The sequence below is a fragment of the Furipterus horrens genome, unplaced genomic scaffold, assembly GCF_987537825.1.
Source record: "Furipterus horrens unplaced genomic scaffold, mFurHor1.1.pri manual_scaffold_11, whole genome shotgun sequence".
Classification (NCBI taxonomy): Eukaryota; Metazoa; Chordata; class Mammalia; order Chiroptera; family Furipteridae; genus Furipterus; species Furipterus horrens.
This window is the reverse complement of record NW_028327181.1, coordinates 72,366,307-72,654,664: the sequence shown is the minus strand read 5'-3', so window position 1 is coordinate 72,654,664 and position 288,358 is coordinate 72,366,307. Positions and strand designations below refer to the sequence as shown.

General features: G+C 38.5%; 1 protein-coding gene and 1 pseudogene across 1 annotated transcript in view; one reads left to right on the top strand and one right to left on the bottom strand.

Moving 5' to 3' along the window:
- KIF2B (kinesin family member 2B) overlaps window positions 1–2,025 on the top strand; it is a 2,028-nt gene extending 3 nt beyond the window's left edge. Inside the window, exon 1 of the mRNA XM_090291480.1 lies at window positions 1–2,025. This exon is cut by the window's left edge and continues 3 nt beyond it. Within this exon, the coding sequence (XP_090147606.1) occupies window positions 1–2,025 (2,025 nt within the window).
- A 125,399-nt stretch (window positions 2,026–127,424) lies between these two features.
- Window positions 127,425–242,158, bottom strand: LOC149998224 (tubulin alpha-1C chain pseudogene; annotated as a pseudogene).
- Window positions 242,159–288,358: the final 46,200 nt, after the last annotated feature.

The following is a 288,358-nucleotide window of genomic DNA, read 5'->3' as shown; positions in this document are numbered from 1 at the left end:
GCCAGCCGGTTATGTCCCCCTGTTGTGCAGCGCCTCTCGTCCTTGACACCCTTGAAGGCCCACTTCCGAGGCATCCAAGTGGGCATCTGCGTGGCAATCCAGCGCAGTGACAGGCGGATCCACCTCGCTGTGGTCTCAGAGTTCAAAAGAGAAAACCCTTGGGTCACGGTAGAGTGGGTCGAAAAAGGAGTCAAAAAAGGCAAAAAGGTTGATCTAGAGACCATATTCCTGTTGAATCCAGCGCTGGCCTCTGCTGAACAATCCGCGCCACCCAGGTCATTGTCCCCTTTGCCTCCAGTGCCCTCTTCGGCCACTGGGGACCAACCTGTGGCCGCGCAGTGGATTGCCACGATCTCCCAGAAAAACGAAACACCCTCAGGAGACAGCCTAGCTGTGCAAGTCCCTAGCAGTCCTTGCCTGATGAAGTGGAAAAAGTCTCCGTGCCTCCGGGAGATCGAGAAACTGCAAAAGCAGCGGGAAACTCGCCGACGGCTGCAGCTGGAGATCCGAGTCCAACGCACCCTGGATGTGCACATGGGAAACCCCAACTGTGAGATCATGCGCATGATCGAAGAGTACCGCAGGCACCTGGACAGCAGCAAGCTGTCCAGCCCGGCGCCCCCGGAGGACCGGCGGATCTGCGTCTGCGTGAGGAAGCGGCCTCTCAATCAGCACGAGACCTCCCTGAAGGACCTGGATATCATCACCATCCCTTCGGACAACGTGGTCCTGGTGCACGCGTCCAAGCAAAAGGTGGACCTCACTCGCTACCTGGAGAACCAGGCCTTCTGCTTCGACCACGCTTTCGATGACACGGCTTCCAACGAGCGGGTGTACCAGTTCACCGCCCGGCCGCTGGTGGAGTCCATCTTCGTCAAGGGCATGGCCACCTGCTTTGCCTATGGGCAGACAGGTAGCGGGAAAACGCACACTATGGGTGGCGCCTTTTCAGGAAAGGCCCACGACTGTTCTAGAGGCATTTACGCCCTGGTGGCGCGGGATGTCTTCCTCCTGCTCAAAACCTCAGCATATCAGAAGCTGGACCTCAAAGTCTATGGCACGTTTTTTGAGATTTATGGGGGCAAGGTGTATGATTTGTTGAACTGCAAGAAGCTGCTCCAGGTCCTTGAGGACGGCAATCAGCAAGTCCAGGTGGTCGGGCTTCAGGAGAAGGAGGTGTGTTGTGTGGAAGATCTGCTGAACCTCGTGGAACTGGGGAACAGCTGCCGGACTTCCGGACAGACATCAGTCAACGCCCACTCTTCCAGGAGCCACGCTGTATTCCAGGTCATCCTCAAGTCGCGAGGGAAAACGCACGGCAAGTTTTCTCTTGTTGACTTAGCTGGGAATGAAAGGGGCGCAGACACTGCCAAGGCCAACAGGAGAAGGCAGCTGGAAGGGGCGGACATTAATAAGAGTCTTCTCACGCTCAAGGAATGCATCCGGGCTTTGGGTCAGAACAAGTCTCATGCCCCGTTCAGAGCCAGCAAACTCACCCAGGTGCTCCGGGACTCCTTTATAGGCCAGAACGCTTCCACTTGCATGATTGCTACTATCTCTCCAGGGATGTCTTCCTGTGAAAACACCCTCAACACTTTAAGATATGCAAGTAGAGTAAAAGAGTTAACTCTAGATTTCAGGCCCCACCATCTTTGTCCCTATCCGGTTGGACATGAGGTGCCAAGGATGTTGGAAAATCACATTAAAAATTCAGAAGTGTCCCTTCAAAGCGATGAATTTATTAAAATGTCATGTACACAGAGTGAGGAGGAGGAGGAAGAGACTAGAGAAATTAAAACTTTATCCACTCTATTAATGGAGGATGAGGCAACATCATGGAAGGAATCAAGCCAATGGCCAGGGGAGAACCTTCAGGAGGCAGAGGCTGGGGTAAACTATGATCTTCATTTTTTCATTGCCAAGTTATTGTCTATTTTGGAGCAGAAAATAGGTATTCTGACCGAAATTCAAATGAAACTGAAATTATTACAAGCTGACCTCCAACAGAAGAGAAAGGTAGAGTGAAGCTAATGACTACAGATCAGACCTGAAATCCCGGATACATTGCTACCTCTCTTATGAATAAAAATTGCCTTAATTATCTAGGTATAAAGATCCTTCTGGAAAGCCTATAACATGTTAAAATGCTCACCAGAAATGTCTCTCTCTTTCTTCCTCCATATTTCTGCAGTGTGTTGTCATTCTGCAGGACAGTGGTTCCCAGTTGGGAACCATTTTGCCTCTCAGGGACATTTGGCAATGTCTGAAAACATTTTCTGTTGCCAAAACTGGGTACAGGGGAGTAGAGATAATGGCAGATAGTGGGTGGAAGGCCAAGGATGCTGTTCAACATCCTACACTGTACCAGACAGCCTCCAGCAACAAATAATTATCTGGTTAAAAATATCAATAATAGTGAAATTAAACAACCCTACTGTTGAAAAACCTAGCTGTGAAGAATCAAGAGACTCCAAATTTGTGGCTAGGAAAGTAAAATACTGTAGATTCAAGGGACAAAACTTGGAGTACAGCAAAGAGTACACAGTGCAGTAACTAATAACTCTCATGAATCTTTTTATGTTGCATTGATGTATAGACTCAGATGGTCTCTAAGCTCTAGTCATCTTGGAGGATGGGGTAGGGAGGAATTTTCTTTAAGAGACTATGTGAGAGACTGGAATTAAGAGGGATTTTTATTTTTCATCTCTGAGTTGAAATTACAAAGTACTATGCATCCTGGGAATGATAAATGTGTGTGTGTGTGTGTGTGTGTGTGTGTGTGAGAGAGAGAGAGAGAGAGAGAGAGAGAGAGAGAGTGTTGCATAAGCATTGACTGTATTGATTATGGTGTCTTTAAGCTTTTTTTCCCCTCACTCCCTTTACCAAATTCTGCGCTTACATGAGTCATATAAAAAGGCTTCACCCTTCCAGTTAAAGTAGAGAACAAGTCAGCAAAGCCATAGTAGAAATGTTTTCATCTGAAGTGAGACACTTTCTATAAAGACTTCATGAAGAATGTGATCAATATCAATGCCTAAGATCAGTTCAATAAGGAGAAAATTTTCCTATTTGGGGATCACAGAGTCCATTATTCTGCAAACAAAAACACTAATCTTATATGAAAATATAAATATGTTAAATAATCTAATATACATCTACCTTCAGCAAGCATTTTTATTTATGAAATACCATAATAGAATAATTAAGCATCTTTTGGTTCCAAGTCTAACAGCTCCAAACTCCTTTAAAAATAAAATGGAATGATTTGCAAACAAAGTGCATGTTAGGATGGGGAAATTTGGGGACACAGAAAATTAGTGTTCCAATGCTGTAACTACTTTTGGCAGACCTGGCTTATTTTTTCTTTTAAAGTTACAAAGGTTTCACTTACCTTGAGATTTCTGACACATTACTATGGAATAGAATAGTAATGTCTTAGGCAACATTTATCAGTATAAAACAATTAGGATCACCAGGAACATCTGGTCTTTAGTAATTAGTCAATATTATGCCCTCTTAATATCCCCCCCACCCTGCTGGTTTATCTATGCAGGTCAAGTTATATATTATCATTAAAGTAAACAAAACTTTGAAAATTTGTCCTTTGGCACAAAATGATCTTCCTTTAAGAATGAGATATTTTTAATCTAAGTTACTTTTTTATGAAATGAAAAAGTATGGAGTTAAGAATTTTACCTGGGTTCCTGTCCCGATTCTATTATATAAATATCTGTAATTTTAGGCAAGTGACTTAGGCCCACTGAACTATTTCCTTCTATATGTTCTATATAAACCACAATAATTATAGCATCTCTTTTAACAGATTGGAAGGTGATTTATTTTCTCCCTCCTTCTCTCTCATCTGTCCTGCCAATGACTAGTACTTAGTTATTATTGTTCTTGTTATTGTCATTGTCCTGTTGTTTTCCTACTACCCTTAACCCTCACCCTGCCCTCCACCACTGCTCCTGCCATATACACAAGTTAGATTAACCTGTATTCAGAGTTTCAATATTTTGATATCAGTAACACCATTTTTTGTATTTTATTTCTTTTAATGAACTGTAACATACAGTTAGGTACAAAATCTGAACTATATCATTCCATGAATGTTTACAAAGTGAAGGCATCTCTGTAACCACTGTATGTATTAAGGTATGGAACATAGTCAGTGCCCCAAAAGCCTCATTCCTGCTTCATTTTCATCATTATTCCCTGCATCACAGGTAAGGCCTATTCTGACTAAAGTCATCATGCATAAGCTTGCCTCTTAAAAAAAGAAAAAAAATGTGGTTTTGTCATATCAATGGGATCATACTTGATATTCTTGCTCCTCTGTCTTCTCTCTTGCAACCAAAATTACCTGTGACCTGTTTACACAGTTCTATAGTCTTCCACTTCATAAATATCTCATTAATTTATAAATTTTAGTCATGGTGGAAAATTTAGTTATTTTTGTTTTAAGCAATAACTAAGGATGATAGGACTGGAATTCTTGGATACATAGTATGTATATATTCAGCATAATTGGTCATGCCAAGGAATTTTTCAAATGACTTGCACCAGTTTTACACAACTATCATTATTTTACAAGAATTATGGGTCCTCCATATATTTGCCTACACTTAGTATTGTTATTTTTTAAATCTAATTTTTTACCTTCTAATGTGTCATGGAAAGGTATCTCATTATGGTTTTAACTTGTCTTTGGTTTTGGGTTTCTTTTTTCTAATGACTAATGTTGAATCTCTCTCTCTCTCTCTCTCTCTCTCTCTCTCTCTCTCTAACATCTGTACAAATACTTATTAGCCATTTAGTCATTCTTTTTTGTGCAATATATGTGTTGTCAATGTGTATTCTTCTTTGATATATGTATTTCAAATATCTTCTTCCATCCTGTGAAATACCTGTTCACTCTTTTAATGATGTGTTTTTATGATAAGAAATTTATAGAATTAATAGTTAAATTTACCAATTTTTTAATTTAATAGTGAAGCCCTATTTCATAAATCTCTACCTGTCCCAAATCATTCTCCTTTGCTATCTTCTAAAAACCATTGTTTGGGCTCTGAATGGAGCCAGGTTCTGCTCATCTGAATGCCTCCATGGACAGCAGCAAATGGAACTAGTTTCAAGGCCTGTACCAAGTGGGTCTAAGTCCATAAGGACATGGGGCTTCTTTCAGCCTGCAACTGGGACCATGTTTGGCAAATCTGCCTCGAGGGCATGGTCCTGCCTTCTCAACATGGCTGTCCTCAGTCTTGGGGTTCACTGGAGCTCCCACAAAGTCATTTTTTCCTGTGGGTGGCTATTATATCATTAACTGGGAGAGACAGAAGCTGGGGACCTCCTATTCCACCATCTAGCTTACCCAATGAATCTTATTTTATGCAGAGCTCTCTTTATGAGATTGTACAGACTCAAGATATTTAATGGCTATAAGATCATTCAGATTTAGATTTAGTATTTTTTCTTATACCAGCACTATATTAATTTATTGTCATAGAACCATAGTATACTCATTATCTCTAATTTACATATTATTGGTTTCTAATTTTCCATGCCTGACACTAAGTTGTAACTTTATTATTTTTTATTCAATCAGACTTGCAATATGCTTATAAATTATATTAGTGTTTTCAAAGAAACAACCCCTAGCCATTTTATTTCCTCTAATGTATATTTTCTTTCTGTTTCATTCCATGTTTACTCTTTTTATTTTTATTTTTAATTTAATTTAATTTCTTTTTTTTATTGTTCTATTACAGTTGTCCCATTTAAAAAGAACAGGAGTTCTTTTTACTTTTTTTCAAACTTTTTGAGCTCAATACTTAGATCATGGACTTCTCAGGTTTTCTATGCTTTTAAAGTTATAAATTTATAAACACTCATTCATCTAAATAATAATGTCATATTTTTGTTATTTAAAGAATTGAATACTCAACTTTCAAAATATTCAATAGTTAACTTCCATTTATTTTACCAAAGAGTTCTTACAAGAATTGCTATATTCCTATGATTTTTAGGTCAAGTTTGTAAATCATGTTCAAATCTTCTGTAACACTTAATGACTGTTGTTAATTACCAAGAAAGATATTAAATTCTCAGACTGTGTAAGCTTTTTGTTGTTGTTCTGACAGTTTTCAGTTTATATATATTTTAGGCTATGTTACTAGTTGCATATACATTTGGGATTATATATTTCTGTTCAATTCATCTTTAACATTCATTTTTGTTCCTTGTAATTTCCTATGATTTATTTCTGTATTTTCCAAAATTAGTACAAACATAATAGTTTTTCTTCAGATTGCATTTGCATGGTATATAGTTTATCATTGCTTTATTTTGAATTTTTCTGTGTTTATAGTTAACAGTTATTTTTATAAGCAATATGAAGTTGGCTCTAATTCACGTTCTTTTAAATTACAGAATCTCATCCATTTGCATTTAATGTAACTGACTATATTTACATTTATGGCTATGGCATTATTATTTGTTTTCTATTTATTGACTCAGTATTTAATTACTTTTCTGATTTTTTCTTTGTGTCAATCAAGTTATTTTTATTTTGTTGTTTATTATTTCCCCTCTAATTCCTGCCACCTACATATTCTTATACTCTTCATTTATAATCACCTTTGAAATTAAAGCATGCAACCTCATTATTAAGTTGCATTTTTATTTCCTCTTGGAAATGACACTACCTTAAAATATTTCAAGTCATTATTCCTTTCTTAGCTTTACTTTTTGTCATTTAATTCTACAAATATTTCTATGATTACAATACATCATTATACACAGTATTCATTTAAATTACTTATTCATTTATTATTTCACAGGTTCTTGATTATTTGCTACTCTATTGTATTAATTTGAGATCATTTTTCTTCTTGAATAATTCAAATGTAAGGACATGATAATAGGCCTTTTGTTGATGTCTACCTTCAGCCTAAAATGTCATTATTTCACTTTCATTTTTAAAATATATTATTGCTGCTTATAGAATATTTGGTTGACTACTCTTCTACTTTTTTAAACAAAATTTAGCATTATAAACATAAATTCTTTTGTTTTACTCATTCTACTTTTCCTATTAAGAATTAACTGTTCTTTGAAGAAACTTTAAAGTTTTTCTGCTTGTCTTTGATTGCCAGCATTGTTTTTTTCTACAATGTTGTGACAAGGTATGATTTTCTTTGTATTTATCCTTTTTGTATTTCATAGAACATTTTAATCTGTCATATAATATTCATTGTCAGTTTTGGAAAATTATCAACCTTTGTCTCTCCAAATATTATTTTTGTCTCTAGAACTTTCCACCTTGGGCTCTAATTACAAATACGTTAGTAGTTTTCACTATGTTCTACATATCTCATACTATTTTATCTAGTTTTATTCATTTGTTTTTTAATGCTTTAATAAGCACATCATCTAATAATGTATCTATTGTTTCACTAGTCCTCTATTTCTGTTCTTCTGTTAAAATTATAGATTAAATTATTAAATTTAAGCTTTTACTTTCAGTTTTAGGATTTTCATTTGACTCTTTAAAAAGTAGATCTCTGTCCTTTTGGTGACATCTGTCTTACCTGTTGTTTTTTAATTGTTTATTTTTCTTGTTGATTTCAGCTATTTGGTACTTTCTTTAGCATGTCTCCTAAGTTTTGATTGAATGTTGAACATTATGTATGCAATAATGTGGAAGCTCTGCATGATGTTATATTCCTTCAAAGAAAAATTGTTTTTTTCTTTCTGAAGATCCATAAAGTAAGGAAATATCACCTTGATCCACAATTCTGGTTCCTCTTAATTTTAGGGTATAACATGTCTGACATCTTAATTGAAATTTTCCACCTTTGTGGAAGTTTCTTTCCCCAAACTATGAGCTTGCTAAATTATCTGCTAAGTTTTTAAGCTTCTTTTCAACAGCTTTATGTTTTTCCCCCTTTAGAATATCCTTTAGGTTTAGACTTAGCAGATACTGAAAGAAGAATTTGCACACAGAATATATGTCTTACTTCTCTATGGTCCCCTCTTCTCCAAAATCAGTACTATTGGCTCTAGTAGGCCTGAAATTCAATCTTGAACTATTAGGAAACTGTATATGTGAGACTTCCAACAATATTTACTTGACTACTGCTTTGTTTGGGCATACTGGTCACACTCAGAAATCAGCCTTAGGGAAAAGACAGGAGTGAATGTAATGATTCACTCAAAGTAGTTTTCTTTTTCTCTATGATCTTTTTTTTTTAAGATAGCTTTTAGTATATTCACAGAGCTGTGAATTCATCACCACAATAAATTTTAAAACATTTTATTTCCCCCAAAAGAAACCTTGCCCCCTTAGGCATCATCCCTTAATACCCTAGACCCCAGTCCTGGGCAATCACAAATCCACTTTCTTTTGCTGCAGCTCTCTGTAATTTTGACCCATTATATCCTGACTGCCTTTTTGTTCTTTGATACCTTCCTAAACAGAAGTATTTTGGTATTTTATTCAACTTAATCTTGCCCTTATTAAATAGCTTTGTCACCCTATCTTGATAATAGCATATTCATTGACATAAATGGTGTAAATAATGATTTATGCATTTTATATGCAATTTTGGAGACAAACTATATATCAATAAAATTTCTTATAAATTCTAATCAATTGCAATGAAATTAAAGACATTGTTATTCTATGCTGAAATTTAGCAAGTAAGGGAGAGTAGCATATCAATGTAGATACCTAATGGTACCCGTTGTTGGGAAGTGGATACAGAAACTACAGGATAATGTTGAATGCATTATTTGCCATCTAGGGACATATTTATTAATTATTAGTGGGTTTATATTTAGCTTTTGCTTATCTGTTGAAAGTTTGGAAATTGAGAAAACTTCCAAAAGCAATAAAAGAATGCCCTGAGAGCATTTAACTCCAAATTTTCTCAACTCTTTCTTTGGAAGAGCTGTATAAACAAATCGGTTTATGTTCATGAGTGTATGTGTATATACACATACAATTTTACATATACAGTTACAAATTTTTCTTACGGATTCTGACATTTACATATACATAACACAGTTAATTTAAAATTTCTCCTTTAGTAAAAAAAAAAAATGCTGGCTTGCTAATCAGTCTTAGTACAATTACTTCTGTTGTGTTGTCATTCCTCCTTAACAAGTGCACATGAATATTTCCACTAATGTTTTTTTTTTTTCTGAAAGTATGGATGGTACTTGAAATTATCTTGAAATGAATGCATAAAATTTAATATAAACATTAGAAAATAAGATATTATGTAAATGGAAATTTCAGAAAATAAATTAATTGGGGTTCACTAACAGAAAGTTGTTGACAGTTCATACTGATGCCCTGAAGTTTAAAGGAAGAACTTAAAATAAATTAATGTTTTAACAAGATTGTTTGGAAAACGTAAGAGCTCCAAACGTGAGAAAAATAAATACTGTCAGTACTTTAGAATAATTCACATGCACACAAAAAGTTGGCATGCAAATTACAAGCTATGTCTATCTGTTAATTAAAGTAGCTTTTCTCCATTTCTGTAGTAGACAAACTCATTTTGAATTGTTGCATAAACCTGCAATTAATAAAACAACTTTTGAAATACTGAATTTAAGGTTTCATGATTTCAAATTTTTCTTCACATAATTACTCTATGATACTAAGGTTTTTACACTATTATTTTATTATTTTCTTCAGTAAAATTATTTTCAACAATCTACATAATAAGTAGCAAGAGAGCCCTGGGTAAATATTTATATGCTGGTTAAATAAGTAAATTATTTTTTTGCAATTTGATTACTGATTTAAAGTATCAGTCTAATAGCAGAAACAAAGTTTCTAGCATGCACTGCCTTTTAAAATGTCAAAATTGCCTGTTATTCAAAGTACAGAATATTATCTTCCAGTAAACCGGCCATTTATTCTCAAAGGAGCAACTGCTGATAGGAAACCTTAATACTTGATTTTTCTGAAATGTGATTTTTTTCTATTTAAGGCATTTTCTTTCTAATCGTAAAGAAAAAAGAGTCTCAGAAGTTAATAGAAAGAAGAACAGGTTTTAATGGCTTAAACAAGATATTGAACCAATCAATAATTGAAGAGAAAAACTGGACAGACCCAGAAAGCCTTCTGTACTTGGGTATTAGAGGTGATCATGAACATGAAGAAAGCCATCTACCAGCCAGAGGTAGAACACAAAGGCTTGAATGGTAACAGAGGAAATAAATGAAATAATCAGGATGTGGGGGTGAATGGGAGAAATCCTCAAAGCAACAAGTACAACGACTTTTACTCTGAAATAATTGAAAATAAAAGTTATGATGTGGTGCCAGTTAATACACCATGCTTAAGTGTATGTTTGTCATGAGGTCTGGGAGGACAGATGAGAAGGAGATGACACTGGGACACATTAGTGAACTTGAATCGTTAATCTTATGCTATCTGGACATGGTTACAGATGCTGAGACTGAAACCAAAGAAAATAACTGAGCAACAATGCCAAATTTAGAGTCAAATATTTTGCATTTGACTTAAAGCTTTGCCACGTAGTAGCTATGTGACTTCAAACAAAAAATTTGACCCTTTGTATTCTTTGTTATCTTCAAACCTGTATTTAAAAAGTCTAAAGAGGCAACACTAATCTCACAGAGTGATTCGGGAAATAAAAAGTTCTAATAAGATTTTATCGATAACATTGTGTGCACTAGATGCTGAAGTTAGTAACATGGACTTACTGTATAATCATTCCTGCCTTTAAGAAGTCTATCATTTAAATAAGGGGACAAAGCCTTGCACTATTGAGAAATACATAAAAATGTGCTATCCAGCTCGAAGAAGTGCTTTGGGAATGTTGAAGTTGATGGTTAACTTAGCTAAAGGGACAGGGGAAAACTTCAGAAAAAAAGAAAAGATCCGTCTCCAAATCTGAAATGATGAAGGAGCAACCCAGTTAACCAAAAGTAAAAAGACAGTCCTTCAAAGCAGTAAGTAGGCTGAATTCTCTGGTGTAAGTAAAGACAACCAGCAAAAAGCTGACTCAACTTTGTCTTTCTCAATAAAATTTAGGATCCTTGAGATCAGAAACAATGCCTTATTCAGGGTATTATTAGCATCTCCCATGATCTCTGACCCTTATAAGTTGTCAACACTCATGTGGGGATATTTATATGTTCCATTTATTTTACCTAGCTAGAGTAGGAAAAAAAGTATAACTGTCTTTGACTGAAATTTTTTTTAATCTATTTTGAGAAACCATTCTGCCCAATGGCTGAAACTAACATCTTCTCATGGACAGTTGTCACTGGTGAATGTTTGTCTTCAGCAGTTGCTTGTGCTAAAAAAAAGTCGATCTAAGGAAGGAGTCAATCTTTACACTGGCACCCACCTGGTCTCGGCCCTCCAAACTGACTTCTAGTAGGAAAGGCCATGGCACACCTGATAAAGCTACTCATTTGTCATAGCCCCTGGGCTTCCCCAGGTCCTTTGACATCCACTGTCACGTCTCTGCCACGGTCAGCCCTACAGGAAAACATTTGGTGGTTAGCCGCCAACAACCAGAGACCTGCCATGAGGCTCTGGAAGCTCGGATTCAGTCATTACTTGGCCACATGCAGCTCTCTTTTCCCTTGTGGGGGGACTTGTTAGCTGCTAGGAACCCAATCAGGAAAGGAAACATAAGTTATTTCACTTCTTGGGTTCTTAAGTCATTATATGGTTTTACCAACACTGGTTAGGATACAGCTCAAAGGGAAGAGGACTCAGATCACACCTGTCCCTCTGCTATATCCCTTCCCCGTCTTACTCTCTCCTATTCAATAGCCCACGGGATCTTATTTGGGCAGGCAGGAACAACTCTGTTGTATATGGAATAAACTTTATGGCATGAGTCCTAAAGATCTCTATTTTAGCAAATCAAATCTCTCCCTCTATTGTTTCTGTTGTCAGTTCCAAAAGTCTGTTTGAATCTTCAAAAATAGAATATTACCCATTTCTTTTTCCCTGAGTTTCTATGTTAATAACTTTTTCCCTAAAAGTGTAATCTCATAATTTCTTGATGCTGGGGTAGGGACTGAGAGCACAAGAAAATGTGTTTGATGGATGAAGGCAATGAAGGAGGTGTAGATACGTCAGTCAATAATTCAATATATTCCCACACATGCCCTTTGCCTTATAAGAAGCAAAGGACTGAGGGGAGAGATGAGGTTATTCTTACTGACTTCTGTTCTCCAGGATCTAATATGGCACCTGGTACACAGAGGAAAATAAATATTTGTTGAGTGATGAATTGTACATAAGGTGGCTCAAATATTTCACTACCAACACAATCATTTTGGAAAACATTCAGAGAGAAAAGAGCCACAGGCAAAAATCTGAGAACTTGAATATTTAATGGACAAGAAAGTGGAAAACTGTTAGTGAAAGAGAGGTCAGAAAAGTAGAAGAAAAACCAGGAAGAAATAAAGTAGTACAGAAAGCATGGGCAGAGAGAATTAAAAGGGAGGGAGTAGTTTACTATGATTTTTTTTTTAAAGCAGTTACTGAATAGAAGACACACTTAAGAGCAAATCAGTGACTTTTGACAATTTGTAGGTCATTAATAACGTTTCAGAGATCAGCTTGAGTGAAAGGCTTGCTCCAGAGGTCATTTTGCAATGGGTGGAGATGTCAGAGAGCCGCCTGGGTAATGAGTAGGAAAGGGCTTCATTAATCCAAAACTACTTTACAAATATAATCAGGACAGACAGCTTGCTGCATTCAGGGGGTGGCTGTTGCTCATTCCCTAAACTTTCTGATTCTCTCTCTCTCTCTCAATCTCTCTCTCTCTCTGTCTTTCTGGCCTCAGGTACATTATCAATGGAAAACTTAAGAAAAGGGATGATAAATTTTAAGTCTTCTTTTCCTTTAACCTAATCTTCTTGCATAATATACCCCAGATATAAGAAAAATATACACTTAGTTGAAACTGTTTCTAAATGCTCCCGCTATAGCTTAGGAACTTTACCTCACTTCTTGATAACTTTGGATTCATTTAGGCAAAAAGTGGTATAAATTTGAATATGGCTTAACTCCAACCATGAGATTTGGAGTGCAGTCCATCACTTGGCCATCCTTCAGAATAGGACCCAATTGCACTACTTTTAATCTCTCTATATCTCTGATTTCTACTTTGTATAGATTTCCTGTCAATCAGATAATCTTACTCGATATTGCATGGGCCTAAAATATTAATCATACTCTGACAGATTTCTTTCTCTGACCTGAGCCTATACTCTAACTTTCCTTGTAATGCCACCTAATTGTCAAAACATTAATATAAAGGTGTAAAAATTAGCAGTTTTATATTAGTTATATTTAAAATGATTCAAAAAGAATCAAGTTGATTATGTTAATGTGTTTTTTAGAGAAAACACTAGCTGATATTAATATTTAAAAGATGCTGCCAGTGTTTGAGATTTTTCTACCAAAACCCTGTAACTTATCTGTCCAGTGCAAGGATTGTTTATGAAGAAAATAATCAAATGAAATAATTTCATAGTTATTTTTATTGGCAAAACAGTGACATCTATTGTTCACTGTTATAGAAAATGGAATTAAAAAATCAAAAACAATATCATATTTTTATGTGATTATCTCCAGAATAATGATAACTCTCTTAAATCCACTGTTTCAAAAAATTGATATGTGATATCTAGAAACTCATTTTGAATATAAAATCTAATTTAGATGACTATTTAAGAGTATGAATGTTTAATCACTCTCAAAAGACCCATGATCTGTTTAGTTCCTAAAAAATAGGGAGGAAAAATATAAGACAATAAAAGCTATGGAATACAATTTTTAAAGTTGGTTGCATATCCCAATAGATGTGTTTTTCTCCTCACAAACTTATCATATAGATTATTAAAATCTACGAAAGCCTAAACTGAATTATGAGTTCAAGGCAAGTTTCTGTTTCTCATTCTGCTTCTGTTGTTAACTAAATCTACAAATTTAAAAAGCTGTTTACCATCTTGTCTTGTTCTGAAGTATGGGGCTTGTTTCTGAAGATGATTTACTTTCTTCCAGCTCTTACTTTTTCCTAAGATGTCATTTACAACCATTCAATTAAGCAAAAATTTTAGAAGTTGACGATTCCAAGTGTTAAAAGGGGTATGGAGGAACTGGCATGCTCAAACACTGCTGGTAGGACTACAGAACAGTACACTTTCTTTCCAAAGTAGTTCGACAATATCTTGTAAATTTTAAGATGGACATATCCCAACTATCATCCAGCATTTCCATTTGGTAAACACTATGGAGGGAATTTTCTCGCATAGACACAAGAACATACTTTTAAGAACTATATTATTGCAATATTGAAAATCCTGGAATGAATGATCTATTATAGGCTAGTAAATACAACCTTGTATATGTATTGATAAACTTTATAATATAAACATATCATGACTGAATTAAAGTAGATATAACAATGTGGATAACTCTCAATTAAACATTATTCATAAAAGAAATAATTCCCAGTATGTGTCAAGTAATTTTTTATATCATGTAAAAAAAAAGGAAACTCTTTTCATAACAATTATATTCATTGATATGGACATATCATATGTTAAAAAGTATATACAAGAATCACAGAAATAGTTAACACAACATTTGGGATAGTGGTTATCTCTGGAAATAAAGGGGAGTGAAATTAACAAGGATGGGGACATGGACTTGAACTGTATCTGAAATGGTTTCTTCATAACAAATAATAAATAAATCTGAAGCAAAATAAGGCAAAGTTAAGAGTTGTTTTAAATAAATAATGGGTATATTGACTCTCATCAAATTACAGTTTTTATTGTGTTTGAAATATTTCTTAGTTTTGTGAAGAATGATATTAAAATTCTAAGTTTAAATTACAGAAAAGAAAGTCTATCTAAATGAGTCTCTTTCTAAAGAGAGCCAAAATCGAAAATTGAGATGATTTAGGGGAAAAGAGTTTATAATTTTATGAGAAAACATGGTTGTTACATTACACTTATGATCATGTGTAAATATAATATTAACATTAAGCTCATTTAACATCACTCAGTAATAGAAGAAATAAGAACCCCAGAATATGGCCCTTTAAAGAAACCTACACATGATACTACTATCATTTTCCAGTATATGATATGGTAGGCAATGTTTTGGAAAACACTAGGAACCAAAACCCTAATGTGATTTCAAAAAGCTCTGAGCAGTGGCTCAATCTAGATCTGGAAAAGCTTTGTTCCCTAGAACCTCTAGGCATTGCTAATGGAGAAGGGAAAATTGGGTATCCTCCTTTTTTACCAGAAGTCTTGGCCCCTCCAGGCAGGATTTCCTTCTACCATCAAAATACTGTCGTCGTCGTCGTCGTCGGCAGCCGTCCGTCTCGAGAGACGACGGTGTAGCTTCTTAAGAGTCTATCTGCACCGCCGAGAATGGCTGTGCAGTCCGACTCGGGAGTGACACGGTATCTGTCTCCTCCCGTGTTGAATCGACATCTTGTGATGACGCTGGAGTGTCCTCTCCAGTGAAGCTGAAGCTACAGAGCCTGGGCAGGGTGATATGGAGGGTCTGCTGTTGCCCATGCAGCAGACCCCCCCTCTCTTCGCAGCTGAAGGGTCCAAGGGAAAGACGGAGTCAATACAGCTTGGCTTCAGGTGCGCCGCAGGAGTTGCCGGTGTTGACTACAACGTCAAACCGCCTTAGGGACTCCGGCTCCGGATTTTCTGTCGGGGTTTACTCCCTTAGCCTTTCCCCTGAAGAGGTATGCCGCAAGGCAGCGGAGGTTTTTTGGGGTCAGAGTTTTCCTTCTCTGATGTGCCCTGACTGGAAGATCGAACCAGCGACACTTAGCTCACAGGCCGACGCTCAATCCACTGAGCCAAACCAGCCAGGGTATCAAAATACTGTACTTTTAAATAAATCTCTAAAATAACAAAAATGATCAAACTGATCAACATTTTTTGGGGAAAAAAATCAACCTTTAAAAATAAAAGAATTAAAAAGAGTAATTTTAAAGAATAACAATAAAACAAGCTTTTGTTCTCTTAAAGCTTTCTCCTTTAAATTAAAGTATAGGCAACCTATACACCCAATTTTTTGATGAATATTTTTGAGCTTATATTACATGGTAGCACACAGCTGAGTGTTCATTGGCCCTTCATAGCCTTCTTCAAAAAAAAAAAAAACAGAAAATTTTGAGGTTTATTTTTCTGACGGGAGGTAGGAGGTAGCAAGAGGGAACATGCAATCCAAGATTGGTTCTGACAGAACAGGACAAGAGGCACATGCACAGCTCCCAGAGTTCTACTCCCAGTTCACTTCACCCCTCCTTTCAAGCCCCTTCACTGCCACTGCCCTCTCTTTATCCCTGGACTCAAGTAGGAAGATTGGCTGCTGCTTTTCTACTCACAGACATTAAAGCATATGTCAAGGCTGCTATTTCCTTGCTGGGATCCTATGGAGGAAACACCTCACAATCTCATGACATCTCCTCCCCTTCTGCTGAGGCGGGAAGTCATGGAAATACCTGCGAAACAAAAGAAAAGGAGGCACAACAGTCATATGGTCATGTGAGCAAAAAGCACTTGAAGTCAGAATCTATCTGTAGTTTCCAGTCTGTTGTCCTGCTATCTCCAAATATTTCCTTGACTCCTACTTTTACAATTTCCCATTCATTTACCTATACAGTGTTCCTTCACTTATCATGGGTATTACCTTCTAGACCCCCCTGCGATAGGTGAAAATCCACGAAGTAGGAACCTTACATTTATTTTAGTATTTATATATATATTAAGGTTTTATAAACTCTTAAACCCTTCCCACACACTTATAAGCCATTCCCAGTCCCTTATTAACTTTTCCCACTCCCTTATTAACCTTTTCTACACTTTTATAAACACTACTTATGTTCTTAAACAAATTCTATACTCTTAAACCTACGTAACTTTAACAACATGTATACAGTAGTGCAAAATCCCGTGATAAAGCAAAAAATCCGCGATGAATAATTAAATATAATATTTTTAAAAATCCCGTGATACAGTGTGCCTGTGATAAGTGAACCGCAATATAGAGAGGGACGACTGTATAAAATGTGTTAATTAAATTAATATTAATAAAGTAGGTAGTATAGATTAACTTTCTATTGTTGACATATAGAATTACTATAAATTTAGTGGCCTAAAAAAAGTACAAATTTATTATCTTACAGTTCTGTAGGTTGGAATTTCACCATCACTGGGCCAAAATCCAAGTGCTGGCAGGGCTGCGTTTGTTTCTGAAGGCTTGAGGAAGAATGCACTCTGTCATATTTTCAAGAGTCCATCAGCACTCCTTGGCTTATGACTTCCTTCCTCCATCTTCAAAGCCTGCAAGTTTGAATATCTGTGACCCCTCTAGCATCACGCCTCTCTTTTTCTCTGACTACATCAAGCAAAGGTCTCTGCTTTTAAGGATTTGTGGGATTACATTGGACCCACCCAGATAACCCAGGATAACATTTCCATTGCAGAGTCCCTAACTTTAATAACATTTGCAAAGCCTCCTTTTTTGCAAGTTTATTATTTTTATTTATTTATTTTTATTGTTGACACTATTACAGATGTCCCCACCCCCCTTCCCTCAACTCCATTCATTTTCCACCCACCCCCTTTCTTCTGGCAATTACCAGCTGTTGTCTGTGTCTATAACTTATGTATATATGTTTTTGGCTAATCCCTTCACCTTCTTCCAACCATTTCATTCATTCTGCTTTTATGTAAAGTAGAATATCCACAGGTTTGAGGGATCAAGTTTAGACATCTCTGAGGAGGTCATTATCCTGATATAGGAATATTATCTAACTGAATTTTCAAAATAACTCAGTAAGTTAGATGATATTATCCATAGTAAGCAGATATGAAAAAACTTGAGCTCTGAGTAGTTCAGTAGTTTACCCTGTGACATAGTTTTGAAGTGTCCATCCCACGACTTGAATACAACCTATAATCTGCAACCCAGACCACAGACTCATTTAAAATTAAGAGGTATACTTTAGAGGAAGAGATATTGCTAGCATGCAGATGTTTAAAATCACAACATTTTAGTTTAAATAATTAACTTAAAGGTCTGATCATTAACCTAAACCTGGCATACTCATGTCTGCTTCTCCTAGAAATGCTCTCTCAGTGAAAGTCACCATGGGGCCATGTCCCATTTGCCCAACTGGAAGCCTCCTTGCCTTTCTGATGCTCCCTTCCTTTCTCATCACCACCAGTCATAGTCAAAACATCACCAGTTCTCCTGTCTCCTCCTCTCACCTATCTCTCAAACTCATCTCTTCCCACTGTCACCCCCTTGGTGCACATGAAACCATCTCTCACGATTGACTGCAACAGCCTTCGAACTGGTTTTCTTGCCTCCTATCTTGCCTGAGCCACACTTACCACCCACTCTCCCTCACGACAAGCAGAGTGGTCTCTTTAAATCTACCTCTTAGCCTGAAAGTCTCTTACTTAAAGCCTTTGAAAGGCTTCCCATTTTCCTTATCTCTTTAAAACAAAGGACAAATTCTTGATCTAACAGACCTGCCTAGTTGACTCCTGCTTTTCTCTTCAATCTAATTTATCTCATAACCACCCCATATCTCCTTCCCTCATTCATGTAAATTCATCTTCTGTTGTTCTTTCCACTCCTAGAACTGCACTCAATTTCTCTCTCTCTCTCTCTCTCTCTCTCTGATGCACATATACCTCACCTGAAATTCCCCACATTCCATTCTTCTGGAAAACTGACATCTAAACTCTTCATATGTATGACTTCTGCACATCCCCTGAAAAGTATTCTGTGTTCCCAAATATGACTTATTAGTTATCTTCATTTGTATTTTTACAACATCATCAAAACACTTATTACTCTGCAATTTTCCTTTCTTTATAGAGGTTATACCTCACTAAAGAACTCGGCCCTGCATTAGAGAACAGGAGCCATATCTTGAAATATTTGCAAAAACATTTATTACATATTTGTCTTTTTCTGGAGGTATAAATTTACTTACATGTACATCTTATATAATTCAAATTCCTGCATATAGTCTTCAATTTAAAGCTGGTAAGATATAGATATTGTCTAAAATTTCATAGCTACAGACAAGAACTGAATTTTTACAAGTTGTGCTTCAAGTTATGATCAATTTTCTATTGAAAATAAATGTTAGAGTCTCTCATAAATTTTTGTATTCTAATATCTATGCCCATGTAGATGACTCCCAAATCCTCATATACATTCTTCAATCTATAAATAATTTAAAAAATATCCATACTTGTCTTTTAAAAAGATAAGTAATTCATAAATGCAACTAAAATCACTATAAACAAGAATTTTGGTTTTAAGTATATCACTTTCTGGAGTTAACATCAAAAGATGTTAAACTTGATGGCCATGGTTTCTATCCAGGTTCTTTCTTATTGTATATAAGACAGAAAGAGAAACTTAGCTGATCTTTTATACTGAAATTATGCTTGTAAAACAAATAACCAATTTAATGGATATTTTTAAAGTCATTTAGTGTGAAAACAACTGTTGTTTCAACTAAATGCTTCATATTTTAATTGTTTGCTTTTGAGTCATTAAACACATGCTGATTGACCATATTAACAATCAAATTAACAAAATAGTTGCAAATGTTAATTTAGGCTTAATGCGTCTCCTTTTAGCCCACTTAAATTCACACCTACTGGAGAACTGAACGTTGCTTCCCAGATTTTGTCAATGAAAGTAGATTCTAACTTTGACAATAATTGGATATTGTGATGAAACATGGTGCCTGCCATAGCACAATAGAAAGATTACCTTAAGAAGACAATATTGGTGTGGAGAAAACATGATCAAAAGTATAGAGTACATCTATTTGTCAGACCTGGTGCAGCAGTTCGGGTTTACACTACAGATGCAAGAAAAAGTGTGTCCTCACACTTCCTGACTGTGACAGCCAAGATCAAATGGAAGAACACAGAAGAAAACATGCTAATGTAGGGGAAAATATGGATAGAGAATTCTTGCTGCTCAGAAATAACCTTTTAAACAGTAATTAGCCTGCTTCACTCCAAAAAAAAAAAAAATCTCAAATTTGAGTTTCAAAAACTATAGCATAAAGGAAACTATAATGCCATGTCATACCACATTGTTGTCATAGGGTCAAATAGACTTGGTTACAAGATGTGATGTAACTGTCATCAAAAGAGCACTTCTTGACTTCTGCTGAGTTTCTGACTTTTTCCTTATGTAAAAGGTGTAAATAGATTGGAAAGCATGCTCAATGATATCTTACAATGTTTTCTGTTAAGTTACATATTTCACTAAGTTTTTTGGCATGGGAGAGATTATTATTTTACCTTGACAATTCAACAAGAATTTTTAAGAAAAGCACTTTATAATAATATTTTAACATTCAATTTTCATTGATGACACTATAGTTCACACTAGTACTGTGAGGTTGGTTAGCAGGTGTTTTAGTTGGGCTTCCCTAAATCAGACCCTGTGGTGAGGTTTTATACACAAAAGACATAGTTAAGGGAAAGATCCCAAGGAAGTCAGGGAAGCGTAACAAGGGTGCAATGTCAGATAAGTGAGTAGAGGCCAGCTTTAGTCGCATTTGCATGGAACTTTAAAGTGTAAGTGATGCCTCAGAATTCTACTGACCAAAATTGAAGAATCTGAGCTTCCATATGTCTTCTACTTTCAAACATTCACTAGGCATCTCCAGGGAGATTGTAATTTTCCAGGTAACTCTGTCTTCTCCCATTTTCAGGCAAAAAAAGGCGGGGAGGGGTGTCAGTAGCCTAAGGGATATCAGTAGTTTAAGGGCAGTCTTTTGCTTGCTGTTGGAAGCAAAAACACATAAAAGCTGGGACTGGAGAGGGAGGGATATATCAAAACAGTATTTTTTTTTTAAGTTATCCTAAGGGATATGAGTGGAGTATAAACATTGTACACACAGTCAGGTTTATTATCTCATGTTCAAAGGCGAGAAAACTAAGGCTCAGAAAAGAAATATTTCTATGTCTAAATGCTTGGATATAACTATACTAGACTATTTAACTAAATAGTTGATTCTTGCACCTATATATAAGATGGCCCTTCATATGTCAGCTACAAATGAAGACCACTAAAGTTCTCTGTATTGGTGATTTAAATTTCAAAAATACTTTATTCTCAATTAACATTTTTCACAAAAGCAAATCATTTTTATATAAATTTTCAAAAATATAACTAAAACATATCATTACCCTGATTTTCAAAATCACTGATTGTCTGAGAAATGCAATGTACATAAAAATGAGTTAGGTTCTGAGATCAGATAGTTATTAAAACATTTTTAATATACTTGGGTGGCCATTAGGATGTTTGAAAGTCATACAGATCACGAAAGTATTCATTATGCTCACTGTCTCCTGCATTAATGGTGTTGTAGCACTCCTGGTCCCTACCTACTAAATGTTAGTGGAGTTTCCGAATTATTGTGATAGCCCAGAGTTTTCTAGAAATTGTTCTTTAATGGACAGTACTTTCCTTTTGAGAATCAATGTTCGGAAATCATCATAAAGACAGAAGTCTGATGATTAAACTAGCAAAAAAACTGTTGCGTGAACCAAATGAAACAGACCTCACTTTTTTTTGAAATGACAGCTAACATGCTTTCTGGGAGAAGGTACCATTTTTAAATCAGCATCTGCCATGGTGAGCCAGCCTTAAGCAAAGGGCAAAATAATAACTTATTGTCTATGAAGTGCTCTGTCAATCACCTCTGGCTGACAGAACAGTAAACTAAAACAATCTTTGTGATCGTGGCTATCACGCTTGTTGGTTGTAATAAAAGGTCAAGATGAGTGAGGTCAATGCCACTCTTCTATTCAGAAATGTTCATTGCTCTGGCATGTACCAACTTCTTCAATCCAGAGATCATCAAATATCCTCATTAGCTGAGGCTGTGCTGATTTAATAGTATAGGTAGATTTTAGAGAAGAGTCTTTGATTTTAAAGTTTGGAAGAGATTAGCCAATGGTAATCACATCATCAATTTACACTAGAAATCAAAATGAAGCTCATATTTTTAACACAATTTCCAGATCATAGGCTCTGACATTGTCTTTTAACTTGTATGTTAAATAAGTATCTATCTTAAGTAATTTTTCCATTAAAGAATTTGGAGCAAGTAGCAAAAAGTATACTTCTAAAATATGATATGATAAATTCTGAAAAATTTGAAGCAAGACTCTTTTTAAAATCTTAACAGAACAGTTTTCATTAAATGTCAATAAAAGTACAACAAAACATTTTCTAAAAACCCTAATTCTTTTGTCTTCCTAAATGTTACAAGGAAAAATAGGAATATATTCTCAAATCATATTGTTAGCAAAAACAAACATTGTTGGATCAAACAAAATTACAAGAAAAATATTAAAAGCTAAGGGAGTAAAAACATACCTAATGTAATTGTTGGGCTAATAAAATTCAGTAGTCATAGAATATCAATACTATGAATTTGACCAAATGAATTGAGTAGTCATTCAAAAAGGGGCTAGAACCTTCAGATTTGAGTTTACTGAGGAAATACAATGAGTGGAGAGTTTGATGTGGGAACATTAATTTTAGTAGAAGAGCAAATGTATATATTCAGTATATAGGTTTTCCATTTTATTTCTCATCCCTCCTCGGATTACTAATCAAAACATATTTCTTTGGCAATGTGGTTGAGTGATAGTTCTTAGAAACTAAACGAGAAGCTGAAAGGTCAACATTCCAATCCTTTTCAACTCCTGACACATGTAATCTTGAGCACATCATTTAATAAGTCTAGTTACCAAAGTGGATATAATTATTTTTAACCATCTTTAACGCATAACATTTTATAGTTTTACTAAGAATTATATAAACAAGTGCCCTTAAGTTCACTTCCTTTCATTTGTCAAGAGTATTATATTCATTAAAAATAAAATTTAAAAAGACTTTCTTGGTCAAGATTTATATAAAATGTTGAAGAACTCACTCTTAGCTATATAAAATTCTTATTTCTTTTCTAGCAAGCATTCCCCTAATATACACAGAGATCACATTAATCATTGAAAAAAATTTTATTAAACTTATTTAATATAACAAATACTTTCCTAACCATTGGGGACATATAGTCAAATTTGTTAAAGAGCTCTTAAGTTATTAGGTAAATATAGATTGTGTATGCATATAAATTTTTAAAACAGGGTAGTGTAGGTTAAACGCCATGAAAAGTTTATGCACAGAAGTAAAAGGCAACACTTCTGACTGAAGGGATTATACAAGTTTCTCTTAAAAAACTAGACTTTTTTTGAATTGGTTATATTTCACCAGAGAGATGTTTGTGGACACAGGGGAATGGAGAGAAATTGTGGCATGGTAGAAGACATTTCTGACAGAGGGAATAGCCTTAGGAAAGGTAATATTTTGGTAAATAGCAGGAATTTACATATTCCCTTGAAGATGGAATATACAGATGGAGAGATAATGTGGGATAAGACTAAAAAGGTGAGGTATGATAAAAATCATTCAGTGGCAATAGGAAACTGAATATTTAAATGCCTGAGAGTGATATGAAGAGCCTTATGCTTTTAGCACTACTCTCTAAAAAATAGGATAGTATTGTTAAAACACCCTGCCATCATAATGGGGAAGAAGTTAGGCATTTTTGTAACACGTTGAAAATATGCAAAGGATTTAGTGACACATATCTTTAATAGTCCCTTTCTGGAAAGCAACATCAGAGAACTAATGAAAGAACATGAGTGTGATTTAAATTGCAAATGATGAGCTTTAAAGTTCACAAATCCTAAAAGCTATGTCCCCCTCAACTAATACAAAATAGTAAAATACCTCTCATAGCACTGCCTTCCTCCAAAATCTCTAGAAATCTTTTGGCTTTTTTCAGCAGAACAATCCATCTATGTGCTTCATGCAGAAGTTATATGAGTTTTGCATTTGTTTATCCAATTTTCTATGAGCTTAATCTGAATCGCTGTCTAATTTATTCTCTGAGGATAAAGGAAAACAGCTTGTCTCTTTTCAGAAATATGTGGACTGAATTATTTATTTCTAACTTCTTAAGAAGCTTAAAAAATGCAGGATGAAAGGTCAGGATTAATTAAGAAAACTGGTTTGAGTTCCAACAGAAGAAATACATGTTAATTGGCAAAAAAATTGCTATAGCCATTACCCTATTGATACTCAGCAAAACTTGAATGGACTGAAAAAAAGTCTTAGTTTTAACAAGTTGTGTGTTGTGATCATGTTGATTTTAGCATTGAAGTGCATACAATTTGTGAATAATAATATTCCCCACTGACAGTTGAGTGTGTGTGTGTGTTTTCATTATGAAAGTCAATGGACAGCTATGCACAATGTTTGGCAATGAACCCTTATGGCCAATGGCCTTGATTGTAAAAACAGAGGCAAGAATAAGGAAGGTGTAGTCAATACTTCATAAATGCCATATTCTCGTTCTCTAAATAATACAACTTTAATGATTATATCTTTTATGCTAATGAGAAGACAACGTGGCTTCCCATCCATTTAGAAGTAACCATCTGTGCTGACTGCAGTTCATTGAGTTAGGCATGGAGAAGACTGAGTGCTGATCTGGGAATCAGAAAATATGGGCTCTGCCTCCTGATTTGAGTCTTCCCTTTCTCATTTCTGTGGAAATGAGAAAAATAAAAGTCCTCTATCCACATGTTGTAATAATTAAATGAAATACAAAGAGGTACCTACTATTTTGTAGTCACTTAGTACCTGTTAGGTCTCCTCACTGCTACCTATTGCATAAGAAAGCTATATCTTGGTTCTGATCACATTGTAAACACTGTTCCTGCCTGCTGCTGCCTGCTGCCAACCAGAGAATCAGGGCCTGAACACGTCCCAGTCCAGCCATGCCTCCAGCCTGCTTTCTGATCCTTGCTCCATATCTAAGAAAAGTAAAGTGAACTCTCAAGGTCTAAAAATAATTTGCTTACTGAGTCCTTATTACATTCCAGACACTGTGCTAAATGATATATTCATCATCTCATTCAATCATCACAAATTCCTTTTAATCCTAACGTTATTCCAGTTTTAAAGATAAAGAATTTGAAATTTAAAGACGTTAAGTGACTTGACTCTAGGAAGTAAGGGGCCCTCTTCAGGCAGCTTCTCTTAAAAGTCACAGCCCGAACAATGTGTGAGCTCATCTGTCCTAGAAGGCCTTTACACCTCCAAGAGTAAGCTTCTTAGTCACTTATCTACATAACTACATTTCCAAATACCTGTCTATGTATTGAGTATCTATCCATATATAATCTATCTATCTACCTATCCATTCTTTTATTCTGATTGAGTTAATATTCATCACGCTCTTTCCAAATTCTACCAATATGCCACTGTCTCACACAAATGAATTCACTGACGACTAAGCCTAGAAAATTTTCAAATGGCGTGTTTTCATTCTTTCCTTGTTTTAATGTTACATTTTTTATTTTATTTTTTATATTTTAGTCTGTTCTATGCTGTTTTCTTTGTGTCCTTCAGAGCTGTGCATTTTCTCCAAGCACTTTGTCCCCTCTGCTTCAAAGGAACATGGAAGCATTTTAACTCTCAATTTTCCAGCATTTTACACACACACATCTCACAGAGCTAGACCAGAGTTTACAAAATTTAATGCTTCCAAAGATCAGGTGAAAAATGCATTTCAGAGAAAGGCGACAGGTGACCGTTGTATTTGCTGATAATTTTACTCTAAGGTGAAGGACAGCCCCAGCTTGATAATAAGTGGCAACTGACAGCTCTGTCTGCTCCAGTGCTGAGGGGACAATAGGGCCTGGTAAAGAGCATGTTCAATCTGCAGCAGTTCTTCACCTTGTCTTCACATTGGGATGGCTGAGGAAGCGTTTTGGTTTGTAATTAAACTTTTTATTGGAGGTATATGCACTTGTAAAGAATACTCCAGAGAGTTTCTATGTATGCTTTACCCATCCTCCTATGGTAACATCTTGCAAATCTATAGGACAATAGCACAACCAGAACAGTGACATCGGCACAGTTAGGACACAGGACATTTCCATCAGCATAAGGATTTCTCATGTTGCCTTTTTATAGCCACATCCATTTCCTGCCCCCCCCTTCCTCCTTAATTGCTAGCAAAAACATCATCTCTTCTCCATTTTTCTAGTTTTGTTATTTCAAAAAAAAAATTAAAAAAACCCAGTATATAGGTGGAATCATATAGTATGCACCTTTGGGGATTGACTTTTTCCACTTAGTTTAATTCTCTGAAGATGCATTCAGATACGATGGTGCATCTTTCTCCTCTCCAGCCTGTGATTATGGTGGGTTATGTGGACTGATTTTCAACCCAATGGTGCTCTGTGCAAAACAGAGCCCAACTGTACACATTATTTGTCTTCTTTCTGAAGACCAAGGCCCAAAACAAAGTAGTAATACCAATTAATTTCTCATAATATAACAAAATGAAAAAAATTTCAATAGAATTTGGAGCACGGTAAGGTTACTTTTTGTTCTCACCATCCTAAATAAGAGTTTTGTGGAAGAGGTAGATTTTGAAATGGGCTTGAAATAAGTTTCAATTTGATATCTTCAGAGACGTAGGTAAAGTCTAGACAAAAAACGAACAAACTATGAGTAAAGCGGAAAGTCAGTCCAACTTTACTTTCACTGTGTCGTCGTTTAGCTGTTACTCAGTACAGATTGCTTTCTTTTTCCATCACAGTCTTTCCTATTTTCTATTCAAGACTTTATGTCAATAATCTTAGCTTCAAGCTCACCGCCCTGTGCACTCGGTAATTTGATGCTGAGGCTGGGATTTTGCAAACCCTGTTTCTCCTTTGCCAGCAGACCCCATGCTTGGCTCTGCCCCAAAGAGGCAGCAAATGGGGCCACTCCTTCCTTTTCACGTTCCACCCTGGCAGCAGCATCTCACCCTCTTTTTACTCCACAGTAACAGGATTTTTTTGCAGAAGCAACAGTTGAATCCAGATCATAATTGTTCTAAATCTCACAGAGCCAGGCCTCCTCGTGCACCCTTCATATCCACCAGCTCCAGTCTGGGACCCTCCTCTTCAGAGATCCAGGGGCCAGGTCCCAGAGACCTTCCTCCAGCTGAGCAGCTTTAGCACCAGGTCTGCCAAATCCTCGTCTCAAAGGGCTGGGTGGGTGTCACGCTGTGGGACTCCTACTCCTAACCCAAGCTGTTATGTACTAATGATTCCACCTCTTCCTCCTGTTTCCATGGTCTTCGGAGTTGTGCCTGGATCCTGACGATACAGCGACTATGATACCTTACAGTTCTCTTTTTGTCTTTTCTGATGCTTACTTAACAACCTTATGCCACCTCAAATAACCGGTGTGGCTTCTGTCTGCCAAACAAAAAATATCAATTTTCTCTTTGGATTTGTCCCTAACAGCTGTATTTTCTAAACAGGGCCGAGCAAATACTTACATCATTCATTTTGACAGTTCAGTTACTCAATATCCACGGAGTACCTCTAATGTGTCAACAACTGTGTTAAAGCTGGAGATACAAAGAAGAGTTAAGATCCAGCTTCTCCTTCCAAACAGCTCACCGTTCCGTGGGGAGGTAGAAATGCAATCATATAACTCCAATTACAGGATTGCAAGTGGAATGAAAAAAGATACAGAGATAACACACTTTAGGGAGCACCAATATTTAAGGGACTAAGGAGGGTTGTCCCATCTGAGTGTAAAGAATCCATAGATGGTGAACAGGCAGCAGGATGGAATGAAGGACTCAAGGAAACACAAAATTCCTTGGAACTATCTGGTATCAACAAATGGTGCCAGTTAACTGAAGAATACATTGTTATGATCATATCAAAAAAGGATATTTGAAGAGGTATCGCAGGTCACAGAGGTCCTTGTTAACACGCTGGAGAGCGGTCACTTTATCCTTTAGGCCAGACACAATAATTCACTGGAACCATTTAAAATCTGGGAAACTTCACACAAATTTCTAGCTTCTCTTGAAGATGACCATCTAGTGACACCAGGTCCACATTTCTGTGCTATGACAATTGGCTGGAGCTGGGTGGTTAGTGCCTTTTTAGGGAGATGCCACACTTTCCAGGTAGCCAAAGTCTGCTTGCTTCTTTTCTATTTTTTTTTTTTTTAACTAAAGTGTGTAGCTGGTTTACTAAGTGAAAAATGTTTAAGCAAGGGAATTCCGAGATTAAATGTGTGGTTTAGAAAACTTACTGAAGGTATTATAATAAATGATCTAGAATGAGTCAGAAGGCTAGATGGTAATGCTATCAAAGCAATGATGCCTAAAGCCTTTCAGGAGGCAGCGGTAACAGGGGTGAAAAATAAATGGGCAAAATTTAAAAAGTAAATGAAATATAAGATTGGCAAGATTTGGGAAAGGGCCAGATAAGAGGAATCAGAGGGAGTACAGATAAATGCATCCATTAAGTCCAGGGTTTTGGGTTCTGGTGTCCATAGCTTTCTCACGGGTTTATTCTTGATTATATGATTCACAACTTCTCTGATTGTTATCCTTTGCATTTTCTGCAAATGAGGCTCCCTTTGTGGTGCTCTGATAACAGCCTTCGATGATTGCTTAACTGGACATGCACATGTTTCATGATGAAGGTAGACTGTCTTCATCCTAAAGTCACAGGTATTTCCTATGCCTCATCTTCTTCAAAATAGTAATGTTTTCATTGGGCAGGTGTCCAAATTTTAAAAGTGAGTACATTTCTTCCAATGATAATTAACACATTGCGTACCGGAGAATTTAAATGCCTTTTAGAAATGACGAGAATTCTCGCCACCCGTACGCTATGTACTCTTTAAGTAGTATGACTATATACAAGAATGAAGAAAATAGATACTTATTAGACTCAGAAATCACCAAATAGAGATCATTTTCAATCAGTTTCTGAAACGAGTACCATAAGACATTCTATACAACCTCATTTAACAGTCTTGCTTGCATCCTGAATCTTCATGGGCTATTCTTCAGCCAGATGACACAAACTAACTGATTTTTAAGAGGGAAAATAATACCAAGGTACTTGGGAAATATAATCAGATAGAATACATTTTTGAAGATACCAGTAAGGTCAGCATATTGAAATATTGGATTTATGGTACAAGACCAGAACAATACCCAAATGGCTGGCATAAGTGAATACCCAGAGGGTTGGTTTCTATGCATTAAACTGAAGAGATTCCAAGTTTTAAAGCCTCATGGACAGTCTGGCCAAGTCTCAACTATGAATTTAACTGTTGTCCATCCTACTTATTTGAAATCTGACAAGTCTATATAAGGATTGTTACTAGATATTATAAGAGCCTTTTCAGATTGTAACATTAATCAAATCCACAGTGACTGCAAACTAAGATAGGTTATTTTGAAGAATGTAAAATATAAAGTCCACTACTGAACCACCCTGTTCCTTTCAGGGCTTGAGGAAGAACTTAGGATCTTCAGCAAGTGGGGCTAGGCTGGAGTTTGGTATCCAAGGACAAAAGCTAAGTCACTAGCTAATCCTACTTTGAGTGGCCAGGACAAAAAGAGCAAATGGAGTAAGTCTGGTTCAAAGTTGGGGAGATAATCTGAGAAATCAAGATAAATAAATACATCCATTGACTCAATAATTCTGCATTAACAACCAGACCCAAACCTTAGTGGCTTAAATGATTAGCATTTATTTAGCTCCTAAGTCTGTGGGCTGGCTGGGTGATTCCACTGATCTGGATTTGGATGATCTCAGCTGAACTTGCTTATGATTTTGTAGTCAGCTGTCAGGTTGGCTAAGGGATGGATTGTCTCGAATGGTCTCGGATGGTCTCAGACAGCCTCTGCTTGGATGACTTGTCTCACACATCCCTTTAGCACATAAGCCCAGATACATTCACATGGCAGGTTCAGGGGTTCAAGTGACAGCGGGACAGATAAGAGAGGAAGCACGCAAGGCGTCTTGAGGCCTAGACTCAGAATTGGTAGTGTACACTCTGTAGACCAAACAAATTGAAGTCCATTGTAGGCTCAAGGGGACAGAAATGACTCTAATTCTTGTTGAGGGAAGCTGTGAAGTCCCATTGCAAAAATGTGGATTTAAGGAGACCATCAATGAATAGATTTATTCTGTTAGAAAAGTTAGACAAACATTCAGTTGAAAAATTAAAAGTAGGAAACAAAGACAGATGTCAAGAGCTGGGCAGAAAATGTAATGAAAACAGTAGCTTCAAACATAGAGTTCTGAATAATTATTAACAATTTACATGACCATGGCCCAATGTACTGTTATTTGATTCGTGGTGAAGGTAGACTGCTTTTAAAGGTATAAGGTTCAGGCACAAAATTAATGATGCGATGGTTGTTTATTCCAGGACTTTCAGTGATTCTCGGTTGGGGTGATTTTGCTTCCCCTTGTCGGGGTATATGTTGCAATACCAACAGACATTTTTATTTGTCCCACATAGACAGGGATTGCTCCTGGGATCTAGTGAGTAGAAAGGAGCTAGGGATGATACTAAACTTTCCACAATGCTTAGAACAGACCGCTAATACAACAACAACAAAAACAAAAAGCTTCCAAATAGTAGTAGTGTCAAGGCTGATCTTCTGCCACCATGAAGGAACCTTTTTAGTGCAGATTGACCAAAACTTTTCATGAAGATTTAACAATATGGATTAAAGATACGTTTATACTCATATTGATGGTTTTCATATTATTCTGAACTCAACCAATGCAAGCATTTAATATCATAGTGTAAACTTAGAAGGAAGTGAACAGGAAAGGTTCCTGAGGACTAAATTGTCAACAAATCCGTGACCTTGGTGCTACAGAACTTCCATGGCAGCGTGCTCAGGTCTTCATTTAAGCAAATGAGGAAAATAGGTAGCAGAATGGATGTAGCAGTATAAACCAATAACTGTAAATGAATTAATGGTTGAATAAATGCTGTAAGAGCACAATACCCTTGGATAACTTGGTTAAAGACAAAAATGATACCTAATCATTCAATAGGCCCTGCAGGTATTGTATCACAGTATCATGTTATACTATGTAAACCATATGAGGTTTTCATGTAGATTACTTAGCTCCCTTTGAGTGTCACTTTAAAATGTAACCATTTTGTGTGAAGTCATTCTCAAATGTTTTAAGCTTTCTTAAATAAAATGTAGAGAACCTAATATCACTTCTTTCTCTAAATACAAAAACTATAACACACACATATACATATAAACATATACATTTGACACAAGTATATATGACAAAGTTATTTCTTTAATAATTACATCAATTCTCAGTACAGATTTGTAGACTTATTGGTCAAATGCTTACAAAACACATGTTCATTATTCTAACAGTGTGATCCACTTATGAATTGACCATGAATGTGCTAACATTTAATTTGAGTTATAATATTTTCTGACAGCCTAGAATAACGATGAGAAAGATATATGAGGAATTGTTCAAGGTTGACTAACTCAACAATTGTCACTGGTACCTTACTGATGACAATTCAAAATTCAGTGCTTAAATACTGGCATTTGCTTTTCCCTGGTAGCTTACAAGTAGCATTGAAAAGAGAAACATTCAACACGAGTTGACATAGTGCCAGTTAGTCTTCGGTGGCATTTCAATTCAATCTTCTCTACCTATTAATTCGTTAATGCCAATATTAGTTTTACTCGAATTACTAAAATTTGTTCTTAGAGTTTTCTTGCAATTGTCTTGAAGAGAACATTATAAACAATAGTTTTGTTAGATTCCCTCCTATTCTCTGTACCTTTTTCTGAAGAGATTCAAAATAAGGCTTAGTAGAGAGGGGGCATAAGATTAATTAATTACTTAGCAAATAGAATAAATATAATTGAACTAGGCAGTGATCCTTATTCAGAGAGCCTCCTAAGGAAAGAAAATATCTCACCCTATTTTTTAAAAAATTATTTATAAAAGTCACAGCAGAATTAAAAAAGAATGAAACACCCCAGAGTTCCCACAGGAAACCTTAAACTCATACACAGGAGCAGAGACAAACACATGTGTGTGCATGCACAAAGTTTTCACAAATCAGGACTTCTGAAGATTTCCTACAATCAAGAGAGTCCCTGTGCCATTTTTTGCCTGCCAAGAATTTCAGCTCAGAGCATGGGCTGTAATGATGAAGCTGTTCATTAGCTAGCAGGTGGCTAAGCTAATTGATTTGGGAGGCAACATCCTCTCTTCAGAGGAGAAGATCAAGCTTTAGAGTCAGACAGCTCTTCATCTGTAACCGGCCCAAACACTGAATTAGCTGTGGCTTATTTTATACCTTTGAACCTCAGTTTCACCAACTTCAGACATCAGTATAAATCACTCCTCAAATTGTAAGTTGAAGTTTCTTCAAGGGTAATTTTCAGTTTTCCTTTCCCATACCTGTTGGGATTGTTAAAAGGTTTGCCTGAGCCCAGAAATGAACTCTCCTCACAGATGCTTAGTAAAGTCACACTTCAGGATAAAAGCAAGTAGCCCCTCATTAGTCTAAGCCAGTGTGGTAAGAACGATGGACTCCCCATTGGCCTCAACTCAGAAGGAACTGCACTGGAGTGCAGAGCTCCTCTGGAAGACTGCCTGAGGGCATCTCCTGAGAGGAGGAAGTGTGTGTCAAGCTCCCATAACCCAGCGGGATAAAGTTTGGGCAATGACATTAAGTATCTTAAGGATTTGGGAGTCCTGATGGCCGAAGGAACTGCCAGTCAGATCAATGTTGATTTTTCCAGAACTGTGTCCCAGAGGTCACAATGCCCTGTCCTCAAAAAGTTCACAGAATCACCGGGAGACATACACAGGCACTGATTCCACTGGAGCACCAAGAAGGGCAAGAACCAGCCTGCAGCATCAGGGAAGGCTTCCTGTAGGACAAAATACTTGGAGAACAACAAGGAGATCAGGCATAGAGTATAAGAAAACATCTTGGTAATGCATATAAAAGAGCAAAGTTTTTCCCAATGTATATGTTGAGACATTAAATTTTTCAGAAGAAAATCACAATAAATTTAGGACTCTTAACCGGTTTTTCAATGCTGTCTAGGAATGGTTTTGTAACGTCACTCCCTCTTTTCATCTCTCTCTCCTTCTCTGTCTCCCTCTTTCTTCCTCTTTCTCTTTCCTTCTCTTCCTGGAAATTTCACCCGTCACTCCCATTTCTTCCAGTTACTCCCCACCTCATCTTCAGGTCTCAGGTTAAATGGCCACAGAGTCCAATGGCCTTCATTAGAAAAGTATTTCTGAAGTCTGACCTGTGTGTTTTCGTAGCAGCCTCTAGTTTCCTCATGAGTGTTTGTTACAGTATATAATAATTGCCTCTTTATGAGACAGTAGAGGGACTTGGGCTGTGGACCAGAGGAAAGCCAGATAGCCAGAAGGAACTAAGCTGATGGCAAGAAAGCAAACACCCTTCCACTCCTTCAGGAAAAAAATGTAGAAATAGTCATTCTGACCTCCTTTCTAACCGCGTAGCTCCTTGCAAATGTTGAAACTACTGTTCTGCAGGAGCAATTGATCAAGGTATGACCCCCATATGACCTTTCTGGGGTGGCGAGAGTGAACAATAGCCATCTTGGCTGTCACAGATCAGGAGTGAAGAGAATTGCTAAGCAATCAGAGAGCAGAACCCTGACATGGAAAATTCCACTCTGTGTCCATACCTTGCATAAGTCCATTTTGTCCCCAGCTTATAAAATCAACCAAGCAGAGCCATTTGCACAGTCAGTTGGGAGGAAGTTCCTTTCCTCTGTGCTAAGCTCTTGGTTTCTATTTTGGGGAACCCCAGGCCAGTAACATTTACTTTTCTTGCCTTTCTTTAGCTGCTTCAGTTCTATGTAAGCAGGGTCTTGACCTTGTTTAACCTCATTTTTTTACACTTACAATATATTATATACAATCAATACATATACTAGTAAATAACAATATTTTATACAAATAAACTAATGAATTCATGTATGGATATAAAATTGCATGAATATATGTATACATATATGTGCACCTTCCACACACATATGCACACACATCTACAGTGAATTTTTATATCTTTCATTTTTAGTATCTCTTCTGTTTCTGGCATATACCATACAAATTAAGGTAGTCACAAAGCAAGGGCTGCAAACCAGAGGCAATTACTAGACCTTTGTGCTAAACAGATTCTTGGTTATAGGGTCCAAAGCAAATGTCCAATTATCAAAACTCTACAAGGTCATTGTACTAATCTAATGACTAAACTGGTACAAAACTGGGGCTTTATAATTTTTTTCCCATGCCATTACTTAATTTAATTTAATTTTTCAATTACAATTTACACTTAGTATTATTTTATATTGGTTTCAGTTGTCCACATAGTGGTTAGACAATCATATACTTTACAAAGTGGTCCCCCCAATATTTCAAGTGCCCATCTGGCACCATACATATTATTGACTATATTCCCTGTGCTGTACTTTACATCCCATAACTATTTTGTTACTACCGATTTCTACTTCTTAATCCCTTCATCTCTTTCACCCAGCCACCGCCCTTTCCCACTGGCAAACATCAGCCTGATCTCTATCTCTGAGCCTGTTTCAATGTTGTTCATTTCGCTCTTTAGATTCCACATATAAGTAAAATCATATAGTATTTGTTTTTCTCTGATTTATTTCACTTAACACAATACCCTCTAGGTCAATTGAGCTCTACATTGCCCATGGGCCTGAAGCCATGGGTTTTCAGGCACCCCGATTACATCGATTAGAGTGATGAATTCAGACATAGAGACATGCGTACTAAAGATGCCCTTGTTTCCTGTCTCCTAGCATCAATGAACTAAAACTGTATTCACTGGAAAGTTAATTGTATTCTTATCCTCTACTTTCTATTTTCCGTTTCATTGCTTTGTTCTTGTCAGAAGATATGGGTCTAGCTCCAAGGACATCCACTAGCTGAAACATCTAAGAAAAAAGTAGCCACTTTATCAAAAAGGGTGCCTTAATTAATAAGTTTCTCTTTCCTGGGAAGCTCACAGACACCTCAGATACCAGGCCATCTCCCATTTCTCATAACCAACAGGTATCATATCACACACCATAAACTAAAGGGGTATTTGTGCACTGCTCTTCACAAAGATGAATGTAGACAAATAACAGTGATAAAAAGCTTGGCACCAGGGGTGGACGAGGGGACCCATATGAAGGATAATAAATAAACCATCTGACAAAGGAAGAAATGGTTGGGATCTTCCTTCAATCTGAGGAGCCATAAAACTGTATTTTGTCCATACATGCTAGCACTCAGCTCTTTACTTGGAAGCAGTGATTACTGCCAGTGGAAGAACTCCAAGACATCTGAACATCTGTGAGGCATTTTCCTATTAGCCTTGAGTATGTGACTGGCATTGGATGACAAGCCTGCTAACTAGCAAGACCCTCAATGCATCTCCCCTGGGTACTGTACTCTGACAACTAAGCAAAGTGGGGCACAGGTCTTGTAGTGTGGGAAATTTGTCTAGGTGCTATGCTCCATGTAGTTTATTAATAGAAGAGTGCAGAGGAGAGATAGTCCCCTTCCCTAACACTCAGGAAGCCCTTCAGCTCAGAAGTAATCTCTGTCTCTGTCCAAAGTTTTGCAGAGAGTGTGAAGCTGATTTCTGTGTAGTCTAGAGTAGGCAGCCAGAGAACTGGGGAGCCTTGAGAAATAGGTCTCCGAAAGTGATGGGGAGGTCCAAGCAGATGTTGGGTAATACTTTTATGTGGAACAAGTTTATTTTTTATATCTTACAAGAATAAAGAAGAAGAAGAAGAAGAAGAAGAAGAAGAAGAAGAAGAAGAAGAAGAAGAAGAAGAAGAAGAAGAAGGAGAAGGAGAAGGAGAAGGAGAAGGAGAAGGAGAAGGAGAAGGAGAAGGAGGAGAAGGAGAAGGAGAAGGAGAAGGAGAAGGAGAAGGAGAAGGAGAAGGAGAAGGAGGAGAAGGAGAAGGAGAAGGAGAAGGAGAAGGAGAAGAAGAAGAAGAAGAAGAAGAAGAAGAAGAAGAAGAGAGAATTTACTATATAGGGCATGACTATAGTAAGAGCACTGAATCTTAAAGTCAGAGCAACTAGTTTGGAGTCCTGTCCCACTGTATGTCTTAAGTGATTGTCATGGGCAACAGATATATTATAAATTCTCTCAGTCTCAGTTGCCTCATTTGTCAAGATCTGATAATAATGCCAAATTTTAATAGTGCTTTTACCCAGATAAGGAGAGGAACATTGTGCCTTCTACTTAAGACGTAGGGATCTATTGAAAAGCAGAGTTGAATGTTAAAAATAATATCATTAATAATAAAATAGCAGATGTATTAAACTCATTATTAGGCACTATGGCATGCTTTAAATATGTGTTTTTATTTAGTCTTTAGAACAGCTGTAAAGGGAAACTCCTCTGTTTTCCTTCCCTACACAAAAAACTCAGACTTTACTCTGGTCACCAAATACATGTTTTTTTTTTTCAGACACCAAGAAATTCTCTGACAACAACTGAGTGTCCTACAATTTAATCCAATTCTGACATATTGAGCTTAGTGTCAGATCCCACTGTTAAGGTCTCAGTCCAAGAAGGCTTCTCCCACTTTGAAACCAATTGCAAGTCCAGACTGTCAATTACATTTCTGACCTACTGGCGCTATGCTGGAGGTTCCCTTGACTCTTTCCTTGAGTGTGATCATTTGCTACAGTGCCTCACGGAACTCAGAAAAATAGTTTGCTTACTAGATGATCAGTCTATTGCAAAGAATAACTCAGAAATACCAAATGGAAGAGATACATAAGGAAATGTACAAGGGGAGAGGCAGGGAACACCCCCGCATTCCCCAGGAGGGCCACCCTCCCAGCACCTCGGCGTGTTCAGCAGCCTAGAAACTCTCCCAACCCCAGACTTCGGAATTTTTATGAAGGCTTCATTACTTAGGCATGATTGATTAAATCATGGGTCAGTAATGATTGACTCAATCTCCTGCTCTTCTATCCTCACCTCCCCATAGGTCTGGGGTGGGACTGATCACTTGATTGGCTTCCTTGGCAACCCGTTTCAATCCTGAGACTCTGGAGCCCAAACCACCAGTCATCTCATTAGCATACAAAGAGAAACATCACCTCAGGGTGTCCAATAATTCTAGGAGCTGTGTGTCAGGAAATGGAGACAAACACCGAATAAATGCTTCATGTTATAAACCACATCACAGTAGCCCTTCAGAGGTATGCGCTAGTATTATTGCTGTTTTATAGAGGAGAAAATTGAGACACAGGGTGATTGAGTAACCTTCCCAAGTTCTGCATGTCAGTGGATGGCAGAGTTTTGAAACCAAGCAGCCTGACTTTGTTAGAGTAGGCGGTTAGTTAGATAATTAATAAAAGAGGAGAAAGCAAATGGAATAGTCACCCTGAGGAGTAATGGCATCTTCCGACCAAATAGAGCAAAGCATCCTTCCTGGTTGACTGGACAGGAAAGATAGCTTTACAGCCACCCTAGAGGGTAACTGGCATCATTCTGCCAAATTAACAGGGGGGGGGGGGGGGAATAAAATGGTGTGGGGAAATTCCTTTTACTGAGTACATGCGCAGTAGAAGCCAACTCTGTGACCAAACAAGGAGGGCAAGCCTAGGAAAATCTCGGAGAAAAAATCAGAAAGGGTAAGGGCACAAGCCCCGGGAAAATTCAGGAAAAACAGCGGGGGGTTGGGGGGGCACCAGTACAAGCCCAGGGAAAAGCCAAGAAAGAGATCAGATAGTTTAAAATAAAGCCTTCTTTTTCCCAAATCCAAGGAAATACATGGAACCTTAGCAGGGACCTCGGCGTAGCCTCTGTCCTCTCGCCTGCTCGCTCTCTGCCTCTCTGAGCGGGCACTATCACTTTTTGCTCTAATAAATCTTACTCCTACTGTAAGAGTGTCCCTGAAATTTTTTGCCCACAATACTGCTTAAGAACCTATTTTCTTTGGTAACAACTCCAGAATCTATGTATTTTACTGCCATTTTTGGGGGCACATAATTTTTGCTCTCCAAACCTTTGATAATCCTCTTTCAAGCTGCATTTTTAAAAAAATTAAAAAATAAGCTACTTTTTCTCATAGAGTGCTTTATTTTCTCTTTTCCCTTGGCTGATATACAGTATTTATATAATTTAAAATGTGTACCTTGAAATAATTTAAATTTACACAAAGGTACAAAGATAGTACAGTTTCCCACATTCCATTTAGCAGTTCCCTTAATATCAATATCTTATGTAGCCATGACACACTTGAAAAAACCAATAAATTAACATTGGTATATTAATATTAGCTGTATGTATACTTTTTATATTATGTTATCTATTTACAAAGGAGAACTTAAGTCATTCCACTGGTGAGAAATATGAATTTAAGCAAACCTGTCTGGAAATTTTTCTCTCAATAGCAAATGGAAATTGCTTTAGGAGCTTAGATGCTCCTATCCCATCTGATGAAGTCTCTGCCATAAACGATTTCCCTTTGATCATGTGTGGAGGCGGGGCCCTTTTGAGAGAACCTAGTGGCTTATTGGCCTGTGTCGTCCACTCCTACTTCCTCATTTCAGTTGTCAGGAGCCTCGTTGCTATCTAGGAATGTGCTTCTTCCTGCCTGACTTACAAGGTGTAGTGAACAGCTCTTGCATGAAACAAGTCTCCTTAGAATCTGGACATGAACTAGGCTGTGTATTACCTCTATGGTCCCATCACCCCAAAGGGACATAACCTCTACAAAAAAAACCTCTCCATCTGTGGCAGGATTGCTCTGTTGTATGGGATTTCTCCACAGATCAAACGTGATGTTTCATACCAATGTGCATTGCACTATGCCCGATTTTTGGTCATTGTTCAGAAAATTACTGATATCTACATCTTAAAAGCTAAGAGGAAAAGATGTTGAAAAGTTATAAGTCTTTACTTCTCAAAGTGTAGTCTAAGGACTAGCAATCTCGGAGTCACTTGGGAGCTTATTCAACAAGCAGAATCTCGCGCAAATTTACTGAATTTACTGAATCAGAATCCACACGTTAACAAAATTCTTGGATGATTTGTATGTGCATTAAGGTTTAAGAAGCACAGATATAAATTACCTTCTTACTTTCCCACAGGTGCTGTTATTTTTATCAATACCCATCCCCATGCCCTGAATACAACCCTCCCTCCATTTTTTCCCATCTCTTTTCTACCCTGATCTATGCTTACTATAGCTCAACTCTACAGGTAGTATTAACTGCGCTCTGGTGTCTGGTTGGATTACAGCAATAGAAGAGGCCAGCAGGAAATGACAGAGTAAGAAAGAGAAATCACGATGTGCTTCAGTATCTGCTTCCCCATCCCACAATTTGAGCTGTGATTTTGACAGTATTTGTGTCCTCAGACAAGAGCTTCTCTCAGGCAGCCACAGCTCTGAATTGGGCTTGGGTAACATGACTCCCTCCCTAGATCTCTACAGTGCTGAATTATAACGGGTCCCACTCTTAGTGTGCAAAAGTCTTCTCAACCCTTACTGGTTTCCTTACCTCTAACAACCTCTGGAAATAGTTACATCATTGAAATCTTTTCCTGATAACTTCTCCAAAGTGTGCCAGACATTTCCTGCCATGGTCACGATATACTATATATTCAGAATCAATAATTTTGTGTTCCTTGAACTTTACTCTGAAAAAAATGTATAAACTTTTCTATCCATTTAGCTGAGAAAACTAGAAACATAAATTTTCTACTGCCTTGAAGTATCAATTAGAAATGTGTGCATAAACCTTCTTTAAAAAAGCAGAACTTCTGGACAGTAACATGTCTAAGATTCCAGTTATGTCTAATGCAAGGCATTGGAAAATCCCCTCCGTTTCTTCCTACAGATACTGCTCCCAATATTGATAATGTCATTCCTGGTTTATTGATCTAATTGACCCTATTTGTCTTAACCAAACCAAATTGTTTGTTCCTCTTTCCCAGGGCCCAATCTCCTTTAAATACTCTTCCTTTGTATAATATAATGGTTTCATAAGAAAGCATATGGCTCTTATTAAGAGCCCTAAAATAGTTCATTCCAAGATATACGCCTCTAGGAAATTTATCCTAAGGAAATAAAACTTCGTTTCTATGTAAAAGGATGTTTCTTTGCCACACTTTTAAAATAATTAACACAGAAAAGAACACCTTACAGAAGGAAATGGTTGATGGAAATTTGGTGGATCTATACAATGAAATATTAAGCAGCCATTAAAAATCATCTATTCAAACCATATTAATATAGGTTACATATATGTCAATATATATGTCTATATATCAGTCTCTCTCACACACACATAATACATATATCTCACATAGCTAATAGATATTGGGAGAAACAAAAAAACAGATCCAGAAATAAACAAAATGAAAAAAATAGTTGATAACTACCTACATGTCCCTGGCAGTGGTTTCTCTTTGTATAAATTGTATTTTTGACATTTTCTGTTTTGCTACTTAATTTTTTAACATAAAATCTAAAGTTCAATGCACTGAATAAAAACATAGAAATCCCTCCTTAAAATGTATAACACTAACAGTGCATGTGCTACCACCACTCCTGAAAATAAGTTCCAAAGTTCACTTGGTTGGGTCATGCAAAATTAGATTGTTAAAAATTCCACACAGCAGAAATTGCACAAATGAACACCTTGCAAGTAAGAACAATAGTAATCTTTCACCAGTTTATCTTTCTCTGTTTTCATTGGCTGACTAGACCTTTTGTGATGCTTTTGCCTGCTTTGTGATCCAGAGGTTTTGTTCCAGGTTGATGCAGTATTCAGGTCAGATATGCATCAAACATTCTATTTTGTAGATTTCATGTTTTATTTATGGTTATTGTTTTAGACATTATTTCCCCTCTCTTTCAGTTGAATCCCTGACAGAGTGACTCTTTAAAATAACAAAACAGTGTGAACAATAGCAAGACAGTTAGAATATTTTCCTCTGTATTACTGACACTGTTGAGAGGAGGTGAGAATTTTGGTGTGGCCTGAAGGCTTAATGTAAATAAAAATCTAAGTGACTCAGTTTTTCATTATTAGGCTCTGCCTGTGATGGAATTCTTTGTCCCTTTAGCCCATGCAGGAAGAAGCTAACATGGGTGCCATTCTGCACCAGAATAGTCAGTTAACTAAGTATGGAGTTGACCCTTTTGTCCAGTGGAATTCAAAGCTGAACAATTAAAACAAACAAAAAAAGATTCCTTTTCTTTTTTTTTTTTTTTTCAGGTGACTGTATTGGTATTAGATAACCTGGATTGCCAAGCACTCTTTTATGATTTTATAATTGTTTATTTGTAATTTTGGAAGTTCCCCACTCTGCTCATGGCTGTAGCTACAAAAATACAGCAGCACTGTATTTGTCCAAGGCATTGAAATGTACAAAAGTAAATTTATGTGTCTTGTTTCTCATAACAATTCACAGCATCTTAGGTAAGTAATATTATTGTTTTCATCTTACAAATAAGAAAGCTGAGATTTAATTTAGTGGAAAGGTTTGCCTAAGTTTACTAGATAAGTAATAGAGCTGGTATTCAAACTATAGTCTGTTAGCTCTTTAGGTTATGAATTATTTTTTAATTTTGACTTAAATCTTTATTGTACTTTTTCCATTACCATTTAGTCCCCTTATACTCCCCTCCCCCCAGCAATCACCACACTGTTGTCCATGCCCATGGGTCCATTTTCCTTTCTGCTCAAGCCCTCCACCACTTAAGCACCCCTCCCCACTAGCTGCCATCTGCTCTCCATCTATGAGTCTGTCTCTGTTTTGCTTGTTAGTTCAGTTTGTTCATTAGAGTTCACATATGAATGAAATCATATGGCATTTGTCTTTCTCTGACTGGCTTATTTCACTTAGCATAATGTTCTCCAGGTCCATCCCTCCTGTTGCAAAGGGTAAAATTTTCTTCTTTTTTATGGTTGAGTAGTATTCTGTTGTGTAAATGTCCCATAGTTGTTTTATCCACTCATCTGTTGATGGACACGTGAGCTGTTTCCATATCTTGGCGATTGTAAATAACACTGCAATGAACACAGCAGTGCTTATGTTCTTTCAAATTAGTGTTTGGGGTTCCTTTGTATATATTCCCAGAAGTAAAATCACTGGGTCAAAAGGCAGATCCATTTTTAAATTTTTGAGGTATCTCCATACTGCTTTCCACAGTGGCTACATCAGTCTGCATTCCCATTAACAGTGCAAAAGGCTTTCCCTTTCTCCACATCCTCGCCAGCACTTATTTGTTGATTTATTGATGATAGCCATTCTGACAGGTGTGAGATGGTTTCTCATTGTGGTTTCAATTTGCATTTCTCTGATGATTAGTCACATTGAGCATCTTTTCATATGTCTATTGGCCATCTGTATGCCTTCTTTAGAGTAGTGTCTATTCAGGTCCTTTGTCCATTTTTTAATTGGGTTGGTTTTTTTCTTGTGATGTTGAGTTTTGTAAGTACTTTATAAATTTTGGGTATTAACCCCTTATCAGATGTATTGGCGAATATGTTCTCCCATTCTATGGGTTGTCTTCTTTATTTTATGGTGATTTTCTTTGCTGTGCAAAAACTTTTTAGTCTGATGTAGTCCCGTTTGTTTATTTTTTTCTTTTGTTTCCTTTGCTTGAAGAGATATATCTGATAAAAACTTGCTATGAGCAATGTCCGATATTTTGCTATCTGTGTTTTCTTCTAGGATTTTTATGGCTTCAGGTCTAACATTTAAGTCTTTGATTCACTTTGAATTTGTTCTTCTGTGTGGTGTAAGAAGATGGTCTAGTTTCACTTTTCTGCATGTATCTGCCCAATTTTCCCAAGACCATTTATTGAATAAACTATCTTTAGCCCATTCTATGTGCTTGCTTCCCCTGTCGAGTATTAATTGACTATAAAGGTGTGGCTTTATTTCTAGGTTCTCTATTCTGTTCCATTGATCTATGTGCGAGTTTTTATGTCAGTGCCATGTTGTTTTGATTACTGTGGCTTTGTAGTATAGTTTGATATTCGTTAGCATGATTCCTCCAGCTTTGTTCTTCTTTTTGGGATTGCTGTTTATGTGGGGCCTTATGTGGATCCAAATAAATCTTTGAAGTATTTGTTCTAGTTCTACAGTACATCATTAGAATATTGATGGGCATAGGAATTGTATTGAATATATAGATTTTTTTGGGTAGTATGGACATTTTATGATGTTAATTCTTCCTATCCATGAACATGGTATGTGCTTCCACTTATTTGTATCTTCTTCAATTTTTTTCTTCAGTGTCTCATAATTTTCCATGTACATACAGGTCTTTTACATCCACGGTCAGGTTTATTCATAAGAATTTTATTCTTTTTGGATTGATTGTGAATTGGATTGTTTTCTTAATTTCCCTTCCTATTAGTTTGTTATTGGCATATAAAAATGCAACTGATTTCTGGATATTAATTTTGTCTCCTGCTACTTTGCTGAATTCATTTATAAGTTCTAATAGCTTCTCAATGGAATTGTTGGGGTTCTCTACGTACAGAATCATGTCACCTGCAAGTAAAGACAGTTACTTTCTTCCTTTCTAATTTTGGGATTTATTCTGGTAATGCAAGGTTGGTACAATATTCACAACTCAATAAACGTGATTCACCACATGAACGAAATAAAGGATAAAAACCACATGCTCATATCAATAGATGCAGAGAAAGCATTTGATAAAATCCAGTACCCATTTATGATTAAAACTCTCAGCAAAGTGGGAATAGAGGGAACACACCTAAACATAATAAAGGCTATATACAACAAACCCACTGCCAGCATCATACTCAACAGGCAAAAATAATAATCACTTTCCTTAATATTGGAATAAGACAGGGATATTCTTTTTCATCTCTCTTATTCGACATATTACTGGAAGTCCTAGCCACAGCAATCAGACAAGGAGAAGAAATAAAACATTTTAAAATATGTTCATTGATTTGAGAGATGGGGAGAGTGAGGGAGAACAAAAGAGAAACATCAGTGTGAGAGAGAAACATCAATTGGATGCTTCCCATATGCACCCCAGCTGGGAATTGAACCCACAACCTAGGTATGTACCCTAATCAGGAATCAAAACCCCAACCTTTTGGTATATGGGACAATACTGCAACCAACTGAGCTACGTGATCCAGGGCTAGGTTATGGATTTTTTATGACTAAATGTTAATACATAACTTACCATTTGTAAATTAATGTGGTTCACATCACTTTATAGTTGCTAGTTAATGAAAATCAATAAATCACATCATTTTCCCCAAAGCTGAAAATGAATATCATGATCCATTCAGAGAGGAATAGAGAAAAATAAGTTAAGTGGATCTTCCATACTAAATTACCTTGAATTATATAATTCCAGAACTATATCGGCAATTTTTAGATCGAAAATTTGAATATCTTGCCATATTTTTATGCTCATATATTACAAGTATATTTATGAAAAAAAAAACTGGAAGATACTCAATAGTATGTCATTCTAATAGATTTTTTTTACTTTGCTAAGAAAACATTGTGGTTTCTGTTTGTAATAGGAATGTGGATAAATCTTCTAATTTATAGATTTTGTAAGTTTAAATTTTCTTGTGGCCAAGAATCTTGAAATCTGGATGTTTACTTTTTCTAAAGCTCAGAAGAGACACGAGTTGCTGAAATCGAAAGGCACATTTTTGCTTTTCGGCGTTCTTCTCCATTTGAGCCATGCTGAAAGGTCATCACAAAGTTAGCAATTAGTTCATGCCAAAGCTGAGAGCTGTGCTGGCTTAATGTCGGTTTGAAGAGGTATAACACTCTATAAAGGAGAAAATATTTTTTCCTTTTGTGGGTATGTTTTGTTTTAATTCTCAGACAGTACAAAACTTATAGTTTTTATACCCTCCCAATCCCACAGTCGATTTCCTACCCATCATAATGACAAGACATATGCCCCTTCAATATTTTCTTCTTTTTAAAACATTTATTTATTTGTTTATTTATTTATTTTTTTTATTTTAAGAGAGAGAAGAAGGAAGGAAGAAAAAGGAGGAGAGCAACATTGATAAGTGGGAAAATCAGTTGGTTGCCACTCACACATGCCCAACTGGGAACCTGGCCAGCAACCCAGCTATGTGCCCAAACCGGGAATCAAACCCACGACTCTTCTCTTTGTGGGACAATGCCCAACCCACTGAGCCACACCAGCCAGGACCCCTTCAATATTTTCAATCATCAGTTGCTTGCCCTATCATCACCACTATTCCTACCAATACATCATGCCCACCCTTTTCTCTTCACAGCCTGTATCATTAAGAAAAGACTAGCTTTTTCAGTGAAAACTCCCACAACTTACACTACTTTGCCTCATCCCCTCCTTGACTCAATGGTATTTCTCTTCTTCCTTGCCAGCTGCACAAAATAGGCAGTCATCTTGTTAAAACTATTTCTCATCTGTACTATGAATATTATCTTATCCATCCTTATCCAAGAACTGTTGTATCAATTACCCTCCCCTTGACTTCAACTATTTTTCTCCCTTTATATATTTTAACTAAAGAAAACATAGGTCCCTCCCATATTCAATCAGTGTATCTCCTTCTCATTAGAGAATTTGGACTAGATAATGTCTTTCATTTTGGAGCTAAGTTTTCTTTTCCTTTTCAGAGTGGTAATAATGAATTTTATAGTTAGTATATAAAAGTTAATAGGAAGGTATATTTCTCTATTTGTCAGGCAAAATCTTTACTATCTTCTTTAATTTCATCTTTATTAATTATATTGCTCAAATCTTTTATAACCTTTAAAAAATTTGTTCACTTTACTTGTCATGGAACAATAGTGACATGTCAAATACTCCTATAGCAACTGTGCTTCTGTCGAAATTTTAACAAGGCCTCAATGCATAGGTTGATGCTACAGCATTATATGACTAATTATACTATGTTAAAATTGCAAATGACCTCATTTGATTTCAATTTCACTGACCTTTTGCTTCTGTCTCTTAATCATTTTAAACATTGTCTTATTTTTAGTTTTGGTGAATCACATTTTATTGATGTCAGCACACATTAGCCTCTGGTTATCATCTATTGGGATTCAATGATAATTTTGATAAAAAGTACATTGCTCAGACTAACCATTGGGTGTGTTACTGATTTGCTCCTGTTCATCTGGAATATATTATCTATGTAATGAATATTTCCACCCTGGCCACACCAATATTTGAACCACCCTAATATGCAGATGAATTTGATTGTTCCCAATATAAATGTGGACAATTTTATAATAAAAATACAGGTTTGTCTCTACTTGAAAAATCGGAAGGCTAAAGAAATTGGACTCATCACTCCTTGTGGCATCAACAACCAAAAACTAGTTCACAGCTCCCTCCTTTAAAATGGGGCACATGCTCTTAATCTGGCTTCATGCACTTGTTGCCTTCTATAATCATTTTTGTCTTCAACCTTTGTTTACATGCTTGGTTTAGACACTACTAATGTATAATTGGAATCTCTTTTTAGCGATTAGTCTTTCTGTCATCCTTGTTCATTATTGTACGTTGTAATCATATTCCTATCTTTGCATTACAGAGAAGCATAAAAATCAAAGTATAACAGACTCTGCCTTTGAAGGAGAGAACCTTTGTTGGCCCTATTTATTGGCTCCTTGGCTGTGCTGATTTTACAAAACCTAGAAGTATGGACTCAAGTTACTTATATGCAAAGCACTAACTTCCATGTTCCTAACATGTTGAATATCCTAGGCTTTTAACTCTGCTTCCTTGAACTTGTATTATTGCCTTTTCTTAATTTACACTGATACCCTGGGTTTTGGTCTCTATTTATCAACCTAGCTCTTTCCTACTTATCAACAAAAATTTAATGAACTTAAAACTTGACTTGTGACTGACACAGACTCTTCTTTCTGCAAGAGTAATATTTGCCCTAGCTCTCCTTTAAAACTTGATTCTGTCCCGGCATCTCTTTCTGAATCAGTAAGACAGCAACTCACAAAGGGGAGAATATGTTGTCTCCATGCATGAAGAAGAAAGCATTACTGTCATTCAATAAATGCATCCTACTTCCTATTGAAGTTCCCAAATAGAAAGCAAACGACCTGAAAGAAAACCTATAACAAAACAATTACCTAGAAAGTGAGTATATTCTTTCTTATGCATTTAGAGGAAGTTCTCAAAAGAGAATCATTACAAAAGCAAGATGCCTAAAAATTTCAGGCCCAGGGTGTTTAAATGATATAATGGGAATTCAAGCAGCGATGCCAGACACAGTGTTATTCCTTGCAACTCTATCATAGATTCTCGTGTTTTGAGGCTTACTTTACAAGGCTGTCATGTTTGAATTTATTCTGCCAAGCAGTCATTTTATTTTCCACTGTACTATTCTATATATCTAACTACACATCCATGTCTTCATCTCTTTTTTCTTTTAACCTACTCATCCTTCAACTATTTCTTTATCTTTCCAATATGACACATCTTTGTATTGCTTGCTTTATACTTCTGTCATTCAGATGGAGCTAGATTTGGGACTGCCACATTCTTTTTAAAGACTTAAGGTGCCATGGTACTGTGGCAGCTGCACCTCCCGATCTTCACCTTCTTCTTGTCATTCAAGCTCTTTTCATTTTGACACTGCAAATGATTTTGAAGTAAATGAACATTTCTCTCTAACCATAGCAAATTATAAAGGCTCCACAGCAATTTACAGCCTGAAGGGATAGGCAAGCTTGAAGATGAATGTGTAGACAAGCAGTTAATAGTAATTTACATGTGCCTCGACCTGTTACACATATATGTGGCATGTGTCTTATGTGTAAATTGACATTGGTGTATATGCCATTAATTCAGCAATTTATTAATAGTGTTTTTATTTTAGCAGCCCATTGTGCATTAGAATGGATTGCCCTTCATCCTTTCCTTGGTGCTGCCTTACCATGTCTCTCCCTCTCTCTGGGTCTCTTTTTCTTGCTACTCTCTGTTAACAGCCTGGAGGCTGGCACTTCTTGTTAGAAGATCACTAGTCGATAAACAGGGTTCCCTGCAGTGGTAATGGCACGTTAGCGCCTAATTGGTATCTTAGCCAGAACTGAAGATCATGGAGGAAAAAAGAACACTGTTGAGAAATGCGGGATCTTAAAGAACAAATACTGGCTGATGTAGACTATTTATAGATTTCCTTGCTTCTTTGCCTGTTAACCTCGTGGCATGTTAGTTACATCATGAACTACATTTTGCTTAGTCCGTAAACGTTTTAGGAGTATATCATGAACTACGTTTTTCTTAGTAAATGTTTTAGAAGAGTAATGAACCATTTGAATTTAAAAGCACGACCTAGCTTACTGCATAGGAAACGTTTACTTTAGGCATTTTGACAGCAGATGCCAAAGCTTATAGGCAGTCTAAAGATGACCAGCGTAGTGAACATGTGTTGGTTTTTAAACACTGAGCATCCATGTCCCTTTTCTAATGATACCCTGGTTATCTCACCAAATACTATGGATGGGCTTAGTGGGTGGTCACTAAGGTACTTAGCTCCCTCAGTGGAAGATCCTTCTTCTCACTGCCCAGCACATAGCAGGAGCAGGCATCTGATCTGGAATTGGCTACATGCTGCTCTGTGCTAGGACAATGAATCATGAGCAAGTAAAGTAGGAAAGGGACAGATGGATGGTGCCCTTTTATTTGGGCAGTAGTATCCGAGTCTAAAGATTGTTTTAAAAACCCTGTTGTTATTGTTTCTACATTCTAGCTCTTTGAACTAATTTGCAAGTCTGCCATCTTTCCACTGTAAAAAAAAATACAGCCTCTCAGTAATAAGCATGATCTACAGCTTAATACGCTAACACAGAGCTTAAGAGCATCAGCACCAAAGGCAGACGGCATCAGTTCATCCCTGGCTTTGCAACTCACCAAATGATGTTTGGTACAGAGCATGGTCCTTTTAGTCCTCTGCTTTTTTCCCTCTGAAATAAGTATAATTACACCCTCCTTCCCATAGAGCTTTATGTAAGTAAAGCACTTAGAAAAACTTGAGATAGTGTATGTTCTCAAGATTTAATTATGATATTATGGTTCAAAACTATCTCCTAATTTTTTGTTTAGTTTCTTGTCATGACGCACACACACACACACATACACACACACTAGTATCTCAAGTAATCTCTTCATAACATCCTTTACCATCTTGCTTAAACCCATGTTAGTTCTCATTTAAAAGAAAAGTCAAAATTACTACATTCCATATTCAGTCAGCAATACAGCACGACTAGTTTCCAAAACAAGTGCATTGAATATTATTCTGCCCAAAGCCATGCTGTGGTGAATTTGAATGTAAGTTACAGTCCTTCTAGGCAACATCTTAAAGAATCTTCTGCTGTCATAATTGCAGAGGCACTTTATCAGAAATGCATTCCTCAGAGTGTCTCACAGAAGTCACCATGAAGAAACATGAAGGGTGTATCCCTGCTGTTCCATCTCAAACCCACTGGTCATTGTACACGCGTTGCTGTTATAAAGTAGTTTACTGATTAGAAAAACATTGAGCTGAAAATTAGGCCACAGCGATGGACAAAAATGGAAACATTTTGAGGCTTTTTGACATATTAGGTCTCCCTATATTTATTGTATTTAAAGTTGACTCTCATTACTCAAGAATAGGGTAAAAGGGGAAAAACTACAGTGATCTGGAAACCTGTGTCAACTCTTTGGCAGTCATAATCCTTAAGAGGAATAGTCTGGTCATTCCCATTGTTTTAATCTTATTTTCTACACTTTTTGTAAAAAAGCCATTTATTCTGAAATGTTCTGGGAAAACAAAGTGAAATACCATAGAATGATGACTAGCTGGAAGCAATTTAACTAACTGGCCAGCTCTGATATCTGTCAGTAAATAACACTAATAACCTGCTATTCACTGTGTCTATTTGGAAGATGAGTGGTACAAGATAGGATATTTTATATTTTTACTCTGTTTACAAGCATGAGATAGTCAGAATGCAAATGTTTTTGAAAATATAGAAATTTTACTGGAAAAAATTTCAAAGTATTTCTACAGTATTAGCATGGTTTTGACATATTTTACTATATTATGAAGATTTCAATACAGCAAAACATATAAGTGGTCCTATGAATAAAATGAATACTAAAAGGTTTTTGAAGGGAAAGGGATTCAGAATATTTTACTGTAGATTCTTTTGCTCAAGAGGGAAGTTGGAAAAATGCTTCTTTGTCTAAAATGTAGACCATGGGTCCCATAGTCATTTTGTTTTACTTAAAATACACCTTATAATATAGGTAAGTTAAGGGAATAAAATATTCAAATATAATAAAACAATGTTTTTAATTATTAAAATCAAAATAAAACTGATATAAAATAATTCTTATACTGTCTATAAAAATAATATTACCAATTATCATATTTTAGTGCCAGAGAGCATTATATTCTTTTTGTTCAATATTATTATTTCCCATTCCTTGAAAAAAATATGAATTATTATATAAGTTAGAGCCAGGCCCACCCTGGCATCAATATACCAGTGAAGATATTTTTCTAAAAATTAATATTTAATAGTTTAATTAATATAAATGGTATTTTCAGTAGGTCCTTTAATTACATTGTTTCAATGAAAGATAAATGAAATAATTCTGAATTAATACTGAAGTTTCATAAATACATTTCAGGAGAAAGTTACAAATGCAGGACTAGGAAATACTGGACGAGGGCATGTTACTGAAATGGTATCTTAACAAGTCTTCAGTTATCTTCAGAGAGATCCCAAACTAAGTAGACACACTGGGAAGCAGTTCTGCAATACAGAGAAATTTCTTAATGATGATTTTGCAAGAATATAAAAATGTTCTGGGCAAAACGTTGAAATATGTGCATTTATTACCTTTTTTATCAGGTTGGTGTACACATAACTGTACTCAGCAGCTCCTGCTTCCACACACTTTTCTACATTTAATTATTTTTTTATCAATGCATCTGAAATCTGCCACCCAAATCTTCTCCTCTGAGCTTTATATCCACTGATCTTTACCATATCACTCTAGTGGACAGGGTATGCATCAGGCAAGGGTTGTTGGGATGTCTGAGAATGCTCATCTATATGGCTGGGAAAGTGGATGGGAAGTCATTTCTCTATGAGCTGCTGGCAATGAAGAAGCAAGGGTCAAGGAGAAGAAAAGCGTAAGCCAACCAATATGGGCCATTCCAAGCTGTGCTGGATGTGTGTGGCTCTGTGTGTGTGTGTGTGTGTGTGTGTGTGTGTGTGTGTGCATTGCAGAAAATGAGAATTAAAATAGGCGAGTAGACACTGAGGAATTTTGAAAGTTTTTTTGTATTCAGTATATATTTATTGGATGCTTATTAAGTATTAGGTTCTGGGGCACTGGGTACATATGGTGCACAGTGCTGTGTCCATAAAAGATAATGGGAGAAAACAAATACAAGCAATTGCACATCTTGTCGAAGAGTTATAATCACGGTTAGCACACGGGACTGTAGGAAGACATAAAAGGACACATAGCACAATCTCTGGTGCAGAAAGAAGGTCTTCCCAGAGGAGGTGCTATCTAATCTCAGGTGCAAGGGATAAGTGAAAGGTGAACCAGTAGAAGAGAGCAGTAAGTGAGGTCTGCAGTATGAGAAGGTCTTTCCAAACAGAAAGAGCAAAACGTGCCCATGGCTCGAGGGCTGGGGTCATAGACACATTTTGAAATTTGCAGTTAGTTCAGTTGGTTTGGAGAGCTGGGTGCCAGAAAGCTGAGGGCGTGAATGCTTCTTATCCCCATTGGGATTCTTTTGGGGTCTTCTGTAAGGCAGCAGGTAGAGATCTTCTGGGAAAGAATTGGAGAGCAGAGACTGAGGGACCAAGACAATACCATGAAGGAGAAATGGCTCCCTCCTGCCTCCATGCTGCTCCTAAAAACCTGTTTCCTGCTAGGGATTGTAACACTCAGAATCGCTGCCTTGGTGATAGGCAAGAGAAACCAACTCTGAATAACATAAACAAAACAATAATCAATTGGACGGATGTTGGTGGCCTATAAAATAAAAGTAGAAAGGATACAGCATGAATCTTGTAAGTTAACAAGAAAAGAAGTTAGTTTTAATCCAATAAAAGTATTAATATTACTAATCACCTATATGTGTCAGACATGGTATTGATACAAGCCTGGCAACTGGGGAAAGAGATTCAAATAAAATAGTTAGGTGCCCGCCTTATTGTTCTTTGAGTCTAGCATAGTTGCAAGGGATACACATGAAATAACCTCCCAAAACACTTATGGACTTAAGAAGTATGAGAGAGAAATAACAAAATATTAAATTATTCTGCCAGGGATGACTTGGGGGACATTTAAACTTAGATGTAAAGAATGGATCATTAGCCAGGTGAGGGGCATGTGTGAACTCCCTAAAATGGGAAGTCAATGTGCTAGAACATTGTAAAGCTGGAGGGTTGGAATCCGGTAAGACAGGGCATGAGATAAAATAAAACTAGAGAGGTAGGCTGAGGCAAGGTCAGGCAGAGTTCAGTAGATCACGCAAATATTTTGTGTTGTACTCTAAGTACAATGGGAGGCTACTGAGGGGTTGAGAGCTGAAAAACATGCTCAGAGTTGCATTTTCAAGGCTGACTGGATGGTATACAGCGTAGGGAGTATCAGGCAAGAAGAGAAATGAGAAGATCAGGACAGAGATTCTTTGAGTATCCTGAACACATTCAACAGTCATGTTACAGTTTTGTCTGCCCTCTATATTTAATGCATTTGTCTTCTCCTAGTTTCTTTAGGAAACTTCTCCTCCCCATCCAAAAGTCCGAGATGAGGTTGTGTTGGTGCTCAGAGAATCCCCATCCCTCTAGTCAAAGTGCTTGGTTCACCAAGGGGCAATGCCTCAAGCAGAATCAACCAGGACAAGGATAGGCAAACGTAGGTTTACAGTTGTGAGCATGTGAAACACAGTTTATTCTTGCATTATTATTTATTAATTATTAAATTATTTACCTGTCTTACAAACTACTGTAACCCTGCTTTTCTCCACCCATGCATATTTTGTTGGATTCACATATATCTTCCAGAAAAGAAAGAGCATTTGCATGGTAGTGGCAAAGCTGGTGACATGGAAGCATAATGGAGGTGGCAACCAGTTTCAGAACTCTGTGAGTTCGGGCAGGACCATCCACTTCACAGATGGGACATGAGCTGGGTGAGACACTCGCCTCAGGCACAAGATTTATGACAGGATCGTTATTATTGATTTTTCCTTTGCCTCCGCCTCCCATAGGGCTCACATGCCATGGGCACTAAGCCTGTATTTAAAATTTTGACTTTTAGTTTATTATGGATTTCTATGCATTAATATTGTTTTTTAAACCAACATTATAATATTATCGATCTTGATTACTCAGTTGTGTTGTCCTTGAAACTTTGCACACTGGACGAATGCCTCCCTCACCTCGCCAGAGTAAACACTGATCATTGCAGATCGGTCTAGCACCTGAGCCCCGTTCTTATGTTCAGGAAACATTACCTACTGCCTCATGTGTCCTATGGGAAGCAGAGCACACTTCTCAAAACCAACCTAAAAGGGCCGACTATGTCCTTGGTGGATATGGTAGAGTGGTCTACTTGGCACCCATTTTAATAGATTTATCGTCTTCTATTTTTATTTTTCCTTTTTTTAATTAAATATATTGGGGTGACATTCATTATTAAGATTTTATAGGTTTATAGGTTTTGAGTGTACAATTCTATATTACATATTACATCATCTCTGTACTATATTGTGTGCCCACCACCCAGTCAAATAATCTCCCATCACCATGTATTTCAGACTCTTTACCCGTTATTACCAGGCAACCCCCCCGTTCCCTGCGGTAACTAGCACACCATTGTCTCGGTCTATGAGTTCTTGTTTGTTTGCTTCTCTTGTTAGTTCATTTGTTGCTTTCAGTTTTATATGCCACATAGGAGTGAAATCATATGGCTCTTCACTTTTGCTGACTTATTTTGCTTAACACAGTATTTTCAAGACCTATCATGCTGTCACAGTGGCAGTATTTCATTTTCTCTTACGGCTGAGTAGTGTTCCATTGTATATATTGTCTCCTATTTTAGAAGCTAGGAAACTAAAATATTTCCCATATTTCCTTGCAAACACTGAGTAGGCATATAACCTACATTCTACCAGTCTTGGGGCTTCCTTTAAGACTTGGATGCATATGAAGTAAAGGCTGGTGTATGTTGACCAGACACTTTTGTAAACCTGGTGACAGAGGCATGTATATGTAGACTTTGGGGAGCAGCAGAGGTTTCTAGTCTTGAGGGAGAGAAATGCTGAGTAACAGTCTTTGACAGTGTGTTTCACGAGAAATATCTCACAATGCAAATGCATTGATTTTATGTTCTGGGCCATGTACAACTCACACCTGGTTCTTTTGGCCCTCCTAAAGATTCTAAGAGTTATTTAATATTATTGAACAAATTATTTTTTGCTTAGACAAGCAGAAGGGACTTTACTGTATGTAACAAGGAGCTAAGTCCATATGTGAGCTTTCCTAGCCTCACTTGCAGCAAAGGCATAGATAGACTCACAATTCGAGGGAACTATCAGAAGAACCTACTTCGTACATTGAATCAGGATCTAATGACACAAAGCTACAAAATGGGCAGTGAGAACCTTTGTTTTGGAGGAAATGGCAGCAGACACAATATCCAGTATATGAAAGAAGCAGTGGCAGATACCAGAAGCAGCACCTGATGCCTGCCTTTCAGCCTAGGGAGACCCTGAGCAGATGCCTTCGCTAATCTGTGTCCAAATTCCTGGATCCTGTGTGATGAAAATTTTGTGCTGTTTTAAGTCCCTACACTTGTAATGATTTGTTACACAGCAAAAGAAAATTAAAATAATGTGTCAGTGTTTAACTGATCATATCTGCCTGTCTGTCTCTCTTTTTATTTTTATTTCTTTTTTTTTTCTTTCCAGTACACAAAACAATGTAGTGTCTCAGAATTTAGAGCATCATGAACTCAAGGAATTGTTGTTTACAGTGATTTAAGTGGCCCCATTTTGTTCAGAGATTCAGTTTTTTTAATTCAGGATTAAATAAATTAAGGCATTGGGTTCATCCAGTTGGAGTGGAATGGAAGAAAAACATCAAAAGAATTACATGTATTTACAAGACTTTACTTATGATAATAGGCCACATAATCTAAACCAAGGGTAAAAATACTGGGGAGTGAGGGATAATGAATAGCAAGAACTGATAATATCACTGATATCTGTGAGACTCAAGATAAGTAACTTATATTTTTACCCTTTTCTCATCTATAAAATAGAACTAATTATAGTACCTCACAAGGCATACTGATAACTAGCTAAAATTACATGTATTCCATTGTCCAGCATATGGTAAGTCACTAAATTCTGCCATCAAACCTTATTTAAGATAATGTTTTTCAACTTTATTTATCTAGAAGTGATTTCAGTGAGAAGTTTTCTTCAGTCTCTATTCTCACTGATTATTCTGTTGGGTCATGAACTTTTCTAGGCTTATGGCCCAGAAATAAAAATTATTTTTGTAAGTTTTATAGACCAGAATAGAGTAAAGTTTTAACTAAATCCATAACATGATGAAAAATGTAATTAGTTATTCAGGATCAAGAAAAATGTATAAATCACACACACACACAAAAGAAAAGAAATGTCTAGCATGTGTGTAACCATTTATGAAATTCAAAATGTTTTTAAATAGTTTTAAGTTATTGAAATATATTACCTGGGCAATGGCAATTGAACAAACCTTTATAAAGTTAAGCCTTTATATGCTGCACTTACTCAAGCTGTGTCTGTACTGGCATTTCAAAGCCAGAGGCTTGAAATCTTTTCTGAAGTCATGGAGGTCATGTTATCAGTATGCCATTCATCTGGTATTTCAATCACATGCCCCATAAGCAATGTACAGAGACCTTAGTGAAATCTTAGCTCATAGTAGGGTTTGTATTGACAGTGTTACCCAACTGGAACAGCTACTTAGACATACTTCTTTGAATAAAACTGGCTGAGGTCCCACATACTTCGTTTACTCCTGTGGTTTACCATAAATATAGTGGAGTCCTGACTACTACCAACACAGCTTCTTAGAATCTCTAAAGGCAGTTCATTTAATTTATAGTCATCAAAATTGATGAACTTCAAAATCTGGATATTGAAGAGAAGTAACATTCAGTTACCTGTAATTGAACATTTGTAAGTATAACAGGAAGAAGAACACTCTATAAGAAAGTTGCTATTAAAAGTATTAAAAGTATTTAGTGGTCTATATGACCTGTGTACTCACCACTTAAAATGCACTCAAACAATAATGTCTCAGCACTGTTCTATAGTAGTTAAATTTTTTTGACATTTTATGAATATTCTACTCATGATAAAAGTAACTAGCACTTTTATAGGTCACCAGATTTTTAAAAGTGTTTTAAATACATTTAATTTTACCACAATCTCATCATTATCAACCATTTTAAAGACAAGAGAAATAAGAATCAGTAGATAAACAATATACCTAGAATCACACAGCCAGTTGAGAGAGGGCTTTGGCTTTGACTGGAGCTATCCGATTCTAAGTCTAGGCTTATTTCTCTTATAATATATGATTGATTAAGTCAATATATAAACATATTATTTTTCTTGTTGTTAGACCTGAGTACCAAGAAATAAAGCAATCTCAGTAACTGAAAAACTGCTAAGTTTCTCTAATCCTGTTCAATATGTGAAATGCTTCTGTGAAGTTAATTTCAATTTTCACTACTAATTTTATAGCTCAGTTTTTGAACAAGTAAAACTTTTCATATGAAAAGTGCACATTTGTAGAAATAAAGTCTGAAACATGCTGTTTTCTGTGCCAAATAGGGTCCCAACAGTGATTTTGATTCCAAGGAAATACATTTCTCTCCCTCTATAAGGCAAAAAGCTCCAGTCAATTCACCAACACCGAAACAAGGAGATAAACTGATCCCTCCATGGGAAAACTAACATATTTCAAGAATTTAGAGCAATATTTGTCTCTGCAGGTATTAGGCAGACCAAAAAGTGTGTTTTTTTTCCATAGGACCTAGTTGTCTTTAACTTCATTCTAAACAATTTTGTTAGATTGTAGTGTGACAGCTGTCATATCAGCATGCATTTAAAACTCTTGTCAAAATTGATGAGTTTTTGTGCAGCCATTTTAGTATTGAAGATGGAAGACCATAAGCAACACCTTTGGCATGTTATGTTTTAGTTTTTAAAAAAAGGTAAAAACGCAACCGAAATGCAAAAGGAAAGATTTGTGCAGGGTGTGGAGAAGGTGCTGTGACTGAACAAACACGTCAAAAGTGGTTTGCGAAATTTCCTGCTGGAGATTTCTCACAGGATGATGCTTCACGGTCTGGTAAACCAACTGAAGTTGACAAGGATGAAATCAAGACATTAATTGAGAACAATCAGCATTATACCACGCAGGAGACGGGGACATACTCAAAATATCCAAATCAGTACAGTTATCTGGTGAAAATAAAAATGTGTATTTTATTTTATGGAAAAATTAAACAGACTTTTCAGCCAACCCAATGAATAGTTTAGGGTGGAGATGCTCATCATTCTGATGAGGACAGTCAATCATAGCTGCAAGTGTTCACTTTACAATCAAATGAGGAGCTATGGGGGACTCATGTTTCCTTGAACTAAAAAGGTCCTCACGTAGAACATCTTGGTTTTAGAGAAATAGTTCTTTTTCATATTCACCCATAGTATACAGTCCACTTATTGAACTTCCTTTCATCTTTGACAAGAAATATATCTCCATCTTAGTAACACATTCCTGCATGCTGACCTCATTCAACTTGTAAAATAGAAGTCTTTTTAAAAATCTTTTCTATTATTAAATAAATCTCATTGACTGAACTTATTATCCCTATATATATTTGATTTTGAAAGCCATTAGAAAGTACCCTGGTCTTCAAAAGATCATCTCACTTATAGACTTATAATACCTCAATATCCTGCCTGAAGGTATTCCTCAAAGTGGGAATAAACTCAACTGAGACCCAAGTAGAGAAATCATTTGTTCCATAGGGCTTTACTAGGCACTGTCTGTGTGCAAAACCCTGGGCTAGATAGCAGGATCAATGATGTATATGTGTCACTTTAATAACCAAGTATATCAGAGTCTATTAGGAAAACTGACACAAAATACAATACAGTGTGATCCATATTATAAGATTCAGTGTTGGCAGAAAGTGAATCAGTCAATATTGCTTGGGCACATTTACAAAGCATCAGTTTAAGAAGACTTGGAGGAGAAGCAAAAACTGAGCTGGAAGTTCAAGGAGAAATTCACATTCCTTGTGAGATGAGAAAATAAATTAAATTCTAAGATGAAGGAATTTTATGTGATGAGATAACAAGGGGACAAAAAGAAACTGGGAGGTTTTAAAACTTACATTTTCTCAGACTGTCGGGTATATGGGAAAGAGCAGTGGGCAATGGATGATGAAAGGTAAATAGGAGCCAGATCATGAAGGACCTTGAGTGGGAAAAAAAAAAAAAAAAGAGTAAGAGAGAATTTGAATTATTTCCCAAATCCATTGAGGGGCTTTATTAAAGGATTGTATAAAATCATCTCTGTACTTTATAAATACCATGCAGGAAGTGCTATGGAGAAACAGAAAGAAAAAATGGGGTCAAGCAAATGTGGTAGATTTCAGATCCTGTTTCAAATACTTAGGTCATATGTAGAGGCACACAGGTTCTCTTACATACACGTCAAAGCTTGGTGTTTCCTACTTAAAACTAAAGAGACAGGGAGGTGCATTTCAAGAATCTAGAAATCAGCTGAGGCCACTGCAAACTGGATTCCACTTCTATTTGACCTGAAAGGTTTTCCTAATTTTTAAAAATGTCCTTTTAATTAAAAGTGATCAATCTTCTCTTACATAAGTGACACTTTCATAAAGAAGAAAAAAATCAACCTACATTATGTAAGAAGAGGTTATATAATAAGGCATCTCAAGGATTCAGGAAGTGAATCTGTAGACTATTGTAATATGCTGGTAAGAGGTAATCGAAATATAAACCAAAAGGAAGGATATAGAGAATAAAATGGTGTGAGAGACGTTTAGGGTGACTGGGTGATTGATCAGATATGGAGGTAAGAAGGAAAGATAGTGATACAGATCATGTTTCTTACTCACAAAGGTTATAAATATAGGACATATTCCAGAAATGTTTATGTCAGCATGATGTTTTAAACCAAATCAACAAACATTCAGTTTAATGTTGTGACTCTGAATCAGCTTTTTGGCATCAGAAAAATATGTTTTGTGTTAGCAATTGGCAGACTAGCATTTTCTGCCATGCCTACAATTGAGCTATATAATTTACAGGCCATAGAACACTTGGGTTAGCTGCAGAGACAAAATAATAGTTTCAGTTGATGCCGCTTTATAACACAGAATATTGCATGCATAGTTTAATTGGGCAATTAGTTTTATTGCCCAATAGCATAGAGCTAGAAGCAAAACTCTTCAAAATAGGTAATCAATACTGCTACATGTAATCAGTTGAATTTTGATAGTAGGTAAACATAGGCCTAAACTAAGTTAGGTCATTTACAAATATCCTGATGTGATTAAATAACACTCTGTAGGGATTTATAGAAATATTTGGACAAAAGTATCCATTGCTTCCAAGACAAACTAATATTAACCTGGGACACGGTTCATTTATTTATTCAATCTGTGGCTACTGAGCACCTATTAAGAGCCAGACACTGTGCTAGTTAAGTGCTGGGGAACACAATGGTAAAAACCATGGCCTCTGTAGTTTATCGTTTAGAGGAGGACATAAACGTTATGATCATAAAAGCCTATAATTACAAACTGATAAAACCTGTAAAGAAAAACACAGGAAGGATAAAAAAAAAAGTCTTCTTTACACACAAAAAAAGTCCACATACTAATTCCTAGAACCTGTGAAGATGTTACCTGACATGGAAAAGGGGACTTTGCAGATGTGACTAAGTTAATAATTTTGAGACGGTATTCCCCATAGAGGCCTCATGTAATCACAGAGGTCCTAAAAAGAGGGAGGCAGGAGGATCAGTCAGAGAAAAAGATGTGATGCTGAAAAGAGGGTCGGGAGACACTTGGAGATGGAGGATGTGGCCACAAGCTAAGGAATACAAATCACCTCAAAAGGTGGAAAAGGCAAAGAAACAGATGCTCCCCAAGCACCTTCAGAAGGAGTGCGGCCTCCTTATATTTTGACTTGAACTCAGTGAAATCATTTTTGATCTTCTGACCTCCAGAATTGTAAAATAATAAATGTGTGTTATTTTAAGCCATGAAATCTGTGGTAAGTTGTTATAGCAGCAATAGGAAACTAATACAAAAGGCTCAAGGAATTATGTATAATCTTATTAAAGCAAATCATCTATCTATATAATTATATACATTATTTATCAGATAACCCCTGGCTGGTTTGGCTCAGTGGATTGAGCGTCGGCCTGCGAGCTAAGTGTCGCTGGTTCGATCTTCCAGTCAGGGCACATCAGAGAAGGAAAACTCTGACTCCAAAAAACCTCCGCTGCCTTGCGGCATACCTCTTCAGGGGAAAGGCTAAGGGAGTAAACCCCGACAGAAAATCCGGAGCCGGAGTTCCTAAGGCGGTATGACGTTGTAGTCAACACCGGCAACTCCTGCGGCGCACCTGAAACCAAGCTGTATTGACTCTGTCTTTCCCTTGGACCCTTCAGCTGCGAAGAGAGGGGGGGGGGGTCTGCTGCATGGGCAACAGCAAACCCTCCATATCACCCTGCCCAGGCTCTGTAGCTTCAGCTCCACTGGAGAGGACACTCCAGCGTCATCGCAAGATGTCGATTCAACACGGGAGGAGACAGATACCGTGTCACTCCCGAGTCGGACTGCACAGCCATTCTCGGTGGTGCAGATAGACTCTTAAGGAGCTACACCATCGTCTCTCGAGACGGACGGCTGCCGACGACGATATCAGATAAGTAAATACTATATAATGTATGCTATATGTAGTATTTGCTCATTTGATTGTCCTACTCTTGTTTCTAAAATTTTTTTAAAGTATATTTTATTAATTATGTTGTTACAATAGTTCTAATTTTTTATTCTCCTCTGCCCAGTACCCCCTTTCCCTTCAGCAATACCACCCCCCTTAGTTCATGTCCATGGGTCATGCATATAAGTTCTTTGGCTTCACCATTTCCTATATTATTCTTACCTTCCCCCTGTCTATTTTGTACCAACCGATTATGCTTCTTAGTCCCTGCACCATTTACTCATTTCTCCCCTTCCCCCCTCCCAACTGATAACCCTCTAAATGATCCCCATACCTATGATTCTGTTCCTATTCTGGTTTGCTTAGTTGGATTTTGTTTTTATTTTTTAGATTCAGTTGTTGATAGTTGTGAGTTTGTTGTCATTTTAGTGTTCATAGTTCTGATCTTTTTCTTAAGTAAACCCCTTTGACATTTCATATAATAATGTCTTGGTGATGATGAACTCCTTCAGCTTCACCTTGTCTGGGAAGCACTTCATCTGTCCTTCCATTCCAAGTGATAGCTTTGCTGGATAGAGTAATTTTGGTTGTAGGTTGCTTTTCATCACATTGAGTACTGCTTGCCAGTCCCTTCGTGCCTGTAAAGTGTCCTCTAGGAAATCAGCTGATAGTACAATAGGCAGCCCCCTGTAGGCAACTCTCTGCCTCTCTCTTGCTGCCCCCAGGACTCTGTCTTTATCTTTCACCTTTGGCATCTCAGTCATGATACGTCCTGGTGTGGTCCCCTCTGGGTCCAGCTCGCCTGGGACCCTCCATGCTTCCTGGACCTGTATGTTCATCTCCTTTGCAAAATTTGGGAAGTTGTCCTTATTTTTTTCAATTCTTTTTTCTCATTCTGTACTGGTTGACTATATTTTTCTTCCTTATGTTCCAAATCATGGATTTGAACCTCGATTTCCTTCCCTTCACCATTGGTTTTGTGTGGATTTTCCTTCATCTCACTTAGCATAGCCTTCACTTCTTCTCTTATGCATTTGCCATACTCAAGCATATCTGTCAAGCCTGTGAGCATCTTTATCACTAGTGTTTTGAATTCTGCATCTGAGAGGTTGTCTCTCTCCTCATCTGTTAGGTTGGCTATCTCCTTGTCGCTTATTTCTCCCACTGGAACCTTGATTCATTCCCCTTTTGGGCCATACTTCTCTGTCTCCTCATTCTGACAGGCTCCTGTGTTTGTTTGCCTCCACGTCCCAGGTAGAGCTGTCGCTCCTGTTACGTTGTAAAGGGCGGAGCTTTAGGGATTCGTCAGTACCGGGCGATCTGTTTCACTACGTTGTGGCACTGTATGTGGGGGAGGGGTCTGAGAGGGAACAATGCTACCTGCCCAGCATTCGCCCCTTTTCCAGGCACCTCTCCCACTTCCGTACCGGACTGGCACCCCTCTAGCTGCTGCCCTGGCCATCATTCCCAGAGTGAATTGGTCTGCGGACGTTCTAGGACTGTGGGGGCCCTTTAAACAAGCGGACTCTGCTGAGACTGGCAGTTTCTGCCTCCACCCCAACCCCCACTGGTCTGCACAGTCAGAAGCAATGAGGCTTGATTGTCCCTGGTGCTGGGAATGTGGGCGAGAGGTCTGGTGAGCATCTGGGAACGCTCCCCAGGTGTCCCTCCTGACTTTTAAAAATGTGTGACTGTGCTTTCTGCCAGTCTCCTGCTGCTGCCACTGCCACAGCCGCCGCCACCACCACACCATGTCCTCTCCACCCTGGCTCTTCCCCTTTTACCTGTCTGGATGTGTTATTTCTTCTTTATATCTTTGTTTGCTGGACTTCCATGCAGTTTGATTTTCTGGAACTTCTGGTTGTTTCTAGTTTTGAGATAGTTGTATTCCTTCTTAGTTGTGGAGGGAGACGCAGCATGTCTTGTCTCTAAAATTTTAACTATAGTAGTAAGGTAAGGTACATCCAATTTTGATGGTCATTTAAAACAAAGTTTTTGCTTGTGTTGTTTAAATCAGAATTTGATGAAAAAACAAAACAGATAACTATGGATGGGCTCACAGTTGAGATGAAAAGAAGATACAGTTTGCTCCCAAATTGATACATATATACGGATATACAGCTACCGATACGAAAGATATCCTTTCACTTCTTCCTCGTTGATGAACTGGTAAAAACCCTTAGTTGGGTGTAAGTTTAAGTCTTTCCACATAGAAGATTCTCAATAAAGAGTTTCTATTTAATCTTCATTCTGCATTGGTTAGTTTAAGTTTCAGCTTTGCGGATACCTGAAGAAAGTGACATCGGCTGAGACGAGGAACGATTTTTGTTTTCATGGAATTACTCTGTTTATGCCTACATAATAATGGAGACTTTTGCGTCCACAAAGAAGAATATTAAACTCAAGTGGTTTGAAGATAAGAAAATTGGTCAAATTCTAAAGCAAGCACATAATTCCCTAGTAGTCTATGGGAGTTCAGAGAATTTGCCCAGGTTTTTGAATAAATGTCTTCATGGGCCACTGGAGGAGTACTTGAAGGATGTTAGCAGAATTGCATTTTGGAATGATTACTCTGATTGCAGTCATCAAATCCAAGGTCAAAAACAAGAGGAGAAAACCGCCCCCATCACTTTTTTGCTCCGTACTTAATACCTTCCAAAGCAGAGCAACAGAAGATAACTAGGTGCCATGCAGAGCAATGTAAGAACATATAAAAAAAGACCACGTGCTTAGCTGAGGAAAGAGCTAGTTAAGGAGCACTCAGCTTTATTGAGAAATGGCCGTGTGGTATGTGATTAAGTTATCCAAAATGAATGGCTCAGTGTTGGAGGAGATGTGGGTACTGATTCTATAGAACTCACTCAGATAGGAGAGTGATCAAGCTTCTTCCCTTTATTCTGCTTTGTCATGGAATCTCTTTGACAGCACGACTATTAAGTATTATTTGCATATGTATTTAAATTAAACAAAGTAACTTAGAATTAGAAAAATAATTATCTACATATAACTAGATCCTATACTCTTACATCAAAACTGCAATAAGTTGCACTTGAATTTGAATGCAGATCTATTTGTTTAAAGGTTTTATACTTACCTCCTCTCCCTACCACACTTAAAGATTATTTTTGAAATCTAATTCATCATAAGATACTGCAGGTTCTACACACACATTTATCTGAGAATATCTAAATGAATCAACTGACCTGGAATGTTTTCTAATGGAATGTTTTCAAAGTCAAAAGAAAATCCAATTAAACCTGGTAAATTTATTTACTAGGAGTCAAGGGTCTAAACCATGAGCAGCAGAATCACAAGCACCTCCAGGTGGCCTTTACCGTCCCTTTTTCAGTGTCTTTTAGAGCAGGAGATCCACATACCCACAGGAGGCATCAGCATGAGGTAGGAGGTGGGCAAGTGCAGGTATTTACTGGCAAGAAATTCACCAATGTTTAAACTGTCCCCTTCTTACAATTTCCTCAGCAGTTATTATTTTTTTTCCAATCTGTTTTTATACAGTATGATAAGGTGAACCGACATTTGTCTTAGCTTTTATCAGTGAAAAAAATAAATGAAACCTCACTTGGGAAATGGAGCCTTTCTTTTCTCACCAGAGACATTTTCAATTTATTTATTCATTCAACATACATTCCTTGTACTGCACTAATGTAACTCACTAAGTCAACAAGCATGTCTTGTTCATCCTCCTGCATGTCACTTCTGTGCTAGCCCCTGAGAATACAGAAAGGGAAGGCACAATCCCACCTGGGGTTGTTCATTTTCTAGGTATAGGACAGGATAGTAATTTGATAGCATGTCATTTCTTCTGTGATACTGACATAAAGGCTTTGAATAGAACCCAGAGATCTAGAGGCCTGGGGACTGAGTGTACAGTAGTCTCCCCTATGTGAAGGGGATGCATTCCAAGACCCTTGGTGGATGCCTGAAACCATGGATATTTCCAAACCCTATATATACTATGTTTTCTCTATACATACCGATACATGTTTACGGTGAAGCTTAATTTATAAATCTGGCACAGTAAGAGATCAATAATGTTAATAATATTAACAAGAGAAAAATTAGTATAGTGTAATAAAAGTTATGTGAATGTGGTCTTTCAAAATATCTTCTTTTACCCTTCTTCTTCCTGTGATGGTCTGAGATGATAAATGCTAAGCCTGTTCCTGTATCTGTGTAGCCATCCTTGACTTGCAATCAGTGGCTTGGTGTCTCAGGTTTTGAGTGATCCGTTGCTAAACCCTTTGTATGAACTCAATGCTGTCGGGTGCATCATGTTGTCACTCCATCAGAACACATTTCCTGTTCATGCCTTCTACCCACAAATCCAATGCCTTTTCCATCTTAACTAAGCACTTAGGACATACTGTGGCCATAACTTCTGCAGCTTGAGATGTGATAGCAAAACAAGCACAATTTTCTCTTCTCTTCACAATTTTGTGGATAGGACATCTGTTCTCACCATAGATTTTGGCAACCACAGCATATGATCTTTTCCGTTCCTTATTAAGTCAAGGTTTTACTTTAAGGAGGCACTCTGTGGCTTCTTTTTGGCATGGCTGAATTGCCAGCATTACTACTCCTGCACTTTGGGGCCATTACAAAGTAAAATAAAGGTTAGTTGCACATACTGCGATGCCAGGACAGTTGATCTGGTCTACTATGTGGCCAACAGTAGGAAGCAAGTACGCGAAGGACACATTGGAAAAAAAGGATGTTCCATGTCCTAAGCAGGGAAGAGCAGAATGGCACAAGATTTCATCACACTACCCAGGGAAGTAGGCAATTAAAAAGGTATGAATCCTGACTTCTGGCCAAGATGGAGGCCTAGACAGACACGCTGTATCTCCCTCCACAACTAAGAAGGAATACAACTACCTCGAAACTAGAGACAACCAGAAGTTCCAGAAAATTGAGCTGCATCGAATCCAACAAAGATATAAAGAAGAAATACTCATCCAGACAGTAGGAGGGGCGGAGCCGGGGTGGAAAGGAAGCGGCAGCAGCAGGCCATTAGGAAGCTCAGTCAAACATTTTAAAAAGTCAAGAGGGACACCCGGGGAGCACTCCCAGCACCAGACCAGACCACACAGCTCACAGTTCCAGTGCCGGGGATAATAAAGCCTCTTTGCTTTGGACTGTTCAAACTAGTGGGAGCTGGGGCAGAGGAAGAAACTGCTGGTCTCTCAGTAGAGTCCACTTGTTTAAAGGGCTCCCACAGTTCTAGAACATCTGCAGACCCACACACTCTGGGAACAATGGCCAGAGCAACAGCTAGAGAGGCACCAGACCTATACAAAAATGAGAGAAGTGCCTGGAAAAGAGGCAAGTGCTGAGCAAGCAGCATTGTTCCATCTCAGACCCCTCCACCACACACAGCACCACAATGTGGTGAAACAGGTCACCCCATACTGACAAATACCTAAGGCTCTGCCCCTTACAACATAACAGGTGCAACAGCTCTACCTGAGACACAGAGGCAAACAAATACAGGAGCATGTCAAGATGAGGAGACAGAGAAGTATGGCCCAAAAGAGGGCCAAATCAAGGTTCCAGTGGGAGAACCAAGCAACAATGAAATAACCAACCTAACAAGTGAGGAGGTAGTCAACCTAACAGATGCTCACAGACTTGACAGATATACTTAAGTATGGCAAATGCAAAAAGGAAGAAGTGAAGGCTATGCTAAAAGAAATTAAGGAAAATTCACATAAAACCAATGGTGAAGAGAAGGAAACTGGGGTTTCAAATCAATGACTTGGAATATAAGGAAGAAAAAAACAGTCAACCAGTACAGAATGAGGAAACAAGATTTGAAAAAAAAATGAACAGAGGTTTAGGAACCTCTGGGACAAGTTTAAGCGTGCCAACATCCAAAGCATAGGGGTGCCAGAAGGAGAAGAGGAAGAGCAAGAAATAGAAAGCTTATGTGAAAAAAATAATGAAGGAAAGCTTTCCAAATTTGGTGAAGGAAACAGACATAGAGGTCCAGGAAGCAGAGAGAGTCCCAAACAAGCTAGACCCAATGAGGACCACACCAAGACACATCATAATTGAAATGCCAAAGGTTCAAGATAAAGAGAGAATCTTAAAAGCAGCAAGAGAAAAGCAGAGGGGTGCCTATGAGACTACCAGATGATTTCTCAAAAGAAACCTTGCAGGCAAGAAGGGACTGGCAAGAAGTATTCAATGTGATAAAAAGCAAGGACCTACAACCAAGACTACTCTATCCAGCAAAGCTATCATTTAGAAAGGAAGGGCAGATGAAGTGCTTCCCAGACAAGGTGAAGCTAAAGGAGTTCATCATCACCAAGCCATTATTATGCAAAATGTTAAAGAAACTTATTTAAGAAAAAAAAGATCAACACTATGAACATTAAAATGACAACAAACTCACAACTATCAACAACTGAATCTAAAAAATAAAAAAACTAAACAAACTAAGCAAACCAGAATAGGAACAGAATCACAGGTATGGGGATCATGTGGAGGGTTATCAGCTGGGAGTGGGGAGGGGAAGAAATGAGGAAATGCTGCAGGGACTAAGAAGCATAATTAGTTGGTACAAAATAGACAGGGGGAAGTTAAGAATAATATAGGAAATGGTGAAGCCAAAGAACTTATATGTACAACCTACAGACATGAACTAAGGGGGGTGGGATTGCTGGAAGGAAGGGGGTTACTGGGAAGAGGGGAACAAAGAGCAAAGAAATTGGGACAACTGTAACAACATAACCAATAAAATATACTTAAGATAAATAAGAGATGAATCCTTTATTTTGGAATTGTCCATTTAATATTTTTAGGCTGTGATTGACTGTGGAAAACTGAAACCACAAAAAGAGAAACCATGAATATGGACAGACTATTGTAGTATCACCCAGATGATGTAGACTCAACTATGACATCAGATGACCTACTGGAGTCCATTCGAGCCAATTCTGCTTAAAGCCTCAGAGGACAGCAGAATGGGGCTCAGGAATTTTGTGTTGCATTGCAAAAGGGCTTAGCAGCTCTATGCTGCTATGGTTAGATTTTCACTTAGAGATTTAGACCATCTGCACACTTATTTCTCAATGTATATACCCTATTATACAACACAAATATCAAATCAAGTACAAAAGTGCACAAAATATGAGCTTGTGATTTAATAATAGCGCTATGGAAATATTTTGAGGAGTAACTTAAAGGTCATATTCTTAATGAAATAATAAATTTATATGTACATATAATTATATAGAGATAAAAATTTAGATAGGTAGATAGATAGACAGACAATAGGCAGTATAAAATGCAGTTACAGATTGAAGTAAAGGGGCCAAGGTGGAGCTCAAATGATTTAAATGAGTTGTAGGCAGATATGTTTGGAGTAGTGACCGTTGATGAGTGATTGACAAGCAGAGAGGAAGAGATAAATATGTATGTGGAGAATCTCAATTATTCATGTTTCTTGGAAGGCAGCTTGGGTTTAACCTATGGCATCTCATTTACTGTCAGTTACACTTGGAGATCATCTAGCAGGCCTGGAGAAGAGAGCGTATTTTTTCAAGAAAACCCCCTTGTGACACAGAGCACTGAGAAAAGACAGCTCCACAGTGCCTAAAAGGAAACAAAAGGCTGAAAAATCCACATTGCTTTGAATAAAGAATGTTCAAGTACATCTAAATCATTTATCTAAATTTATTATGATAAAATCATGAATTATTTTTGCTCCGTATTTGCAGTTAGATGGTACAACAGATGGTGAAGATTTACAGGAACATTAACATTCTGGAAAAGACAAGTTTAATAGATTTGTTCTTGGGAGTCTCTGAAGCTATGGGAAAACGTTCACGTGCCGCATAAAATGGTAGGTAGATCTGCAAGAAGGGCACAGACCCAGAGAGGAACATTTTTGTGTTTCTGCTGTCCAATTGCAAATCCTGATTTGTAAAGGTTTTTAGAGTTATGAGAGCTGTAGATAGATTCAAAATTTGTTTCATCAGTGCCAACAAATTATGCCAATAGATCTGCCAGAAGAGAGGTCTATTCGCACAAGTGCAATGCATCTCTCCTGATCAGTCCCTAAACTCTGTGGCAACAGGTCATCTGAAGTTTACCTTCTCTGTGAAATACAAGTAATGAGAAATTATTCAAATCAGACCCATTTCAGTCTCAGCTCTCCCACCTTTCCTGGGCCACACAAACCGTACACCTTAGCAAGTCATTTGTGTATCCGTTCATGCAAATAAACAAAGACATAGTCGATGTTTCTTATTCCAATAGCATCACAGTAAATATTATGTTCTTTATACTCGGGAAAAAAGCCTATCCCCTAAGCATTGCATTAACTTGGTAAGAATCCCAAACCGTCTTTAGAATGCCTTAGCTTCATCAGTACAATTCTTTCTTTCTTGATTGAATTTTTCTCATTTGCAGTGAAAAGCACAGTCATCAGATCCCTATAAATATATTTCTAACATAGTCACTGACATTTCATTAAACCAAACAAATAGAAATACAATTTTAAGAAAGAAAAAAAAAAAAAAGATCAATGAGCCTTACTTATAAGAGTAGTTTTGATGGCGTAGATGAAATCCTAAAAACTCTACAAGAACTACTTTGTAACATTGTATATTAAACCAGGGCTCCATGATGGCTTTTTAAAGGGAATTCAGGGATGTGAGACAAAAGTCTAGCTTCTTAACTTCCTAATGTAAATGTGTCAGGTACTGCCCAGAGTCACCCAAGCTACCAGAGAAATGGGGACGGGGTTACTATCTCGCTCTGTGGAACTCAGAATTCTCTCTCTAAACATCTCAGCTGCCTTTGCCCACAACCCTGCCCATTCTGGCTTACTTCCTTAGAGGTGGGCAGCCCCTCATACTCGGAGTAATTTTATTTCAATGGTCCCATCAACAAAGCTTCAGTTCCTGTTAAGTCGCTGGAATATGTTCTGATTTCCCTTCCACTTTCAAATATAAATATCCTGCTTGTCGTAACGCCAGCCCTCTGGCTGAGACAGACGTGTGGAATTCCATTTTCCCCGGGATTGGCTTGACTGCAGGTCCAGTGCCCCTGCGCCCTGGCGCCAGTGTTGCAGCCTCTGATGTTCTCGCTAATAGATTTGCCATCTGTTATTCTGTCATTTTATTGGTGTATAACTCTATTACTTTAGGTAGCAGGGAACTGAGTCAATACAGACAGGGTCTCCGGCCACATTCTGACAGGGTAATTTAGTTAGAAACCTGGCCATTCAATATCTGATATGTTGTGTGTTTACTTTGGCAACCAATAAAAAATGATAAGGGTCCTAATATTAAGACTATGTAAGCACAAATTTCAAACCAATTGGCTGGCATTTTTAATATGGAAAATATTCTAAATATGATACAGTAATACTGTTATTTGAGTTTTATAGATAAGAGCATAGTAATAACAAAAAAGAAAACTATGGAATAGAAGATGCATCTTAGTTACTAAACCAAAGATCTAGGTCTTTTAAAGAAAGGAGGAAGAAAAGATAGAAAAATAGAAATATCTATAATTTTTTAAAATCTATTAAATCCAAACCTGCTGATGTTTTCAGACAACAGTATGGTGATTACCAGAGGGAAAGGGGGGTGGGGGAGGTAAAAGAGGGTTTAGGGGGGATAAATGGTGATGGAAGGAGACTTGATTTGAGGTGGTGAACACACAATACAATATACAGATGATGTGTTATAGAATTGTGCACCTGAAACCTATAAAATTGTATTAACTAATATCATGCCAAGAAATTCAATAAAAAAGAAAAAAAAAGTATTTTATCAGCAGCCAGATGAGCTTCAGATCTACCTTGAGAACACAGGCCAGCTATAACCACCCAAACTCCCATCTATCCCCTGCCCTTGTTTGGGGGCCCAGCCACGCAATTTACTTTGATCAATGGCATGTTAGCAAACACGATATAACTAGAGGCTTGGGAAAGTGCTTACAAGCGTCTGTTCTCTGTCTTGTCTGTCTGCTTTCTCTATGGAAACATGCCTGGAAAAGCATTCTGGATGATGAGATATAATGAGCAGAGCTGAGTCAAACTTGTCACCACAGCCAGTGAGCAGGTGACAGTCAACTAACCCTCCAACACACAGCTGACAGCAGGTGCATGAGTAAACCCAGGGTAGAAAAATCACCAGCCAACCCAAAACCGTGAGCTAAATCAATGATTAGTCTTTGAAGTCACTGAGCATTATGGTTTTTTGTTATGTAGCACAATTATCATAATAGATAACTGGTATACTTGTGCAAATGATTACCTTACAAGGAATTTACAGAAATAACACAAAGGGCATTTAAATTCATTTACAATCAGGACAATTTAAATTCAACCAACAAGGAGTTATTATTTTTTCTCACTCAACAAACTAAAAATCATTTTGTTTGACAATATCCAAAGTAGCCCTGAGAACTGACTATAAGAGTGGAGCTGTGGGGAGATCCAAGAGGGCGGAGGAGTAAGTGGAAGCTACACTAACCTCCTCCCAGGACCAGTCTGGATTTACAACTTAATTTTGGAGAAATCATCTGGAATAACCAACGGAACACTAGCTGGAAAGAAGTCTTATAACCACGGAGAGACAGAAAAGGCCGCTACATCACAACGTGACCGGTAGGGAGTGCGGAGACGCGGAAGGGCTGGCTGGGCTCACACGGGTGGCTGTTGAAGGGACTGAGAAACAGCTCAGCAGCCGGGGATTCCCCCTGAGAAGGGCAGGGTCTAAACCCCCAGCTGGGCTTCCCAGCCTACAGCGACAGAGTGGAAAGTAAAATAGTATCAGCTGTGAAAAGCGAAAAGCCACAGGCTTTCTTGCTAGCCGGAGAGAAACAGCAGGAGAAAAAGAGCTCTTAAGTGGATCACATACGAAAATATTTTGGCCACCACTTACCCTGGGCTCAAGCAGAGGGAAGGCAGAGAGGACTGGAGACACTTGGGGAGAATTTGGCACGGTGGCTTTGAGGGGAGAACTGGAGGAGCAGCTGACTGGGTCCCAGTGCTGACTCATCCCCAGTACTGCGGGTAGACCATTCCCCTCCAAGTGGCGTCAGCCTGAGGGGAAGCAAAAGCCCTGCCTGCAGGAATTAAGCTGCCACACCCACAGTCCTTAAGCCTGACAGCTAATCACAGATTGAATAGATTAACAATCAAAGAAGACAGACAACAGCAGTAGATCCCTGGAAGTCTCCAACAGGCTGCCTAGGGCCAGACTGGTACATGATCTGACGCCACCAGAGGCAGATCCAGGAAGTGCAGATCATTCCAAGAAGCACCAACAAACAATAGGAGTCAAAAAAATGGGGAGACAGAGAAACAACCTCCCATCAAAAGGAAAGGTAGAATCCCCAGAAAGAGTGCTAAATGAAATAGAGGGGAGCGAACTATCAGATATGGAATTCAAAACATGGATTATGGAGAAGCTGAATGAGCTCAGCGGAAACTTCAAAGAACTCCAGAAAAACTACAAGGAACTCACAGAAAATTACGTGAGCATGAAAAAGGACATAGAAGCTATCAATAAAAGCCAGGAGGAAATGAAAAATATGATCTCTGAATTGAAGAACACAGTAGAAGGAATTAAAAGCAGGCTAGAGGAAGCAGAAGATCGGATCAGCGAGCTGGAGGACAACCTACACAAAAACTCCCAGACAATGCAACAAAATGAAAAAAGACTGAACAAGACTGAAGAGGTTCTAAGACAGCTACAGGACAACATGAAACGTAATAATATCCGTATCATAGGAATTCCAGAAGGAGAAGAAGAAGAGCAAGGGATAGAAAACCTCTTTGAAAAACTAATGACAGAAAACTTTCCTAACATGACGAGAGAAAGAGTCACGCAAGTCCAGGAAGCACAGAGGGTCCCAATGAAGATGAACCCCAACAGGCCCACTTCAAGACACATCATAATTAAAATGCCAACATTCAAAGACAAAGAGAGGATCCTAAAAGCAGCAAGAGAAAAACAACTAATAACATACAAGGGTACTCCAATAAGGCTATCATCAGATTTCTCAGCAGAAACACTACAAGCCAGAAGGGAATGGCAAAAAGTATTCCAAGCAATGAAAAACAAAGGCCTACAACCTAGAATACTATACCCAGCAAAGCTCTCATTCAAAATGGAGGGTGAAATAAGGAGCTTCCAAGACAAAAGAAGGCTAAAAGAATACATCTCCACCAAACCAGCAATGCAAGAGATGCTAAAAGGTCTGCTCTAAGAAGATAAAGAAACAGAGAGAGACAGAGAAGAACACGAGTACAAAGGGGAAAAATGACAATGAATAAGTACTTATCGGTAATAACCTTAAATGTAAATGGATTAAACGCTCCAATTAAAAGACATAGGGTAGCTGAATGGATTAAAAAGAATGACCCACATATATGCTGTCTACAAGAGACCCACCTTAGAACAAAAGATCTACACAGACTGAAAGTAAAGGGATGGAAAAATGTATTCCAAGCAAATGGACATGAAAAAAAAGCCGGGGTAGCAATACTTATATCAGACAAAACAGATTTCACAGCAAAGTCCATAAAAAGAGACAAAGAAGGGCATTTCATAATACTTAAGGGAAAAATCCATCAAGAAGATATAACCCTTATAAATATATATGCACCAAACTTAGGAGCACCCAAATATGTAAGGAAACTTTTGAAAGACTCCAAGAAAGATATAGACAACAACACACTCATAGTAGGGGACTTTAACACCCCATTGTCAACAATGGACAGATCATCGAAGCAAAGAAACACCAAAGATATGGAGGCACTGAACAACACCCTAGATCAAATGGACTTAGTCGATATATATAGAAGTTTTCACCCCAAAGAAGCAAAATATACATACTTCTCAAGTGCACATGGAACATTTTCAAAGATAGACCACATGGTAGGACACAAAACAAGCCTTAACAAATTCAAGAAAATTGAAATTATATCAAGCATCTTCTCAGATCACAATGGCTTAAAATTGGAAATCAACCTCAAGGAAAAAACTCAAAAACATTCAAACTCATGGAGAATGAATAACATGCTATTAAATAGTGAATGGGTTAACAATGACATCAAGGAAGAAATCAAAAAGTTTCTGGAAACTAATGATAATGAACACACAACAACCCAAAACCTATGGGATACAGCGAAAGCAGTCCTAAGAGGAAAGTTCATAGCAATACAGGCCTACCTAAAAAAGCTAGAGGAATATCTAATAAAAAATTTAACCCTACAGCTACAAGATCTAGAGGAAGAACAACAAGCAAAGCCCAGATCAAGTAGAAGGAAGGAAATCATCAAGATCAGAGCAGAATTAAATGACATAGAGTCTAAACTAACAATTCAAAAGATCAACAAAAGTAGGAGCTGGTTCTTTGAAAAAATAAACAAAATTGACAAGCCTTTAAGCAGGCTCATCAAGAAAAAAAGAGAGAGGACCCAAATAAATAAAATCAGAAATGAAAGAGGAGAAATCACAACTGATACCACAGAAATACAAAGGATTATAAGAAATTATTATGAACAACTGTATGGCAAGAAATTTGACAACCTAGAGGAAATGGACAGATTCCTGGAAACCTATAGTCTTCCCAAACTGAATCAAGAAGAAGCAGAAAGTCTGAATAGACCAATAACAGCTAGTGAAATTGAAGCAGTAATCAAAAAACTCCCAGCACACAAAAGCCCTGGACCGGATGGCTTCACAAGTGAATTCTACAAAACATTTAGGAAAGAACTAACTCCTATCCTTCTCAGACTATTCCAAAAGATACAAGAAGAGGGAAGACTGCCAAACTCATTCTATGAAGCCAGTATAACCCTAATTCCAAAACCAGGTCAAGACACAACAAAGAAAGAAAACTACAGGCCAATATCGCTGATGAACATAGATGCTAAAATCCTCAACAAAATATTGGCAAACCGGATCCAGCAACACATTAGAAAGATCATACACCACGATCAAGTAGGATTCATCCCAGGGATGCAAGGATGGTTTAACATTCGTAAATCAATAAACGTAATACACCACATAAACAAAATGAAAGACAAAAACCACATGATAATATCAATAGATGCAGAAAAAGCATTTGATAAAGTACAACACCCATTTATGATAAAAACTCTCAGTAAAATGGGAATAGAGGGAGCATACCTCAACATAATAAAGGCCATATATGAGAAACCTGAAGCCAACATCATACTCAATGGGCAAAAACTGAGAGCATTCCCCCTGAGATCAGGAACAAGACAAGGATGTCCGCTCTCCCCACTCCTATTCAACATAGTCTTGGAAGTTCTAGCCACCGCAATCAGACAAGAAAGAGAAATAAAAGGCATCCAAATTGGAAAAGAGGAAGTAAAACTGTCATTATTTGCAGATGACATGATAGTGTACATAGAAAACCCTATAGACTCCACAAAAAAACTACTCGACCTAATAAGTGAATTCGGCAAAATAGCAGGATACAAAGTCAATATTAAGAAATCAAAGGCATTTTTATACACCAACAATAAAAACTCAGAGATAGAAACTGAAAGAAAAATTCAATTTACCATAGCAACAAGAAAAATAAAATACCTAGGAATAAACTTAACCAAGGAGGTAAAAGACCTGTACTCAGAAAACTACATAACATTGAAGAAAGAAATTAAAGAAGATACAAATAAATGGAAGCATATACCATGCTCATGGATGGGAAGAATCAACATCATTAAAATGTCCATACTACCCAAAGCAATTTATAGATTCAATGCAATCCCTATTAAAATACCAGCAACATATTTCACAGACCTAGAACAAATACTTCAAAAATTTATATGGAACCAAAAAAGAGCCCGAATAGCCACAGCAATTTTGAGGAAGAAGAACACAGTAGGAGGAATCACAATACCTGATATCAAACTATACTACAAGGCCACGGTAATCAAAACAGTCTGGTACTGGCATAAAAACAGACATATAGATCAATGGAACAGAATAGAGAGCCCAGAAATAAACCCAGGTTCATATGGTCAACTAATATTTGACAAAGGGGGAAAGAACATCAAATGGAGTGAAAAGAGCCTCTTCAACAAATGGTGTTGGGAGAACTGGACAGGGACATGCAAAAAAATGAAACTAGACCACCAACTTACACCATACACCAGAATAAACTCAAAATGGATCAAAGACTTAAATGTAAGCCGTGATACCATAAAAGTCCTAGAGGAAAAAATAGGCAGGAAAATTTCAGATATCCCACGTAGCAACATTTTCACTGATATATCTCCTAAGGCAAGGGAAATAAAGGAAAGAATAAACAAATGGGACTACATCAAACTAAAAAGTTTCTGCTCAGCTAAAGAAAACATCAGCAAGATGAAAAGGAAACCAACCACATGGGAAAATATATTCGCCAATGACATCTCAGACAAGGGATTGATCTCCAAAATATATAAAGAACTCATATGACTCAACACCAAGAAGACAGACAACCCAATTAAAAAATGGGCAAAGGACCTGAACAAACACTTCTCCAAAGAAGACATACAGAGGGCCCATAGACATATGAAAATATGCTCAACATCACTAGCCATCAGAGAGATGCAAATAAAAACCACAATGAGATACCACCTCACACCAGTCAGAATGGCCATAATCAACAAATCAACAAACAACTTGTGCTGGAGAGGATGCGGAGAAACGGGAACCCTGGTGCATTGCTGGTGGGAATGCAGACTGGTGCAGCCACTATGGAAAACAGTTTGGAATTTCCTCAAAAAACTAAAAATGGAACTGCCTTTTGAACCAGCAATTCCATTACTGGGATTATATCCGAAAAATCCTGAAACACCAATTCAAAAGAACCTATGCACTCCAATGTTCATAGCAGCACTATTTACAATAGCCAAGTGCTGGAAACAACCTAAATGCCCATCTGTAGATGAGTGGATCAAAAAACTGTGGTACATTTACACAATGGAGTTCTATGTAGCAGAAAGAAAGAAGGAACTTCTACCATTTGCAACAACATGGATGGAACTAGAGAGAATTATGCTTAGCGAAATAAGCCAGGCAACGAAAGAAAAATACGTTATGCTGTCACCTATTACAGGAAACTAATGAACAACACAAACAAATGAGCAAAATTGAACCAGAGGGCATAAGCCTATGACCGCATTACCTGAGTGATTGTCTGTACGTATAAGCCTCACTTAATCCTCTCTGCAGCGCTGCCTCCGGAGACTCAACAGTTTGGCTGAACTAAATGGCTGAGTTGGTGAAGAATGGGGTGGTCTGTGGGCTTCACTTTAAAACTGAATTCTCTTTTCTATCCTAATGGCTTGGACAGAAAGGGCCCAGAGGTCTGAGATTGGGGAAACATAAACTATTTCCCTCAGCCCAAACTAAATAAAATGGGCAAAAGGGTTTTGGACAGGAGAGATGTGCCTAGCACACCTTCCTCCAAAGAAGCCCTTTTTTTTTTTTTTTTTTCTCCTAATGTGGAACATTGAAAAATTAATCCCTGCCTTTTGCCACCTAGTAGTTATGGATTGAATGATGCTTTTTAACCCTTTTTGCCAAATCTGTTGCCCCCAGAACACAACAAGGATGCCAGCCTGCTAAACCAAGCACGCCGTTGTCCGGAGACAGCCAACTGACCTGGAGTCTGCATGATCCTTCCCCATGTGGGAAGGCCACCCTCCCCTCCACACCCCCACTCTTATTAGGGATTTCTGGACCCAAGGGTAGGTAGGACGACGACCATGTCCAGCTTGAAGCAGCTAGAGGAGCTTGAGACCTTCGCCCATTGTCCTTTACAAGATTACAAAGGGTCTTAATATCTGAGAGGGAGGGATAGTTATTTTTTACAAACCATGGGTATGGACTTGGGGGGGGATGCTGGGGGAGGGAGATACTGGGTGGAGGGGAGTAAAGGGGAAAAAATTGGAACTACTGTAACAGCATAATCAATAAAATATACTTAAAAAAATAAAATAAAAAAATAAAAAAAATAAAAAAATAAAAAAAAAAAAGAGTGGAGCTGTGACTTGTTACATCCTCCCTGGAGGGCATTTGACATAACAATTCCAATTTCCTAACAGCCTGAATGAAAGGAATATGTATATCTGTACAAAGACATGTATAAAACAATGTTCATTACCAAGAAAATTTGAACAAAATCAAATGAAAACAACATAAACATACTTCAATGTGGAAATAGGTAAACAATTTGTAGTATGTTCATATTATGAAATGCTATGCAGCTGTTAAAAATAATGAAAATGCATTATATACTGTAATAATGCAATACATCTGGCTGCTGTTAAGTAATAAAGGAAGGCAAGAAAGTAGACATTTACTGTAATGTTATTTATGTAAATGTATATTAATGTGCATGTATGTGGGCATGTCTAAGTACATACTAAGAAAAAAACGATTTATTGTTCATGAATTTGGGAGGGAGGAAAAAATGGAGGGGTAAGAGTAAGAGGAAAATATCATATTTTCTCAAAATTTAAATATTTCTTCAACGTTTTTCACCTAATATTGTGTAATGAACACATTCATTTAAAAGAAGCATTTGTTGTAAAAAAAAATTTTAACCATAAAAAGACCTGGGAGACCCACTTGTGAAGACTTTATAGATTTTAAACTGTGGTCAGCTGTCTAAAGGGGCTTAAAAAAAAAGGAAAACTGTCATAAAATGTTAATATGTCTGAACATATAAAATTAAACATTTCTTTATGTAGTAAGTCACTGAAAGCGAATTAAAAGTTAATCAACAAAACACTTTAAATAGCATTGCCACAGATTCAGGGCTAACATCCTTCATACATAGGTCTTAACAAAATAGGAGAAAAAAATCAGAAAGTACTAAAGAAGGCGGAGGGCGCAGGTGTAGCTGCAAAGGAGAAACACAAACACCAACCATCAAAAAAGAAGAAGAAAAGACTTCAACTTGAGTAACAATCAATAAAATGTACTGTACAATGTTACCAAGGTGCCAGTTTCACCTTTTAAATGGAGAAAGAATAAGTAATCTTTACAAAGATAATACTCTTAATGAGACCACAGTGAAAACAGACCGTCCCAGCTGCTATGGGCGGGAAGGTAACCTGGTGGACATTTCTCAACAATGAGATAGCAACAATTTAGAAAGATTTTTTAAATGTACAGACATTACCAGTGGTTATCTCTGGATATTAGAAAGAAGAATAATCTATTTTTGTCACTCCCATATTTTAAAATGGCACTAACAGCCTCACAATACAGGTTCTTTTTAGCAGATGGCCACGCATCTGTCTCATGGGTGTGGTGGAACTTCCACATACTGTTGCCAGGAACTCCTGACTATGGGGAGGACTTCTGGGACTGAGGGTGGAGGCAGAATTCCAAACTGAGGATGGACCACGAAGAACCATGCCAAGCAAGTCAACATTAGAAAAGGGGCTGGAGGAAGAGTACTGAGACTGCTATCAGTTATTGTCCTTGGGTGGTAGAAATGCTGAGTGAATTTGTATTATTTCTACCTTTTGTAAGTTCCAGAGTTATCAACCGGAGTTACCAAAATTAGTGTGTATTACTTTTATAATGGGAAGAATGTTTACATAACTTTGATTGGGTATTTCTTTGAGGGAAAGGTTTCTTCTCAATCTATAGAACATTTGTCCTGTGGTTCTGTTTTAATATGTTTTTAATGTCCCAAGTGATAGAACTTTCATTGTCCTATCTCTGAAAAAGGTTCCAGTTTGAGTGGGGTTTATTTTTTCACCATAATATCAAGAAAATATTTTTTTTTCTTCATCCTACACTTTCCTTCATTAATGTCTTCCTTAGGCCTTTGAAAGGTGATTTCAAAAGCTCAAAGAAGGCAGCCTCTCTGTATGCGGTAAAGGCTTGTGCTTCTTAAATAACTTTAATCTTAATACTTTTTTGCTGTATTTTTAAGGTGCTCTCTTTCATACCAGCTGATTTGCTCCTCTTTTTCCTGCATGCTGCCTACAGAAATCCTACTTTAATTATACCAATGTTGAAACTTCAAAAGAAAGCTACAGCACAATGGATTTATTCTTTTTGAGCTTAATATTTGTTAAAAGAAGTTCTCTTTACCTACTAGGTAAAGAAACAAAAATAGAGTTGAGTTTTATTGAACCTTGTCCTGCAGCAAAGTTTCAGTTTGGGCTTTTTGAACCAGATATGGTATGTGATGGAGATCAGCTACTACATTTTTTCCAGGTAATAAAACACAAGTGCAATCATTCTTCCAACTTTTACTTTTATTCTTTTATTCAGGGCATTTTTTATAAAAGTGGATGTGTTCTCTCTTGCTACACAATGTATAGCGACTTAAACAAAAATCATCATGGACAGAGAATTTCCATCTACAATTGAAGTTTAGAAAATAAAAGAAAAGGCAATTTTAAACACTCAGTCTTACCGAGGAAAAGAAGAAATCTTATCTCTAGATGACTGAATAGTTTTATAACTTCTTTTACAAGTTTTTTTTTTTCACTGTTTAGGAGAGTTCTATTCACTTATTGATCCAATATTTACAGGTGATCAATGGGTCAGGCTGTGCTCAGTGCAGAGGCAACTGACACCTGCCAGCTGTCCCCCACGCCCTTCCCAGGTCACTATGTACAGGTGAGGAATCTCCTTGGATCTCCTTCAAAGCCACCTGGCAGAGGCCATGGGACTATATCTGGGGGCCAAACTCCTGAGGCAGTGCTGGCATCAGTCACTCCTTGGCATCAAGCCCTCTGGGAACATGGTGGTTCCAACTGGTTGTCTTGGTCCTGCAGTCCCTGCTGTGAGTGCCTTGCAGAGGCTGAGGAAGCTGCCATGGCAGGGAGAGCTGAATGGTGCCATTTTCTGGCAATCTGCTATAACGTTTGATGTAATTCGCTAACCACACTGCGGGCTAGCATTCACTGGCTTCCCACAACACCTTAAATAAAATCCAAATTCCTGGCCATATCTTACAAAAGCGTGACCTGTTTCAAGCTTACCTGGCTAACTTTTTCTGGTGCTACATTATACCCTCCCTTCTCGTTCTCCCCTACCCCATTCTGGCTGTTTGCTAGTTCCTAGAATACACAAGTCATTCCCACTTTATAGTCTTTGAGTTTGCAATCCCCAGTACCCAGAATGTGTTTGTCCCCACGTCATGTAAAGATTCCTTCTTATTTTTCAAGGATGAAAATGTTTCACTTTAATAGATTGTCCTCTCATCACCTACTTTTAAATCTCTATACTTAATTTTATTTTTTTTTCTTTCTAAGCATGTATCACAATTTCTAATTACATAAAATTGACCCTTAAACAATGCAGGGCTTTAGGGGCACTGACCCACCATGCAGTAAAAAATTCACTCATAATAACTGATAACATAAATAGCCAATTAACACCTATTTTTCATGTTATATGTATTATATATGTATATGTAAAATACAGTAAGCTAGAGAGAAAAATGTTAACAAAATCATAAGAAAAAATAACTTATGGTATTTATTTTTAAAAAGCTGTCTGTAAGTGGACCCATGCAATTCAAACCTGTGTTGTTCCATTGTCAACTGTGTTTATTTATTGGGGTTCTTAATGACTATATCCTTCTTTAGATGCCAAAAGCAAAGAAAGGAGTATCTAGCAGAAAGTTAGCATATAGTTCACAGTCAAAAAACATTTGGTGGACTTCCGGCCAAGATGGAGGCATAGACCAACATGCCCTGTCTCCCTCTACAACTAAGAAGGATTACAACTACTACAAAACCAAAAATAATAAGAAGTTCCAGAAAATAAAGCTACATGGAAGTCCAGCGTATGAAGTCATAAACAAGTGGTGCTCGTCCCGACGGGTAGGAAGTCTGAACCTGTTACAGAAACAGGGGAGTCCAAAAATCCCCAGAGTTTGCAGCTGGGGGATGGGGAGAAGGAAGCAGCTTTCAGAATGCCTCCACACGCCTGAGGCTGGAGGCTGGTGTCTTTCATTATGCAAAATGACTTGGATGCTTCCAAGGCCTCAGGTGGATGGGAGGAGTCTTGAACCAGGGGACGGTATGGAAAGCACGCAGAGCCTACGTGGGGTTCTGTGAATGGTCAGAACTGTTGGCAACACCCACTGCGTCAGAGGACGCAGTCAGGGATATATAGGCAGCTGCAAACACTTTAGGGGGGCAGTGCGCTCTGGGGCTGTCTCCCTCGCTGGCGGGTGTTTGCAGGGGTGCTCTGGAGAAGGAGGGGAGATCCACTGGGTTTACAGAAAGAAGACAGTTTGCAAGGAGGCTGAGAATCCCGGCGGTTTTGTATTGAGAGCTGAAGGGCACCACAGCACAAAAAGGACCTCCCCAATCAGATTGAATGATTGACAGCCGCTGGTAAAGCTGAACTGTGTTTGGGAAGTAGGGAAACGGTGTTTCTGACCTTCCTAAAACTGGCTAGGTTTGGTAGGGGGAAGGCAAGGATATGTGTAACTGTTAAATCAACAATTTTCTTTTCACTCAACTGAAGTATTAAGAGTTGTAATTCTGGCGGCTGGCAATCGGACCCCTAACTAAAGAGCCCATGGATTTGTTTTCAATTGGAGCAGCCCAGGGGCTCTGTAACAAACCGGTGGCTGAGAAAGATCGAACTGTGCTGGAGATGGCAGCTGCAGCAGCGAACAGCGGGACCAGGTAAGCAGCCACCTGTATTTGGGGGGAGGAGAGAAGCGCCTGGGAGCTGACCCCGGCCCAGACTGAAGACCAGATCCATCGGCTTGCGAGTCCAATGCCAGGGAAGGCAGACCCCATTGGGAGGCGGGTCCCTGTTCCTCAGCAGAGAGTAACAGCAGGAATCCATCTTGGATCCTCGTCCCTATGCAAAGCGCCACAGTGCGGTGAGAAAGGTCGCCAGGTTGTGACGAGCACACGGGGCTCCGCCCAATATAGCGTAGGAGGTGTGACAACCCCGCCCAAGAAGGAAAGATAAACAAAATGGTCAGGATGGCAGAATTAATGATTGAAATACCAATCGCACAGCTAATGAAAAAACAAATAAAAGCCTTGACCGAGGAACAAATAGCGAATCTTTCAGAAGCTCAGTTCAGAGCTATAGTCATAAGGCAGCTTACAGACCTAACAGTGGGGCTGAATCAAGACAGGGAAGGAATGAAGGCTAGTTCTGCTGAAATGAACAAAAATACATACGAGACAAGTGGTAAGGAAGGGAAAGCCATGGATCAAATCAACAAGTCAGAACATAGGGAGAGAATAGTCAACCAGTGCAGAAAGAGGAAACAAAAAGTGAGAAATATAAGGAGAGGCTCAGAAACCTCTGCGACAGCTATAAGCGAATGAACATTCGAATTATCGAATTGCCAGAGGGTGAAGAAGAAGAACTAGAAATTGAAAAAATAATGAAGCAGAACTTCCCTAACTTGGGGAAGGAAATGAACTTACAGGTCCATGAAGCACAGAGAGTTCCAGATAGGCTGGACCCAGGGAGGACCACACCAAGACACATTATCATCAAAATGTCAAAAATTAAAGATAAAGAGAGAATCTTAAAAACAGCAAGAGAGAAGAGAAGAATTATATACAAAGGGGTCCCAATTTCGCAAAAGAGACTTTAGAGGCAAGAAGGGACTGGAAAGAAATATTCAAAGTAATGAAAATCAAAAACCTGCAACCATGATTACTCTATCCAGCGAAGCTGTCATTCAGGATAGAAGGGCAGAGAAAGTCTTTCCAGGACAAATCAAAACTGAAGGAGTTTGTTAGATCCAAACCACTGTTATATGAGATTTTAAAGGAACTTGTTTAGAAGATGAAGGATCAAAACTATGAACATTAAAATGAAAACTGTATCACAAGAACCAATAGCAGAAGCTAGGGAATTGAAACAAAGGCAAACTAAGTAGGCAACGAGAGGGGAAAAAGAATTATAGGTACGGGGAACATATTGGGGGGCAGGTCAGCAGGGAGGGGGAAGGGGGAAAAGGGAGGGAGCTGATGCAGGAATTAAGAAGCAGAGTAGGAGGGAGTGGAGTAGACAGGAAGATGTTGAGAAGAACTATATGCACAACCAATGGGCATGGACTAAGTGGGGGGGGCAACTGGAGGGGGGGTCAGGGGGGAAAGAAATTGGGACAACTGTAACAGCATAATCAATAATAAAAAATGCAAAAAAAAACATTTGGTAAGTAAATTATCAAATATAAATACATACATATATACCACCTATACTAATAAAAGCAGATTTGTTGCTCTATTCAGTCATTTGGAATGTGATGGCCACACATGCTCAGTCAACAGCATCTACCACCCTCACTGACTAGTACAGTGAGGTTGCTGTTGTTCATGCATGCACATTCCAGGGCACTCTCCTTGGCTACCAGGTTATATCAACATCATGCAAACCATTCTTGTTATATTAACAATGGCTGGACTTTTTCTTGAATTTCTTACATCATATGTCTTTTGCTTTACGTTTCCTCGTAGCACTTGAAGAGAAGTGGTAAACACAAATATCCTTCTCTTCTTCTCAAACTTCGTCGTCGGCAGCCGTGCGTCTCGAGAGACGATGGCGTAGCTTCTTGAGAGTCTATCTGCACCGCCGAGAATGGCTGTGCAGTCCGATTCGGGAGTGACAATCCCTGCCGCACTTGGTACAGGTGAAGGCAGATGGCTGTTGTTGCTGCTGCTGACGCTGCTTCCGCCTCGATCTTTTCTGGACTGCCTCCTCGTTGCGCACAGCCTCTGCACGTGACGTACCTTGCCTGACCGCGAGCCTCCAGGCTAGGCGGTCGTCTGCTTGAACTTCCCATGTGTTGAGATTGATGGAGCATTGTGTCATGTCCTTTTTGCAGATGTCTTTGAACCGCAGTTTTGGGCGCCCTCTCATCCTCTTGCCTTCTGCTAGCTCGCCGTAGAGGAGGTCTTTGGGGATACGGCCTGCATCCATTCTTTTGACATGGCCGAGCCACCTGAGGCGTCTCTCGCTAAGAACTGCAAACTCTCTCAAACTTAAATGGAAAGTATTCAGACACTTTTGATAAACCTGCCACTTTCAACATACCAGGCTATGTAAGAGGAACCAGTAGCCAGCTGTTTCTTTTTTCCCAAGTAAGGAGTCTTTAACTCTGTCTACAGACTAGGGCTGTTATAGTTGATATAATTTCCATTCTTTTCAGATGACAAGATTAACACTCTGAGACACAACCCTATCTCTCCAGCCCTCTCTGGGGCAGGAAAGAAGAGAATCCTCTCAAGTGACCAAAAACCCAAAATTAGCTATTGACTGAGACAAACAGTCTTATACAGAGGGCAACCATGTCCACATTAAAAATAGCCTTCTACCCAAGGATCAGCATTTGTTTTAACTTATGGCTTGGGTTTATATTCTCTTTTGTAAACTAAACTAAATAAAAATTAACAGTTTCTTCTCTTTTTAAATGCCCTGAATGAAATACTATTTAATTATTTTGAACCAGTCAGATGGTCTAGAGATAATATACATAATAATATAAAGTCTAAGTAAACCACAAAAAATAATTCTGCAACAAATATCAACACATGCGCATAGAATACATGAGATTCATGTGTGTATATATATATGTATATATATATATATACACATATATTCTGTTACACACTTGTGTTTGTATCAAATCTTTGATGTATATATATATATAATATATGAATGTACATAATTGTATAAACTTCTCTTAAAGCCTAAAAGCAATTACTAGAGCTTAATACTATCAGTACGAGCTCAAGACCAACAGTATAATTTTGAATGAGCAAATAACAATAAAATCATACTGACTCTCCACCTAGATCCCAGTGTTGTGTTAAAGACTCATTAGATAATAGGTATAAAGATTAAATCCTCAGAGAAAGTTTGTGTAAACAATTGTTTGTACTCCCATACCCCATATGTAGGCTAATAACAAAGTTTTTCTGGAGATGATTTCTTGCTTGGGGCACTATATTTTAAAGGTAACATCAATTTATGTTTATCTTGTGAGAAAATAAAGCAACAGTGGTATATCAAGAAAAATAGCATGCAAGCCCAAAAATAAAAATTAAAAAATCACCAAAAAAGCAATGCATTATTTCAGTAACACTTTACATTCTCATTGTCTATTTCATCATAAAGATCAATAAAATATTGCAACTCATAACAGATACAGGAATTATTCAACCTCCTGTCTTAACAAATTGTCTCAGAGATGAAAGACAATAGCTGTATTTACACCCACCCAGCTATACCATTTAATGATTTAGGATAGAAAGTCAAACTCAAGGGGAGACTGACTCAAGAAAGTAATCAAAATCCACTTACTAGGATTTTGCATCTTAATATATACATCTGATTTTTAGCAAGTAAAAATCAAATCTATAACAAGTGTTCATTGTTGTTTTCTCAAATATAAAAAAATAGGGATGTTATCACGAATGTCTCAAAATTATTGACAAGTAGATAAAAGGGAGAAAACTGAGCACCTTTCCATAGTTAGTATCATTTATTTTGGGGGGGGGGGTGGTTAAGAGATTTTCCCATGAATTCTCCTAGCCCTTGGAGAATGGGAATCTTGCGTATTGCATCAATTGCAGAGCTTTCCATCATCAGTGAAGTAACAACCTCCTTCAGGTGTGTTGTTGCTAGGTTACTATTAAATAGAATTACTATGGTGTAATATATTCATAAAGAGTCAGGAGATAAGTAAGAAAATAATTATAATAACTTTGTCATGTTTATGCAACTCGATGCATTAATATATATCCAGAGGCATTACTCTAGGAGAAGGGAAGAAAGAGAAATTTATTTTCCATTTTGAATATTCTTAGTGATTCATTGAATGTCTCTCATATATCCCAACACCTTGAAAGTATTTCAATTCGAGAGGATACTTAATCCACAAGCCTAGGTTCCTGGATTTCTCTGAATCAATATTGATTGGCATAAACGCTGACATGTGACAGAGGAAAATTACAAATGTTATATTTTGAGGAAAACTTAAGATATACTAGGGTGGGCAAAAGTAGGTTTACAGTTGTTCATGTGGAAAATTATACAATGATTAATAAAGAATAACATAAGAATAAATCGTGTTTTATGTATGCACAACTGTAAACCTACTTTTGCCAACCCCTATATACCTTGTGTATTCTAGCCTAAAACCATTAAATAGAAATGCCAAGTATCTCAGTTTAGGGATTATGTGCTTGATTCTTGAAGCCTTCCATCAAATAATGTTGCTTCTACAAGTGTCTCAGTGTAGTTAGTATTTTACTTGCCCTTATTATACAAACCAGTGATCATTTATGTGCTATGATCATGGAATAAGACTTTAAAAGTCAGATGCCTAAGCCAGAAACTTGTAGGGGAGGCCTGGCATCAACACATTTTAAGAGCTCTGCTTAGTCAATTTGATAAGCAACCAGAGAGAGACCAGCCGGTCTGTAGACCATATCAGACAGCACAGGCCTCCTTCAGAAGGTTTTAAAATAAAAAGGCAAGGTGCACACCGAGTTTAGAATTGTCCATTGGTTGTATTAATATTGGTAGAATATCAGAATCACAATATGTAATTTACACTCAAGAGGAACAATTTTATCTGAATTTATTTCTTGCACCAAGCCTCTCTTTCTTTCTCATTCACACTCCAGAAATTTCATTGCTTTAGAGAAAATAAAGGGATAGCATGAGCAGCAAACTCCATCTGTAAATTTTTAAAAATAAAGCTAGGACCAAAAATTACACCTCTAAAGTGTGAATTTTGGTTTGGGACATTTTTGCAAGTGAAGGGTAGAAAATAAAACCTGCCAAGAAATGGAAAGTATATATATTTTTCCACTTACCACTTTATGAAAGTGACTGTAAAATGTGCAAAATCACCATTGACATTCAGGCAATCCCTGAAAAATAGGTTTGAGTAGGATGGAGAATTAAATATGAGCTGAACTATGTGAATTATGCATGACCAAAAAAAAAAAAAGAAAAGGTATCTAAAACGATATAGAATGATTTGCTTTTAAATTCTATTTTCTTATGCTGATGGTCAGAGAGCAAGGACAAATGTTTCTTTTTTTCTTTTTACACTTCACAAAAAGAGGGTTTTATTTCTTGTTGTTCATCATAGACATTCAGCTAACTAGCACTAGGTATTGTTACCTTTCATTTTAGGAAAATTCAGAAAAGTGGGGATCTAGTAGGATTCTCCACATTGGGAAGAGAAAGCCTTTTGAATTCCTACTCTGGGTATCCTTCAAATATTTTACTTCCAGGCTGAAACCCAGCAAGCTAAAACACCATGCTTTTCCTCTAATTCTTAGATGGGAGCCACCTGCCTGCTGCCTCTTCCTGCCTTTGCGTTCTGTTAGCCACAGGTGGACCAGCTGCCTGCTTTCCAGGAGGAGGGCAGAATCCACCTGGGGCCTCACCGGGCGGGCTCTGGTTCTTCCAACCTTCAGACAAAGGCTTCAGAGTCTATAAACTGAGCCACACCTGTGCCATATTGTTCTTGCATGTTTTTAAGTGTTTCCCCAAAATCTAAGATGGAATTTTATCGTAAGTCAATGAGTGAGGAGCTTGTGAAAAAGGAGTGGCCTTCATTGGCAACGGTTCCTCACAGCGAGTTGTTCACGCTTCAGAGGTTGTCATCAGTGTGAAATTTTCATATGTATGTGAATATATAGAAAACTCTGGAACGATAATGTATTTAACTGATAACACCAGTTACCTGTGGGAAGAGTGGGACTGAGGCTGGTGGTCAAAGTAACTTCCACTTGTTCTGTAATATTTTAATTTTGTATAACTAATTTATAATGTTAAATGTATAGTCAGTTACTTTTGTGTCAGTGGGTTCATATGAATTTTGTGTATACTTAACATTTAATAAAGTAAAAAGTTCTATAAAATATACTATAAAATATAGATGGCCCTGCTGGAGATCTTACCATTGCAAAGGGGATGCCCTCTCTTTAAGAATGGGAATATATGCAAATTTATTATTTCAGTCACAGATACGTTTATTCTGTTGTCTACTTACACAAATGACTAGATGCTGAATTACAGATTTTATAACGTTGTTAATCAGCTGAGAGACGTGGGGAGGAGAGGGTACAAATATGGTGTGTGAGCTTCAGCTCTCCGTTTCTATGCCCCATGTAGACACCCCCGAGATCACACATGCTTTCAAAATCCTTCTCAAAACAGTGTTCCAGAAGGCCACTATCAATCTATAAATGTGGTCCCATACCATCCTATAAAGTCTTCTCTAGCAGCCAGGGTTTCTTAATGAAACAGACACCTAATGTCTCTACCAGGTCACCTTACCTTGGGGGGCATCTCAATAGCTCGGGGAGTTTTCCAAAGTACATATACCCAAGTTCCCAAACTGGAATGTCTGATTTTGTATAAATGTGATTGGATTTAATATGCACATATTGCAAACAACTCCCCAGATTATTCTGCTGAATTTGTTATGAATTTCAGTGTAATATAATTGTCATCATAAATGTATAAATATTGATGATAGTGTGGGCCTATTATATGATGAGGTCTGTCTGGAAAAAGTCCAGCCATTATTACTATAACAAGAGTAGTTTGCATGATATTGATGTAACCTGGCAGCCAAGGAGAGTGGACTGCAATGAGCGTGTGTGAACAATGAGGAATTCACTGTACTGGGTCAGTGGGGATGATAGACACCCTTGAGTGAGCGTGTGTACTGTGTGGCTATGGCATTCAAAATGGCTGAGTAGTAGAGCAATGAATCTGTGTCAATTTTTCCATTAAACTTAAACATTCCTCCGCAGAAACTATTCTGATGATTCAGAAGGCCACAGCTGTGGACAACTGGTGATTTGCAGCTTCATCACGACGATGCACCCACTTATGCATAACATCTCATGCAGAGTTTTTTGGCAAACATCAAAATCACCCAGGTGACTCAGCCCCGCTACAGCCCAGATTTGGCACCCTGTGACTTCTGGCTTTTCCCAAAATTAAAATCACCTTGGAAAGGGGAGAGATTTCAGACTTTCAATGAGATTCAGGAAAATATGATGGGACAGCTGATAGTGATTGAGAGAACTGTGTGAGGTCCCAAGGTGCCTACTCTAAAGGGGACCGAGGTGCCAATGTTCTATGTGTATGTATCTTCAGACGACTTGGATTGTAGTTCTGAATTTAAGTGCATTAGCCTCATGACCTTGGGCAGTCTTACAGTTGCCCCAAGGTTTAGAATTTTCATTGACAAATGGGCTTACTGCTTCTATTCCTCATAGTCACTTCAACTCAAAAGGATCACTGGCTCGGCCATATATTGGCCCACATCCTCTCAGTCTTCAATACCTTGATCTTAAAAATTGGGATTGTGTTACCAGATCAGTGATTCTCAATCTCTGCTCTGAATCAGAGCCCTTAGGAACAATGTAGGCTCTGGGGATATGTGTGTGTGTTTGGGGTAGAGAGGTGGAGAGAGCAGAGGGGAAGAAATAGAGTATAAGCAACATGCAACAAGGACCCTGGCCTTCTTTTCCTGCTTCACCCACAGGGTTTTATGTTTGCATATTAAATTTTTTGTGTGAGATCTTTTACAGCCAAATATATTTTAAAGCACCGAACCTGACAAACTCTGAGGTCACATACAGCTCAAAATTCTTTAAATCTTATTCACAAGATTCCTGTGCTCAAATTAGATAATGATTGTTAGCGCGTTTTGTAAAACAAAAAGCTATTCAAGCTGAGTGGCCTTGGATGTATTATAATACAGGCTGAAATTTTCTCAGTCTGCAAAATGGGCTGACCTTCATTCTTTTTTATTGTCGGTCTTGGCTTGATTTCTCTTGCTCTTGCACCCTTTCTCTGCTCATAAAAGAAACACTCGCCCTGATTATACCCTTTCCTCAGACTCTTTGCTCCTAACCTCAGCCAATTTCAGCAGAGGTAGAACATGTATTCCCACTCTACCATCTCCCCTTTTCCATCAGGCAGGGCTGAGAAAATAGCCACATGGCTATTGGGAATATGGATGTTCAGGGAAGTATGCTTAGTTTCCATTAAAACCATTCTAACTAACCCCTGCACAAAATTGAGTCTGGGGCAGTCAGTCCTTCCTTGAAAAATACAACTGAGTGAGCATCCTGGAGTTTTTTCAGGGTCCTGCCCAACCTGTCCTTCCAATGAGTCTTGATCCCATATTCATATGCCCCAGTCCTGAAGGTTCATGAAATGACAATGCTCAATTTTGAATCTAGCCATTCTGTCTTGATAATGGTGAAGAAATCATTTCACATATGTGAACTAGGAATGACTTGTGAGGACTCACTTGAACAAGTAGTTAATTTATAATGTGCCTACTAGTTCTCTGTTGAGCAGAGAAGGAAAACTCTGATTCCAAAAAACCTCCGCTGCCTTGCGGCATACCTCTTCAGGGGAAAGGCTAAGGGAGTAAACCCCGACAGAAAATCCGGAGCCGGAGTCCCTAAGGCGGTTTGACGTTGTAGTCAACACCGGCAACTCCTGCGGCGCACCTGAAGCCAAGCTGTATTGACTCCGTCTTTCCCTTGGATCCTTCAGCTGCGAAGAGAGGGGGTGTCTGCTGCATGGGCAACAGCAGACCCTCCATATCACCCTGCCCAGGCTCTGTAGCTTCAGCTCCACTGGAGAGGACACTCCAGCGTCATCGCAAGATGTCGATTCAACACGGGAGGAGACAGATACCGTGTCACTCCTGAGTTGGACTGCACAGCCATTCTCGGCGGTGCAGATAGACTCTTAAGAAGCTACACCATCGTCTCTTGAGACGGACGGCTGCCGCCGACGACTAGTTATCAAGTCCACAGGTTACATGGATGAACAGATAGAATGATTGAGATTGATGAGCATAGAAGCTAGAGTAAGAGCCAGACAATAGCCAATTACTATGAATGCAACCGAATAGAAAGATAAAGGTCTATGTGGTGTGTTATGAAGTGCCAAGGCATCCTTAGCTAAATTTGGGTACTTTAGGTAGGCTTCATGGAAACACATATGTTTATTCATGAAAACTAAGTACGAGTTAGCCAAATAAAGAAAGTGGGAACAGATTTTCCCAAATAAAGGGACAACATCAGCTATAAAGCAGGCAAAACTGTCATCAATTTGTTATCACTAGAATATGAAAATTCTGTGCAGAATGACCAGGAAGTTAGTTAAAGAATGTGAGTGTGTCTTGGAAGGAGTTTATGTTAGTATTAAAGCATTTGGACTTTATTCTGCAAGTTACAAGAGAACCCCTGAAGTGTTTTTTTTTTTTTTTTCTTTTTAATCGAATATACTGAAATGACATTGGTTAATAAAATTATATAGGTTTGGGTATACAATTCTACAGTTTATCATCTGTATATTGTATTGTGTGTTCACCACCCTAAGTTAAGTCTTCTTCCATCACCATTTATTGCCCTATACCCTCGTCTACCTCCTTAAAGTGTTTTAAACCAAGAAGTGGTGTCATGAAATCACTCGTTTAGGTAAATCTCTGCCTTTAATATGCTACTTACATTTGCACATCAGAGACTTTTTATGGAAAAGTACATATAAGTTATATGAGATCATTGCCAGAAATGCAACGACTCTGAAAACATTTTGCCAATACTGCTATGAAATATTTTAAAGCACATACGTTTACACTGAAATCCAGAATCCTAAACATTAACCTCTTTCTGAGTGTTTGCCATGATTCCATCACTGGCAAACAAGTGCCTCATTTACTGAGGCTTTCGTTTTAGTGGCACAGGCTTAACAAGGCACTAGAGGCTTTATTTACATTTCTCCCTAAAAATGCTGTTAGAATTATGCAGATCTGCTCCTGATGCTGCCGTTCGCCACCTAATTATTTTTCATGTATTCATTTGCATGTTTTGATTTATTTTCTTCACATAATTTCTGACTTCATAGTGTTTTGAGGCCCCCTCGCACATTTGTGGTATTTCTCCCCACACTGGATTAGAAAACGTGGCAGTTCATTACCTTTACAACACGATTCGAACACTATTAATAATGATAACACAAGAGCAGCAGCTACCAGAGATTCAACTGGCAATGAATGGTAGGACTTACCTCTGCCTTACATAAACCGTCTTGTTTCATTTTTATGACGGTCTTTTGAAGCTGTCATTAATGTTATCTCCAATCTGCAGAAGAGAAAAGAGTATTTATTCCAATTCAATACATTTTTGAAGACCAGGCAGCTAGTAAGTGCAACAACTGTTACCCATCCCCAATCTCTCTGACTTTAGAACCTGTTTTGTGAGCCTCGCTGTGTGTCCACTCTGCAATCTGTAGCGTCAAACATTCACTGATTCATTCAGCAGGCAGTAATGACGAGTCTGCCTACTGCTGAGATCCCATGTTAGAAACTGAGGATACAAAGGGGAGTAACACCTGCATTCTGCTTGCAGGAATCATACAGCTTAGAATACAAATAAGTAGAATACAAGATAGAAACATGATGTAAAATATGTGCTGCCAAAGTTCCAAGGAAAAGGAGAAGTCCCAGCTGGATGACTGGAAGAGGTCTCAGGTGTGCAGCCTCCTTTAAACTCAGAAATGCAAAATGAAACTATAATTAAATATCCCTACATATTGACTAGTTGAGCAAAAATTGAAAAGTCTGTTTCTACTAAATGTGGAAGAAGATCTAGAACAAAAATAATTTTGTAGCATCAATGTTTTAATCTAGAAAAATTAAAGGTATATATACCCTAGGGTAAAATGAATCCTCTCCTAAAATATCTCCAAGAGATACTCTTGCAAAACTATACCAGGGTGACATATACTATGTTCATAGAAACATTATTTCTTTAAAAAAAATAATTTATTTTTATCTATTTGTTTTTTTGTTTATTTATTTTTATAGAGAGAGGAAAAGAGAAAGAGAGGGAGAGGACCATCACTGTGTGATTGCCTCTCACTCGTGCCCCCAACTGGGGACCTGACGTGCAAACTTGTCATGTGCCCTGACTGGGAATCGAACCATCGACACTTGGTTCGCAGGCCGACACTCAATCCATTGAGCCACAGCAGCCAGGTATAGAAGCATTATTTCTAATAAACCAAACTGGACAACATAAATATCCATCACTAATAGACCTAATAAATACAAACGTGACGCATCCATGCAATGAGATACTATATAGTAATTAAAATGAATACACCGTAAGTGAATGCATATGCTCTCATGTCAGTACAGTTCACAAACAATATAAATGAATCAGATAACCAAATAATATATATAGAATGATTCCAGTTATATAAAAGTGTAGAGGTGGCAAAATGAAACTACTTTTTAAGGATGGATATGTACAGAGAAAATATAAATAGAAGCATGAGAATGGCTCTGGCAAAGATCGGGCCACTGACGGTCTCTGTCACAGAGACAGGGTGATGTGCACGGAGGGTTTCTATGTAATGAATGATATTCTATCTTTTGAGATAGATGGTAGGTCCATGAGTGATTTCCATAGTCTTTAAGCTTGACAATTATCTTTTACATTCACTGCATGTTACAAATATTCCATATGCAAGGGCCCTTTCAAACACACTCAGTTTTTTTTAAAGCTAGAACTAATAAAGACTTTGCAATGGGAATATTATTCATGTAAGCATCAGAAGACAGGGCTTTGAAATTGTGGAGCAGAGCAAAAGTGCTGTACAACCTGCTACTCCTAATTTAGGCAGTGGTTGTTGCAAAATAGGGGATGCGTAATCAGAATTATTGTGTCAATAAAACCCTGAAAAAATATGTTTGTTTTGGAGCTCAGTGGAGAGGTAATGCATGCACCAACATAATCTGTTGTAAACAATAGTTCTTGAAAGTGATTATGGGTAAGCTGAAGCAAGAGATAAAATCAGCAAAAGCAGATGACTTTGTAAAAATATCTACCAGTTGTAGGAAGGCCTAAAAGTGTATCTGTGATGTCTACATAACAAAGACAACATTAGAAGATGTGATGGGCATGAGACCATTTGAAGATCATAAGCCCTAAAGTGTATTAACAATCTAAAAGCATACCAGATGCCAATATTTATTACATAAAAAGAGAAGCAGTTAAGTAGCATCATGAGAACCAGATAAATATTACGATACAGAGAGTACAGTCCTTCCTTGAGAAAAATATCCACAATATGACCGATAGAGAAAAACAAAGAATGTTCAGATCTTTAAAAATTTAAACACAGCAATGGTGGAACACATTGATTGCTCCAATAGAACCCCAAATTCTTAAATCCCCATATTGCAAAAGACTCAGGGCCAGAAGCAGTCACAGTTCACAAGCCTTAAATGTGTTCAAGGGGCAGAGAAAAAGCAGTGCTAGAAAGTGGAATGAACTGAAGAAAGCCCAGAACATATACAGGTACTCTGAATCAAATTCAGCAAATGCGTCGTACAGATACATCTCCTGAACTCAGCCTCCAGACCGCCTTACAGTGACTCCTGATGTCCAGTCACCTTCAATGAGGCAAAGGTCCTGCGGCCCGAGACTCAGGAGATAGGTTTCCATTCTTCTTGTTCAATTCACTTTCAATTATCATAGCATGTTAGCTCTTTCTCAATGTTATGTTGTCTACTGGGAGTCATAGGGAATTGGAGCAGATAGGGTGGTTTTATTGCCTATCCCTGAGTTTGATGGAATTTTGACTCCCCATTTTAAAAGTATCAATTCATTTCAAAGGCTCACAAATCTAAGTTAACACACAGGTGTGGAGTTTTAAATCTCGGGAAATAAATAAGGTCATTGTATTCAGCACATTCTTGATGTTTTAATGAAGCGTATTAACAAAAATTATGTTAAGTCATTACATGAAACTATTATTCTCTGTTACATTAGAACATCACAGGATCTGAAGGAAAACTCATAAAATTACATTATGGCAATATTATCAATAATGACATAATTATGGTGACATTAATGACAATGTGAGGGATTTTTTTCTAAAATATTCCTCTGTGGCCAAACAACTCGAACATAAATAAGAAGCCATTATTTATAGCTTGCGAGCAATTTTCTACTTAATTCTTCATACTGGAATTCACAGTAAAAATGACAATATGGAAACCCATACTATACTTGGCAAAAAGAAAAGTGCACTCTCCTTATCTGTCACAGAAACTAGATTCTAGGACACCGGAATTTCCCATTCTCCCAACATTTTGATAATACAGTGAAAATATTAAAGTTCTAAACTTGGACCCACTTTAAATAAATTAAAACTTTCTTTCAATACCACTGTTCCCAAACTATCCCATCATCACCATCATCACCATCATCATCATCATCATGTAGATCATCTAATGATGGCAGATTTAATGGCTCCAAAATTGAAGAGAGTCTAAACTGTGAAGCACTTGAATCAGTTAAATGACTGGTTTTACTTCTTAGGATAGTCTCCACTGAAACCTAAGGTAGAATAAGCATTTTTAGCTTCCCTATTTACCAGCTGAAGGGCTTAAATTATCAGAAGCTTACTTGAATGAGCTGAGACTTGGGAAGTTCCTAATTGAAGAAGAATACAATAGTGAAAGACCTAAGGAAATTACCTGAGGAACATAGGCTGGTGACATGAATGAGTGTATTTACCTTTTCCAAGGCTGTGCACTCAGTTGATCAGGGTTTGATCCAATCTTTCCAACGTCCTGGAATTGATCAAGTATCATAATCTACATAGCAAAACTTGCAAGATCTTTTCATCTATAGTTCCCTTCAATCTGTTATATTTTTAAAATAGCTAAAACAAACCTATGAGTTAAAATCCATCACAATTTCACTTTTACAAAGCAATCTATACTTCCAAAAAATTAAATAATTTGGCAGAGGTCACATCCAGTGAGTGCCCGACCCAGAAATCAAGACAATTTTATCTGTTACCGAGTCTTTGATGTACTTTTGTGTGCTCAATGAAAGTTAGTGCATCTGGAGCCGTATGAACAGCCATATCAGTCACAACGCAGCCATAAAATAGATGGCACGCTTAAATCGGGTAATTTAAAATAAGGTTAATAAAATGACTACTTACGAAGGACTAATGAAGTTCCACGAGTTAGTAAAATCAGGAGGGAGAATTACTAATGCTGTGCCCCAACAGGCTAAGGCAGTGAATGGTTACAGGAACCCATATTCAGAAATGGGTGTGTGAACAGAATTGCTTGAGAGAAGGCTCTTTATATGAGACACAGTCAATGTGGAAGAGCGTGGACTAGGGCTGTCTCACACTTTCTTCCTTTATTCTCCTGCCTCTCAACTGGCCAAATCTAATCAAATCCCAGAGGTCAGGGTGAAAAGGGTGGATTTTGAGTGGGAAAAATTTACTATCCAGCACAATCATCTATCTTTATGCAGGAGAGATACGGTGTATTGTTTTGACATAACGACTCTATTCTTATTAGAAATTTAGGGACCTCGGTGAAGAATTAAAAAGTGATATTTATTGTGCATTACAAAAAACCTGCATTGTTTATTACATCAGTAATGCAGGTAGAAAGTTTTCAGGAATGTCTAATAATCATTAAATTAAAATCTGAGTCTAATAGTTTAAAAAACATGTTTGCACACAATATTTAAGCAGCATGAAGTATTTACAGAGTGTGCAACTCATTATACATACTTAATAAGTGTTTGTTGAATACATGTTGATATAGAAAAGCCTCACTTTGTTTGAAAGACCATGCCCATGATATTACGGAGGAACAGAAGCAGAATATAACAACCCCATTCCTTTCTGATTTTATTGCTGAGCCTAGCATATGCACTTCTTAAAGCCTCAGACGTGATTATCAATTATAACTAGGGTGAGGGAGCTTTTGTTTATCTTCAACCTCTTGATAATGACTCCACGATATATATAAAAGTCTGAATGTGAAATGAAGAAAAAGGAAATCCAAGATGAATTTGTTTGAATGTAATCCCCATAAAGGAAGACATCTATGTTTCTTTCCTTCACTGATATATTCTGAATGCATAGAAGAGTGTCTGCCATAGTGTAGTATATATTCAATAATAATTTTTTAGGTAAATGTATGATTTAAATCCAAAATGAGATAATGCACACAAAGAATTTAGCACAATGACCACCAAATTAAGGTACGATCACAATTAATCTATTTTATTCTTCTAATTAATTGATTACACATCCATTTGCTTTTATTAGCAAATTACCCGGGCTCTTTTTTCATTATTTCTCAGTCTAGTGGTGCATCCAAACACTAGGCAAGCAAAAAGAAATAAAGAATAATACAGACTGCCATTAATTCTCACAATTGTTCTGTCATTTGGGAAGATAGCCCTTCAGCCAAAAGAAGGTATATTGGTTGTCCATTTCTGAGTAATATGCTTATTATTACTCTTAGTTATTTCTTATATTACATATCCATATGCCTTTCAAAGTTTTAAATATGCCATGATGGCAAGGTCATGAAGAGCATTCATGCTTCATTTTTTTGTCCTTTTTCATGAAAGGCTAAGGCCCTGTGTGGCATCTAAGGCACCAGTTGAAATGCTCCTTTCCCATCTTCTTTCTACTTGCTTAGAAAGTTTTTAACAAAGGTTAATTTGTATCCTCCCTTCCTCTCTCCCCTCCCTTCCCACAAAGAGCTATCTTTTCATATTTTTCTGGGGAAAAATAACTTGAAAACTCCACTGTTGGTCATGACCTACCAATTTGTCTGTAATTCATATGAGAAAGTATTATTTACTGAATGCTGACTACACAGCAGACATTAGCTATCCTAAGTTAGTGTTTATGAGAACATACTCCATCAATCACTATTTTGATAGGCTTTAATTTGTTCTCAGTTTCCAAAAGATTCCCTGGGCCATATATTGTACAATTCTCTTTATATGAAATGTACAGAAGAAGCAAATCTATAGAGACAGAAAGATTAGTGGTTGCCATGGGCTGAGGAGAAATGGGGACATTGACAGGGGGGTGATGGTTGAGGTTTGTGGGATTTCTTTTGGGGAAAATTAAAATATTCTAATATGAATTGTGATGGGTGCATATCTGTGAGTATATTAAAAGCTAGTGAATTTAAATAAATAGGTGAATTGTATAGGATATAAATTATATCTCAACAAAAAAATTAATGAACAACACAAACAAATTAACAAAATAGAGCCAGAGGCATGTAAACAAGGAGCAGAATAACAGTTACCAGGGGGAGAGAGAGGAAGAGGGGGGGGTAAGAAGGGGAAGGGTCTAGTCAAGGAACTAGTATAAATGACCCATGTACATGGAAAACAGGGTGGGGACTGACTGTAGGAGAGGGGGTGGGCAGGGTGGAGGGGAGCAATGGGGAAAAAGTGGGACAACTGTAATAGAAAAACAATAAATAAATTAAGAGCTCCACTACCGCCAAAAAAGAAGTTTTTAAAAAAGAGATTATTCTCCGGTAAACTCAGAAGCAATCATTACTAAAACACATTGGTATAAATAAAAGTTCTGAAAAATTCTACAGTAAAACATAAACAATTAAGTAGCATTACACTTATTTGTTCATGGATAGACATTTTATTTGTTTGTTTGTCTTGCCTTGTATATCAACTTAAAGCCTTAAGTTTTTTTCCCTAACATTTTCTTAAATGTCAATTTCACAATTACACAGAGTCGATAAGAATTTATTTAATCTTTACAACAATTCTTCACAAAGAGGTTATTCCTATTTTAGCAGATGAAATAACTGAAACTCAGAGAGGTTATTAAATTTGTCCACGATCTTACAGATAGTAACAAATGAAGATATGGTGTGAACCTAGGTCCCCACACTTATCTTTGTGATGGAATACTAAGCAGACCTTAAAAACAATGCAATTTTATATTTGGTGATGTGGAGAATGTGGAGAGGGAGCTACAATAAAACTTGAGGGAAAAGAAGACAATCATATTGTTCATGTAGTGTATATTTTGTAAAGTGGATACATTCACATTTGCAAAAATGTCTCTGTGTGTATTAGTGTGTGTGTGTGTGTGTGTTAAGACTATACACTAAAAGATGGTAGTGTTACAGACCAATACAAAATGTATTTTCAATTTATGAGCATATTCTAATCTTTGAACAGAACACATGCATTAGTTGTAAATAAAAATGAGAATAAACAATCTTCTTTTCCTACTTCCTACTCCTCTTCCTACTCTCTGTTAGGACAAAGGACATGTTGAAAATGTTTTATGTGATAGGGATAGGTAGCTAGTGATCCCAAATGTTCTTTTTTAGGAATGTGAGAATTTTGAATTTCCAATTCAATATTCTAGATTGACTCTGATTTTCATATTTTTGTTATTAACCTTGAAATTCTGTTTTTACCACAGCAGATATAACAAAATGTAGAATATTTGCTTTCCTTTTTACAGTTGATCAGTTGCTGAAATATAAAAAGCACACAGAAAATTAAAGTCAGAAAGGCCATGAGAGATGAATGATTCAAGCCTCTTCCTCATTTTGGAGATGAGGAAAACAGAAGTGCCGAGAAGTTAAGTAATTTGTCCAAGCTCACACAGTTTGTTGATGAGAGCGAAGGTTAACTTTACCTCCGTCCGTTCCCAGCCCAGACCTCTTTCTGCTAAATGACATTGTCCCCAAGAAAACTTGATTTGATTAAAGACACTCACACTTCCTCTTTGCACGGGAAAAACCTGTCAGATGGTACCCAGTAGGTATCTCAAGGCTGAAGCTTTCAGAGCTGCAAGAATGCACGCTTCCACCTGACCCTCTATCCCAATAAACAACGGAAGAAATGTTTTCAATATTGGCTTTGTGGCAGAACATGCCATCGAATGTAGTGTCACATTGTGCCTGCCAAGGAGAGATTGCTCAGTCCCCTTTCCAGTTCTGGTGAGTGGTGGATATGCTTTGGGCTGTGTGGCAGAAATCTCCCTGCTGTAGATTGTTGCCCATTATATTGTCCTCCACGTATTTCTGTGATTGGTTTTGTCATTCATCCAGGAAATGCAGGGAGCTCAGAAAAGCTAAAGAATATAATACCTAGGAGTTCATGGATTTTATATTTCACATAATAGAAGTCAAGTTTCAAGTTCAATTAAGGAAGAAAGAGAGAGATGAAGAGAGAAAAGTTTTTTAAAGCAACTTAATTGTTTGGAACTGATCTCACATTTATAGTTAAGCCTCAATATTATTACAAACTGATCTGATGCTTGCAATTAAATCATATTGTTCTCTTGTTGGACTTAATCTCACAGAACCTCTCAAACTGTGTAACACAATATACTAAATATTCCCTTTCATTAAGTCACTGACTGTCACTTCTTCACTAAGGACAGATTAATCCCAGCTTTTATATGTCTTCCCCATGTACGGAATCACTTAAAATATTCAATCACAGAATTGCCTCTGCTTTCCAATAACACCCAATTCATATTAAGCCTCTGCTTTCTTACACCCGGCCCAAAACTACTCAACTAAAGTCCTAATCTTTTAATAGACCTTTCTAATATCCTCTTATTGAGACACCCCATATTTCTCTATGGTGTCCCTCATAAAAATGAGCAATAGACACAACTTCTTCATCTCCAGGTGTTCCTATGGTCTTTGGCTGAAGATCTTTGATTATACGTTTTCTCTCATTCTTGCACTTTCTCTCGGATAGTTAGCTAGCTAGCTAGATACATTTTTTACAGAGACCTGACCTTGCACAATTATGAAAGCTTCCTTAACAGTCTCTATAATGCTGCTATTTGTCCATCTGATGCTGGATCTTGTAGTGCAGAAGGCAGGTAGTTGGGAAAGAAGATGAATGGAAAGTGGCTGAGAGCAAGAACAAGCTGTATCATTGGAGACAGCAGTGTGAACCCATGTTTAGCTTAAAACAAATACAGATGGTTACATACAGAAATATTTGTAGATATGTCTGTATACAGCAATTAGTAGTATACACAAATCTCTTATGGCCAAATCATCCGTGAGGGCCAATATGCAAAAACATTGCCAAAATGATGAGGACAGCTAGTGTCCGAATCTTGGTTTCTTATGCCATTGTCTGATAAAAGGAACCAGAACTCCTTGGAGAAATAGCTGATTCTAGGAGTGGAACAAGAAATAAATGCTATGAGGCTGAAGTGTTTTATAGTGCCAGAAAGCAAGAGAATGCTAAAAATAAAATCCCTGTGTGGAATGATGTCAAAGAGATACAGAAGCCAACTAAAAGAGCTCCTAATAGCCAACATTGGACCCATTTGAACAATAAAATAAAGTAATATTCGATTACAACCCAAAGCATAAAATAAATATTCATGAGTCCATACTATTGCAAGTAAATGATTGAACAACAAAAATAAATAAATAGGGGAGAATCAATAAATCTTTCATGCAGAAAGATTCCAAGTACTAGATGAAGTTATTCTGCCCTTAAGGAGGTAGACCATCATTCCCCACCCCTAAGCATGAACTGAGCATAGTGGCTTTCTTCCCAAAAAATATAGTACCGAAAGAAAAAGAAAAAAGTAACTTTCCAATGGATAAGCCTGACAAACACTACCTCAAACTAGATCATCAAAGCTCGTCGTCGTCGGCAGCCGTCCGTCTCGAGAGACGATGGCGTAGCTTCTTGAGAGTCTATCTGCACCGCCGAGAATGGCTGTGCAGTCCGATTCGGGAGTGACAATCCCTGCCGCACTTGGTACAGGTGAAGGCAGATGGCTGTTGTTGCTGCTGCTGACGCTGCTTCCGCCTCGATCTTTTCTGGACCGCCTCCTCGTTGCGCGCAGCCTCCGCGCGTGACGTACCTTGCCTGACCGCGAGCCTCCAGGCTAGGCGGTCGTCTGCTTGAACTTCCCATGTGTTGAGATTGATGGAGCATTGTGTCATGTCCTTTTTGCAGATGTCTTTGAACCGCAGTTTTGGGCGCCCTGTCATCCTCTGGCCTTCTGCTAGCTCGCCGTAGAGGAGGTCTTTGGGGATACGGCCTGCATCCATTCTTTTGACATGGCCGAGCCACCTGAGGCGTCTCTCGCTAAGAACTGCATGCAAACTGCTCATATTGGCTCGCTTTAGCACCTCGGTGTTGGGGACCTTATCCTGCCAGGCGACATGCAGGACGCGTCGCAGGCACCTCATGTGGAAGCTGTTGAGTTTCCTTTCGTGCCTTGCGTAGGTGGTCCACGTCTCGCTGCCATAGAGGAGAGTGCTGAGTACGCAGGCTTGGTAGATGCGCAGTCTGGTTTTCTCAGTGAGGCTGGAATTGTTCCACGCTCGCCGGTTCAGTCTGGCCATAACTGTGGCTGCCCTGGCGATTCTCCGGTTGACCTCCAAGTCGACTGACAGAGAGCTCGAGATGGTGGACCCGAGGTAAGTGAAGTCGTTGACAACCTCCAGGGTGTATCCGTCGATGGTGATGCATGGGGGAGTCCCCGTGCCTTGAGCCATAACATTCGTCTTCGTCAGGCTGATGGCTAGTCCGAACTCCTTGCATGCGTGGGAAAGGCAAGTGACTAGCTGCTGGAGTCCCTCTTCGGAGTGTGATGTCAAAGCTGCGTCGTCGGCGAAGAGCATCTCACGGATGAGCACCTCTTTGACTTTGTTCTTGGCTCGTAGACGGGCCAGGTTGTAGAGCTTGCCATCGGATCTGGTGTGAATGAAGACACCCTCGCTGCAGTCCTTAAAGGCGTATTGGAGGAGCATGGAGAAGAAGATTCCGAACAGCGTAGGCGCGAGGACGCAGCCCTGCTTTACTCCGCTGCTGACTGGGAAGGCCTCAGAGGTTGCGCCGTTGTAGGACACCGTGCTGTGCGTGTTGTCGTGAAAGGACATGACCACAGCAAGCAGATGTGGTGGACAGCCAATCTTCCGTAGCAAGCTGAAGAGTCCGCTTCGACTGACCAGATCAAACGCCTTCGTGAGGTCAATAAAGGCGAGGTAGAGTGGTTTATGCTGCTCGTGACACTTCTCCTGCAGCTGGCGTAGGGAGAAGATCATGTCCACTGTTGATCGGCCAGCTCTGAAGCCACACTGGGACTCTGGGTAGACGCGGGAAGCAAGGGTCTGCAGGCGGGCAAGAGCGACCCGGGCGAATACTTTGCTGACGACGCTGAGGAGAGAGATGCCCCAGTAGTTGTTGCAGTCACTGCGGTCTCCTTTGTTCTTGTACATGGTGATAATGTTGGCATCTCTCATATCCTGGGGGATGTAACCCTCCTTCCAGCAGCGACAGAGTAGATGGTGGAGCGGCTGTAGCAGGACTGGTTTCCCGCTCTTTAGGATTTCTGGAGGGATTCCGTCGCTTCCTGGTGCTTTCCCGCAAGCGAGGCGGTCGATGGTTTTGCCGAGCTCTGCCGCAGTAGGTGGGGTGTCTAGCTCCTCCATGACTGGTAGGTCTGGGATGGCGTTAAGAGCAGTGTCTGTTACGGTGTTCTTCGTTGCGTATCATCATCAAAGCTAATGACAGTGATAAGTTGTATTAATAGTAAGTATCCTTGACATTGTGTGATGAGAATGGTACCTTATCTCTCTGTTTTTCTTCCCAGAAATACATTACTCCAGTATAATGATGAGAAAAAGCCATAGAAACACCAATAGAAGGACATTCTACAAAAATACCTGACCAATAATCCTCAAAACTGTCAAAGTTATCAACACAAGAAAAATCTGAGCCCCAGTTACAACTGAGATGAGCCTACCAGTTTTGACTATTAAATACATTGTGATATTCTGAATGGGGTCATTAAACAAAAAGAAAACATTGGGGAGAAAAGTGAAAAAAAAATCAAAGAAAGTATGACTTTCAGTCAATAACATAACATCGGTGTACATTTATTATTTGTGACAAATGTACCATATCAATGCAAGATGTTAATAATAGGGAAATGGGGTATGAGAATATAGAAACCCTGACTACTTTGTAAATATAAAATTTTATAAATCTAAAACTGTTCTAAAATTTTAAAAAATGTTGGCGTCTGTAAGCATGAGCTGCAGCCCACAAAGACGGACTGAGATTTGTGTCTCTTCTTATTGCCTTTGACCTCAAAGGCATGTGTGTCCTTGCCATGTTCTTAGCTCTTCACCATGGAGCTAAACACACGTACTCAGGAGTCAGAAGCTGAAGGAGAATCCTGAGGAAGGCGGGGCAATGGCAGGCCTTTTGCTGCTCTGTGTTGATGAAGCGAGAGCCAGTAGACAACTGGCAATCGTGTGAGCTACAATATGGTCGTTGCTTCACTTCTGCCCCTAAATCGCACACAAACTCTCACCTGCCTATGATGCACCCTCAGCAAAAGTACAAGAGGAAGAAATTCTGGAAGATGTAGTTTAGCATAACCAATCTAACAAATTGCAAAGCCACCATACACGTGTACATAACTTACTAACACTTGTGCAGTGGGACAGAGATGTCACGTGACAAACTAAATGTATTCCCAAGAAAAGCAGAGCTGGCTTAAATGCCCATTGAAGTATTTATTATAAATGTTTATCATTTCTTCAGAACAGATTTTTATAAAAAGAGGGAAGCCAGAAGAAACATGGTGAATTTAAGAGTCCCTGGGAGAGAGTAAGCTCTATTTGTGAAGGACACAAATAGAAAGTGGCTGTGAGAGAAGACAGGCTTTGGCCTTATAGGAAGGCCCAGCACTAGTCCAGAAACAAAGAAAATTCTCCCCTTGGGTATGCAAGTGTTTACTTTAACCTAATAGTGTTGATGTTCTTATTTGTTGGGGCTCTCACTCAAGTTAATAGTTAGCATAAAATTTAATAGTAACTGTGTTATTTTCCAAAAGCCATTCACAAATAGGAATTCATCTACTTAATTCAATCAAAACAAGTGTTAAATTTTAATTTTCCATCTTGACTCAAAAATATAATGGCTGACCCAAAGTCACTTCTTTGCTGCCTTCTTAGCCATTGATAGTATAGGAGTTTGTGACTCTGTAAGCCGTGATCTCATACTGTCTAAGACTGGTCTGTCAAATACTGTACAGTTTTTGAGACGGGAATCACATGTAGCTTGTTTCTAATCAGTCTATCCTCAGCAACGTGCAGAGTCCCCAGCACATAATAGGGACCAATAATTATTGGTTGAATGAATGATTTTATAGTGCAGGTGAGTTTGCAAATAAAAAAATTAAGAATACAGTAGCCGTATGTAAGCTTCAGAGTCAGACAACTCTACCACTTGGGCCTCAGACAAATTATTTGACATCTAAACCGAAAATATTATAATCTTCATTCTAATGACTCACAGTTTTATACTTCTAGCCCAAACTACTTCTCTGAACTCCAGTTCCATACATACAATTGCTTGTTTGACATGTCCATTTGGATTTCTAGTGCACTTGGCAGACTCAGCATATCAAAATTAAGCTCCACATGAGTTTCTCCCTGATAAAACCAGCCTTTTGTGGAGTTTCACATTCACAAATGCCAACTTCATTCTTCTAATTGCTTATGCCAAATACTTGATGGCATCTTTAATCCCTCATTTTCTCTCAAAGTCTATGGCAGGTTCATCATCAAATGTTGTCATCTCTATTCCAGAATATTTATAATTTGACCATTTTTCATCATCCCTTCTGCCATCACTCTGATCTAAGCCACTATTATCTCTCACTATGATTAGGTGTTACAATATCTCTGTTTCTGTCATCATTGTCCCTAAAACCTGTTCTCAAAATAGTAGCCAAGTTTATGTTCTTAAAAAAATAAGTCATAATTGCATTTCTGTTCAGAAGAAAAGCCAAACAACCAAAATTCTTACTATGAGCTACAATGTTCTATGAAATCTGCCCGTCTTACCCCTTTAGTAACCTTTTATACCTTTATCTTCTACTTTGTCCCTTATTCATGCACTCCAGCCACAATGGACTCCTTAAAGTTCAATTTCATCTACAACAAACTAGGGATAATGAGAATAATTTCTAATTTAGGTTTCATCAAAGGTGTTAAATGAGATAATGCATATGGAAATTATCCCGAGCCTGCTTCTGGGAAGTATTTAACAGAAGTGAATGGTACAGCTGTTACCATCATCACCATTATTGCTGCTTCCCAAGGAAGCAATATTCAGTGTGTGTACTCATTTTGATCATTGACCTCTTCAGCCATTTGATTCAAAATCACTTTCAATTGCTTCTCAAAGTCGAGTTCATTGTCCTAGATTTTTAAAAAAATGTATCATGAATTTATTTATTTTATTTTATTGAATTTATTAGAGTGACATTAGTTAATACAATTATATAGGTTTCAGGTGGACAGTTCTATGACACACCATCTATATATTGTATTGTGTGTTAACCATCCAAAGACAAGACTCCTTCCAACACCATTTATCTCTCTTACCCTCTTCTTCCTCAACCCACTCACTTTTCCCTCTGGTTATCACCATACTGATGTCTGTGTCTATAAGACTGTTTTTTGTTTGTTTGTTTGTTTGTTTGCTTTTTGTAATTCCTTTACTTTTTTTTTCTTAACTCCTTTACTTTTTCCATCCAGCCCCACCCAAACCCTCTCCTTTCTGATAGCTGTTAGTCTGTTCTCTGTATCTATGAGTCTGTTTCTATTTTGTCCCATTTCTTTTGTTCTTTAGATTTCACGTGCAAGTGAAATTTTATGGTACTTCTATTTCACAACATAATACTCTACAGGTGCATCCATGCTATCGCCTATGGTAAGATTTCCTTCTTTTTACAGTCCAGTAGTAAGTACTCCATTGTGTAAATGTACCACAGCTTTTTTATCCACTCATCTACTGATGGGCACCTGGGATGCTTCCAAATCTTGGCTATTGTAAATAATGTTGTAATGAACATAGGGTTGCATATATACTTTTGAATTAGTGTTTTGGGTTTCTTCAGATATATTCCAAAAAGTGGAATTGCTTGATCATAAGGCAGTTCTATTTTTAATTTTTTTTTATTGATTGATTTTTAAAGAGAGAGAGATTGATTTGTTGTTCCATATATCTATGTATTCATTGGTTGATTCTTGTATGTGTCTTGACTAGGGATTGCACCCACAACCCTGGCATATCAGAATAATGTTCTAACCAATTGAGCTGCCCAGCCAAGGCTCATTTTAATGTTTTGAGATAACTCCATGTTGTTTTCCACAGTGGCTACACCAATCTGCATTCCCACCAACAGTGCATGAGGGTTCCCCTTTCTCCACATCCTCACCAACACTTGTTTGATTTATTTATGAGAACCATTCTGACAGGTGTAAGGTGATATGTCATTGTAGTTTTAATTTGCATTTCTTTGATGATTAGTGACATTGAGCATCTTTTCATATGTCTATTGGACAACTGTATGTCCTCTATTTAGGTCCTTTGCCCATTTTTTAATTGGATTGCTGGGGTTTTTGGTGTTGAGTTGAATAAGTTCTTTATGAATTTTGTATATTAACACCTGATCATATGTATCATTAGCAAATATGTTCTTCCATTCAGTGGGTTGTCTTTTCATTTTGTGGATAGTTTCCTGAAAAAAAATTTTTTTTATTTGGTTGAGACCCTGGAGGGACTTCCAAAAGGTAGTTTTAGAATTATTCTGAGCTTCAGAAACAACAGCTGCAAAACAGTTTTTGGTTAGGTAAACACTTGATTAATTTTATAAATTATAATATTTTTAAAATCAGCTTTATTACTTCAGTCATGCTTTTTACAACAGACAGCACAATATATTCTGATTCATAGTTTGAATAATACTGTGAGCAGCTAGCAATAAATAAGACTTTAACTTAGGTAATGTGTTTGCTTTCTTTCTGAGATTTTTAATATGGGAGCAAAGTGGAAGCTTTTGTTGCTACTGTTGTTTTTGCTGTTTATTTGTTTGTTTTTAAATTTCCCTTTTGTTTTAAGGCTTGAGAACATCAAAGAAGTCTGACAGCAGTTCCTCCTGCTGTATAATGGTGAGTTTGGGAAATGAAATCTCTTCATACATTTGCCATTGATTTACCTAAAATCAGGGCAAGAATTTATGTCTCTGTGCCTTATGGTACTATTCCAAACTTTGAGAAATGTTGGGAAATTTCAATTAATATGATTCAAAGAAAGCTCCCTGCAATACTGACTCATTAATGATGGACCACCATCACGTGTCTCATTTCATAGCAGTAATTTCTTTGGATGGAGAATTAATTCACTTTTTTGGCCTGCTGACTTCCTGGGCAGGCACATATTCTTTTATATGGAGCAACAGAAAGGGCTCAGTTTCTTTTTGATGACCTTCAATGGCCCAGAGACCTTGAGTTAGAAGGGATTTTACCCACATCCCCTGTCCTTCTCCTGTGTGATTTCATCAAGCTTCCCACAATTCGAAACCCCAAGTCAAAAATAGACACACGTGTTCCTGAATGCCCCTCATTGCAGCATCTGCATGTCAAAATATTTTGTTTATGGCCCATCTCTCCCTATAGATGTAAGTTCCAGGAGCACAAAATTTTAAATTATGTTTCCCTGATGTATCCATCATTTCTAGAACAGCACATGTAGTCTGAATGAATGAATTGTTTCCCCTATATAACATATAGGATCATGTAGTTTGAATATCTATCATTTTGTTAATGCCAAACATGAGAGAAATCCAAGATATATCCTTGATTTGCAGGTTTTGAAAAGCCTTCCATTGGTCATGTGTGTGGGTACTCTATGACCCAAAATGTCAAAGCCCTGCAAGACAAAAAATAATGAAAAATGTAAAAAAACAAAGATTTTCATGGGCTTATATAAAACATCCTACAGTTAAAGTAGTTTATTTTAAGCTGATGACAATTTAACTTCATTTGCATACAAAAACTCCATATTTTATCTCCCCCCATATTGTTTTATCAATGTCACTATTTACATCGAATTATTTTGTGTATCCATTAACATAATTTAGTTACAGTAGTTTTAATACTTTTCTTTAATTTTTATATTAGAGTTAAAATTTATTTGCTCATTACCATTACATGTCTCTGGACTACTGGAGGTCTACCACCACCACAGGACATTGTGACCAATGACAGCATCACTACCTTTTCCTTAAAAAAAGAAGACAGAAAAGTAACCAAAATGGTGCACTTGATGATGACAAGCACATATATATGTAGTTCCTGGACTGGAAAAGGAAGAGGTGGAGTACCTGGACACTATGAAAAATCTTCCTATGTACCAATGACACAATTACAAACATGTAACCACCTCTTCTTTACCCATTATTCTAAATCTTTATCAGTGGGTCACTACACATCATGTGGTCTGAGGAGTTTTAGAATACAATTTTAAATAAAATTATTTATATAGACAAGGACTGACAAAAATATATTATACAGGGTTTGCACATCCTAGGGTTTTCCCTGCATGTATTGTATTATTTACAACTTATAATCATGGCATGCAAATAATTGTGTCCTTTGCTACACCATAAATATTTATTTTATGGTGCAGAGAAGTCGTAGTTTTTTGTGATTGCTTCATAATAGTACAGGAAGTAAATGTACCACAATCTGTGTACTAATGACCATAATATTCAACATTTTATTTGGTTGTGAGTTTATTTCTGTTCAACTTCTTAGCTTTCCCCCTCAATAATTTGGTTTTGCCTTTAATGTTGTTTTTGCCCTCATTTGTTTTTTTATTTTCTCTACTTGTTTTCATGTATTTTCTTTTGTAATTTTTGCTTTTCCACTAATGATGTTGTGCTTTATAATTATTATTTTGTTCAGTCTCTGGCTTTACTCTCTAGTATACTCAGACTTCCCTTTGCGTCATGAACAGACAGACTGATCCTGCTCTGGCATCTGGCAAGAAAGCACTCCTTCTCACCTGCTAGATATCTGCTGGGATTTTCTTTTTTTCCAATATTAATACCAATTTGGTTCTAGCTTTGCCAAGTTTTAAACTTTTGAAAGATTAATTATTACTATTGTGTGATTTGTATTTTAGTTTACTGCTGAAATTATAATTTCTCATCTCTAACTCACTGATCTCCAAGAAAGCCCTTCTAAGCCTTGGCTACAGAAATTTCTCACTCATTTTTAAAACTCATGCTCAGATATTGCTTCTTCTATAAGTCATCCATGTCCATACTCTCAGGCAAAATTATTTCCTTGATGGTCCAAAACTTCTGGTTTATAAAGTTCTCTCATTATGTGTCTCTGATTCACTATCTAGACTAAGTTTCTGGGTATAAGGAGCTGACAGTACTTCATAGCTGATCACTGAATACCTCCCTCCATAACTATTTCTCAGAAGAAGAAAAAATCAAATCCACTTTCCATCTGTTTGCTTTCTTTTTCCTTTTATTTACTATTTTAATTTTAATTATAAGGTATTTTAATCACCCGCAAAACTACAAAAACCAATGACACTACCATTCATGCATCTACCTATGAGATTAAAAAGATTTTTAATAATTTTCTTTATTTGCTTTTCACATCTCCTTATTTGAAAATAAAGGAAACATCATAAATATGAGCAAAATTTAAGTCTTCCTCATTCCTCCTGTCTTCCATTTCCAAGGCTATCTGATGGTGTTTATCATTGTCATGCATGATTTTGGGCATTTAACGTATAGACCTGGGTCTATAAACAATAAATATCACTGCATTGTATGTTTAAATATCTCAAAATTATGTTGTACAGAAAAAAGGGGGTAATTTTTACAACCACCTTCCATTTTTAGACCTGCATTTTATCAGGCAGGAACAACATAAACAAGAAACCCTTCACTCCTATAATCTTACTGGCTATATCCAAGCTTCTGTCATCATAAATAATTTTTGTTTATTTTGTATATTAGGGTTCCCAAAAAATATACAGAACCTGTAAGATGTGCATGCATGCATGTATGTGTGTGTATAAAGAGATTTATTATAAGAAATTGGCTTATGTAATTATAGGGACTGACAAGTTCAAAATTTTCAGAGTGAGCCGGCAGGCTGAAGACACAGGAGAGCCTCTATTCTGGTTTGTGTCTGAAGCTTGTCTGCTGTAGAATCAAAAAGAGTAGATGTTACAGGTGAATCCTGCAGACCATCTGCTAAAGAATCCTCTCCTTCTTGGGAGAAAGCCAACCTTTTGTTCTATTCAGGCCTTGAACTGAATGGATGAGGCCCACCTACACTTGACTCAGCATCCCCTGCTTTAAATGTTAATTTCACCTAAAAACACCCTCAATAATGTTTGACAAATATCTGGGCACTCCATGCCCCAGCCAAGCTGACACATAACGAACTCACTTCCCTAACTCTGTGTTCTTCGTTTCAGCTAAAAGTCTTTGAACAATACCTTTCTGTGTTCAGAAGAGAGGTGCCATGGCTGAAATGCACTTCCTCCACCATTTCTTTTGGAAGACAGTCCTAGCCTCAGATCTAATCATTCGCCTTAACCTTAACTAAAGTCATAACACCTGCCCCTCCCCAATCTCGAATCCTTCCATGCACATTATGAATTATGAACAACTCCATCCTGATATGCCCATTTTCATTTAACTAATAGGCAGGACTATAACTAAATCCTTTACATGACATAATTACCCTGCCTCAAATTGGTCTTTGTTTCTCATTTGAACGTTTCTCCTGGTTCTTTTCTCTCAATGCCCCTTAAGCTAAAACCCTAGCCTTCTGCAGCCTTGTAATCTATGCTATTCACTCCTAATTGAAGTCCTGCTTAACCCAGTCTGTGAGATTTTTAATTAATCCTTCAAGCCTCCCTTCAAGCAAATGTTCCTACTTGAAGTCTTACTTCACTTATGTTTGTTAAACTTTAATTAGTTCTCCAAGGCTGCTTCTTTTGAACTTTCTCTTTGACTCCATCAATCCTGCTACCATTTTTCATAAATTCTTCGATGCCCTCTATTGTAAGATGCAAAGTAGATTAATAAGAAATTTTATTTTTCATGTGAGGGGACAGCTATGAATTAAATGTATACATTTCCATTAATAAAATAAACTGACTGCCAAAATAATATATTTATTTACATAATTATATAGCACTTCTTTTTCATTATCACAATCAAAATTTGAATTTAAAAATGGTCTCCTTTGCCAAAGTCCAAAGAGTCTTCTTATTCTCATCTACGCTGGCAGTTAGGTGTAGCATCCTAGCAAGAAGTTGCTATTTACAACCTGCACTTAGTTCTTCCCCTGGTCTCCTTCTGTATGTATTCTATTCAGGTATGATTTTAGTATACATGAAATATAAGCTACAGTAAATGATTTAGGAAACTTTCTCTTTCCCTATGCCCTAAAATTGTTTCATCATTAACACCAACAGTTCCTTAAAGGCTTGTTGGAAATGCATACTGTGTGTAGGATGATATTTTTAGAAGTAGAATGTTTCAATTTTGTTTTCTGGTTCCTGATTTAATCAACCGTTGTGAGTAATTGTGTTCAATTATGGTTTCCTTAAATTGACCATTTAATCTAGGTGTCTAAATTTATTAGTGTGAATTCATATAAGTATTATCATATAGTTTTATTGCCAAACATTTCATTTTATTACTCAGGTCTATTTTAAGGTTCCTGCCTACAATATTGTTTTCTTTTTTCCCCTTTATAAATGTCTTCCTTCTATTCTATTTCATGTTTTCTCTTTATCTTATTTTATTGAATACTTAGCTTACTTATTTTAACTTGTTTTTTGTTTGCTAATATGGTAGGAGAAATTTGTGTGGGCACATGCACACACGTTATCCATCAGAATAAGACTGCTGAGTCTAAAGATTAAACCAAGAGTGATGCATTTATGGAAATATAAAGAACAGATATTAAAAAGCTAATGAGGTTCATTATTATTCCAATCGGTCCCAGTTTGAGCAGATAAGAAATCAAAGCCCCTGTAAGACAATAATGAGGTTCCACTGATTCTTAAAGTCTGAGTCAGTTTCACATAATAAACAAAACCCTCTTTCCTCAGTATGGGTTTCAAATATATGTTTTCTAACAAAATACCTTATACATTAATCAGAGTTTATCTTCATCTCCATTCAACTCCAAGATGAGTACAACTGGGGGTGACAAGCATCACTGCTCACCCCCCAAACACTGAGGCACTCCTCTAAGTTACAGAAGACCCCGTGTGGAGGGAGGGAGGAGGGCATGGCGAATAAACCACTTCATTAAAAGGAGTGAAGTCATCCCTGCAGGAGAGACGTGGCGTTTGGTAGTGAAATGAGTCAGAGGGAGAAATACAAAAACTGTATGATCTTACTTCCATGTGGAATCTAAAAGAAACTGAACTCACAGAAACAGAGAGTAGAATGGTGGTTGCCAGGGGCTTGGTTGGGGAAAACATGAAGAGATTGGTCACAGGGTACAAACTTCCAGTTGTAAGATGAGTAAGTTCTGAGGATCTGATGTTACCTGGTGACTAGAGTGAATAATTAATACTGTATTGTATGCTTGAAAGTTGCTAAGAGAATAGATCTCACGCAGACAAAAAGACAACTATGTGAGGTGGTGGTGGTGTTAACTGACCATATTGTGGTAAGCATTTCACAGTATATACGTGTATCAAATCATCATCTTGCACAACTGAAACATGCACAAAGTTAATGTGTCAATTATATCTCAGTAAACCTGGGGGGACATTTAAAAGGATAGATATAAACAAAAGAGCATCTGGGGTTTCACCTTCAGGAGCCAGGTTAGGAGTGGAGTTTGCTGAGAGGGTATATACCCTTTGTCTTGAAGTGCTTTTCTATTGAGGTTCAAGGAAAATAACACTAGTTATCTCTCCTTTCATTTGTAGTCAATAACTCCAGAAATTGATGAGCTGGTTAACATTGACTCCTTGGGGTTTAATAGAAGTTTCTTAAAAGCCATGATATTGAGGCCAAATCTTGAAAACTAGTAAGCTTTATCAGTCTGGACAAGGAAGAAAAGATCTAGGAAGAGAGAAAATTAAGAACAAAGAGGCTGTCACCCACTCCGACCACAAATTTAACTGAGAAAAAGACTTGAAGACAAGTAGATGGAGATAAAGATATCAGCTTCATTTCTGATAAAGGTGATCTGAAAAGAAGTCATGTAGATTGTGTGGCCATGGAATGCTCGCTGATACTCTCACGTGGTCAACAACTTCTGACCTGGCTCCCAGTGATCCCAGACCTGGAATACTCCTGGAGGTCATGGCCTTGTGTTACCCCCTCTCCTTGATTGTGGCCTGGGCACAGTCACTTGCCTCTAATAATTAGAATACAGCAAGAAGCATCTGGTGTCCCTTTGGAGACTGAGGTATAAAGAAGGTCTGACTTGCATCTTGCTTATTTTGCTCTCCTTTTTGTTTCTGTTCCTGGCTCTTCCCAGTGTGCCTGCTCTAATGAAACAAGCTGCCTTGTTGAGACCTGTCCTTTGGAGAGGTCCACATAGAAAGGACTAGTAGCCAACAAGGTCACGAGCAAGCAGGGAGGTGAATCCTTCCCCAGTCAGCCTTGAGATGACTGTAGCCCTAGCCAATACTTTAAATTCAACCCCTGAGAGGCCATGAAGCAAAGGATAAGCCAAGTCTGGATCGCTGATCCACAAAACTGTCAGATGATAAACACTGTTAAGTCACTACGTTTGGGGAACAGATAACAAACTGCTAGAGAGCACAGTCTCACCTGCAAAGTAAAGTGCATGTCTGAGGAGAGAGTCTCTAATTACCAAGGAGACACTGGGTCTGCAGGGAAACCAAAACACAAACAAACAAAACAAGACGAAACAAAAACAGACACAAAGCCACACATCCCTTCATCTATTTCCCAAATTTACTCATTAGATAGCTGTGTCCTCTTTCCCCAGGAGGTGTTGTTCAAAGAGCAGAATTGTCCAAACATGACCCTGAGTTGCTTAGACAAAAAGCTAGCTAGAATATGAGAGCTCCCCTTTCTTTCAGTAAAGGGAAACCTTCAAGGTTAAAGCACTTTGGGACTGGGACCAATCTTTTCATGGTCTAGGAGACCACCTCATCCCACAGACCTCAAGCTCCAGATTCAGGGCAGCTGGCTTTTCCAGACCACATTGTAAATAGCAAACACAACAAATTCATAACTGCGCAGTGCTGTGTACCCTGCACATTTGTCCACTGACAAGGCCATTATCTCATGCTTGTCCTACGAGACAAGGCACTTACAAGGTGGGGCGTAAGGTCTCACCACTGGAGCAGAACCTATTCCGGGTTTAGTCGACATCCAGGTGGGCATGCCTCTTCTTGGGACAGTGGGGAGACCAAGAACTACATGCATCTCTGTCTTATTGCTTCTGGCTTCTGAGATGTCCATTTTCCTAATACAGTCTAATCCATAATGCATGCTGTGTTAAGTTATGGAATCTATTCCATCCACTTGCACAACACCCCCCTCACCCTAAGCCAGACAGAGAGGAGTGAGAAGAAGAAGGTATGTCAGAAGTAGGGTTTTTTTGTCTATTTTTTCCATCCATTTGAGTGGAAATGTAAGAGGAGAGAGTTAAGAACCCCTTCCCCACCTCCTACACACATGCACATACACATGCATACACACACACAGCAATAAAAGGAAGAAAAGTATGAAAACATAGGACAGATTTGGGAAATATAAGTGAGTCTGCAAGACAAGATAGAAAGGTAAGTTCAAGACCATTGTGTGGTGGAGTGTCGGGATACCACAACAATAGTACCACCCTGTTCCAAAACTCCACATTGCCCAACCCTGGAGTGGTGTCCCGTAGAGTTTGTGCAAGGCAGTGGCCCTACCAGAGCCATCACATCATAGCTCCTTCTCTCTCTTAACTTTTGCTATTTTAGGGATGACAGTTTTATAGGCATGAGCAAACAAACAAAAAAAGTTTGAGTCTGAGACCCGCACCCAAGGCACTGAATAGCTGCTTACCTTGTATTTGTGGGGCTGCTCAAACTAAGTAGCAGGATGATTCATGGGAGGCCCTAACAGTACTCTATCCTAGTGTCTGACTGAAGCTACTTATATCTTGTGTCACTTGCTGCAGTGATTCAGTTTTAAGCGAAGATTAATGCAGTTGGAGCATTTTGCAGAAAGAGTAAATCACCCTTGCAAATGATTGCAACTCGAGTTTCCCAGGCTGTGCATTATTCATGTGGCTCTCTGATATTGTTTACATAAACAGATACTGTTTCATTGGTTGCTAATCATCGCTTCCGAAGTCAGAGTAGGCTCAAAGCAAAGAGAATACCTAGCTTTTGTTTAAAGGAGCAAAGCATTTGCAAAACATACAAAATGTCAAGCTACTCCCTGTCTCTGACTTTTCTTATGGGAATGGACTCTGAATGCACACTGAATACATGCTTAAAAAGAGTTTGTGCTCAAAGCTACCACATATCGAATCCCACCCTTTTTTAGGTAATTGATCCATTAATTATTTAATGTTTTGTAAGTCTCTCTTTTACTCTACTGGCCATGTTGAGCAATGAGAGTTTCCGGTGTTAAAATAACTGAGAGTCACATGAGTCAGCTCCTCCAATACGCCTTTAAGGACTGCAGCGAGGGTGTCTTCATTCACACCAGATCCGATGGCAAGCTCTACAACCTGGCCCGTCTACGAGCCAAGAACAAAGTCAAAGAGGTGCTCATCCGTGAGATGCTCTTCGCCGACGACGCAGCTTTGACATCACACTCCGAAGAGGGACTCCAGCAGCTAGTCACTTGCCTTTCCCACGCATGCAAGGAGTTCGGACTAGCCATCAGCCTGACGAAGACGAATGTTATGGCTCAAGGCACGGGGACTCCCCCATGCATCACCATCGACGGATACACCCTGGAGGTTGTCAACGACTTCACTTACCTCGGGTCCACCATCTCGAGCTCTCTGTCAGTCGACTTGGAGGTCAACCGGAGAATCGCCAGGGCAGCCACAGTTATGGCCAGACTGAACCGGCGAGCGTGGAACAATTCCAGCCTCACTGAGAAAACCAGACTGCGCATCTACCAAGCCTGCGTACTCAGCACTCTCCTCTATGGCAGCGAGACGTGGACCACCTACGCAAGGCACGAAAGGAAACTCAACAGCTGCCACATGAGGTGCCTGCAATGAGTCCTGCATGTCGCCTGGCAGGATAAGGTCCCCAACACTGAGGTGCTGAAGCGAGCCAACATGAGCAGTTTGCATGCAGTTCTTAGTGAGAGACGCCTCAGGTGGCTCGGCCATGTCAAAAGAATGGATGCAGGCCGTATTCCCAAAGACCTCCTCTACGGCGAGCTAGCAGAAGGCCAGAGGATGACAGGGCGCCCAAAACTGCGGTTCAGAGACATCTGCAAAAAGGACATGACACAATGCTCCATCAATCTCAACACATGGGAAGTTCAAGCAGACGACCGCCTAGCCTGGAGGCTCGCGGTCAGGCAAGGTACGTCACGCGCGGAGGCTGCGCGCAACGAGGAGGCGGTCCAGAAAAGATCGAGGCGGAAGCAGCGTCAACAGCAGCAACAACGGCCATCTGCCTTCACCTGTAACAAGTGCGGCAGGGATTGTCACTCCCGAGTCGGACTGCACAGCCATTCTCGGCGGTGCAGATAGACTCTCGAGAAGCTACGCCATCGTCTCTCGAGACGGACGGCTGCCGACGACGACGACGACGACGACACATGAGTCAATGTTACCAGGATGGTTACGGGGAAGACTGATCTCTCCTTGGTTCTTTTATTACACAGGTAATATTTCTAGAAAGAAAATTAATTTTTAATGTATCATATTACAATCAATATGTTGCTTTTTGTTTTTGTTTTTAATCATTGAAACAGTCTTTCAGGGCTGGGACAGCGCACAGACCAATGCCCTTTCAGCACAGGGGCCCTGGAAAAGTGTGCAGCACGTGGGCGAGGCTCAAAGGTTTACTGAACATCAGCTTTCGCCCGTCTCGCGGGACCACGTGTTTTTCTTGAGCTTTTCAGTGATGCTTATTTAGATGTGGGAAACAGTCCCTAATGGGAACAGATAAAGAAGGCATTTCATTTGAAGCCTTCATTGCTCTCATTCTGGGATCAAGACTATTTTGAATTCTAGCTTCTTTATTAGATTCCTTGCCCCCGAGAAAACTTATATTTCAAGCACTCAACCAATCTCTGTAATAAACTTGAGAGAAATCACCCTTAAAAATACCAGCTTAAAATGGAATGCACCTCAGACGCCCTTTCCTGTTCGGTTTTGCACAGTCAAGAGGCTAATGCAGCATTCCTAGTCAGATGAAATGTCTTCAGCGTCCCCGTCCTTCACTTAATGTCTAAAAGGGCTTGGTGGCTGATATGGAAGTGGCATAACCTGACACAAGCAACCCACAGGCAAAGAACTTCAGAAAAACATTTAGTTTCATTTCATGACTCTGCTGAGATCCTGTCCTTGCACTTGATGTCACTGAAGTTATGCTCATCAGCTGTTGTGTGTTTGCTTCCATTTTCTCCTAGATTTCAGTTCTTCTATTCTTCTTGCAGAGGTAGACTTATGTGTCCCATTCAACCTTCATGTCCAGTGGGGGCTGCAGGAGGGTTGAACAGGGCTGGGGCACAGCAGATAATGGGTCCAGTGGGCTTAAGGGAGTACACTTCTTCTTCTTGGTTATAAAGCCCCCATTTAGAGCCAAGTAGTATTAAAATTGTCAAAGTCAAACTGGAAAAACACAAATTCTCTTGCCAATGCAAAGTATCTGGGCAGATTGTAGGAACCAATGTGGGGATCCAATATTAGGAAATCTTAGGGGCAGGGTGGCAAAGTAAGCAAAAGGAAAGTCGTGTGAAATAATTCCAGAGATAAGCCAGATATCCTCAGAGGGTTTTTGTGTGGCAACCCATTTGCTACAGACTGAATAGTTGTGTTCTCCCCCAGACTCATATGCAGAAACCCTAACTCCCACCGCAATTTAATTCAGAGATGGGCCTTTGAGAGGTCATTAGATCATGAGGGTGAAGCTCTCATTATAGGATCAGTGCCCTTATATAAAGAGACACAACAGAACTTGCTTCCTCTTTCTAGTCCCTGCCCTATGATGATACAGAGAGAAAAACGACATCTGCAAACCAGTATGTGGCCCCTCACCAGAGACTGTGCGCTCTGGTGCCTTGATTGTAGATGTCCCAGCCTCCAGAACTGTGAGAAGGAAATGATGATTGTTTAAGTCATCCCGTTTATTGTAATTCATGATAGCATCTCAGACTGACTAAGACATCATTGGAGTTTATTGGTTTGTTGGTCTCATTTAAGACACGATAAACATTTATTTTAGGAAACAGAAAAATCAGTCTATATTGTCTACAACAATGTTTTAATCATTTTTATTATATTTAGCTAATAGAAGAGGAAAATCATCTTTAATATCACGTTATTCTTTTTTTTTTTTTAACTTGTAACAGTAAGAATGGAAGAGAATTATCCCTGAAAGTTGTTAAGGCAGAATGGAGGTAAAGTGGCATCTTTACTTTTATCTTGTCTGAGAATCCATTGCTCCAATATTACCCCCCAACAACCACCAAAAAGCTGGTGTACTTACTGCATAAAGTCTAAATAATGTAACAATCTATAGCAGCACTATCCAATAGAATTTTCTGTCATGTGGGAAATGTTCTATATCTTCACTATTCAATATATGGCTAATAGCTAATAAGCACTTGGGATATGGGTGATGAATCTGAGAAAATCAATTTTAAAATTGTATTTAATTTCAGTTAATTTAAATTTAAAAAGCCACTTGTATCGGACATATTGGATAGTGAGAGTCCTATAGTGTCAGCATCATGTGCTTGACCTCCTTACAGAAACATCTGAACTATTCAAGCCAGACAAAGGATGCCTCAAGCCAGTTCTTCACCATTGTGCTAGGCTATGAACCCAATTAAGATATCAGATTATCTGGATTCATTTCACCTTTAATTCTCATTTGAAAAATATCTGCCTTTACATGCGGACACACAGACACACACCCATCTTACTTCCTTATATGCTTATACAAAATCACACAGTCTTATGAAAAAAAAATCCATCAACTTCAAAGGATGTCTTATAAAATCTAGGCAGCTAGGGTTTGCATTCCTGTTTACTTTAAGCAATGCTATTACAGTCAGGACCAATGTCTATTCAGTAACCTTATCTTCTAAAATAGCTATAAATACTAGCAAATCATATGGAGAATTGAGCTTGTGCAGAAAACTCCAGAAGAAAAATATAAAAACCAAGGCTTTGGAAATACACACACACACACACACACACATATATATATTAAGGTCCATTATGGATGAGGCTGCAGAGAGACATCATGAGTAGGGGACCAGTGCACTCCTAAAGATCATAAAAGCTGGAACCCCTGACCCAATGCTACAACTTACTAGCTGTGACAATCTTGGCTAAGTTAATGACCGTCTCTGAGTCTGAGAGTCCTTTTCTGTGGAAGAAGATATTCCTTCCCAACTCTTAAAGTCATAGTGAAAATCAAATAATATATGCAACTATCTTAATATGTAGTAGACTTCAAATGTCTTAACTCCTTGTCTTTCTGTTTTTTAAGGCAAATATTTTAAAACATCTGAACATTAATTGAAGCTATATATGTTCCAGAAATATTCAGTCAATCAGACATTTCTGTGAAATAAGAGTTCAGTGTGACTTGGTAAGTAGGCTCTGTAACCAAGCAGGGTATTTCTAAACCCCAGGCAGATGGTCAGATTCTAAAGTGGGGTAGAAAAGATTCTTTTTCAGAATCCTCTTTGGTTGGTACCTTCATTATGATTCGGCAAAATGCCACCTACAACAGATGGATATGAATACAGGCAATGAAAGAGGCTGTACTTGGATCCCCGTCTTGGCATATGGCACTGGATTCTCCCACCAGGCTGAAAGGCAGCTGCTGTGAACCTTCCCCACCTGCAGTCACAAAGTGCTGCAAGAATGTCCAAGCTGAGAGGAGAACCAGCCACCAGGTGGTTTTCTTGAGTTAGAAACCACACCTTTTGTCTTTCAAGACCTATCAGCCCCTTTTCAAATCTTCCTTTAAGCTCCCTGGGAACAAAGCAGCTATTTGACCATTCAACTATATCTACCCTTTCATGAACACTGAGGAAACAGCAAGTCTTGGTAGAAAAACAGTGGATAGGGATGCATTTATATTTCAACTTGACTGGTCGTTAAATAAAATTATTCAACATCTTTGATTTTGAGGTGCATCTTCTTCAAATGGAAATAAGCAGTTCTCGGAAGCAGTGTGGTGATGATTGGGAAAAATGATGCAAAGAAGAGCTGTGGTGGTCATATTGGTACCAGTAGTAGTTATAGCAGTAATGATAGCATTATTGAACATTTATTGACTACTATATATGAGGTATGGTTCTAAACACTTGACAGACTTAGCCATTTAATCACTAAAGACACCTTACAAACATATGTACTATGTGAAATAGAAGGGAAACTTGAGGAAGAATGAGTTAAATAACGTGCCCACAATGACAAAGCTGGGAAGGTGTGGAAAGGCAATAAAAACCCAGGCAGTCTGGCTCCAGAGCCTGCATACTTAAGCCTTACTGTAGATGTTAAGGGAATGATAACTATTTGTAAGGGGAAAAAAAAGAAAAATTAATAGTAAAATAGAATATGTTAATGAAATCTCCATTGATAAAAAGCAAATGACAGCTATAGGGTCTGTGAATAATGTCTAACTGGCACTTCTTGCTTAGGTAGGAAAATTTATGAAGGGAAGGATAATTCAAAGTCACTCCTTCTTAGGGAACCCAAAAATTTGCTACAAAAGTAAAAATTATTATAGGCACATTACAAAGAAGCAGTATAATTCAAGCAATCAGGCAAATCCTGAAAGAATTGTTTTTATATTTTAATTGCTGACAGAATAAATTTAGTTAATGGGTTTTATATTCTTTAAATTTACATTTGGTATTAATCCTAGTCTGTATTTATATGTCATTTCACATATAGCACATTAAACACAGCTGAACTGATAAAATTTATTTTATTAAATCTGACATCAATTAACCACTTGTTGATAACAGATTGGTCTCACAGGTATTTTTGAAACATTTTCTAGCCAGGTAGATTTTTGTTTTTTCTCCTAGCAAGGACCATAGACCGAAGGAGAGAAATATCAATTGAAGATTATGACAAAGTTAAAAGTAGATTCATTTATATCAATTTTTAAACTTATAAAAAGTCTTCACTGTGTTCACTTTGAACATTTAGAACATGCAAGACAATCTTCTATACTATAAATACAACAAGTTCTAAAATATCTGTTTTGGTTCAGTATAAAGCCTGTGATAAGAATGTTAGGAAACTGGAGACAGACTGATATAGAAACACATACAATTAAGCAAAGAGAGCTTAACAGAAAAAGAAAAGGGAACAGATGTCAGAAAGAAGACGAACCAGAAATACAAGGAAGACAGTGGCCTCAGCCTCCCTAACTCTGTTCTCTCTCTTTTTTGTCACTTTAGTTCTGCTTGGGTTCTCCCTCCCTGTGCCTGTTCAGAAAGCACATTTAGGCAGAGACCTAGGTCAATAGTGGGGTCACCTTCTATCATTTCCATCTCTCAGAGGTCTCAGTCCCACCTTACCTCTTGCCTAATACAGTAGTCCCTCTCTATATCGTGGTTCACTTATCGCAGCCTCACTGTATCACGGGATTTTTTAAAATATTATATTTAATTATTTATCACAAATTTTTTGCTATATCGCGGGATTCTGCGGTACTGTATATGTTTGTTGTTAAAGTTACGTAGGTTTAAGAGTGTAGAATATGTTTAAGAACATCAGTAGTGTTTATGAAAGTATGGAAAAGGTTAATAAGGGAGTGGGAAAGGTTAATAAGGGACTGGGAATGGTTTATAAGTGTGTGGGAAGGGTTTATAAAGCCTTAAAATATATATAAATACTAAAATAAATGTAAGTTTCCTACTTTGCGGATTTTCACCTATCACAGGGGTGGGGGGTGGGTCTAGAACGTAATCCCGTGATAAGTGAGGGAATATTGTATCTACCTAGAGTTGTACCATGTACTTTACAGAGCTGTATAGCTCTTCATGTTGAAAGGTGATATGGCGGGCTCAGTAATAGCTCCCCAAGGGTGTCTGGTCCCTAATCCTTGGAACCTTCGAATATGTTACCTTATGTGGCAAAGGGGAATTTGCAGAAGTGAATAAATTAAGGGTTTTGAGATGGGGAGATAATCCTGGATTATTGGGGTGGGCCTAGTGGAAAAGGGTCTTCATGAGAGAGAAAGAGGAAGGTCAGAATCAGAGACACAGAGATGTGACAAGGGAAGCAGAGGTTGGAATGATGCAGAGCCAAGAGTCAAGGACTGTGGGATGCCACTAGAAGCTGAAAGAGGCAAGGAGAGAGATTCTCCTTACAAGCTTTCAGAATAAATGCAAGCTTGCTGATCTCATTTAGACTCTGACCTCCAGAACTGTATGATAATGTGTGTTGTTGTAAGTCCCTAAGTTTGTGGTAATTTATTAAAACTAATACAAGAGGGCTAGTCTAGTAACAATTCTTTATCATTGCAGAATGTGGAAATCCGTGCTTATAAAATGTTAAAGTGTTCTTTTTACCCAATATCTTAAGGAGCTAGTCTGGATAAGTAATTACAATAGTATCCCAAATGGGAGAAAGGGGTCTGAGCTATAGGTGTTTGGCCAGATTTTTAAAAGGGAAAAGAAAAAGATAATAGCTAGATGAAACTTACTCCATTTGTTCAAGAAATATTCTTATTGAAAGATTCCACATAGGATGTAGAAAGTTGAAATGCGGTTTCCTCTCAACAAATCAAAATTTTTCTTGAGTCCACCCCAGAGTTAGGGTTGCGGGACAAAGGACTTGCCTGAAATCAAAGGGAATATAAGCACCTCCAAGAACAGACAGGACAAAGGCACTGGCTCAGCTCTAGAAGAGCTTGGGAGAAGGATGAGGCCAGCATTCAACGGGTGTGAACAATGCAGTTAAAATCATTAACTTCTAAAGGCCAAGTGTGGGCTGTTATGAAAGTACAGAGCGTCTGGGTGATTCAGACACTAGGGGAGACCACATCTATTAGTAAACAGTTCTCCATGCACCTTCATGGAATGTTTGTTCATGAGGGTGGTTGGGGACAGGGCAGGAGGCCAGAGAAATCCTCTGTAATTAAGTTCTAGAAGAGGAAAGACAGAAACACCACAGAAAAGGCATGTAATCCCACAGGAACATTTACCCCCTAGGGAGAAAAAATTTAAAAGCCTTGAATGGATGGGGAAAGCATAGACAAATCTGTCATTCCCGAAGCGCAGACCCATTGCAGCTAGAGAAACCTAAAGGAGAGAGGAGGAGGAGGAGGAGGAGACGCAGGGGAGGAGGGGGTCAGGGTAGAGAGAAGGAGGAGGAGGTGGAGGAAGGGGAGGAAGAGGAGGAGAGGAAGACACCATCACAACAGATGGTCACTACCGCAACCAGCCACTCCTATCATGAGAGACTGCCACAGTCACGACAGGCTGCTGCTATCCCAAGAGTTGGCTTCTATTGCAATAGCAAGACATTATCTCGAGAGGCAGCTGTTATCTCAAGGGGCACCCACCTGGCCAGGAACTATCACGAGAGGCAGCTGCTATTGCAAGAGGCAGCTAGAGGGGCCGGACTATGTCGCGACAGGCATCTACACAGCCATTCCCCTGACAGGTAACAACAGTAAGGGGGAAATACATTATGGTCTCGAATAGAGGGAAAAAGGTTAAATGCTGAGAAGCAAAAAGGGACCCAAGAAAGAATTAGGTGCTAACTATGCACCAAATTAAATGGAGTATTTGCCAAGTAAAAGAAAAGTAATTGTTTTTCTTTGCAATAACTTGGAAACGTATATTTGGAGACAGCAAAATGGAAGCACAGGAGGATGAAATATATGCTCAGTTGGAAGGTTAATATTTATAAGATCAAAGACACTATGAAAGTGAATTTACATTTCAAGAATCTTACATCTCTCACCAAGGAAATCAAACTTTGGAAACAGTTTCATCTAAGAGCTTTATTCAAGTCAGAAGCTCTTAATGATTTAAAAGAAATAACTTCTTGAAGGAAAGGCTAACAGGAAACAACCAGTTGCCTGCTGGTTTCTCTTTCTCCCTTAGATGCTGTAATTCTAACTTTAGCTATGATGCCTCTGTAGGGGGTTGTTCTATGTGCACATTTGTATTTTTTCTATGCATCATATATATTTTTTCATGTTTTTATTAGGACTTGATTTCTATAGACTTTGAAATAAATTTCTAACTATGATCTCATTTTCTAATATGAATTTGATCTGGAATTTACAAGTATCACTGATGTGAAAGTCCAGCCAACATCCACCCAGGAAATGTCCACGCTGTGTGTGTCTCCTGCCCACAGGTCAGCAATTGCAGCAGAGACACATGGCTACAATGCCACGCTCGTGGGAATCCTCATGGCTGTGTTTTCAGACAAAGGAGACAATTTCTGGTGGCTGTTACTCCCTGTATGTGTTATGTCCATGACTTGGTAAGTTGTACCTGGTCTTCAAAATGCTTTCTAAAAAGATTTATAGTTGCCAGTGGGAGGAATGGAGAGTTACTACTTAATGGGTACAGGGTTTCAATTTTTCAACATGAAAAATGTTCTGAGAAGGAAGGATGGTGATGGGTGCACAACAATGTGAATGTACTTAGTAGTACTGAACTGCACACTTTAAAATGGTTAAATGGTTAATTTATTTTTAATTATATTTTATTAAATATGCTAAAAATAATATTTCACTAAAATGGTGAAATAGAAAAAATTTAAAAGGGGGCTAAGATGAAGGAGTGGGGATAGAATAACCCGGCAAAGAAAAGATGCTACACTCATAAATCTATTGACCATCTTAGCAGGAAAATCTGTGCACACTCAAGACCCCTAAGACTGGGCCAGAAAACCATGAAAGATCAACTTTGGTGGAAGCTAATCAAGAGCTTAGTTTTCAGCATTCTGTCCTAATTTTCTAGTGTGTTATATGTGACATGTCACTAATAATAGTAAAAGTAGATGTTGACAATTTACACTGAACTCCTGCCATTTTCTGAGGATGGTGCTAAGAAATTTTCTGCATAGTCTCATTTAATCCTCTCCACAGCTCTCTGAGTTCATACCATCACGATCCTCCTATTTTTCAGACCTGGAAACTGAGGCTTAGTAACTTGGCCAAAGAGGGGATTTCATTTCTTTCCTTTTCTTTTCTTTTTTGACATTTAAAATAAAAACATCACTTTTATTGACAAGTTTGGGACACAATGGACTTCACAGAATGACAGAAATAAGATAGGCCCAAGACTTTGGAGTGTAAAGTTGCAGCACACAGATTAATGCTCTTTATCCTCATCCTCTCCCTCAGCACTGTGTACCAACTTCCTCATGATCCTTCTCAAGGGCAGCCATGAGCCATGTCCTCACAGGCCTCAGAAAACTCTCCTTCCTCCATGCCCTCGCCCACACAGCAGTGGACAAAAGCACGCTTGGCAAACGTCAGGTCAAGCTTGTGATTCAGGAAAGCCCAGGCCTCAGCAGCTACTGTGGTGCTGCTCAGCATGCACACAGCTCGCTGGACTTTGGCCAATTCTCCACCAGGTACCACAGTGGAAGGCAGGTCATCAATGTCAACTTTAAAGCCAGTGGGGCACGAGTCCACAGGCTGGAGGATATCCTTGGTCTTGATGATGATAATGGCAGCACTGACATCTTTGTGTACAACAGGCAGCAAGCCATGTATTTACTGTGGTGAAGGTCACATTTCGTCATCTGGCTGGCCAACTCAAAGCAGAAACCAAAGATCTCTGCTACAGAAAGCTGTTCATGGTAGGTTTTCTCAGCAGAGATGAAAGGGGCATATGTGGCCAGAGAGAAGTGAATGCAGGGACAGAGCACCAGGTTGGTCTAGAATTCAGTCAGCTCAACATTCAGGGTTCCGTCAAATCTGAAGGAAGTGATGATGGAGGACACAGTCTAGCGAATAAGCCAGTTAAGGTCAGTGTAGGTTGGGCGCTTAATATCAAGGTTTCTATGACAGATGGTAAGGGTGACCTCATTGTCAACCACGAAGGTGTAATCAGAGTGGGTGGTGAGGATGGAGTTGTGGAGCACAGCTGCAGCTGTGGAAACCTGGAGGGGCTTCATAATGGGGAACTCCAGCTTGGACCTCTTGCCATAAAGAGCAGAGAGATGTTCCATCAGCAGGGAGGTGAACTCAGAATCAGTTCCCCCAACCAAAGCTGTGGGAAACCAAGAAGTCCAGAAGACCTGCACACTGGTGGCCAGTTTTTAAATTCAGTCCAAGAGGAGGTCAGGGATCTCCTTGCCAGTGATGTAGTGCCCATGGGTATTGTTATTGGCAGCATCTTCCTTGCCTGTGGTCAGCTGCTCAGGGTGGAAGAACAAGGTAGGTATCAGCACGAACTTCATCAATGACTGTGGGTTCCAGGTCTACAAACACTGCCCTGGGCACATGGTTGCCACCACCCATCTCACTGAAGAAGGTGTTGAAGGAGTCATCTCCCCACTCCCAAAATGTCTCTTCACTTGGCCTTTGGCCGTCAGCCTGGATGCCATGTTCCAGGCAGGAGAGCTTCCAGTAGGCACTGCAGATCTGGACATCAGATCTGCCAACATGGATGCACTCACTTATAACTGGGGCTTGTAGGGCTTCACAGAGCTGGAGGAGGCCAGGGGACTGAGACAAGTACCTCCCACTGACAGACTACCAAGTAGTCTGGGGGATGGGGGTGGGGGGGTGGAGAAGTCAAATGAAATTTCAATGCAGATTTTCTTGGCTTCCAGCCTGATATTCTTAACCACTACCTCTACTGAAGTGTGAAGTGCTTTACTTGCTTTACAAATTGAACAAATAAATAAGAGAAATAAACAAGTGAGGAAGAGTGGATTCGAAGTTATGTCCATAATAACACCACTTGCTTCCTGGCCTTCAGACATGCTCTCCTGATGGGACAGAGGAGAGCTGGGGTTATATAGAGCTTCAGGCTATCTTATTTGAATGCCCAGGGAAGCATGCACCACACAGGAATGTCATTACATCAAGAGTATCCCAATTTCAAAAAGGTTCAGAATGGCTACCATGGAGAACCTCTGATGTCCCCTTCTTGCTTTACAGAGGGAGAAACTTAAGAGATCCAAAGAGAGAGGTGTCTTGCCCAAGGTCACACAGCTAGTACTCGGTGACTCCATCTTTACATCTTCATCTTCCATTGACGGAATCAAATATGTCTTTTCCACCGTGTCAGGTACCTTGGCACTGTCTAAACCTGAATAAGACTTGCTACCAGTTCTAAAGGAGTTTATACTCCAGTAAAAAGACACATTTTATCCAGCCAAGTACATGGATCATAAGAGACCTTTGGAGGTTCAAGGCTGGGGAGTAGAGCAGGTGGAAGAGGAAAGGGAAGACTGGCATTTCAGATAGGTCAGAAAGCAGAAATAGAGGAGAGGGCACTCCCCAACGGAGAGCCAGTGGGCACCTGTGTCAGCTGAATTGTGTGCTTCCCATCTGCCCAACTAGTGTCCTACCTCTACTGTCCCGCATGGTGCTGGGTCTACATCAAGGCTCATCAATTTTGGCTGATGGATGGTGGAACCCACTCATCAGAAATGGAAAGAGAAAGGTGCATTCATTCATTGAACAGATATTTACTAAATATCTATTATGTCCTATGCATAGCACTAAGTACCTTACCTGGGACTTGAGTCAATTATATTAACTGTCACCAGGTCTACCTCATTCTACCTGACATAATAGAACAGTAACAGTGGGAGGTAGGAGTAGGAGCTATAATGATCAGTTATTGCATGTTTACAATATACCAGGTGCTTTGCTAAGCAATTTGCATTAATTGCCTTATTTAGTCTTTCCCCCAATACTGGGGTAGGTTACATTTATTATCTTCACTTGACAGAAGAGGCAACTCAGACAGAGAGAACATGTAATATACTAAGGTCACACAGCAAAAACACAAGGAAGGTAGGATTTGAACACAGGTAAATTCGAAACCAGAAGGAATCCAACCACTTATTACCGTATTCTTGTCCACCACACACGTCCAGGCACCACCTCTTCCGCAAGATGTGTGTAATGGCATACCTGATCTTCTGACAGCTGTTGCTGTCCTCTACCCCAGATAACAACCCTACAATGACTTCACTGCACAGGTAGCACAATCAAACCCCTTAGAGTGGCCTACAAAGCACTGCGACAACTGGTTCCTGCCTCTCCAGCCTCACCTCTCCACACCCTACCTTCCCTCTTGCCTCTGATCCACTGTCCTATCAGAGACTGGAAATCACCACTCTTTCTCAACTGGGGCCCTTTGAACAGGCTTCCTCTCGCCTGGAACTTCCACCCTTCAGCTTGGAACAAACACCCTTCCCTCTGCCTGGTGCTGGAGCACCTTGCCCTTACTCCAGCCTGCAGCCCCCTTCGCTTATCCTAGAGCACCTTCATCTTAGCCTGGGCACCCTTTTCCAGTCTGATCAGGCTTTCCGGACTGGTACATCCTGCTGTCTCTTCTGTGCTTGGACATTTCCTTACCATTCAGATTTCAGCATACATGTCACTTCCCCATGAGACCTTCCCTGATCAATTCTCTGATCCTTTATTCCCTTGCCTTTTCCTTATTTCTTTTAACCTATAGCACTTGCCACCATGTGTATTTGTGTGTGTGTGTGTGTGTGTGTGTGTGTGAATGCATTGCTTGGTTAATGTCTGTATCTCTAATCATAAGCTTCTTGAAAGTAAGGGCTGTTTTCTTCTTGTTCATTGTATGGCTGTCACATAGTAGGCATCTTATAAATCTTGATGGAATGAACAAATAGGTAAACGACGTGGTAGACACATTAAGCTTCAAATAATAAAAATAATCACTGTTGTCTATTGAGTTCTTATTGCAGGGCAAGCACTTCTGTGCTATTTCATTTATGTATTAGATAACTATGGTGCATGTATAATTATTATTATCTCCATTTTACAGGTGAGGATCCTGAGGTTCAGAGAAGTGTTACCAGTTGGCAAAGGTCATCTGACTCATTAGAGTGAGAGAAAGGCTTCAACCCAGGTCTCCCTTGCACTCCAGGTATGGTGCACGCATCAGGCCGTATACTGTCTCTCTGAGAGAGCAAGGGTAGCTCATTCTCCCTGCTTCCCTCTTCTGTCCCTTTCTTCAGTTTCCCCAATGAACTAAGAGGGAGCTAACAGAGTGGATCAGAGGGTCTTTCAGGACCTGACTTGTTAATGTAGTGATCATGATCACTGTTATTGTTTATTGAGAGATTACCAGATACCAGGCACTGCACTCACTCACATCGCCTCACCAAGCCCCGCCCCCACCAGCCTAATGGAGGAAGGACCATGACCTGAGGCTCAGAAGGGCAAAGCCCCTCATCTGAAGTGACACAATTGGGAATTAGACAGAGCCAGGGTTTAAACACTTCCTTCTGACATCAGACTTTGTGACCCAGCAGAGGAAAGTCAGATCCAGTCTGGAGAGCTCACTCCCCTGATGCCCAGCAGCAGTGCTGGCTGGCTGTCCCTTCAGAAGGACTGCTGACCTTACTTTGCCATCAGGACCAGCAGGCCCCAAGGGGTTGAGAGTCCTGGGAACACTCAAGCTGATCCACCAAGAAAAGAACAGGCCTTCTGGTCTTTGTATTTTTTCTATTTCATCCTCTAAAAATTTCTTGTGTGCATACTTTATAACAAAGATATTACAATGGTTTAATTGTATACTTGTATATATTATGAATAGGTAAATCTATATATATTAGAGATAAGGGCTCATGGATGGTTTCCTTTCATAAATGTATGATCACAAAAATTTGGAGGTCATTGGTTAAGACAGTAAGGTCAAGGACAAAAACAATTATTACAGAATATCTACATACAAAAGGGTGAAGTAAGGCCCCTGACTCACATTGTATTCAAAAATTAACTCAAAATGGATCAAAGACCTAAAACTATAAAACTTATAGTAGAAAACATAGGGGTAAATCTTCATGACCTTGGGTTTGGCAATGGCTTCTTAGTTACATCACCAAGGCATAAACAACAAAAGAAAAAAGGTTAATTGGAACTCATCAAAATTTAAAACGTTTGTGCACCAAAAATTTTTCACGATCAAGTGAAAAACCTACAGTATGGGAGGAAATATTTGCAAATTATATATCTATTGCGACAGGCAGCTACTATTGCAAGGGGTAGCTACCAGGGCTGGACACTGTGGCACCAGGTATCCGCGTGGCCAGTTCCATGTAGGTAATAGTAATAATGAGAAAGATACAATATGTTTTCAGTGGAAAGAGCCTAACCAGTTTTTGTTTTTGTTGGTTTGTTTTGGCCATTGGATTCCACATACGAGTGGGGTCTTGTGGTGCTTGTCTTTCTCTGGCTGGCTTATTTCACTTGACCTGGTGTACCATTGTGTAAATGTGCCTAATTGGTTTTTAACTCAATATTTATTTATTTATGTTATATTTACACATAGCAAAATGTTTGTAAGAAAATGCAAAAAGACCTTTAAAATCCCCCTAAAATATGGAGAAATCAGAAGCAGAATCAGAGGCATATAATCCAACTAATCAAGGCCAACGAGGCCCCTTGCCCAGGTCATCCCTGGCAGGTGGGCACGGAGCCTGCATGGGAGCTGCTGCAGAGATGGGAGCCTACTACCCAGTGGTGCCCCACCATATGAACCCAGCCCACTCTGGGTATAGGCCACCCCATTATGAGAAGGATCTTTATTTTATTGAGACCAAAATATTATTCCCAATAACTATGACTTTGGGTTCATGATTTGCCTAAACATACATACATCTAATCCTAAATGTGTTATACTCAGTTGGTCCTTACTTGGCCAAGAATTAGCCCCCGAGGGACCTGAACACCAGATTGGGCCATTTTCATGACAAACTCATAGAATGAGTATGCTATTTAAGAATCAGGAGTTCTGGCCAAGATGGAGGCATAGGTAGACACGCTTCTCTTCCCTCCACAACCATAAGAAGGAATACAACTACCTCAAAACTAAAAATAACCAGAACTACCAGAAAATCAAACTGCATAGAAGTCCAACAAACAAAGATATTAAGAAGTAATACTCATCCAGACAGGTAGGACCGGCAGAGCCAGGGAGCCTGGCTGGAGAGAATGCAGCATGGCAGCTGTGGTGGCAGTGGCAGCAGCAGCAGCAAGGTTGAAGCTGTGGCTGGCTGGTGGAAAGAGCAGTCACACATAAAAGCCAGGAGGCACACCTGGGGAACAATCCCAGTCCCAAGCCAGGCTGTGAAGCTTATGGTTCCAGTGCCAAGAAAATAAGGCCTCATTGCTTCTGACTGTGAAAACCAGTGGGAGTTGAGGTGGTGGAAGAAACTGCCAGTCTCTCAGAAGAGTCCATTTAGAGGGCCCTCATGGTCTAAGAATGTACATAGACCCACCCACTCTGGGAAGCATCACCAGAAAAACAGCTAGAGGGGTGCCAGTTGCATACAGGAAGTGGGTGAAGTGATTGGATAAGGGGTAAGTGCTGAGCAAGTGGCATTGTTCCCTCTCTGACCCCTCCCCCACATACAGCACCACAAGGGAGTGAGATAGTTTACTCAGCACTGACAAGTACCTAAGACCCGCCCCTTACAATGTAACAGGTGAAACAGCTCTACCTAATACACAGAGGCAAACACAGGTGGCTGTCATGTTGAGGAGATGGAGAAGTATGGCTGAAAAGAGGGAGCAGATCAAGGTTCCAATGGGAGAACTAATCAATGAGGAGATAGCCAACCTAACAGTTGCAGAGTTTAAAACACTGGTGATAATGATGCTTACAGACATGATTGAGTATGGCAAATGCATAAGAGAAAAAGTGAAGGCTATCCTAAGTGAAATGAAGAAAAATCCACATGAAACCAATGGTAAAGGGAAGGAATCCAGAGTTCAAATCAATGGTTTGAACACAAGGAGGAAAGAAACAGTCAACCAGTACAGAATGAAGAAATAAGAATTTTAAAAAATGAGGAGAGGCTTAGGAACTTCTGAGACAACTTTAAATATACCAACATCCAAATCATAGGGGTGCCAGAATGAGAAGATGAAGAACAAGAAATCAAAAACTTATTTGAAAAAATAATGAAAAAAACTTCCCTAATTTGGCAAAGGATATAAACATACAAGTCCAGGAAGCACAGAGAGTCCCAAACAAGCTAGACCCAAAGAGGACCACACCAAGACACATCATAATTAAAATGCCAAATGTTAAAGATAAAGAGATACTCTTAAAAGGAGCAAAAGAAAGGCAGAGAATTACCTACAAAGGAATTCCCATAAGACTGTCAGCTGATTTCTCAAAAGACACTTTGCAGGCAAGAAGGGACTGGCAATAAGTATTCAATGTGATGAAAAGCTAGGACCTACACCCAAGATAACTCTATCCAGCAAGGCTATCATTTAGAATGGAAGGGCAGATGAAGTGCTTCCCAGACAAGGTAAAGCTAAAGGAATTCATTATCACCGAGCCCTCATTATATGAAATGTTAAAGGGACACATTGAAGAAAAAGAAGATCAACAGTAAAATGACAACAAACACAACTATCAACAAATGAATCTTAAAAAAAAAAAAAAAAAAAACTAAGCAAACAATTAGAACAGGAAGAGAACCATAGATATGAAGATCATATGGAGGATTATCAATTGGGAGGGGGAAGGGAAAGACAGGGAAAAAAGGTGCAGGGATCAAAAGGCATAAGTCGATAGGTACAAAGTAAACAGGTGGACGTTAAGAATAGTATAGTAAATGAAGAAGCCAAAGAACTTATATGCATGACCCACGGACATGAACTAGGGGTGAGGGATTGCTGGAAGAAAGGGAGGTACTGGAGGACAAAGGGGAAAAAAATGGAACAACTGTAATAGCATAATCAAGAAAATACACTTAAGAAAAAGATAAAGCACCTCCACTCACCCCACCCCACCCCACCCCCACCACCATCAGGCTATCAAATACCAAAAAGCTAGGAACAGATCACTAGAACTGTGGGTGTGAGAATATGGAGAGAGACTGTCTCAGGGTCATAGCCTTAAAGCTGCGTGTGGAGCAAGAACACTTAAAAAACCTTCTGGCAAACCAGCCACACTTTCTGCAGGAGGCAGTGCTGCAGGGGTTGGAAGCGGACGGCACACTGGGGATAACGACAGCAACAGTGAAACCCTGCACTTGCTCCGCTCCTGACTAGACTGAACCGAACTCCCTGCCCCCTGATAACCGCGTAGTGAAACGTAGCCAGTAAAAGATACATCTATAAAAGAACGAAAGTTACATTTGCAGAAAACAGAGAAAAATGGATAAAAATGAGTTGTTCCTTTGAAAAAATCTTAAAAACAAACAAACAAACAAACAAACAAAAAGACTCTAACTAGTCTCATCAGGGAAATACCAAAGCAGACAAACATTACCAACGTCAGATTAGAAAGAGGGAATACCAGATAGACATTACAATAAAAAGTAAGGGACTATATGAACATCTTCATGTGAAAAAAATCCAACAATACAGATTAAAAAAAAAAATTCCTTGGAAGATACAAACTTCCAAAGCTCACTCAAAGACAAAAGACTTTGAACACAGGGCAAAAATTTCCCCATTACTTCTGAAAATGCTTGAGTGGGCATGGGATTAGGTGAGCAAGCAATATAGATTGCATTACATCCTAATTTCATTTCTTTCTGTAGTTTCCAAACGAGGGGAAAGAATAAACTCACAAGGTCTGGATGTCTGATTTCAACAAAAGTTTCCTTTCTTTTTTTCCCTCCGAGAATATTGTATTAGGAGCCCTGGGACCTCTGATTTAAGGTCTAATATGGCAAATCATCTAGAGTCAGTTTTCTCCAATTTTTAAATAAACTTCTTATAAATAAAATATTTTTTCTTTCTAGAAATTAACTCCCCCATTTGAATAAATTGTATCCCTTATCCCATTAAAAATAAGTAGTTTTAGTAAGAGTTACGACCCTTTCTGAGGCCACAGAAGGGTTGGTGCTTTTAGGAGTAATAAGAAACAGTGGGGACAGGATACGATTCAAGCAGAATATTTTCTCAGGAATTTTCAACTTAGAATAAATTTTAAAAATTGAAAAACATTTTTGGTACAGCAACAGACCTGGGGAATGTGAGCCTGGAAATGAGCAGGCTCATCGAGAAGCTGATAGAAGAGAATGAGTTTGACGAGGAGGGAGAAATAGAAGAAAATGAATGAATCCTGATAGCATTCATTCCATGGTTCGAGAAACCCCACTTACCAAGAATTTTGTTTATATGAAACAATAGATCTCAATATTTCCCTGAGACAATAATAGTCTCATCTTCATTTTAACAACCAAAAGTCCTGGCTAATATAAACACGACTGTCTGTGAAAAGAAGTATTAATGCAAGTGATACATCCATCCATGGGGGAATCCATGATATGCAACAGAAAGTCATTATTAAGACGAACAAGTATTATTTCAAGGACTCAGATATTGGGTTCATTATAGCTGAAGTTCTAGAGGATTTGGTAGAATAATTTTAGGTATTAGAGTCTGTTGGTTCCTTCTTCTGTTCTTCAGTCCAGGGAAGACAAGCTAGCACTACTGAGCCCAGACAGAGAAGAGCAGGAAGAGTATTATGCTCACTTATCAGACAACAGCCAATGATCCCAGTGCAACTAACATCAGAGAATCCTGTGCTTATTAAAGTGCAGGAGCCAAATTCTCCTCTACATTCTAAATGAATGTGCTCCTGAGAAGTGAAGAGACCAAGAGAGCCAGAGGAATTGGCAAAGCTTGGCCTCAGCAGGCGTTCAACAAGCGTACGCTGTTGGGCAGAGGTCATGAGGCCTCAGTGCATACTGCATTGGTAGGATTGGGTGCAGCCTTGGGGCAAAGAGCAGACTCACTCTGTTTCAGTGACCCAATCAAGGCAGAAACAGGCTGAGGCAAAGAGAAAAGCTCTTAAGCCAAGGCCCTAAGGACAAAGGCATGTTCCTCTGGCCTGTCGCTATTTCAAAGAGTGAGGTAAGCAGAGTCAAGATAAAAGGTTATGGCTAAGCAATGTTTTGAATTTGTCATCTGACCATGGAAGCTCATATGCTGAAACCGTCTTGCATTTCAGTTGAGTTTGAAAAAAAAAAAGAAAAGAAAAAAACTGGGCCGATAAATCCATAGCACATGCACTGCAGCTGTACTACTAACAGAGCAGTGACTAACCACGTGCGAGTATTAAATTTAGATTTATTAAAATATAAAATATTAAAGATTACGTTCTACAGTCACACTAGTCACATTTCAAGCGTGTGTGTGGCTAGTGGCTAACACATCAGTCAGTGCCAGAGAATGTTTCTGTCTGTTGGATGTACTGCTCTAGGACATAAACGTCAGACCTCGTGATGGATGGGAACAGTGGAAGACAGCACAAAAAGTTTCCTGCCAGGGGGCAGGATCTGGGATAGCCATCCTGGCTCACCAAGAACTCACTTCAGAGACAGAAAACTGTATCAGCAGTCGTCCCTCCATCTGAGGCCTTCTAGCTCCGTTGTGGAAAACACTGTCCCACTCCGGTGGATATGATATATGCTCTGGTGAGGTGAGCATTACAAGCTACTTTTCCTTTCCCTCTTTTGTAATTGACAGATCATATTCAAATTTAATTTTTTTTCTCTATTAAATATTTGAAAGGTGATGCAAAGTCAGAACACAAAAAATAGTGATGTATAATTTTAATGCAAAAAAGGAGAAAGAATGGGCAACACGAATTTAATCTACCATAGAGAATGTTGGGAGACCAAAAAGCAAGGGAGGAGTCTTATCCTGGTTACTGACCATTGCTACATCGCCAAATCAAGGAAAGAGAGAACTCTACATCTTCCATTAATTAATTACCTTGGTGTATCAGGGTGACACTCTAACCAACTGAGCTCCCTGGCCAGGACCTAACTTTAAAAGTTTTATCTCCACTAAGTTCTAGCCCCTATTTTACTCAGAATGCAACTGAAAGAGTGATGTCACCAGGTCACTGCCTCCAATCCCTCACAAAGAACAATTAGACAGCTACCCACGAATGAAAACAGTTCTGGAAATGCTTAGGAGTCCACCTAAGAAGCTTCAGCAACACAGTGGAGCAAAATGCTCACAAAAAAATGGCACAGAAAGGATGGGAAGCAGAGTTCCTTCGAGCTATATCATCTCATCCCCCAGACAAGCCCTGCTCCATACGAACATGGAAATTCCCCTCACTGGGAAAAGAGAATAGGTGAGCAACCAGCTTCCTCAGCTTTCTGGGGTACTGCACAAAACTACACCCCTTCCAGAGAACAGGTGAGACATCTAGAGGCCGAAAGGGACAAGGAAGAAGGGCAAGGTCTACCAGTACCAGCCACGTGGCAGGAAGAACCATGGATCCCATGCTGACTCTGCAGAGGACCCAGAGGCCTTTGTAGCTGAGGATCACAATGGCCCTTGGGGATGCTGTGGACTCCTATACCTCCCTTCCTTGAGGACCCTGTTGTAGAACCCAGCAGACCACTCTGCAGGGGACTCCACCAGCTTTGCCACAGAGGAAACCAATGGCCGGCACAGCAGGTAGAGTCTCCCTGCAGCTTTCAGCCCTGAGGGACGCACAGGTTTGTTCTGCATTTGCAAACTCCAGCTGCCTGAGTCCCTCCCCACCCCACCAGCCAGAGCTACAGCAGCCAGCAGGCCCTGGATCCACGTCAACAGAATTTCAATAAATTCTCTTACTGAATCCCAAGGGCAGAACCCATTTTTCATGCTATCTACATCTCTTGTAGGTTCTTTCTGGAGCCCCTACATTGGGGCCCTCATCCAAACTCAGTTTCTTCTTCTAAAACCCAATCCTGGATGGCCATATCCAAGACCTACCCCCTTCCTCTAGCCAATCATGTGCATTCTCCATAGCTCAGACTTAGAAAAATAATGTCTCGCAAACCCTCCACATATCTTAAAATATAAATAAACAAAACCACCCAATTTAATTTGGAGAGTACAAACCCTCTTCACAAATTTAAAAAAAAAAAAAAAAGAAAAGAAAAAAAGTCAGACAAGTCCTCTTGAAGTAATTGGTCCCAACAAATAATTCAATAATATTAAAGAAGGAAATAAACACAGAAGCTTTTAAACAAGTTCTAAAAAGCATATTTATAAATACTGCAGACCATCAGAGACTGTAATAAAACTAACACAGCATCTTTTTCCCCTTATGAGGAAGCATTCAACATGGCTTCTCTAAAATAAGCAGGAAATGTGGGTAGCCCTATAATGAGAGATAAAGAAGGTTGACAGAGTAAAATAAAGTGAGAAAACAAAGAAAAAGTCAAGAACCCTACGATTCCACTCATATGTGGCATATACAACCGAAGCAACAAATGAACAAACAAATAAAAACTCACAGACACAGGCAAAGGTATGGTGGTTACCAGAGGGACGAGGGGAGGAAGGTAGTAAAGCTAAAGGGGGCCAATTATAAGGTGAAGATCTGACTTTGGGTGGTGGGCACACAGTGCAATATACAGATGATATGTTATAGAAATGTACACTTGAAACTTATATAATCTTATTGACCAATGTCACCCCTATAACTTTAATTTTTTTTAAATATACATGCTGTAGGGTCGTGTCGGCAGCCGTCCGTCTCGAGAGACGATGGTGTAGCTTCTTAAGAGTCTATCTGCACCGCCGAGAATGGCTGTGCAGTCCGACTCGGGAGTGACACGGTATCTGTCTCCTCCCGTGTTGAATCGACATCTTGCGATGACGCTGGAGTGTCCTCTCCAGTGAAGCTGAAGCTACAGAGCCTGGGCAGGGTGATATGGAGGGTCTGCTGTTGCCCATGCAGCAGACACCCCTCTCTTCGCAGCTGAAGGGTCCAAGGGAAAGACGGAGTCAATACAGCTTGGCTTCAGGTGCGCCGCAGGAGTTGCCGGTGTTGACTACAACGTCAAACCGCCTTAGGGACTCCGGCTCCGAATTTTCTGTCGGGGTTTACTCCCTTAGCCTTTCCCCTGAAGAGGTATGCCGCAAGGCAGCGGAGGTTTTTTGGAGTCAGAGTTTTCCTTCTCTGATGTGCCCTGACTGGAAGATCGAACCAGCGACACTTAGCTCGCAGGCCGACGCTCAATCCACTGAGCCAAACCAGCCAGGGTGATGCTGTAGGGTATACACCAATAAATTTAATTATTAAAAGGTACACACGCTATAGTATTTTTAAGTGCCATGTTAGAATTCAAAATGACACTCTAAAAGCACTAAGTTTGGAGCTGACTCTCAAGAAAACCAAAGAAGAAATGAAAATGATCCACATTTGGAAACCATTTCAAAAAGGTGGAGGGAAATAAGCAAAGAGGTAATGATCAGGAGGCAAAAGTTTTAGAATGAATAAAATGAGAGGCATCAAGTGGGTAATGGGTGTGTTTTAATAGCACCCTGACATTAAATCAGTATTTGAGATATAAGAAAAGAAAAAAATCATGACCTGATCAGAGACTTAACTCCACACACTGAAAGACTCACAATATAAAAGGCAAAAATCCTAATAAATACCACTTAAACAAGACAAATGGACTTAAGTGGAGTCATATGTCAGAATTCAATGCTTAAGGGAATTTCAGCAAACCTCTTTTTATTTAACACTATTGCCGAATCTCAGTTTCTTCTTCTGCAAGATGGATGCTTAAAATGGGAAGAGCTGGTGTTTCTCAACAATCACTGTTGATGTGACTTGCTAATTCTTTGATTACAGAGGTCAGCAGAAGAGACCCTTCACAACCCCAATCATTAAGCAGGGTGTTTTTTGTTTGTTTGTTTGTTTTGCTGAAAATATGTTATTTTCTCTTTCCTTTTGCATTATGCCACTCTCATTCCAACACAATTTTCTTACCTAAGTTTGAACTCATTTCTTTGGTGACTTTTAATTTAGGCATAAACCAAAGGCTATATGTTTATGCAGCTTTCCTGACACCGTTATTGCTTACCTCAAAGGAAAAAAATATCTCAGTGAGTTTTATAGTCCACAGAAACCTACTCTTTAACTCAAATTATTGCTTTAAAATTTCTGAGCAATGTTTTATATTTTTTAAATGTTTATGATAAGGAATGTCACATTGCAGACATGGTAATTTATTCATTTATTAAACAAAAATAAACTTATACCAGGGCATAAGGTTTTGACAACTGTACAGTTAGAAACTACCCTGGGGTCATGCTTATCATTTAAGCCAATTTTCAGTTTCATTTTGGTTTTTTAATTGTTTTTTCAATTTAGAAATGCATGTTGTTCTGATGCAGTCTCTAGTCCTATTATAGGCCTGTCTTGGATATGATACTATGGTGAATCAATAGAAGAAAAGATTGAAAAATCATAATTGATCACATCAAGGTCCAAGTATCTTTGCTATAAAGTGAGTTAACGTTGAACTGGAAATCCAATATTGTGTTCCACCTAAAAGTTGACTGCATTAAACCAATGATGAGCTGAAATGAATGACTAAGTAAAAACATCAACAAATCAGTTATGGCAAATTTAACTTTCATAAAGCCATACTATGGGACAGAGTTAATAATTTTGGACCAAGAAATATTGCCTTAAAGCATTTTCACAGTGACAATCAGGTCTTCTGCACCTGTCATGTACATTTATAACAATTTCTCTTTAATTTGTCTCCTTGATTCCAGCCTCCTTTCCCCTTATTTTCTACATTCTGTGATTACTAGTGAACATACAGGAAATAGCTGGTGAGCTAATGCTAGCTGTTGTTGAGTGTTTAAGAAATATTTGGTAAATTTTGGTGTTACCCTATAGCAGAAAGGTTGGTTTTTTTTTAATAAATGGAAGGCCAAATGCTTTGTAGTTTACTTTTTTTCTTACATGTACCAAATATTAAGTCCCAGATTAATTTCTTTTATTACCTGGATCAGTAATTGGGAACTTCAAATTTGGATGCTCTGTCTTGATTAGGCCAAGTTTCTCTCATGGTGTGTCATTGATACTGATATGTTCAAGATTTTAATCTTCAAAAAAACCAGTGTTATAGAACACTACCACAGCATAATGGCACTATATTTTCTCCCCAAGAATTAAGAAAATATAACAAGATATGTGCATCCTAAAAACAAATCATTTTAAGTAAGAAAAAATGGAAAACTTCTTGCTCAAAACCACTTCATTTGGAGCTGATATTGTCTTGCATTTCAAGTCTTCATTTTAAGAATAGAAAGAAAATTGTCCTATAGTATTCTAATTAAATAAGAAACTTGTTGCTGCTGCATATCATTATTAAACTCGTTGCAATTTAATTAGGAGAGTTATGGTTTGATGCCACATTAGTCCCACAGCTTCTGCTCTGAGGATGTAATAAATGGGTCACACCATTTAATTCTCACTCCAAACCTTTAACCAGTGGCTCACTTATCCATACAGAGTTGACTTCCTCTGTGTTCATATTATATCACAAAATGATACTTATAAATTAGACGTTCGGGATCATTCAGCCTTTTCAAAGAAATCCCACCTTATGTGGAGAAGCAGAATAGTACAAGAAATACCTAAAGGCCATTTAATCTTTCCTTTGATGTGAAATAAACATAAGATGTTAAAAATGAAAAAACAAAACAAAAATAAACATTTTGGCTGGCCCCAGTCTCTCAATGTCCTGAAACTCTAGAAACTTTTGTCTCAATCAGTTGGAAAGAATATAAGTAAAGCTTAGCCTAGGTCTGAGAGACAGCTCTAATTTTAACAAGATTCTAATACAATCACTTGCATGTGGACATTATCCACAGACAAATTATATTTCAGAGCCTAAGCCTGTATTTCTTCTCGAAGTCAGCAATTTCACAAATGCCTTCTTGTGGGTAAAAAGACTTTATAATGAGGCTGGACTTAATCCATAGACATGGCTGAGTACATTCGCCTAATACAGAGAATGTACTAAGTTTTATATGATAGCGACAATGGAGAAATAGAGGTCATTACAGTCTAAATAAGACATAAGACAGAAAGAGACACTGAATACTGGAAAGACTCAGCTATGAAACTCTGTTTGTGCTTAAAATTCAGAGCAATAGTTATTTTGGCTACCAATCGAGGGACACATATACCTAGGCTTCAATTAATTCTAAATATATTAAAATGTTTATTATAATACCTATATACCTAGGCCATGCCAACCTATAGCTATTTCAACCCTTTATGGCCTGAAACCTTAAGTCATCTTTGTTTTATCAGCAACGAAACATGACTGAGGTAACAGCCTGAACACACATATATGTATATCATAGACCACTCACCTAGACAAGGAGGAATTTAATGGGTCAGCAGCACTCCTAGAGGCCAAGAAGACAACTGTCTCAAGACTATGGGAATTTCTATTACAGAAAGAATTTTTTTAAATATTTTAATTTATCCCTTACTCTCCCCAGATTTGTTCAAGCTCAGTTACCAATTGTCATTCTCAGTTACAAAGTGCAATGCCGATAATTCTGTAGTAAATAGGAAAAAACGGATAAGCTAAATATATTTACATTTTTCTATAGAATATGCTTTTATTGGAACAGCAAAGTGATCTTCCTCATTTTTATTGATTCATAGTTGAATTCACTTGGAAGTTTTAGATTAATCAAAAAAAGTTTGAGATAACATGACCTAAAATATAAAGTTAATAAATACAGGAGTAAAGGTGACTAAAATCATTAATAAATTTGCAAATTATTAATTTAATATTCTTTAAAATTCTTAATGAAACCTTAATAGCAGAGGCAGCCATGTTGGAACAATATAAAGTATAAAATTCTCAGCTTAGTCTCAGAATCATCTCTTCCTAGAAATCCAAGTGACACGGATTGTCTAGCCCAGCATTTCTCAAAGTGTGTTCCACTGTCTCTTGTGATATTGTGTAAAAAAATATCCAGCTGTTAACATGTTTGAAATACTTTGCATATTATACTTCTCCCTGTTAGAGATTTATGCAATAGTAGGCATAGCAAAGGAATGGAAAATCTTGTAGAGTAGGAAGGAAATCTATTTAACTTCAATAGGAAATACAGTATAATAATTTAAAAGACCATGGACTAGATTAAGTGGGTTATAAGCCCAGCTTTGCTTCTCAGTAGTTTTGTGAACTTGAGGAATTTACTTAACTTCCCCGTGTCTGTTTTCTTATGATTATAAGTAATGCCTACATCAAAGAATATTCTTGTGAGAATTTCAATTCATTTATATGAAAAAAAAAAACCACACAGTACCAGGCACACTGTAAACATTATGGAACATTTTAGTTGGCATTTCTCAAATTTAACTGAACCCCTTTGTGTGTGTGTGTGTGTGTGTGTGTGTGTGTGTATGTGTGTGTGTCTACATCTTTTAATAGCCCAGAGAACATGGTCTTATTCTCAATAATTTTAAGGAAAGGAAAACCACAGTCACAACAAACAAATCTCACTTATTGGGGTTCACAGGGAGCAGTGGACAGGTGGGTCTAGAACTTAGGACTGCTTCATCCCTGTCCAATTCTGGCACAAGGTATCTTTCCATTTTTCAACTAGCTGTCTTCTAGACTAAAGCACCTTTCTGCTTGTATATTCTCCCTTTTTCTACAGGCAGCCAATTGGTCTTTATGGATTTCATCTTCCCTTAAATTTCAAAACCCCACATTTTTTAGAGTTCTGGGCAATATCTTGAAATTTCAGAAAGGGTTAAATATCTTCCCTGAAATCGTTATAATGCATTGGTGGTATTGTTCAGTAATGTAGAAAAAAAAAGTTGTATGTATAAATATTGCAAAAAAGAATTTCTAGTCTTTATATTATATTGTACATGTATATGGAGGGAAAAAGAATTCTAAGTTTTCTCTATGAAGAAATTTAAAAAAGAAATAGAAGGGTCTTGGAAGTAATAGTCAGTTTTTTGTTTGTTTATTTGTTTTGTTTTTAATGTTTCCTAAAAGTAGCCGCTTTCTTTTATTTCTGATATTTTAACTGCTTCTAGTGTACCTGGGATCCAGGCTTCAAACAAAGCTGCAGCTTTGAATGGAAATAAAAGAATGTGTTGCCCTGGCAACGGGAACCACATAAAGTACCCACAGAGCACTTCCATCTCTAGTAATTTCCCACTCATTCTGTAGGTTTGCACCTAGATAGCACGGAGAATGGAGCTCTGTCCTTGGACTCTTTCAATAGGAGAATTCATTGAAATCCCCATTAGAACAAGACAGTTTCACACAGGGGCCTAGTGGCACAGCTCTGACGTCTATTGTGAATGTGAAGAATGTAGATTTGTGCAAGTGAGTCACATTTGGCCATATGGCCAACTCTAGGCAAACATTTGTTCCTTTTTTTTTTTTTTTTAAGTGAAAACTGAGTTTGGGGAAGCCTCACACTGTAGTCTATAAAGACTAAAATTTATGAAAATCCCACCATATGTCTTCCCATTCCTAAGCAACCCTTCTCAACTTGAGCTCTCAAACTTGCTCACTTAGTGCATACAGTGGCTACACACACACACACACACACACACACACAAACACACACACACACATATATATATATATATATATACATCTTTAGAAGAAGGAAAATAAATGTTAGTGCAAATTTTCATTCTTTATTATTCAGGATCTTGCATTATCACTTAAATATTAAGAAGTTGAACATTTGAAATTAGCTCATGATGTAGGTGCCCCTCACTCCACAATCAGTCATATATCCAGTAACTAGAGTCAATTCATTCACTGATTCATTCATCCATGAAGGTAAGTGAAGAGGATGTGCCTGTTGTATTTGCTGCATTAGAAGTTCAAACTAATATCATACAAGGCCACTGCCCTGGAGGAAGCTACAGTCTAGAGAGATGAAGAACATTAAAAACGCAAGGGTAAAGTGACCCTGACAGGTAGTCATGTATGAATGGCTCAAGTTTTATATGTTAAACATTGGGAGAATCATGCTCTCTCTAGCCACCTCATCAATGCCATCCTTTCAATTTAGCCTTGGAAACAATGCTGAGATCAAATTCTTCTTCTCTCAGCTTCTTTGTCCTTCCATCTTCAGGATCTTCCCCTTATTTTCATGAAGTCAGCAAATGCTGTGCCCCTGCTACATACTAGGCACAATGTTAGGGTCTGAGGATGAAAAAAAGGGGAGGTTTATAATTCACTGGACAATGCAGACATTAAAATATTAATCACGCCCTGGCTGGTAGGCTCAGTGGGTTGAGCACTGGCCTGCGAACCGAAAGGTCACCAGTTCAATTCCCAGTAAGGGCACATGTCTGGGTTGCAGGCCCCCGGGGGTCAGATTCCAGCTTGAGGTAAGTGTGAGAGGCAACCAATCAATGTTTTTCTCCTTCTCTTTCCCTCTCTCTAAAAATAAATAAATAATATTTAAAAATATTAATCTTCACAAATAATTATATAATTACACAGATAGTTTACCCAACACTGTTGCAGAGCAGTCTTTCAAAAATTAAATATGATCATGGCAACTCCTCGCTTTAAAGCCTCCCCTGGCTCCCCCATTGCCACTAAGGTTAACTCACTTCTCATTACCGTATCCCACATATGCCTAGTACCAGACATACTGAATTACTGGGATTTATAAAATGGGTCATACTTCCTTTGACTGTGCTTTGGAAACCTTATTCCTTCAATCTGGAATGCTCAATTCCACCCGTATAACTGGGTAGCTCTTAGTTTTTCTTTATTTTCACAATAAACTGTAACCACCACTCCTGGCCCCTAAAGCATCTTCTTAATTTCCCAGTCAAACACAGAGACTTCTTTTTACTACATATGAATGTTTACTGAGCGTATTCCTACATGGTAGCTTTTTCAGCAAGTATTAAAATTGTTTATAACTTTAGCCCACTCTTAAACTATGAGCGTTTTAAGTATAATTAAATTTCCATGTGTAAGTAGGTGCTTGGTACATATCAATGGCTGAATAAGTGAAGAAAATGTTTGATAAGAATTTAATATACGAATATGGAACCTTGAACTCTAGTGAAAAAAGATATGATCTGACACCAAGTTGTTAATGTATAATGCTGGTTTTATTGTAACATTCTTTTGAGGGTTGTAGCCAAAAGAAGTATGCAAATGGATAAAAATAAAACCCCTTGTCATTCTTGCTCCCTTCCTAACCTACTAGAGATCCCATTGCTACAAATTAAACTTGGCTTATGCTTTTATTATGCTGACCTTTGCTAAGGAAAGTGTCAGCACTTCAGCTTAATATTATATTAATTGTGAGTCTAGAATAGAATATTTCTTGTGGAGGGCTGCTGCTTTGAGAGGATATAAGTTATTCCAACTACCTCTGACTACCTCAAAGATACAAGGTTGGACAAAGTCAATTGAAATTACAGTCATGTTCCACAGAGTACTCAGTTTCTAACTTAAAATCAGGATCCTAGCAGATACATAAATGATTTTCAATGACACCAGAGTGAAATTTGCATACGATCAACCCAGTATATTCTAATATATGATGGCATGTTCACTAAGGATTTGACAGGTTGCCCTCTAGTTAGTAGCTGGCCACTGTTAACATGAAATGTACTTTGTTAAAAAAAAAAAAACTCTAAGGGCCAAGGCCATGAGAGATTGCAATATGTTTTAAGGTGTTGAAATAAGCAAGATAAAAATAAAATCATCCTAAGAATAGATTAACTACATAATAAGAAGGTGGAATTCACTGTTAAGTCCTAATCAGTTTCTGAAGTGGTTTTATAGAAACTTTCCATGTTTGCTTCTTTTCCTCCACTTTTCACCTTTTTTATAAAATCTGATTTTGATGAGTGGAAAGATAGAATACTAAAATCTTAAGAGGAAATATATTACCTTTTCATATTGTACCTGGACCGATGAATCTCAAAATTCCTGGATACCTGTGAAATAGTTGGATTGACCCTTGTGGGTAGATCAAAAATTACCTATCAGCAGACAAACGTACTTCCATAATATTACCAGTTTCAAAACCAAATTAAGGATGATGCAGGGAATACTGGATTAGTAGCCAAGAAACTTTGAAGTTCATTCCTGAAGCTCGGATTCTCCCTTCTCTCTTTCCATCATTCAAATGTGAATATTTTCATGCTTTTCCATCAACTATTCTCATGATTCACCAGATGGACCCTGTTTCTTTCTTATCTCTGCCCTTGAAAAAAAACTACAGATTTTTACATAAACACTAATATTTTTAAATGCTAATAAACACAATTTGGATCATTATAATGTAAACTACTAGAGCAATTGCACTTCAGTACATCAAATAAACCCATTTGCTTTGATGCATTATGTTTAGCTAATGGATAACGTGGTCATATGCAGTTCTTCTTGGTCATAACATATTACTTAATTCATTTCTTAGTGTAATGAGATGACTGTTTTTAATTTGAAAAGAATTTAAATGGTCCTATAGCACACATTTTAACAGTGTATCTTTTAAGGTTCATTAGCAGTTAAAATTAATGAAAATATAATACTTATTTACAAAAAGCACATTGGCTTTAAGTTTTGCAATTAATGTGGGAAACATTTTACCTTTGTAAATTAAACTTCTTACATTTCCAATAATCTAACCTGTTAAATAACAGCTCTCCTGGTCACAAGAACTCACAGTAAAACATTGGTCATGAGGAAAACTAAAAATCTTTTCAACTACATAAAACATAATTCCCATATACACTTGATTGTCTTCTTCACTTTACTAAATAATATCAAACGGCCCTTCTGGCTGAGCTTTCACAGATATAAATTCCTGATTGCAATGGACTTTATACAGAAAATTTTGAAGATGAATCTTCACATTTTCTTTAAAAATACAAAATAAAAGATATCACTGGACATTCCTATTTAAAATCTCCTCTTATTTGTTTTCTGTATGTTTAGTTTTGGGTTTGGGTTTCAGTATGTGCAAAAAATGAGTGGGTGTTTAGATGACAAAAATCCACATGATTGGCCCTGGCTGGGTTGCTCAGTTGGTTGGAACGTCCTCCCATATACCAAAATGTTGCCAGTTTAATCCCTGGACAGGGCATATATCTAGGTTTACAGGTTTGATCCCCAGTCGGGGCAAGTACCAGTGGCAACCAATCAATATTTTTCTTTCTATCAATCAATCAATATATCCTTGGCTGAGGATTTTTTAAAAATCCACATGATTGAATTTAATACTAGGGTAGCAAACATATGTCCAGTAGCAATCCTATTGGCACTATAAGCACTCTTCCAAAATATAGCAATGTATTTATAAACTAGGTTTTCCTTAGTCTCCACCGATTTTCTTGGGTAGAGCAAGGTACTACTCTACTCGATAGGGGACCACTGTCTTCACTTTGCACTCCTAGTTTAGCATTCACAGATGTACATCCCTGGCACTTTCCAAACTTTGGGCTCATCAGTAAAAATTCATTAATGTGTATGTCTAAGACTGAAGAAAAAAAAAGGAAAAACCCTCCAAAACAGCAATGGTACTTTATATGCATCTCAAATTATACAAATTCTTAAACTAATGTAAGACCTTAAAAGTTATGACTTAATCTTTACTTCTTAACCAAGCTATATAATGATTATACTATAAAAATGAAAAAACAGGACGAATAACCTGATATTGCAACAGAAGCACCAGATCTAGAATATACACCAGGACAGGGTATTTTGATGCTATTACTAGGCTTGGCAGTTAAAAAGAAACTATGTACACACCCACCTCCCTTACTGCTGGCATCTTGCATTCCAATATGCCATTTCTCTCAGTCTCAATACTGAACTCGTTTTATTATTTATGGTCCACTATGTATGCCGCGAGGCAGAACACTCTGGTCCCAGTCATTTTCAACCTTGAGCTTACCATCTGAATCACCTGCCAAGACACAAATCCTATTTCTGGACCAAAGCTTTGCATTTCTAACAGATTTCCAGTGATGTTGATGCTGCTGGCCCAGAGACCCCGCTTTGAGAATCACTGCTCTCTACTTACCCTGGACTACCCCTGCGTTTGGGAAAGCAGATATGGTTTCAGATAGTCTCTCCTAATTATACTTCCAAACTAATGTTTCTTAGTAGATTCTGAATTGCTGGGGTTAAATGGGGGATGGAGATCAATAAATAAAATAGAACCCAGGACATAAATACTTGACAAATTTACTGCCCTTCTCATTCCTTCTGTCTCTCCCCACCTCCCCACCCCTAGGGCAGCTAATCTCATTTAGTTAATTAAGGAAATGTGATCTAAATTAAATATTTCACACTACCATGTAAATGGCTGATTTGGAGCGGTATTAAGCCAATTAAGCATATTCACTTGTTAAAAAGCAGTTTGTTAAATTAAATAAACGGGTCTTTTAATCACAAATATTTCAGCCAAGTAGAGTATTCAGAGTGAGAGGCTTTTTTTTGGAATCCAACTTACCTCTTTAACCTCTCAATTTTGTCTAAAGAAGCATTTTGGGGGTGGGGAGAATAAAATGTTTTAAAAAAAACTCCCATTTTTTTATTCTTGATATAGACATCTTAATAGGAACCAATGTCCTGCAGTGCCTCTAGTGACAATGGCAGCGATTGAATCAGGCCTCACCCCTTCAGCTCGTCCTCAGGAATGTGAGTGAAGCAAAGGTGAGGCCTATTTCAATATCCCTGTGGGCTTTTTTCTTCTCCCTCAAGGAGGCTGAATTAGTTATGCTTTATAAGTGAGTGAAGAGCTGCCCTGTGCCCCGACAGAAGAAAGGCAGCTGAAGATTTAAAAGAATAAAAGCACGCGTGTAAAAGCCGTGTTACAATGAGGAAGTGAATAGATAGGTAAAAATAAATGATTGATGGGTAGATATAAATTCTTGGTTTCTTTTTAGTCTGTATCTGCTTGACTAGGTTCAAGAATTAAAAGTCAAAGAGGAAAACATTGGAAAAATCCCTGCTATGTATGAAAAGGACCACAAAAATTATCAGATAATCTTTACTAACTTTTCTAGGAACTAGCTAACACAAATATATTAGTGTCCTGTATTTTTTACATAAAATATGAACTACACAAGTTAAAATCCTCTTCATTCACTTTTCCAGTCCCTTCTCTTTCTCCAGAGGAAACCACTATAACAAATATACTATGCATTTGATTTATATTTTACCACATTTATATGCACCCATGGAAAATATAATATTTTGTTAATGCTTCATACATTTTAAAAATATTATTGTCTATGCTTTTTCAGTATTGATCTCTCCCACAAACACATATTAAGACTTTCACATGAAATGAAGGAATAATAGTACATTTTTCCCAACTTGCCCTTCCTTGGTTATTTTCAAATCAGAGTCATGCATACACAGGTGTTTGTCTGATAGAGTGATCCACTTTGGTGGATTTCCAATTCTCAAGGGTTATGAACACTTACATACAAGTTAGCATCTCCGGTCCTTGTTTTTATTTATTGTGCTTTTCTTTATTAGCAGGTTTATTTGAAGGAAAAAAGCTGACATACATCAAGAGCAATCAGACTGCATTTAGCAAGGGTCTTCTCTGCTTTTCTGGCTATTTAGGTAGTGCTAAACATATTATCAGATGGCTTTCTATATAAAAAAAAAATTCTATCAGTTGACAAGAATAAAAGGGTATAAATTCTCCATCCCTCCACTTTAGGTGCCAAACTGCTGATTGCCCCCAAGATGCACCTAAGAGGAAACTATGTCAGTTACCGAAGGACATGATTTTGAAAAACTGGGCTCCTTAGCTATGTACACGTTGATGCCTAAGCCTGAGACATTGTGTTTGAATAGTAATGCAGACCGAGAACAATGAATTTGAATGACAGGTTATGAAAACAAGTTGTATAGTCTAATGATTTCCACTTTACTAGAGCAGAATTTTAGGGAACCAAAAATATGGCTCTGTCATTTCAAACCTACCAGATGCACTTATGATGCCACAAGTGGATGGCATACAAAAATAGAGTAACTATTTTCTTCCAAAAACCACTGAGTTGACACGTTTTCCTATGCATAGAACACATTCCTAGGGAAATACATATTTTTTGGGTAAGTATGAAATTTTAACAATTTGAACCAAATTTATTTCCTACATATTTAAATTTACCAGGAGCTAAATACTGTAGATTTGAAGTTAAAACTTTAGGAATGTTATGTTATTGTGCTTATTTATGACCATTGATCCACATGGAAAAATACTGATGTGGAAGATTCAAAGTCTAAGTCCTGTTCTTCAGTTTCCCACTGATCATCTTGATAATAAAAATGTAAGTACTATCTTAATAATTTAGAATATGTCATTAATAAAATTATACTTTTATTTTATTACAATGTGTTCTTTGTGTAAAATATAATTTAATAGTAATATTTTTCTGTGTGATATCTATAGCAAGACACTTAACAAGCTGGGGCTTTGGGTTCTTTATCTGATGAAAGGGCTTGGTTTGAACATACTGTGATCTTTCAGATCCCTTCTGGCACTACCAATCTCTGATTCTAGTTCCCAACTCCATCTTCTCCAATCTCCATTTGTGAGTGAAATTGAGTGATCTAAGCCAGAGTAATGCAAGACTGATAAATCTGTCTTATCTAATAATAATAACAACAGCAACTCCCACATGTGAAATGCCTAGAGTTTGCCTTGCAACATTTTAGCTAATCCTCATGGGCAATCCTACAAGGCAGTTGAAATTGCACTCATTTTTAAAAGATTTTTGTTTTAAATGTAAGCTAAAGAAAAGGCAAGGGATGAATAGATGGTATGCAGAAATTTAGGGCAATTCAAATACTCTGTATGATACTATAAAGATGGATACTTATCATTATACATTTGCCCAAACCCATAGAAAGTACAGCACCAAAAATGAACCCTAAGGTAAGCTATGGACTTTGAGAGAGATGATATGTCAATGAAGGTGCATCACTTACAACAAAGGTCTTCTTCTGGTGAGTGATACTTGTAACGAAGGAGGCTGCGCATGTGGGTTGGGGGGCGCATCTGGGAAGTCTCTGGACTATCCTCTCATTTTTATCTTGAATCTAAAACTCTTCTTAAAAAAATAAAGTCTTAAAATGCACACATACACACACATAATACAGATGACACGCCAGTACTGGCATTTTTCAAAAACTAGTTAGATGAAAATGTCAGCTCCAGATGAAAACTGGAGACTTTTTCTTTGTTCGGGTTAAGGAGATGGATTTAAAAAGTCTAAGCCTATAATGCAAACACGTACACAGAGGCACAAGGAACAGTGACATGTGTGTGCTCTTCTCCTGGCATTAAGTAATACAGGCAGCTGGACAGGTTCACAATCTCGTTTGTGCCAGAGATTACTCAGGTGCAGTTTTACACCTGTAGATCCATCACAATTACATACCTGAGAGTTCTTAAATAAGGGAAAGTTGGTGAAATAGTCAAATGGCTGAAATTTCTAAAACAAAAATCTCTCAAAATGTATCATTAGAATAAAGGTCACATTGTCTTCATTTTACTTTATTAGCAAAGATCAAACTGTAGATGAAATTTACTTTGACTCATCTGACACTGTCTACATGTTTCATTTTGTCCCTTAACATAGATTATAAATTCAAATTGAAGAAAATCTCACAATAAAAACAAAGCAGAAACTGAGTTTTTTACCTTTGTACACTAAATTGACTAACTTCCTCAGAAGTTCCCACACTACTTCCGGCCAAGATGGAGGCTTAGACGGACACGCTAAGTCTCCCTCTACAACTAGAGAGGAATACAACTACTTCAAAACAAAGGATAACTAGAAATTCCAGAAAATAAAACTACACGGAAGCCCAACATATGAAGTTATAAACCAGCGGTGCCATTCGGGCAGGTAAGAGTTAAAGAGGGCAAAGCTGTTTGCGGAGCGGCGGGGGGCAAAAAATCCCGGCGGCAGTCAAGCCCCTGGCAGTGCGCGACCCCAGCACTGGGGAGAGCGGCCACCGCATCGCCTTGAACAGTGAGGCCCAGGGGGGCGGGAGGACGGATCCCGGTCTCCTAGCGGAATAACTGTGTGAATCCATTTTGGACCCCCGCCCCCAAAGAAAGAAAGCACCACAGGGCTGCGAAATAGGTCGCAGACAGGTGCCGGTCGCTGACTTGTGACGCCAAACGGCGCCGGTCGCTGGGTCATTACGAGTACACAGGCACTGCCCCCGACAGCCGGCCCAAGAAAACAAAACGCATCTGTCAAAATGTGGCAGACAACTATAGAAATCCCGGTGACACAACTCACCAGGCAGCAGATAGAGAACCTGACAGATGAACAGATAAGAAACCTGTCAGAGGCTCAGTTCTGGGCCATTGTTATCAGGTGGCTTACAGAATTCACAAAAAAGCAGGAAAAAGATAAGAAAGAAGCGAAAAACTTTCATAACGAAAGGAACAAAACCGCATACGAGACAGAAGGAAAGGAAAAAAAAATCCAGAGTTCATTTCAACAAACTGGAATATGGAGAAGGAACAAGCAGTCAACCAATGCAGCGAGAGGAAATGGGAAGCAACAATGAGAGGATCAGAAACCTCTGGGACAGCTATAAAAGGCCCAACATAAGAATCATTGGTTTGCCAGAGAATGAGGAAGATGAACTAGAACTTGAAAAATTGAGTGAAAATATAATAAAGGAGAACTTCCCAGACTTGGGGAAGGGAATAGACTTGCAGGTCCAGGAAGCAAGGAGAGTTCCCAAGAGACTGGACCCAGGGAGAACCACTCCAAGACACATTATAATCAAAATGTCAAAAATTAAAGATAAAGAGAGAATCTTAAAAGCAGCAAGAGAGAAGAAAAGAATTATGTACAAAGGGGTCCCAATTAGATTATCAGCAGACTTCTCAAGGGAAACCCTACAGGCAAGAAGGGACTGGCAAGAAATATTCAAAGTAATGAAAATCCAAAACCTACAACCACGAATACTCTATCCAGCGAAATTGTCATTCAGAATAGAAGGACAGAGAAAGTGTTTCCAGGACAAAATAAAACTGAAAGAGTTCATTAGATCCAAACCACTGTTATATGAGATGTTAAAGGGACTGGTTTAAAAAACAGAAGCTAAGGAGATGAAACAAAGGCAAACTAAATAGGCAACGAGAGTGGAAAAGGAACTGTGGGTACGGGAAGCATATTGGGGGGAGGTCAACAGGGAGGGGGAGTGGGGAGAGGGAGGGAGATGATACAGGAATTGGGGATCAAGGTAGGAGGGAATGGAATAGACGGAGAGAGGTTGGGAGGAACTGTATGCACAACTAATGGACATAATCTAAAAGGGGGGGACAACTGGAGGGAGGGAGGCCACCGGGTGGAGGGGAGCAGAGGGAAGGGAAATTGGCACAAATGTAATATTTTAATCAATAAAACACATTAAATCTGAAAAAAAAAAAAAAAAGAAGTTCCCACACTAGTAAAATAAACTTAGACCATGAACATTCATTTATAACAACACTGTATTAAGTCTTTGTGGTGGATTGAAGATAACCCAAAATTCTCTGATACTCCACCCACTGAAAGGTGGCATCTAATTCCCCAAACCAGGGCACCTGTGATGGCTGTAAAGACCAACAGAATGTGATGGAAAGGATGTGCCAGGAGTGCAGAGGTTAGGTAGGTCATAGGAAGCCTGGGACTCTTGCAACACTCACTCTTGTGGTCTTGAGCTGCCATCTAGAGAGACTATATAGAGAGAAAGGGAGAGAGGGGGAAGGAGCGGGGAAGGAGGGGCCATTGAGCTGTTTCAGACTCCAGCCGCACCTCCAGACATTCTAGAGAGGACAGGTCTCCCTCACGTATTAGTTACATGTCTAAATTCCTGTCTCACCCAAATATGAGCTATAGTAGTAAAATGGTGGTTGTTTTAAGCTAAAAAAAAGGGGGGAGCTCAAAGAGGTTATTAATTCTCCCAATGTCACACAAAAAAATAAAGGGAATAAATATCATGGGTCTATAGCTACTTCTTCCACCTTCCATGCCCCTCTTTATCCAGTAGAATGCCACTCTTGGTACCTAACCCTCCACACTTCCACAAATACTCTATTTGCTTACAGATTTTTGAGTCTCATTTTTGCAGCAAATATTTACTGAATAGTCATCACTGTTTCTTAGACTTGAGAAACATCAAGCTTATAAATCATCATCAGAAAAGCACTTCTTATTTGGAGACTCCTACAATGAAGAGCATCAGTCAGAAAACTGAACAGTGTTAGATAATCTTCCTTATGCTTCAACTATTCTCCAGTTATTCAGGAGACAGAAGGTCTCAATATTTAGGGTTTAAAAAACTGAAAGGTAATATAATATACAAGAAAATGTTTAAATCTTGTTAAGATGGATGGAAGTAACATTTATTTTATGCTAACAGGAGAAGAAGATTTTTTAAAAGAGAGTGATTTTACATATTATCTAACATAGTAATAATAGCATATGTGTACAGTACTTTAGTTGATAACATCATGGAAATATAGATCGCATCTTGATTCGTTAATGCTTGAAAAACAACTCTAGTAATAATGGGAAAAGAATACCTGAAATCACTTTTAAATTATTTTAGAAATGGGGTTTTATCGAGTCCTTGTTTGTTCTCAACAGGAATTTGTTAGGAAAAGTTATTGAACTTCTCTTTCCAAATATGAAACAAATCATAATGTACTTATTTGATTAACTTCTGTTTTCTTTATTCCCAGCTTGATATCACCTAACAAAGCAAGATGACATATAGGAATAAGCTAACTTAGCTCTACAATAATCATCTTGTTTGTACTCTTCTGGGCATTTGAACCACTGTAATTATTATAATTATCAGAAATGCAATATATATCAACACTACTCTGAATTTTTATTAAGAATGTGATGAGTAAAAATTGGTTGAGGGAAGACACAGTATATTGATCCTTTCCTGTCAAGTGGGTATGATGTTCTTCTTTATCAAAAAGTCATAAATTAAAAAGGAGATAAGGGGATCATGAAGACACAAAGTAAGCATCCATATGACTTCCTTCCACAAGATTACACTCATACATAAATTTTAAAGAATGCACATAAATGCCTATAAAGTATGGGAACAATTCGCCTCCTTGTTGTGAAATAAGAGGTGAGTAGAAATTGCTGTTTTTCCACGTTAGGGGTGGGAGGATTTGCTGCTGAGAACTATGATCATGAGAAGGCTGAAGGACAAGAGCCACCTCCAAACATGATGGAGCAGAAAGAAGTAAAAATATTTGACTGTATCATCCAGCTTTGGAATTAATCAACACTGGGTCCACCTACTCAGGGACTTCTTGATGTGGGAGACAGTCAGTTGATCATCATTTAACTCACTTTTAATCAGTATTTTTGAACTTGTAAAACATATCACTATGGCTACAAAATATCTTAGAAAATAATAAAAAATATTTTACTGAAAACCTGAGTTTATATAAACTGAAATCTTGCTACATTTACTTTGTTCTATCTATTTCATATATATATATATAATTGCAAGAAGCCGTTATGATTCATTTTCTTTAAAAGTGTATAATGCAAAATTGCCTGCTACAATTACCTCTAATGCTTAAGACTGGCTTTGCTCTCTGCTCTCACCTCTACCTCCTGTTCCTGCAATGACAGAGGCAGGCAGGGATTTTAGGAGAAATGGGACACATTTGAGGCTGAAGACTTCCTCAAAATATCTTCCCAAATTTATGTTACTGTGTTAAGTTTCCAAAGAAGAAGAAAGAGAAGAAGGAGGAGGAGGCAGAAAAGGGGAAAAAAACAGAAGGATAAAGCAGTAATTGCCTAATGTTTATATTATAGGTACACTGTTAAATATTCCAGCAGAACTTCATTTCCTGGGGCTTACATTTTTGCCATTTCACTGCCCAAGTTATGCAGAGGAATAAAAAGGAGACAGAAGACTTGATCTCAGTTCAAGAAGTGAACAAACATACCTTTTTCATAGGGCAAATAATGATTTGTTCTTTACAGCCTCTACAATAAATGTTTATAAAGTAATTGGAACATTTATCAACCTAAACTAAGTGGAATTAGACATTTAAAAAAAATCTTCCCTGATCTTTCAACCTATGTTGAATTTTTTTTTTTTATTAAATGTTATCAATATCATATACTTACTCTGAGTAAATACATATTGCAGTTGTACTTCGGTAGTTACTCACGTGATTTGTTTTCTTCAGTAGACTGTAAGCATTCTGAGCACTGAGACCACAGCTTCCTTGTTGATAGCTGTCCCCCCAGGGCTACACATGTTGCCTTATGTTTTTTAAGAACTCCAACACTATTTTTTGAATGACTGAATTCACAGGCTTTCTTATGGAAGGCAGCAAGGAGCTAATTTCTGTGAATTATCACACATTTCATGAATAATGCCAATAACAATATCTAAAATACAACAACTGAACCACCAGAACCAGATATGTAGATGGCTACATTTTTGTAAAAAATGTATACAAATATAAAATGATGAAGTACTTCAAGATGTTATCTGTGTAGTTTAGGATTGTAATTTTCTGCTTTCGTCTTGAAATTGGTTATAGATTTTTCTATTTTAAATTTAATCTTTGTACTTCTACTTACTAGATAATATGTATATAACACCTTAAGAGTGACACGTTTGTTTTGGGGGCAGTGCATCAACCACAAGGAATGATGGAACATTTCACAGACAAGCTAAATTGACTGTCAAGAACAAGGTTTCTGGTTTCAAGTTCAAGATGGCAGAGTAGGGAGATTCTGATGACACCTCCTCTCATTGACACCAAAACTCCTATTACGTATAGACCAGTTCTCTCTGCAAATGACCTGAAGACTAGCAGGATGGATTTTCTAGAATTATGGATACAAAGAAAAAGCCACATTGAGTCAAGTGTGAGGGGCAGAGACTACTCCCCATGCAGTGACCCACAAATAGGAGGGATATCAAAACCTTAGAAATTCCCTGCAATGAGCAAGGAGTGCAAGCCCCAGCCTGGAGGATCTGTACAAGGAAGAGGAGCTCCCATAAAATCTGGCCTTGAAAATCAGTGGGGCTTCCATCTGGGAGTGCCAGAGGGTTGGAGGAACCCAGGGCTGTACTCTGTGCGAGTCCTGGCACAGAGGCAGCAGTTTGCAAAGCAATTGAGTTGCACAAAAGGTAAGACACTGACTAATTTTAGAGTGTGTGCCAAAGGGACAGGGATCTGCTGGAACTTCATCGTGAGTCAGAAGTTCTGGAGAGTACCGTTCCTTCCCCCTTTCTTTACTCTTCTTCCACCTGCCTGGTCTGACACTGGCAGGCATTGTTTCTGACACCCTCCATTAACCTTTGTAACACTGTTCGCCTCACCTTGGCAATTCCCTGAGGATTCACCCAGGCTGGCACCCCTTCCAAGGCAGCTCTTGCCCCACTACACCTGGTGGTCGGCCTCGGTTGACACACAGAAGTGTATCTGCAACAGCCAAGGCTGAACCTTGCAGCCAGTCACACCAAAAGCTTGTCCATCACATCAGTGCAACTCTAACTGTTGCGGCCAGGGACCAGCGTTCTCTAGTTGTGTGTCCACAGCCGTTGTGGACCAACCACAACAGGAGGCCACACTAGTTCACCCAATGAATCCCTCTGGAGCACCTGGCTCCACAGAACATCTTCTAAATAAAGCCACTTCTTCAGGACCAGGAGAAATAAATGACTTACCTAATACATATAATCAAACAAGCAAAATGAAGAAACAAAAGACCATGTTCCAAACACAGACAGAACCCCAGAAAAAGAACTAAATGAAATGGAGGTAAACTGTCTACTAGATAAAGGGTTCAAAGTAATAGTCATAAAGATGCTCACTAAATTCTGCAGATAACTGGAATAAACTCAGTGAGCATGTCAATAGAGAAATCAAAATTATTTTTTAAAAAAACCATGAGAACTGAAGAATACAACTGACATGAAAACTACACTAGAGAGAATCAATAACAGATCAGATGATACAGAAGAATGAATCAGTAATCAAGAAGGCACAATAGTGGAAATCACTCAAATGGAAAATCAGAATGAAAACATTTTTAAAGAATGAGGATACTATAGAGACCTCTGGGACAACGTCAAGCATACTAATATTTGCATCATAGGGGTCCTAGAAGGAGAAGAGTAAAATAAAGGGACAGAAAATCTATTTGAATAAATAATAGCTGAAAACTTCCTTAACCTGGCAAAGAAAACAGACATCAAAGTCCAGGAAGCACAGAGAGTCTCAACCAAGATGAACCCAAAGAGACCCACATCAAGACACAGCATAATTAAAATTTTGAAATATAAAGATAGAGACAATTTTGAAAGATCATGAGAAAACCAACTAGCTATATACAATGGGATGCCCATAAGATTATCAGCTGACTTTTCAACAAAAGCTTTGCAGGTCAGAAGGTAATGCCACAATATATTCAACAGAATGAAAGAGAAAAACTTACAACCAAGAATACTCTACACAACAAGGTTATCATTTTTAATTGAAGGAGAGAACAAGATTTTCCCAGACAAGCAAAACCTAAAGGAGTTTATCACTACTACACCAGCATTGCAAGAAATGTTAAACAGAATGATATTAAGTGGAAAAGAAAAGGCCAAAACTAGAAATAAGAGAAGATGAAAGAAAAAAATCTCACCAGTCAAGGCAAGCATATAGTAAAGGTAGTAGGCCAACCACTAACAAAGCTAGTATGAAACAATGAATATGGCAACAAGTACATACCTATCAAAAATTAATTAAATGTAAATGAATTAAGTGATCCAATCAAAAGACATGGGGTGGCTGAATGGATTTTAAAAAAGGAAAGAAAGAAAATAAACAAGACCCTTACAAATTCTGACTACATGAGACTTTAGATCAAAAGATACACACAGCCCTGGCTGCTGCGGTCAGTGGAGTGAGCACTGGCCTGCACACCAAAAGGTCACCAGTTCAATTCCCAGTCAGGGCACATGCCTGGCTTGCAGGCCTGTTCCCTAGTTGGGGCTCTGCGAGAGGCAACTGATCGATGTTTCTCTTAGCACATCGTTGTTTCTCTCTTTCTCCTTCCCTTCCTCGGTCTCTGAAAATAAATGAATAAAATCTTTTTAAAAAAGACACAGACTGAACAAAGGGAGGAAGGAAAAAGATGTTTCATGAAAATGGAAACAAAAAAGCTGAGATAGCAATACTTCCACCAGACAAAATTAACTTTAAAACAAAGGCTATAACAAGAGACAGAGAAGCAACAGTTCCACTTCTGGATGCATATCTGAAGAAAACAAAACACTAATTCAAAAAAATATATGCATCTCTATGTTCACTGCAGCAATGTAGTCAGTACTTACAAAAAAACATGCTAATCTAAAATATATTATTCCACTTGTGGCAATTTAAAGCTGGGCCTATTCTATTCGATGGATTGAAACTAAAAGGTATATATGTTTCTTAACTGTGGTTACTTGATCATTCTTGATAGATTGCAGTACTACAATAGTTTCATTTAATGTAAGATAATGGAAAGAAAAAATGAGGTAGTTTTATGAAAAGTATCTTTTATGAACTAATAAGATACACCTCTACTACTGCTATTTTTAAAACTGAAATACAAAACTCCTCACCTGACAACCATCAAAGTGCCAGATGTCAATTGCTGTGCTGTGTTTTTTTTGTCATAGTTTTACTAATTAGTTGTTTTTATCTTATTAAACTTCATGTCATCCCCAAATGCCGAGAAAGTTCTGTGGCTGTCAAGAGGCATTGAATTGTTCTGCTGACTCCATGAACTGCTTAGTGTCGTGGGTGGGAAACAGGAGGAGGATGGAAAAAGTGAAGACCCCACAGCCCCAAACCAAGGACCTCTCCCTACGCTGGCCGCAATGTAGAGAAGAGTAAAGTTCTTAAACACCCTTCAGATTCAGTGGAACCTTCAGAAAATCAGGCTTTTTAATGAGACCCAACATATTACTTTTTGCATGCTTTCATTAACAGCATACTGATTTGAAAATTCTGTAGGGTAAATAAATATCTGTTGCTGCGGTTCAGAAGCCTGAATTTTGATATGACTTGAGCAGTCACTAATAATCATGTCACTGCATTAACCCATAGCCAATAAGACACTCAACAGGGATATGACGTTTTGATTTTAGCCCTGTAAACATTCGCTTTCCAGACGTGGTTCTTTATAGAATGATCCCAAAGCAAATATTCTAATATGTATATTACCTTCTCACTGGAAAATCTTGTCATGAAGACTGAGATTCTCAAAAGAGGTGGAAGGGCAACCCTATACATGACACAAATAGCTACATCATTCACTCTTCATAAAAAATAAACAACCTTCTGTGATATAACTTGATAAGTCATGCCATAATATTTATGGATTGCCTACAAAGAGTCTGATATGGGGGATGTCTCTCTCTTTTTTTCTTTTTTGGTAAATTTATAACTGATGATAAAGCTATAGTTCCTGCCTCTGATGGTGCAGATAGGTCACACACCAAGAGCACAGGTTTATGGAAAAAATTCAATTTGGGCTAAAAAAAAATCCTTAGTGGTTTAGTTGAATGTCACTATATCCTTAACTTCTCTGCTTTTTCTCACATTTTTTCCTCCCTGAATCACTTGCTCATCTATTCATTAAGGAAAATGGAACGGCTCAGTTGTGAAGCGCCAGGCACAGTTCTAAGTACTAGCAGTATAGTAGCGTACAATACCTTCCCAGGCCTCCCCTGTGAGAGCTAACAACCTAACAGGGTCACAGTCACAAAACAACTCATTGAAGATGTCATATTTTGAAAGGAGCAAGGCTATTTCAAGATGATTTTACAGTGTGAGACTGGGGAGGCTTCCTGGAGAAAGTGAATTCAGCTTGACTAAATTTTAGATGGGTTTCCTCCTAATTATAGATTCTCATCTCCCATTTCTTACAGCATTTCTGCCCCCTTTCAAATGTAGATATTCTCCTAGTCACTTGACAGCTTTATAATCCAGCAATGTCTTCCTCAAGGGCCTGGGAGTCATCCTTTTGAAATTTAATCAAGAAAAACGGGAAACCATAAAACTCCTAGAAGATTATACATAGGCAGTAAAATCTCTGACGTTTCTCTTAGCAATATTTTTCTGACTTATCTTTTCAGGCAAGGGAAAGAAAGAAAAAATAAATAAACAAATGAGGCTACATCAAAGTGAAAAGTTTTTGCACAACAAAGGAACTCATCAACAAAATGAAAAGCCATCTTACTGAATGGAAGAAGATATTTGCCAATGATACAGCCCATGTGACCTGTCAGAATGACCGTCATCAATGAATCAACAAGCAAGTGCTGCCGAGGATGTGGAGGAAAGGGAACCCTTGTCTACTGTTGGTGGAAATGTGGGGATTCCTCAAAAAATTAAAAATAAAACTGCCTTATGACCCAGAGATCCCACTTCTGGGGATATATCCAGAGAAACCCCAAACGCTAAGTTGAAAGGACATATGCACCCCTATATTCACTGAAGGGTTGTTTACAATAGCAACCCAAGTGCTCATCAGCAGACGACCGGATAAAACTGTAGTGGTCTCTATACACAATGGACTATTACTTGGCCATAAAAACTATGGAAATTTTACCCCTTGTGACAGCATGGATGGACATATAGACTGTTATGCTCGGTGAAGTAAATCAGCCAGAGAAAGACAAATATCATACGATTTCACTTACATGTGGAATCTAAAGAACAAAGTAAGCAAATCAGCAAAATTGAAATAGACTCATAGACACAGAGAGTGGACTGGTGGTTGCCAGAGGGGAGGGGGCTCACTTGGGGGCTGCGTAAAAGAAGTGAAAGGATTACGAAGTACTGATTGGTAGTTACCAAATAGTCACAGGGATATAAAGTACAGCATAGGAAATAGAGTCAGTAATATTATAATAACTATGTATGGTGCCAGGAGGAAAGCACTATGCCGTGCACCTGAAACCAATACAAAATAATACTGAAAGTAAACAGTAATTGAAAACTAAGATTCTATTTAAAAATATAGTGCCCCTGTCTCCCAGTCTCCGTGGGAGCAAAGGAGCCTAACTGCTGAAAGATTTCCTGTATGAATTGACCACCCTCCCCCTAATTCCTTCTGGAACTCGTCCCCTAGCTGACCCCAATAATTAACAATCTCTCCTGCCTTTTGCTTCAGTGGACTTGGATTCTCTCTCTCTTCCTTACTGCAATAGACTTGGCCTGTATTACAACAGCCTTACATAAAGTCTTCCTTGTCTATTTACTCCATCCACTGGGATTTTTCTTTCACATTTGTAAGCGTGGGTTGTGAAGAGAGTACTGTGTTTGCAATCACAAGACTAAAAATCAAGTCATGCATCCTCCAGGAAGACTGCGGGATATCTCTGCTTCTCAATTAGTTATAAAAGGAGCACTAAAAAATTCCTCCTAGAACCATTGAGGACGTCATGTTGTAAAGGCATCTTGCAAACTGGTTTATACTTTGTCCTGGGACTTTTCTCCTGCCTTCAGTGGCTAATACAGAGCTGAGGGACAGTGGAAGATAATCGTTGAGCATGTGGGCTCTGAAATCAGAGTGAACCTAAGTAAACTTCATAACCTCTCTTTGTCTCAATTCCTCTAACTGTAAAATAAAGATAATAGAACTTTCTAAGGTTGTAAAGAATAATCCACAGATAATTATTGCTGGCAGATAATTAGCACTGGTGAAATGAGAGCTATCATTATTAGGATACTTACTATACGTGTACAAAATGTAATTAGGTCTCCCCTCTCTCAGAGGCCACTGTTCATGTCTGTGTTCTTGGTTTAAAACCCAAAACTATAATATAAATCACTCTCCCTGATATCCCATGACTCCGTTTTTCACAACTTCAAGTAAAATTGATCTACAATAAGCCACATGTGTATAAATTGCATACTTTGATCATCTTAAAGTAGTTATACATTCATGAAATCAAAAACCCTATTCATTTATGTATTTTATCATTAATGAAGTAGGATTCTGTGGCCCTCAGGTTATATTTCTGCATCAGCCTGGACTTCCTACCTTCTTGCCTTCCCCTACCCACTCCAGAAATTTTCACCAAATCCTTCAGAACAGCTCACATTACCTCTTGGGAGAAGCCCTGCCTAACACCCTAGACTGAACCACCTAGTCACATAGCTCCCCAAATATTTCATTCACACAATTCCCCCAGTAGTATACTCATGGACTTGAGAGTACATGACTGTTTCATTCTCCTTAACTGGTCTAGAAGCTACATGCTAAATATTGTATTCCCAGAATTGAGCATGTAATCCTTTCCATCTAATTGGAAATATAATTTTCTCAAGTCTAATATTTGCTTAGTCACTTATGGTAATGATATTTTGGCACTGTGAAGATTTTTAATTTTCATAAAGTTAAATATACCAGCCTTACCTTTGGACATACATTGAACTTGTAGGTTCTTCCTGATGTACCTATTCAGAACATCATCCAGGACACTCTTTTGCTCTGACCTGGTTCATAACAGGGTGGAAATAATCTCTGCCCAGCTCCTTCACGGTAGTGGCCAATTGTCCTAGTTTTCCTGGGACTGGGTCGTTTCTGGATGCATGGGTTTTTCACTGCTAAAATAGGATAGTCTTGGGCAATCCAGTATTATTCCCCACTCAGACTCTCCAAGAGGCAGGACTCCCCTCTCAGCCATCAGCGTGCTGGTCTCAGTAGCCTTGTTACTCGGGGGGGAAGTAAGATTGGTTGGAGTTGGAAACAAAGAATCAAGATACCATCAGATCAGGCCATATCTTGCCTGAAGTAGATGCATATATTACTTAGCCTAGTATACAGTATACACTCAAAACATATTTGTTGAATGGACAGGTGAATGACATTTTACATAAGGTAGATAAGACTCTGCCACATGACCTCAGTAAGCCTATGGGAAATTATCACCCATCTCAGCATTGACCCCACCCATAGCATGTGGGACTCATAGAATGCAGGACAGTGAATATGATTTTCCCTGCTAGAAACACTCAGTAGGAGTTTTACAATGAGATTTGATTAAGAGTAAATGACCTAGTAGACAATAATTTTGGAAATTACATATAAAAAAACGTTCTCCTTTTAAACAACAACTCCCCATTCCTCCCCCTTTCCCCACTCCCTGGTAACCACTACACTAGTTCTAACTTTGGCTATTTTATATACCTCACATTGACTTATTTTACTTAGGATCATCTATGTTGTTCAATGGGTATAAATTCATAGTTACACAAGAGAAATAAGTTTTAAATATCTGTCCTATAATATAGTGTCTATCGTTAACAAACACTAGTGTTGTACTTCAAAATTTGTTAACAAGGTAGATCACAAGTTAAATGTTCTTCTCTCTCTCTCTCTCTCTCTCTCACACACACACACACACACATACACACACACAAAGACCTTGTTTCTAGTGATGGTTTCATAGAAGCATGAGTTTGTCCAAACTCATCAGAATGTGTGCATTAAATATATGCAAGTTTTTGTATATTCAGTATATCCCAAGAAAATTGGGGGAAAAATGTTCTCTTTGACTCCCAAATTAAATGTCTCTTCTGTACTCTTGTCACTACACAGATAGAAACTTTATTATCTGTACCTAAAATTTCACTCCCTTAACTGGACAAAACCTTCCACCATTAGACCTCCTTTATTAATCTACTTGCCATGCCTTAGGATTCATATTCTATGTTCTTTGCCTTTTCCCGAGCCCAAACCACGTGCTCTTCACTAATGTATTCCAAGATTTATCCTTCACTCTCCAAACTATACTATAATATATTCTGAATTTTTGCCTTCCTTTCTCAATTACCCCAAAGTCAGAGTTAATGTGCACTCAGCATACCCATATGAAGGTACCAGTTGCTGATAACTACCGTCTACTTTTATTAGTACCTCTGCTGTACTGATTGTTAAATATTTTCAACAATAACAGTAATGCTACAGTGGCTGATATTCCACAATCTCTCCACATCTTTTTCCTGCTATTATATTGTAAAATTCATATCCATCTGGGTTAGGTAAATTATTAATTCAATGTTCACTAGGATATGAGCAATCTATTAAACCTTGTTCTTTCTGGCCAGAGAGATAAGTTATTGGGATGAGAATAGGCTGAAGGGGAAGATATTTCAATAATTGGAAGGGGAGGAAAGGCTACAAAACCAATCATTATCTTTGTAGTCTTCATGTCTTGTGATACAACTGACAAATCATAAGCACTCAAGTAATTGAATGAATATATGAATCATTAAAGATATGCATGAATAAATAAATAAGACTGGCTCAAGGTAACCTTTGTCTCATTCATATTTGTGTCTACAGATATCCCAGGGATGATATGTAATTGTTCCATTTCTTCAGAGAAAGCCTCTTTATAGAAATGTTGGTTCTAATTGTAATTCAAATATTAAGTACTATTTTTAATTTTTCTCCTACATTATATCTTGTGAGAAATTTCCAAATGCTTCTGTTTACCTGTTCCCCTCCCATGATGATTCTCTTTTCAGTTAATTTGGCCATGTTATTTAAAAAGTTTCTCTCTTCTATTTTCTCTTCCTTCTCTTCTTTCTTTCCTTCCTGAACAGTTAAGTCTTAAAACCATTACATAGGAATACATGGGAAGGCGAGATAAAGCCACAGTAGCTCAGAGTAGGGTGTCAGAGTTCAAATGAGGTAAACGGAGTGTCCACACATTGGGTGGGGATGAAGACTTGGGATAACAATAGGAGACTTATTATTATATGCTGGTGGAATGAGCAAATAACTCAATGAATTACAGATAACAGAAGCCACATTTCTCACCATTGAAGAAAGTTACAAATACGGAAAGGGGAAAACTAGAATACACCACTAGAACTGTGGTGTTGGATTTAAGTTGGAAATACCACTGTGAACTTACTGTGATGATCATTTTCCAAAATTTACATATATTGAATCATTATGTTGTACATCTGAAACTATTATAATGTTAAATATCAATTATATCAATTATAGCTCAATAAAATAATTAATTAATGAGATTAAAATACTAAAATTAGAATATTTATCAATGTAATTTCTAGAAATATTTTAAATTCAGACATACACAAACTGGATGAAAGGGATGCTCTTTTTCCCAGCTTTATTGAGTTATAATTAACATATAACACTATGTAAGTTTAAGGTATACAATGTGATGTTTTGACATATGTACATATTATGAAATGTTTTACCACATAATATATCCTTCACCTGACATAATTAACATTTTGTTGTTGTTATGGTGAGAAAATGACAATTCTACTTTCATAGCAATTTTCAAGTATACAATATGGCATTGTTAGCTATAGTCACCATGCTGTACCATAGATCCCCAAAACATTCAGGAATGAAAGCTCTTCTGTCTGGCACATACATGATAGAAGACTTAATTATCTGAATCAATCCATCTATTCAGTGGACTTGTGATTTTGCTTATAAATTGAGTAGGCAATGTGAGATCATTAAAAGTGGTCAATCAGATTTTTCTAAGGTTTACCCACAGATCATTTGGTATGTGAATTAATTCATCTCTGGATTTGCTAGTTGCTTAACCTTGACCCTTTTAGCTGATGAAATGTAAACAGGCATGCCATCTAATTAACAAAGCCATTTCTCTTGTGAATACAGATATTTCTCTAAATCATTCAGGACAGTTAAAACTTTAGGCAGTGTTTTTTATTCATAGTGTTAGTTTATTAAATATTGTAGACAGTGTACAATTGGCATTAAATGTGTTAGGATAACAGTCCCCTAACTTTCGTTTAAGTTAATTCATAAGAATTTTATCAGTACAGTTCTGAGTCGCTTGGCAGCACTCAGACATAGCATCTTTTACGTCCAGTTTGGAATAATTACAGACTGAAAAATGTAATGCAGTTCTGATTTTGTCAATGATATATCACTAGGGTCTCTTAAAAGTTGCAATAATACAGAGCATGTGAAAAGCAAAGGGATGTAAGTGCCTTAACTTACAACGATAATGAATACAACAGTTTGCTGAAGTAGCTGTAAATCAAATGTACTGTAGCTATAAAAAAAGAAACAAACATACAAAAAAAAAAAATAAAGCAACCATAATGCATTTGGATGGGACCCTATACTGACACTTCCTTACAGAAGCTGTGCATACAAATGAGGAGGAGGCATCCATGTTGTCTTCAGGGAGCGGTTTGCCCCTGAGCAAAAAAAGATAATGATCTAGAGTTGTTTTTGGAAAACCGCTGAAGTTTAGCTTTGACTGGTAGGAGCCAAAGCAGAGCAATTACATCTGGGACACAATCAAAATCAGTTCAAAGTAATAAGAAACCTGAAAGCACGGAGAACAAATAACATCCCAGGCTACAGAATTGAGGAAATATATTTTCCAATTTCATGTTTATTATCTTTGACTGACTAAAGATTTTTCTAAAAATAAAAATAAAAAAAATGTGGCTCTAACCTTAGCTTCAAGTCAAAAAAATATGCGAGCTTTTTTTTAGCAGTAGCTCAGCCTATAGGGTGGGGAAGTTGAGGAAGGGATGCAGATGTTTTCAGCCCTTTGTTGGTAGCTTCCGCATACATTTTCTGCACGTTATTCAAGTAGAAAAATAGTTTGAGGTCTACTTAGTGACTTTCCCTTAGGGAAGACACATAGTTGACAAAAATCAATCCATCATAAAAGAAAGCAAAGTAGTGGAAATTAGATTTCCGTAAAATTAAATCAGATAGACTTTGTTTTGATATTATGCTGCAATCGCATAAAACAAGATGCTTTCCTGTTTTTGTCGAAAAGATGTCAATTATAATTGATAAGAAATTAAGCCCAACATGTTGCCATTCACACTGTGTTTTTAAAATAATAAAGCTTCTTTGGTTATGGAGGAAAGGTACATACACAGGAAACAGTTTAATAAGAAAACTAATATTTATTTTCATGCAATTACATGGCTCAAAAGTTAGTATTCAATTCCTGTCTGTAAGGTCATTAGTGTTCAGGTGGGTCAAACATGAAGGCGAGTCATGTCTTTGGTTGACATCTTTCTCATTATATAAATGAGGGAGCTTTATTAGATGATATTAAAGGCCTTTTTATGCTTTCAACTTGTGAAAAGACAATATATGTTTCAAAGATTATGAAATGTTGTTTGAAAAAAACAATTAGGAAATAATGTGACCTTATTCTTTAAATCATGGCCGTATGTAATATTAAATTAAACTATTAGATTTATAGATTAAGTGTATTATTTACTTAATCATTGATTACTTATATCAAATGACTAGAGATTATGTTAAAATATAATCCTTTATATTCAAATATAAAAATAAAATATAATCCTTTATTTTCTAGCTGCTGGGTATATATGTATTTTCTTTTAATTGTTCCAAATTATTTGATAACTTCTCCCATTGAGAGGCAGGGTCTACATCCACTCCCCTTGAAAGCAGATGACTCTCTAATACAAAATAATATTGAATGTAAACTGTAATTTAAAAATAAAATTAAAAAAAGAAAGAAAATGAATGACTCCTTCACCATGCAGAATAGGGAAGAGATGCTACACAACCTCAAAGGCTGGGTCATCAAAGGCCATGCCACTTCTGCTTAGAACTTTTGAAATGCTTACTCTCTGGATATTATTATCTCTTGGAACCCTTCCCAGAAATCAGCCTCCATGCTGTGGGAAGTCCAAACTGCAGGGAGAGGACAGAATCATATGCTTTGGTCAACAGTCCCAGTGGGGTCAATCCTTCCCAATGCAGATGCCAGGTGTGAGAGTAAAGGGGTCCCCAGATGACTTGAAGGTGAAGTCCCAAACATGGTAGAGCATCAACAAGCCATCTCTGCCAACCCCTGGCCAAAACAGAGTGCTTTGTTATATAGCCATAAATAACCAGATCTGCCTACCTTTCTGGCTCTCTCCCTCGTTTGTCAAGCTCTAGCTTCCTTTGTCCCCGTGTCTGGTTTCCTTCAGTCCCATGTCTATGAAAGGGTTTTCCTATCTGAGGAGCTTTGTACTTGCTTGAACCTCTGCCCAGCACCCTCATTTTTTTCTATATATTTCTTCCATCTATCTCCTATTTTCTTTGATGGGTCAGCTGCATGGCCACTACTTAGAAAGATTTTTCCCTGACCATCTTGTCCAAAACAACCTCCTACACACCATCAGCAGTGCTTTCCATGATCTAAAAATGATATTATATATCTGTCTGTGCATTTGTTACTCAGCTTACTTCTATAATATTTACCACGTGAGCAGAAACTTTTTGCCAACTTGTTCACAGATATATACACAGCACCTAATGCATGCTTAGTGGGTAATGAATGTAATGTGCATAAGCAATATCTTTGATAAAGGCTTAATATATGTATTTCTACACCCAACACTGAAAACTAATTTCAAAGCCTGTAATGGGACTTGCAACTCTAAATTTCTAATCTGCAACCCAGGTTATTCCAAAGCAAGTGGACTGTGGACATTGGTTTCATGCTAATATTTTTCTTATGCATGTGACCATTTCCTCCTAAAACAATAGTATATGGCAATATATCATAATATAGTAAATTTTATATGATAAATTCTTATTAGAGCTAGTAATAGTTATTATATTTAATTATGATATATTACTGTAAATATATAACTAATAAATTTTCACTGTGCCTTAGTTCATTACTGATTTGCTCACACTTTTACATTTATTTTCTTGCACAGTTATAACTAATGGTATGAACAATAAACTGAGAATCCTCCCTTTATCTCTCTCTACTGAAACCCAGTTTTTCCTTATAAATACTTCTCAAATAAGAGCACAATCTGCCCAGCTTTATTGCTATTCCCCTACTCCACGTATATATTTCTGAGCAGATAGTACAGAGTTCTCACATATCCCTTTTCCCCACAAGCAGTTTCTCCTATTATTAACATCTTGCATTAGTGTAACACATGTATTATAATTAATTACTATTGATACATTATTATTAATAAAGGCCCATAGTTTACATTAAATCTTATTCTTTGTGTCATACATTGTGTAGGTTTTAACAAATGCAGAAAGTCATAAATCCACTGTTAGTATCATAAAGAATAGTTTTACTGCCTTAAAAAATCTTTTATTATAATCTTTGTTGTATGTGCATTTTTATAATAAAACTAAAAATACGATTTCAAAAATCTCTTGTGCTCCACCCATTCATCCTTTCCTCTTCCCTAAAAGTCAGGAAGTTGATTGTGAATTCCCTCCTTCTAAAATAAAATCATTATTTTTAATCTAAAATAGTAAATAGAAAAAAGTATATTTTGATAATTTTAACTTGAAAGTCAGGGTGATAAGACAGAACAGCAAAAGTTGCTAAATGCACTGAACCCCTAAATGTGGATTTTGTTAATTTTTTCTGTGTGGAGTTTTTTGCTTTTGTTTTGATAGACTTTCATTTTGGTTGTTTGTAGAAATGAACACCAATGCTTTGTTCTGGAGGGAATTCTTCATGGTGTTTCTTTACAAAAAATAAAAATAAAAATAAAATAACTTAGATATTAAAATTTAGTGCTTATAAGATAAATATTAGTGCTTTTCAAAAAAAAAAAAAGCATTGCTTCAGTTAAAATTACAAGAAGAAAACCTAACCCCTGATAATTACTGATCTTTTTACTGTATTTATAGTTCTGTATTTATAGTTCTGTTTTTTTCCAGAATGTCATTTAGCTGGAATTATACAGTGTACAGTGTCTTCAAATACTGCCTTCTTTCAGTTGGCACTATACATTTAGTATTCCTGCAAGTCTGTGTGTGTGTGTGTGTGTATGTGTGTGTGTGTGTGTGTGTGTGGCTTAACAGCTCATTTCTTTTATTTTTGAATTAGGTTTCATTGTATGGATGTACTACAGTTTGTTATCCATTCACCCATTGAGGGACAGTTTGGTTGCTTCTAGTTTTTAAAGACTATGACTAAAGCTGCTATAAACATTTGTGTGCAGATTTTTGTGTAGCCTATTTTCTTGTAATAAATTATCATGATGGTTTTTTAACTAGTCCCCCTGGGTCCAGTGCTTACATCAGCATGACTGTTTTGTACTTGCTTTGCTGAGGTCCAGCATCTTCTTCTGTTCACTCCACCACCCAGGTGATCTTTTTGTTTCCATTCTGCCGAAAGCCTTCAGAATCTACTTAGTGACATTTAAATCCATAGCATGATAGAAATGGATTTTTATCACCAAATCTCTGGAGATCTCTCCCAGTTTACACCATACCACTCTGCCACATGTACCCTCTACCCTCCAGACCTAGTAATACATCTTCCTTTCCGGCATATACCTCCTCTTCATACGGTGTCTGCTGATCTCTGGGCCTAACAGACCTTTCCCTATCTTGTCAGTCTCTTGATTTCCTTCTCAAATCTTTTCCTCTCATGGATGCCTTTGTCATTCCCAAAACCCTCTCCTCTCTCCTCTACATCCCGTAACACCTATGGCACATGCTTAGCATAGTATCTGCTCCAGTCCATGGCAGTGACTTGTCTCTCTCCCACTCCCTAGATAGTAGAGGTGTATTGCAGGTTTTGTGGTGGTCTGCTTAAGTTGGGAGTAAATTGTGATGTTTTGAGAGGGGAACTGGATGCATTAGCAGACCAGGCTTGAGTTCCAGCTTGGATGCTTGTTAGGTTATGTGAGCTCTTAGAAGTCAACCAATGAAAATGCTTCAGAGATAATTTTTCTACTTGAAAGTTTACTGTATTATTCTCTGCTTCACAGTGACTGTAAATATTAAATAATATCTGCAGATTTTCTCAACTGTAAAGTGTTAAACTTGTAAAATATTTCTAATGAATTTTAAAGTCTAAAATTTAACATTATTACAAACAGTGTAAAACACTCAAAGAGAAAAGAAACAATGAATCATTTATAATCATGAACTCTCTATAGCGAGAACAGATCTTAGAGGTAATTTTATCCAACCTTTTAATCTTACAGATGAGGAAACTGATCGTCATGGGTTGAATGGGCTGCCTAAAGTCACACAGCAATGACATAGCTGAATTAGAAGAAAAAATTGAACATGGTCTAAAGGTTGCAGTTAAGGAAGATTTGTTATACTAACATGGGATAACTCTCAAAAACAATGAGAGCTTTAAAAAACTTTAAGTTCTCCAGTCTCCTTACAACTTTAAAAGAAATTTACTTTTTAGAGAAGATTCAATTTCAAGAAGAAATTCAATTTCATGTTCTTATTAAACTGAAAGTGGACAAGTTTGAACTTCTATTAGAGCCCTTCCTGATAAAGTGGATAAATTACTATGGTTAAGAAGTTGCCATATGTTGGAAAAAAAACATGCATATTATATACTCACCTATCTATTATGAACTCAGAATCACAGAAGTGTCCAAACATTTAAATTAAAAAGCCCCACCTCCACCCCACCTATCTCTGCTTATCTGGTTTTATCCTTTTAAATTAAGACCCTAATCCATATTGCAAAATAAATATCCCATGGGAGAAAAGCACTTTCAGGTACAGAGAGGTCAAAATAGAAGGTGGGGCAAAAGCAGACAAAAGAAATGAGTCTTAAAGAATTACTACTGATGTTGAGGTGGGAGAAACAACTGCTATTTAAAATTGTGTCTAGTTTCTGTTGGCTAGAAAAATAATACACATTTTCTGTAGGGTAGATAGCACAATGTTCAGGGAATTAGATTGATAATTTATGGTGGCTTAAGTTTCACAAATGATTTAGGAGGTTGAGAACAGTTGCTAGGAAGAGAGAAGAATAAAAGGAGAGAGAAACTCAGCAATATGCAGGAGGCCAGGACATTTTATAGCTAGACTGGGTTCAGGGTGAGGTTAAGGCTGACACAGAGAACAAAAGATCTATAAAAGGAGAGACTTGAGAAAGAGAAGAAGAATTTAGCAGAAGCAACAAACAAAAATCAGAATACAAGTTACTGAGGCAAGAAGTCTATTTGTGTCTGTAATTATTCAGGGAAATGTCAAGGTTCTACATTAAGTGATATTCAGATTGAAACTACTTCTACTTGATCTTAAAAGACAAGGAGCTATTAAAACCTCACGCCTTCAGGTTGTACCTGCTTTACACTATATTTCATAGCCTCGGTTCAAATGGTTACTCTTCTAGCCAACAATAAGAGACATACTTGAGAACATGAGTAGGTTTTCATTTCTCTGAACCTTACCAAGTGTGCATGACTCAAGACTTTTAACCTCCAAAGGAAAGACACTAGGGCTGTGGCAAGAATACAACTAGATAAGAAGCTGAAGAGCTCAGATGAAAATTTATACCACATCACTAGCAGTGTGACCTGGGACAAGTCATTTAGCTTCTCTGGCATTCACTGTCTTTATCTTTCAATGGAGAAAATGGGACCAGATCAATGGTTTTCAAACCTTTTCAAGTTACATGTGCTGTGTTATGTACTTAATAGATGTTATCTTTTATAAAAATAATAAACACGCAAAATGTAGAGGGTTAGATTAAGATAGTCACATTTTTTTCTGACAACAAGAACAGTGACGATAGTTTATACTAGAGATAGTTTATATTTGCAAGGTTTGACCATGAATGGTCTTTGCAGAGTTTTCTCTGTGGGAGGAGGAAACCTTGTACCCAGACATATGATCCAGTCAACCTCACCAAGAGAAGTCCAGCAGAGGCAGGGAGCAGAGAGGGTATGCACCTGTCCCTGGGCCTGGGGGCCAAGCCAGGCTCCGCACCTGTGATGGGGATGGCCCCGCACACACACGCAGCTCTGCTCCTTCTCTGGGGCCTGGGAGAAAACGACCTTTGCTCAAGAACATGGGAAGAAGATGGGAGGAAGGAAATTAAAATAAAAATTCTGACAGTTTCAGAAAAAGTGAGAAATTAATTTCTGTATTTTTAATATATAAATTCTATGTTTGTTTTAAAGATGAAATTTTGTTTTACAACTTACATTTAAGGCTTCTATCCATTTAGAATTTAGAATTATGTATGGTGTAAGTTGCATGCACCTGTCCAATTTTCCCAACATCATTTATTGAAGAGACTGTTTTCACTTAATTGTATGCTCTTGTCTCCGTTGTCAAATATTAATTGACCATAAGGGCCTGGGTTGATTTCTGGGCTCTCTGTTCTCTTCCATTGATCTGTATGTCTGCTCTTGTGTCAGTATCAGGCAGTTTTGATTACAACAGCTTTGCAGTACAGTTTAATATCCAATATGGTGATCTCTCCTCTACAACGACATGTTCCCCTTCTCTGGCCCAAGTTTCATCATCCCACCCATTACAAGGACTGCGAACTGCTTCCTTGAATTTTCTGTCTACTCAAAGATTCCATTTCTACTGGCTTCATTCTTTTAGCATCTAAATATATTCACCTCTTTCTTTCTCTCAGTCCCTCTTTGACCCCAAGTCTCTACTAACTCTGTACTATCTCTTTTCTCTCATGGAGAGGATCTAGGGTCAGGCTATCTGAGATCACATCCCAGATCTGTCACTTACTAGTTAACTACAACTGATATAACCTTAAACAACTCATTTAACCTAATAGTGGTTTTTTCCTCTGTAAATATCTACCTCAAAGGTTAGACTAAATACTAATATATATGAAGCATTGTAAATGCCTGGAGAATAAAATGCTTAATAAACATTGAATATAACAATGCATGCTATTATTAGTTAAATCAAATCTCCTAAGAATGTTAGCAAGTTGTATTCACTTTCTTATCTTTTTCAAACTACTCAACACTCAGCAATCTGTCAGCTGTGCCAAATGCCTGGTGAAGTGTTCTTGCTGAGACATTTACTCAATCCCACAGGCAGTTCTGTCCTTACTTTCTCTGACGTTCGGCAGTATTTGACATTGCTGATCATGTCCTACTACATATTGCATTATATTCTTTTCATTTCTATGAAGTCACACTCTACCTTTCAGCTGTTCCTTCTTACTCTATTCTGAGTGTTTATTTTTTCTTTCATTTTTCATGTGTTTAAATGTCTTAAATGCCAGGTTCTCCAGAATGCTCTTCTAAGTCCCATTTTCACTGCATAGTCTCCCTGATCGCACTACCCCTGTTCCTTCAATATACTAGCTGATTATTTATGAATCTCTGTCTTCAGCTGAAACCTGTCTCCTGAACACCAGATGGGTTTAACTACTAAAATCTCCACAGGAATCATAGCTTCAATATATATATAAAATGTATCTCTTCTTCTCTTGCTTCCCTAAGCTGGTCATCCTGTGTGCTCCATATCTCAACATTAAAAGCACAGCCAGTGGGGCCCAGCAATGAAAAAGCCCAGTAAGCAAGAGAAGATCATTTACATAAAATACAGTTTAAAAAGCACACTCCTGGGTTTGTCTAATACAGTAATTTACCTCTCTATCTGAGTCAAAATCCCCTAAGTTATCCTTGATTCAATTGTCCATCACATCCTGTCAAACACTGACAACTCCATTTCCTACATCCTTTCGATCTCTAAGCCAATCCCCAAGATACCATCATCTTTCCAGATTCTTTTAATATGAAGCCAAACTTCTTCATATAATTTTGAAAATTTTTAGACACTGCCCCACTTACCACTCTGGCTTCAACTCTAGCTCCTTTCCCTTATTGCTCTACAATTCAGTCCTCCTGAAAGCTTCTCAATTGTGTTCCCCTTCCTCTTACCACTGGGCTCCAGTCATGCCTTTCCCTCTCTTTAAAATACTCTATTTCTTCTCTTTACCAGAGAGGCTTAGCTTAGGCCTCCTTAAGATATAGACACAGGTTTGAGTCCAAGTAATTTATTTAAGAGATGCACTCAGAAGAAATGGTAGGGAAGTGGGTGAGACAGAGGAAAGGAAGGTTATACAGGGTTTACTAGTGAGCATGTTACCACTATAGACGATGGATATTCAATTCCACCGGGAATCACTGGTGTATGATGTAGAATACATTTCACAATAGCCCCACACAAAAAAGCAAGGTCCCTGGGCTACCTGTCCTCCATATCTTCTCCCTCCGTGGCTGAGAGCATTTCTGGAGAGGTCAGTCCTCCAACATGACCCTGGACATGTTGTCAAGGTTTGAGAAATCCCTCAGGTCTCACATGACAGGTGCTGGAAGCAGGAGGCCCTTAGCAGGCACTTGGGACATATATGGGAAGCCAATCTGACCATGGATACTCTATTAATGTCCTTTTCCTGGGCCACTTTTGAAATCCATATCTCATTTATCATGCCATGTATCACATGTTAGTGGGAGAAATTACAATTAAATAATGAGTTTCAACAATCCATATGTCTAGTTTAACATGGTTTCCCTAAAATCTGGCCCATATTACATAAGCTTTAAACCACTTAACTGAACTCTCTTTTGTTGAATGAGGTATTTTACATTTGTTAGCAGTAATGACATCCTTTTAAAGACAGTTCCAGGGGTTACAGACTTTTATTCGCTCCTTTCTGCCTCATTCAGGTGGAAAGATTGGTATTTGGAAATGAATTTTCACTGTTTGAAACATCAAAAGGTAATTGTTAAAACACGGTTTTCTTCCATCAAGTAACCTGTGTCTAGTTTGCTCTTTATCATTAACCTTCTATCCTAAGAAGCTATTTCATAGACTTCTTTTGAATGTTCACATTGGAGAAATGCCATAAGACAAACATTTATGCTATAAAATAAGTGGAAATGTCATTTTTAATATGTTCCAAGTGCTTGGCACTTACACTGATTGGGTCTAATTGTATTGTCTGGTGAGATTTCCTCTCCAGAGGTAACAAAATGGAATGACAAAGTTGTAACAGTGAATTCTAGGTGAAATAATCAGAAATTTCCAATCTGAATGAATGGGTTTAGTGTCAAATGTTGCCGCGCTGAAACATTATGCGTTGTTTCCAGATTTATATAACTCAAACAGAATTTAGCTGTTTTTTTCTTCACAGCTGCCGTTTTTTTCTGGCAGGGAAAGTCACCATTTCTTTTCCCTCCTCCAAACACCTCAGGATTCCCACTACCAAACGGGACATGTCCAGTGTCTTTGTCCTAGAGAACATTAATGATGTCTTATTTGTTTCTCATTTTCTATATTTTGATGGTAACATTTAAATAATGTTTTTGAGGCTCCAGTTATTTTTGAAGGCTAATCACCGCACTTGGTATTTCACACATAATACAGGGTGGGGCAAAAGTTAGTTTATAGTTGTTCATATGGAGAATAATACAGTAATTAATAAATTATAACATGAGTGAACTCTGTAACCCTTCTTTTTGCCATACTTTGTATTGTACTTAACCCTTAGAGCAAATGAGATAATTAGCCTTGTGGGAGAAAATTTAGATTAAATGATGTATAGAAAGCCTGTAGAGATAAAATTAGGATATGACTCCAAGTCTCACATAGGTACCATTAACTCATGCCATTTTGCAGATGAGGCACAGAAATATTGATTAATTTGCTGATGGTCATATAATCAGGAAGAGTAAAGTAAGGATTTAAACCCAGGAAGTCTGGTTCCAGAGTCCATGTACTAATCTTTAAATTACATTCCAATAAAGAGGTTTAAGTGAAGGGGCCAAATAACTTTAATCCAACTTTGAAATGTTTTTGATAAAGCAATATGACAAGAAGAATCAAAGAAGAATTAACAAAAGGAGCAACAGCAAAAGTTTCAAGGAGATCACAACTTATATATAAAATAAGCCTTAAGGGTGGATTTAATTATAGTAGGTGGAAAGGCTTTGAGAATAAAGGAGTCTTGGAAAAACAGATATCATAAGCAATAGCAAACAAATGATAAATTGAAGAAGGTTGGAGAAAAATGAGGGTCCATGTTTGTCTACATAAATACTAAAGTAATCATGCAAATGACAATGAACTTGGGGTCAAGAGATCCAAGTTTCAGTTCTGCTCCTTCTGCACTAGATGACCTTGGTCAACATCCTTAATTTTTCTAAAACTCAAATAGAAAAAGTCCACCTAACACTGTTGTTTTGAGGATGAAATGAGTACAAATATTCAAATTATTGTTAACTGAAACTCAAACTGAGTGGAAAGTAAGGTGTGACCATATTGTGGAAAGATGTGAATATTATACTGAGGTGATGTCACTAAAGAATTCTGAGAAGAAGACTGAGAGAACGGCATGGCCAGTCTAGACACAGGTGTGAAAGAAACTGAAGTGTGGGGAATCAGTTTAGAGTTTATTAAAATAGGTTGAGATATAATAGGACCCAGTTGAACTTAAAAGACAAATTTCAGAAACACAAAGTAAACAAATTGAATTCACACTTAATTTGGATAGAAAATAGAGAAAAAACAAACAAACAAACCTCAGCCATGATTCTTAAACCTGAAACCTGAGTGACTGGGAGAATAATCATGCCATCATCAATAAAGAAAATCTTGATGAAGAATAGTTCCTCTGGCAAATACCATGAGTTCAGTTCAAGGAGTGGATGGGACATCCCAGTTATCATGCAAGCAGTTGAAAATGTGTATTTAGAACACAGGAAATAGGTAGGAATGAGATACAGTATGTGGTAGACAGAATGAACCCTGAGTGACATCACATGCTGATCCCAGGACCCAGTGAAGATGTTAGATTACCTAGCAAAAGAAAATTAAATTTGGAGATGCATTTAGGATTGATAATCAGCTGACTTTAAAATGGGAGGGGGGTGGTTATCCTGGATTATCTAGGTAGGTACCATATGCAAAAGTCTTTAATGAAAAAGCAAGGCAGAAGAGAATGTTGGAGTGATGTGATATGAAAAGGTTCAATGGGCCATTGCAGGCTTTGAGGATGAAGAAGACCATAAGCCAAGGAATGTGGGCTTACTAGAAGCCAGAACGTGCAGGCAGAGAAAGGCATATATCCCCTAGAGCCTTCAGAAAGGAACACAATTGTCAGATATTTCACCTACAGAACTGTATAAGAATAATTTGTGTTTTCTAAACCATTCACTCTGTGGAGACTTTTTACAGTAGCAACAGAGAACTAATACAGAGTGAGTTTGGAAAACTCGAGGTAAAGAAAGTAATCAGAAATGGTGTGTGTTCCCACACTTCAGCAAGTGGCCTGTGAAATAAATATGATTGCTGCTTATCGGGAAGCAGGAGCAGTTGTAAGCCCATAGAATAAGTGTTCAGATTTCTTGTTCTTGGACCAGAGAACTGGAACCTTAGAAGCATACAAATTACTTCATTCACTAAATAAAATCATACTATAGGGAAAGAGTCATCAAAACTTATCTTAATCCATTCCCGGGTCTTTCATCTTTCCCCAATTTGTCATGCATGGACCTCGGGCACCATGAGATAAAGAATTCCATGTTGTGGAGGGGAAATTGATCAAATTCAGACACTTTAAATTAAGTTATCATCGAAAGAAATGAAATAGAAAATGTAGACAATTTCAAGCTCCTCTCCAGAAACCGGCATTCTACTTTCTGGAATCATCCAGCTTTTCTACCATTTCACAGCATTCAACATGAGCTGCACCGGTGTGGTCCAGGGTAGAAAAAGACAAAGTGGAACTGTGTGTGTCTTCATTGGTTCAGGAAACATCTCAGCAAATTCTACTGCCCTGTTGGCTCGGGTCCACTGAAGGTCATTTCTCAAGTGATGGCTGGTCACCATCTGTATCTACTATACAACTGCACCTTCTGTAGGGGATTGTTAAATCCATATCAGCATCAGTGAGAAAGGGAATGTGGTGTGTGCAGCAGACATTCCTCCTCTTCATAGTCCAAATGTTTTATTCCCCACAACACAAAGCTAGGTCAGAATGTCAGATTTCTCTAAGGTGTAGGAACAAAAAACATATTTAAAACTGTTTAGTATGTCCTCCACAAGGTCATCAGAAAAGACACACAAAAATATAATTTACACAAGTTCCTTTATTAATAAATCTAGTTCTTGGCCTTATTTTTCTTAGTTCTAGAAGGGCAACAGATACTCCTTTTATTTATTCCTCCATCCACAGTATCTCTGACAGCCCTCCCCACCTGAGAGCGTGGAAGACGCCAAATGTCAAGTCAGTCTGAGGGCCACTACTCACTCTGGGAAGGTGGTAGGAGAAGGAGGGGGACCTGGGCTTCAGCAGAATAGCCTGGGGCAGATAGTAGCAAACCAAGCTCTGCCTCCTTTAAAGAGCAGAATGAGGATTCTTTCTGCTTATCCAATGAGTAAATATTTAATTAAACATCGAACGCTTCAAATAGCTCTCTACAACAAATAGTATTTCTCTATGACTGTGCGATGCAGCTTTAGGAAAACAACAATTTTTGTAAATGCCAAAGGCATACTGAGACCCTGTTCACAAAAGCAATCGTAGTTTACAGTATTCTCCAGAGAATTCTGAGTTTCTTACCAACATCAGCAAGCACAAATCTCCTTTTCTGAATGTCTTTCTTAATCTTTTGACTTTGGGGCTGGGCTCTGTGTTGTGACCTTAGTTTTAGAAGGTGTATCCACTGATGTTTATATAAGTAGTGCACAAAAGTTGGCAGATTAACATTTTTCTTTTCTTAGGCTATATACATTTCTAGTCAATGACTCTATGCTCACCTGACTTTAGGGAAGGGTATATGTGAGAAATAAAGTATATATCGTATCGGCAGCCGTCCGTCTCGAGAGACGATGGTGTAGCTTCTTAAGAGTCTATCTGCACCGCCGAGAATGGCTGTGCAGTCCGACTCGGGAGTGACACGGTATCTGTCTCCTCCCGTGTTGAATCGACATCTTGCGATGACGCTGGAGTGTCCTCTCCAGTGAAGCTGAAGCTACAGAGCCTGGGCAGGGTGATATGGAGGGTCTGCTGTTGCCCATGCAGCAGACCCCCCCTCTCTTCGCAGCTGAAGGGTCCAAGGGAAAGACGGAGTCAATACAGCTTGGCTTCAGGTGCGCCGCAGGAGTTGCCGGTGTTGACTACAACGTCAAACCGCCTTAGGGACTCCGGCTCCGGATTTTCTGTCGGGGTTTACTCCCTTAGCCTTTCCCCTGAAGAGGTATGCCGCAAGGCAGCGGTTTTTTGGAATCAGAGTTTTCCTTCTCTGATGTGCCCTGACTGGAAGATCGAACCAGCGACACTTAGCTCGCAGGCCGACGCTCAATCCACTGAGCCAAACCAGCCAGGGCATAAAGTATATATAATCTCTCAAATTCTATGGGTCAGCATTCTTTCAGATGGGAACAATGTTGACAAAATTCTCGATGAGCAAGCAGTTAGCTTATTTTCTGAAACCATGACAATAAGTAGCCATGTAGAAGGTGCTGAGTATAGGAAACTCATTAAGGGACTAAAAAGGTTGCTTCCACACTTGCCAGAGTGGCTCAGTTGGTTGGAGTGTGATCCTGTACACCAAAAGATTGGGGGTTTTATTCCTAGTCAGGGCACATATGGGAGGCAAACTGATCAATGTTTCTCCCCCACTTCTCTCTCTCTTTCTCTCTCTCTCAAATCAATAAACATATTTTTTTAAAAGGCAGCTTCCAACTCTTCCCCGTCCTTATTAGAAATCCTCATGAGCTTCTATGAAGGGTGGATCCATTTAACACTGTCCTTTTCCTCCTCTCTTCTGGGCTATGATTGCAATTAGCTTGGGCATGAACATTGCAAGTATGTGAGAGCTCATGTTTGCTTGGTATAATCACTCACAAGATAGGCTAAAAACAGACAGCTTTCACACCATCGGCTCCATGAAGCAGCTGCCTTGTAAGGCTGTGGTTCTGAGTATGAAACATCTAGAGCTACACTGGAATTGGTGGTTGTAATAATTGCACAACTGCCTGTAACATTTCTGGCTACGTCAGTCACAGAGGCAATGACACTTCCCGCAAAGCCACACCAAAGAGGCCAAGTCATGAATATCGACTTGTTGACTTAGTCATATTGTGCATTCCTTTAATGAGCATCCTATAAAGAACAGTCAACAGCATAAAACTTCTCAATAATCTCAATTCATCCATCTCTAAGCATATTTGATTCCAGGAACAATGATCAACCATTTCTTGAAATATACAACCAAACCACTCAAAATGAGAGTCTATCACTGTTTCAGGAAATTCTCTCTCTGTATAAATAGAGGAAAAGGTGCTGTTTACCTTCTTTAAGGAAAATGATGTCTATCAGAGCATCCTCGAAGGACTGAATGTGAAACATGACACAAAAAAATGTATTAAGTTACACACAAAAGACAAGAACATTCCTGCCCTGAACAAGGCAGATTATCTGTTTCTTTTCATGTTTAATGTATTAACTGGGTTCTAAAAGTTGAAAAACCTCTGGGTCTAGAGACAAGTAAGAATTCCTCTTTTGTCACTATCAATTTGAAGACCTTGGGCAAGTCACCTGGCTTTTCTAAGCCTCAGTTTCCTGATCCATAAAATTTCTTTTGTCCAGACCTGATTTCTTAAAAGAGACTCCGCTGACATTTCCTATAAAATAAAAGAACAGAAAAACACAAAATGCAAAAATCAGGGGAATAGTAAAGGAAAGTTCTAGAATAATGACTGAAAAACAGGTTCTAGAGAAAATCCTAATTTGGGTTGGAGCAGGTGACAGGAGGTCTCTAAGAAAGAGCATCCAGACAAACTACCAATTATTGCTCTGAGAAAAAGGAACTTATTGACAAAAATGGGACAAAGCTATTGAAACATGGGGGGAAAAATAGTAATAGGTACCTCCAGAGAAAGCAAATGGAAAAAATAGTGTAAGAAATGTTAACCAAGAAAGGAAATGTGTTCACAGCATACTCTTTGGCTGAACAGAAAATCAACAACCATAATAATACAGACACTGGTTTCTGATATAACAAAAAAAAAAGGTATAAGGTAACTATATTGCAAAAATAGGAAAGGGAATTTAGGATGGAGGTGGATAAAAGAGCTGAATGTTTTGCCACAGTTTCACAAATACACTGTAAATTCTGGGCACTGTCCAACTGATATCTGAAACTGATAATATAAGGAGTTACAGGACAGGTACATTATTTAGAATAAATTAGGGTAAACACAAGAAGAAATAGGAAAATTAAACTCATGAAGAGAATGAAAATCAATCACTTGAGAGAGTTGGGCTGCAGGGTGGAGGGGGGAAATATTACTATTTGTTACAAGCCTTTTAAAATGATCTGTCTTTTTGACCATGTGCATAATACTCTAAAAAATAAGATTTAACATGAAAGTATATAAAAGCTTCTCTCTCAAATTCAGCAATGAATCCAAATCAGAGAATCATTAATAGAGTAAGGATCAGTTATGGAATTTGAAGTTCCAGGAACAAACGTGTCCAAACTTAGGGCTTTCTCATTCTGCGTTTCCTAAACTATTCACATACTCATCATGCCCTTCCTCCCATTCTGTTCAAATGGTCCGAATGTGCCTTCCTTCCTCTCCTTTCACGCCTATTGAAAATCTTTCTACATTTTACGCAACAGCTAAAACACCTCATTTATAAAGTGTTTTTGCTTTTTATCCCCTCTCTGCCCCCCATCTTAGGCACTAATCCCCCCTTGCCCATGGTTTCCTTTGCCACAGTTTCAGTTACCTGAGGTCAACTGTGGTCCAAAAATATTACATGGAAGGCTTCAGAAATAAACAGTTAATAAGTTTCAAGTTGTGCACCATTCTGAGTAGCATGACAACATCTCACGCCTTCCTGTTTCATCCTCGCTGGGAAGAGAAACTTCCCTTTGTCCTAAGTATCCATGCTGTGTATGCTACCCATCCTTTCGTCAGCTCAGTAACTGGGTATTTTGAGAGAGAGAGAGAAAGGAAAGAAACCACACTCACATAACACTTATTACAGAATATTGTTATAATTGTTTTATTTTATTATTAGTTATTGCTGTTAATCTTTCACTGTACCTAATTTAGAAACTAGACTTTATCATACACATCATGTATAGGGAGAAAAAAAAAAAGTAATATGGAGTTTGGCACTATCCACAGTTCCCAACATCTATTGCGGGTTTTAGAATGTCGTCGGCAGCCATCCGTCTCGAGAGACGATGGTGTAGCTTCTTAAGAGTCTATCTGCACCGCCGAGAATGACTGTGCAGTCCGACTTGGGAGTGACACGGTATCTGTCTCCTCCCGTGTTGAATCGACATCTTGCGATGACGCTGGAGTGTCCTCTCCAGTGAAGCTGAAGCTACAGAGCCTGGGCAGGGTGATATGGAGGGTCCGCTGTTGCCCATGCAGCAGACCCCTCCTCTCTTCGCAGCTGAAGGGGAAAGACGGAGTCAATACAGCTTGGCTTCAGGTGCGCCGCAGGAGTTGCCGGTGTTGACTACAACGTCAAACCGCCTTAGGGACTCCGGCTCCGGATTTTCTGTCGGGGTTTACTCCCTTAGCCTTTCCCCTGAAGAGGTATGCCGCAAGGCAGCGGAGGTTTTTTGGAATCAGAGTTTTCCTTCTCTGTTTAGAATGTACTACTGAACTTTTAATAATGTTGGTGTGGCCCAATGACATTTTCAAAGCTCTTTTCGCATTGTATTACTTTATTTATTCTTCCTTATGACCAGTCATGTATTTGTTAATGTAACACACTTATCGAGATTCTATTCTAAGTCAGTTATGTTGATAAGAACTGGTGTTAAAAATGTCAACAAGGTAGGTTTACTAGCCTCCCGGAGTTTCATGTTTTCTGGGGGGATCAAACATAGAAGGTATTCGTTACGGATATCCGCTCTGTTTATGGCTATTCGACTTTGAGAACAAGACAGAAAAAAGAAAATAAAGCACAGTTTCAAGTGTAGAGGTTGAAATTTTCCCTGCAAATCTCACTGTTTCTGTAATGAAGTTGTTTCCGTGTAAAATATATAATGAATCAAAAATTCAGCCATAACAGCGTGATTTATTAATCTCATTTCCTTACGTGAAATAAAGTAGCCGACTTAGTCTTCGTCTCCCCTGCTCTGCACCGGCCCCCTTCCGCCTTCAAACAACACAAGCACCAGCAGCACGAAACTGCCTCCCTGTCTCTGCTCTGGCTCACAGAATGGGCTGGCGGGTCGGTATACTATATATGTCCAAGGCTAATTCACAGAGCGGGCTCCTGTAATCAACTTTATTCCCCCGCCCCACACATGCTGGTTCCCCACTGGTGTTTCAGTTGCCTTTCACAGGGAAGGGAAAGGTGGCATCCTTGCCACCGTTCATTAGGGACTCCTAGCATCACTTTCACTGCACGTAATGCACATCAATCCTATATATTACATGTACATGTTTGAATCCTTGAGCTGGGACTCAAACCCAGGTCTCCTCACTCCAAAACCAGGGCTGATTCCCTTCTGTCATGCAACCTTCTGTCCTCACTCATTGAACTCCAGTGTGTCGTTAAGATTTTAAGGACAGTGAAAAGATTTTTGTTTTTCTATATTCATGGAAAACATGACCGTTTTCTCCACATATGGTTGCTCAATAAATGTTTATTGAAATGCAATATCCACTGTAACCCTTCTGTGATAGTACTATCTATGACATTGTAACTACAACTACTTCTTGCTATTCCACTGTTACTTAAACACATTTTTCTCAAAAAGCATTCATACCATTTCTGGAAAGACTGAAACATCTACAGGGCATGCTCCCTATGCCAGAGCCACAAGAGAAATAAGTCTGACAGCAAGAAAAATAGTTTTAAAAACTCCTTTGGTTCTCTAAAGTTTACATGAGAATAAGACATATTTATTTATCACAAGGCATCCAAGGGGACATTTGCTTTCCTAAAGCAGAAGAGACACAAACCTGTGCAAGATTGCTCAGTAACTGAAAACAATAAAACAGAACATTCCATACTAATGTAACAGAACCCTTGGGCTGCTTCGATTGAAACAGAACCCACGGGCTGTTTAGTTAGGGGCCCGATTGCCCGCCGCCAGAATTATAACTCTGAATACCAGAGTTTGGTGAAAAGAAAAAGAATTGTTTATTTACACATGGTTCTGCCTCCCCCTCCCAGACCTGGCCAGTCTTAGGAAAGTCAGAAACACCGTTTCACTAGTTCCTAGGCGCAGTTCAGCTTTACCAGCAGCTGCCAATCACTCAGTTCTGACTGGGGAGGTCCTTTCTGTGCTGTGGTGCCCTCCAGCTCTCAATGCAGGACCGCCTGGATTCTCAGCCTCCTTGTAAACTGCCTTCTTCCTGCAAACCACATGGATCTCCTCTCCTTCTCAAAGCAGTCTGGCAAGAGCCTCTTCTTAAAGCCGCCTGGAGACCCCTGCTCCAAGCCAGATGGAGGGAGCCCACAAGAGCCAGAGAGTGAGGGCGTGAGGGCCAGAGAGAGCCTGAGAGAGAGAGAGCCTCTTAGAGCCAGAGCCAGCCCAAAATGTCTGCAGCTGCTTCTCTCTTCCTCCCTGCCTCCTCCCTCCCCCTGCGTCCTCTCAGGCACTGGGTGTTGTAAACCGTTCTGACCATTCACAGAACCCTACGTAGGCTCTGTCTGCCTGCTTCTTCTGTACCATCCCACAGTTCAAGATCCCTCCCATCTTCCTGAGTCGTGGAAGTGAAGCGGATCTTTGCAACAATGTATCCAGCCACTAGCTCCAGGCATGCAAGGGCACCCTGAAAGCTGCTTCCTGCTCCCTATCTCCCAGCGGCAAACTCTGGGGTTTGTTTTTGGACTCCCCTGTTTCTGTAACACTAACAGTAAGCAAGCCATGGAGATACGCCCAAACTTGACAAACAAGAAAATATGTTACAAGTAAAAATCTAAAATCCTAGTGAGAGAAGACCAGAGGGCAAAAAAAGGTAATTTTAAGAAATAAAAATACACCATGAATACTTTTGTCTCTAGTTGAAAATGCGTTCATCCATTCATCCACTCATTCAACAAATACGCCTTGAGTGCCTACTACAGAAAATGTGATTGTGTTGAAGCTTTTGATATATTACCAAATGTAAGAGTGCATATAACCTAGGGAAAAAGCCATATTGAGAAACTTACAAAGGAAAGGAAAATCGATTAAGTCAAAATAGTTACCTACCTAAACCTGAATATAATATTTAATTTTCTGTTTTTAGTAATGGTTGATTCTTTTTTACAGCTTTGTTGAAGTACTCGTATAATTGGCATACAAAAACTACACAGAAATTTAATTTAATGTGTGCAATAAATGTGTGCAAATTTAATGTGTGAGAAGTTCTGATTTATGTCTGCTTCCCTAAAACCAACAGTACAATCAAGAATTCACTAGTGATGTCTCTGGAGTTTTCATACTGTGAAGGCTTTTAAGTTCAAATTCAATTTCAATATATATATATATATATATATATATTCAAGTTATCTATTTTTGCCAGGTATAAGTGACAAATTTTTAATGTATTTAAACTGTAGAATGTAATAATTTGCTATACACATACATTGCAAAATGATTTCCACAATCAAGTTAATTAACATATCCAATACCTCACAGAATTACTTTTTTTTATCAGAATGCTTAAAATACACTCTCAGCAAATTTCAGTTATATAACAGAGTATCATCAATCATAGTCACCATGCTGCACATTAGATCTTCAGAACATATTCATCCCGTAACTGAAAGTTTGTACTCTGACCACACTCTGCTCATTGCCTCTCGCTCCTCAGCCCCTGGCAACCACCATTCGGCTCTGTGTTTCCCTGAGTTAAACTTTTTCTCATTTTGTTTCTTAGGTTCTACGTATGACTCATACCATACAATATTTGTCCCTATCTGGCTTATTTCACTTAGCACAGTGTACCCCAAGTTTTTTGTGATTCAAGGAATTTTCTCATTCCTCTAAACTGTCAGATTTATTGACAAAGTTGTTTATTATATCTCTTAGTACTCCTATATGTATAAAATCTGTAGTAATAGCATCCTTTGCATTTCAGATATTTGGTAACTCGTGTTTTCTCTCATCCCCCCCACCCCCAATCTAACTACGGGTGTTTGTAAATGTTACTAGTCTTCTCAAAGACACCCTCTTAATATTACTGCTTTTTTTTTTCTCTATGTTTATTTTATTTGGGGCTACATTGATTTCTGTTCTCATTTCCTTTCCACTTCTTACTTTGAGTTTAGTTTTCCTTACATTTTGGGTTTCTTAGATGTAACCTCAGGTCATTTAAAACCTTCCTTTTTTTTCCTAATAGAGGCATTTAGAGCTATAATATTTTTCTCTGAAATTACTTTATTTGCATCTCACAAATTCTGATGTCTTTTCATTTTCATTCACTTCAAAACCCTGTAATTTCCCTTTGATTTCTTCTTTGACCCATGAGTTATTTAGAAATGTAGTTTAGTTTCCAAATATTTGGGCATTTTCCCAATATATTTTGGTTATTGATTTTCTGGTCATTGAACATGTTTTGCATGGTTTAAATCACTTCAAATAATTGAGATGCATTCTGTGGCTCAGAATATGGAATATGTTCCAAGTGCACTTGAAAATAATGTATATTATGTTTTTATTGTGTAGAGGGTTCATATTTATTTTTTATACTTTATATGTTTCTTTCTGGATAGTTTCTATTGACTTTTCTTCCAGTTTATTAATCTTTTATCTACATGTTTAATATATTAATGATACCTCCTAATGCATTTTTCACTTCAATCATTTAATTTCAATTTCTAGAAGTTTTATTAGGGTATTTTTATATCTTCCATGTCCTTATTTAATGAGCTCAAATTCTGAACATAGAGAATAAAACTATAATAACTATTTTGTCTTTATCTACTCTTTATATCTGTGTCATTTCTGTATATGTTTTTACTGATTAAATTATTTTTTATGTGCCTTTTCTTTTTCTTTGCATGCCTGGATATTTGTGACTGGATGACAGACATTGAGATTTTCACCTTTTTGTGTGCTGGTTATTTTGTATTCTTTTCTTGTAAATATACTTGGCTTTGTTCTGAGATATAGTTAAGTTACATGGAATGAATTTGTTCCAAAGCTTGCTTTTAAGCATTTTAATGTGACCTCAGAGAAGCTCTGGGCATAGGGCTAGTTTTGTTTCACAATAGAGGTAATGCCCCTTCGAAATCCCCTCCCCAACAACACTGTGTAAACTCTGGGCTTTGTTCCCTTTTCTCATTTATGAGTGGTGCTTTACCTAACCTTGGGTAGTTCCATCCTGTCCCACTTAGGCACTGAGCAACAAGAGACTGAGAACTCGAATGGAATCTCAGTAGATCGCTGCAGCTCTGTGTGTAGCTCTCCTCCATTCAATCCACTATCCTGTGGCCCTGAGCTGCCTTGTGCTCTCTCAACTCCAAGTTCTGGCTCTTTAACTCATGGAGACCCTATATGCTGCCCACATTCCCCCTTCCTGTGCACCTACCTGGAAACTTTCTCCAGAAAGCAACCTGAGGCAATCATATCACATCATACATTTCCTCTCCTTTCAGTTGTAACTACTCTGTGTGGCCTAATGCCTCAGATCAGAAAACCATTGTTTCACTTATTTTATTTAATGGTTTGGTTGCTTGAGATGGGATAATAAATTGGGTCTCTATCACCTCGTCTTAGCCAGAATTAAATGAAGACACTTGATCACTGATTTGTTTTACAATTGGACTTTCTTTGTCTAGTTATAATTCACCTTGTCATTCAAAAATTCATACACTCAAAATAATTTTAATTTTCTTTTGCTTTTTCAGAATGTATTTTGTTTTTGTATCACAACCGCAAGCAAGAATTTTGTCTTCAAAGAACATAAATGTCTGTGATGTATTCTATGAAATGCCATGTCTTAATGACTTTGTAACAATGCTTTCATTGATATTCTCAAACAGTACTCATGAGGGGCCATTTCAATAAGTATCCAACTGTCTTTAATGATCAGAGTAATAGGAAATATTTAATATGGGAGAGAGAGAACCCATGAGGACATGAAAGCTTGCATCCAGTGTTATAGTGGCTCTCGGGTTGTTCTGGTTAGGTCTTTCTGATTAAAAACAAAAAACAAAACATTTTTTTAATTAACTTTAGTAAAATAGGGATGGTGGTTATTATAATAATCAATATGGCCAAGAGGAATCACATGGAAATCATCCAAGAGATATTAATACAGCATTGAGTTTAACTGAATCTCAAACTAAATCCAGAAACTGGAACATGGTTCCATTGCCCTTCAGTCTATACATTACTACTATTCCTTTCACTATCCCATTTACCTTTTTTTGTTTGTGTGTTTCCTTTAACTGTCTTCTTGCTTCTTATTTTGCCATCAGCCAACTTTGTTGTCCTCTCTTCTGCTCATGAGTCTCTCTATCCTCATATTTTTGCTTACTCAGAGTGTCTTCCTTTCCCTTATTTAGACTTCTTACAACTTCCACTCTGTTCATCCTTGTTTAGTAGATACCTTCATTTTTATTCCGACTAATAACTACTTCAGCGAGTTTAGAATTCACAGTTGAAGTATCCAAAAGTGAGAAGTCCATTCACCTAACCCATCTCTCGGCCACACCAACGTTGACAGTGTAGGCCTATGAATTGGTTGCCCAGTGATCAGTATTCAAACACTTAAAGCTTTGAGATGTAGTTATCTAGATAACCTCCTTACTAAATATATAGGTGTTACAATGTTCTCTAAAGGTTCTATGAAACTAGCAAGCACTGTGATTCACAAATTTGATAAAGATCAGGAAAAGCAACTGGAAGGCAGAATTAAAAGCAATGAATGGAATTTACAAGGAGACAGATTTTGATTCACAAAAATGACTGTCAGAAAGAAAGTATTATTTGAGATGTTTTACTAGATATCCAAGGATGACATAGGGCGGGAACTTTGGGTTTAATGTTGACATTTTGTTTTGCAAGCATTTCAGATTATGTTAGAATCACCCTAAACCATTAGAATATTACTCAGCTTTCATAGAAGAAACTTAAATGCTGGAATTTCTTCAAAGAGTATAATTTGGAATGCGAGCACTAACAAATAAAAAAAAATTTAAAGGATGAGAGATTACAGTTATCATTTCTCTCTACCTTAGCAAGGTTAATTATTCAGTGTGACCAGAGGACAGGAAGAATCAATTACAGAAGTTTTTCAAATAGCAAAAATTGTCTTAGGATTGTTCTTCTGAAATTTAAATGTGAAGATCTTTTTTCTTTTTTCTTTTTTTTTTTTTTACCCTAACAGCCTTTCTTGTCACTAGAAAAACTTACAGAAATGCATCTGATAACAGTTGCCATGTAGATGGCTCTTATTCACTCTCTGTTCCCTAGAAGGCATTCTGCTTTTATCAGTGACATTTTTCTTTTCACATTTCTAATTGTTAGTCAGTCAACATCTCACTTCAAATGTCTAAAGTAGTAGATAAAGAGAAAAGGTTTCACAAAATAAGGCAGTATCCTCTCAAAGGCATAATATTAAGATCTGTGAGACTAGTCATGAAACCAAGTCTTTATACTCCAAAGCCTAAACAAGACATACAGAAGAAAATTATTGAATATTTATATCAAAATATTATCATTGATTCTATAATATTTGGGACCTTTAAAATGCAAAACTGTTAAAGAGTTGTCCAATAGGAAGAGATTACAAAATTGGGGGGGGGGCCTTTGCAGAATAAGAATTTTAAAATCATCTAATTGAACACAACTTTAGGCAAATGTTTACAGAAATCTTCTTATGCTGAAAGAATTATTATAATTTTAAAAAGTTAATCTACATAGACATACATTCCTCCTCTAGAAGAACAAGTTTAATATCTAGGCATTGACAGATCATTAAATTAAAAACAATTTTGATAGTTAACTATCCAGAAACAGAAATTTAAATTGGAAACACTGCTGTAATCAGTCTATGGAAAAATTTCTCGTATTATACACCGACACTGTAGTAAAAGCCTTGGCATTAAATTCAGTCTGGTACTCCTGATGGGGATTCAGGCATCATTGGATTTCGATGCATTCAGTTGAGGGCTATGCATTTATTTCACAGAATTGCTTTTGATGGGTACAGTTTTAATTCTGATTGTTGCTTTTAAAATTATCTAGTAATTTAATAACTTCCCACCAAGAAATTTAATTGTAAACACTTTTGGTGTCACCATGAATTGTTCTGACTTAAAGAAAGTATTGTTTATCTTTTACAGGATATTCCTTTGGGTGGGTAGGAGAAACACCTCATATCATTGCACTAGTTTGCTCTTCCACACGCAGACATGAGAACATTTTATGAATTTGACCTCAAATCAATGGAAGCAAGGCAAAAGTAAATGAATGGGACTGTATCAAACTAAAAAGCTTCTGTACAGCAAATGAAACCACCAACAAAACTAAAAGGCAACCACTCTATTGGGAGAATATATTTTCAAACAACAGCTCCAACAAGGGGTTAATATCAGAAATATGTAAAAAACTCACACAACTATCCACCAAAGAAACAATCCAATTAAAAAATGGGCAAGCTGAACACACACTTCTCCCAACAAGACATACAAATGGCCAAGAGATACATGGAAAGATGCTCAACTTCACGACCTATTAGGGAAATGCAACTCAAAACTACAATGAGGTACCACCTCACACCTGTTAGAATGACTATGATCAAGAAGACAAGTGATAGCAAGTGTGGGAGAGGTTGTGGGGAAACAGGAACCCTCATTCACTGCTGGTGGGAATGTAAACTGGTACAGCCACTATGGAAAACAGTATGCAGGTGCCTCAAAAAATTAAGAATAGAGTTACCATATGACTCAGCAATGCCTCTTCTGATTATCTACCTTAAAATTTTGAAAACAGGTAGCATTTGCAAAGACATATACACCCCTACATTTTTTACAGCATTATTCACGGTGGCCAGGACATCGAAACAACCTGTGTTCTTTGACAGATGATTGAATAAAGAAGATGTGGCACATATGAGAACCATAGGAAAACATGAAATACTGCCATTTGTGACAACATGAATGGACCTTGAGAATATCATGCCAAGGAAAGTAAGTCAGGCAGAAAATGTTAAGAACCAAATGATTTCACTCCTGCGTGAGATGTAGCTTCCATTTACTCCTCCACCATCTTGGGTCCTTCATCATATGTGGCATATAAAACTGAAAGCAACAAATGAACAAACAAGGAAAACAAACAAGCACTCACAGACACAGACAACAGTATGGTGGTTACCAGAGGGAAGGGGAGTGAGGGGATAGTAGAGGGCAAAGGAGGTCAACTATATAGTGACAGAACATTTGACTTTGGGTGGTGGGCACACAATGCAATATGAAGATCATGTATCATAGAAATATACACTTGAAGCCTATATAATCTTAGTAACCAATAGCACTCCAATACATTTGATAAAATAAATAAATAATGGAAAGGGAGGGAGATGGTACAGGAATTAGGAAGCATAGTAGGAGGGAGTGGAGTAGACAGGAAGAGGTTGAGAAGAACTATATGCACAATCAATGGGCATGGACTAAGTGCAGGGGACAACTGGAGGGTGGGGGGCCACTGGGTGGAGGGGAACAAAGGGAGAAGAAATTGGGACAACTGTAACAGCATAATCAATAAAGCATATTAAAAAAAAGTAAATAAATAAATAAATAATTGAATAAATAATGGAGATTAAATACCATAAAAATAATAATAATATGACTCTTCTTAAGAGTTCAGTCTTTATCAACTCCTATGATATTTTTTGAGGTTGAATTTCTATAACTATTTTTTAAATTCATAACATGTTTAGAGCAAATTTCTATTTGTGTAATTTCTAAATTAAATTATCTATGTGCTTTTAAAACATTTGATGTGGATTGCCACATTCCCATCCAGAAAAAAATTTTTTTCTAATTTACCCTCCCCTCAACAATGGATAAATCTTAATTCCCACATACCTAATAATCCTGTTGACAATTTGAAGGCTGAGAAGAGGAACTTAAATTTTGTTTTTAATATTCATATGTTTGATTACTAGGACAAAACATACATATCTGTGATTATTGATTGTAATATAATCTTTAGCAGACACTGTTCATTTGCCCCTCTAGAATCACTTTTCTCCACTCTACCTCCCTGCTCTGTGCCTTTGTATGGAAGGCAGCAACAGACACCCTTTTCCTGTGCATCAGCTGCATTTAGCTGATGGGAGGTGACTGAAGTTGGGGTGGTGGGAGTAATAACAAGCCATTTATCCCCCAGTTGCCCGTCTCCTAGATTTTCCATGTGTTGGAGGTAACTAAGTAATGGAAGCTGTAGGCCTGCCTCCTGGATCCCCTTCCCAGAAATGATGTGCCCAACCCTCAGTTGCTTTATTGACCCCACAGACTTTGCCTTGGCTGAATGGCAGTCACCCTGCCAGGCAAATTAAGCCTATGCCCTGGGGCAGACCGAAGGCAATTGCTGGCTTACATGTGATACACAAGTTGTCCCCCGCTTCCCTGGGATGGAATCAACTCCGTGGGGTAATTCGTACTCCAGAGTTCCCCATGGGATCAGTCTGAAGACTCCCTCCAGCCTAAAGCTACCCTACAATCACCATATTTCTTAGCTTTTTTCTCCCTTGTTCTCTTTGGCTTCTCTCACTCATCCCTCTCCTAAGAGCACTCTCTCAATGAATCAATTGCACAGAAATTCCTGTCTTAGACTCTGCTTCGCTGGAACCACACCTAATATAGTTGGTACCACAAGTGACCTTAAAGAGCAGACTGTAAAGATGAGTTGGCTCTCTCGTAATGAGAACCCTATTATTTGTGGTAAAGTGTTAATGGGCCATGGCATGTTGTAGCGGTGCAATTTTTAAGATTTCACCTTTGGTGAAAAGAGACTGGAAAGGTGGAAGGGAATATCCTACCTGGGGAAAGTCTCTTGTACTTAACAAGTGTAGAAGAAAGAGTAGAAGGATGGTGGTGCTGGGTCTGTGTTACTAGATACTATTCATTCATCTTCAAGGCAAATGACAAACTCAGATATAGTAATCAGCAATATAAAGCACATTATGGAGGTCAGAAGGGCCTCTTTGGCTTCAGTATAGAGGTCCCCCATGTCCTGCAGTTGGAGGACAGACAGAGCTTAAGATGAGGCATAGGATGTTATTATAAGGATGGTAGAACCTCAGAGAAGGCTGAATTCTCTGCCTTGGTAAATCTCCTATGCCAACATTAGGGCTCTGATAGGGAAGGGTTAGGGTATTGATATTGGGATAGAGCTATATGAATAGAGGGACTTAATCTTGAATCCCCTAATTACTCTGATATTTCTGTATCTGAAGAAGTGACCCACTGTTCTTTGTTGGTCTATAAAGCTCTCATCCCTTGCTAAAAGATTATATAGAAGTCTCAAATAGGACAGGTGCCTTATAGCATAATGCTTGCTCTCCTCAGGTTGTCCCCACTTCCCATTCTGGTTATCAGACTCATAACTACAGCTTAATCTCAGCACCATCTGGTAATAATAATTCAAACTATCTACTTTCTCAGAAAATAATTCTTCGAGTGATCTTGAGTCCTTTCTCACATCCTTCATCCGCCGATCAGGAACACATGCATAATCTCATTTGAAAATACGTATATCTAAGACAAACCTCACAGCCATAGTTGTTGTGATAGCCCACTTATGATAACAGCAAAAAAGAATAAACTACTTAGGAATAAATTTAACCAAGAAGGTGAAAGATCTGTACACTGAAAATGATAAAACATTGATGAAGGAAATTGAAGAAGACACAAATAAATGGAAAAATATCTCATGTTCATGGATTGGAAAAATCAATATTGTTAAGGTATCCACTCTACCCAAAGTGATTTACGGATTCAACACAGTCCCTTTGAAAACCCCAAGGACATTTTTCACAGACAGAAAAAAAATTCTAAAGTGTATGTGGAAGTAAATACAAGGAGATCTAACTTCCAGAAGCACAGACTCAGCATAAACCACCCCAGGAACCAGTGCTGGGGTAGAAAGACCTGAACTGTAACTGACAATTTGCTGAGGCTCTGTGTGGACAAGTTTGAGAATTAAAAACTCTAAAGGGACATTTTCCTTTAGGAGCTTGAACAAGTGCTATAGTAAATGCGAGAGAAAAATCTCCTTGTGCTTCCAACCAGTAGGAGGAAAAAGTAACCATTTTGAAATACACCAGAGCGCTCTGTTCTTAACAGGGTCTGACCTCAAAGGAAGCTAGTTATATCATCATTTTAACTAAACCTGTGGGAGTATAATCAGAGCCTAACTGAAATGGAGGGAGGGAAAGATTTTTCAGTCAATTCAACTCTTTCACGTGGGAGAAGGAAAATACCCAACTCCAGCCCACTCTAGCCATCCTGTCTTATGAAAGGGGGGAGATAAAACTGGGACACAATTGGGAAGATCAAGTCCAGAGACACAAGCTCACTAAAAGACACATCTAATCATAAGGCTATAGAACACTTCCCCTCACAACATTACTAAAGGCCTACTACAGTAGTTCTGTTAAGCCAGTGCATCATAGCTAACTATCAATAAAAAATTACAAGGCTTGCCAGCAGGGGAAAAAAATAAAAAAAATTTGAAAAGCCAGAAAAAGCATCAGAACCAGACATGGCAGGGTTGTTGAAGTAACCAGACTGGAATTGTATGACAACTATATTCTAATGGATAAAGTAGACAGCATGCAAGAGCAGATGGGAAATGTAAGCAGAGATATGGAAATTTTTAGAAGAACCAAAAAGAAATGCTAGAGATAAAAGGAAAAATAAAAACACTGTAACAGAACCGAAGACTGCCTTTGATGGGCTCATGAGTAAACTGGGTGTGGCTGAGGAAAGGCTCGGAGCTAAAGAATATCAATAGAATCCTCAAAAACCAAAAAGCAAAGAGAGCAAAGACTAAAATAGGAAAGAGAACAGAAGAACCAAAAGGTAGTTTTCTACCTTTTGACAGGATCCCATTTCATTCCGAATACAAGTCCATATCCTTACTATGGCTAGGAAACTCTATTTAATCTGGCCACCTTACTGCTCATGCCCATCACTCCAACCACGCCCACCGTTCCTGGAGCACATCCTGAGAAACTGCACCTCCTCTTCTCTGTGCCTGAAATGGTCTCCCCACAACAATTAGTGTGGCTCACTCCTGTGCTCCTCTTTAAATCTTTGCTCAAGTTTCACCCTTTCTAAGATGCCTAATCTGACTACACTGTGTTAACGTCCATCCCTCTCCTTTTCTCCTCTCCAGTTACCCATACTGCTTTATTTTTATCCACAGCATTATTAGATAACTTACCAATTGATCAACATGTCTATTTTTTGTCTTTCCACTAGAACATAAGCTCCTTTGAAGGGCAGAGACCTTTGTCTCTTTTATTCACTACTATGTCTCCAGCGCTTAGAAAAATGGTTGGCAAATATCTCAGTATATATTTGCTTCAGGAATAAATGCAAATTGGTTTGTTTTATTCTGCATGGGAGTCACCTTTTTCATCTCTGAATCAGCCTCCTGGCAATTGCCCTGACGGTATCCTCTTAATGTACCTCCGATTCAAAAAGGGGAATGTGGAGTACATTTTACTCATTTTTTTTGGTCAGTAGAAAGGATTCGGTTGCCACCCAGAAAAAAAGACATCCCTGCTCTGGAAAGATGGACATCCACCCAGCCCAAGAGTCCACTTAGCTCCGCTTCTCCACAAGCTCTAGCTGCGTCTTATTTATTTCCTCCCATTCTCACCATCTTCTTCCATCTTCTCTACTCTGTTCTCTCACTGCTCTCTCAACCCCAATATTTCTGTTACCTTCTTATGGAGACTGTTTCACTATCTCTTAGTGCTGTCTTTCTCTAGGTTATGCCCTCCATGTTGTTGCATCCACAGTTACAAAGGCAGGCCAAGGGCTGTTCATATTCAAAGGCGGTTCTTTCCCTAAGAAGAATTCTGGGGCAGGCTGTTTAAAATAAAGGACCTGCTTTGCTACACAAGTTAAAACTAATAGTACAAAGAGTTCAGGGGTTGCTTTTCATACCAAATTTCTCTGAAGCACCAAAGTGTAGGTATGGATACGACAAGCTTCATATCCCCAGCAAGTTGAGCTGTCAAAATTGCTACAGAAACATCTCTATAGAAGATGGTGTCCCTCAAATGTAGCCACTTGAGTAGTGACTGTGGTGTGATACTAGGATAGACCAGCTTTGTGGAGAAATGTACATGCTTTAAAATAAAATGACTTATCTAGATAATCACATTTTTTAATGGAAGTCAAACAAGCCCATACTATTAAGTAATTAATCCTTTTTAATTAACCCTTGAAATGAAATGTAATTATATTAAAATTAAGTAACTCTTAGGACCGGCCTATTTTTCTCCAGTTTTTAGACACTGTCTCCTTTGGCAACTAGGAGTGATGTTTCTTATGCTTCTACCTGAGCCGCAGCTTAGTGCACAGATTGAGGGATAGAAGCTTTTCTAAAGATGTAACATACACTTGCTATTACAAATCATTCATTATGAAACTTTTCACAGCATGCATTATCTTATTTGAACAATGACGTGGGATTGTTCTATTCAGGAAGGTCAAATCTTTGGACATATACCAAAAGAATGAGGCTTAAGAAAAAAAATAAAAAGAGCATAGCTTTTAAAGTTGTACCCAGAAATGATAACAATAACATATAACCCCAGAGACCTCAGATTTAAATTAAGAATATTGCTTTTATTGCCCTATGAACTATACTTTTTGCTCAAGCTGAGGCATTCAGCAACTAACAGTGTTACTGTTAAGTACATATTAAAAGGAAACTAGGATATTTCTTTGTGCAGAAACACCAAAATCGGGAACATACTGTAATCATACTGTATTTCCTAATGGTACCATAGAGAAATGAACCAAGAACAAATAAAAGTGTAGCTAAAACATTTAGATTAAAGAGACCTCACATAAAAGGAATTTAATATAGAGACATCTTCATAACAATCAACATTGCCTCAGGAAGTTAACACCACAAGCATTTTTATCTGCCACAGAGAGAGTACTGAAGATTTTAATAGGTACATTCCAAAATTTTTTGCAAGCAAGGCAACATAAACATTAGTTAAATTAATACATGGTGAGATAGTTAACTAGAGAATTGTGTTCAAATGATAACGTTGACTATGTATTTCAAAGAATAACTACTCTTTTTTAATTTAAAAAAACCCTCAACAACATACATATAAAACTTTTTGCATATCTCTTAATATCACCCAATGGCTAGTCAGTGGTCAAATTGCTAATGGAACCCTACTGCACTGTTGGTGGGAATGCAGACTGGTGCAGCCACTATGGAAAACAGTATGGAATTACCTCAAAAAACTAAAAATGGAACTGCCTTTTGATCCAGTGATTCCACTACTAGGATTATACCCAAAAATTCCTAAAACCCTAATTCAAAAGAACTTATGCACCCCTATGTTCATTGCAGCACTGTTTACAATAGCTAAGTGCTGGAAACAGCCTAAGTGCCCATCTGTAGATGAGTGGATCAAAAAACTGGTACATTTACACAATGGAGTACTGTGTAGCAGAAAGAAAGAAGGAACTCCTGCCATTTGCGACAACATGGATGGAACTAGAGAGAATTAAGCTTAGTGAAATAAGCCAGGCAAAGAAAGCAAAATACCATATGATATCACCTAATACAGGAAACTAAAGAACAACATAAACAAACAAACTAAATAGGACAAGGAGCAGAATAGCAGTCAACAGGGGGGAGGGGAGGGAGAAAAGGGGGATAAGGAAGGGCAGGGTTTAGTCAAGGAACGTGTATGAATGAATCACGGACATGGAGAACGGGGAGGGATATGATTGTGGGAGAGGGGGTGGGCTGGGTGGGGGAGAGCAACGGGGGAAAAATGGGACAACTGTAATTGAAAAACCAAAAAATAAAAGAGGAAAAAAAATTACCAATGATTCCATAAATGCTACTTTTTTTTTTTTTTTTTACAATTTCTTGTTTAAAATCAGAATCCAAACATGGTCCATTTTGATTGGTTGATATAACTTAAATCTCTCTTTAGGCTACAGATGTTCTCTCTCTGACACACCCCCCTCTCTACTTTGTCATTCATTTCTGAAGAAACCAGATTGTATTGTACAATTTCCCACAGTTTGAGTTTTTCTTAATATACCCCTATTGCCCTATGGTGTTTAACAGGTCTTGTAAATTGGATTCAGAGCTGGATCAGATTCAAGTTTCATTTATTCATTTATTTATTTGTTTATGTATTATTTGACAAGGCTACCTCATATAGTGCTGTGTCTGTTCATCAGAAGGGCTACAAGTCCAGTAGCTTCTCCTTTTGTGACATCAGCAGCCGTTGCTAATACATGCTTAGATCCATTCTTTCATCATGGCTGGGGAATGGTGGTATTCTAATTCTATCATTCCTTCTTCCTTTATTAACCAGAATACTTCCATAAAGAGAAAATCTCAAAAAAGAAAAGAAAAGAAAAACACAGAGAGAGAGAAATAGAGAGAAAGAAATCTCTTCATTTACTACTTAGTTTCCCAGTGGAACAAAAAGTCAGGAAAAGTACTTGATACTTTCACTTTATTTGGCAATTTTAAAATAAGTGAAATCGTTATTAGCCAATTTCATCTCCCTTTTAATCTCACTATGATCTCATGGGTTTTAATATATTCAATATGTCTAAGCCTTTAGGTTTCCTTGTTGGTGCTCAGTTTGTCCCATTGTTGGTCGGTGAAAGCTTCCCTCGCACTGTTTAGGCCCTTTATCACAGCAGTCTATGACAGTCTCTTTGCTCTCTGGTCATTATACAATAATCCAGGCTTGGCTTGCACATTATGTGTGCCAGACTTCCAAGGGACCTTGGGAAACAGTAGAGATCAGAGTATATGCACTAAGGTTGCTCATTTATACTGAATTGGTAATTGCTTCTAAACCTTTTTAGTGTACAGAGTTAAAAGATATGTTTCCAGCCCTGACTGGTGTAGCTCAGTTGGTTGGGTGTCATTCTGTAAAGCAAAAGATTGCCTGGTTTGATTCCTGGTCAGGGCACACGCCTGGGTTGTGGGCCAGGTCGCCCTGTCAGGGAGTGTACAAGAGGCAACTGATTGATGTATCTCTCACACATGGATATATCTCCCCCTCTGTCCCTCCTCCCTCCCCCTCTCTCTGAGAAAGAAGAAATAAAATCTTTAACCTCCAGTAGAATAAAATATATTAGGAATACATATTTATATTGATACTTCTCAATCAGATTCAGAGCTTAATGTCTTTAATCCAATATAGTTTTTTTCCTGCTAAGAGATACAAATTTTCAGTATTCCTGGGAATCAGGGAATCCAGGCCCATTTCACTTTTGTCAACAACACTAAAATGTTTTAGTTCCTTAATGAAATTTTAGTGGAACAGAATTTTCATTGCTCCAAAGTCTACTATAATTAATAACAATAACAAGGAACATTTACTGAGCATTTAAACTTTACAACAACCGCATACAAAGGTATTATTATTCCCAGTTCATAGGCGAAACAATTTAAAGCTCAGAAGGTTCAGTAATTTACAGAAGGTGATATAGTTATTAATGGGGTCCCCAATCAGCGATTTGTCTGACACTAAAACCCACAGAGTTAACCAATTACTAATGATTATGTTATGGTGCCTGTTTAATTAATAACATTCTTCTTCAGTTATCATTTTCAACTGAGCCAAGTCTATTAGCCAGAACCCTGGTGGCAGTCAGAGAGAGTAAGTGGCACATAAATAATTAAAGCTTTATGGTCTATTATTCCACACATACTATTCAATTATATATGCATGTCTGCAGAAGAGGCAGTGCATACCTGAAGAAAGTCGATAAACCTTAGCTTGTGGGATCACATGAGTTTTTGACTACAGATTCCTGTGACAATACCAGGAACCTCCCCTGGTAATCAAGTGTGCTCCTAAGAAGAAACTCACCATGCTCTCCCAGGCAGTGATTTTTGAAGTCCATTAGCAGATTGAGAAACCTAACTTTTACATCTTTTGTTAAAAGTACAACTGAATTTTGCATTGCCAAGCATGGTTCAAATATCGGAATGCAGCACCTTTAATTTGCTTTTAAAAAATTTGCAGTGGAGGGTGACATACTAACATTCCTTTTCAATTTGATTTTGAAGTGTGTGCCTGCAGTCTTGATAAACATTTAGAGGACTGTACTTGAATTATAGCAGTAAGTATTTAAATTGAGTAAATATAGTCATTCTCTCTGCTACATAATGTAAAGATGGGTACCAAAATAGAGGCTCTGACTTCCCCTTTCATTAACATCAGGGAAAATGGTGCAATCCCCTAAAAATGATCAGAAAGGGATAGTTACGATTATCTCCAAAAGTGAAATTTTCATCTCCTAAGGCAACGAGAGGCCTGGCCTTTACAGCCTCCAAAGCTGGGACCACATGCAGACTTCTCCTGCATGGAGGGAACGAGTCCCAGTGGTGGATGCTTACAGCACCTGCCTCCAACATGCCTTCTGAACAATCACCTGCATCGGTGGAGGCCCTCTGGGTGGGGAAGCATAACGTTGGTGTGAGTGCAACTATCGTACATGCCTATGCCATGAGTAATACTCTTTTGTGAGTGAAAAGAAAGAATAACAATGGGCAATGAACGTAGACATAGAACTTCCTGCCAGAGATTTCAGCAAGTCTGTACTGACAATGGCAGATTTATGTTTTTCTTATGAAGACAAAGTAAAGAAGGTCAATGCTATGTATTATACCATGCCATAGAAGAATGCCCCTAAGACGATAAGACATACTGCTGGGTCAGTTTTGTCGTGTTGTAATTTAAGAGCAATGAGTATGTGTTTGTATGTATTGGGCATGAGGAGAGAAGGACCAGTTTATAAAGGAGCTTTCAAGTGCTAATATTATCCAAACTTTGCTTTTTAGATATTCTACCATATTTATTCTTTATAAAAGCCTATTAAGACATTAGCCTTCCCCACTTTATAGATAATAATAGTAATATTTAAAAATGCTAGAAATGTGCTATGCAGTATCTCATTTAAGTCCCACAACAATTCCTTGGGTGATAGCATTATTATAATCCCTAATTATTTAGTCAAACTGGCACAACTAGTAAGGATTGAAGCAGGGAATTGAATAAGCCATCCTGACTCTTACAAGCCCCGGCACTACCTGGCCTTCAAGCAAATGAGAATTCAAAGACCCAGAGAGGATACGTAAATTATAGAAAAATTTGAATATAAAACTAGCTCTTTTTTCATACAGCACACAGTTCCAAAGGCAGCACAGAATAAACTTATGAAATATTTTCATTTACAATACCAATTACATATTTTACATTTACAACACAATCTGTCACACCTATTCACACAGCACCAAGCAACGGTACAAGGGAGAAACCGGAGAGATTGCATGCATGACCCATGGACATGGACTGGGGAAGGGAGGGATTGCTGGGGGAGGGGGGTGCTGGGCGGGGGGAGCAAAGGGGGAAAAATGGAACTGTTGTCACAATATAATCTATAAAATGTAATAAAAAAATTTTTTTTAAAATTTAAAAAATTAAAAAAAAATAATAAAAGGCAAAATGATTGACGATACAAATTTGATGAATTAAGCAAGTGCTGCTTTCAGCAGAAAGTGAATTTTGACCCAAGAGGAAGAAAGAAGTGAAAATTATTTTTTTTTAAAAAAGCATCCTAGGTAACTTTTTTCATTTGAAAGCATTATAGCAGCGGTCCTAAAATGGGGAGGTGGAGAGCTATTTCACGTTTGGTATTATAGTAATGTTTCAGCATAGACTATTCCATGGATCTTGAAGAAATAGAAAATTGCCTTAGACAAGTTTTTATTTTATTGGATTGGGGTTAGTAACTCTCCCATATGTAGTTTTCCCTTATTTAACTTAAAACTTTCCTCCGTGACAGGAGAATTCTTTAAGATGAAAAGTTCCGTGGTCATCTAACATATGTATGCAATGTACTCTTCTAGAAGTGGTATGGTTGTGCTATTCTTATTGCCTTTAAGAAAGGCAAAGTTCAGTTGAAGTGAACTCACTCTGAGGGAGACTTTAAATTTCACCCAGAAATTGAAACATTGAGTTGCATAAAGTGCTAGCTATGTAGATGACATTTCAACTGGGAATTAGGGAACATGAGTCCTCGGGCAAGTGTATGCTCAGGCAAAAGTCACTGTTTGGACCTGTTTGCACTGGGCACGCCTTGACTTGCTTACATTCCTACAGTCTACATTCTTGCACTCTGATTAACTTCAATGTCAACCACACTTTATCCACTCAGGATCTATTGCTTGCTAACAACTCTATTTTTCTGCCTATGGTTTTGTATCTCCTTAGTCCTGCTAAGATTGTCAATTTCTCATAGTTTACCCCTCTCCTCTTCCGGTCCTGAGCTGCGATGTCCTACACACCTTCTTTAGGGACCTTAGACTAACATTGTTACCATCCCCCCAGCTTGGTTCTTTGCATTTCCTTGTCTTTACTGGACCAATTGTATTGAGAGATTACTAGATAATCTACCTAGAGAAGTAGAAGAAAGGGTCTGAATCTGCATTGGATGATGATACAGGAAATGCTGAGCAGGGCTTGGGAGTAGAGGTTATTCTGCTAATAAGCAGAAGGCAACAAAGAAAAGTTTGGGGCAGAAGTGGAGGTAGTATCTTGATTCAAAACAATCATCTGAGTGGCCTAGGATGAGAGATACTCTAGATGCAAAGCTATGTGATAGAAATCAGAACACCAGATTAATGCACGAATATTAATTCATTCACCCACCCATCCATTCGCTCCACTTACCATGTGCCAGATATTATTCAAGAAATCTTGTAGATCAGTTTTAGAATTCTGCCTGCCACACCTCAGCCCCTTGGATAATATGTGGCACTTTGTAGGCACTCTGAACTAAATTCTGTGCTCCTTTTCTTGAAATCTCAATATGTCTTTCCACTGACACATGGTCTAGTTTATGGCAAAATGATCAAAACAAATGACAGAAAACAGAACCTGAAAAACTCCTTACCTAACGAAAGCAACTTTCTTCAGTGATTGCTCAGAGCTGTGGCTCTTTAGAGACTGCTCAGATTTGTGGTTTGAGTACAGAAGATACTTATATAAGGCCTTCTGCAAGCTGAACAACACTGAAAAAAATTTATGTACAAGCATTTGTAAATAAAATGCAATCAAGTGGAAGAAATTAATATGCAGAACCAGCCAACTTTCTTTGTGTCTTATGATTTTTCTTATCTTTCCCTATTGATAGCATTTATTGTTCACTCCATAATAAAAATCCATCACGATGTCACAAGCTCTACAGGGAGGCTTAGAAAACCATTAAAATGCTGATGGTCACAGTGCAAGTGCACACAGCTTGTATGTCATTCTTTGGATCTCTGTGATGAATAGGATCGGAAAATTCAGGGTCATTTTTGTTTTTATTTATTTTTTCAAATGTTAGCAGGATATTCTTTCCGAGGACTTCATCAGATGATTCTCTCAGGCTCCAGATATAAAGCTCAATATTATTTTAATGGAGTTAACTTTTCCTTCTCCTATATCTGTTTAATTTAGCCTGTCAACTTTTTCATTAAGTGGTAACTCAAGGGTCAGAATCTGGAGAGCCAGCCTTCTCAGCAACAATAATGAGCGTAGGAAAAGTAAGACTCTTTCAACCTTGGCAAAAGTAAAAGGGTGATTATCTCAGGAAATTAATGAGTATACATAATCAGTGCAAAATTTTCTAAACAAAATGTCCTCTCCATCTTTACAATAGGGATTTTTACAAAGAAATCGTACACCCGTTTATTTTATTTGGTCGACATAAGCCTAGTCTTACCACTAGACATCCGAATGTTTTAAATCTTGCTTTTTTAATATTGTGAGTGACTGGCTCTGGTTGGACAGCTGTTCTATAAGACTTCTAGGAGACCAATAACTTACTTGAATCTCAAACTAGAGGTTTCAGCATGTTAACCTCCCTATCTCCACATTTTTAATAATCTGTGATTTATTTGGCCATTTTATTTATGAATACCATCATCTTCACCAAATTCGCTTAGAAATAAACAGAAGAAGTTTTATAAACAAATAATATAACATTTTTTAGACTTTGCCTAAGCTTCTTGAACTTTAACTGAAAAGCAGGTATAGGGGAAAAATACTTCTAAAAATATAATTCATAATAATTTATTATAATGTTTTTAGAAATTTTATTAGAAAAATCTTTCATACATTTACCATGTTTGATTCTAACCTTCAAGGCTTCATTTTTACACGTAGTTTAATTTTAGTGTACACTCTGTTCTTAATGAATGAATCTGCTTCATAACCACAAAGAAAGAAGGAATTATCATAATGGTGAGTGCCTAAATAACCAAAAAAAAAAGGTTTCAGCACATTGGATAATTCTAGCAAAAAGAATATTCAAAAGAATAAAAAGAAAAAACTATTTCTTTAAAAGAAAACATTCTTTGGTTGTTTATTGTGTACCAGTCCATTATAATCTGGTGTTATCTACAGTCACTTAGCTTTCATGTTTGTAGGTTAGGGTTACATTTACTGCTAACCAATTTGTACATATGTATTCTCTTTCTTTGTCAACACAAATTACCCATGGAGAGTTTAAAACTCTTCTTTCCGAGAACATTTTCCAAAGGTCAAAGGAAATTTTTAATTTGTAAAAATATTATTTAGATTATTTCTTCTTGGTTATCCCTGTTAACTTAGTCAATGTATTTCCTGATCAACAAGTTAATATCAACCCCTTAACATTATTCTCTCTTTCTCTGTTCTTAATGTCTCTTCCCTGATTTCACAACCCTTATCAAAACAGTTTATCCTATTTCATTGCTCTCAACACTCTTCATAATTATCGTGTGATGTTTAAAGCAGCAGATAATTCACATATGAAATATGCTTGTCTTTAATGTGTCCTATTTCCACAAATGCTCTGCCTTCAATGAAGCCAGAAATCTAATTTAAAACAAAGTTCAAAATAACACCTGTATAGCACCCATGCCAGTATTTTTAGTTTGAAGATTTATGACATGCTACAACTCACCTTTTTAATAGGAATGAAAAGAATAAACATCAAAAAGGGGATTCTAGCTCAAAGTAAATTGAGAATTCATAGAAAATCACCTGTCTGCTTTAAATGACTCCATGCATTCCAGTCTTGACAAATTGCTTTTCATAATGACAAATACCTATAAAGGTATAATTTCATGGTCACTATCATTATTCTTGGAGAAAGGATAGAAATGTGAGTGATGTTATGACCAAAGACAGATGCATATTTCCATTTCCAAATTAGTAGGTTGTGGAAACTTATACAACATCTGTAATAAATTTGAAAACTGGTTATTAATGTAATAGGAGATGACCATATAGGATAAAAAATTAGGATTACTGAAAATTAACATGAGTTCCCAGTGAGGAAATGAATCTGAAGTAACATAATGTCCTTTCCTTGGTAAGTTTTTAAATGTTACTGATCAGCAAAATGCTGCCAATGTGATTTATGAGTTTCAGCAGAGAAAAGTAGCATATGATACTCTTTATAATAAAGTAATAAATATTAACTGAGTAATACTACTCCTAAAAAGATTACTTAAGTGTTGATTAATGGCTTTCTAGCATCCAGAATAAACTTTCTACTATAGTATGGTAGTTTTCTGCCTCTATTTAGCACGACTTAATGATTGATTGGATGAGAAAAATTATTTTCAAATGAAATATCAAAAGCTGGAAACGCTTGTTTGAATAATATTCTAGAAAGCTAAATGTCCTCCAATCAGAATCAATGAGGTAACCATTAAAGACATAATAATCTAAGAAATATTACACAGTAGGTTGTGAAAAATCTGGTTTCATAGCAGATTCTTCCGCAAGACCTAGAGGATTTATTTAGTTATATTTTTTATTTATTCATTCACTCATTTAATAAATATCAAAAATGTGCTATGCACCAGGTCTGATTCTGGCTAAAGGTAATACAGCACTGAAGCAGCCACATTAGGACTCTTCTCTTCTAGAGCTTATGTTCTGGTAAGTTGTGGCAGAATATTAACAAGTAGATAATTTCATGTAGAAATAAGATTCACATATGTTGATTAGATTGCATAAGTAGGGTAGGAAACTAATTTAGGTAAAGTAGGAAATGGCCAGTGAAAGATGGTATTTGTGCTCAGAACTGAAAAGAAGTAGGATCCAAAGATAGAAAAATTAGGAGTTAAAACCTTAAGGCAGAGAAAACACCAAGTGTGAAGATCGGAGAGGAGAATGAGCTTGGTCAAGTCAAGGAATGGAACGGCCAGCGTAAGCAAGTGGCAAATAGCAAAGAAATCGCAATGGTCATCTGGAGTCAGATCATTTAAGGACTTTATCAAAATAATTTAATTTTAACCCAAGTGCAATGAAAAATTTTTGAAGCATTTTGAGTAAGGAAATGCTATGATTAGATTAGATCCATTTTTCATTTAAACAGATCTTTCCTTTTTTTTTTTTTTTTTCCAGAAGAGGGACTATGAGGGGCCAGGAGTTGACACAGAGAAACTCATTAAGTGTAATCCTGATGAAAATAATTGTGACTTAGACCAGGATGGTGTTAACAGAAATGAGAAGAGTGAATGGATTTAGAATATAATCAAGGTGTGAACCAAAGAGTGAATAAAAAATTAAACATAAAGATATAGAGAAGAGTGACCTTTGGTTATAGGGGTTAATGAGCAGGGTGAATTGTGGTAGAATTTACTGAAATTGGGAAAACTATGGGAGAAATATATTAAAGATACCATTTGGGTATTCAAGTGTATAGTATTTTAAATAGATCATTCAATAGTAACGCACCCAGTACCAATTAAGCTCATTGAAGAAGTCAGATCTAGAGATATAGATGATACTTACAGTAATTAGAAACTGTAAAAGTTTAAAAAATGGAAGGAATAGAACTGAGCTCTGTGACACTTCTTTGTGGTCAAACACAGAAGTAAAGAGTAGAGGCCAGCAAAGCAGTGTGAGAAGATGTGAGAGAATCAAGTCAGGAGAGAGAATAGAGCTACTGGGGCCACAGCAGATGGCATGGACTCCAAGTGCTTTCATTCTCTCTCTCTCTCTCTCTCTCTCTCTCTCTCTCTCTCTCTCTCTCTCTCTCTGTCTCTCTCTGTCTCTCTCTCTCTCTCTGTCTCTCTGTCTCTCTGTCTCTCTGTCTCTCTCTCTCTCTCTCTCTCTCTCTCTCTCTCTCTCTCTGTCTCTCTCTGTCTCTCCCCCCTCCCTCAACCTGAACTCACACAATACACTCACCTGTCCTCTCTCCATATCTGTGGGGCCTTAGTAGCCTCATGGCCCATGGCTATGTGGGCTCCACATGCAGACTCCAGGTAGGAGTCTGAAATGGACTGCAGCTGGAAACACACGCTACGCTAGCCAGATGCTGGTCTGGACTGGACTTTAACGTGGAGTATAAACTCTGGGCACTGGCTTTTCTTTGGCCTTTTTGAGGACAAGGTTAGACTCTTTCCATGGCAGACTGGATGGAGATGGGACATTGGAAAGTCAGGAAGGCAACTCCCTTAATTTTACATCACCAATAAGCCATACCACAAAGCCCCATCCTCCTATGCAGGCCTCAGGAGATTCTTTTTCTGTAGACACCACAAGAATTCATTTTCCACAGATGACAACCACGCACACAGGGAACCAAGGGACTGGGACATGACTGGAACGTGAACATCGGAACTCTTTCATAAGTGAAGGATCTGTTCTCCTGGAAGATTCAGTGTTGACGTCCCTTATCATAAATGACCAAATGCCAAGCCCTCCAATGAAAACTTGCCCCTCCTGTGCTTCTGCATACTTGTTTCACCTAACCGTTCAAAAACTCTCAACCTAGTCCAGTGAGCAAGGTGGATCTTCTCAGTTGGTGCCTTCTCAGTCAATGAACCTTTTCTTACTCCGAACGCTGATGTTTTGAGTTTTGGCATTTGAAGCATCGAGCACATGAACTTGGGCTTAGTAACAGATTTGGGCCTGAAGTGAGGTTCCCACTCTTACAGCTATTATGGGTACGGATCTTGTATTACCAGACCGAAGTGGTCTGTTTGTCTGTGTGCTTCAAAGCCCAATAAGACACAAACAGGAATTTGCAGCCAATAAAATAAGGATTTATTAAGAAGATGGAGCCCTAGTTGGTATGGTTCAGTGGATTGAGTGCAGGCCTGGCTTGTGAACCAAAGGGCTGCCGGTTCAATTCCCATTCAGGGCACATGCCTGGGTTGTGAGCCAGGTCCCCAGTTGGGGGGCCGTGCGAGAAGCAACCACACATTGATGTTTCTCTCCCTCTCTTTCTTCCTCCCTTCCCCCTCTCTAAAAATAAATAAATAAAATCTTTAAAAAGAAGAAGATGGAGCCATGCCAGGTAGCTCACATTCTGTAGGATCGTTCCACTTTCCTGAGTCCAGAGCTAAGACACAACTGAGGCCAACATATTATGTTTATACTTTGATTAAAAACGCTGTCTCAGTAGTCAACAGACCCAGGACCTTGTTTCTAAGACTACTGGATCTTGACCAGAACTTCATTGTCCTGAGGGCTTAATGACTGAGCAAGGGAGTGAGAGGTCAGTGAGTCAGAGCACTGAGTGAGATCAGTTTGAGTCAAAGGAAGAAGAAAAAAAAATGAGAAAAAAACCATTTCAAGAAAATAAGGTTTCTGCATAGTTACACTCAGTCAAGGGATAGTCTCAAGGAATCCTTTTCCTCATTTGGAAGTGTAAGAACAGTGTCGCTCAGAGAACCATGAGGACGCAGCAAGCAGAAGAAAAGAAGTTTATTGAGGGAATTAGCAAGCGGGGAGGAAGCCGTGCCTCAAATGTCCTGACTCTGGGGTCCTAGGGAAGGAGGGGCTGTTTTGTAGGGGGAAGAAAAAAGAAACTATTGAATTCAGTCATTATTTCACAGCGGTGAATCTAGGGGTTGATTAAGGCCAAACGGAGCTCGGGTTGATGTACCCCACTATCATGGGAAACTCCCAGGCAGCTGCAGGTGGGTGGCGGGAGGGCAGATGGCGTGGGAACCAAGGCTGTCAGGAAGCTTGTGGGAAAGATTAGAAAATGTATATAAAGAACCTGGTAGATGGCAGAGTCTTAGCTGGCCCCTAATAAATGGTAGGTGCTTACTCATTTGTATTGAAAACACAGAATGTAAGTTGCAACAGAATAATGTGAAAAAGAAGAAGAATTGAGATTTAAAAGTATATTGAAGGGGAGTAGAATTTGCCACCCCCAAATAAGCCTTTTAGGCATAAGATTATTATAAACCAATTATTTTTAAAAAACAAAGAAGCTCTGAAAACTCACTATAAGTTATACTTTTGCAAGAGAATGTCACATTACAAAACTAATCTTCATTTGTAAGTAGGTCTTCCTTTCTGTAGGAAGAAGAGGAGGGTGACTAAATATCTAGAAACTTATCAATGGAGAAGGCATGGAAATAAATTTGCATCACAACCAGACCTTTGTTTACTGTGCTTTGCATGATAACTTTCCACAACTGTCACTTACCATCCCCAACTTCTTTCTTTTGTCATTAGCTGAAGATGGTATTTAAGGTGATGGCTTCAGCTGTTTAGGAGAGTTACTCAGTTTTCCTGTGAATCTCCCATATATGCAGGAGGTATATGTGTTATTAAAACTCTCTGTTTTTCTCCTGTTAATCTATTTGTTGTGGTTTTTTTGTTTGTGTGTTTTTTTTACAGAGGGGGGTCTCAGCCAAGAACGTGGAAAGGTAGAGAAAAAATTATTTTTCTTCCCCTACAATATAAAGATGTGATTTCTGCATGCAAAGTTTATTTTAATCATTATTAGTGCTATAATTCTATTAACCAAAGTATGCAGACAATTCCAAACATTAAGAGTAATAACAACCATTAGCAATCACTCAGCAGTTCACATTGTGCCAAAGTCTAAACATAAACTATGTGGGGTTGCAATCCCAAAATAACCTGCAGTGAGAAGGGGGATATTGGGGAGGAATTACATAATTAACACACTAATCAAACTAACATCTAGGCTACTCATACACACAGTTTGGGTTAAATATACAAATCCCAGTTCCAGTCCCCTTTCTGAATACGATTTTGATGACTTCTGCTTTACTCTCTGCAGGTTGTCCCAATTCCTGCTTTTAGATTCAGAATGAGGTCATTGTCTATTCATCAACAAAGCTACAGTCGTTTTGCTACTTCCTTCCTTATTCCCTATCCCCCAAGTCCCTTCAAGTTTCATTCTGATAATTCATCACATCAGTTTGAACTTAACAGATTTCACATATTCTTTTTTTTCTTTTTAGACCCCCTGTAAGGTACATAAGGCAAAAAGTGTATGTCTGAGGCACAATGACCCACCATGACCTGCCCAGTTAGAAACTTATGATCAGACCATCCTATGAGGTTACTTTCCATGGAACCCATTTTTTATCCACACCATCATCAAGAAAGAAAGAAAATTAATAAAACATTGTTAAGTGTGGAAGCTGTATGAGGGCTAGATGGGGGGGTTCATTCAACTCGCCTCACCAATGTTTGTATGTTTGAAATTTTCCATAATAAAAAGTTTTGAAAAATAAAAGGTGTTCTCTGAATCCGCGAAGTCTATTTGCTTCAATTTTTCAACTGTAAACTTTTAAAGAAATTGACACTTTATTTAATGTGAAATAGGGAGGCCAGAACGGGGAGCACTCACACCCCAGTCAACTGCAAAGCACAAAGGAAAGAAACTGTAACAATTCTTCCCAACTTCCTTTCCTTGTCTGCAAAAGAGCTTCCCTTTTGTTTAAGTGGACTTCCCTGTGGCTCACCACATTTTCATATACGAAATTACAATTCCTTATTGCTCCCAAATAAACACATTTTGCTGGAGAAATATCTGGCGGACTTTTTGTTTATGCTCAGCAACTTACTATAAAAAAAAAATATTTTAAAAGGTAAAAAAGTTAAAAAGGAAAAAAAATAGAAATAAAAAAATACTTCAGTTACCAAAAAGTGAGTGAGGAAACTCTCTTTATTGAATATAATTTTTAGAAAAAAAAATAAAACAGTTGCTGATTTATACGCTTTTATATTTCTTTTAGGAGGGACTGCTAATTTATATAAAATCTACAGCACAAAAATCCCCTACGAAGACTGCTATATGCTGTGGCTGAAGTTCTCTATGTAGCTCATACCTACGCTGTTTCACCAGTGACTGCTGCCCTCAAAAAGATAGTAGGAAATCAAAATAGGGAGTTCTAGACACTTGTCAATCTGAGGATTGCTTTGTGTCAATTTATTTGTCCTCAAAGCTAAGGTTTATTTTCTCAAATATCCCTGTGTTTACTAGCAACTGTTTAGAGGAAAAGGAAACAAGTTCTTTGGTTGAAAACAAAGGAGTTGACCCAATATTTATACCCAGATTTTCTGATTTCTGTTTGACAACAACATAATGGACCATAGACAAATGGGCTGTGTAATTAGAAGTGAGTCTGTTAAACTCTCTCTTTTTTTTCTCACCAGTAAATGGAATTAATAATACCTGACTCTGCACACTTCAAAGCTAGTTGAAATAATAAATTGCCAGAAAATAGGATTATGGTGAGAATGAAGAGAATAATAACTACAATTTGTTGAGTATCCAACATACCTCCTACATTTTACAGAAATTGTCTCTGACCTTTCCAACAATCCTCTGGACTGATATTTGCAAACTCCACTTTGCAGATGGATAACCAAGTTCAGTAGATCTCCCAGGTTATACAGCTGTTATTAATTGCTGGACCCGAAATAAAATCTTTATCTTTGTTTCTCTGCAGCTTTCCACCCTACCGTGTTATCTCCCATGAAACTATGAGGAAATTACCAAAGTACAAGTACATTTAATTATCTACAAACTTCTGTATTAAAGGATTTGAGGCAAAGACAGACAATTATTCATCAGAAGTAACATAGGAAGAAAAGTGTGCAGTCTGCAGTCCTGGTCCTCTCAATTCTCTTTTCCACTTAATAATTCATAACCATGCAAATATATTGAAAGAATTGTCTGATCCTTGAATAAGAAAGTAGGAGGAAAATAATCCCCAGGCTGTTTATTATCCCGATTTAGGCAACATGTTAAGTTCCCCCAAACAATCACAAAGGTAGTTATTTAGTTGTAATTTTGTTGAATTGTTACCTGACTTCTCTGTGTTATTTGCTTCTTGAATGAAGAAACTGTATCAACAGTGAAACCATGTGGCAAACTGGCATTGGGCTGCAGCTCATTAGAATCTGAGAGGCAGGGGGAACTCAATCACATTTAAAATCCTCTATTTGAATTTTTATTACTTATATTGGCAATCCTTTAAACACAAAGTCATAAATCAGTAGACAGTACTAGGAGGCCACCTGCTGGAATAACTGGCTGCTTTTTGCTGCCATGTTTCCACAAAATATAAATTCACTTAATATCAATTCAGTAATGAATTTGTCAAATTCATATGTCTTTCACAAAAAGGTTCAAACGAGACTTGATAATGACAAAGATAGCATTATTACAAAAGAAGGCAGAAGTCTGATATAGAAGAGGAAATGTTCAAGGACACTTAACATGCAATTGAAATGTGAAAATACAAGGATTAACAAAGAAGTTGCAATGACATTAGTCAGATTGCCCAAATTAGGTTATCTATTCTTTCAAGATCACTTTTCTTTAATTTGTCAAAGATATTCAGCTTCAAAATTATTTTACCCAGATACTATATTGAAACCAACCCCTATTTAAATGCTAATATTTTCATTAGTATTAGTATTAGTATATTAAGTATTATATATTTTAAGAACATGCTGATATTAAAAGAAAAACAAGAGATCTAACTTGGGATCAAGTAATGGAGTTTTGTTTTTGTTTTTTCCCTTTTCTAAACTGTCTAAAATTCAATCTCTGTTAAAACTTATTACCTATGATTCTGAGTGCTGATAAATCAAAGATTTTAGGTAAAATATGATTACAAATGCATTTTTTCCAGACTGTTTTCTTCCAGTGTCTGTGCTAAAATAGCTACCCATTTCCTTGCCTTTGTTATCTTCATGCTTACTGAACACGAAAGATGCATTCTTCGATGATGCTTTTAGGGTGCCCGAGGGTCACCACTATACATATGCTCTCTGTGTAATAGTTCAGACACCAAATGAAAACAAAATGTGAGAGAATAATGTGAGGGTGAACTATGCCCAAGATACAGCGTGGAGTTATTGTCCTTGCTGATATCCTATTACCAGTTTGCTTTATTATCACTTTCTTCATTCTCTAAAGAAAAGCATGTCTAAATATCCCATTTAATTGAGGATCTCAGGTAATCAAGTTATGATTTAATTATACACAAGTATTTTTATGATCATAGGAAACAGGTATTAAGGGTGTGCAAGAATAATTCTGTAACTCCTCTGTTGGGCTCACAATACTTGATAAGTCCTGTACCAAATGCAACTGCTTTATCCTGAAGAACTCCTTTTGATTTACATTAGGAAATTCTCACCTAAAGCCCTTGAGAATGTATCAGTTCATTTGCCTTAACCTGTCTGATGCCTAACAGCAGCCTTGAAAGATATGATTCTTATTATCTTCACTCTACAGGTAAGCAAGGTTGAGGGGAATTACATAAATTGTCTGCTGTCACATACCAGTAAAAGCCTACGGAAAGATTTAAGTTCCTGACAAGATCACATTGGATCCCCGTGGAATAGCCAAGGTCTTAAATAGAGCAAAACACTTTTCTGTATCTTCATATCGTATCCTGCCTTCGTGCTTCTGATATTATATTTTGAGTATCTTTTTTATTTCTCTCCAAAGTCTGTAAGCTTCTCCAAACCATAAACTCATTCCTTCTTTTTAAATATTCTCAGAAGTTGGCATAAAACCTGGTATTTGTAGGTGATAAATGAGTGTTAGTTGAATAAATAGTTGTTGAGGGAGATTTCATTTTCCTTAAATGGCATAAGTACCATCTTATATTTAGTTTCATTTATATTTCAGGGAGTATAGCAGTTTACAATGATAAGGAAAAAAGAAATGATCTTCATCAAAGATCTATACTGTATATCAGGTCCTATCAAAGTACCTTCAGCTCAAGCACACTGTGGATATAACATTATAACTCCATTAGAGACAAGGAAACAGAAAACCATAGTGGTTAAGAAACTTTCTAGAAGTCACCCAAAGGACCCCAAATGCTTTCTCAACCTTTTTCTCATCTTCTTTAATGATTTTATATGTTTTCATAGTCTCACCTATCAATCACCTCTGCGGAAGTGACTAAATTTGGATTTACATCTATCATTCCTCAATATCTCATTACCTTAAAATGCATCTGTACCTGTCTTGGATAGTCTTAAGGCACAGTTACGGAATGACAGTTTGAATGCATTTTACTACACACCAGGCATTGTATTCAGTTCTGAATATATGCAGTGAATCAAACAGCCTATAACTGCCTTAGGAATATCTAACAGAATTAATACATCTTGTTATGAAATCCACAAAATTAGTGATAGGGAAATCAGGGAAGGAGTCCCCAAAGAGTTAAAAATTAAGCTGAGGTCTAAAAAATGTGAAAGAATTAACCATGCAAAGACTGAGAATAAAAGTGGCTAAAGAGAGAGAAGAATCAGGTTTGAAGGCCCCCAGGCAGGGAAGATTGCTGCAATTTTAAGAACTAAGAGTTTGCCTGTATGCCTGAACATGATTGGGAGATCTGAAAGGGTTTCAAGTAGGACATTAAAATACTCCATTTTGTGATATATAAAACAAATTATTCTGGCATCTCCGTGAGGAAGAGAGCAGAACTGAGCAAGAGTGGAATCATTAGGAGACTTTTTTGGGAGTCCAAGCATGAGATAACTGTGCTTGGGAGCAATGGGCTGGAAGTGTAGATGAAGAAAAGCAGAGAGATTAAAAACACATTTTGATGCAGAGAAAAGAAATTGATGGGTAGAAGAAGAGACACATTAGGCTTTTTATTTGAACAACTGATAAGATAGTGAAGATCTTTTTTTTTTCAGGTTCTTTCTGGGAACAGTTTGGTAAGAATACACCTAAGCAATATTAGGTATATTATTAAAGAGGATAAATCAGATATGGAAAAATTAAGAGGAGAATTTGGGGTAAGACAGATTTAAGAGACCTGAAAAACTTAAAGCAGACCATATACTACTTTCCAGAGCATGTCCTGACTTACTTGTCTAAGACTTTACCATTCCCCTAATTCCACTCATTCATTCTACCTGAACTTCTAATTGCATCTTAAAGGCTCATGAAGGAAAACAGTGATGTGGTGCATTTGCCTAACCTCTATTGGCCATAAATGTAGATAAATTGTGTGTGTACATCTATCCAGGTGCTTGCTTTATTCCACTACTGATCTGGAAGATCCTTAAAGGAAAGACTATGTTTACTCGTCTTGTTATCCACAGCAGCAGTAGGAGTGCTGCAATCATTTGTTAAATGTTACTGAATTAATAAGGAACTGTATGTTTTGTTATTAAGAAGAAGTACAGTTGACCCTAGAACAATGCAGGAGGTAGGGTCACCAATCCCCATGCATGTATAACTTTTATCTCCCCCAAAACTTGACTACTAATAGCCTACTGTTGACCAGAAACCTTTCAAATAACATAAACAGTTAATTAACACATATTTTGTATGTTATATGTATTATATACTATATTCTTAAATAAAGTAAGCTAGAGAAAATAAAATGTTATTAAGCAAATCATAAGGGCCCTGGCTGCTGTGGCTCAGTGGATTGAGCATCAGCCTTCAAACCAAGTGTCGCTGGTTCGATTCCCAGTCAGGGCACATGACTAGGTTGCAGGCCAGGTCCCCAGTTGGGGGCGTAAGTGAGAGGCAACCACACAGTGATGTTTTTCTCCCTCTCTTTCTCCTGTACCCACTCTCTACAAATAAATAAATAAATAAATAAATAAATAAATAAATAAATAAATAAATAAACAAACAAATAAATTATTTTAAAAAGAAGAAAATCATAAGGAAGAGAAAATATATTTATAGTATTTATTGGAAAAAAGGCCACCACAGGTGGACCTACACAATTCAACCCTGCGTTAAGGGTCCACTGTCTAGAGATAAATTTCCTTGAGGGCAATTGGTGCATCTATTTGGACTCATTCTGGGATGCCTCCAATGCCATGACATTCTCTCAATCTCCACGTCTGCTTTAACAAAGCCAATCTCTCTTGGAAAATTTCTACCCATGAATTCAGGGGCTTTGGGCCAAATTCAGAGCACATGAGGCCAAATTTGTTCACACTCCTTTTGTTGCAGCTCTTGTGCTACAGCTTAGTAGTTGAAACATAGACTGTATGACCTACAAAGCCAAAAATATTTACTCTCTGGACATTTACAGGAGATTTATGCTGACCCTTGCATGAGTGGAATGCGTTCAATGAAGACTTCTCCAGGTTCTTCCTAGGAACAGTTTGGTAAGAATATACCTAAGTGGTATTAGATATATTGAAGCCTTACTATTTAGCCTGCTTTCATAGAAAAAGTGACAGGTGATGACTGGGATCAGAGCTGAACAACATGGAGAGGGAATAAAATTCAGAACAAAAATTTGTAGCGAAGGAGTTAGGAATCAATAACAGGATTCAAACCATCGAAATGCTGGGATCAATACAAACTAGTGAAGTCAATTAATTTGTCTTTGGGCTTCTACTTTTCTACTCAACTGTTCTCAACCCTCAGCCAATCTCTCCAGCCCTGTTCCTACCTCCTCCACACACACACACACACACAAAAAAAAAAAAAAAAAAAAAAGAGCTGTTTCCATATTTTTACAGGCTCAGCTCAAATTCTGCTGACTTCATGAAGTGCTTTGAAATTTATTCACTCAACAAAGCCAGGCATGATGGCTTATACTTGAATTCCTAGAACATGCTTATTTATTCGTTTGGAGGCACATATTTGCCTTAGCATTGAACTAGTTTAACTGAAATTAATTCACGTTAAGATATAAATCCACAAAAATTGCCTGACATGAATTTAGAATATACATATCTTGAGAGACTGAATATGCAAATGGACAATGACCAGACCATACATAACAATAAAACTCGGACCCACACCCTCTGCAGCAACCAGTCTGGGAATCCAAAGCACTATCTCTATAGCCATTGGCCCCCAAGAGTCAGGACTTGGCAAAGGACTGCCAGCTTTCCTAATTTTGGCACATGAGTCCAATCCAGGACCAACCAAGAAACCTGTATGTACCCTATAAATCAATCACATAGGATGCCCTGCTTGTAGTTATCCTGAATCAAGCTTCTCTGTGCCAGAAATAAAAGCATACGTAAAGCCTCTCTCTCTCTCACTTAAAAAGCTTTGCCACTCCCTTCCTTGTCTGTGAATCTCATCCAAACACAAGTGATGGTAGTTGACTTGCTTGCTGTAACAAACTTAAAATAGTTTCTATTTGTTCTCATTCAGGTTGTCTTCATGTTTTATCCTAACTCCGGATTTTTTTCTTCAAACTTGGATAAAGCATTGGAGGCTAAGCTTCAACCAGACTAGTTTAAGAGAGGGAGGCAGGCCCCTGCAATCTTTTATCTGCTGGTTTGATCCTACTATTGACTCAGAATAGAAATACTAATCTTAGAACTGATGGGCATTGGTTTCAAAATAGTGTGCCTTCAAGACCAGTTGAGGACTTTCACAGAGTTTGGGGATTCAAAATTCATAGGTTACCTTGCCACAGCAAGGGACAGTCCAAGAATCGCGGTTTAGCCTGGCCGTGGACTCTCCCTAACTTTGCATATTTACTTCTTTGTCAACCACCACAGGTTTAAACTTTAGTTCTGCCCAAAGGCACTCATCTGCAGGCACAACCCAGCACAGATTTGTCACACTTGCATTTCCATTATACATCTGATTGTGGCCTAACTCCAACTTTGATGCCATCATGGACATGACTTTAGTGATTCTCTAAGATCTTTTTGTTACAAACCTGGACTCAAACTCTGATATTGGGCATGCTTTCTCAGACTCAGCATGACTGGCCTTTGTGATTCTGAGCACAAAAACTCTGAGGACTGAGACAGGACAAAGCACAGCGGGTACTGGGTTATTGAAACCAGAGGAAGAATATACACCTTGAAACAAAGAATTGAATCTGAAGAGATGAGTAAACAGAGTTCGAATGCCCAAGAAAATACAAGGGAAGCTGCTCTGTACTCATAAAAGTAGAAGATACTGGTCTACTTGGGCCCTTGGCTGTCTTAGTTTATACAATTAATGTTCTCATTAAACAATCCAGGGAAAAGACACTGTCACCGACTAAACTAAGATGGAACTGTCAAAGGTATGTAATGAGTAAACCAAATTGTAAAACAGAAGTTGGGTTACATTTGAGACAATATAGAGATAATCTCAAAATTTTTGTTTAGCTACAATATATCTCACTACTGTTAGTCCACCAATCATAGCAATCATGCTTCACCTGCGTGTGGATAGGTAAAGTGTGATGAACTTGCTACATTCAATAGCAGAATCAGCCTGCAAGAAGTGTCAGCCAAAGTGTTAGATATGGGATGCTTAATCAATGGATGACAGGCCTTAGCAGCTTGACCCTGTTACCTGAATAGTCATCTTAGAATTATTAACAGTTCAAGAATGCCAGTATTCACATTTTTCCACATTTTATTTCCTTAAGTTTATGCTCTATCAAACAATGAGGGTGGGAGGAGATGTGTGCTTCAGGAGTGCCCAAGGAGGGGAAAGATTAAGGTCTTTAACTTTGAACAACTGAAAATCATCAACATAATATCAAAATACAGATATATACTCAAAGGGATACTTTCAAAATGGTACTTACTCTGTTGATATGTAGTTTCTAAACCTAGCCAGAGGCAATTATAGTAAACAAGTAACACATTCTATCAACTTTAGGAGCCATATGTCTGAGAATACATAGTGCAAGCTACAAGTAATAAATAATACGAATCCAGTGCTCCAAGTAGTGGAGGGATTGAATGTCTTAAAAAGGAGAAGATGATGCAATTTGTGTGCAGATATATAGGCCTGTACTCATAATAATTTATCCAAAGTAAACTATTAGGTTGAGAAGGCTTGAAACCATACCAAGGAAATACAGTATCATTAAAGGACACATATAAAACTTTCACTTAAGTCAGATAAACTTGGATTATGCCCAGGATACATACTGGGCTTTCTCTGGTAAGTGGGATGTGATCAGTTCAGTATAGGAGACCTTCATTACCCATATTTCTTCCCATTGTCACTCCTGATAAAATATCTAAAATTTTACATTCCAGATTAAGACATCTATACCTTAAAGAGTCCTCTACTAAATATGCACACATTTGACATTCTCTGACTTGTAATACCATTTAGAGGCATGATCCTAAAAAAGATAAGTAAACATTTAAGAAAACAAGAGAACATTTTATAATAGAATATTAATTATCTTTAAAAATAATAATTAAAATTTAGAACACTAAAAATATTCATTGCTATGAGAATTAGTTTTTCAATCATTTATGTTCACATGTTAAATTCTTATGAAGAACTTCAAGAATTTATTACAGAACATTTAATCACAAGATAAAATTTCATCCATATAATCTTAAATGAAAATGCAATATTCAAAACTAATATGCAGGGTAATCACAACGCGTAAAATATATATGCTTTATATCCTAATGTCTATAGTAAAAGGACTGAAAAAATTATACAAAAATGATTATCTTGATATGGAGAGATGACAGATAATTTTATTTTCTTCATTATCTTAAGTACTTTCCAATTTTTATAATGAGTATATATTGCCTTCATTATTTTAAAAGAATAATAATTATAATTAAATTAATATGAGAATATATATCCAGACACCCCATGGAGACATAATACTGTTAGCTATTATTAGTTAACACATTAGAGACGATCATGGCAATTAGCTAAGCATAGAGATGGGGAGAAAGGTATAGAGAAAGTGAAGTAGACGTATGGAAGAGTCAATTCAATTAAAGAAATTACAGCTCCTTACAAGTGTATACCGCTTTATCTTTCACAAAGTGCTTTCACATACTTTATTTCATGAGGATTCAAGTTTGCAGTGCACACATATACTCACATGCAGACCCAAAAGACTGTCATTTATTATATTAAATGCATAGGAAAGAAATATCTACTCCATAGTTCCAAAGGTGGGTTTTTATAATCAAGGAAATAAGCCTAGCTTTTAGTGCAAAATATTTTGGAAATCAGCCTCAGGAGGAAAAAATACCCACATGATGATATATTATTCTGCATTCTGCATGCTTGGGTTGCTACAAGTTCTTCTGACTCTCTGTTAGAGACCAAGGCTGCCTACTCAGAACACTGACCACTATCGCGTGGCTATAGCTAACCCCTTCCTGGTCTTGCTTTGCAAAGACATGTCCAGAACTGAATTCCCCGCCCTTACCTTGCGGTCCTTTGATTGAAAGGGTAATTATATTACAAGCCTGGACTCACCAACAAAGACCCTGGTGTGCATGACATGAGCACCTAACAGTTCTACAGACATTAATTGTTACAAAGAAACAGGCCATAGAAGTTGGCATCAGGTGCAGGGCCTAATATATCACCTCCCCAGCAGAGCACCACTTTCTGACATCCCTTTCTCGTCTGTATGCTGAGGGTTTGGTCCCAGGCCAATGACAGCAGTGTATCAGTTACTAGGGAGAGAGGAAGACCTTTGGGAGAAACTTAACAATCTAAGAAGCGCTAGCTGGGACTTGTTCACTTACTGTGTGTAGCTTAATGCTGCATCACAATTTCCCTTAAAAATAATGCACCTCATTTTGTTTAAGTAACAGATGATCAGAATAATCCCTCTTTGCTTTCAGAAAAAAACACAAAGCAAAGGGATCAAATACTGTTTGAATGCAGACAGGCTAGACCACCTGGTGAGGCAGTAGCTAGGATGATGAGAGAGTAGCTTGAACTCCCAAACAATTCTTCCCAGGGAAACACCTATGGATAAACAAAAGTTAGGATAGGCAGCCTACCTTGTTGTAAGTATTAATCAACCAAGGTCAAGAGTGATTAAAATAACTTGCCCTAAGCTATACAATTTGAAGATATATAACTGATACTTGAATGCAGATGATTTGGTGCCACATTCTGATGTTGTTTAAGTCATCTCCATGCAGCAACATTGTTGTATTTCGTTTATGAAATGCCTGCAGTGGACAGGACTCAGCGGGGATGGGGGAAGGGAAGGCACACAGGGGCAAAAGGATAGAGTCCTGTGACGTATTTCATAGCGGTTTCGTGCATAAACACTGACAGACATAAAGCATAGCAGGCATCGTTTTTTGGGAAAGACAAAATAAAACACGCAAACAGGTTCTATAAATTGTAACACACCATGTAAATCTGAACTGTGATGACTCTAGGTGCTACCCTAGACAGATAGACAATCTGCCATAAGAAATCAACCTACAGTACAAATGAAATTTCAGCACCCTTATACCACACTTTCTTCCCAGTTAAGATGTGTGGACTACTCCTGCAACCCCCTCTTCTTCATCACACCCCTCCCCCCGTCCTTCCAGGGCAATGCCCTGGTGAGATCTGACGGGACCTGGTGTCTCAGTCATTCAGAGCTACAGATCTCTGACTACCAGTCTGCCAGCCTGCAGGCGGGATCAACATGGCCTCACATTCACTCAGATACATTAGAAAATAACCCTAGTGGACAGCCCAGTGTGCTGATTACAGCATCCCCAATTCAAACCATGTTTTAAAATGTTTTACTGCACGACAAGCGCTGTCAATATTAGCTCTTCTGCAGCACACACATTCTAACGTCCCAGAATGACCTGGAACTAAAACTCCTCACTGTCACTCGGATTTGGGTTAGAAGAATATGACAGGAATCACAGATCGCGTGTAACACGATTGCACGTGGCTTCTGCTTTCCAAGTGGCTCCCACCACATGTGCTGCTTCCCCTCCTTCCCTGGCGGGGCTCCCGCTCTGCTTGCTTGTCTGCTGGGCTAGAGCTACCAACTGTTTTTCTTGAGTTGAGCTGTTCTCATCTGACCTCAGTAGTAGCAGCCTTCTCTGTGTGCTGTGAGAACAAGGGGGCTTGGCGAGCTGTTTTCTTGATCCAAGCAGGGACCATTTCTCCTTTAGCAGAACAGATCGTAAAATAACAGATCCGATGCAATTAGCATCCTCTTGGAAGTCCTCATATTTCACAGCTCAACAACCTCTCCATAGCCAGCAATCTACTCTCATCTGGTCTTAATTTTACCTTTGGCTGCAGAAGTACCATCAACTATTCTCTCATATTCAAAACATTTAATAACGGATAAGGCATAGGTACTGACTAATCAGGGGGTTGCTAGCCATAGCCAACTGGTACAGGCAGACCCAGGTTACCTGGTGACCATGAGCACTTTATAGGACTAGGGTCTCTAGCCTGACATCTTTTCCAAGTGATGAGGCCTCAATTCCCCTGGGAAGTACTCTCCGTCCTTATGCGCATCACATCAACTATCCCAGAATTTACTCTTGCAGTGCCATTGAATAAGAGTGAAATTAATCCAGACTCTAAGATATAAACACCTCCCACCACCCATCACTATCACTGATTACCAGTGATGTGCCTTCAGTTTGTAACCCATGTGACTTCAGGATCTTCCTTCTCTTTACTCAGAGATACACACAGGAGTCATCTCCAAGCATTACAAATGCATAATGCCTCAGACCAGTCTGATGCGGGAAGGGAACAATTCCATGCTCCAGTGGGTAGACTGACCCCTTGATAGCAGAGACCATAGACAAACTCCTATGAGAAAAGCTGAAAAGAACGAGGACTTTTCCATTTTTGTTTACAAAGGCAGGTAGGGGGAAAGTTGGATGTCTTGCCTGCCTGTATTGGCTTGTGTGCTGTTTGATTTGCCTTAATTGCTTGAATATCTTGTTTGCAGAGTCAATCACATAGAAATTTATCTAAGGCTGATCATTGCTCCCTGTCATTTTTACATTTGAAAATAACTATTCATAAATTAAGTCAACCATTCATGGGCTTCTAAGAGAGAGGGCAGAGATGGTATGTATTAATTTTGAATAACTACTATATTTATAGAGCATAACAGGCATTTACCTCTTTTGGTCGATGTAATTATTGAGAGATGTTATGATATAAAGGTTAAGAATATGAACTTAGGATAAGAGTCAGAGATAACTGGGATCAATTCTTGACTCCGCCCATTACTGAACTGTGATCATGGATAACTTGCCCATGCAAAACCTCAGTTCCCTAGGTTGATAAATGGGGGTTGCTAACAGTACCTACTTCAGGTATTGTTGTGAGATTCAACAAGATGTGTACAAGGTGCGAGACTAATGTAAGCACTCAAAAATGGTAGCTACTATTTGAATCCATGACTATGAAAACAACATTGTGAAGTATGAGACCCATTTCACAGAGGAGGAAATAAGGCCCATGGAGCTTTAATAATCCCCCCAATCCTGTACTCTTCGCAGTACATCATGCAATAAATAATGTGACCACCATCCTTGCGTGGTTTGCAAACTGCCTGAAGCTGCAATTCCCAAAGAGGAGCCAAAACATATTGTGCCTAACAACAATTATTCCTCCACCCCTCATACCCATACACAGAGCAGCCACCTCAAAGGACAAGGTTCATATAGACCCATATGCTCTGTAATATGTGTTTAAACAGTTCACATTACTCCATGGATGAAATTTCTATTGTGTTTGTGTCTTGCCCACTCTTCAGAGCTGCCTGACTTTCTTTTTTCAGAATCAACTGCCAAGATGTTCTGGAAGCAACATGTTTCTTAGCAACATTTTGTTTAGAGATAAAAACATAACCTTTACTGCCACCTGCTAGAAAAGAGAGATCCTCAGCATTTAAATAGTAGATACTTATTGGAGCTCTTGGTTTCAGTTTGTATGGAGTCCTATGTGTTTTTGTTTCTTTCAGGAAGGAATGTCCTTGACTTTAGCAATAGCACTTCCTCAGAGCCATAGTTAATTGTATCACATTTCCTCCTTGGTCCCGGCAACTGGGTCCATGAACACCTGTGAATACACAAACCTCACAAGCATGTACACGTGCATACATCTAAAAAGAAACACAGCCTGGTGCAGTTTCTCTGACTGTTGTATGCAGTAGATCTTCCTCATCCTTCCTCTCTGCCTTGCACCTTGTCAAAGTAGTCCCTTGTGCAGCGTTGATTACTTAGAGGATTTACTCTTTCCCAAAGCAAACTTCACTGAACTCAGAAAGGTGTTTAGAAACATGTGACAAAAAGATCAATAAGTTTGAGAATAACTGGCCTTCTCCATATCTCCATTATAGAACAGAAGCGTTAGCTGGGGATGCTCAGACCCTTCAGAGAGGACTGTTTCCTGACCCTAATTAAGTCACTGGCAAGTAAGAACTTGTACTAGGTAGGGAAAGGGGCAGCTTCAAAGAGACAGCAGACACTGTGACCACAGCAGCATGGAGGGGGCTCAAGATATTTATTTTCACAAAACGTCCCCTTGGGCTGCTTCTGTATTAGCTAGGGTTTTACAGAAAAAGGAAAACAATAATATATATTGTTATCATTTATTATATTATAATATTTTATATTACATATATATATATATATATATATATATATATATATATAACAATGAGAGAGAGAGAGAAATTAATTTTATTTTAAGGAATTGGCTTATGTGATATTGAGGACTGGTAAATCCAAAATCTGCAGGGCAGGCCAGCAGCCCAGAGACCCAGGGAAGAGTTGATGCTGCAGTCTTGAATTCAAAGGTGATATGGAAGTAAAGTTCCTTCTTTTTTGGGGGACCTCAGTCCTTTGGCATCAGGCCTGCAACTGACTAACTGAGGCCTGCCCACATTATAGAGGGTATCTGCTTTACTCACAGTCTACTGATTTTAATGTTAATGACATCTAAAAAATACCTCCCAGATATGTTGCTTAGTCTTGGAAGTTGACATAAAATTAAACACCCCAGTTTCCCAGTCAGCACTGATCCTTTTCTCTCATTGTTATCGGAAAGTAAGCAAATCTTCAGAGGGCCAAGCAACTCCCTGGAATATTCTGGGTGAAGAGAAATCAACTGGGCATCCATCACTCTGGCTATGCTATGAAACATGTTATAAAATTATGCTGGACTTCTTTTGTCTGTAATTCCTTTTTTTTTTTTTTTTCATTTTGAGACAATAATAGATTTGTACATACTTGTAAACAATAATATAGAAAAGTCTAGGTACCCTTTTACTCAGTTTCCTCCCATGGTAACATCTTGCAAAACTACAGTAGAGGATCAGATATTACCATTGATACAATCAGGATACAGAACATTTCCATCAGCCCAAGAAGCCGCATGTGTCTCTCATTCATGGCCACACTCACTCCCCTCACGCCCTACTCCTACTCGTGGGCAAACATTAATCTGCTCTCTATTTCTGTAATTTTGTCATTTTAGGACTGTTATATAAATGAATCGTGTTATATAACCTTTTGGGATTCACTTTTCTTTCTCTTGCAGCCTAGTTCTCTGAAGATTTATATACATTGTTCCATGTGTCAACAGTCTGTTCCTTTTTATTGCTGAGTAATAATTCATGGTACGGCTTGTTTAACCATTCACCTGTTGAAGGACATCTGAGTTGTTTCCAGTTCTGGTTATTACAAATGAAACTGATCTGAACTTTGTTTACAGATTATTTGTGTGTGAAGATAAGTTTTATTTCTCTGGAATAAATGTCAAAGAGTGCACTTGCTGGGCCATATGGTAGTTGCATATTTAGCTTGTTAAGACATTGTCAAATTGTTTCCCAGAGTGGCTGTACCATTTTACATTCTCTCCAGCAATGTATGAGATATCCAGCTTCTCTGTGTCCCCGACAGCATTGGGTGGTGTTAGTATTCTTCATTTTAGCCATTCTGCTGGGACATAGTGATATCTCATTGTGGCTTACATTTGCATGCTCCTAATGATGAATGATGCCGAATACCTTTTTATGTGTTTTCTTGACATTTGAATACCTTCTTCACTGAAATGTCTCCTCAAAAATGGCTGATATCACTGACAGGATCAATGAAACCAATGGCTGTGTATGAACTGGATTTGGCAAGGTCTGTCCCTTTCTGTGGTTTGTCATCAGAGGGTGCCTTGTAGTAGCACTAGTAGAGTGCAGATTTTTATGCAAAGCCAGACCTCAATATTTTTCAAGGCTCCTGATTATGTTACCTCGTGCTAGGACACCATTCTGATGGATAAGCAGGGGCTTAGATGCAGAGCTTTTGACACCATAATATACTTGACAGTGAAAAATGAGAATCCAGACGTAAGGACTCCTACTGGAATTAATTTGCACCTCACAGTGTCAACTATCAATATGCAATGGCCTTGTGGCAGCACAAATATTTCACAGCAACTGAACAGGGCAGAGATAATGTGGCTTGTTTCCAAATGAAAGCGGTGCATTACAAATGACCTCTTTTCTCTGACTAATTGCAGAATTTTACTGTCGATTCTGAGGTGCAGCGTTTCCTTGGCTCACCTCCTGAGGTTTCATGTGAAGGAACAATGAAATTCAAAAGACAGGATGAATCCTTCTCTGTTGTACACAGTCTAAAACAAGTAAGCTTGCAAAACGCACGGCAATATACTTCAACCTTGTACGCCTCAGTTTCCCAGACTGAGAAAGCAAAGGTTCATTGAGTAAACTGAATTATTGAAACTGAGCAGTGAAATTCTGAAGCATCATAGAAGAGAAAGAGAAATGAGGTGGGGACTCTTTGATTCGCATTCCTCCAGCCAGGGTGACCAACTTGTCCCATTTCCTCGAGAACTTTCCTAGTTTTAACAATGGAAGTGTCAGGACATCCAGGAAACGCCACAATCCCCATGTTAAAACTGAAGACTCATGTCTCAGGAGCTCTATGTCCCAGGAGCCCTATTAGTCCCAGGAAAACCAGAACAGTTGGTCACCCTAACTCTTACTCAGCCTGTCACTTGTCTGAGTCTAGGTCCTCATCTATAGAAAGTAGAGAGTAACTGTTCTATCCACTCCCAGGGTAGGATAATAAGTATGATAATGTAAACCAAATGCATTATAAAGAGTGGCACACTATACAAACATATGGGTTTGACAGCATCAGCATCATCCATGGCTGCCCCATCCTAACAATATATTGTCCTATAATTTATTCAACTAGATTCTGGCTAAGAAACAGCCATAATATGATGACAAACTTTCCTCAACTGCTCAAAATTTTCTGCCATCCTCTAGAGAACCCATTAGCTAAGCACAGAATAGCATGTACCCCCAAATTACTGCTAAATACTGTTTACCCTCTAGTCCCTTAATTCTATTCATCTGATGTCACTTTACATATCTCTTGCAAATAACACAGTTCAAGTGTAGAAGCATGGAGGTGGATTTGGATAATTGTATGCTTATGTTCGAGAAGAATATAATAAAATATTTACAATTGAGTTTCCTTTCCAAGAGTAATACACTGTTGTATGTTAACAGTGATGGGCTGGTTGCGGATTGCCTACTGCATTCTAATGATAGCATTTAGCAAAGTAATAACAGGGCTGTGGGTAGAGGTTCTGTGCAAGTTTCTGAAATGTAGATACTTGAGTGGAGCATACCAGCAGATTTCAGCAAATTCATGAGGCTTCACAGTTAATATCTCAAACACTGTCGAGGGCCAGATCTTTGTTTCACTCTGTTAGTAAATGTAACAGATGGTTTGCAAACATATCTGAGATCTAAAGGCTGACTGATCATGTCAGTCTGATAGAAATAGAATATAGCCATTTACCACATCAGAATGTAAGAAAAGGAAAGCTTCAACATTAAACCTTAATAGAAAGCAACTTTCTCACTGAGTTTCAAATGTCTGCCACCTCATCACTAACTTCTGAGTTTTTCCTGTTATTTGATGCCAACACAGAACATTACAATAAGGATCTCTCACCCTCCAAAAAATAAATAAAAACCATATTTGAATCTTTGATGCAATAGTGAAATTTTCATCACAGATAGGCTTGAGTTGCCATGGGGATGATCACGCTCTCACAAAATCCAGCAATTGAACTTTGCTTTGAATCCAGCTAAACAAGAGGCAAAACTCTGTCTCTTCCCTTCAGCCTAGAAAAGAGAAAGCTGTTAACCTTGCAGAAGAGGAATGTTAACAGCCAGGTCCTCTAACTGTCTGACTGCTCCCTCTCCCCTTCCCATCACCGTGCTGAAGCATAATGTAGGTCAGCCAGGACCAAAGAGTGCCGCTATTACTGAAAATGCATGCAATAACATAGCTTGATTCTTGAGGAGGAGCCAGGCAGGACAACTGCCCCAATTCGGAGGCTCTGAAATGACAGGGTCAATGGCAGACTTATCAGGGTTTCTGCCTGAGAAGGTGTGTGAAAGCTAGAGTCATTCTAGGAAGACCGCTGGTAAATGATCATTTGGTCATGGATACATTCAAAACAGAGTTGTATGGAGAACTACGGAGTTGCTCTTGAAGTAAAGGGTAGTCACTTCCTTTTTTCTTCACCTGACAAGTCTCACTGAGGCTCTCCTCTGTACCAGGCACAGTGTTGGCTACAGGAGCTACAACTGAACGGACTGGCACAGTGTTGGCTATCCTGAAGCTTTTACATCCAACAGAGAGAAATGTCCCTGGGGACATCCCTTTGAGGTGGTCACATTTGGGCTGAGCCTGGCTACATCTAATGAGAGAGTGCCATTTTGCAAATGTCCCCACAATAATCTCCCATTTTATCTTCAGTTTTTCTCCATGGTGAACATTCCCCACTGGAGAAGCTGAGAGGCAGAGTGGCTACCATGCAAAGAATTAGACGGCTGTAGGTTCAAATCCCAGTTCAACCACTAGTTCACAGAATTATTTTACTTAGCTGAGCCTCAGTTTCATCTGCAGTGCTATACTGACCTGATGCTCTCCCATCCCCTATTCTAGAGCTGTGCTTCTTACAAATAAATGTACTCGCCAACATGACCCAAGATAGCTATCTATCAAAAGCAGCAAATTAATTTTGATACATGTCATCTCAGGCTCGGATTCCACTTAAGTTTCACCAAATATCCCAGCAATATCCTTTGTAACAATAGCATACTGTTCAAAATCACATGCCCCATTTTTTTTTCTGTCATATGTTTTGAGTATTCTGTTTGAAACAGTTCTTCAGTCTTTGACTTTTATAACCTTGACGTGGTTAAAACATTTTTTTCTCTTCTAAAAATGCTTCAATTACAATTTACAGTCAATATTATTCTGCATTAGTTTTAGGGGTACAGCATAGTGGTTAGACAATCGTGTCCTTTACTAAGTGGTCCCCTAGATATTTCAAATACCTACCTGATCCTGTTCATTGTTATTACAATATTATTGACTATATTCCCTACACTGTAATTTACACCCCTGTGACTCTTCTGTGACTATGAATTTGTACTTCTTAATCCCTTCCTTTTTCTCACCCAGCTCCTTGACTCTGCTCCCCTCTGTCAACTGTCAGTCTGTTCTCTGTATCTATGAGTCCTTGGCATTCTTGGACAGACAGACCAGTTATTTTGTAGTATGCCCCTTGATTTGAGTTTGTTTTCTTTCTCAGGATTTGATTCAGATACCCTCCCCAAGCTGCATATCCCTCACAGAGTGTGATTGGCCACCCACCCGCATGTACACGCTCCCCACCCTACCTGGACTCCAATGCAATGTCCAGTCTTTCATCCATGGAACTGCCTTCCTCTTTTGCTTACACTCTGCCCCCCAACACCATATTGCCCCCCAGGGGATGATCTCACCTGACTGGGGCTCTGACATCTGTGCCAAACAGCCGTCCTGGGCAGATGGGCCCTGAGCCCTGTTTGGAGCAGCTGTGTTCCTCTCCACCTAAAACCAGTGTCTACTTTGCTCTGCTCTACCTACTGAATTTAGGGCACCATTGTTTGGCAGTTCTCACAGTGACCAGAATGAAAGACTCTTAATCACCCAGTTTTCCAAATGAGAACACTTAAGGCTCAAAGAGGTAAAGTAACTTGTCCTAGTTTATGTAATTAACAGTGAAACCAGAAATCAAAATACTGGTTGACCTGACTCCAGAGACACTATAATGCCCTAATATTTAGGCAATTTAGAGACATAAAGTATAAGCCACCTCTTTTCTTTGTTTTATTTTTTAACTATACTATACCTGTTTTTTGAAAACAGAGTTTATATGAAAAGCTCATTCTAAAATTAGTTCCACAAGAAAGAAACATCCTAAAGTTCAATGGAAGCACTTAAATTCACAGTAAAAATCACCTCCTTACCCCTGCCCTTCTTTCCCTGACCTCCCACACTCTGTTGGCTCTTCCCCCTTCTTGCAATGTTGAATTGGAAAACGGGTGAGTAAACCATTGGCCTGTTAATATCTATCATCTAGATGTGCTTATCTCTACCAATGCCGCATAAGATTGCATTGGGTTCTTAGAGTCCATCACACTGTTATTTATACTGGGTTTGTAGTTGCAACATTTAGGAATGTTTTCTGGTGCAAGTAACAGAAAACCTGACACCGGGATGTAAATACATAGAAAAATAAACATTAATAACATGAAATTTAGAGGCAGGTAGTTCATGTGGCTGTGTCCATCACTTGACAGTCTTCTAACCAGCATCTCTGGGATTTCATTGGCCATGTGCATCCCTAGGTGGTTTTGTTTCAGGGGCCCAAGAGAGCTGCCCTGACTGCCATGTTCAAAGTAGGAAACTAGAAGAAGGAAGAGCTTTGCTGGGTACATCTTTCTCTTCTGAATAGGAAAGCAAATCTTCCCAGACTTCTGTTTTTGTCTCATAGGCCAGATCTGAGCTACATGGCCACTTCTCACTAAGGGAAAGTAGCAGAGGAGAAGGGATGCTAAAATGGGTGCTAGGTAGCCAGTAACTTTAACTGCTACTCGGACCTAAGGTGGACAGTTACTTGGCTGGGATATTGAGCAGCTTTAGCTCTCAAGTATCACTTTCTTAGACACATCTTCCTTGACCCTCTGGGCTATGTCTGTTCTAACAGTATTCCAGATTGCTTTCTTTATCACAGCTGTAATGTGTACATACTTGAGAAGGGATGTATTAAAACTTTGAAGGCAGTCCTATTAAGGAATAACCAAGAATTGGTCTGGATTTAAGGGTTTGGATGTTTTAGAGCTCTCTATGTGTGTATAATATGGTCTAAAATATTCACTCTCTATAGCTTAGATAGTATACTTGAAAAATGTTTCATTTGATGCTTGAACATTCAAGCTAGATGCTAAATTCAGCAAATAGGTGAGGTGTGCATTTTTCCCATAATTATTTCTAAAAGTGAATTATAATTTTCCTTCTTATTACCCAGTTCCCACTTAAAAAATGAACTGCACCCTCAAGTGCAATTCTGGTAAGTGTGACCTCTGCTGACATGTTAATTTAGGACAGCTTTTTCTAAATTGTTTTCCCTGTGACATCAGGTGAATTGATCATGAGAGACTTAATAACTTCAGTTTAAGTCTATATCCTTCACAAATCTGTAATCACTACGCATCAGACATTCCATTAAAAAGCTGATGTTTATAGAGCAAATCACTGTGTGTTTTTTTCCCAAAGCAGTTTGCTGAATGGTCACACAAACTAATTAGTGCTTATTACAACCTACATATCTTCCAAAGGAAGCGTTAAGCAGGTAAAACAGCATATTTTGACTAGAGCAATGGGTAACTACTTAGAAGACAGAATAAATTTGAAAGCCTACATATTCTTTTAAAGCTGCCTATTACTTTCTCAAACCAATAAACAATAATCCCTCCAAAGACCATGCATGGCCATTCTGATAAAGACAAATGTACCATGATCAATATATTTTAATTAAATAGAGAGCATTCATCAATGTGGAGACTCACATTCCTAGGACCAGGCTGACTGCATCTGCTCAACTGTTTCAGGTTCACCCTTCTTAGGATGTATGGGCCTATTAGTCCTGTTAAGAAATAACTATATTTAAATTGCAATAAGAAAAACAAACTTCCAAGGACAAGAAGGAAGTAAGCAGGGAGCAAGCACAGTAAAGACTCATCTGCTCAGAAGACAAAATAGATTCACAATCTGTGGGTGACATAAGCCAAGCCTTAATTTTACATACTATACTCTTAAGGCCTATTAAGAAAGAAAAAAAGATAGAAGAGAGAGATACCATTCTCACAATTCATGGGATGTGATACATGCAATGCAATCTTTTGTTCCAATAGTTTATTGGATTCCAGAGAAAATGGGTCCTTTTTTGTGTGATTCAGGGAAGATTAGGATTTTGGTGGTCATGCCACCCCAGGTGAAACAGAAGCAGCTTCTTGCATGGGGACTCTGATATATTTGCTTAACCTGCCCCCAAAGAACCTCAAATTCCTCATTTTTTTAAGGAACCACCTAGTATATTTCTGATTCATAGCATCCAGGTACAAATAACATACTAATCTGTTTTGTTTTTATAACCTTACCTGTTATTTTCTTCTCTATTGCTTATTTATTTATTTTCTTTTTATTACTTCTAGAAAGTAATTTCTGTGAGAGCAAAGGCTACGTCTCTTTTAGATCACCATAGTAACCCCACAGCCTAGAACATGGTTTAATATACAGCAGACTCTCAATAATCCTTTGTGAAATGAATGAATTCAAATAAAGTACTTAAATAAAAAATGGCCTGCACATTCAATAAGTGTTAGTGTTTTTCCCCATAAACTCCAAATAAAACTACCAGGAGCAAAAACACAACAACATCTTCTTCTTAGCTTTTTCTAGTCCTCTTGAAAAATGCTATTGTAGGCTTAATTCTCTCTTCTCTCCTGAATATTTTAACTAAGTAGTTTCCACCCACACCGCCAGGCGGACAACATGCTGTTGAGCCAAAGCACATCAAAAAACCCCAAACCAGAGCATTGAAGATCAAGGAGGCTCTAGCCTGGCAGACTTTGAAACGTGAGGAGAATATGAAATCCTAGGAGTGCAGTCCAAGCTATCTGACAGCTCCTTGGGGTAAAAAAGCATATTTGGTTTTGCCCAGATTACTAGACCATGATCCAGAACATTGGTTCAAACATTTTGGTATAGGTACACCGCAAGAGACACTGCTGGGAGCCAAACTAAAGAGAAACTAATAAGAATTTTCCACCTTCCTATTTCAGATACATTATACCAGATGTGGAAACAATTTTTTTCATACCTGAGCCAGCTTGACAGTCAAAAAATGGCTGCTTTCTCTGATTTTAAGTTTTGGAAATCCCCTTGGAAATAGCAAACACCATATGTTAAGAATCACTCCATCAAACAAGGCAAGGGTATTCCTTTCCCATAACTCTAGAAGCCCTGATGTCTGTTAACAAAACACATTTTAAAAGTTACTTTGATAGTCTTTATTCTGATTTAATTTATAGCACTGTAAGGGGGAAACTGATGTGCTTATGTCTTTATTTGACAGTAATTCTACTCAACAAAATATTTCCTATTTTTTTTTACCTTAGTCATAACTTTCAAAATATCATTAGGTAAGAGGCATCAATCATAGTATTTTCCGCTGCAAAACAGAAAACACCAGGAAGGCAAAAATTAACCTTCCCACAAATGCCTAATTTTCTTACTAGCCTAAGTGAATCATACTGACTTTATGATTAGCTTCTCAGCTACCCAAATACCAGGAATGAAAAGACTTCATGAAAAAAGCCTCTGTCTAGAATTCCTACAAACTAGGTTCGTGATATGCGGTAAATAACATCTGATCACTTAGCTTCTATTAATATAACATAAAGGAGGAGCAGGGTGTGATCCATCCACCCACCTCTCAATTAGAGTAGGTTAGCTATTTTCTGTTTTAAGTATTAGGAACTTGTATGAGTCAGTGTGGTGGGTTGAACAGTGTCTCCCCAAAAAGATATGTTTATGTCTTAGAAACGATGAATGTGACCTTATTTGAAAGAAAACAAAAAAAGTATCTTTGCAGAACTAATTAGGTTAACGACCTTGAGATGAGATTGCCCTGGATTACACTGGTGGACTGGAAATCCTAGGACCAGTGTCCTTATAAGAGAACCCAGAGAAGGACGCCACATGAACATGAGGGTGGAGAGTGGAGTAATGAACATACAAGCCAAGGAAGCCGCGGAACCACCAGAAGCATGAAGACACAAAGATCGTCCCCTAGAGCCTTCAGAGAGAGCGCGGCCCTGCCAATAACTTAATTTCAGACTCTGAACTCCAGAACTGTAAGAGAGTAACTTTCCGCTATTCAAGTCACCCAGTTTGTGGTATTTGTTTCAATGGGAAAGGAGCTGAATAGTCAGGGGGTAGCCAGGTATGAAAATTCTACTCAAAAGGTTTACAGGGAAGAGAATCCACGAAGGTACTTTAGAAAGAGGTGTGGGCAAGCTTCCAGGATCCCAGTAAGCATTCCGGGATAAGTAACAGCAAGGAGGAGGCTTTGCCGCCTCTAGACCTAAAGAGACGAAAGAAAGAAACAGCTTCATCACTGAAAAAGCTGGCGCCCTGCGGAGGAGCTACCCACAGGGGGCTGTAGCGGCGCACACCCAGGCCGCACACATGCCAGGTCAAGGCTCCGTGGGAGCCAGGGCAGTAACGCAGGGAACGCACTGACTGACCTCTATTTCTCTTCCCTGTCCTCCAGGCTCTTGGCTGTTTCTCTCACTGTCCGAATACAACCAGGAGCAGAGAGTAAGGAACTGGAGGATTACACCCATAGGGGGCAGTCCTCTGGGGGACGGAGCAGAGCAGGGAAATGGGGAGAAGCGCTTCAAGAAGTCAAATGGAGACTAACTTACAGAGGTGCCACATCAGATGTAGTTTTTAAAAGGAATTTTTTTTTTTTTGAACAAAAAAGAAAACATAAAATCTCGGGACTATTTCCAGGAGCTATTTTAATGCTGACAGTCTGTGACTCTCTTAAACACCGTACAGAAACGTGTTCTTCTCTCCTAAATTTCCATTCTCTCTGCTTTGAAAGAAATGGTCTCGGCAAAGTTCAATACATCTTCAATAAATCTCAATAAATTTCTTCAATCAGCCCAACAGAAGGCAATTGGCATTTCTACAGCAGTTCCAGGAACTCTTGGAAGTTATTTATTTAACTTTGCAAGTAAACCTAATAACAGTTATATAATGCAAGCGTTGTGGCATCCATATTATCCAGAATTAAATTGAGACTGAGAGAAATTGCGTGAAATTTCACGGCTAATAAACAACTTAGCTGAGGTCTAAATCATCTCTCTCTCTGACACCGAAAGCTGCCCTTGCCAGTTTTTTCTGATGCCTTAATTATACCCAGTATCCAGAACTTAAGGTATTACTGCTCCATCTTCCTACTAATCTCACCATCTAACTAGAAAACTATGTAAATTAAAATTCTGCTGAAAAACAGAAGACTGCTCTCTTCTAGAAGAGTTCTGTTTGTACTCTTAGTGGACTGCTTCAAGACCCCTGCCAGCCATATTTGGAATAGAAGAAAATGAATGACCGCCACCCAGTAATAATCTTTATTAATATGTTCAAATGAGCATCATACTTTCTTGTTACTAATCACAAAATGTGTCCCAATCATGATAGAAGGAGAAACAAAGTTATTATCCCACTGTAAACAGTTAGAAAGCTGGGAAAAAAGAAAAAACAAGTGTTTTTAGGGAGTGAACAACAGCCAGTTCATAACTGATTCTTCTTCATACAAGGGAACAGGGAGGGATTGAGCCCTGTGGCTTGAGCTTCTGCCCAGAGGCACATTCCAGACTAGTGTGAAAATAGGATCTGAGCAAACACACCCCAGGTGCGCTGGCTTACTCTCTCTCTCTCTCTCTCTCTCTCTCTCTCTCTCTCTCTCTTTCTCTCTCGCTCGCTCGCTCGCTCTCGCTCTCAGACAGAGATTAGACCAGGAATGATGAATGATGTCTCCTTTGACATTGTTCTTATCAACTAAATAGAGAGGTACAACATTTTTCCCCAATACTGCAAGCAAGTTTTATATTTAGGTAAGAAACATTTTGCCTATGCCATGTAATAGCTGCCCATTCCTTAAAAGCCAGAGAAGAATGATGCCTCAGTGTACAGAGGGCTAGTCGAGGAGTATTTCCTTAAAGGAGGCTGAGGGCTCCAATCCTATATATTTTTGCTTTCCCTTAAACATGGTCTCTTCCCATTTTTGAAGCAAGTGAGTTTTTCTCTATTCTCTGTTTCTGTCTTTGTGATTTCCACAGAAGAGCTACAAGAATTTTAGATCACACCCGGCCAAAAGAGAGACATACATTTTATAAAACCAAGGAACTATAAAGAAATGCCAAGCAGAGTGTCATTCGAGTCTCCCTTTCAGCATTCTGTTATTACTGCTGTCAAGCCATTGAGCCCTAAAAAAACACATACAACTCTGATTACAAAGACATAGATGGCAAGTGAGGTGGAATCTTTAAACCCCTGACAGCAGATCTCTGAATTCCTGACAACAGCCCCACCATGATATTCTAAGTATGTCTTTGGGTTGTCTGGCGTCTCGTGACTTTTATAGACAGAAAGTACAAAGGGAGTTCATAGGGAATGAAAGTCAGTGCCGGGCAAAGGCTTTCAATAGAAGCACAGGTGAAAAGCAAAGGAATACGGGGGCCAGGGCAGAGTCCAAGGCAAGGACTTAAATTCTCCTTTGAATTTTTTTAGTGTGTTTCATAGGTGTGCTCTATACTATACACATGATGTTAAAGGATTACTTTCTAGCCCTGGCTGGCATGGTTCAGTTGGTTGAGCTCCAGTCTCCAAACTGAAAGGTTGCAGGTTCGATTCCTGGTGAGGGCACATGCCTGGGTTGTGGGTCATGTCCCCAGGCACCTAATTGCCATTTCTCTCTTTCTCTTTCTCTCTCTCTCTTCCCTACCTCTCTAAAAATAAAGAAATAAAATCTTTTTTTTAAAGATTACTTTGTTTTTAATTTTATTTTTTGGTTTTTCAATTACAGTTGTCCCATTTTCCCCCCATTGCTCCCCCTAGATTACTTTTTAAAGGTATAAACATGAATTTCAAACATAAAATGAATTTGTATCAAGCATTTTATTTAACTCATTAATTAATGAGGGAACCGGGCAAGTGTTAGAATAGGTTCAAAGGAAAATTCCAAGTACCACATATATAGGAATATGAGAAATGCCAAAGTGAATTTACAAATTTGATGTAAAATGGCTATTTGCAAAAAGAAGTAAAATGGAACTGCATTCCACCAGACACCGCCTTTCTATGGACTGGAATCAGTGGAATTATTTTCAGTTTGTTTTGTCTTGCTTTTACCATTATCGTCGTCGTCGTCGTCGTCGGCAGCCGTCCGTCTCGAGAGACGATGGTGTAGCTTCCTCAGAGTCTATCTGCACCGCCGAAAATGGTTGTGCAGTCTGACTCGGGAGTGACACGGTATCTGTCTCCTCCCGTGTTGAATCAAGTGCGATGATGCTGAAGCTACAGAGCCTGGGCAGGGTAATATGGAGGGTCTGCTGTTGCCCATGCAGCAGACCCCCCCTCTCTTCGCAGCTGAAGGGTCCAAGGGAAAGACGGAGTCAATACAGCTTGGCTTCAGGTGCGCCGCAGGAGTTGCCGGTGTTGACTACAACGTCAAACCGCCTTAGGGACTCCGGCTCCGGATTTTCTGTCGGGGTTTACTCCCTTAGCCTTTCCCCTGAAGAGGTATGCCGCAAGGCAGCGGAGGTTTTTTGGAGTCAGAGTTTTCCTTCTCTGATGTGCCCTGACTGGAAGATCGAACCAGCGACACTTTTTCCTGATGTAGAACCCGCCCAACCCCACCTCCAGGCCCAGGACGGACTGGCTGGGGTCTCTCGGGGTTTCCCACCACCACCACCACCAGGTGTGCGGGGGTCAGCCCGGAGCTCCCACGCCAGGCTGGGCCGCTGGGATCCTGGGAGGCTCAGCACACGGCCCACCCTCGACCTGGGCAGCGGGAGCAGCATGGCCCTTCTTGCTTTCTAGTCCCCATGTGCTGCCTGAAGGTCTGTCACACTCTCCCCATGACTCCCTCACTACAGGGATGTGCAAGGCAGGCACAGGCCCCTTCTCAATGACCTGCCAGTATCTTGGGGTGTCCGCAAGGGAGCCCCTCTCGTGAGGGCAAGTGAGGAGGGGAGTGGTGGGGACGACAGCGGAGAGCCGGTGGAATAATGGATGGGGGCCCGGGGCCCTGGGAGGGGCTGCGATAGAGCACGAGGGCAAGCACAGGAGGTGGCATCCAAAGAAACAAACGTGAGGGAGGGGCTGTGACAGGATAGCAGCCGTTGGCGGCCTGACGGGGTTCAGGCTTTCTGGGGCATTTGCTTGGGGACGAAGCGGCACCTAGAGGAGACCAGGGGTCGCTGGATTGGCGAGGTGAGTCCACTAAGGCTCCGGAACCCCTGGTTCCTTGGCCCTGGTTGTCATGCTCGTGACAGTTCTAGGAAAAGTCATTCAGTCATACGTGGGAAGAGCATGGATTTTCTCACTTCCCTGTCGGGTTTCCACCACTGTCCAGGGAAGTCTCCTTGAGGTCCTTCCCGAGATCCGGGGAGCAGGGGACGTTAGTGAGTGTGCGACTGAGTGACAAGGGACTGCACGGAGGGGTCTCCACCCTGACCGTGGTCACTGGGCAAGGGGGAGGGAGCCAGGGAGAACAGGGGCAGCCTTGGGGTCTGTGCTGCCTCACTGTGTCCTCGCACACAGCCCCAGGAGGACAGCTCTCCAGGCTCTTGCTTCGTGACCAACACTCGCTGCTGCCCCTGTGGCCCTGGCCCCCTCTTGGCCAGGGATGCCCGGGAACAAACATGACTGTCCCTGTTCCTTCCAGGAGATTCCTGAGCACAGCCACCTGGGGCCCCTCCAGAGCACCAGCCAGACAGGCTCTCAGGCAGTCTGCCCCGGGGTGCAGCCGCAGCCCAGGCTGACTGAGGCTGTAGGAGGGGCATGCCCCGGTTCTGGCCCAGGCCATTGCCTTTGACAGTCTCCATCAAGAGACCGTGTGCTTATCCCTACAGCACACTATTGTGCCGAGGGCGGGGCCTCCAGCTCTCTGGACTTCTCTGCCTCTGTCACAAAGACAAATCCTGAGGGAACAGAGGCAGAAAACACAGATTCTAGAACCCCACGCTTGGGTCAGACTCTCACTCTCTGCCTTGGCAGCAATGAAAAAGAAGCGTGTCCGTTTCTCTACTGTCCCCAGATCACCCTCTCCCACCGGTCTCCCCTCTTCCTCCTCGCCCTCACCTGTTCCCATCCATCCCTGCCGCTCACGGCCCCCCACTCCTGTGCCACCCACTGTCTCTGCTCGTCCCCGACCACCTCACCAAACCAAGTTCCCTTCTCTCTTCAGCGGGCCCCCTCCTCTCCTGGCAGCCCGCAAGGCCCGCAACCTCCACCGGGCCTCTGGGGTCCCCTGCTCCCCTTGCCCTGTCAGTCCCCCTTCCTCTCCTTCCCTGCACCGCGTCCAACAGGCCTCCCTCTCTGCCCTTCACTGTCCCTTTCTCCCACACCTGCCTGCTGGCCCTTCTCTGGCCTCTGGCCGTAAGGGCAGAAAACTCATCGGCCTCTCCCCACCTCCTGCCGGGTCAAGACTTCCCAACATTGCCCGTCCTTCGGACTGTCCTGCAAACTGTCCCCGGGGCCAGGAGCCCCTGCCTCTGGGGGCATCTCGAAGAGCCACCTTTCGGACACCTGCTGGGCACAGGGAGCAGGATACCATGGACGGAAGCTACAGGTAATCCTGATGTCTGGCCCGGGTCACCGGCTGGATGCCCCTCCACAGTCCAAAGAAAATGTAACAAGCTCCTGTGTGTTCACACTGCCCCCCCACTCACTCCACCCGACACCCCACCCCCACCCCCCCACCCCCGCCCACCGCCAGCCAGGCTCTCCGAGCCACCATTAACAGGGTGGCTGAGCTTGGTGGACTCAGAGCCTTTCCACCTGCGGGGGCCTTGGCCCTCCACCAGGCCAAGGCCAAGCTCAGTCCCGCTCGTTCTGAAGGAGCCATGATGCCCAGTTTATGTGTACCCCTTTCCCCAAACCAGCCTCCCCGGGCGAGAGGGACTAGAGGTCTGTCTGGCAGAGACTGTCTGGGTTGAGAGGGTGAGGGGGCTGTGGCAGTGGGAAGAGAGGTGAAGCCCCGCTGTAGGCACTGGGGCCTGGAGGCCGGGCGCCCGGAGCGCGGCTGCTGAGCGCTGTGGGTGAGCTGGGCGTTCCAGAGGCAGGTCAGGACCGTGTTCCTTCCTGCAGCCTCCCTGCGGGCAGCTGTACCTTCTGTGGGCTGTGGGAGGAAGCTGCCCCTGGAGGTGAAGGCTGTCTGGCGGGGCCTCTCTGAGGCCTCAGGGCCCCCACACCCTCTTTCCCTCCCTTCCCCGCAGGCCCCAGGACAACCAGGCCTACTCCCGCTTCCCAGCACTGGGGGAGGCACGGAACGGCCTGACTGGCCAGGCATGGGGGGACACCCGTTCCAACTCTGGTGTCCGCCCAGCTAGACCGAACCATCGTCCTACGAAGGTGAGTGTTAGCAGTGCTGAGTGTGGCGAGGCGGACCCCTGAGAACTCACAAGCCGCCTGCCCCTCAAAGGGGGCACATCCGGGGCTGGCTTTCCTGACCACAGCCTGCTGTGCTCAGGGTCCAGAATTCTGCCTTTTCTTTTTTCTTTTGGCCCCTGTCGCCTTCCCAGCTTTGATCACTGCCTTCCTGAGGGGTTAAGTCGTGTGCTGAAGACGCACCCTCACCAGCAAGCACCAACTGAATGCAGCCTGCCAGGAGACCCCGACCTTGGGGTCTGCTTTCTAATGCCGAGAGCGGATGGGGCGCCAGGCAGGGTTTGAAGACCTCCTCCACAAGCCCCATCCTGAGCGGTTAGCCCCCTTCCTCTCTCCATCCACCCGGCTCGGGAGAGGCCCCACCCCTGGTGGAGCCTGCTCCAGGCACAGGCCAAAAAGCCAAGTGAGAGCCGCCCCCAGGCCCGGCATGGCAGGGCTCAAGGGTGGGAAGGACTGGTTCACGCTGGGGCTGCCTCCCAGCTGCAGCCCATGTGCTACCGAGTCAGGGGAAGCATCACTGCCTGATCCTGCTCTCAGGAGAGTGATCCGCCCTGCCCACTGTACCCAGTTCTCACACTCCCTCCCTCACCTGAGCTCCCGACTCCTCCCGTCCATTCTCTCTCTCAACGCACATGCACAGCAGTTCTCCAAACCAGACGCGGGTCACCTTTGTCCACTTCAGACCCCACGCTGCTCTCCACACCTGGTCCCCGCCTGTTCTTGGTGGCGTAAATGGACGCATTTGGGCCTGCGTTCCTGCCACGGACCCACAGACACTCGTGCTTTGGGGTCGAGAAGCCCTTCGGTCTCCTGCTCAGTGACCTGGAGGTTGCTGAGGCCAAAAATACTGCTGCCAATCTTGCAGTACATAAGTAAATCGAATAGTAATACTAACTGGAGGCAATGGAGTTAAAGGACATCCAATCTTTGATTTGAAGATATCCAGCAGACCTGATAAATGAGTGTACTGATTTGGCACTTTTCGAAGATGAACCATTTCAAAATCAGTTCGGACACCAGGACCCTGACATTCTCCCACATACATTCTTCGCCATTTGTGATGAATTTGCACAAAGAGTGGCACCTGGCAGCCGGTGTTTCCCAAAGCAATAGACACAGAACTCAGAAGAAGATTGCACTTAGATTCACTGAGAACAGCATCAGTGTTTGCAGCAGGGGCAATCACCACGAATTCTCGCAGTCCATACCATCTTACCAGGCAATGTGCTCTTGGAGGAAAGTCATTATTCATACACAGCAAATCTTGCATAGATTGTGGAATAGTATCTTCTAATGCTTCATCATTTTCTTCTTTATCAGTGGATTCTTGTACAAGATAATGATGAGTAATTGAGAATTTGAAGTCAGCGAACAAAATTTCATCTGATTTCTCCTCCCATGTGCCAGAAGTAAATATACCCTTAGATAACAGAATTAGAGTTCCACCTTAATTTTGAATATTTTTTCAGTCTTATCCTCCCTTATAGGGAGTTGTAAATTAGTTCAAATCCAAGGAAAGGAGGCTATAAACGAGGATTATGCACAATATAGAATACATGGTAACTGGTTTATTTTTTTCCTTTTCATTTCTTTTCTTTCCTTTCCTTTTCACAGTTTTCCTGACAAAGAAGGGAACTTTTCAGTGAACTTAAGAGAAGTTTGTTAGATCCATAAATGGTCAGTATTTTGATTTACTTTGCTTATGCGCAAGTAAGGTAATGTAGAAGGCAGCACTGGGTGAATTCTAACACGTCATTATTGTCAATGCGGCCTACCTATTACTTCTTTACACTCAGCAACATTCTTACTCCAGACCTATTGCTCTCAAATTTCTGCATCTTCTCCAGTCACTACCATATCTGAAATTTACACCTTTATCTATCCCTCAGTAAAGAATATTTTTAAAGTCAGGTATTTGGACACCTTGAAATTAACTTACTTTAGTGTCATTAAAATGCTAAGGTCCTTACAACCATTTATCATTCAACATGAAAAACTTTTAAAAAAGGAAAGAAGAACAAGTGTGGGGGCGGGTAAGGGGGTACAACTAGGAAAATGAGAAAAGGCCAAAAGTTCTTTTTGGGATCCAAGGCTTTTACTGATAAATTAATGAGGTCTTTAGCCTCTAAAACAGTCAAAGCTCCAAGAAGAAATTACATTTTTAAAGCCGTTCTGCTTTAGATAACAGCGTGAAAATACTACTTTAGTATTTTGTGCATTGCATGTTTTTATCATATGTAATCGATGTTATACTTAATGCAGCCTGACATTTCAAGTGATTAAGAGCCTGGTGGGACATTAACAATGCAAGACCTTATTTGCATTTACACTAATGATTTTATAATGGAGGTTTTATTATATTAATTATGACTACTGGGAGTCAAAAAAAAGCAGAGGAAATCCAAAAAGTTCACTTTTTCATAAAATAGCTGTTACCAAATTTGTTGACATAAATGGTTATTTGCACAAAGGGAAACAAAAGACTTTATGACTATTAATCATTATAAGCTTGATGTGCATTATAGTCATTACTAACTTAATTGATCCATTATTGCTGGGTTTTAGGTGTATCTTTTTCCTTTTATCCTCCACAGCATGAAATACAAATTTAATCTTTATATAACTACAGCTTGAGCATTTGAGTTGCCTGGCCTGCAAAGTCAAGTTGATTTGCTCCACATTCCTGCATCTGCCCACCCCTGCGCCAACCCAGTCTAATAGCAAGACTTCATAGCTAATTTCTCTATTGTTGTCCGACAGAGTGTTTGGACAGTGTATAGTTTTAAAATGGTAAAAGGCTTATTGCAAGCAAAAATTACTAGACCCCCCTCTCTCTAGAGGTGAGGAGGCAGCCTGAAAAATCGATACAGGTTTGAACCTTGCAAGTACTCACTGACGGTAATTAGAGGGAGGGATTCTGTAGTGCCTTGAAACTATTTTGTCTTTGATGGGCACAATAATTTCTTTACGTTTATACAGAAAGCTTTCTCTATAGATGTGAACATCTAAGGCTGCGAAATAAAATATCATTTGGAAGAAGTAACTTTCTTTCCCTCAAACTAACGAAGTGCAGAGGGGAGAGTCAACCCGGCAGGCAAGCTAGCAGGAGGCAGTGGAGCCAATACTTGTGGATAATTGTGAATTGCACTGTGCCTAAAAGCAACCGAGACTAGGAAATGGTGTAACTTGCCTTGCCTGTTTGTTCCTCCAGCAACACACTGCGTGTAATAAGATTTCACACTTTAATTCATCCGAGAAGCTTGCAGTGTTTTACAAGCACTGATTACTGAGCATCTCACCATGCTTGTCTAAGACAAGCAAAGGCTTCATTGGTCAATTTTTTTTTTTTTTTTTAGATTTTACTTATTTATTTTGAGAGAGAGGGGAAGGGAGAGAGAAAGAGAGGGAGAGAAACATTGATGTGTGAGAAATACATCGATCAGCTGCCTCTCACACACCCGCAACTGGGGACCTTGCCTGCAACCCAGGCATGTGCCCTGACTGGGAATTGAACAGACGACCCTTTGGGTCACGGGTTGGCACTCAGTCCTCTGAGCTACACCAGCCAGGGTACAAATCCTATTTTTAAAGTTGGTAAACAGGAACAGAAAAATTCACCATTCTGAACAGCTCCAAGAGGGAATCAGGAGAGAAAAAAAAATAGCTCCCTACATTACAAGCTTTCCTCCTAAGGCCACTGCAACCATAAAACAGTGTGAAATGCATCCTAGAAATAACGTCTTTTTTTCATGGTTTTTATTTATTCAAAAATGTTCTTGGGTGCTGCTATGGGATAGACAATGAGTGAGTCACAAGAAGTGAAAGAGCCTATCTGGGGTGACAGGCGTGTAGACAGGATTCTATCACACCATCATAAGTGCTAGGATGATGATGCGTATGAAGACCAATGGCAGCCGAGAGCAGAGTGCCTTGATCCACTTGGGGAAGTTGGAATTTTAGTTGGAAGCATTACTGTGGGGATGGAGAATGGGTTTTCAGGCAAAAACAAAACAAACAAACACCATCTTGGCAAAGGCATGAAAACATGTTCCTGAACCAGCAGATGATTTGGTGTAGTTTCAGTTTCAGTTTAGATGGGGAAGAATTGAGTGTAGATGGGTCTGCATGGGAAGAATAAGTAGAGCTGAAGAGGGGAGAATAGGGAGAAAAGATGAATATCTTTTTTTCAGAAAGTAAACTCCTTATTTTTTAAGCAAAACCTGATTGAAGGTCACTGGTGCTTTAAAATTATAGCAAGCACATGCTTTCACAAAACCCACATTGTAACGGGAATTCCCCAAATCTGATTCATTAATATAGCAGCCACATCGCTTTTTAGCTCCTACTAATCTTGTTAGAAAACCATGAATTGGACTCTTTTATTCCAAGCTTCTTCTTCCAAAGGGATTAAGAGCAGTTTTCCATTGTAAATTGGTTTCCTGGCTTTATTGAAGGTGAATAGTTCTAGCTTTAATAGAGACATAATATATATCCTGTCATTTTTCATTGGTAGTTTTGTAAAAGTTGGTCTTTAAATATAATGTAAATATTTCTTTTACACTTTCACATAAGGATGAAAAATGTACTTATCTACCTCCTTTCCCTAATAAATGATTCAAAATCAGTTTAAACTTGACAATTTCAGAAAGCTGTTGGCAAAAAAAAAAAGATAAAGAAGTGTTTTGCCAACAAAAATGGCATCACTGTCACTGTTAATTTGCTTTAAATTGCCATAGAAAGGGGATTTTCATTTCATGCTAGTATTTCTTATTGGCTTCAAACCAACCAGTGGAAATTATATTTTATGGGCTCAGACATGAACTGTATGGCTAAATATTAATCTTGAAAACTACTACACTTACAGCCAGAACCACACACCTAGTGACTAAAACATCACTGATGCCTCAGTTAAAATGCTTATGTGTAAATCTTAAAAACAATGTCACCTTGTCTCATTGGAAATGATCCCAGACTGGACTTAATTGTTCATTGTGCTGTCAGGGTCTTACTAAATATTAAAGAGAAAAATAGTATAATATGAAGTTTTCATATTTTATTTCTCTTGTGTTTCCTAGAAACTGTGACGTATGACATAGGTATGGTTGAAACCAATAGAAAGATTCTATAGGAAGGATTCATATGATGGTTTGGGATAGAAGTCATTCATTCATCTATTCAAATAAGCATTTATTTACTGATCTTCCATTATAAAAAAGTGCAGCATTCTATACTGATAAAATAATAATTAGAAGACTGTATTTTTCCACATGTAAGAAACAAATGTTATTATTAAGAACAATTCAATGTTGTAAGCATTATAAAATACATTTTTAGAACATTAAAGAAGAGATTGCTGAGATTGCTGACCCTGCCTATAAAGGCTAAAAAAAAAAAAAAATGCTTGATATTTGTGCTAAATTGAATAATTGCCCTCTTGATGTGAGAGGTATGCTAACTACCTGTTAACATTGGCCTTGGCCATGTTATTTATTTGGGGGAAAGAGATGTTAGCGGACATAGGATTAGCAGAAGCCTAAACCTTGCTCACAGATTTGAACTTACCCTTATACTCCATCCAGCAGGGAGCCCAGAACAAAATGGCAATGTAGACCCAAGCCAGCCTGAAGCAGAGCCACTAAACTAAGCCCAATCTGGATCACTCAGACTACTGACCTGTGAACATGAGAATAAATGCTTGTTGCAAATCATGAAGTTTGGTTTTTTGTTTGCTTGTTTGTTTTTTTGTTGTAGCAAAACTGACTAATATAATATTTAAGCTGGATCTTTAAAGCTGAATATTCAAGGAGAACAAGAAGAAAAAAAATTCCAAAGGGATGAAACAGCATTTAAAGAAAGGAACGGAGGTAAGAAACTGCATGGCATGCTTTGAAGCATCAGGTCATTAGATATGGCAAATCTACAGGTTATGTGATGGGATTGACTGGCTTAAAATTAAACTTGGAAGATTGGTGGAGACCACATTACTGACAAGTTTGAAATGTATTTCCTATATAATGAATAGATACACTTGAGGAATATAGTGTTACAATTAGTCCCTGGATTAAAAGTCAAAGGCCCAATTTCTGGTTTTTTTTTTTTTTTTCAAAGCGTAAGCCTAAGGTTGACCCTTGAACTGATTTACCGCTATATATTGTGAAACGGTTTTCTTGGCGCAATGCTTGCTGTTAGGGCCAGAACCTCATTCACACACCAAGAGCTGAATGACTTTTGTCCTCTAATTCAGTATCAGGGACCCTACACCACAGTAAAGGACAAGAGCAGGAGTAAGACATCCCTTTGACTTTTCAGTCCTGACTCTACAAGAAATCATTATGAAGGATCATTTGGCTTTACTCAGCATTTGCACTGGGATTGACTTGAATTTAGTGCATTCAGTTTTTCCCAAAAACCTCTGCCCTCCCTGCAAACACAGCAAAACTCAAACAAATCTGTGCCAACCACAGGGACCAGGGCATCAAGGACAGCCCTCTGTAGTCTCTTAAGTAGGCAGGAGAGGTGGCTACTGTCATAGTTACTATGCCGAAGATTTATGGGCACTATGACTGTGGTTCAGGGAGCCTGCTCAAGCAGACATAAATCTTGACAAAAGAGTCAGTCAAGCCATATAAAGACACCACAAGGAAAACCACAAGGGTCAAGGGCTATCCTTACTAGCATTAAAAACCAAGGTATGCTATAAATCTCATTTACATACAGATACATTTGTCTTGTTCTAAGTCATCTTTTATGTAACAATATTCCTATATTGCCAATGAAGAGAGGAACTAGGCCATTGTTCCTAGAAGGAGATAAGTTAGTGATTAAAACAAAAATACTACAATAATTCCTCACATTCATGTTGTGCTTTCATGTTCAGTATCTTACTTTTATCCTGACTACAAACTTGTGAGTCAGGCCAAGCAGATACTTTCTAACTTCTATGGATCAGAAAGCCAAGCCTTGGAACATACAAGGAACATTTTCCTAAGGTCTCAGTTTGTTCGTGACTGAGTCAGGACTTAAAAAGCCTCTGGACACTGCTTGAAAGAATCTCAAAACAATCACACTTCTACTGTATGAGCTCTCACTGTCAGAATCATATCTAAGTAGGAGGTAAAGCCATTGCTATAACCGGAAGGCTGGTGCCTCCCCAAAATTAATAAATTGAAAACTGACCTTCGATGTGATGGTATTAGGTAGAGGTGGCCTTTGGGAGGTGATTAGGCCATAAGGGTGGAGCCCCCATAAATGGGATTAGTGCCCTTTCCTTTCCTCCATGGGAGGGCACAGCAAGAAGGTGGCTGTCCATGACCCAGGAAGTGATTCCTCCTCAGACATGGGATATTCCAGCATTTCCCAGCCTCTAGAACTGTGAGAAATAAATATTTGTTATTTAAGCCACCCAGTCCATCGTATTTTTTTTTGTCACAGCCCAAATGGAATAAGACAAGTATACAACCAATCTAATAAAATCAAGGGAAGGCTTGCAGTGAGATGGGAGCAAGTGATTAATCAGTGAAGCCACAGTAAGCTTTATACTGAGTCTAAAAAATACTTTCCTAACTAAAATTAAAGGTATTGATTTTACCTCTGTTACATATTTTCTCAGGGGATGCATTTGTGGCAAAATAGCTTAAGCTGCAAATGACAGGATTTGACTTACATAACTTCTTATGTATCACTTAGCAAGCTCTAATTTCATAATTATTTAATTGAGGAAGCATATGCCCCTAGCAGTGAAAGACGTAACAAGAATAACTCATTCAGTTAATTATCTGAGCCTCAAAACCGGTTATCTTAACTTGTAGGTCAGATATAGCATAATTATGACTATTCATATTGTGATTCTTCAGTGCTGGGGAAGTATCACGTTACCTTATTTCCAAGTTCAAATTGCAACCCACAGTCAACACATGCAAACCACACACACACACACACACAACTTTAGGATTCTGTCTATATCTAAATATCAACTGTTATTACCCTGTTCTTTGCAACTGAAACAGAATTTTTCTACAAATCACCAAGGGCTTAGTTTTCATGGCTTGATTTTCTGCTATCTCTGAATATTGATTTCACTCACCTATCACCTTCCACAGCCATTCCCTTCCATCTGTTTTGCATCCACCCAGTTGGAACACTCAGACCATTTTTCAAAAAAAATCAGTCAAATATTATAAGTAGCATTTATAACTATCATATGCTACTGAAGGCTTTGTATGATTGGAAAGGCTGACATCACAGTAAAGTATATTACTTAAAATGTTAACGATAACTATTAATAAGAATTCCTTACCCCACACTAGGGAATTTCTCACTGGCCTCTTAATTGGCCATATTTTGGGAGGATACCCACTCTTTCTCATCATAACTCAAGTCTCATAACAAATCTGCTGAATAATTTTGCTTACCATCCATTATTCTGTCTACCTTTGAATACCCGAAGATTCCTTATTCTATTCTGCCAAAACAGAACATTTCCCCTTTGGCAGGACAGAGGACCTATCAAAAGTTTTGAAAATCATCCATTCTTTCTTCCTCCCACCTAAGTCACTATAAGTGGGAGGTTGCAATGATACGGTACAACTCCCAGTAGAACCCACTTCAGAGAGTAGAAGTGACTACAATCCATTCAGGTTTTAAATCACACTTTTTATAATCCTGTTCTAGGGTGTAAGCAATGAATTCCCCTTGAAAATAATAGTTGGCTGTCAAAATAGCTTGACCTTCTGTCTGTGTAGGATACCGATCCTGAGTTTCTACAACATCAGATGTTGGTTGAATAAACCATGTTTAAACAGAAGAGCTAGTAGTGTGTATGGAATCAGACAAGATGCTCCTGTTACCTCCCTGTGATTGAATTAAGTGGAACATTTCTATCCTTTTATGTTTTAAAATCATAAAAGTGTGTCCAGGTTCTTGGATCTCCATTCCCTAGCCATTTAAACTGTTTTAAGTAAAATTCGTTGTTGTTCTCTGTTTTGCATCCTCAATACAGTAGAAAATAATAATTAAAACAAATGGATATGTCCTAAAATTTCTTCATCTGCTTACACTTTTTATGATGCACATGCTAAGGAGAAGTGCCTTCAGCTGTCTCTGTCCCCAGAGTTTGTCTGGAAGCTGGTGATAATGTTAATGCTAGTGTCATGGTTAATTAAGCACACAGCACTAGAATCAGACCCTGGTTCACCCCTATCATTTCTTTGATCAAGAGTAAATTCCTAAATGTCATCTTACTTAACCTATTGCTAGCATTTGACAGAGTTGATCATTTCCCCTCCTTAAAACACTTTCTTCCCTTGTCTTTGAGGATACCACCCTCTTCTACCTTTTTCATGACTCACTGGCAGCTCCTTTTCAGTTCTCTTCATGGGTCCTCCTTTTTTCCTTTTTTTTTTTTACCCTCAAAATGTTGAGATGCCCCAGAGGTCCTGCCTTGACTCTCTTCTGTCTTTCCCCACTTTCTGAGTGACCTCAGCCAGTGCTATGACTCTTAACTTAGCATAGGTTTCTCCTCTGAACTCCAGATTTATATGACCAACTCAAAGTCCAAGCTGAGTTCATGATCAGCACCTCTCCCCATCCCATCCCCAACTGATCAGTTCTTCCTGCAATGAGCCCCACTTCATGTTATGGCAAACCCATCTTCTCATCTTTTTCTACCTTATCTTCGGATAATTCAGGATCTGACCACTTCTCACCATCTCTACCATTTTCAAGTCACCAAAATCTCTTGCTTAAATTATTGCTGCAAGTTCTCCTGACTTGTGCCCTTTTATGCTATTAGCAACACAGCAGCAAAAACCATTCTGTGTCTAACATGTAAACAGAGATATATGCTAGTAATTTGCCTGTTGGCTCTTATCTTTGTACTAGTTCTGTATTCTCCATTCTGTTCTTGGGCTGAAAGCATGAAGATTACATTTCCAGATCTCTTTTGCTAACTGTGTTCTTGTTGGGTTCTGCTGATGAGAGGCACTGGTGGGATTTTTAGCAGTTTGGGGAAAAAAAATGTTCTCTGCTTCTGGTTCCTACAGCAGCAGCAGGAAGATAGCTCAGGCCACTGAGGGCTGCAGTGATGCTGGAGCCCATTCCAATGTCATTGGTGATTCAAGGATTATCAACAAGGGCAGCTTCTGCTCAGAGACACTCCTTGTAGCATCAGCAAGTGTGACTCAGACTGCACTGGTAGAAAGGGCAGTAAGGGTCCCTGTAGTCTAGCCCAAAGGCAGGCCTATGGGCTGCAGCAGGAACTGTGGCAGGGGTCTGATCTCTGGAGAATCCTCATTTCCCTTCTCTTCTTCCAACTCCAGTTTCTTATTTCTATCTCTCTCTGTCACTGGTTTCCTGACTGGCCATTCATTGATACAAACTAGATGCAATGCAATGCGGTAAATGCCATTATCTAAGTAATATAGGTATAGCTGGGGCAGAAAAAGATACAATCATTATTCTGCTTATGGGGACAGAAGGGAGTGAAAGCTTCACTAAGGAGACATTTCTTGCTAAGGGTCTAAAAAGTTAATAGGGAATTAAAATTAGGGAGAAGAAGAAAGGCATCCTAGGCAGAGAAAATAGCAAGTGTAACTTTAGCTATTTTTTCTTAAGCATGGTAGTTAAAGAATGTTCCAAAGACTTGAAATTATCAACACACATACACACACATATATATATATATATATAATTATATAATCAATTAATAATTAATGGTGTATAATCAATTAATGTGTATAATTAATTATATATTTAATTATGATTTTTCCCCCCAGAATTCACTCTACACTAGTTATGTAATCAAATCCAGATTTTTCTTGCTCTCTTAGGAAATATGATTTTCGTAACCTCTTTTAACTCCACAGGATCACAGACTCTAAGTAGCCAAGGGGGAAACGGGATAAAAAAAGGTTGTGCAAACAAGTTTCATACATCCTCTTTGACAGATCAAAGAAATTAGCAGCTATGCAACCCAGGGGAATGCATTGAAACATAATTTATCAATGTTTGTAAATTGCTTTGAGACACTGAAGTACATACATGTGAAAAGTTGTATCATCATTTTTCTTATCTAACACAATTTATTTCTGAGATGATAAATTGCTGAGTGGCACAAAGTAGAAAGCTGCCCAGGTGAAGTTTAAGAAAGACAATTTTATATCAAGAAAATAGTAAATTTCTCTTCAATTTTATTGATTACTTTGCTACAACAAGCAATAATAAATATGAAAGGTAAAATAATAAAACAAAGCTAGGCATGTGTGATTTGAAGTCTTTAATGCATGTCTTAGGCGTGTGATAGGTCATAACAATAGACTCAAACTGACTTTACTCAAGAAGCCTGCATTAACGACCCAGTAATTCATACCCTGTTGTCTATTGCTATAACATCAACATTTTTACAAGTTCAAAGATCTGCTTTTTCCTTGTGTACCATTAAAAAAAATCTAAAATGCTGACTATGAGTAGATATCCTTTTGTCAATGCCAGTATTTAATATTAATTGTAAAATCTCAAAGGGCATTTAGCTTTAAATGTCACATTTTAGGATACAAAGCGAATGTTGAACATGGCAATTCTTTTTGTTCACATGAACAAAGCAAATGTGAACATAGATTGTTCCTGTGATGCAGTTTAACAGGCCATGAAACAAACTCTTTCAAAACTAAATTCCAATAGATTAAAATATATAGGAAGTTTTACAGATCTACTCTTTCTGTCTCACAAATAAGACACTTCAAAATACTTCATTGAAAAAAATTGCAAGTTAGTGCCTTAAGTAAAGATAATTTGACTCTATTAACATCTCCCAATAACTCTCCTTTGCATGCAAGCTTGTCATCAGAATTTGCCTCAGAGCTCCGCAGTGGCCAAAATACCATAAATCTCCATGGTGCCTGGCAAGCAACAAACGAAAAGATTAGGTCTGGTTAGTATTTATGTTATAGTGGCACATTCTAAAGAAAGCTAATTAAGTGCTACAACCCTGTCTCTGTGAGGCTAAGGGATACTAAGTTGTGCAGCCTCATAACACACCACTCACCACATATTCTATTTGAACGATGCTCCAGACCCAACAACCCAGGCATCTCCAGGTCAGTCTGGTATGATTATGACTGTTTCACTCCTTTCATGAATTCATCCTTCCTTGGCTGTCCCTCAAGTCTTAAAGAATATCATTATTTCTTATAGTTTCTTGACTTAGCACATAGCAGAGGATGGCCCTCTTAGATTATATGCCCCCCGAAAGTATTATCAATCACTTTCCATTTAAAGCCTTTTTCTTTCTCTAGTCCAGAGAAATTTGCCACATATTGCAAGTTACCAACTGGATCATATTCCCCTTTTATTCTCATGCCTAGCTTTCAGTCTTTGATGGTCTTCCAAGGCTTAATGCTTAGTGCAGGCTGAGTCGCTCAGTTTGCTTTTCCAACATCACTTCCCACCAACTTACTCACTGCCTCCAAGGGGCAATAAGCTCTGGGCATCACGGACTATCCCACAATTTTCAGAAAGGTCATGCACTTTGATGCTTCTGTGCCACCATTTACAATATTCTCAGTGCTTGGAATAACAGTCTGAATTTTTTCTCTTGGGGAGATTATATTAACTCTTCTAAATTAGCTTGTTTTGTTTTTCTCCCTTTGACCCACTGACTTGTCCAGTCAGATGTATTTTATTCATCCAATGAATATTTATAAGATGCCTCTTATCTGTTTGGCATTAAAAGTTGGAGACTCAACAATAAAAAAGGAAAAAACATATCCCCTGACCTCAACAAGACTACAACATTTATTAAAGAGGCCACTGAGAGCAGAAGACTCAGGGCCACGATATAGAGAAGGCCTTAGTGCTATGTTAAGGTGAAGACCTTGGGACACCTAACCCAACTCTGTTGACCCAGGAATAGCTTTCTGAATAGTAAAATATCCAAGTAGACATATGAGGAGTAAGGAGGTGTTAACTGGAGAACCTCATTTCCATTAAAAAATCGTGCTTTCTCCAGAATATGATAGAGTGCTTTGAAATTTATAAAGCTTTCTATACATCATCTTCTGTAATACTTACAGCTCCAAATTAAGTGTTATTATTCACATTTTTCAGGTGAGAAAATTACCACTTATCCTCAAAGAGGGAAGTTCAAATAGGTTTATATTCCCATCTTGTCCCATAACAATGTTGGATCATGATGTTGGGTAAACATTTACCTGGTAAGTCAGTCCAAGTCCAAACACAAGATAGAACTTACACAATAATTTGAATAGAAAAAAATGTAATATAATTAATTAGTAATTAAAACTAGGAAGCAACTGCAAAGCTATAGAGATAACTCTTAAGAATACCCTCTGGCTTAGAGAGAATTCCCCCAGAAAAGGACAACTTGGAAGGGGGACCCCTATCCCAAGTCTGGGATTCAGACTTTGCTGGAGAAGATGTGACTGTTGCCCATTGGATGGGTAGAAGTTCACTGGCTTCCACAAGCCAAACGTGGACCACAGTCAATGTATGAGCAGGAAAGGTCAAGACAAACTGAGGTTTCCAGGATGGCATGCAGAGGAAGTTGGGGTATGGAGCTTGCTCACAGAAGGGCAGCATATGGCCTGGGGTACATATCAGAAGGGCCAGAGGAATAATCCTCCAAGAGTCAGATGGATAGAAGGGGAACAGCACCAAGGGGATCCAGGGACTGGGAATCCATTTGATGGCAGGCAGGGTAGTGTATGCTCTAAAGCATGCATTTTGAGTACCCATGTCTTACAGATTCCATGGAGAAAAGAAATAAAGGAGAAGATGTCTGCCTAGTTTCTTTCCACTGTATCCCGACCCCTCCCTTCTTCCCTTCCTTTCTTCTTTCCCTTTTCCCCTTCTTCCTCTCTCTCTCTCTCTTTTTTTCACATTTTATTCAATAATTTCTTTAAAAACTTCGACTAAGTTATAACCTCAAACTATTCCAGATTTCTCACAGTCCATTACCATAATCAAGTCCTTGAGTTCTTCCATCACCTAGTAAAGAAACATCAAAAATGAGAAGTTGCACAAAGGAAAGAGGCACTTTTTATTTTTCTGTTTTCTATCAGACTTCTGTTTGAGATAAAGATAAATGTAATATGTAGAGGAAGTTATTCTAATCATAACAAATTTTAAGTATATGCCACAGGGGGATAATGATTATTTAGTGTTGAGAAACATGGACTCCTTATGCAAATTTCAATTTAGAATTAGAGAGAAAGAGAAAAGATAAGAGATTTCAGACTATTCTGCCATTCAGAGCTGTTCAATCAAATTCTATTTGACTCTCAGGCCTCTTTTGAATTACAACTAGTCACCTACAGTTTAATATTTCTATTAATTGATCTTCACTCACAATATATGACATAGACATTATCATCATTTATATATGAGGAAACTGAGGTATAAGGAGATCATAGCGAGAAAGCAAGTAGAAGAACCAGTGCTCAATTTCTGGTCTATTCGTACTCCAAATTCCCTTCTTTTCTCCTTACGTTATCTTAGGCTTAGAAGCAGGCTTACACGGGGAAGAATTATTCATTTTGCAGTTCATGTATTTACTAAATGCAAATGACACACAAACACTTCTTGCACCAGATCCAAGTATTTCTGTATTTCTTAATAATTGAAGAAAGAGTGCAGAGAACCGGAACCATGAAACCTAAGAGTCTAAACCTTGGTATGCTCGTTAGAATGAGACAGTTGATTATCTGACATTTAATAGAATGTGGGAAAAAATTTGCCAGTAGCAGTACACTGTGGAATGAAAGAAGGCAATGCTTAAGAGAAATATAATTTTTCTGTCATCACAAGAAAAGAGATTCAATGAAGCAGCCCTGAAAACCCACAGCAGCAGGTAATTACCCTGGAGCAGAGACATCCCCTTAGAAGGGATAAAATAAATTGACCAGGGTCAGCATGATACCAGAAAATAATTAAAGTTTTGACAAATAGGCCACGATACACGTTAGTGATTGTAACCCATGTTAGATTTGTAATATCTTCATGACAGGTTCAAAACCAGTTGCTTCTATACCCTTTAGCTGTCAATCTCTACTCAGAGGACTTGAACTAGGTGAGAGGTTTAACAGTTGCCTAGAGAAAGCATTTTGTGGAGGCCTTTATTCATGTTCGAAAATAGAATCAGGAAATCTAATCAATACATATTCTCTCTTTGGCCTTGGATAACACTATGAAGCTAAGGAGTATCATCACCAGAAAATTTCAGTCCCTGTTTTCTTTCCGTACATGTTATCCTCTTAGTGGGAGCTCTGGTCACACTCTTAGATACCCAGCGGATCCAGTTCCCCCTTTAGCCTGCCCTTTAAAACAGTACTAAGTCTCACTCGCAGGAGATTTGAAACTCATTCATGGTAATTTACACGTGCTACTTTTCCGTAACAAATTACCACAAATGTAGTGGCTCAAAACAACACACATTTATTATCTCACAGCATCTGAGTACCAGGTTTCCCTGGATCCTTTGCTTAGGATCTCATAAGGCTGCAGCCGGTCGGCCAGGCTAAATTCTTGTTTGGTGGAGAATCTGCTTCCAGGCTCACTCGGGTGGTTGGTAGGATTTATTTTCTTGCAGCTACAGGATTAAGAGCTTTATTTTTTGGCTAGCTGATGGTCAGAGGCTGGCCCAGGGTCCTAGAGGCTACCTATACTTTCTTGCAATGCAGACATTTCCAACAGAGCTGCTTATTTCAACAGGCCAGAAAGGAGATGGCTAGAGCAAGTCAGCCAGCAAGATGGGCTCTTACGTAAGGTAACATAATTGTAGCAGTGACAGCCCTTCGTCCTTGTCATATTCTGTTGTTCAGAAGAAGGTGATCAGTCCCACCCACACTCAGGAAAGGAAATTATACACAAGCACAAACTCTAGGAGGCTAGGGTCACTAGGGAGCACCTTGGAGTTTGTCCACCCCATAAAAAATGATGTCTTTAAGAGAGCCTTTCTAAGCAAATGTGCTATTTTTGTTGTTTACAGTGTGTGTGTGTGTGTGTGTGTGTGTGTGTGTGAGCATGTGTGTTTTTAAACATGAATCAAAAATTTAAAGTAAAAGAGTAATTATTTAGGACAATGAAGAATAAACAGCAAGAATATCTGAGGAAGAGAGATTGGCAACAGGTTTGCCTGATTTCTCTGAAATCTAGAGACTTCTGCTGACAGCCTGAGACTACACTATGTGCTGGAAGCTTTACTCCACACCAAGGTTTTACTGTTATACACTCACACTAACAAGCAACAGAATTCGGGGCAAATTGTATATATAACCTTTCTAATCCTTAGTCTATTCATCTGTAAAATTGGTAATAATCACACCTTTCAGACAAGTTTGGATCCAGATTAAATGACCTTATAGATAAAAAGGGCCTGGTGTATGGAGTTGCTCCTGGCTCTCTGTACTGTTCCATTTGCTCTTGCAAGTGAAACCCTACATTTACCCAGGAGGCTCCCAGCAGCAGAGACAAAAGGAGAACGTCATGTTGTCTTCAATAACAGTTATTTTTTAAGTCTTTCCTTTATAATTCTTCCATAATTCAGTGAAAGCAACTCTCAAAATACTTTTTTTTAATTTGAAATATGTAAGCATGTTAAAGTCACAAAATTTCAAATATCACAAATAAAAATTCCCTTTGGCCATCACTTGCAAATCTAGTTTTAATCGTGGTAACTACTTTTATTGATAATTTTATAATTTTTTTCAAAAATGTTAATTATACAGTTATAAACAATTTTTCAGATTGTTTGATCTTACATATTTCACAGATAGATGACTAATTAATTGGAGATATACTCTAAAATATAAGAACTAAAGTAATTTATTTTTTAACGATATTTTATTAATCATGCTATTAGAGTTGTCTCAATTTTTCCCCCTTTGCCCCCCTCCACCCAGCACCACCGACTCCTCAGGCAATCCCCACACCACTGTTCCTGTCCATGGGTCATGAATATAAGCTCTTTGACTACTCCGTTTCCTACACTGTACTTCACATCCCCATGGCTGTTCTGTGACTACCTATTTGTACTTCTTAATCCCCTCACCTCTTCACTCTTTCCACCATGACCCCCTCACAAAAGGATATCTTTGTGGGTAGAGCAATCTTCACTGTAGGTCCCTGCTTTTCATGATTTTAAATTGTTTCTTGCCTGTCCCATCTAGCCTGCAAAGTTTCTTTTGAGAAAATAGCTGACAGTCTTATGGGAAGTCTCCTGTAGGTAATTAACTGTTTTTCTCTTGCTGCTTTTAAGATTCTCTCTTTATCTTTAAGCTTTGGCATTTTAATTATGATGTGTCTTGGAGTGGGCCTCTTTGCATCCATCTTGTTTAGGACTCTGTGCTTCCTGGACTTGCATGTCTAGTTCCTTCACCAAATTAGGGAAGTTTTCTTTCTTTATTTTTTTCAAACAGATTTCCAATTTCTTGCTCTTTCTCTTCTGGCACCCCTATGACACAAATGATGGAATGCTTAAAATTGTCCCGGAGACTGCTTACACTCTCCTTGTTATTTTGTATTCTTTTTTCTTCTTCTTGTTCTGATTGGTTGTTTTTTTCTTCCTTATGTTCCAAATCATTTATTTGATTCTCAACTTCTTCCACTCTATTGTTGTTTCTCTACAAATTGTTCTTTATTTCAAATGTATCCTTCATTCTGACTATATTTTTTTATGCTGTTGAGGTCCTCACTAAATTCCTTGAGCATCCTTGTAGTTAGTGTTTTGAACTCTCCATCGGATAGATTGCTTATCTCCAATTTGGTTAGTTCTTTTTCTGGCATTTTCACCTTTTCTTTCACTTGGGCTGTGTTTCTTTGTCTCCTCATTTTGGCAGCCTGCCTGTGTTTGTTTCTATGTATTAGGTAGAGTTGCTATGACTCCCTGTCTTGGCAGCATGGTCTAAGGTAGTAGGTGTCTTGCAGTGCCTAGAGGCCCAGTGTCCCCTATCACCCAAGCTGGATACTCAAGGTGTACCCTTTGTATGGGCTGAGTACACCCTCCTCTTGTAGCTGAGCCTTGCTTGCTGTTGGCAGATCAATGGAAAGGATTTTTCCAGGCCGGTCACCTGCAAGGACTGGCTGTGACCACTGACCACCACCCTCCGTGGAGAATCGGCTGTGCAGGGGCAGGGTGGTGGTGCTCTGATGTGGTCTGTAGCTGTCCACTGGGTGCGCAGGCTCTGAGGTTTCCCTTGTGGTGCAGGCCAAGGTCAGCCTCCACCTGTGTTTTGTCTGGGGCCACCCTGCCTGAGCCATAAAGCCATCTGAGATGGCTGCTACTTGTGCTGGGCTTGGAGATGCCCAGGCAAAAGAAAGCTGTGAATCTTGGTTGGTTGCTGCTAGTGCAGAGCCTGGCACCACTCAGCAAGAGGTATAGGGCCTGGGGACTCACTGAGGCTGGCTGCTGCTTGTTTGAGAGGATTTAGGAAGTTATGAAGCATCAGGTAAGACCAGCCATTCATATGGAAAATCAACTTGGGTGAGCCTGTAAGTTGGGTGGGATGGAGTCTCTGGGGCTCTCCAGGATGGGACAAACAGTGTTAGCCAGTATCTGAGGCCTCAAATACAGCACCAGCCTGCCAGCTCTGTGGCTCTGTCGGGGCAGGGTTCAGAAAGTGACAATGGCCTCTGCCCACCTTTCTGTCTCAAAGAAAGCTTTCCTCCATCTCTCACCTCAATGCCAGACACTTCAGTTTTTCCCTGTAATCCACTGGTGCTTTTTAAGCTGCTACCTCAGTGCTGAAGATCAGAGAGAGTGAGTCTAAGTAAGTCCATGAGTGGGTTCTTTAACAGGAATTGCTTGGGACTCCAGAATTTTCTTCCACCGACTTTATCTCCACTAGTTTTCACAGACATAAGTTATGGGGAACATATCTTCCTGGCACTGGAACCCTGGACTGGGAGGCCTAGTGTGGGGCTGGGATCCTTTGCTCCTGAGATATCCCTCCCAAATTTTAACCAGCACATGTGGATGTGGGACCAGCCTGTTCCATGTCTCTACCCCTCTTACCAGTCTGAGTGGATGTGGTTTCTTTAACTTCCAGTTATCAGACTTTTATGGGTCTGAGTGATGGTTGTTCTATATTTTATTTGTAATTTTGATAGGGTTGTGCCAGGAGGTGAGCCATGTTTTCCTATGCCTCCATCTTCAATGGAAGTCTCTCATTCAAGAACTAAAGTTACTTAACTGGCTTTTTCATTCAGCATTTTCCTGGATTATATCCAGGTTAGGAAACATAGAGTGATATAATTCTTTTAAACTGTTTTCTAATATTTCCATGTCCACCAACGCTCTATTGTGGACATTAATATTCTTTTTTACTTTTATCAGTTCTAAACATATTTGAATGAACTTCCTTGAACGTGTCTTAGTATGCGGATATAAAGGTGTTTTTCTAAAGAAAAAATAAAGAGGTTGATGCAACACAAGCTAAAGATAACTTTTATTTTTATATGCAGTGCCAAAATGCCTGTACCAATTTATATTCTCTCAGCAGTGAAATACTTTTATAGTTAAATAAGGCAATGGGCTATGTGCTATGTGCAGCCCTTGGCAAATACTACAGTACTCAACAAATGTGAAAGATGACTTTTACAGTGAGCTAAAAATAAGCTATTTTTCTAGTACTTTGACTTGATTGGAGGATAGAATTTGGCAGAATACGTAGGACAATTTGTAAGTTTCACTAAATGTATGAATGTGAATGTGAAACTCAAGTGAGCTATGTGCTGAGGAAAAATTCTATATTTTACAATTTTGCTTAAGGCCTACTCAGTGTGTACTTAGAACTCATATGTATTGGAATTGCTAACACATCTAGCACAAGAATATTACCAGCAAAGTACGCAAATTGGTGAAGTCAAGTATTCAAGTCCCTTATTAGGAAGTTTCATGTGAACTAATATTTTCATAAATTCCACACATGCTGGATTCTAAAAGATTTAAAATTTCATTTGACTTAATAAATATGACCACATAAAGTGAATCTGACTTGAAATGTAGTGATATACCAGCCCTGGTACATTGTCAAAGCATAATGAATTACTAAGATAAATCCTAAGTGATAAAATTAAATGACAAATGACAGGATTTCTCTTTAAAAATATTCAAGGATTTAACTTCCTGAGCTAGATTAAGGGGAATATAGTTGGATTTCTATTGGGTAGAACTGGTAAATACAGGAATAGGGGCTGAAAAACCAATTCCCTGCTAACTTTTTTAGGAAATATAGACTTGATAGTGTTAATCACTGCACGAGACTATGATATAACATATATTCCAGGTATTTTATACTATTTTATTTATTTTTTCATCTCATTAGAAAAATTTCAACTAGAACCAAAGGGATTATAGTGAATATTAAATCTTACTGCCTCCATTAAGTACCCTTCAATCACTAGAAGTAATAGGTATTGCCAATCTTTTCTGTATCCTTCCAGAAATATTCTGTTTATACAAAAATATATGTTTTGTAGACATATTTCACCATATGTTGGAGAATTAGGATAAGCATTAATTTTCATTTATATTTAATTATAGCTTTTAAAAATTATATCAAGTGTGATTTCACATTAGCATGCTAGTTCAGATGAGTGCACAAATTTTATTTTATGAATATACCATTCTTTATTTAATCAATTCCACAGTGATAGACATTTAAGCTATTACCAGTCTTCTGTTATGCTGCCATGAATTTCTTTGCACATACAGTTTTGCACAAATATGTCAATATCTCTGAAGATCAAATAGCTTATTAAAATACAGTTGCTTAGGTCAAAGGATATATGTCTTTTTGATTTTGATAAATATTGGGAATTGCAATGAAGGTTGAGAATTTATAGTCCCATATATATTTCACTAAAGTTTGTTTTTCCCCAAACTCTGTCCAAATTGTGACTAAGTTTTTTTTTTTTTTAACTTGTCAATCTGATAGGTGAAGAGTGGATTTCATTTATTTAATTCATATTGAGACTGTATTTTTACTTAGCTATTTATTTTTTGTGTATCATAATTGTGTTTTTGTTCATTTCTCTATTGCGTTGACATTCTTTTTCTATTGATTAATTATTTTTATATATTGGGTTAGCCAAAAAGTTTGTTTCGTTTTGTTCTGTATGATGGCTCTAGTAGCGCTGAGTTGTCTTTAACTTCATTCAAAACAATTTTGTTAGACTGAATTGTGACAGCTGTCATACCAGTGTGCACTTTTAAAAACTCATCAAAATACATGAATTTTTGTGCAATCATTTTAATATTGAAATGAAAGAAGATACACAACATTTTCAGTGCATTTTGCTTTATTATTTCAAGAAATGTAAAAATGCAACTGAAATGTGAATAAAAAACAGATTTGCAAAGGGTATAAAGAAGGTGCTGTGACTGATTGAACGTGTCAGAAGTGGTTTGCGAAGTCTCTTGATACTATTGACATTTTAGCCAGATAATTCTTTGCTCTGGGGCTGTCTTATGCACTGGAAGATGTTTAGCAGCTCCGCTGGCCTCTACTTACTAGAAGCCAATGGCGGGAGTTAACAAACATACTCAAAATACCCTAATCAATAGCTATTGGTGAAAATAAAAAATGCTTCTTTGATTTTATGGAGAAAACCATATGAAATTTTTGGCCAATCCATTATTAAAACAAGTAATTTTCCTACTTGGTTGCGAGTACTTTTTCCCAAGTAGGTCATTAGTCTTTTGAATTTCTTTATCCAATTTGTTTTACTGTTTAAAACTTTTTAGTAGATAAGTATATGCATATTTTCCCTAGCTTTTAAGGTTTATTTTTTGCTGAGAAAGATTCTCCTCATTCTAAAAGTATAAAGTAGTTTATATTTTTTTCTAGAAAATCATCTGTTTCATGAAAGTTTTCAATTTACTTGTATATATTTGGGCAAAACAGTATCTTAATTAAGTTCTCTTTCCAATTTCTCGTTTTGTGTTTCTGTGTTCTCTCCCTTTTTTGCTTGATTAAAATAATGATCACTTATCAATTTTATTTTCCCAAAGAATCAATCTAGAAGCTTATTTTCTAATTCATTATTTTTCTTTTTTCTCTTTTACTAGTTTCAGGTTTTATCTGTACTTAGTTCAGTTTCCTGGATATCTTTGGTTCTCTTGTTTGTTTGTTTATTTTACAACTTTCAAATTTTTACATTTTTTTTTCTTTTCTTATTTTATTTTTTGGTTGGTTGTTGTTGCTGCTGCACTTTTTTCCTTCCTGAGTTCCTGAAATAAATGCTTAACTTAACCCTGAATTAAATAGTTTTCAAAAGATTCCATGTTGTTTTTGTTTATTTTTTATTTTGCTTTTTAAAAATATTTTAGGTATTGGTTTTTTCCTATGTTTATTTTAAGACAAGTCCTGGCTGGTTTGGCTCAGTGGATTGAGCGTTGGCCTGCGAGCTAAGTGTCGCTGGTTCCATCTTCCAGTCAGGGCACATCAGAGAAGGAAAACTCTGATTCCAAAAAACCTCCACTGCCTTGCGGCATACCTCTTCAGGGGAAAGGCTAAGGGAGTAAACCCCGACAGGAAAATCCGGAGCCGGAGTCCCTAAGGCGGTTTGACATTGTAGTCAACACCGGCAACTCCTGTGGCGCACCTGAAGCCAAGCTGTATTGACTCCGTCTTTCCCTTGGACCCTTCAGCTGCGAAGAGAGGGGGGGTCTGCTGCATGGGCAACAGCAGACCCTCCATATCACCCTGCCCAGGCTCTGTAGCTTCAGCTCCACTGGAGAGGACACTCCAGCGTCATCACAAGATGTCGATTCAACACGGGAGGAGACAGATACCGTGTCACTCCCGAGTCAGACTGCACAGCCATTCTCGGCGGTGCAGATAGACTCTTAAGAAGCTACACCATCGTCTCTCGAGACAGACGGCTGCCGACGATTTTAAGACATAACAAAAGTTAATTAATATCTAAATATATTTAATATATATTTCCATTTTTAAATATATATATAAATAACTTGGCCAAGCATACTGGACATATCCATTTAAAGTAAAAACAACAACAACAAATCCCGTAAGAGAGAAAGAGGAGATTTAGTGAACTATTCTATTACATTGATTCTATCACAACATAACATCTGATAAGAGAATAATTGGCAGGAAAACTAAAGCTGAAATATTCTCTGGTCTTTAGTTATAGATCCAGACATTTAAAATGTGATTTTATAAAATATGTTTAGACAATTTAATTGCAGCATAGTGACCATTGTTTCTTGTTTTCAAAAGTTGAATGGGAAACCAGAATTTCTAAGCCTTAGTTCTTCTGTACCAACTAAAGGGGAAGCCTTAGAGCTGGTCATCCTCCAGTTAGAGATTGTAGGGTCTTTGGCTATTCCAAATTAGTTCTGGAACTGCACAATGAGCTGAGAGCTAAGTTTCTCAGGAAAGGAGATCGAGGAAGACCACAACTAGAAAGAATGCAAGCTTAGAAAGACAAAAAATTGTATGAAGGGCATTGAGAGACAGAGGGGGAGCAAAACACCAGAAAGTTGAAGTCTGCAGATTCAAGTCTCTTATGAAATTCTAGTTGGTAAGGTATCTAAAGACAGTTATTGGAAATAAATATCTAACATTAAAATTCAATGTCTGTTTGCTTTAATGTTAAACTCTCCTATTGCACAAAATCTTCAGTGGTGCTTACCATACACACAAATGTTGTGTGTGCTGCTTGGGGAGGGTGGCAAGAGGAAGTTATTAGTTCTCTTCTAAAATAAATATTCTAAGAAAAGGGAGATTTAGGGCTTAGAGTCAGTAAGAAGCCTGTGTAAAGCTTAGTCCAACAAAGGGAAATGTTAACATCATCTAGGTCACTGAAAATCCAGAAAGGGTTTTGTTAAAAGACCACGATTTAAAGAAATTCTGGATAATGAAAGGAGATATACTAAGATTTATCAGAAAACTCTACAAATAGAGAATCTCTATAGGAAAGAGAGAGAGAACCTCAAAAAGGAAGTTTTTCCTGGAAAAGCCATGTCCTAACTTCAAATCAAAGTCAGCCAGAGTTGAAAAATGCAGTGAGCCATGGGGCAGGTTCTGGTGTAATTAATTCAAGACCACAGAAATAGCTACATGAGGATCCTCTCAAAGTAACTGCCCTCAGGATATATCTCAGATAGTCTTTGTTGAAAAGCAGAAAGACCCAGCATGGGCTTTGGCTCTAGAGAGGAAAAAAGAGGAGTTTCTCAAGTAACTTTTCAGCTGTGCTTACGAGACAAAGGCTACGTGGACCTGCCAGCTCTGTTTTCACCCAGCCCCCTCTGCATGACCACACAAGCCAGAGTCTTCAAATCAGAATTTGTATACACTACCAGTAGATTTTTTTTTCTCATTATGAGGACACACAACACTGATTAAATTAATATTTTAATTATAAATGCGAAAAGCTATTCACTGATCATTGAACACACTAAACAATTAGTAGAGCTTAACACAGAGTAAAACAGTTGTTGCAGGAATCAGAGCTACTCAAATAATTATAATCATTACCCTATGAGAGATTCAGAAAAATTTCACAGTTATCGAAAACTAACTGATCACTATTTTAAAAGCAGGATGTGTTTTTAGCTGTTAAATCAATGCAATGGGTCGGGGGTATGTGGTAGGTAGCCTTTAAGATGGCTCCCAGGGATCTCTCCTGGCATTCATGTCTTTGTGTAATGCCTTATCTTTTTGCACGGGCTGAACCTAGTGATTCTCTCCTTACCCATAGGATATACAAAATCAGTAGATAGTACTACAAAAATTGAGTTACAGAGAGACTGTGGCTTCCGTCTTGCTCTTCTTCATTTGGTCTCTTGCTAGCACACGCAGATGAAAGTTAGCTGCCATGCTGTGGGTTGCCCTATGGAGAAGCTCTCACAACAAGGAACTGTGGAAGTCTTCCAGGCAACAGTTGGCACGGAATTGAGACCCTCTGTCCCACAGCCTTGAGGCTTGCCAACAACGTGTGAGTGAACTTGAAAGTAGACATTCCCTCAACTGAGCCTTCAGGTGACATTTCAGCCCTGACCAACATCTTGAATGCAGTCAGATGAGAGACCTTAAAGCAGTTAAGCCATGCCTGGATACCAGATACACAGAATCTCTGACATAATAAGTGTTAGCTTTTTTAAGCCCCTAGATTCTGGAGCACTTGGTTATGAAGCAATTTGTAAGTCATATGGGTGGATGAGGGGTGGGACAGGCAGTAGGAAATTTCACTGAAGGCCATATAGTAGAATGGCTCTTATTAATAATCCAATTAATGAACCAAAAATCAAAACAGGAGATTTTTTTACTGTTCTGTAAGAAAAAATTATATGTATTTAATATTTATAATTACGTTTAATATTTAAATATACATTTAATACTCATATTTAACATATACATATTTAAAAGATGTGGAGACTAGAATTAAGAGATAAATGGATAGAAAAGTAATAATAAAGAAAAATAATTTAAAAAATGTTTAACCTAAATTTCTGAGTCTTCATAGAGGAGTCAGTTTAAGAGTGCTTAAATTATTATTTAAACATACATCTAGTGCTGAAGTTTATTAATGCCCCCAAACAAATAGAAAGCTCCATAAGCTAAACAGAGATACTGAGAGAAAAATTAATATTTCCAGTATTATAGAAAATACTCAAAGATGTCCACAAAGTATTCATGGAAAATACTTAACACTCATTTAAATTATATTCAAACATAAGAACAAATATTAAAATAGTTTTAGAAGTTCAAGAAATTGGGAAGCTTAAAACTAATTCCTCTTTTTAAAAAATTTTTATTGAATCTATTGGGGTAACATTATATAAGTTAAACTTATATAAATGTATGTAAAATTATGTAAGTTTCAGGTGTACAATTCTATAATATATCGTTTGTATATTGGATTGTGTGTTCACCACCCAAAATCAAATCTCCTTCTGTCACCATTTATTCCCTCTTTACCAATGTTATCCCCACAAATTCAATCCAACTTTTTTAAAAGATAAAAAAACTAATTCCTCTCCTTGATTAATTATTAAAGTATTTTCTCCAGAAAAATCAAAAGCTGAATCCAAGAAATAAGACAGAAAAACACATTAACAGTAAAACACATAATTAACTCTACAAATAATTAATTTATAAAATTCATAAATAGAAGCAACTTCAGTTTTAAAATGGCAGATTGACCAAATGTTTCTCTCTCATTTCTCCAGATGACTCACTAAAATTATAATAAATAAACATAAAAGGCATCAATACACAAGAAAAAGAGAATGAAAACAGGAATATATAGCAGATTTTAACAAATTTTTAAAATACTAAAACTAAATGGAGGAGTAGAAATTGATTTGCAATTGCAGAGGACACCACAGACTACAGTGTATGTTGTGGGGGATATGCTAAGAAAATAACTTATCATTGTAGCCTTGCAAATTCCCCTATTTTAGAATCCAGAATTCTGTGTAGTAGAAGGCTGACATTTAGTAACAGGCTGAATTCACGGGGGTTCATTTAGATTTAGTATGCAACGCAGTCTAATCCTCCCATTCCAGCCAGCTCTCTTTTTAGGTATAAAATTAGAGGTTTCTTCTCAAGAGAAATTGACTAGCAAAGACCCAGGACTTAAAAAAAAAAAAAACACTGAAAATTAGAAATTAGTAAGTTTATATAACATGCAGTTAGATTTCAACTTCCCCATAATATACAAAATGCCAGCAACGGGGCATTCACATCCCACAACTTACCTATTGGTTTTTTCCCCTCCTTATTTGAATCACACTAGGGAAAATAAAAACTTAACAAAACGACATTTTGGGATTCTGCAGAAAGATGAACTTTTTTTTTTTTTTTTTTAATATAGTGGCTTAGGAATCTAAGGTAAAAGGCATAAAGGGCCAGATTTCTTAAAGGATTACTCCAAATGGTCATAGCATCCCTTCCACTTTATTAGTCAAATAGTCACAGGTCAGCCCAGATCCAAAAGGAAAGGAAATAGAGCTGATGGGAGGAGTGTGAAAGATTTTACAGCCCCTGATCTTATTCTTCCCCAAATGTTTACTTGCATAATCTGATACCATGCTATGAATCAGGTGTATGAATTTCCAAAAGGCATGCACCTCAAGGTCCTGGCAGCCTCTATTTTAGAAGTATGCTCATCCAGTATTCTCATGCTCCTCTATCCTCCATAATCAGTCCATTTTTTTTCATATACAAATCATTTTTTTTCTTTTCCTCTTCCCAACAGACCCTAGCTAACTTAAAAAAATCTATCCAACTGTCTGTCCCCCTTCTCTCTTTTCTGCCTTTGTCTTTTATCTATGTGTTAAATAAAATATTCCGCTAAATACTGCTTCCAGGGCCTGTACTCCAGCCTCATCCCATGCAATTTCCAGTTTTCTCTCTAAATTCCCACCACAACTTTTTACAGTTGGGAGGCCTTCCTGCCTAACACATATGTGTGCGTTTCAAGCAACCTCTGTTATGATTATCTCGTCACCGTGTCTCTTCTAGTGGATTGTAAGATCCGTCAAGACAAGGGTCTCATCTTCCGAATCACTGCTATGTGCCAGCAGCCAGAGAATGTCTGATACATATTTGTTTAATAAATGGAAATATGAATGCTATAAAACTTAAGTGAAAAAATTAGCAATAACATATTTATCAACAAGGAAAATAAGTCAAAGTATTAAGGAAATTACAATGTTCCAAGTACCAAAGCCTATGAAAATGCACAGAAATTCTTTGTGGTATTTCTACACCAATGTCCTTCAATCTTTGCCAATTCCAATATTCAAGATGAAGAAATGGAACACAATACATCTATTTCTAATTCATTTATTTATTTATTTTTAATTAATTATTTTTTATAACAAAAAATAAGAATACCCCCCCCCAGACTTAAGACCCTTTATAATCTTATAAAGGACAATGGGCAAAAGTCTCGTGTTCCTGTAGCTGCTTCAAGCTGAACATGGTTGTCGTCCTACCTACCCTTGGGTCCAGAAGTCCCTAATAAGAGTTAGGGTGTAGCGGGGACAGTGGCCTTCCCACATGGGGAAGGATCAGTTGGCTGTTCCCGGACAACAGCATTCTTGGTTTAACAGGCTAGCATCCTTGTTGTATTAGACAATCACTCAGGTAATAAGATCATAGGCTTATGCCCTCTGGTTCAATTTTGCTCATTCGTGTTGTTCATTAGTCTCCTGTATTAGGTGATATCATATGGTATTTTTCTTTCATTGCCTGGCTTATTTCACTCAGCATAATTCTCTCTAGTTCCATCCATGTTGTTGCAAATGGTAGAAGTTCCTTCCTTCTTTCTGCTACATAGTACTCCATCGTGTAAATGTACCATTTTTTTGCTCCACTCACCCACTGATGGGCACTTAGGCTGTTTCCAGCACTTGGCTATTGTAAACAAGGCTGCTATGAAGATAGGGGTGCATAAGTTCTTTTGAATTGGTGTTTCAGGATTCTTCGGGTATAATCCTAGCAGTGGAATCTCTGGTTCAAAAGGCAGTTCCATTTTTAGTTTTTTGAGGAAACTCCATACTGTCTTCCATAGTGGCTGCACCAGTCTGCACTCCCACCAACAGTGCACTAGGGTTCCCGTTTCTCCACATCCTCGCCAGCACTTGTTGTTTGTTGATTTGTTGATGATGGCCATTTTGACAGTGTGAGGTGGTATCTCATTGTGGTTTTTATTTTCATCTCTCTGATGGCTAGTGATGTTGGGCATTTTTTCATATGTCTTTGGACCTTCTGTATGTCCTCCTTGGAGAAGTGTTTTGTTCAGGTCCTTTGCCCAGAAAATGGACAACTTCTAACCTCAACATAAAGCTGAGCCTACAAGTAGAAAAATCCAAGTCATGTGCATAGAGCTTTCAATTAGCTTTTAAAATATGTGCTAATAGATATAAACATTTTGTTTAAAAAAGTTATCAATGTAGGAATAGATGAAAAATGCCTTGGGAAAGAGTACCTACCAGAATTCTACAAAAAATATCAAATATTTTTGGAACATTCCAACCAAAACACTAAAAAATAATAATAAATAGATTTATAATATTGAAAGGGAAAGAATTTAACTCACATTGCAAGTGATATAATTATCTTTGTATAAATTTCAAAATTGCCAGCTAAACAACTATTAAAATATAGGTAATGCAGTAAAGTAGCTGAGTTAAACTAGAACAAGAAAAATAAATATACCTGTATATCAGGAGTGATCAAGTAGAAAATAATTTTTTTTAATTAGCACCACCAATTGCTTCATTAACTATTAAAAGTAACAACATCAGTCTAAGAATAAACAAAGAAACGTGCTCATAGTGTGGCTAGTAGAGTTGGTATTGGTGGTTTGAGGAAGGATAGGTGTGAATGAACTTCTGAAGAACTGGGAAGTGAATGGACCAGGGACATATTCTGTGATTATGTAGTCACACTGAGTCCACCTGGCATCTGTGGTCATAAATTTAAAATGAGATCCACCAGCATGCTCTAATATTTTGAAATAGTCACATTTATTTGTATTGGTACAGGTGCTGAGTTGGCAAAGTTGGATTCACCAGAGTTGTTCATTGTCCTGTGAGTTTTTACACTGAGAGAAAAGGCAACGAAGTAAAGAATATTTGCATGTGAGTGAACAAAATGATAGGCCATGGAAAGAAAGGACATCAAGAAATACACGGGAGGACAGAAATGAGGCCGTAAGATAAACGGACTGAGGGTCTCATTAAAATGGGGGGGGACTGTTGACATTGGGTTCATAGAGGAGTGAGGTTGTGCCCAAAATTAAAATTCTGGATCAGCTGAAATTTTGAGATACGACAAGATCTGAATGTGCCCATGGAGTAGGGGTGTAGAGCAGTGAACACGATAAACAAGACAACCAGAAAACAGAAAATCAAGTAATTGAGAAGTACTGGTATTGCAAAGGTCATCTAGGTAGGTGTTGGAATCAGTATGAATTCAAATAGGCAAACTACTGGAGAGGAGCTACAACACGGAGAAGGTGGTGTGATACACACTGGGTAATCACAGCAATAATGAAGCATAATGGGTAACATAATCTAAAGGCATAGAAAATATAAGCTGCAGGGTTTTAAGGAAGAAAGAGGGAGAAGGCTCTGGAAATGGCAAGGGTAGTTCTACCGATATCTAGGACCAGTGATAAAGGGAATAGAAATAATACAAGGAGGATGCTGCAGGGAAAGCATATCCCTGGGGAGATCCGGGTTCAGGTAGGAGCAAGAAGGGAAAGACGATGATCGAAGGAGAGATGGAAAACCTGGAGGATTTCTTGGTGATAAACAGTAAATGCCACTGGTCTCAAAGGAGAGGTTGAGGTGTTGACGATGAGTGGAAAATGGAAGAAAAGGACATGTGCAGATCACATAGGGTTCAAAGTATAGGAGATGGGGCATCCGAGGCTGTGGCAATAAAGGGGAAAGGACAAAATGAAATGATGTTTGGTATCCTCAGGATGATTGGGTTAATAAGACGAAAACTATAGCAAGATGGGAATGATGGTTGTAGGATTCTCATGTCCCTTGTCAATGCTGAGCTGAGCATCCGAAGAGAATGGGTTGTTAGTCCCAGTGCCTGTCTGAGGTGAATAGAATGTACTTGAAGTTTGGTGTTCCTCCTTCACCAAGGTGGGGAATGGAGTTTTCCTGGCAGAAGCCAGGTGCTACTCGCTGTCCCCATCAAAGGTGGGGGAAATGATGGGGGGCTGAGGGCTCAGTCTGGGGGCTCTGGATCAAGTATAGTATAGCGCTTATTAAACCGGAGTGCCCAGGACCACTGCTTGAGCTCTGTATGTGGAATTGAGGACTCCTAATAACTGTGAATGCCCTGAGTCCCACTAAGAAGTCAGAAGAGAAGCAGATTTCCTTCCTGCCTTTTACCTAGAATTGGGTCAAGTGACGTAAGGACAGCCTTGGGGATGCTCTCACTAGGGACTTTGAGTAGTGGAATACTGATGCAAAGATCCGTGGTCAAATGAAATTCATCCACAAAATCAAGAGTATGGCAATGAGCGGTCAAGACAGTCAATTTTAACAGGGAGCCATAGGCAAGCAGTGTTGGCAGTACCAACAGCAGGCTGCTCGGTTGATCTTGGGGGCTGGCTGTGCTTGGGCGTCCGTGGTTCTCACTTAAGCTGCATTCCTTCACCAAACTTCCAATATGAGCACTTCCTACAAACCCTTCTTACGAATCTCATTTCTGCTTCAATAAACCAAACTATAGGTCTGATGTCTGCAGCCAAGAATGCAACTATTACCCCCGGATGTGAACGAGATCTAGTTGGCTTCCAAGCTTGTGCACTTTTATGAAAGAATCTCACGCTGGTCCTTTTCACAAGGAAAGGCAGCATGCATTCCTATTTTTAGAACTCTTGAAGCTTTCCCATGGCAAGGCTCCTGACAGAGTTTACTGATAGCCTGGCATTTTCTTCTATCCCACTCACCGATTGCCTCAGTCATGTTCAGTAGCATTTCTTAAAAGTAGCAATTTTTTGGATGGAATTGCGTTTATAAAAAACAGCATTCAGTGAAAGCTTCACATAGTATAAGTGCTTATTCAATACAGCTAACACAGAGACCTGCTGGTCCTTAAACCTGAGAAGTAGGTCTCAGTTATTCCTTTTCCCCTCCACTTGGTAGTTTTCTTAAATTCTATTTCCCTGAAGAAGAGAAGTGTACATTTAATCCTCATTGCTTTTTGTTACCACACATGAATTGATACAGAGCAAAAAGAAGAAATGGAAACTGTTAAGCAGAAAGTACAATTTTTCAAAATAAGTACATTGCTTAGACCAGCGATTTTCAACCGGTGTGCTACAAAAAATTTTAGAACATGCAATACCTGACTACTTAGTCACAGGCACAGACCCCTTTTTCCCTTGGATTGTCAAAACAATGACAACGACAAACACAACAATAGCCGTTCAGTGTGAATGAATCAAATTTTAGAAATTAGTTTATATGTGCCGTGAGATGAAAAAGTTTGAAAATCGCTGAGTTAGACTAATATTTTGATTCACGTGTGACATTATTGACTTCAAATTAAATCATCAAATAATTCACCAAACTTGAATCTTGTGGTTATTCAATTGGTTAGCACAATCTGGTATCCCAAATAAAATTTTTAAATGAGTGTGTCTTTGGATATTATGTACTTCATAGCTGACAGGGACACTATCTAATTAGCTATTTATATGCAAAGCAGAGAAAAGGATAATTAGAGACATGGATTATGCACAAGCAATCACACTGACAGGGCAGGAGAAACTGTGAACACATTGAATCAAATTTGTATATATGTTTATCCAGTCTATTGTGTTTCATTTGTATTGTATTACATTTATGCATCATTTAACATGTTATAAATGAAGTAATATCCTAATCCATTAATTGATAAGCTAAATATAAATCTTATAACATAAACTATCTATTGGACTACAAATACAATGAGCTTCAGGAGATGCAAAGAAATAAAGTCCTACATTTGGGAAATGTCTTCTCTAGCTCCAACTGCCAGTACTCTTTCCCTATAGTTAGGGGGCAAATTTTAACACTAATAGCCCAGTCAAAGTGCTTATCAAAAAAAAAAAAAAAGAAAATTTCCAGTTTATATAACCTGTTCTAGGTATCTGTTGCTGCATAACAAACCGCCCCCAAAATTTTTGGAGTAAAAACATAAATATTTTATCATGCTCACAACTTTATGGTTGGGTATTTGAGAAGGGCATAGAGAAGATAGCTCATCCTCTGCTCCAAGAGAACTAGGACCTCCGCTGGGATGACTGATGGCTGGAGGCTGCTGGGAGAGTGTGACTAGGGTCATATGTCTGGGACCTCGGCTCTGGCTATCAACTCTTTTTCAGTTCCCCATGTTGCATCTGTTGGGGATTAAATGCCTAACATGGCTTTGTCCATTACATGCCTGGTAGTGGAGGGGCATGTCTCTTTTTTTTCCATATATCCTCTCTTGTGGTTAGCTTGGTCTTCCTCATAGCATGCAGTTTAGGGTAGTCATCTTACACAGTGGCTTTGTTCTCTGAGAGCGAACATTCCCAAGAGATAGGACAGGAAGATGCCATTCTTTTAAGGTCTGGACTAAGAAACTAGCATGGCAACAATTCTATCGTAGTTTATTGGTCAACATACAGCAAGATTCAAGGGACAGGGGACATAGATGCCTCTCTCAATGACAGGAGTGCCAAATAATTTATAATCATCTTTAATCTGCTAAAGAAGCTTATATTCACCATGATGATTTACCAGAACCTGGAAGATCTTAGTAGGATTCTGTGATATGACTTCTTATAAGTTTTCAGTTACATGGAAACCCCCACCACCCCACCCCACCCAAGGAAAAAAAAGTCAGAAATACAATTCCATAAGTATGTCATGTGGGTATTAGACCTATGGGGTGGGGGTGTCTGCTTCATAAGTTATGTAAGAGTCTAACCACTGTACTGTATACTGAAAACTAATATAATATTTAATGTTAACTGTAACTGAAAAAAAAATTGTTCTTGTATAATGCAAAAAAGAAATGTAATTCCAAGCAATAAATTGTTTTGGCACAGGCTACTTTTAAAAAATTAGTGTGAAAAACTTCATGTTTGACCCCTGAGTTTGGCACAGTGAACTGAACTGAGTATATTTATCTCAAATCCTTCCCTAACGCTATTAAAATGATGTAAGAAGGTTCAAAAGGGAATACATCCATAAAGGTGGAGATAAGGGTAGAAAGATCATTACAGGCACCGAGAAGCTGATGTGTTTCTGAAATATGAAAGGTACATGACATCCTATCAATGGAAAAACCAAACAGAAATAGAATCAGTGCCCGGTATCCTATGGGAGAGTGCAGGCAGAGTCTGCAGAAGCCTCCAGGCTCATAGAAGTTAAGGAAAGTAGGAGCAACAAGGGAGCAGAGTCTGAATGGGATCCCCTTCATTCTACATGCATAGGTGCCCTGTTTATCTCCAGGATGAGCTGAAGAACTCTTTACAGAAATTAAGTGATCTGCCTACCAGCACTGAGGCTCTCTGCAGTAAAGACTCAACCTAGCCCAATGAAAATTCAGGTGCTTTGTCCCTAGCTCTTGGGAGGTAACCTCTAAGCCCTTGGATACCCTGCATGACAACAGTCTTCCTTTGCCTGTGGGTTTGGGGCCATACCAGATAGTCTGTGCTAATTATAAGATTTACAGTGGGGGCGTTGGCCCACCTAGTACTAGGAGCTGGAGGCGAAAATCAGCCACAGGGTGGTCCACCATGTGTATGGCCAAGTCCCGATAATAAAAACCTCAAGGCTCAGTTGAGCTGCCTGGTTCACTCCGCAAATATTGTCACTCACACGCTATTACTGTGAGAAATAAACGGTGTCCATATAACTCCTCTGGGAGAGGACATGTGTGAGCCCCACACCTGGTCTCTCCAGGACCCTGCCACAGATGCCTTCTCCATTGCTAATTTCAGTCTGCTTTCTTTCACTGTAATAAGCTAATGGTGAGAAAACCCCACAAACCATTTAACCTGAGGGTGGACACCCTGGAGACACTGTTCCTCTCGAGAGCGCTGGTCCACAGAGCAATTAACCCAGGCAAACAGAGTTTACAATATTCCCTCCTACTCAGGGAAGAGTTTATGGTTAATACATTACAAAGAAAGGAATTAACAAATAGTTTAGAGTTCTGCACATAACTATCAGAATAACCCAACAGAAATGGCCAAAAGTAATCACCTTTGTGAAGTAGAATGAGAGTCATGGAGCGTAGAAAATTTGTTACCCTGCTATATTTTTAACATGATTTCCATGGATATAGAGTCTCTGAAATTTTGTAGAACACATGACCATCCAAAATAAACAAGGCTTTCCAGTTTCCCTTGCACTGAAATGTGGTCCTACTGTCAGGTTACGGTCAAGGAGTTCTGCTCAGAAATGTGTGGCACTTTCAGGAACCATCTTTTAGAGGCACCTGGTATGTACTTTGCTCCCTCTTTTTTTCTTACGTGTTCTTCTTTCATGGTGCCTGAAACACAGATACTGCATTGGAACATAAAAACAAAAGCCACACACCAGAGAAAGCAGACCCAGGAAGTGGTCGGGGTCTTTGAGAACTTAGCGGAGCAGAGAGGGGGTATGAGCCCTCGACTGCGTAGCTCCAAACTTTTACATGAAAGGGAAATAAGCTCTTACTTTTAGTCTAAATCAAAGTTACTCTGAGCTTTCTGCATGTGCATTTAAACTTAATTATAATACACACATATTACTTTTATTAAAAACAAACTCATGTCCTGCCATTCACTTTACTTCCCTTCTATTTTCTCAAACTACACATTTTCTCTCTTTTTCATTTCAATAACTGTATTTTTAACATCGGTGTCTGGATAAGGAGGTCTTTGATGAAGGGCAATGGTTGTTTTGATGAGTTTCCTCATTTGGAAAGAGCTCCTAGGTTATCTTCCAGTGCATTCTTGGAGTAAAGCAATGTGTCTTGGAGTAAAACAATGTGAATATGCCACCCATGCCAATATTTTGGCACCTTTGAGAAGGACATGGCTGCAAGACATTCTTACAATCAGTAAATCCCTTAAGTAATTAGTACAATGAAAATGGAATCAGACAACCAATCAACATTAACAAAGCACTCCTTTTAGTCTTGTAGATGTGCATAAAAATTTCTGTTCCTTCCCAGGTTTACATGATTATTATTTCTACTTCCTTGCTCATTACGTAAAGGTCTAATGTAAACGCAAGATGTTTTTACAGACGGGGCCAAATGGGGTGCTGACAGAGCCTGGCCACACCCTGGAGGAAATGACCAGGTGTTTGTCATACACATTTCTAATGCGAGGGCCTGGGTGGAAGCAAATATAACAAGACAAAAACAAAAACAAAAAAAAAGCTGCCTATTCTTCCCATTAACCAAGAACACAAAATGCCTTAATCACTGGCTGCCTTTGCTCCCATGGTGAACTTATTTCCTCCAGCTTTATTTCTGCAATTCCCAGCACAAATAAAATGCCTGTGCCCCTAAGCCAAGTGGGTAACCACTGCCGTGCTGATTAAGCATTGCTGATTAACTGTACAATAAGTCATTTAAATTGCTGGTGCACAGATGGGCAACATTTATTTAATTGTTTAATACCCTGCACTCTAAAGGGAACTTGCTAATGCATCTACAATTGAGAAACAATAATGCTGTTTCGGGGAAACATGAATTGACATACCTTTTATGTACTTGAAGTCATCCTTTGGGGAAATTTGTAAAACTTTATTTTAACTCTTACCCACATGGTCATCTGATGCAGGAGAACCCTGCATCTCTCCAAGGCTCATAAAAAATAAAAAATAAAAATAAAAGTAAACTAACCTAGGCACTATAGATTTTTCAATGTCCTCCTTGTTATTTTGTTACGACCCTTTTAAACTTGTTTTATATTTGTGTTTGTTTGTCTGTCAGAGATGTATAATGTGTTGACCAAAAGCACATTAGAAAACAGAAGACACTCTTCATAACCAGTTGAAGATCGTCGTCGGCAGCCGTCCGTCTCGAGAGATGATGGTGTAGCTTCTTAAGAGTCTATCTGCACCGCCGAGAATGGCTGTGCAGTCCAACTCGGGAGTGACATGGTATCTGTCTCCTCCCGTGTTGAATCGACATCTTGCGATGACGCTGAAGCTACAGAGCCTGGGCAGGGTGATATGGAGGGTCTGCTGTTGCCCATGCAGCAGACACCCCCTCTCTTCGCAGCTGAAGGGTCCAAGGGAAAGACGGAGTCAATACAGCTTGGCTTCAGGTGCGCCGCAGGAGTTGCCGGTGTTGACTACAACGTCAAACCGCCTTAGGGACTCCGGCTCCGGATTTTCTGTCGGGGTTTACTCCCTTAGCCTTTCCCCTGAAGAGGTATGCCGCAAGGCAGCGGAGGTTTTTTGGAGTCAGAGTTTTCCTTCTCTGATGCCAGTTGAAGATATATTTATTATAACTGGCATAATCCTTCCACTCTAGGCTACTCTTCAAATTCAACTTGAGGAAGAACTGGAATAAGGACCCTTCATTCTACCTTTCCCATCAGAGAAAGAACAACTATGATTTAAAACATCTCAAAGTTCACTGAAGTTTAAATTCAACAAATGTTTCTTGAGTACCTATCAGGCACTCTGCTAGATGCTAACTACCTACTCCTTAAAGAAGACAAAAATATAAACAAATGAATATTACAGGTGATGTAAGGAAGTGGCTGTGGGTGGATTTTGGAATTAGATTGCGTGAATTCATTTTTTTTTTTTTCTGTTACTTCCTACCTGTGCAATGTTGGCAAGAACTTAAACCTTCCATTTAAAATGGGAATGATAATAATACCACCTACCTGTAATGGACTGAATTATATCCCACAAAAAGGTTATGTGGAAGTCCTAATCCCTAGCACTTCAGAACATGACCTTATTTGGAAGCAGGGTCTTTACAGAGATAATCAAGTTACATTAGGCCACTAATGTAAGCCCTAATTCTATATGACTGGCCATTATTGAAAAAATGTGGTCACAGAGACAAGCTCACACATAGAGGAAAGATTATGGGCGTGAAGACATACAAGGAGAGACTATCAGGGGAAGACTGCAATGATGCAGCTGCAAACCAAGGAAACCTGAGGATTCCTGGCCACCACTAGAAACTAGAAGGATACAAAGAAGATTTCTGCCTGGAGCCTTAAAGAGAAGATGACCCTGCCAACAATTGGATTTCAGACTTCTAGCCTCTAAAACCATAAGAGAATACATTTCCGTTCTTTTAAGTCAACCAACTGTGGCAGCCTCAGGAAACAATACACAACCTCTTACACTTTTGATAAAAGGATCAAGTAATTAACATAGGCAAAGCACTTAGAACAATGTCTGCCACATAGTCAGCTACAGAATTTTTGTTAAAATATTTTATAATTAGTTAACGTTATCATTGTTCTCACTACTAATAAATTCTGTGTATTAAGAAAAACAAAGATTTTATAGAGGTTAGGTTAGAGAACAAATTATCTCCAGAGTATAGGAGAAGGACTGTTTATATTAGCAAATAGTTTTTATCTTACATTTTTTATGTGTCAAGAATCTGGCATAGTTGAGTTGTGTGCTTCTGGCTCAGGGTATCTCAAGAGATCGCAGTCAAGCCGTTGGCTGAAGACTCACCTGAGCAAGAAGTGGGGAGGACATATGCTACCAAGCTTGCTAACAAGGTGTTGGCATGTATTGGTCCTTTACCACTTGCATCTTTACATGGGGCTGCCTCATAACGTATCTTCCTCCAGAGTGAAAAATCCAAGAGAAAGCAAGAGAGGATGTCCAAAGTGAAGGCCACAGTCTTTTTATAACCTACTCTAAACAGTGATACCTCATCACTTTTCTGTATCTGATTCACACTCAAGGGGCGATGATTAAACAAAGGTGTGAATACAAAGAGGAATGGATCCTCATTGTACACCTCAGAGGCTGTCTACCACATACAGAAATATAGAAAGTGGAAGAAGGAGGACTTTCAACATGATATGTCCAGTGCTTTACATAAAGGAGGTGCTCCATTAGTGTTCAAAACCAAATTAACAAAATGAGGTATTGACTTATATTCTAACTTTCTGAGAGTAGTTTGGTTGGGGGGGGGGTAAATTACAGTTTATTCCAGTGATTACAAGTCAATTTTATGTATTTATATTTAAAAAATCAAATCAGATATGATGATTGGGGGAGGTTTACCCAGAGAAGGAGGGGCAATACAGAGAATGAATCCTGCTCCATTTGTAACAATTTCAAGTAAGACAATATCTAAATCAGTATTAGTACAGTTCAGCAGTTCTCAACCTGTGGGTCGCGACCCCTTTGGGGGTCTAACGACCCTTTCACAGGGGTGGCCTAAGACCATCGGCAAACACATATATAATTACATATTGTTTTTGTGAGTAATCACTATGTTTTAATTATGTTCAATTTGTAACAATGAAAATACACCCTGTATATCAGATATTTACGTTATGATTCATAACAGTAGCAAAATCACAGTTATGAAGTAGCAACAAAAGTAATTTTATGGTTGGGGGTCACCACAACATGAGGAATTGTATTAATGGGTCACGGCATTAGGAAGGTTGAGAACCACTGGTATAGTTGAATGTTCAAATCTTCATTTGTTTTAATTTTATAAGTAATACATAAATATTCTGATTTTAAAATATTAACAATACAAATAATATCATATTTCTCTTAACTTTGTTACACAAAAATGTAAGAATGTTGAAATAGTTGAGAGGTCCTAACCTGCAGGGACTTGGCAATCTTGTATGAAGCAGGCGACAACATAGCCAATGTGTCTGATACTGAAGGCCAAGTGGGGATAAAGGCATCTCCACGGATGCCAGTGTAGATGACAGTGACACAGGACCAGTGCCAATACTTCCAAGTTCTGTTCCGTAAGTATTCCGCCACATACTATGAAAAATAGAGACACTTATTGAAGAAGAAACAAGGTACAAGAAACATTGTACAAGGGACAATGACGCCTCAGTCCCCTTCAAAGTAGGCACCTTGGGACCTCACACAGGTCTCCCAGCCTCTCTTCCACTGTTGAAAACACTCCGAAAAATCCTTTGTTGCGATCACCATCAGATACCCCATCATATTTTCTTGGATCTCATTGGTGGTCTGAAATCTTTTCCCTTTCAAAGGTGACCTTAGTTTTGGGAACAGTTAGATGTCGCGGGGCACCAAATCTGGGCTGTAGGGGGGGCTGAGTCACCTGGGTCACCGATCTTTGTTGATTGCAGCCCATACATGCTTGAGACTCTCAGGTGTTCCGCTGGTTGCAGGCCTTCCCGAAGGTGGATCACTTTCAGCACATTCTTGACCATCTTTGAAGTGTTTGTGCCACACTTTTATTTGCGCTGCACTCATTACATAGTTCCCAAAAGCTTTCTGAGTCATCCAAACAGTTTCTGCAGAGGAATGTTCAAGCTTGACACAAAATCTGAGGGAGATTCATTGTTTTACTTGTTCAGTCACTTTGAATGTGACAACCACACAGTACACGTGCTCACTCAACAGTGTCTACCACCCCCACTGACTAGTACAGCGAGGTCACCATTGTTCATGCATGTGCATTCCAGTTCACGCATATGTATTCCAGTCCATTCTCCTTAGCTGCCAGGTTACATCGATGTCACCCAAAGCATTCTCATTATATTAACAATGGCTGGACTTTTTCCAGACAGACCTCAATACCTTGGTGCTCCATAAGTCCCACAAGACCTTAAACACAACTTCTAAGGAAAGAACCAGAGCCCCGAAATGATTGAGATTATTCTAAATTGATGGAGATGAAGCACTGGGTCAAATGGCAGCTTGAACTAGGAACAGGAAAAATAAAAGGTCACATTTCTTACACACTAGATATTGGGTCTGAGATACATGTCATTATAGGAATGAACTTACGCTCCTCATACTTTCCTTAATTGTTTCTTTGCCTCCCTCCATAAAACCCAAAGCCATAACTGGGAACATGAAGAAATTAGGGAGTGAGAATATTTCAAATTGGGATTCAAGTATGAGGAATGAGTCTCTTTCATTCTATTTACTTGAAATCCTGGAGAAAGCTATGGCTGTAAATAAGAACTCTATTTCAAGTAGGAACTTATAAAAAATTTCACTTTCTCCAAACTTCCAGACCTGACATTGAGGCTCTGATTATATTTTACAGATGCCTGGTAATCTGGGCCTATTTTCAGAACCTTTTCTTAGAAAAAAAAAAAAAAAAAGACACAAAAACTGTATAAGTACATAAATTTAGAAGAAAAGAAAATTGTGCTTTTTAGAAGAAAGAGAACTTGCAGTTGTACTAAGTATGGTAAGACTACAAAAAAATATTTTCTAATATTTGCTTTTTTCTTTCAAATTCTGTAAAAGGAAAAGTGTCATTGAAGTCCCTTCAATATTTTTTTTTCTCTGAAATACAATGTAAGCATTGTGGTAGAAAATAGTCGCGTATCCCTGTGTTGTCACAATCCAAATGGTTAATTCTACTGGCATTATTGAGGGCTCATGCTCAAGCAAAAGGACCCCTCTAATGAAGGGAAAACATCTGTTATGGGATACAATGCACATTCCTTCCTTGTTGAGCTTCTACTCTAGTTGCAAGATGGCGAAAGAGTATACACTAACCGGCTTGTTCTATCCCTTTCAAGAAAAATGTTAGTCTCTAGGGAAGGTAGAGAGAGGGTGATAAGCTCGGCTTTAATCACCAAGGCCTAAACCCATATTGTCTCCACTCAAGTCTGCCTTCGTAACTGAAATTGTGCCTTCACAATAATAGTGGGCATTTACTCAAACGTGTTTAAAAAGCCAAAATGCACCGGTGACCTAGTCAGCGTAATATAGTCTAGAACTCTGCGTCTGCAAGTGAAGAAAAAGGAAGTGAAGTCAGAGGTGAATCTAGGTAAGAAGGAGATGAAAGATTTTTTTCTTGCAGATGTCAAGAACAGCTACATTCTTCAATAGCTTCAGTTGAATGTATTAAAAAATGTGAGATCTGAGCTTAGTGGTGACATCATCTAATAACATACTTGGAATAAACTTTGATTCTTTGTGTTAATGCATGTTACAAGAATAAAGCCATAGCCTAAATGAAATAATAGTCCAATGACTGTTGCATTCTAATCATAATTCACATGGAAGCCCCGAATATCTATTGTTGTCCTTAGGGGCACTACTTCTGTCTTTGCTTTGCCTGATTATTAATTTATGATAACTTACAACAACTAATAAAATGTGATGAATAATAAGGCTCAGTAGGTTTATTTCAGAACTTCATCCTGTTGTACAAATAAGTGTTTATGCTGGGATGTATGGTCCCAGTATAATTGACAAAGGTAGGAAGTGCAGGGCTATTTTCTTCCAGCATGTCCTAGCACTGAAGTCAAATTGCTCCTATTAACCATTGTATCTTAGAAACAGGGACATGTCAGTGCTATTAAAATAAATTTCTATTATTAAAAAAGACTCATTTTGTCAATATCATTCTCATTGTTTTTATTCAACTGGGGATGTGTTTACATGAAAAATTTCAGCTTCTTTTCTACATTTTAGTCACCTTTGCCAAAAATCAAAGAAAGAAGAAATCCAGACTTTTTGACTGTTCCCCTTTTGGCAGCATCTGAACTAATTACCTTATATACATTAGCATATTCAACATTCCCAGCAAGTCTTCTACTTTGCTGCATATTTCTCAGTCCCCATGGTCACACTCTGAAAGAAGACAGAGCCTGAAATTGCACTCTGAAATTGGAAACAAATACCTTACGCACTCTCCCTAAAAACAATCACCTCTCCTGACCATTTATTTATCCAAGCATTCCTATCAAAATATTCCTTTGACCTCATTTCAGTAACCAATAAAGTGATCCCTCTAGTCTCTATCTAGCCCAGTCATCTTCAATTGGAGACCATTTTTCCCCCAACAGATGTGAAAATGTCCAGAGACATTTTGGGTTTTCACCACTGGAAATGTAAGTAACATTGTTACCTAGTGGGCAGAAAAGCCCCCACAGAGCAGGACGCACAAGAAGGAATCATCCAGTCTCAAATATCAATAGCGCCAAAGTAGAGAACCCCTGTATTTAGTTTCCCACTGTTTTAATTTTCTTCCCTTCCATTTAGAACTCAACAGTCCATTACAGCATCACTCTTGAAAATATCCTCAGTTCTTTGTAGGTAACAACTCCCATCACCACTCTTTGGAAAACTCCCAGTCTTGTGTTAGCTGTTGACTCTCTACAAAGACCACCAGAAACACCAGTTAGTTGAGCAAAACTAACTGGTTATTTAGATCACTGAAGTAAAGAAGAAAACCACTTTGACAGGACATTACAAATGTCTCTTTAAAAAGCAGTCAAGAGAGGTTATTAATGGGGTTGTTTATAAGCACTAGGTCATTTTAAGGCAAATGTTAAAAGATAAGGAAATAATTGGAAATGGCAGAATTTGTGACACACTAGCTTTGGATTGCTGGGGAAACTGATAAGAGGATCTTAAAGTGGGTGTTGATAAACAAGCTGCTAGGCTTGATAAGTAAGCTATTTTTGTTTTTCACAGTCATATCTTCCAAGAGCAAGTATTTCTTGAAACAAACAGCTAAGTTAGTTTTGGGGCTTTTTTTGTTTGTTTGTTTTCTTTTTTGTTTGATTTAGTCTGGTCCCAGTAACTGGTTAGCATAGAATCAGGAATATATTCTTTATACCGGAATTGATTAACATGAAACAGAACAGTATATTCATTTTAATCCTTACTTAATTGAATGTAATTGCCCGACTTCTCCACACTTCAACTCAGCAACTCATTAAAGGAAGAAAATCACACAACTGCACAGCTTGGTATCACTATGTATGAATTTATAATAGTCAATTCTAATGGCCCTAAAACACCTCCCATTACTATGTTTTTCCAGTAAGCTCATTCTCCCATTGTTACTAATTTCATTTCTTCTCCAGTCATTGTAAACCTCTTAGTTGACAAACGTACCTTAAACTTCACAGAGACAACAGAGCCTATCGATGGGAGC